Here is a 220,424-nt window from a genome sequence, read left to right on the forward strand (position 1 = left end):
CCTCTACTAGCAATCATCTCCAGCAGCACCATCTACCCACCACCACAACTAGAAAATTTTTGTCTGTAAATTGCGTGTGTTCTGAAGGGACGATTTGTCTTTACGAGGGATGAAAAACCCGAGTTTCCGGGAGAAAAACCCTGCTACCCCCGTATGAGATCGGCTAACTCACCTTCGATTGAAAAAGTCCACATAACGATTCCTCCCGTCACGACGAGAATCGAACTTAGGCTTATTCCAATCGAAGGGTGCAGTGCACCGGCGTTCTTCCAATTGCGCTACAGAGGCATTCAAAACTAAAATAATACGTCTGTTCTTATCAAAAGTCCAATCTACACCTTTCTCTCTCCTCATTCGATCTCCTCCAACCCATCATCATAAGAAAGATAATTATTAAAACGATGTTCTTAATCCTAATTCTAGTCGTTTGTACCTATTCATGTACATATATGTTCTTAACTCGAATATACTGAACTCAGTGCCAGATTTACGTATAAGCTAAAAAAGCTACAGCTTAGGGCCTCGCAATCTGTCGGGGCCTCAAATAAAAAAACAAAAAGACCAGCTCATGTAATTTAAAACAGTAGGTGGCCTCTGGGTTTTGTATAGCTTAGGGCCTCAGCAAGTCTAAATCCGGCCCTGAGTCTGAACTGCTCGGTTCAGAGCTACTTGCTCGAATATAATTCAAATAACATGTCAGTTTCATTTATGGCGCTTTCCGCAAGACTCTGTGCTTGGCCAATTATTGTTTAATTTGTATATAAATAATATAGAAAATATCTTGAAGGGAGTTAATCAATTTTTGCTGATGATGCAAAGTGGGTAGCGACAATTAATCAAGATGAAGTGGAGAGTTTGCAGAATGATTTAAATAAGCTGGTAGTATGGGCAAAAGATGGTGATTATCACTTCAATGTGAAAAAGTCTAAAGTTATGCATTTTGGTATTAAAAGATTACAAGATATGTACAACATTTGTAGACTATATTCCAAGAGACTGATGAAGCTAGAGATGTGATACAGAGGTGGATATAGAGTTGGAGTGCAAAGGGAATATTGTCCAAAATAACAACTGGATTACTTGGCTATTGAAGAATACACTGACATGCAGAGATAATGAAGTTATTATTCCTCTTTATAAGACGTTGATACGTCCACATCTGGATTGTTGTGATCATGTCTGGTCGACTGGATTATGAAGAGATCAGAAACTGATAGAAAAATTTCAGGGGTGACTGACCAAGTTGGTGAATGGCGAAAGAAATGCCCCTTGCATTGATAGATTGAGAGTTTGTGGATTACATAAGTTGGTTGATAGGCGGAGAAGAGTTGATTTGATATAAACAATTAAGTTACTAAAATGTTTTTATAAGAATGATGAAGAAAAAATATTTTAGCAGTGGGATGGTGGTGGTGGAAGAACAAGAGTTCATCCCTCTAAATTAAGGAAGAGTAGAGTTAACAAGGCTGTCAGGATTATATTTTTCTCTTGGAGAGTATTGAATGAATGGAATGCGTTGCCTAACACAGTTTTCAGTGCTTCGTCTGTCAATAAGTACAAGAACAGGTATGCGTGGATAGTTTGAATCTCCCGCGATGAGTCTACTGACTCATTGTCTAGACACCCCCTATTGTTTGAAGTTAGGGAATATTCCAGGTTTTTTAATAACATAAAAACCGGCGTACAGGTAGTAGGAAGTAGTATTACTTCGTAGCAGTTGCATACAGGTGATATAGCAACAAGACGTGAACACAGTGATAGGCGAAGTCAAGAGAGGCAGAGACTTCAAGAGAGGTGTCATCGTGAGCTCTCACATTGGTGACACCTCTCTCGAAGTTGAACGGCAATTGCAGGTTTCGCGATGAGATCAACGAATGGAGGTGTTCTGGCATCATTAATGCAGGAAAACACTCAGGGTGGCCGCCGAAAATGACTGTGAGGGACAGGAGGGTGTTAAAACGTAATGAGTTCAAGAGCACCAGTAACACCATGTTGAGCACTAATACTGTAATGTAAGTAGCTCCAATTTACTAAGTTTCCACGAAAGAGTAGCGGCACACAACCCGAACATTACAACAACGAACAAGGCGGATCGTCCGTCATGTGGTGCACACAGCATATGAACTGTACAATTGAACCAATGGAAAACGGTACTCATGAGCGATGAGTCAAGGTACATCTGTTTCCAGTCTGATGGCAGGGTGTGGAGGTGGTGGAGCAGTAATGGTTTGGTGGTGGAGGAGTAATGGTGTTGGGTCCATTCAGTTAGTTTGGAGTGCGACCATTGGTCGTTTTCCGTGGCTCCATGAAACCCATGTTACCATCATTATGACAATGTCCCATGCCTCAAAACTGCAGTTGTTATGGAATGATATGAAGAGATGAAACGACTGCCCTGGCCTATGCAGAGTCTTGATCTTAACCCTATTGAACTCTTGTGGTACGAATTGAAGCAGCGATTGAGGTCCAAAGTAGCATGTCCTTCATCTGTTGTTGAACTCAATAATGCTTTGATGTAGGAATCGAGACAAATTCCACCTGATGTCTACAGCTCATTGGTGGAGAGCCTCCCCCAAGGGGGTAGGAGATGATAAAAGCCAAAGGTGGACATAAGCAATATTAAAGCTCGCCTGCCGGTGGCATATGTAAATTGCTAAAGTCAAAATTATTGGTAGATAGTGTATAATCGTATACAAACTCAGCATATAGTTTTGGAGTTTTTGTGATCTCTCTCTCTCTCTCCCTCTCTTGCTGTGTGTGTGTGTGTGTAAAACCAATATCAGTATGACAACATATGCAAAATAAACGCCAGAAAAAATTTACATAAATAGTTTAATTAAGTAATAGAAGTGCAAATGATAAAAACAAGCTGGTGTGTAAATGGAGTTTTATTCACCTACCAGATTGATGCTAAAATTCAGGAAAACTTAAGCAATTACATTGGAAGGAAGAAAGATTACATGGAATTTATACATCTACGAAGCAATAAATACTTAAGGGATCATGCGATGGAAGGGACTCAAGTTGAAAGAGTATTGGACCTGTTCTGTGGATCAGAATATCTATCCATTACCAAAGTGATCACCTTGCTTCCGATTTGGGAAAGTGGCCATGCTGTCTTATCCTTCGATATTCCAAAACATGAGGAATTCATCGCAACATAGCAATGCTTATTTTCTTAAATACTTAAAATTTTCTACATGAATTTTTTTAGAAATATACGGTCTACATGACGAATATTCTAAAATGAAGGGATATATGTGAAACTATGAAGCAGGTTATTATCTCAAGTTTAGAAAGATGCTTCAAGCTGTGATGTCATACATACAATGGAACGACGTTAGTAGTGCATAAGAGATAGTTAAGCGTTATCTAGAGTAAGCAATTTTAAATTGCATACCTAAGGTATGGAGGGTAAATCAGGTGAGAGTTAAATGGATGAAGAGAGTTAAGCATAAGTTTGGGGAAAAAAAGCTGTGGAAGGAACATAAGGAGAAAGCTGAAAAGATAATATCCAAGAACAGCAACGATCAGGAAGGAAGGTGACCAGCATGGTAAAAAAAAGGGCAAAATCAGTTTATGATAAATATCCTGTCGTCTCTTTGGCAGATCTTTTATCATAAACTGATTTTGCCTTTTTTTTACCATGTTGGTCACCTTCCTTCCTGATCGTTGTACTGTTCTTGAGTATTATCTGGTCAGAATGATTACGGAAGTTAGCTTTAATAAATGCAGATTGTAGAGTAGTACTAGAAACAGACGACATTGTTGAACTATTGATTGATCATTTTACAAGGGTATATCACCCAAGAAAAAATTGTCATGACAGAGGTGACAGGGACGGATATGAGTACAAATCTTGAAGAAATTGAGATATTTAGTAAATTGCAGAATCCGAATGAAAATACAGCTGTGCGATGGACTGAATGTGGGTATTGCCCGCGTTTCAAAAGAATGTGCAGGGAAATTCGTAACGCCCTTGACTAGGTCTCTCAGCTCTGAATGTCCAAACAAAGAGTACAAACAGAGCAAGATAATTCTTTTGCATAAAGGAGGATCTAAGTCTGTAGTAGCAAATTATAGATTAATTATATCTCAGGAGCAGAGATCAATATACTGGAAGAGTTGGTGAAAAAGAGAAGTGAAGAATGGGTGGATAAGAATATGATACTATATGAGAAAAACCATGGTTTTGTCAACAGTCGGTCACGATTTAGTAATCTAGTAATTTTTATAATAGAGTGACAACTGAGTTGTATAAAGGAATGGATCACTGACATTTTGCTGGATGTTGGAAAAGGGACAGGACAGCACATGGAACCCTGTTACATAAACTTCAAAAACTGGGGATAAATAGAAAGCTGGTGATATGGAGGATGGGTTGTTGATGAGAGATACCAAAAGTACTATACGGAGACGAGATATCCAGGATAATCAAGGTGAGTACTTGTGTGTTTCAGGACTCTGTGCTAGAACCACTTCAGTCTGTTAATTCAGTTGTTCGCTTGTGATGCAATGCTAGGTAGGCAAATAGTTAATTAAGGTGATGTATGGTTGGTTTATGGTCGATTTCTTGAGCTTACGGGACGAAAAACCACCCTATTTTCAGGGAGAATAAAATCATTTTTCTGTGGTAGAGTATGACTAACTCAGGATCCGGTCAAAGAAGGGGCTTAGAACAATTTCCTCAGCTCGGGAGCTAGACATGAACTTAGGTCTATCTTCGTGCAGAGTAGACAGAGGATCCAAGCGTCACTTCCACTGAGTTACACGGGCATATGTGATAGCAATTCTGTTGATATTTTTGTTCTGGCATGATTTGTCTTTATACTATACGGAGGTGCCCATGCAATTATTATTATTATTGTTGATAATAATAATGGAAAGATAACTAGCTAGATCATGAACTGTACAAGGAAATAAAGATGTCCAGCATGATAGTAAAGGCAAAGACAACATAAAATTATGATAAGAAACCAGCTGATAAGGATAAAGGAAATCCAATGGAATTCTATCGTTACGTTACAGGTAAGAGAAGGAACGTCTATGGATGTAACCTTAATAAGTTTTTATGGTGCCAAGGTGAGAGAAGCAGATACAATAGTGATTTACTGCGTCATCACGTTGTAAATTTATATCATCCAAATGAGGTTAATGTTGTAACATATATGACAGAGACCTGATGAGGGAACAGTGGTGGACGACTTGCAGGTTCCTAGGATATGATAGAATCTCAGTGTATATAACGTTGTGGATTAGTTTGGTTTGTTTGCGAGAATTTGAAAGAAAACTGGCAATGCTTATGGCTGGGCGCTTTAATTTAAGATTCAATTCCAAGCAAATGGAAGGAAAATAATTCTCTTACATAACAGTGGTTCTAGAACTGTAGTAGAAAATCATAGAATAATCAATATCTCAGTATTGGTGGTAAGCATATTGTAAAATTTGGTCAAAAATATAATTCAATAATTTGTGGATAATAATATGATACTCAATTAGGGGCGACATGGGATTTTGAACCTGAATAGCATAAAAGAAATTCCTACTCGATGATAATGCTGGATTTTGCGAAAGCATTTGAGAGAGTTTCACAGCTCCTTTTGCTTTCCGCGTGCCTTCTGAATACATGACTAGTTTGCATCTTTTAATTTCTTAAATTACATACATACATGTTATGTATGTATATAATTTATCTGATACAAAATTCAGTGTTAAAAATATTACGCTTTAAATTATGTTAATTATTATTATTATCAGAAAAAAAGTCATAGCTACAGGGAACTTCGTACGCTCCAGGGTTAGCAACTCTGATCTGCTCGCCTAAGGATACACTTCACACTCTAGCACACCCTGGAGTGTATGAAGTTCCCTGTGACTGTGATTTAGCCTACTATGGGCAGACAGGAAGATTTATTGACGTTCACCTGAAAGAACATAAAAAATACATTCGCAACCATTATTTTAACAAGTCAGGACTAGCAGACCACGCTTTGGACACTCCTTCACACAGAATTAGATGAAAGAAAACTAATGTGCAATTCAGAAGTCGTTACAGATCCGAAAGATTATTTTTTGAGAAAGCCGTAGCGAAGAAGAATTCTCCTAACCTGAACAAATACAGTTACATTAATTTGCCAAGCATTTGGGAGACTGTTATCTTAAGAGCAACTCCCATGTAGCTTTAATTTTGTTTCAACATTAGAGGGTGCCAAAATAGGACTTTAGATCTTTGTCCATTACAACTGCATTGTTACACTTACTCATTGTCGCGTTTATATGCTTTGTTGTGCTCTGATGATGCTGATCTGAAATTCAGAGAAATAAAAGCAGTTAATAAAACATCGTTTTATAAAATTATTCGTTTGATGTTGTTAATACATTTGAAAAATAAGTCATGAATAACCATCAACATCTAAGCTTCTCTGTTAGACAGATTTGTTTGTTTGTTCAGGTCGAGTTTCTACTGTCTTCCTCAAAGCTTCTGAAAGCTTAACCAGCCAAACGCGAAACCACCACCATCTATTATCTTCTGCGGAAGGCAATGAATGGCGGTGGTTTCGCGGTTTTCATTCATCACCCATCAGTATGCACGTGTAATTCAAGACAAATGAATTTAGAGAGCCAGAGAATGAGTTTATATTTACACATTCACTTAGAAACATAGATGAAGATATATATAAAGATATGCTTTTATACATACATATATACATATATTTATGTACGTATGTCAGCTGACGCGTTTATTCCCGTGTAGGAAGTAGGCGAGGTGATCATTTTCCTATGAAACTTTTAGAGACTGTGGAGGGAAGTTCAATCATCACTAGTAGTCAATCAGAGCTAGCACAAGACTATCACTAATAATAATATATGGCTTCGGTGAAGAGAGGCGAATGACAAGTGACCCCACCTCGTGATCCCTAATTCTGACACTATGTGTTACTGTCTAAAAAGAGTGGGGGTTCTAAGATCGATTTTCTTGAATTTACTGGACGAAACACCCTGGTTTCCGAGAGGAAAAAACCCCTTGCTGTTGCCGAAGAGGCTCAGTAAAAGTAAGTTCCTCTAGTTGAAGACTAGAGTCGAATTCACGAGTCTCTCTGTTCAAATGATTTAGCGCCAAGGAAAGCGCAGTCCGTCTCCACTGAACTATAGCTATGCAGGTTCGCCTACTTCCTATACGGGAATAAAAGGCGTTAACGGATTACCAAGTATAAAATTTCTTGGTATCTTTAACATTGTGTGTGTGCGTGCGCGCGCACGGTTTGCATGAAAGTGAATCGCCAGGAGGGGATTTCTTTGGCCGGGAGAAAAAATTACTTCAAATTTTCACCAATAGAGAGCGCTGTACAACATGGATTATTTGTAAATAAGTGCAAATGACAGTTCCATAAAATACAGGCTGTATAGTTCATAATGAATGCGTGCAAATTCCCCTTCATTAGGGGTGGACAAATTTGTTTTTGTGAAAAGAAAAATTTGTGGCTCTGATGCTTACTTTGGTGGTGTGATGATTAGGCACCATTAAGGAGGTGGAAAAGCTATGTCTGTGATTCTTGCAGCTTCCTATGTACTGCTTACACCGTTTGTTAATTGTGCCGCTAGGGCATTCATTTGCGATACCACAACACTGGTACGGATTTCGTATAACACTGGTCTGCATGTGTGAGGGCGATGTGACAAATTTCCAGTTTACTCGAACGTTGTATTAGAGACTGTATTCTTGCAGGAGTGATAGGACCTCGACCTTTCTTCATTCTTTTCCGAATTCGGAACTTTCATAAAAGTTCTGCTACCGATTTCCCACTTATGTAAGACAAGTTGACTAACAATGTGTCATCCACCAAAGTAAGCCTTACGCAACAAGTTTTTCTTTTCACAAAAACAATTTTGTTAACCCTAAATCACAGGGAATTTGCACGCATTCATTACAAGCTGTTAGCGGTACAGCCTGCGTTTTTTTATAGAACTCTCATTTGCACATATTTGCAAATGATGCATGGTACAACGTCCTCTATCGGTAAAAATCTGAATTAATTTTTTTTTTACCGCCAAAAATAATTTCCCTGCTTGCTATTCACTTTTGTGCAACCTGCACTCTAATATGCCAATTTTTCTAATTTTTATCAATTACTGAAATATCTAGGAACTTAAAGGGCACCCTGTACGAAAGTATATACTGTATATATACATAAAAAAAAAAAATCAGCTAACGCCTTTTTATTCCCGTATATATAGGGAGTAGGCGACGCCGTTTTTAGTCCTATCTAACTTTTGGAGACTGAATGGGCAGTTCAATCTCCACTGATACCCAATCAGAGATAGCTAGCCCAAGGCTATCACTAATTAAGCGGCACGCAGTGAAGAGTGACGGCTCAATAAGTGCCGCCAGTTCGTGGTCCCTAACGCTAACACTTGTATTTAGCGTCTGACGATTTTCTTGAGTTTACGAGACGAAAAACCCGAGTTTACTGGAGAAAAAAACCGATTGCCCGTGCCAGAGATCGACTAACTCGGGCACCGGTCGAAAAAAGACTTAGAAAAATTTCCTCTAATCGCCCACTAGAGGAAATTATATATATATATATATATACAGAAAAAGAGAGAGAGAGACAGAGAGAGAGCCTGGATGTGGCGTTTGCACACCATGGCGATTGACTGGGTTTTTTTCTCCCGGTCTCGGGTTTTTCGTCCCGTAAACTCAAGAAAATCGGCCGTTGAACCCACATTATTTCAGAGATTAAATACGAGTGTTAGAGTTAGGGACAACGAGATGGCGGCACTTGTTGAGCCGTCTCTCTTCACTGCATACCGCTTAGTTAGTGATAGCCTTGGGCCAGCTATCTCTGATTGGGTATCATTGGAGATTGAACTGCCCATTCATTCTCCAAAAGTTAGATAGGGCTAAAAGAACGGCGTCGCCTGCTCCCTATATACGGGAATAAAAAGGCATTAGCTGATTTCTTTCTTTTTTTTTCCTTTTTTTGATATACTATATATACATATATATATATATATATATATATATATATCAAATCAGCTAACGCTTTTTATTCCCGTTTACGGGAGTAGACGAGGCCATTTAGACCTATCTAACTTTTGGAGACGGAGTGGGCACTTTTATCTCCACTGGTACCAATCAGAGATAGATGATCCAAGGCTATCACTAATTAAGCGGTACACAGTGAAGCGAGACGGCTCAATTGTGCCGCCATCTCGTGGTCTCTAACCCTAACACAATATATTTAATGTCTGAAATAATGTGGGTTCTACGGTCGATTTTCTTGAGTTTACGGGAAGAAAAACCCGAGTTTCCGGGAGGAAACACCCGCTTGCCCATGCCCAGAGATCGACTAACTCGGGAACCGGTCGAAAAAAGGCTTAGAAAAATTTCCTCTATATATATATATATTGGAAAATGGAGTAAAACCAGATATATATAAATATATATATATATATATATATATATATATATATATATATTAACACTATACAATTCACAAACTATCAGTAATTTATGATACATCTTAATTCTGTGTAATGATTCTGAATAAGTCTGTTTTGACACTGGCCACGTATTTCAACTAATGACTGTTGTATTAGGAGCATCCGAATGGAATTCGGTAGCTGAAAGTCACAAAGTATGTGGTCAAAAGTCCGTTAAGGGTGTGGACTACAGATGCAATATGGTGATTCCAGGATATGGAATGGTGTAAGTAGTGTCTTAGTTTTCCATGTCTCGTTAAGTACCGTGGTTAAACCCGGAGAAATGGTGTGTTTTTCAACTGGAATGTGCTTCTGATGCTTTGTTGTTGGTCCGTTTTTTTGATATTTTTCATTCTTCTTCTTCTTCCCACAAGTTTAGACTTCTTTTTTCTGCAAGTGGGTTTGGTAGTATAGCTCCAGTATATGGTAGTATCAATGGTAGTATAGCTCCAGTATCTATTGTTTCAGCGCTCGTTTGCCTAATCCTCACTTAATCTTTGCCGAGTAAACTAGGAGGTTTACTACCTGTAAGCTTTTTTTTTAGACAATGTATGAGATGTGCTTATTGAAGGTAAATTTTTCGCTATTGCTACCTCGAGAACTACTCCCTTTAAGAAGACCGTTACAGGTTGTTTTGATTATTTGCGTGAGATGTGGAGCACTTTAGACTTGGTGCTATAGAAAGTAACTTTATTCTCGCGTGCCCACTCTGTAATTTTAAAGATTTCTTCGTTAGCCGTTACTTCTAACTGTGAGCCGTCACTTCCCCGAATCATTATCATCGCAACATCGTCGAAAGCTGTGACTGTTGTTTCAGCAGTGGAAGGAAGTTTTAATACAGAGTTACTTGATGGTTTTTGTATGAATGTTTTGAGTACGTTTTTTGGGCACTTCAAATCTCTTAATTGATTGATAATGGCAGGACATTATCAATCAATTAAGCGAGTGAGATCAGCAGTATTCTGAACTCTGTGAACTCTGTGAATTCCTCTGTGTACGCCTTTACCTTCATAATTGCATCTAATGTGCTGAGATCTAAATGCATATTAATTGATGCTTAATCGGTTTCTTGAGTAGACATAGTGCATTATTTAGTTTATTAGGAGTTTTATTAAGAGTTTTATGAACACCTAAAAGAGATTAAAAACCTAACAAAGAAACATTATATAAACATAGTGATGGGTGACTTCAATGCAAAAGTGGGAAGAGGGGATGATGGAGAAATTGTTGGCGAACATGGCGTAGGCACCAGAAATGACAGAGGAGATCGCCTAGTCCAATTCTGTCAGGAAGAAGATCTAACAATAGTAAATACCTGGTTTAAACTTCCACCCAGAAGACTGTATACTTGGAAATCGCCTCAAGATAACCAACATAATATTGTCAGAAATCAAATTGATTATATACTGATAAATAAAAGATTCCACGGTAGTATAAAGAGTGCAAAGACTTATCCTGGAGCAGATATCTCATCAGACCACAATCCCATAGTTGCAGAAGTACGTCTTAGATTAAAATCATCTAAAAAATCACAAAAGAACAAAAGAAAATTGATGTAGAAAAACTGAAAGACCCGAACATAAATAAAAGCCAAGACACAGCTTAACCTGCGATTACAACAGATTAACATAGAAGAAAATAAAAGTATGGAATCTCTTTGGAATAGCTTAAAGAATGCCATCGAAACAACAAGTATTGAAGAAGTAGGTTATGTGAATAATATAAAACAACAGGAATGGATGACAGATGAGATTCTTTCTCTTATTGATACAAGAAGAATGTATAAAAGCAAAGACCTAGCCAGGTATACAGAAACACATAACATCATCAAGAAAAAAATAAAAGAAGTCAAGGAAAATTGGATGAAAAATTTATGTACTGAAATTGAACTGCTTCAGAAACAACATGATAATTTCAATCTGTATAAGAAAATCAACGAAATTTCCGGAAAACTGAAGAAAAAGCAAATAGCATCTCTAAGAGACGAAAATGGAAAATAGTTCTAGAAGAAGAGAATAAAACACAGATTTGGATAAAATATGTAACAGAACTTTTCAATGATACTAGACAGAAGCCTATAAATATAAAAGATAACATTCAAGGACCAGCAATCATGAAATGCGAAATAGAGAATGCTATACAAACAAGTAAAACAGGAAAAGCCAGTGGACCAGATGGTGTGCAAACAGAATTTTTAAAATTAATCGAACCAGATAACATCAAACTTCTTGAAAAACTATTTAATAAAATATATGAAAGTGATGAATTTCCATCAGATTGGCTCAAATATACATTTATCACTGTCCCAAAGAAACCCAAAGCGAATTCCTGTGGTGACTTCCGACTTATTAGTCTAATGAGCCAAACATTAAAAATATTTTTGAAAGTAATTCAGAATCGCATTTATAGAAAAAGTGAAGAAACTCTAAGTGAAACACAATTCGGCTTTCGGAATGGTTTTGGTACTAGAGAGGCCCTTTTTTGTACCCAAATATTGATACAAAAATGCATAGAAAAACAGAAATCTGTCTTTATGTGTTTCATAGATTTTGAAAAAGCATTCGACAAAGTCAGACACACCAACTTAATAGAAATCCTTCAACAAATAAGGCTAGACGAACAAGACATAAGACTAATAACAAATCTGTATTGGAATCAGTCAGCTACCGTTCAATTAGACAACATTACCACCAGTGATATTAACATCAAAAGAGGAGTGAGACAAGGATGTTAGCTCTCAGCACTCCTGTTCAACATATATGCAGAGGTAATCTTTAAAAAAGCATTGCAAGAATGTCCAGAGGGAATCACAATAAATGGAAAGATTGTTAACAACCTACGATATGCAGATGACACCGTGCTAATTGCAGATAACATTATGGATCTCCAAAAACTCGTTGACAGAGTATACATAGAAAGCCAAAGAATGGAAATAAATATAAACATCAAGAAGACAAAATACATGATCATCAGCAAACATCCAGCCTCATCAATGAAACTGACACTCAATGGGAAAAATATTGATCAAGTGTCAAGATATAAATATCTTGGTTGCTGGCTTAATGAACGATGGGATCCAGAAATAGATATAAAGACAAGGATTGAAGTTGCACGGCAGTCTTTCATGAAAATGAGAACACTATTCTGCAATAAAGACCTAAACATGGAAGTCAGATGCCGAATGCTGAAATGCTACGTGTGGTCTATTTTGCTCTATGGAGTTGAAACATGGACATTGAATGCGACAACCATCAAGAAAATCGAAGCCTTTGAGATGTGGCTATACAGAAGAATGCTAAAGATATCATGGACAGAAAAAATTACCAATGAAGATGTCTTAAAATCCATTGGCAAAGCTAAACATCTTGTACAAATAATCAAGAAACGAAAAACATCATATCTTGGACACATCATGAGAAACAGCAAATACCAACTTCTACAAACTATTTTGGTAGGAAGAATTGATGGCAAAGGAACTAGAGGAAGAAAAAGAATATCATCGTTTCACAACATCAAGACGTGGACAGGAAAGAGCAGTGCACAACTGCTCAGATTAGCACAAGAGCGCAGTTTGTTCGCCAAGATGGTCGCTGATCTTCGATAGAAGATAGCACAATAAGAAGGAGTTTTATTAGGAGACTGATAGGGCTGTATTTGCTAATTTCGTCGGATATTTCTTATTTTGGTTTGATTATGACCATAATTTTAGAGCCTTTCCATATTAAAGGAAATCGCCCTCTTTTCGGATGGTATGAATTTGGGGAATTGGAAAAAAGCTCTTAGAAGTATATCGATAGTTATTCCATCCTCTCCAGGAGTTTATCTTGGATCTATTGATCTTAATATTTACTCGATTTTATAAATTGTATATAAGTCATCGTTAGGAGTGTCTATATTTGTTTTCATTCTTTGTCTGTAAGTTTTGTGGATTTCTTTATCTGTTGATTCGTCGTCATCAGGAATAAACGTATGCTGCATTTGGCTACTTTTCTTAAATCCTGATTATTGTATGTTCTTTTATATAGTCGTGTGGGTGTGTTATCACGTTTTCTTAAGACTCTCAGTTAGTCGTTTCAACAAGTTACTGATTTTATTCCATCGACGTTTAGCTTCTTGGTTGTTCTGAGTGTTTGGTCGCTGGATTTTTTCAGATCTCATGAAAGCGTAGAATCAAGGAAGTCTATATCGGCTTGTACTGATGCCCCAGATGGCTAGGTTGTTGTCCAAGCTTAGCTGTTGTTCGCTGATCCCATTAAAGTGATGTTGTGAGATTAGGCATGAAAATTTAGTTTCAATACTTTTAGAAATATTTCTAAATTGATTTTATTGGTGTTATTGCGATGGTTTGTATGGTGTAAAAAAAAAAAAAAAAAAATCGGCGAACGCCTATTTGTTCCCGTATAGGGAGTAAGTGTATACCGTTTAAATTTAAAAAAAAAAAGTTTACATTTTTATTATTGATGAAACTTAATATGTGATAATCAGAAGAGCTTTCCTCTTCCTCTCATTTCCATTGGGAAACTCGGGGTAAAATAGTATAGTTTGCTATCGTCAGATCAATGAAGCTGCTTCCTCTTGCATTTTCAAATAATGGAGTATTACAGTCGTCGTTTAGTATGTGTAGGGAATTTGATGTTAAGAACACTTCCAGAGTTTTACCTCTGTTGTTTGTGCAGTCGTTAAAGCATAAAACCAAAAGGGTGTTACTATCTTCCAAGAATTAGGCCATGGCTAATGGTAAAATCCACGATGGATCCCATTTTTTTTAAGCTGTGTTTTATTGTTTTATGTCAGTATGAGTGTCGAGATATATACTCGCAGCAAAAGTTTTAATTCTGAGGTACATTATTTCGATAAGTACCGACACTGCTGTGTTGAGAAATCAATATTGCCACGATTTCAAGGTTCACCACGAGTATTGCAGCTCACTTTCTTTCTTTCTGATCCTTTGGAAAATATTTTATAATTAGTTGGAAAGAGACATATTTTGTTATTGATGTTGTAGGCTTCTTATATTAATGCTAGTCCTATTTCTTTTATATATATATGAGTTATATTAAGTTATATACAGCCTTGATAGAGCGTTGAAAGTTTATTTGAAGGCATGCCAGGGAAGTAGTTCTGTTTCTGCTAATTTTATTATTGCTTTCCATAATCTATGTTTTGAATTTTGAGCTGTCTATAGTAGTTGTATGTCGGACAGTCTTTGCTTAGTACCATATGTTTGCAGTTGTTTTTGTTTTGGAATGCTTGTTATGATTATGGCAATTTTTGCAGTTCATCTCTGTCTTATTTCGTGGTCACTCGCTAAATTTATGTTCTTTAGAGAGAATGGAAAGGTGAATTTCCTCCTGTAGCTTTTGTATGATAGCGTAATTTTTGCAGTTAAGGAACCTCAGAAGGTTTACCATGTCTACATAATGGAAAATTCTCCACAGCATTTTGACACCTGTTTTCAGCAATTTGTCCTCAGCGTTAGATCCACTTCAATAATTAAGAATCTCTTGTTTGTTTGTTTTATTTTATTTCTCGTGATGAATGACTGTGTCATATTTGTATCGGTACTGAAAAGTTCTTCGTTCTGCATGCGGATTGAGTCAATGGCATTGTTCGTATCAATTTCACTGGGAATATCATATATAATTAGCTTTGGATGATGTTTCTTACTGGAATTTGCTATTAACGTGTCCTGGCATTCCAAGTGATTTCGTTATATACTTTTCATTTTTGTGATTCCGATTTTGATTTTCCGTGGGTCTATTTTTTTCTTTGATGATATTTTTGGTTTCTTCGCTGTTTACTTGAGCTCTCAGTTTCACTATTAATTTATAGCATGGATTGTTTTCAGATTCGTCTTTGTTTTAATTATTAGTAGTGTTATGCGACACCTCCAGAGAGACCAAGGACTCATTACGGGAGGGCACATTACTCTACTTCGCTAAATACATCTCAAACTCTCCGCTACTACTTAATTCTCCACACTACTACCATGGACGCCATCTATCGACCATCATTACCAACAACAGTATTTTTTGTCTGTAAATTGCGTGTGTTCTGAAGGCCGATTTTTCTGTACAGGGGATAAAAAACCCGAGTTTCAGGGTGAAAAAACACTGCTATCGCTGTATGAGACCGGCTAACTCACCTTCAACTGAAAACCCCCGTATAAAGATACCCCGCGTTACGACGGGTATCCTTATATCTATCTCTCTCTCTCTCTCTATATATATATATATATCAATAATCAGCTAACGCTTTTTATTCCCTTTATAGGGAGTACGCGAGGCCTTTATATCCAATCTAACTTTCGGAGACAGAGTGGGCAGTTCAATCTCCATCGGCAGCCAATCAGAAATAGCTGGCCCATGTCCAGTGGCACACTCAGGATTTAATCTTGTAGGGGGGCGGTCGCTCAGGATTTAACCTTGAGGGGGGGAGGCGAGTTGAGCAGGCGATTTGAGAATACACACACTACGCATCACATACGACCTATGACTTAGCATCTGCAGTGATCGCTAATTCATAAGTAGTAGAGAAATAGAAGACATGACCCAACATAAATTTAAAAAATTAATTTTAATTAGCAAAAGATTTTTGGAAAATTTTCTAGTGTTTTTTCCTTTTCTTTGGGGATTGCCCAGGCCCCTTGTCCCCCCTTTAAGTGCGCCAGTGCCCATGTCTATCACTAATTATAGCAGCCACCGATGAAGAGGCTGGAAAACAAATGCTGTCATGTATTCGTACCTAACCCTAACAAGATATGTTACTGTCTGAAATAATGTGGGTACTACGATCGATTTTCTTGAGTTTACTGGATAAAAAACCCGAGTTTCTGGGAGGAAAAACCCGCTTACCTGTATCAGAGATCGACCAGCTCGGGAATCGGTCAAAGAAAGGCTTAGAATAAGTTCCTCCAGTCGGCGACTAGATTTGAACTTATGTCTGACTTCAAGCGACCAAGCGCAGAGAACAGAAGTTGCTGATTATATTTTCCATCACTTCTGAGAGAACAGAGGTAAGGATAACGACTGGTAGTCCGAAGGCAGGTACAATCTACCTTCTCCCTGATGCTTCTCTACAGATACCAGATTTATTTATTTCCAGTTTGGTTCCACCTTTCCTCCTCCATCGCTTAGGAAGGGTTGAGCCATCATAATGAGGAATTAAGTATGTATTTATGACTGTAGATTAGTGTGTTCACGGGGCCGGTTTGCTGTTTTGAGGGGAAAACCTTGAGTTCCTGGGTCAAAAATCCTCTACTTCCTATGAAACCCCCTAACACACCTTTTGTCGAAAGAGACTGGATAAAGGGGTTCTCACGTCATTGACGGAATCGAACCGAGGTCTGTCCGACCAAAGGGCTTCGTTTTTACAAATGCGCTACGAAGGAAGGAGAGATACCAGATGAGCGTGAATGTAAAGATAGTAAAGTTAGGTGTCTATTACATAAAAATTAATTTTAAAAAATAAAAAAAATCAGCTAATTCCTTTTTATTCTCGTATAGGGAAAAGGCGAGGCCGTTTTAGCCCTGTCTAACTTTTGGAGATTGAGTGGACAGTACAATCTCCACTGGTACCCAATCAGAGACAGCTGGTCCAAGGCTATCACTCATTAAGCGGCACTAAGTGAAGAGAGACGGCTCAACAAGTACTGCCATCTAGTGGTTCCTGACCCTAACACAATATATTTAATGTCTGGAATAATGTGGGTTCTATCGTCGATTTTCTTGAGTTTACGGAACGAAAAATCCGAGTTTCCAGATGAAAAAACCCGTTTTCCCGTGCAAGATTTCGACTAACTTGGGAACCGGTCGAAAAAACGCTTAGAATAATTTCCTCTAGTCGCCGAGTAGATTAGAAAGGAAGTCTTCCTTCATGCAGTCAAGTACTGTAGTCTGCAAACGCTACATCCACTGAGCTACACAGGCTACCTTACACAGAAAAAATTAAATAACAATGGATAAAACAACAGTTACAATCAGTTAAACTAATATGATTAACTAAACTGTGAAAAAATCACTTATCTTTAAGCATTAAGCAGCGATAATAATGATGCTCCACATAAATGTGCCATCTGCTGGCCCAAAAGTTGCTAGAAAAAGAGTCGCATTAAGCCACAAATGATCTAATATAATAACTACAGATAAAAGTTACATAAATTTCCATCAGAAAGAGAAAAATAGCTGCTTGTATTAAAAATAAGGTACTGTGATATTAACAATTTAGAAATGAAAAGCAATGCCTTGCTGTTCACTTACCACGAAAAACAGTTTACTGTTATGGCTCAGTAGAAAGCAAATTATGAAGCGAAGTTAGCAACCCAGGCTAAAGAAAATCCCAAACAGTTCTTTCAATTTATTCACTGCAACTATAAGAAAGAATGTAAACGGCAGAATGATTATAAGGAATCATTCTGCCATTCAACTATTTCAGTCGAAATAGTTAATTTACTAAGTGAACGCTTTGCAAGTGCATATCATCCAGGCCGTGATATAGTAGGAATGAGGGATGCGGTGGCTTATAGAGGGAACTGAGCTGAATGAAATGAAGGTGGATAACATATTATAGAATCTTAATGTGAATACATCTGTGGGAATGGATGATATACCATCTCGAGTTTTATGTGGAGCGGCAAAGTGATTGTCAGTGTCCTTGACCATATTGTATAATCTAAGTCTCAGTTCTGGATCAGTCCCGAGTGGGTAGAAATTTGGGGAAATAGTTCCATTGCATAAAGGAGCCTCCAAGACTGATGAATAAAATTACTGACCAATCAGCATATCAGGAGTCGTTGTCAAAGTATTGGAAATTTTGGTCAAGAGCAAAATACAGGAATGGATAGACGGGAATACGATACTGTATGGGGACAGCATTATTTTGTGAAGGGTAGATCATGCCTCAATAACTTCTTCATGCTTTATAATACCGTGATAGCTGAATGGGATAAGAGTAATGGGTTTGCAGCGAGCGATACTGCTGGATTTTACAAAGGCTTTTGACAGGAGAATACCACATGGAATTCTAATCAATAAACTGCAGCACGTGAGGATGGGTATAGGGTTGTGAGATGGATAGGAGGGTGGTTGATGGAGAGTTATCAGAGGATAGTGCCGCAGGGTTCTGTTTCTTGGACCACTGCCAGTGCCATAACGAGGGCTTGGCAAAAGAGGCGCCCGCCACGGGTGCAACTAGGTTTGGGCGCAAAACTTAAAAAATAAAAATAAATAGATATAAAAGTCCGCTATTGTATATTGTATTGGTAAATTTCGGTAATACGTCGCTTTATACACACATATTCTTCAACACACTGCAATTCATTTTGATAGAGTTAATAGTAAGTATTTAGCATATTGCATTTAGTAAAATTTAACTTGTTACATTTAAATTTTTCAAAATATTTGTCATTATTGGGTTAGGGGGCGCGAGTTAGACACTTGCCACAGGCGCTTCATAACCTCCTTACTGGATTGACCACTGCTATTTAATTTGTTCATTAATGATATAGGAAAGGATCTGAGAGGAACTGTTCAGGCTGATGATGCAAAGTTGGGTAGAGCAAAATCAGCTAACGCCTTTTTATTCCCGTATATACGGGAGTAGGCGAGGCCATTTAGCCCTATCTAACTTTTGGAGACTGAGTGGGCAGTTCAATCTCCACTGGTACCCAATCAGAGACAGATGGCCCAAGGCTATCACTAATAAAGCGGTACGCAGTGAAGAGAGACGGCTCAAATGTGCCGCCATCTCGTGGTCTCTAACCCTAACACAATATATTTAATGTCTGAAATAATGTGGGTTCTACGGTCGATTTTCTTGAGTTTACAGGACGAAAAACCCGAGTTTCCGGGAGGAAAAACCTGCTTGCCCGTGCCAGAGATCGACTAACTCGGGAACCGGTCGAAAAAAGGCTTAGAAAAATTTCCTCTAGTCGCCGACTAGACTCGAAACCAAGACTTCCTTCGTGCGGCTTAACGCGGTGGTGTGCAAACGCCACATCCACTGAGCTACACAGGCTCTTGGGTAGAGCAATAGTTAATAAACATGATATCAGAAATTTGCAGGATGATTTGGATAGATTGGCAGACTGAGTAAAGGAGAATGAATGCCAGTTTAATGTTCAAAGTGTAAGGTTTTGCATTTTGTTGTGAAAAGGTTATCAGCAGTATTCCACATTGGTGGAAGTGTACTTCAGGAAATTAACGAAGCGAGAGACTTGAGAGTGTTAGTGAATTGGGAGTTAAAGTTTAGGGGCCACATCCCATAAATGGCTAATCAGGGACGGCTCTACAGATGAATCAACGCATGCATTTGCACGGGGCGACAATTTTTTTGGGGCGGCCAAAATGAAAGTGAATAAAATGAGATGTGGAATAAATTATTATTTTTTTTTTGATATGATAATATTTTTATTGATCTGCTAAAATATTTACACTTACAATGAACATCTTGAGTGACATTGCAACTTATAATTTTAGAGAATTCAGCACAAAGTGCTACATTTTCTACATTGGATTTCAATTAGAAATTTTTTTACAAAATACTCTTTGCCTCTATATTATGTATTTACAACACATGTTCTTCTAATATTTACAATAAGGATTATACAGAATTTTTGAATTTAGAATATACATAATTATAATAATAATAATAATAATAATAATAATAATAATAAAAATAATAATTTATTTATTTATTTTTATTTTTTTTATGTCACAGATGAATTGCATACATAGTTGCTGTAGTAATTATATATATATATATATATATATATATATATATATATATATATATATATATATATATATATATATATATATATATATATATATATATATATATATATATATATATATATATAACTCATTACAATTGTGTATATAATGAGTTATATATATATAACTCATTACAATTGTGTATAACAGATACTTGCAAGTTAGTAATTTTCTTCCTCAAAGCTTAGCAGAGCTTATCTGAGGAGGATAATAGATGATAGAGGGTGATGGTTTCATGGTTAAGTTCCTATACTGGTCACAAGCCAGGTGTTGATTTTACTGTTTGTTGATATGTGCTTGGAAGACTTCGACTGCTATTACAGTTGAACGTTTTTGTTTTCTTTTTTTCTTTTTGTTCAAATAGGGTTGGATTTAGACATGGTGTGTTTGTTTCTTTGTGTTCTTGTAGTGATAGTTTTTGAGAGGTGGGAGGGTTTGTCATAGGTTTGTGTGTGTGTGCATGTGTGGTGGGGGGGAGAGAAACAGGAATTGCTCTAATTTTCATTCTCGCTATAATATTTATATAGTGCCTGTTTCAGCTCTCTGTATGTTCCTAGGTTTCTGTTGTCGAACGGCAGTTTGTTTATCATGTCAGGTACGTAGAAGTTTTGGGTGGCTTTGTAGTTTTGATTGTTGTACTTATATGTTATGTAGTTTGTTGACTGTGGTCTTGTTATTTGATATGTTGTTCTGGTTAGTCTATATGTTGGGCTATAGTAGTGTTTTAACATGACTGTGTAGTGGCATAAGTGTTTCACCTTAAATATTTTGTGTTTTGTCCGTGCTTCCTGCATAAAATTGGTTGTTCCAGAATATCAGTTTTATTATTTTATCTTGCAACCATTGTAGCCTGTTAAGTCTGTAGTCTGCGCAGAATGCATATGATGTGATTGCATATCTTAAAATGTTTTCACATAATGCTTTATAGATTAGTATTTTTATGTGGGTTGGGGCAACGTCTTTTAATCTGTATAGTTTGCTTGCTATTATCCTAAGCTTGGTATGTAGGTAGTTTGTATGGCTATTCCAACCTTGATCAGCATCGAAGTGAAGTTCAAGATAGCGTGTTGTTTTCACTTGTGTGATGGTTACGATTTTAGGTTCTGCACTTTGTGTATAGGAGGATGAATGTTTGATAGTGAGATATTTAGTTTCTATGGGCAGGGTTTGGGGATTTTTGAATATCATTAGCTTTGTTTTTCCAGGGTTTATATATATGCTGTTTTCGGTTAACCAGTTAGTGATTTGATTGATGTCATGTTACATATTTTTGTAAGCGATATTTGCATTGTTGTGAATGGATACCATAGCCGTGTCGTCTGCATACTGGAAGATTTTACTTTTTAGGAGGAGATGGCTTATGTCGTGTGTGTATATGTTAAATAGAATGGGAGATAGGACAGCTCCTTGCGGTACTCCACAGGTTACATGTACCTCTTTGCTGTATGCTGATCCTACACGCGTGATGTGCTTTCTGTACCACTGGAGTAGACGACCTCCATTTTCGTTATGGGTAAGTTTCGTTAACAAGGTTTTATGTGTTAGTGTGTCGAATGCTTTTTTTAGGTCAATGAATACCACTAATGTTATTCTGTTTTTATCCAATGCAGCGTTTATTAGATCTGTGAAATCTTCCAGGAGTGTTGCTGTTCCTTTATTTTTTTGAAATCCATATTGTGTTTTGGGTATGATTTGAAATTTTTCAACGTATGTGGAGAGTTTCTGACGTAATGCGCTCCATCATTTGGTTGATTACAGGCAACGTGGCGATAGGTCTTTAATTACTTATTATGTTTCTTTTTCCCTGTTTGTGTTTGGGTGTGATTGATGCAGTCTTCAGTGTTTCAGGTATGTGTCCCGTTTCGAAGATTTTATTTAACAGTTTTTGTATAACTGGAAGTAGGTCGGTTGAGTGTTTCTTGATGTCTTTTGGTCTGATTCCGTCTATCCCCGGTCCTTTGTTAGGATTAATTTGTTGAATTGCCAGTGATAGCTCTTCTTTTGTTACTGTGGAGAACCACATCGACTGGGTTGCTCGTGGACCTAGTGGAGAATGTTCGTTTGTGTGAGGAAAGGTTGTTTCTTGTAGCTTTTGGACAGAGTTCACGAAGTGCTGATTAAAGTTGTTTGCCAACTGTTTGAGGGATTTGGGATCGCAGGCAAAGCTGTGTTTTATTGTTTCTGAGGCAGTGGTTCTGTGTATATTGTCCAGCATTTCATTAATCAGGTGCCAGGTTTCCTTTATGTCATTCTGAGCTGTTGTTAATTTGTTGCTGTAATAATTTCTTTTTGCCGTTCTAATCTGGGTTGTTAGGAGATTCCGTTTTCTTTTGTATTCAGCTTTTAAAGCGATATTGTTCGGCGACTTCTTAAGTTGTTTCCATAGGGCATCTTTTCTTTTATGTCTGTTAGTATGTTGTCTGTTATCCATGGATTTTGTTTCGTTTGGGGGCGTATTTTTATTTTTGTTAATGCTTTGTTATATATTTTGTTAAATGCAAGTTTAAGATTATTATATACAGCTTCAGCAGAGTCTAAAGATGCTATCTGCATCCAGTCTGTTTTTCTGATTTCATCGTTCACTATTGCTTCGTTTACAATGCTATGATACTGTTTTGTAGTCTCAGTGATTTTTATGGGTTCTGGTTCAGTGTGTAACTGCAATGCTGTGAAATAATGGTCTGCTAGTTTGCATGTTATGACGGCTGCTGTGTGGCTGTTTGGAGGGGCCCTTATATTTATATGATCAATGCAGGTTGAGGTTGTTGTGTTTCTGACTATCTCTTCTCGTGTATACTACTGTATGGATGGGGTTATGTTATATGCCGATAATAGGTCTAGGTATTGTTCCGTGTTGTTATTTATGTTCCTAATGCTCATATTAATGTCTCCTATTATTATCAAGTATTTTGAGGTGCCTACTTTCGTGGCTGAAGGCCATCTGTTTAGTTCTTCTAGGAATTTTGTGGTGCTCAAGTTGGGTGGTCTGTATATTTCGTTTATTATCAGGGAGTTTTCTTGTTTGTTTCGATGCATGTTTTCTGCGTATTCTAATTTATAGTTTATTTCTGTTACTTCTAGTTTATGTTTGGTAAATATTATTATACCACCGCCTCGTTTTGTGTGCCTGCAGTGTTTGTGTTGTTGGAAGTGTGGCATTTGGTAGGAGGATGCCTCTTCGTTTGTCGTAGATACTTCAGTCAGTATTAAAATGTCTATTTCGTCTATATCTTCCTTCAGATAAGCTTGTAGGGTCAGCCAGTATTTTTGAATGCTTCTGATGTTGATATGGAGAATAGATAGTCCTTTTTTGGGGATTGTCAGTTGTTTCCATTCTGATATTGATTTCAGAATGTGGCAATTATCATGTTCCGGGGTGATTACGTCTGCTTGATGGTGTGCATTCATGTTGGTTGGTGTGCTGTTCCTTCTTTACGAGTTGTCAATATTCCTTTCAATGTGACAGCATGTTGAGGTCATCTACGGATTTTATTTCGATTGGTTTTGCGTCTTGTGTCTTTCTAAGGAATATTTTGCTGTCTCTTATCCATATAAACTGGTAATTGTTTTCTGTTTTTACTTTCCTTGCTTGTTAGAATATTTTCTGATAGTGTGGAGTAAGGTATTCAGACAAGTATATTGGGGTGTTGTCGTGGTCTCCTTTCAGATCCTTTACTACTGGATTTTTAATCCTGCTAGCTTTTATAAGTGTGGTTTTTGTTACGCTGTTGGTGAGTCGCACTACGACGGGAGAAGGACGGGTATTATTTTCTCTTTTCCTTTTTTGTGGTAACCGATGCACTGACTGGATGTCTCTTGATTCAATGGGAGAGCCGATTTTTTGGCTTAGTTGTGTTACAGTGTCTCTTAGATGTTCCTTAGCTATTTCTGGGAGACCATTTATGAGGAGGTCATTTTTGTGCTGCTGTTGGTTTGAGAGCTCCTACTATTGCTTTAAAGAGTTTAGTTCTTGCCGTAGGTTCGTTGTCTCTTTAATTAAATTATGCTGTCTTTCAGTTAGCTCTTTGACGCAGTTTTTAATTTCTCTAACGGTCTGTAACATACCTTCTACCGAGTTATTATTAAATTTAATAAATTCCTCATATTGGTTGAATTTTTCTGTAATTTGTGCGGTATGTTTTTTAAATAGTTCTCCAACAAAATCGATTAAACAGTCTTTTAGGTTTTGTAATCTATTTTCAAGTAATGCATTTAAAGATGGCTCACCTGGGTTTCCGTTGTTGTTTTCTTTGTTTTTAATTCCCTCTGTTGTTGATAGCTGTTTACTGCCTGCGGTTATTTTCTGCATTGGCTGTTTTCCGCCTGCGGTCGAAGGCGACGTTCCTTTGTTGTCTCTGCAATGGGGACACTTCCACTTGTCACGATTCTTGTTTGATTTTCGCTGCCAAGTAGTCTCAGACAATCCTGAATATAAAAAATGCATGTTTCTTTGGCAGTTCCTACATGTTACGTGGTTTTCTTCCCGTGTTAGGTCTTCTTGGCATTTGTAGCACTTCATATTTCTTGTTTGACGATCTGGCTGTAATTTCTAATATGGCGTCTTCCTTTGTTCTCTTCTCGCGTAGTTGACCAACGTATACTTCGAACTTTGAATACTTATATTTTACTTATTACTTAACAGATACTTGCAGTTTTTACATCTATATGTTCGTCTTGAAGAACGGAGTTCACTGATGTACTTTAAATTTTAATTCTCAAGAAAAGATCTACTTTGCAACTAAAATATGGGAGCATCGAAATAGCGTGCTTCCGATTGCTTGCTGCTAAAGCGCCCTCTATTATGTATTTTTATAATAATAATAATAATAATAATAATAATAATAATAATAATAATAATAATAATAATAATAATAATAATAATAATAATAATAATAATAATAATAATAATAATAATAATAATAATAATAATAATAATGCATAAGATTGTAGTTTTTATAATATGTTGACCAGTGACTTATTATGCCCATGATGCTGTTTCTATTTCCGACAATCCGTCGACCAATGATACTCGCGTAATGCTCTTCGGTAATCGAAGCAATGTGAGTTATTCTTCGCTTACTCTCTTTCTCTCTCACATCTCCTCTCTGTTCCTTGCATATGCAACAATGGAGTCTGCAATAGAACTGCATTTAAAAGTTCATTATATTTCCACCTTGTGCTTGTTAACTTACTATCAATTGAATTTCCCACTGTTAGCTTAATGATGTTAAATTAAATTGTTGAATTAGAAGAATTATAATATAATAGTATCTCATTCAGAATTTAACATAATCTGCCATTCAAGCCAATTTTGTTCATCAGAATAAATGTTAAAATATTACCTACTGTTGTGTGTCACTATTTTGTATAATATATTCTAATATATTTGTAAAAACTTGTAGTTGTTAGTTGTATTAATCATGCTAATTCTTAGTATTGTGTTTGCATACATTGTGAACTAAACATGGGAATTTGGAACTTAATCCGATTATATGAATTACTGCCTAAGGCAAGACACATGTACTAGAAAACGAGTCATATACGAAAATTGAAATTTTCACTAGAGTCCTTCTCTTAGAGTAACGGCCGTCGATACTGTAATCTCCAGAACGTTTCACTTGTTTTTGAGCGATTAAGGAAAGTTGATTTTGCTCAGTGTTAGTGACTGTTATAGTGATAAGATTTTTTTGAGTTTTATGTAAATTAGTAGTTAGTAGAGTGTTTCAACCTCCATTAATTACTAAATAATACCATACTAATAATAATATTTTATTGTAGGGCTTAAAACAATTTTAATATTCAAATAGATTACAATGTCCGATAAAAGAAAAAAAACTACCAGGTGCAGAATATCGCAAACGGATTCTGAGCTCATGGCAAGTACCTCTAACTCGAATCCCAGTAACATAGACATTGCAAGGAATCTCGAAAATGAGACTGATATGACAATTTCCCAATCTAGAGATTGGGAAATTGTCATATCAGTTTCATATCACTATTAAGTGATGAACTTGATAGGTACACTAACTAGATGGAATCCTTCTTTTAAGCCGAAAGACTGTAAATCATAAAAAGGGGCCCGCCAGTGAAACCAAACAGTGATTTCATTTTTCTGCGCAGCTCTAATGGTAGGAAATTTTCATTACATTTTTACACCAGGGAACTAAGCAATGGAGAACATATTAATCGATCATTGTTAGTGTATTCAAAAGAAAAAGATTCTGTATTTTGTTTCTGCTGTAAGTTGTTTTCCTGTAATATAATGTCATTCACTACTGATGAGTATGATGATTGGGGTCATTTGTGTATCTTAATGAACAAGAGAAATCCAAAAACCATTTGGAGTCCCATAAAAAGTGGATTGAATTATCGTCCAGGCGTAAATTAGAACAGACAATTGATTCAATGCAGCAAAAGTTATTAAAGTCAGAAATTCGGCACTGGAGGAGCATAATAGAACGCTTAATTGCTGTTGTCCAGTTCTTGGGTCAACAATGCTTACCATTTCGTGGAACATCTGATAATTTATATGACCCTAATAATGGAAATTTTTTACAGCTTTTTGAACTGATTGCCAGATTTGACAGTGCTATATCTGTACATTTAATGAGAGTAGCTTGTGGTTCGGCCCAACATTATCTTGGGAAAAATGTTCAAAATGAATTGATTGCTCTCCTCTCTGGAACCATAAAAAAAATAATTTCTATGGTTGAGAAAGCTAAATATTACAGCATAGTTGCAGACTGTACTCCCGATGTAAGCCACATTGAACAATTAATATTAATTATAAGATTTGTCAATACTAATCCAACTCATGTCAACATTCATGAACATTTTCTTGGTTTCATTCCTGTAGAAGCCACTACAGGCCCTGTGTTAACCGAATGTATTGTAAGAAAATTATCAGACATGAAAATTCCAATCGCAAACATGCATGGCCACGGTTATGACAATGGATCCAACATGAAGGGAAAGCATTCAGGAGTTCAACAACGCATTAGGGACTTGAACCCAAGAGCTTTTTATATCCCTTGCTGTTCTCATTCTCTCAACTTGGTGGTCAATGATGCTGCAATGTCATCTAGAGAAGGGTTTCATTTTCTGAAACGGTTCAGAAATTGTATGTGTTTTTCTCAGCGTGAACGCTGCGTTACGAAATACTTAAGACACATATTACAACCCTAACGCCCAAGCCATTAAGTACAACTCGCTGGGAATCTAGAATCGACGCTATTCGTCCTTTAAGATACTATATTGGGGAGTTTTGTTATGCACTGATAGCAATTGCTGATGATGAGTCAGTAGACAAAATGGCGAGACACGAAGCTGAAACCCTTGCTTTAAAACTTAGAGACTTTAAATTTTTATGTTGTCTGGTTATATGGCACTATGTTTTAAATGAAATTAATTTTGCAAGTAAACTGTTGCAAAGCATAAAGATGGAATTGTCTAGCGCCATAACAACATTGGGTAATGTTCTCAAAAGTCTTAACAATCTCAGAAATGATAAATCATTTCAAAATTTTCTTGTCGATGCTACAACATTAGTTGAGAAAGTCGAAGTTGATACTGATTTGAAACCAACATTCGAAAGTACCAGATTGCGTCAGCAGAAAAAGCAGCATGATTACGAAGCAAGAGATGAACCTATTTTAGATCCCAAAACAAAATTCAAAGTTGAGTTTTCCTTTTTATTATTGATGTTACAACTAATTCTATTGAAGAAAGGTTCGAGCAATTGGAACATCACAGCATTTTTCATTTTTATATAACATCTCTAAATTAAAATCTGAGACGACAAATGAGCTCTTATACAATTGTAAAAACCTAGAAGCCGTTTTAACACATGAAGAAAATAGAGACATCGATGCAATTGAGTTATGTGATGAACTGAAAGTAGTGTCCAAATTAGTACCAGAAAATACGCTGCCAATTGAAGTTTTTCGTTTAATTGTTGAAAATAGCTTTGCTCCGAATGTCGCTGTCGCCCTAAGAATATTACTGACATTGCCTGTGATGGTTGCAAGTGGTGAGCGAAGTTTCTCAAAACTGAATCTTATTAAAACTTACTTATGCTCAACAATGGCCGAAACTAGATTGGAAGGTCTTGCCATGATTTCAATTGAACATGAAATCGTTCAGAAATTAGACTATGCAGACCTAATTTTTGATTTTGCAAATATGAAAGCAAGAAAAATGTATTTTTAATCAGTAGATACTAAAAAATATAAATTCTAATTAAAGTAATGTGAAAATAGCTCTTAAACTGTAACGTGTACATTCTATAATTATGTGTAATTCAACAGTGAAGTGAAGATCATTCCATACATGTAAGTAATAAATTATTACTAGATTTCATTTAATTGTCAATTGATGAAGTTGATGGTTTATTTTATGAATATGCGGTATTTTAATCACTTTATCAGTGCATTATTATTAATGGTACTATATTTAAAATTAAAATTAAAATGAAGCTAATGTTGAACACAATGGTTTTCAAAATTCCAAAAGTTAATTGAGGTTGGTGCTGGGGAGGCAAGTAATGGATTGCACGGGGCGACAAAATTCTAGAGTCGGCCCTGTGGCTAATGCAGCTCATTAGATCACTTGGTTACTGAAAATTACTTTGATAAGCAGCGAGAAGCAGGTTGTTATTCTTTATCGAGCATTGATAATACCCCATCTTGACTACTGTGCGCAGATCTGGGCACCAGAATCCAGAGGCGAGTGACCAAGTTAGTAGCTGTTGTATGGAATAAACCTTACGAGAACAGGTTAAAGACGTGTGGGTTACAGAAACTGGTTGATTGGCAGAAATGGGGGTGATATGATTGAGACATTCAAATTACTGAGGAGATTTTACAAGATCAATTGAAAGGAAATTTTTCTGAACAATTATGGTGGTGAGAGAACTAGGGGGCCATCCATGGAAAATGAACAAGAATATAGTTAGTAAGGGTGTTTTAACTAGGTTTTTTTTTTCACTTGGAGAGTGGTGAATGAGTGGAATATGTTGCCAGAGTGTCTTGTGGGTACCATGACTGTGAATGAGTTCAAAGCAAAGCATGATAGTTAGTGTGCACATGCTGAATAGTTCTTGACATGATGTTCTGGGCCTCCCTCAACGAGTCCAAGGACTCCTTGTAGTTGCCCGTAACAACAACAACAACAATAATAATAATAATAATAATAATAATAATAATAATAGTAATAATAATGACACTAGCATATTTATTCAAGAGAAATATATAAAAGCAATTTCAGCTGATGAACACTATAAATACCTAGGATATTAGAAGCCAATGATATACTCCACTCGAAAGGTAAACAACAGGCAGCATCAGAATACATCAATATATCTAAATAAACAATCCGAAAACACAACTAAATGGATTAAACACAATTAGAGCAATGAATTCTTGGGCTATACCAGCGATCTGATACACAGCTGGCATAATAGGTTGGACAAAAGAAGACCTGGACAAATTAGACCGAAAACTTGAAAAGTGATGACTATGCATCATGCATTACATCCACGAAGTGATGTTGACCGGTTGTACCTAGCGACAGAGACGTAGCTAGAGGGGGAGGCGGTCCGTCCCGGGCGGCACTTTGAACATTTTGAACTTTTGCAGTTAATTCTAAATTACAGTCTCGAGAACTCAATTCCAACTGTTGTAATACTACAGTGAATTTTCTTCACAATTGCTGTAAGCGTTGCTAGTTGTGAGAAAAGTTTTTCTAAATAAAATAGATTAAGAATTACCTACATTACTATGAAATAGACTTCGACAATGTCATCGACGATTTGCTAACAGAAAAGCAAGAAAAATAACATTTCAGAATGTTGAAATTAAAGTTTTACTTCAAAAATAAACATAGTGTTTTAATTTATTTCCCTATAAGTCGTTTTGACTTTTTTTTTTATATAGTATTTTAGTGTGTACTGAAAGAGGCGGCAAAAGCTCTAGCTACACCACTGCCAACCGAGGAGAATAGGTGGACGGGGTCTGCTGCAAGTGAGACTGACTGTGGAAGAAGAAGAGATTAGTTTAAGAAGTTACATCGACAATAACTCTGAGCCAATGCTTCAAGCAATTACACAAGAGGGCCTTCTGAAAGCAACAGGAAACAAATCCGATTACAAAAAGGAACAACAAAATAACCGATATGTGCGCTGGAAAAATAAAGCCTTGCATGGCCAATTTCTTCAAGATACTGAGGACAAAATTGATGTGGCAATGGCTACAATACGGATACGTTAAAACAGTATCAGAAGTATTTATTCTAGTAGCCCAGGAACAGGCATTACAAACCAATGCAATCAAAACAAAAATTTTGAACATCAATAATAACAGCAAATGCAGATTATGCAATCAGAAAGATGAGACTGTAGAACATCTAATCAGTGCCTGCAGCAAAATAGCTCAAACTGACTATTAATACCGCCATGATCAAGTGGCCAAAATAATTCATTGTCATGTATGCAAAAAATATGGCTTTCCTACTTCTGATAACTGGTGGCAGCATAAAATAGAGACTGTATTGGAAAGCGAAACAGCAAAAATTCTCTGGGACTTTAGAATACAAACTGATTGTCATTTGGAACACAATAGACCTGACATAACAATTATCGAACATCGACAGGTTTAGATTACTGATATCGCAGGACCCAGTGATAACAACATTAACAACAAAGAACTGGAAAAAATTACTAAATATCGAGATCTGGCAATCGAAGTTGGTCGACTGTGGCTTAAACACACCAAAGTCATTCCGATAGTTATCGGTGCACTTGGTGCAACTTCAAAGAAGCTGTCCAACTATTTACAGCAATTAAATATCAACGAAGTGCTCCCATATGACCTACAAAAAACAGCATTACTTGGAACAGTCCATATTTTACGACACTACCTGACGGACTATTCTTAGATTCTTGGGTAGAATCTGAATTGTTCTGTATCACCAGTCAAATTTTTTTTATATGATTATTTGTTTATCTTGTTTTGACTGTGTATCAATTATGTGAATAAAATAATAATAATAATATTGAATATCAGTATGTCATGGTATTACTTTTTAGCAGACTGATAAACACTAATAGCTGATGATATTTATATGTTTATAAAAATTAGCCGGTACACTTTTAAACGAAATTTATTTCTTATTATTATTTCAAAATTGTTCTGGATAATCAGCAGATATTCGTTTTTTTTTTTTTTTTTTTTCCCTCAAGATAATCTCTGTGTGTTCAGAATTATAGGTGGCAGGGAAACTTACGCGTGGATCAGCCGTTTCGACTTTCTCCGGTTGGAAGAAGCCGTGTGTTTGCGTGTTATGATGGCTTGATTTGACTGAATGGGATGTTTTGGGTTTGGAAATTACCCTTCTAACTTATTTTGAAGATGCTTTTGTTCAGTCTGTTCTATCGCTTTCATGGATTTATCAAAGTGTTTCTATTAATTGTTACTCTTGAAGTGTGTAATACTTCTGCAGGACTTGGTGAAGTGATTTATGCCATCAATGCTGGCGGAGAAGCCCACGTCGACGTGAACGGTGTGCATTATCGAAGGGACCCTCTTCATGGAAAAATCGGAACTGCGTCTGATTATGGAAAACAGTTGGTTATTAGCAGAGCTTCACGTTCAGATCAAATTTTATATCAGACTGAAAGGTATCATCATGCTTCATTTGGATATGAAATTCCAGTAAACCGGGATGGTGATTATGTGCTTGTTTTAAAATTTTGTGAAGTTTATTTTTCATCCCCTGGAATGAAGGTGAGATCTTCTCTGAACAGATGAATTCATTTTAAAAATAATTTACATTTATAATTTTCATGAGACGAATTCTTTGTAGTGATGTAGAGAGAATCCTAGAATTTTGCCTATAATATATATTCTGGTAATTATAATTATCCTATCTACATTATCAGAGGTTGGCGATGGGGTACGAGGGAAAAGCCTTATAGACCACATTTTTGTAGTCTATAGGGCTTCCCCCCCGTTCTACACAGTTAATTATAGTATTTAGGATTGAATATATTCCTCCTAATCATTTTGAAAGTATCTAGAAACGTAATGTTAGTTTGCAAGGAGTACGAGTAAGAAAACGTAATTCCAGAAAATTATATATCGTAATGCATAGAAATATATATATGTTACTTGTATTTCATTCCAGAATGCTGTTCATCATGTGTGCGTGTGTGTTGAGATAATTTATTTTTGAAGAAAAACAGACATCTGAAACTGACCAATCCTTGAAAGATTAGTGTTTGAATTAAGCAAAAGCTGTAATAATAGTTTTAATTTCAGCCAAAGTTGGAGCTTTTGGAGAGGTATCTGGCTAATAGTACAGCAGAGAATAACAAAGTAGAAGTGAAAAGAAAAAAAGTAAGAGTATAACAGTAAAAGTAAAAGAATAACAAAGTAGAAGTAAAAAGGAAAAAGTAAGAGTATTGGCGAATGGAAAAGGCAGAGTAACGTGATAGTATTGTGTGGCATTTCTATGATTATGAATATGCTTGATGAGCACATGAGGAAATAATCCTTTCCTGGTGCAAAAATATTAGTGGCACTGTCATATTTTTAAAAAATTAAGGCAAAAGTTAGGTAATAAAAGGCAAAAAGTATTGAATGTTAGAGATGAGAAAAAAGATTAGTGGAAGGGTAAATTTTTTTAGTCTTTTGTAGTTATCAGAGCTGAACATCGGAGTAAACTGAGGTGGACCATGGTTGCAAATGAGTCAGTTCATGAGATGTGTAGAAAGAATGTGTAAAGTTTAAAGTTTTTAGATGTTTGCATTAATTTGATATGGATGAAATAACTTGTACATGCACAAATGGATTGCATTTACTTGGATTTGGAGAAAGTTTGCTCACTAAGAATAGATGTACTAAATCAAGGAAACTAAAGCTATTAGGGAGGTTGCAGGTGATCATGTTTGCAGGTGCCCTTGAGACAGTTTGAGAAGAATCATAGAATCTTGAATTCAGTTTCTCAAGTTTAAAATCTGGGTAACTCATTAAACAATTAAAGGACCTGTGACCCCAAGAGGATTATACAAAGAAGTGTACTAATGCCAGAAGTATCAGGAACAAGGATGGATGATGTTTGGCATTAACTTAAATTGGTCAAAAATTATAGGCATTAGTGAGACTGATGATCAATAAAGATGTTGATGCAGATATAGAATGTGACAAACATTTTCACAGAGAATACAGAACATAGTTCGGGGATGGGTATATCATTAATGATAGTAGAAGGATTGCAACAAGTAAAATTCAGCAGTTGGATAGAGTTGAGGGAGGCAGTGCACTTTAAGCTATTTCTTGCAAAATAAAAGCAAAAAGGATAAACTATATAATGTACCCAAAAAACGTTTGTGGTTTTTCATAATAAAAATTAAACAACTGCAGAAATTTTCATAAAATGTTTTATTCACCAAAATAAGTGCCTTCACAATCTACAACTCTTTTGCAACAAGATACAAGTTTGTAAATTCCACTTTTATAAAACATTTTGTCTTTAGAAGTAATAAATCTAGCAACCTCTGCTCCAATCTCTGTTTTATTGCAGAATTATCTATATCATATGTGATTGTCTATCACCAAAAAAATGGGATAATTGTTTGGAGAAATGTCAAGAGAATATGGAGGATAAGGGAGTATCTCCCATTTTAAAGCACAAATCTTTTCACGGGTAAGTTTTGCAGTATGAAGTTTTGCATTGTCCTGTAAGAATAGCACTTTCTCCCCATTAGTCCTGGCTGTTTCTGAAGTAATACATCCTGCACAAGCTCAAGTTGCATTGAGTAGATCTCCGCTGTAATTGTTTGTCCTGCAGTGAGAAACTTGTGTACAATACTGGCTCTAGTCCACCACACACAAAGCATAGTCTTCTGGGGATAAAGCAGTGCCTTTGAAATGTACAGTACTGGATTGTTTGGTGACAGCCAATGATAAGTATGCTTCCTTTTAGCATACAAGATCCATTTTTTCTCACAAGTTAGCAAGTAATCCAAAAATAGCTTATTTTTATGACATGAAAGAAGTGAAGAACAAATTGATAGCCTTTGAAGTTTATTGTCATCTGATGTGGAACCCGTTTGCTTAGCTTCCATGATTTTCCCAGGTAATTCAAGTGTAAACAAATTGTTTCACCACTCCCAATAAACATTTGTGAAAGTTCTTGACATGATAATCTTGAATTATTTTCAACAGCGGCATGTAATTCTTCATTATCAATAATGGAGGGTCTTCCAGAACATAGTGCATTTTCAAGTGATTCATCACCAGAAACAATTTTTTTAAACCATTTCTGCGCAGTATGATCTGCTACCACATCTTTTCCAAATGCCCCACATATCTTACAGGACACTTCTGAAGCCTTCGAACTGAGTTTAAATTTGTGAAGCAAACAATCCCGAATTACACCAGGTTCAACTGATATTTTAAAAGGGTTCAAATGCACAGAAAAAGAGTACACACCAAGTTAGAGCTCACCTGTTGACTGATGTATATCTGTGTCTTATGACACACATGAAAAAATTGCGCTTGCAAACCATTACAAAATAAAACAAGTCATTGCAGCAAACTCTACCAAAAACTGCATAAACTTTTTTGGTTACCTGATAGGTAGATAAAGCTTTAGGCTATGGGATCAAAATGATATGTGGATGGTATGCATCAGCAAATTCTGACTGAGTGCAGGGTGAATAATTGTTATGGGGAGAACATAGATTGAAAGGGAAGAAAATTAATTTATGTGTCTATTGAGAAGTAATTAAAACAGCATCTGGTGGAAGGTATCCAGGCTTTGAGAGTTTTGGATTTTGTGAGAGCATCAGACATTGTGTGCATAATGTCTGATGTCTTAAGCTCGTGTCGTACGTGAAGCGGCAAAAGAATTGTCAGTGCCCTTGACCATTATGTTTAATTTGAGCCTCAGGACTGGGTCAGTCCCAAGGGGGTGAAAGAGGGGAAAATAGTTCCACTGCACAAAGGTGGTTCCAAGGCTGCTGTTGAAAATTACCGGCCAATCAGCATAACAGGAATCATTATCAAGGTCTTAGAGAAAATAGTCAAGAGGAAAATACAAGATTGGATAGAAGAAAATGGGATACTGTATCGGGGACAGCATGGTTTTGTGAAGGGTAGGTCATGCCTCAGTAACTTGCTCACGTATTATAACACAGTGACGGCTGAACTGGATAAGGGTAATGGGTTTACAGTGATTCTGCTGGACCTTGCTAAGGCCTTTGATAGGATACCACATGGAATTCTAATCAGTAAATTGCAGCATATGGGAATGGACATAGGGTTGGTGAGATGGATAGGAGGGTGGTTGACGGAGAGATATCAGAGAGTGGTTTACTCAGGAGTAGAGTCCACAAGACGGCCTGTGACTAGTGGTGTACCACAAGGATCTGTTCTTGGACCACTGCTGTTTAATTTGTTCATAAATGATATAGGAAAGGATCTGAGAGGAACAGTTCATTTGTTTGCGGATGATGCAAAGTTGGGTAGGGCAATAGTGAATGCAGATGACGTCAAAATTTTGCAGGGTGATTTGGATAGATTGGAGGTCTGGGCTAGGGAGAATGGATGTCAATTTAATGTGGCAAAATGTAAGGTTATGCATTTTGGGGTGAAAAGATGGGAGGCAGTTTACTGCATTGGTGGAACCGTGCTCCAGGAAATTGATGAGGCACGAGATTTAGGAGTGTTGGTGGATAAGGAATTGAAATTTAGGGGACACATTGCAAAAGTGGCCAAATCAGCTCATCAAATCACTTGGTTGCTGAAGAATACGTTGACAAGCAGAGACAAGCAGGTTATTGTTCCTCTGTATCGAGCCTTGATAAGACCTCATCTCGACTACTGTGCTCAGATTTGGTCACCTAGGTTTCTTCTTGATGGGGAGGAGGTGGAGAGGATCCAGAGGCGAGTGACCAAGATGATAGCAGGTCTGTGGAATGAACCGTATGAGAACAGGTTGAGGATTTGTGGGTTGCAAAAATTGGTTGATAGGCGGAGGAGGGGAGATATGATTGAGACATTCAAATTACTGAAGGGTTTCTATAAAATTAATTCAGAAGATATTTTTGAGAACAGGGCTGGTTGTGGGAGGACTAGGGGACATCCATGGAAACTGGGCAAAAGTGTGGTTAGTAAAGGTGTTAGAGCTGGGTTCTTTACTTTTAGAGTAGTGAATGAGTGGAATGCGCTCCCTGAGTCTGTGGTGGATGCTGTGACAGTGAATGAGTTTAAGGCGAGGTATGATAGATACTGTATGAATGTCGAATAGTTGTGATGAAAATGATTTGGGGCCTCCCTCGATGAGTCTAATGACTCCCTGGAGTTGCCCGTAATAATAATAATAATAATAATAATAATAATAAGGTAATCACTTTGACTCTGATTAGAGAAATTGATCATGCAGTCTTAACTTGAGGAGGAGCTAAAGCTTGTGGTTGACAAACTCAGGAAGCATCTTGGAAAGATGTTTCCAGATGAGAAAGTAGTGCATGGAAAATAGGCAAGGGATATTTAAAGAAAACACCGTTGGATTGCATACCCACAGGGCCGGTCCGAGAGTATCTGATGCCCCAAGGCAAAGAAAATTTAGGCCCCCCCCTATACATTGTCTCTCTATATATATTTTGTCATACTCGCACAAGCACACGTACATCTACACATGTGGATATTTAATAAAAATAATATCATTATGAACATTAAAAAAATTTATTTTTTTAATGTTATTTATTTTCCAGAAGGAGGAAAAATCTCTGCACTTGAGGTTAAGTATACAAAGAGCAGTGGAGTGGAAGAAATAGAGAAAGGCGAAAATAATGTAGGATCATCAGTGATCACAGGACGGCTTGACTTATTCAGTTTTTTATTATTAATCAAGGTTTTACTAATATTTTTCAAAGGTTATAATTTTTCCCCGAACTATGTAGCAAAATCTGGTGCACCGAAGTTTTAGCGCTCTTAGGTGATTGCCTAGGTTCGCCTAATGATAAAAACCAGCCCTGCATACCTAGGGTGGGTGTTGAATGGATGATTTCCATTATTAAACAGGATCTGAAAAAAAAAATAATAAAAATTATTGTGATGGGTATTTATATAAAGGTACACAGTGATCAGCAAGTTCATGAGTGGTACAAGCACAGGCAATAACAGTGACTAGCATGGCAAGTGAGGTAAAATCAGATTATAGGGGAAATTAACGGACCAGGCCAAAGCAAATCCTATGAAAAGGGGTTCTCTCACTACATGACAGGTGAAGAAAAAATGATTTAGGAAGGATAACTGTAACATGGTAGGGAAGTGACAGAAGCCAGTTCTCAGCTTATGATGTGGCAGGGATGAATGCTGGTCTTGAAATTCAAGCTTACTCTTGTTATCATTCAGGGAGTGAGAGGTGTGATTGAAGTCTGATTAGCAGAATAATGAATTATTGACCATTTAAAATTATATGTTTAGAAATTTATATATATTTAATCATACAATTTCAACATTTACTTTACAAATGATATTCTATCTTTTTCAATTTAGCTACTTGAATACACATTCTACCCTACGGTTCTTCTTTATGAACTGGTCGATGACATCGTCATAAAAAGTTGGTTGTAACTTAATTTTCCCCAAGCAACACGCACACTTGTAAAGGGTGGCTGAAGCTACTTTGGCTGCGTATGGCCTGTGTTTAAGACAACGCGAAGAGAGCAGAAATGGCTATGCGCGCACATGAAATCACAGTGCTGCAGAGAGGACCTGGAAGCTCCTTCAACCAAGCAAGCCAAGGTAGCTTTGACTAGATGAGCAAGCATCGGCCTTCGATACACAACGCAAAGCTCAATTATTGCCATGCAAGCTTAAGATGTCTCCTGTCTACAAAACTAAAAGCCTAAATGGAATGCTTGTAATATTTATTAACAAATAAATATTACTTCTTTCTCAGTTAATGAGCTTGCACAACAAGCATGGAGAATTCACCCCTGTGATGTGGTTCCATTCTGGTGGTCCTGTTATAAGTCAAAAATCACTACATGAATGGATATGCTAACAGTTATCATGCCTGAAAGCTAAAATATTTAGTTCTGTTTTGTTATATGTTTCACTAATTTTTCTCTTTTATGACTTATTTTAATTGTATTAACAATTTTATCACAGAGATGTTTTATTGACTGCTTATATTTAGCTGAATTTCAACTCAGCATCATCAGAGCACAATAGACAAAAGATCTGAAGTCCTATTTTCTGGGCACCCTCTAATGGGAAAAAAAAAAAAAAAAAAAAAAAGCAATGGCTTTGAAGAATTCTCCCAACCTTAACAAATATGGTGGCATTAATTTGACAAAAATTTGGGAGACTGTTATCTTAAGAGAAACTCCCATATAGCTGTTTTTTTCGTTAGAGGTTGCCAAGAAAATAGAACTTTAGATCTTTTGTCTGTTGTTTCACTCATTCACTGTCGCGTGTACAAGTGTGTTGTGCTCTGATGATGCCAAGTTGAAATTCAGCAAAATATAAGCAAAACATCTCTTTGATAAACTGTCACATGTACAAGTGTGTTGTGCTCTGATGATGCTGAGTTGAAATTCAGCGAAATATAAGCAGTTAATAAAACATCTCTTTGATAAAATTGTGTGGTGTTGTTAATACCATTAAACATAAGTCTTGAATAACCATCAACAACTAAGCTTATCTGTTAGATTGAATTTTTCTCTTTGTTTGTAGTGAAATACTACATTGTACAACTTATGAAAAAAAAAAGTTGTGTATATAGTGCTATACTGTAATTATTATTATTATTATTATTTAGGCCTCCAAGGAGTCAAAAGACTCATCGCGGGAGGTGCTTCCTAGGAAACACGAGTCTATCAAGACTCAACGTGGGAGGTCCCTCCTAGGAAACACAAAGTCTATCATACCACTCCTTGAACTCATTCACCGTTCTCACTCTCACCTCTCAATCAGGCAATGCATTCCACGTTTCAACCACCCTCCATGCAAAGAAACCACTCCTCACCCTCTTCTTGCTCACAGTTTCCTTTCGTAACTTCCAGGGATGGCCCCTTGTCATCACTTCTTCCTGCTGTTCAACCAAGCAAAAGAACTTCCCAGTGTCAACCCTGTAACCACCTCTCAACAGTTTAAAAGTCTCAGTCATATCACCTCTCCTTCTATCCACCAAACTCTGCATTCCACATTCCCTCAGCTGATTCTCATAACTAACATTGTACAGTCCTGAAACTGTCTTTGTTATCCGCCTCTGTACCCTTTCCACAGTTAATCAAATTCTGGGGACCAAATTTGAGAACAATAGTCTAAGTCGGGTCTAATCAGGGTCCTATACAATGGAATGATAACTCTTTTATCTCTGCAGGTCAGCATCCTTCTCATTATTGCAGCAATTCTTTGTGTTACCTTCACCACCTTTGCAATATGTCCCTTAAATTTCAGGTTTCTATCAATCATCAACCCCAGATCTCTTGTCTTCCTTACTTCCTCCAGTATATCTCCTCCAATAGAGTATGCAGCATCCCATCGATGTGTCCCAAACTTCAAACATTTTGTTGCATTAAACCGACACCTCCATTCATTTGCCCATCTGCCTAGCTTATTCAAATCCTCTTGCATGACTACCACATCTGCATTATTACTAATAACCCTTCGCATCATCCGCAAACAACTGAGCATCCCCCTGCAATCCACTGACAGTGTCATTGATATAAAGGTTAAACAATATAGGTTTAACCATACACAACTCTGATACCTATTGGACAGCCAATCCTGAATTCATTTGACCAACTTGTCATCCAAACTCATGTGCTGCAACTTAAGTATCAGCTTATCATGTGGCAACCTGTTATATGGCTTCGCTAAATCCAAGAAAATGGCAGTATATGCCTTTCCCTCATCTACTGCTCTTGTAACTTTATTATAAAAGGCTAGCATATTATTAAAACAAGCGTGCCCCTCACAAATTCATGTTGACTCTCACAGATAACATTAGCCTCATATGCCCAATGTTGTATATGGTCCCTAACTAATTTCTCCAAGATCTTGGCAACTACTGATGACACACAAACTGGCCTATAATTAGACACTTCCAGTCTGCTACCACCCTTATGCAATGGCATTATCTTACCTTCTTTCCATTCCCTGGGCAACTTTCCTTTAGCCAGACTTTCATTGAAAAGCCAGGTCAAAGGAACTGTCAATTCCTTGAGCATATTCTCTCAAAACTCGTGATGAAATACCATCCAGTCCCACAGCTTTACTGACATCCAGAGTACTCAGTATTTGGAACATGTTCTCCTCTAAACCTCGAACGTGCCCTATTCCTCTAGTATTAAAATTTACTTCTCCATGATGAAATATACCAATAAAGTGTTTATTGAACAATTCCACTATGTCCTGTGCATCAGTCACTCTATTCCCTCTATATATTCACTCTATATAATGAATAATGAAACATGAAAAATAATGAATAAGGAAGTATGGCGTTTCTGTACATTTACCAATAAATTAATAAGCTGGAAACACATGGAGCAAGAGTAATTCTCCAAAGCTGTTGCTTTATTAATTGAATATTTCATCACAAGAGGCAGGGGAAACTAAGTAATCAACAGCAAATTCTTCATATTCAGAAATTGCAACAAATTCTTTTTCGTCTGCAACTCTCTGTGCATATATCTCAGTAAGGTCTTCGTTCAAGCTCTTCCACAGTTTCTAACAGATGGTCTATATCTTCATTATCAAACTCTGACTCTAGTTAGGAACACTGTCTTGTCGCCAATTATCTGATAAGGCTTTGTTTTTTGCTTATTCGATTCACATGAATGTCTGGACATATATTTTTAGTAGCTTCCAAACTCTGTTCATACACTCTGCTGGCTTTTCATATCAGATGCTTCTCCCAAAAGACCAAAGGTTTTCTCAGCCTCAGTAACAACAATAGTCTGAGCAGAAGTATTTCTTAAATATGTCTTGAAGACAGCAATAAGATTTTGGTTCATGGGTTTCAGGAGCAAGGTGGTATTCAGTTTTTGTTGAAAATTTTTCCACTTGGTTCTGCTATAAATTAAAGATACCAAGAAATTATATACTTGGTTTAATCCTGTATCCAAGTGTAAGCAAACACAGTTTGCACCTAAAGTATTTTCAGGACTGGGGCAATTCATGGTCAAGGTGATATGACTTCACGTCACTTGCCTTGGTATCCCATAATGCAAAGTACATCTTGCGGACATGTATAATGCTATGCATTATGGGAAGGGTCACTACCCAGACTGGTTCCAACCTTTATTGAGGTCTCATCAGTGGGAGCCAGACCCAGAGGTGTGATACCAAGGTTGAAGTAATGCAGAAGTCATATTTTCATATACGAGTTGCCAAAAAGTGTTACACCATATTATTAAAATACTCTGGATTAGAGATAGGTAGTTGTTGAAAGTTTTTCCAATTGGTTATACCATAAATTAAAGATACCAAGAAATTATATACTTGGTTTAATCCTTTATCCAAATGGTATTTTTTGTGGTATTCAATTAATGGAATTGGCAGGAACGAGTACAAGTGGTCAAAGTCACATATGTAGTAAGTTGAGGACTGACTGTAATTGAAATATCGAATGATCACATTGTTATCATACACTGTTGAGTACAATAGAAAAATTTCCCTTGTATTACAAGATCAAACCACTTACCAGGATATTCTCAGAACCTTACCAATAGCCATATCAGCAAACTTAATTCTTTACTCGACATAGTGATCAGTTGGGATCACTATGTTGAGTGATTAAAAATTGAAGACCAATGTTGGAAGAACCCCACATTTCTATGGGCTATCAAAACTCCACAAAGGAGCAGTCCCACTTGGGCTCATAGTTGACTGTATAGACACACAGAGAAATTCATCACAGTTTGGCAAAAATAAAACCTTACTCTTCTGCTAGCAGAATACATTGCCAGTTTTGACATCCAGTCCTTATTTATTTGTGTATCTTTGGATGACACTCTCAACTGTTATCAGAATAGTTCCCTCCAGACATAGTCAAACTATTCAACTTTGTCATGCACTGAGGCTATTTCATCTGTAGAAGCCATTTCTACAAACAGATCTGAGGTACTGTTATTGGAAGACTCCCTATTCTCTTCATTACAACCTGAACCTTCCTTTTGGGTATGCTATGTGGATAATGTGTTTCGCATTCAGCTATACTTAGAAGCAACGCTACCGACTTTATTATCAAAATCAACAGTCTACACCCATGCATCAACTTCACCATGAAAAAGAAAAGGATGAAAAATTAGCTTTCCAGGACATTCTCCTTTCCCTTTCGTCATCTGGAACACTTACAACATCTGTTCACCATAAACCTACCTTCACAGGCTGCTACATACAACAAGATTGAGCCTATCATCATCATGCTTATCAAGGATTTAGGCCTATGTCCCATTCTGGTCACTCTAGGCCTAAAGAGTACGTCATGGTTTTCTTTTTCCTAATGGTTTGTAATTTAATGCTTGTTTTAGCTTATTATCCATCTAAAAAAAAATAGGCATCTCCAAATCTTTGCTTATTAGAGCACATGTTATCTTGCTCTAGTTCCCAAGCTCTCCAACAAGATTAAATCCAAGAACCCTGAATTTGTATGGCAGGTCCTATCCCCATATAATGCAGGCATCTTAGAGTCTGTTGCATAGATCTTGAAAAGATACAGTTTAGTTCCTACATTCTTTCCTATCAACGTAATCAAATCTCCTGGTTGCCATCCATGAAAAATAAACCGTCCCCTCTGGTGTTTACCAGGTTAAGTGTAAGCACCTCTGCTTGTACTCTGGACAAATAGGACATTCTTTTGAAAAACAAAAGAATGTCCTATATTAATACAAGAAAAACTTGTATCAGCAACAATAAACCTGAAAAATCTGGCCTTGCTCAGCATGAAGTGGACACTGAACACAATAGCCTCTGGTCCAGTACTCACATTTTTACATCTGTGTCAATTTAGGCTTGAATGGTTATTGAAAGAGAGTGCACTTCCCAAACCTAAATCAGAATGACTTCCTATCTATGGCCATGATTTGGGAGAGGCTTAGAATATGCCCCACTCCACTGTATCCACCAGGTTTGTTTTTCTGGAGGTAAAATGAGTAGAGCGATTGAGGTGTTTATGAGGAGTAAGTGAGCAAAAGAGTTGGTAGTGGTAATAGGGACATATGACTTGACCAAGGAAAGGGAAAGAGGACAAGGAAAACGTAAGATTGGATATCAGTTGAGAAGGATAAAACATAATAGTGTGATAGAAAAGGTAGTCAGCGTGTTGCCCATGTGTGACAGCAGTGATGAGATGAAGCAGAAAGCAAAGATTGTGAATGATATGTTCGTGGAAATGTGCGAGGAGAAAGGACTGTGGTTTGTTAATGTGTGGAATGAGTTTGAAGCAGGAATAAACTATATAAGAGTGATGGACTGCATTTGAATGGTTTTGGTGCAAATCATTTGGCGAGACTGCTGTTGGAAGGGAGAGTAATGAGCAGGGAATGAATCTGAGCAAGTAAGAAGTGATGTGAAAGAGTGGTAGAGTAAGGAAGGAGCGATCGAAGTGGTGCTGATGAATGAAGAAATGGGTAGCATGAGTACAGAGAGTGAGAGAACAAGAGCGCAAGACTAACATGGAAATGGGAAGACTCAGGGTGGACAGGGGGAACACAGTGTGAGAAAGGCTGATGCTCCAAGAGGATGTGAATGTGTGTGTGTGTAGACAAAAAGGGAAGGGGATGACCTGGGATCTAGGGAAAACAGTCGGATTTGAAGAAGGTTCTAGGATGAATAAGGAAAAAAGAAATGGCCCAAGGAAAGTATGGAGAAGTTACACCTAATAAGTGGTATCAGTGAAATTTGTTATAGATCCAGGAATGAGCTGTTTTGTTGTATACAATCATTTTTGTTCACCCAAAAATTGTGAATAAGTGAGACATGGTTGGATGAGGATGACATTCTGACAAGAATAGAGATGGAAGGGTCTGATGTATTTCATGAAGATAGAAAGAGTAAAAAGTGAGGGTGCTATTTATGATAGAAAAAGAGTTATGTATAAAACAGAAAAAGAGATGGCAGTGGTAGAGATGGAAATGGTTTTGAGGCAGTATGGTGTGAGATAGAAGTGAATAGAATGAAATACTAAGTCCAATGTTGCTATACACCTTGTCACGTGAATGTAGTGACTATGCAATGTATAATCAAATTAGTCAAGCAAATAAGAAAAGGATGATCATTACAGGTGATTTTAATTATGGCAATATAGACTGAGATGATGAGAGCAACTGGAAGTAAAGAAAATGAATTTCTCAAGTTTTGAGGGACAACTACCTCAGGCAGTATGTAACAGAGGGCACATGAGGATTGAGGGTCTTGCATTTGATCATCTCATCAAAGGATGTTATTATAAATGAGGTGTCAAATCACCCTTCAGTTCGTGAGAGTGACCATGAAGTTGCCATCAGTGTGAGGAAAGGGTATGTGTGGAACTACAAGACTGGTGATTATGAGGAGCTCAGGAGATAGCTTGCAGCTATAGCATGGAATGAGGAGTTGGGTGGAAAAGAGAATGCTGCTTGGGTGATATTCAAGAACTGTCTAGTAGAAGCAATGTCTAAATGTATTCCAAGGGTCAGAAGGTTAAATAGGGTAGGTGTAATCTCAATTCCATGAGATTACAAAGAACAGACAGGGAGGATGACTTGGTTGGTAAGGATAGCAAAAGTGAAGTATGAGCAGCAGGAGGAGACTGACTGTAAGTTAGCAATAGGTATATGGAGATGTTAATAAGGCTGTGGGACTTGAGATATATCACCACATATTTTGAAAGAATGTCCCAAGGAGTTGAAAGCTGCCTTGGGTCAAATTCTAAAGAAGTGGAAGGAAGGCAAGATTGTGCCACTTTGTATGGGAGGTGACAGAACTCAAGCATCAAATTATAGGCCTATATGTGTCAGTTGTTGTGATTGAAGTGTTGGAGAGGCTGGTTAGAACCAGTATTCAGAATTGGGTTGACAATAGTGTATTATCTTTGATGGGCAGCATGGATTTGCTAAAAGGAGGCCATGTTTTAGCATGGAGTAGAGCAGTTCTTGCCTTTACAATAAGGCTTCATTGGACAAAGGAGATAGATAGATTACTGCATGTTAAGTTGATAGTCAAACCAGACTAGATGGGATTGGATATTAGACTGGCACATTGGATTGGAGATTGGCTGTCTGATAAGTTTCAGCCATTTGTGTATGGGGAAGCAATATCTCGAAAGAGGAAAGTCACTAATGGTGTGCCTCAGCAATCTGTTTTAGAGCCATTGCTGTTTAACCTGTATGTTAATGATATTGGGGAAGGTTTGGATGGGGATGTTTAATTTGCAAATGATGCAAATTTGGGATGAACTATGAGAGTAGAGCAGTTCTTGCCTTACAAGAAGACTTGCATAGATTGAATGAGTGGGCACGGAAGTGGGGATGTCAGTTCACTGTTACAAAATGGAAGATTTTAAAATTTGGGGAACAAAGATAGGATGTAGAATTTATGCTTGATGGAGATATATTGTTGGAGATGGAGGAAATAGATATTGGGGTGAACGGTGGATAAGAATCTAAAATTTAGAGAACACATTGCCAGAATTGTGAGGGCAATGCAATAAATTCTGGGAATGATGCAGAGGACACTGACTTGTAGAAGTAAGAAGATTTTGGTTCCATTTATATGGCACTGATTATGTCACATATGGACTACTGTGCACAGATTTGGCCACCTGGTTTTCAAAAGGACAAAGAGATGTTGGAAAAGGTCCAGAGGTGATTGACTAAGGTGGTTTCTGATCTCTGGGATGTTGAATATGAAGAAAGGTTGACAAGATGCAATTTATAGAGTCTAGTGCAGTGCTTCCCAAACTTATGGATGCCAAGGCCCCCTTTGGAAAAATTAAAATATTTCACAGCCCCCATCGAAAAAAAAATCATAATATAGACATATATTATTATAGTATTTATTGTATTTATATTCAATACAATTTATATTCAAGATTTTGTGTTTGTAAGCTTTTTTGTGCCTTCTTATCAATACCTTTGAAATGAAACATATGAATAAGCATATATTTACCAATATTCATTAATCGGCGAAATATGCAAGAAGCAAAATTTGTGAACCAACACCAATGTGTGATTTTGTCCATTAAAATATAAAAAAGAACAAAAAAGAAATAATAAAAATTAAATACGTTTCTTTTAAGATTAAAAAAAATCTACTTAGTCTTAAAACATAAATTTGTTTTCATTATTTCACGGCCCCCCTCAACAAAACGTATGGCCCCTAAAGGGGCCGTGGCTTACAGCTTGGGAAGTGCTGGTCTAGTGGATAGGAGGAAGAGGGGTGATATAGAGACGTACAAGTTAGTAAGGGGAGTTATAGGATCAATACTGAAGAGGTTTTTCATAAAATTATGGGAGATTGGAGAAGGTCATCCTTGAAGGCTCTATAAGGAGGGTGTGAAAAGCAGGTTTTTTGCATAGAGATTTGTGAATGATTGAAATGCATCTGCTGATAGTGTCTGCAGAGAATTTCTAATGTATTTAAGGGAAGGTATAATGAGCTGTGTGTAAAGTTGACTTGAAGAGATGAATTTTTAAATTATCTGCCTTTCAAGCTACCCACAATACATAGTATTGTAGGTGAGCTAAGATTACTATATGTTTACCACCCTTTGTTGGTAGAATTAAAAAAAAAACCAACATATATTTGTCTAGTCTTTTTTCCTCTCCTGGTATACACACACACACACACACACCAGGAATGGAGAGATGGCCTGTGTATCTCAGTGGAAGTGGCACTTGCATCCTCTGCACTAAGTCGCTCGAAGTTGGACTTAGGTTCAAGTCTAGTCACTGACTGGAGGAACTTTTTCTAAGCCTATCTGTGACCTGTTCCCCAGTTAGTTGAGATCTGGCATGGGAAAGTTGAAGATTTTTTCTCCCACTTGCCCATGCTTTTCAGCTTAATCTGGGAGATTTTTTTCTCCCAGAAACTGAGGTATTTTTTTTTATTCCATAAACTCAAGAAAATTGACCGTAGAACCCACATTATTTCAGACAGTAACACATCCTGTTATGGTAGGTACCAAAAGATGGCAGCATTTGTTTGCCCATCTCTTCATCAGTGCCGTATTTAATTAGTGATCGACATGGGCCAGCTATCTCTGATTGACTACCAGTCGAGATTGAACTGCCCACAGTCTCCCAAAGCTAGATTGGGTTAAAAGGCCTCGCCTACTCCCTATAAGGGAATAAAAAGCATTAGCTGATTTATTTTATTTTATACCAGGAGAGGAAAAAAAGACTATATATATATATAAGACCTCATCTCGACTACTGTGCCCAGATTTGGTCACCTCAGTTCCTTCTTGATGGGGAGGAGGTGGAGAGGATCCAGAGGTGAGTGACTAAGATGGTAACAGGTCTATGGAATGAACCATATGAGAACAGGTTGAAGATTTGTGGGTTGCAGAAACTAGTTGATAGGCGGAGGAGGGGAGATATGATTGAGACATTCAAATTGCTAAAGGGATTCTATAGGATTAATTCAGAGGATATTTTTGAGATCAGGACTGGTGGTGGGAGAACTAGGGGACACCTATGGAAGCTGGGCAAGAGTGTGGTTAGCAGGGGTGTTAGAGCTGGGTTCTTTACTTTTAGAGTGGTAAATGAGTGGAATAAGCTGCCAGAGTCTGTTGTGGGTGCTATGACTGTGAATGAGTTCAAGACAAGGTATGATAGATACTGTGAGAATGTAATCGCATAGTTGTGTGGACATGATGTTTAGGGCCTCCCTCGATGAGTCTAAGGACTTCTGGAGTCACCCTAAATAATAATAATAATAATATATATATATGTATGTAAAAGACGTGAGAGTCAGGCATGTAACTGTTATCGCATTACACTTGCCTCAGTTCTATCAACATTGACAGTAATCTTCCTTATCACCTATGAGCCAACCAGTTAATCACTTACCATCAGTATGGATTCCACAACACACCTATATAAACTCAAACTTTATGTTATTTGGTCAGTCCTCTACCTTTTGCAACTGGAATCAGTTTCCTCTTGGTTTGTTGCATATCATGTTGGGTGACTTCCTTTCTCCACTGATGCAGCATACCACAGAGTTCTTTACTTATGCCCATGCTCATTCTCTTATTCATTAAATGCCTTTCTATCACTAACCTCAAATTGTTTCTAGAGTTTTGCTGATAATTGTACATTACATTTGTCTTTTTCATTCAACAAACCTTGCAATCTATATACATACAGTATGTCCCAAGCTACAAGATCTTCCATAATCAGTGCTGCAAATACTGATCTCCTTGCAATATTTCAATGATGTGAGGTCATTATCAACTTCGATGACACTAAAACATGATCCTGCCTTATTTCACATAAAGGCTGCACTTCATCTTGCCTCACTTTTGATAATACTCAGATATCTTGCCTTAGACTGACTTACACTTCTATCATATCTTAACATAAGCTCATCACATTCATAGCCTCCTCCACATCCTAGGTGTGCTTTTCTGTTCAAGATATTATTTCTCACCTATACAACTCCTAACTGTGGAAATCTCAACTCTTCCCTATCTTAGAATGTTTTTCTCACATATTTTCTCGCACCATTTCTGCTCTGAGTTCTTCTTACCAACTTCTCTAAAATCCTTGTTCACCATTAGGTGAAATAATCACTTCCGTTTATCAAAAGCCTACTTTCACTGTATGCTGCATTCAGCAACAATCAGCTTACCATCCATCATAGAAGACCGGAATTATAAAAATTTTATTGTGACATGCTCATGCTATTTGTTCTACACCTCAACTATTACAGTAGGAACTCTTAAATCTCAAATAATATATGAAACTCAATGGCTTCTTAGAAAGGACCATACAATAGCTTTTTAATTTCTATAATCCTAGCTCAAATAACAAAGAAATAGTATACATCGTGTTCCAATCCCTTACATTTCTGACATCTCAGAACCCATTTCCAGAATTCTTAAGAAATACAATTTAGTGGCTACTTCTCTTCCTATCAGTAAATTATTAGCATGGCTTCCATCTTCAAAAGATGAACCTCTTTCTCCTCCATCTCTTCTTAGTGTCTACCAAGCTCCTTGTGATTGTCATCGTTCTTACTTTGGAAAAACTGGATACTTTGTGGAAAAGAGAAGAATATCAGTCTTACATTAGGAACAGTAAATCTGAAAAATCTGGCCTGGCACAGCACCAAATAGATACAGACCACAACATCCTATGGTCTGAAACATGCTTACTTCATTGGTGTTGGTATAAATTTGAATGTTTGTTCAAAGAAAGCACTTTATTTCACCATCCGAATTTAAATCAGAATGACTGCCTCTCTATGTAAGACGTGGGAAAGTCTTATTTTAATCACACACATATAATAACTTTTTAAGAGCTAATTAATTATCAATATTGCAATATTTTCTCAGTTATGCCTGTATTGTTTTATGTATAACATCACATGGCTCTTTCTTTTTCAAATCATCCATTGTTCGCATTCTATTTTATAATTAACTGTTGACCCCACTGATGATAGTCTGTAATATTCAGGCTGAAATATATGGCCTTAAATAAATAGTATTACTTATCTCTTGTGTTTTTTTTTTCATGCTATTGGAGAAATCTTTACAATTACTCCAGAGATGCTGATAGGTTGATATTCACGTTTGTCTTTTTGCCACTCTTGTACAATGGAATTATCATATATTCTTTCCTGAGCTACGACTCAAAATATACAAATAAGTCAAGTGCCTAGCCAGTTTGACTGAACATTTCTTTAGTAGATGTGCTGCTGATATCCCATCTGTTCCAATTGCTGAATTCTTATCAGGGTTATAAAACAGCTCTAGAACCTCCTTCTCACTCATCTCTCTGTCTTTTCATCTAATACATATGCAGGCTGATAGATCTTGGTGGAGTGAGCACTCATTATTTGAACTACCTTGTCTGGTTCTGATACTAGGGCACCATCTGCAGTCAGTCAAGTTATTCTTCTGCATTTATTCTTTCTTTTACTTGCAGCATAATGATAAAATTCTTTTGGGTTGCCTTTAGCCTGTGCAACCAATTTCTTACATATTCTACTCCAACTTAGCATTCTGTACAGTACTTGCAATGTTTCTTGCCTGAGCTTTATCTATTTTATAGCACCTCTTACTCTTATTCTCACAATATTCCTTATGCCCTAATATCATCTTCTTATGGATCTCTTGTTTAATGTGATTGCACATTCATTTCACTCCATTCTATTTGTTCTTCGAATTCTGGTGACACATTCAGGTGCCACATCATTTAAGCATGTCCCTATGCACTGCTGATATCTTTCCCATTCAACAACTGATACTATGGAACCAGAAATAGCATTCTCTTGAGTTTGTCATAATTTCCAGATTTCTAGTTCAGCATATAACTTGCCTTGATGGAACATCCTCATATTTCATTACTTCCCAGGTCAGTATGGCATGATCATTGTAACCAACTGGTGGCAAAATAGTCACATCCTTAACTGAGACACCTTCTGATGCTGTGATCAAATCTAACACTCTTTGTTTTCAATTTGCTTCTTTCACATGCTGCTTCAGAAAGTTATCACACAACAACTCAATAAATTCTCCTTCATTCTTATTATGAGTTTTCTCAGCTAACCAATCAATAGGATAATTTAAGACCCATAATAATTATTCACTTAGTACTCATTAGAGTAAGTTGGCAGTACATTTCTTCTTCCCCAGCAATTGAACTTCCAGGTCTATAGCAATGTGCCACCCTGCATTTCACTCTATGGAAAATATATGACTTATGCATTGATTTATCAATCTCGTTCCAAGTTGAATTTAATGAGATGTCAATAAAGGTTGGAACTGGTCTGTGTGGTGATGCTTCCTATAACGCTTTTGCATTATGGCATACTGAGGTACTTCATGAGCTCTATATACAAAAGTCTAGCTGTGAAGATACATGTTTTCTTATGCTTAGGTAAAGGATCAAAACAAGAATGCAATTTTTGCAAGAATGCAACATTCTTTTTCAGTATAATTTATTATTATTATTATTATTATTATTATTATTTGACACCTCCAGGGAGTCCAAAGACTCATCGAGGGAGAGTGTGCCAACAGCATCGAACAATTGTTCCCCTTCCAACTACTAACCGCGCTCAAACTTACTTAACTGAGCCATTAGTAGCAGAGGCTCTACCAATCGACCAACCTTTGCTGGCATAATTTACTTTATAACCAAATGGAAAAAACTTTCTGCAACTATGTTTGTTTTTATCATCTATTTAGTAAAGGGCATTCAAACATATGGATTAAATTTTAAATTTGCTAACATCTGTGATGGTGTCATCTGGCATCAGTTATAATAATGCTGTTCATGATATTCACAGGAAAATTATAATCGGACCATTATTAAAAAAAAAAAAAAAAAAAAAAAAAAAAACAGGTTGAAGGCTGATTTAAAGCATCCCAGCAATAATATCATGGTTTATTGTTATTATTATCCTAAGACTCATCTAGGAGGTCCCTTTGTCATACACAGTTCAATGACTTCCTGAGAGTGTGATGTCTGCAGAGATTTGAATGTGTTTAAGGCAAGATACACACTCTCAGGCAATTCATTCCAATTATTCACAACTATGCATGCAAAAAACCTGCTTCTCATTCCATAATAAGTTTAATTTAATCCTTTATCCAAGTGTGTGCAAACAAAGTTTGCGCTTGAAAGTATCTTCAGGACTGGGGTAAGGTAGCGCAACACCAGGCAACTCGTTGCAAAGGTGGAGAAAGCTCTCATCACTCCTATCTCAGTATCTCCCATAATGCAAAGCACATCTCCTTGCAGATATGTGTAATGCTATGCATTAAGGCAAGGGCCACTACCCGTACCGGTTTCGACCTTTATTGAGGTCTCGTCAGTGGGAGCCAGGCCCAGTAGTGGAGATACAAAGGCAGAAGCAATGAGAGGTCATCCTAACCTATAGGAGTTGCCAAAGGGTGTGCAACTTTATTATTAAATTACTCTGGATTCAGAGAAAGATGTTGAGAGTTTATTTTTCACTTGGTTAGACTATAATAAGTTTAGTTTAATCCTTTATCCAAGCATGAGCAAACAAAGTTTGCACCTGAAAGTATCTTCAGGACTGGGGTAAGGTAGTGCAACACCAGGCAACTCGTTGCAAAGGTGGAGAAACTCTCAACATCTTTCTCTGAATCTGGAGTAATTTAATAATAAGGTTGCACACCCTTTGGCAACTCCTATAGGTTAGGATGACTTCTCATTGCTTCTGCCTTTGTATCTCCACTACTGGGCCTGGCTCCCACTGACAAGACCTCAATAAAGGTCGAAACCGGTATGGGTAGTGGCCCTTGCCTTAATGCATAGCATTACACATATCCGCAAGGAGATGTGCTTTGCATTATGGGAAATACTGAGATAGGAGTGATGAGAGCTTTCTCCACCTTTGCAACGAGTTGCCTGGTGTTGCGCTACCTTACCCCAGTCCTGAAGATACTTTCAAGCGCAAACTTTGTTTGCTCACACTTGGATAAAGGATTAAACGAAACTTATTATAGTCTAACCAAGTGAAAAATAAACTCTCAACATGCTTCTCATTCCTTTGCTCACACCCTCCTTATACAGCTTCCAGGGATGACCTCTTTCTTCCCCAATCTCCTGCCATTTTACGAAAAACCTCTTTAGCATTGATCCTATAACAACCCCTTACCAACTTCTATGTCTATCATATCATCCGTCTTCCTCCTATCCAATAGACTCTGTAAATTGCATCTTCTCAACCTTTTTTCATATTCAACATTCCAGAGATCAGAAACCACTTAGTCAATCATGTCTGGACCCTTTCCACTATCTGTTCATTATTTTGAAAACCAGGTGACCAAATCTGTATCCAGTAGTCCATATGTGGCCTAATCAAGGCTTTATACAATGGAATAAGAATCCCCTTAATCTACAAGTCAGTGTCCTTCACATCATTTCTCAGAATTCAATGTGTTGTCTTCAAAATTTTGGCAATGTATCCTCTAAATTTTTGATCCTTATCCACCATCACCCCAAGATCTCTTATTTCTTCCACTTCCAACAATATATCCCCATCATCATCATCTGTTCATTGGGCATCCACAGATGCTATATGGTCAGTCCAATGCTTGGTGATGTGTCACACCAGTCCTCACCATGTGGTCATGTTGTATGCTTTTCTGGAGGCTTCAACTCTCTGAAGATCAGTCACTTCACACACACCATCCATCCATCTCATTGATGGTCTGCCACTTCCTCGTTTTTCAGGAAGTTTATCTAATATTACTGTTCTGAGAAGTTCTCCTTCCATTCTTTCAATGTGTCCAAAGTATTTTAAGTATTTTAACTTTCTTATGTCATTATTCTAAGGAGCCTTAAGGCTCCTTAGAATAATGACTTTAAAGTTTTACTGATCTTTCTAACACCTATTCATTTGAATGCCTTTCAGTATATGATATCTCCAACAGCCTTCTGTAACTCCACATCTCAAAAGCAGGTATCTTTTTCTTATCTGACTTCTTTAGTTACTAAGTCTCATATCCATAAGTTGCTGTTGGAAAAACAACTGCATCCAAAATCCTCAACTTTGTTCCTGTGGTGATAGATCCATCCTTCCAGATTTTAGACAAGTCTCTGACTGCTGTTTTAGCCATTCCTAATCTTCTTCTGACTTCTTCTGAACAGCAATTCTTCACATTAATAATGGATCCCGGGTACTCAAACTTGCTGACTCTTCCTCAGTTCTTTCTCCATTAAGATATGCTTGTTTCTTAGGAGCTTCCCTGTCTGTATTTCTTTTGAGAACCATAATATTTGTCCTGCTAAAATTGAGCTGAAGTCCCCTGTTATTACTTATCTTTGTCAATTTGTTCTACTTCTTCCTTGTCATTACAGAGGAGAAGAGTATCATTCACATAACTCAGATTACTGATCAATCTACCACGTATTTTAATTCCTGTCTTGAGCTCATCCATTGCTTCATGCATAAAGCAATGGATGAAGCAATGCTTCATGCATGAAGTCCATAGCATGGATACTAAACAAGTGAGGAGAATGTAAATATCCTTGTTTTATTCCCTTTCTGACCTGAAGCCAATCAGTTAATCCAAGACCTGTTCTTACCGGTATGGCTTCTTGCTCCCTGTACAGGTTAGCTGTCAACCTGATAGTGTGCTGAAGGAAGTCTATTCTTTTCATTACTTCCCACAGTTTCACATGCTGAACACAGTCAAAAGCTTTAGAGTAGTCCAAGAAGTCCATTACCATAGAGAATCTAAATTCTTTATACTTTTCTTTGATCTGTCTAAGGCAAAGGATCTGATATCTGGCACCCTTATCTTTCCTAAAACCTGCTTGTTCCTTGGGAATCTCTGTCTCAACTTTGACCTCAATCCTATTTAGAATGATCTTCAATAAAATTTTGCTTGCATGAGATATTAAACTAATAGTTCTATGGTTTTTGCAATCCTTCATATATTCCTTCTTATGCAGTGGTAGGAAAACTGACTTCTTCCAGTCTCTAGACCATGATCCTGTCTCCCATACCCTTCAATCAATCTATGGAACACTCTATTCTTCCATCCCCTGTGGCCATAGTTAACTTTGCTGGAATTCCATCAGCACCTGGGGCCTTATTGCTGATATACTGCTTAACTGTTCTTTCAACTTCATGACTAAGTAGAGTTGGTTCCAAATCGAAATTTCCCCGATGAGAGGGCACCTCCAAATTTTCTTTATCCACTTTGTTGTACAAGCCCTCACAGCATTATTTCCATCTGTTTTCATTTCCAATTCTTCTGTTAGTACTGCTCCAATCCTCTTTGATGACATTCAATTTAGACTTAAATTTGCTTTAGATCACAAACTAAATGAAACATTATATAAATCAAGTGGTATTATTTTAGTAAATAAAACATTCTTTTTTGCCTCCTCATCTGGAACTCTGTCTCTTCACATTTATTAGTATAAAACTTTTCCTTGTCCTGCTTGATGGCTTTTCTGAATTCTCTTATATTCTTTGCATCTTCAGTCCCTGTGTCCCCACTAATTTATCCCCATCAAGCATAAATTCTACATTCCATCTTTGTCGCCCAAATTTTAAAACCTTACATTTCACAACTTGAACTGTCATCCCCACTCCTTTGTCCACTCACTCAATCTATTTAATTCTTTTTAGGCCAGAACATCTGCTTTACTCCTCATAGTTTGTCTGAACTTTGCATCATCTGCAAACATCCCCACTCAAATCTTTCCCAATATCGTTAACCTACAGATTAAACAGCAGTAGCCTTTGCAAAATCTAGGTGTACTACTGTGTGTATTCATCTCTTTTGTCCAATGAAGCCATCACCTTATTGTAATAAGTGGATTGCTAAAACATGACCTCCCTTTAGTAAATCCATGCTATCCAATTTTGGTAACATGTTTGTGTTGCAGCCAGAGGAGTAGGAATATGCTGTCCCACCACACTCATGAAAAAACAGGATTAATTCCTATACCACTCTTCTTTTTATAACTGATAAGTGTTTGCAACTCTATGCTCGGTAGTAACCCTCTCTTTCTCTCTCTCATTGCCTAGTCATATGGTTTGATGAGCTGTGTTTTGATTTTTTTTTTTAAAGCAAACAATGAAAGAAACTAAGTAGAAAAAATTGCACTCTTAACATTTCACGTTTAGCTGGAAAAAAAAAAAAGAGGCTTTTTTTTAAAAAAAATTACAAAATTCATTAAAAATCTTAGTATTTCAGTAACATTAAATAACCAATTATATAGGAATAACAAAAACTATCAATCAGATATTCAATCCAAATTTAATAAGCAAGAAAACAAGAATAATAATCCATAACTCAATAGCAAGACCTATCATATGGTTCAGAAGCCTGGACCATAACTCAAGCAGATGCAGATAAAAAATAAAATAAAATAAAAAAATAAAAAAACTGATAAGCTCTGAAATGAGATTCATTCACAAAACAGCTAGATATAATATCATCTTAATGGAACTTGAGGTGATATCTGTTTTAGACTACATCTATCTTTATAGAGTGAGATGGAGACAATATACAGAAAGAATAAGTGAAGGAAGACTTCCCAGAAAGAATAAGTGAAGGAAGACTTCCCAGAAAGATAGAGGATGATAGATGATCTCAAGGGAGAAGGAATAGAGGATGGCCTTTGAAAAGATGGGAGGAGACCATAACTATTACTAGAAAGGAAGAAGTAGTAGTATTTCGTTTAAATTTATTGATTTGTTAATCAAAATTTCAATCTTGTAACTTGCTACAAGTTATGATCAATTTCACATTGTTGCTGTTTGTATCCCATAATGCTTGCACTCTCTTTACAACCCATATATGATGTCATACATTATGGTGAGAATCATTGCCTAGAGTAGTTTTATATTTATTAGTCTTATCAGTGGGAAGTGATCATCTATACCATAGTTTCTCAAATTGTGTTCTGAGGAAAGTGAATAAGTGTTCTGTGATGTCATTGACCAAAACTTTTCCTTGCATTTTTAAACATGGAAGTAATCGGGAAAGGGAATACCGCTGTTTATGACCGGTTATAAAAATTGCCTGCAAGCTGATTTCAACAATGGGCAGCATATCCTCTGTTCTCAAAACTTAACGAAATAACATCTGTGTTGCAAATGTCAGTGACCAAACCGCATACTGTATTTTTAAACATGGAAATATTCATGAATTATCGTTAATTTTCACACATCGAACTCTTTCAACATTCAGGAAAGGGAATACCACTGTTTATGACCTGTCATAAAAATTGCTTGCAAGCCGATTACAACAGTGTGCAGCATATCCCTTGTTCCCAAAACGGAACGAAATGATATCTGTGTTGCAAATGTCAGTGACCAATCAGCAAGGAAGTATAAAGAAAATTTTTCCATTGAAATTGAAGATCAAGGTAGTTTGTATCCAGTTCTCAAATCTAGTAATACCGAATACAGTCATACCCCGACTTATGAGAATCCGGAGTTACGTGGTTTCTTATATGTACACATTCCCATCCTGCTTCACGCCTCACCACTAGTCGTATCTTTCAGCTGCCGGCTACATTTGCCAGTGTCGCACATGCTCTGAACAAGCACTGACATGTTTCGCACGGTCTCCATTCATACACGATTTTTATAGTCTACAAATCTTGCGATTGTTTAATGTTATAGAAAATAAGGGGATAAACATCCTTTGTTGTTTTATAGCCAGTAAGCGAAACTAAAGATCGATAACTACGATCTATAAGTTTCATGCCAAAAAACTATCGGCAAAGGCAATTTGAAGTAAAGGTGGAGCAAGAAGCTCCACCTTTACTTCGATGTTTATCCCCTTATTTTCTATATTAAGCTGCCAGAAAACTAGCCATTTGGCTTTTTATCTTAACTAAAATATAATTACACCTTTATGACATTCGTGTAGTGAAGGTATGTAAGTTCTTTTCACTAAGCTTTGATATCTTCCAGGTCTACCTACTCACTGATGAGACCTCAAAAAAGGTTGAAACCAGTCTGGGTAGTGACCTCTCCTCACAATGTAATGACAGTATTACATCTCCTAGGAGCTGTGCTTTACATTATGAGAAAATATCAAGAATAGTGAGGGAGCTTGCTCCACCTTTACTTCAAATTGCCTTCGCTGATAGTTTTTCGGCATGAAACTTATAGATCGTAGTTATCGATCTTTAGTTTCATTTACTGGCTATAAAACAACAAAGGATGTTTATCCCCTTATTTTCTATATTAAGGTGCCAGAAAACTAGCCATTTGGCTTTTTATCTTAACTGTTTAATGTTATGTTCTTGATAAAAAATTTATCACATAAAAAATAATAATGTCATCCAAAAGAAACAAGTCCGATTCTTCTATAGTTAGCAAGAAAAGAAAAACATTGACTTTGGAAACAAAACTGAACATTATTAAGGATTTTGATGGCGGAATGAAAATTTGTGAGCTAGCAAAGAAATTCGATCTACAGGAATCCACAATAAGAACAATCATAAAAGAAAGGTTTACAGATTTTGAAGGACATAGATTCTAATGAGGAACGAATTGTAGCCACAAGGCAAGGAATAAAAAATCATTAGCTTGCTATGAAGAAATTTTGCGTGACAAGTAAAAGACATTATGCCATCAGACGAATCTATTAGATTTTATGAAACCATCGACATCGAAATAACTTTCTTTTATTTATGTATGAAAAACTACAATTATGATTATATTTCTTAAAAAATATAGGTGTTTTTTGTAAACCTTTGGTCCTAATTGTATGTTTGTATATATAAATTAGGACCAAAGGTTTACAAAATTATACCCCGAGTTACGCAAATTCGACTTATGCGCTTTTTTTTGGTCCGACCTACCGCGTAACTTTGGGGTTTTACTGTACTTTCTTTGCAATTTTGTATTGTAGGGTGAAAATGCTTGTTTCGAAACCGTAGTGCCATGATTTTTTAAAAGAGATAGGCCTACAGATTTAAATTTTAATATGAATAAGAGACAAGTGACTTTGTTTAATTTTGGTGTTAAGAAATCTCTTATTGAAGGTTTTGTGACGCAACAGATAGTGATTCATTCACCTCCAGCCTACAAAGCAATCATCAGGATGTACAAAAAGGAGGGGAAAACTACCAGCATACAGGAGAAAAAATCTGCATTCACTCATAAGTACTTATAATAATATTATAAATTTTTGGTGATCGGAATGGGATATGTCAATGAAAATCAGCACAAATTAATTTAATGATGTTGGCCTGAGGAAACTACAATATGCTACAAGAATTCATTAGTCCAGTGATTGATAACTGATTTAAATGTAATTTTATATTTGTCAGCATGTCACACTGTATACATAAGTGTACTAATATTCTTTATGATTATGCCATAATTAATTATTAATATTGTAATGTATTAATAATGAATTAATTATTAATACATTACAAAATCTGTGAAAATTTCAGGATTTGTGAAGTGTTCCGTCATAGGAAAAATCTGGGAAACGCTGATCTATACTAATAGAGGATGTGTGTATAGTTCATCTACTGAACTAAATCCTCTATACTAGAAGCTGCTGAGCAGAGCCGGCGCTAGGGTCTTTGACACCCGCATGCAATTTCTATCTAAGCGCCCCCCTGTAACGATCCGGGAGTGTGTGGTTCTTTTACGATAATAAAAATGTAAATTATTTGAAATTTCTTAAATAAATTTTGACAGAACAGTCACACGTTGGTTTGCTAAATGTAATGAACCGGGAGTGTTGACTAGGCAGGATAATCGTTAAAAACCTGTATATTCAAAAAATTCTCAAAAGTCAAAGCAAATTTTGATAAAGCCACTTCACTTTAATCATTGAATATGATGATACAGGGATTGTAGCCTTCTCACCGACCCGAATCGCTAACAAAATTGAAATGAATTTTAATTAAAGTTAAAATTTATTTGAACTAAAGTTCAGAAAATTCTTGCATTTTACAAGTTACTAAATTCTTAGTAACTTGTAAAAATTTTTTAATAATTTTTATAAGTGGAACTATCTTTTAGGAAAATAAAAGAAACTCAAGATAGATGAGAAAATAAGAAAATAATTCAGAAATAATTAGAACATTTAATATAAGTATTCAAAAAATAACATCTTTACAGAATAACAGAAAATAAATTAAATTACATAAATATACTTGACATTTTTTTAAATTAAAATTTTAGGGTTTTTGATTGCATATTCATAAAATTAGAAATAATGGTCTTAATGTCTAATTCCGCACATATATCATTTTCAGTAGCTATTAACGCCAAACTAACAAGTCTTTTTTGTGACATACTTGTTCTTAAGTAGGTTTTAATCAATTTCAACTTGGAAAAAACATTCACCGCTCGCTACATTATGAGTTAAGGTTAATAGTATTCTTAAAGCAATTGAAAAGTTAGGGAAAGATAAATTATTGGATACAATAAAATTAAGAATATCGAAAGGGCTTTTGAATATTTAAATTATCCATCTGAAAAATATCCCGAAAAGCACATAACTCGTCATATAGTTCTATTGCATTTACATTTTTATTGTCGCAGTCCTTCAAGAGATCTCTAAATCATCACAAATTTTTCGTAAATCTTCGTTATTAATTTGTAATAATCTATACAAGAAATTGAAATTATCATGTCTTTTAGTTGTTCAAAGCGTTCTATTAATGAACACATTGCAACGTCTAGAAGTGTATAAAACACATTCACTCTAAATTTATCTTCTGGCAATTGTGGCGTTTCGTCATGATGCTCAAATTGTCGTGTCTTCTTTCGTCATCAAACTTCTGTATCAGTTTTAAATTCTTGTTCTCCATCCACCTCTTCACTCAGTTATTTTGCCGTTTTTAGAACTTTAAAATTTGTATCTGGTCGATACTCTTGTAAGAATATTTTTAAGTTTTGGATAGATTCTAAAGCAAGTGTAATGTTCATATTTTTGTCTTGAAACATTTTACTCACAGGGTTTATTCTGTTTATTCTAATCATACCAAGTTATAAGAGAGCAAATAAATTTGTAGTCCTTTATTTTAGCACATAATGTTTGTGCTTCATGCTGAGTTTCTTTATTAAAATTTTCATTATTTAAAATTTCAAAAAGTGCATCATAAATTTCTCCTAACTGATATCGTAGAGGGCGGAATGCATTAATTTTACTGTCCCATCGCGTTTCTGATGGCTGTTTCAATGTTAATTTTTTTTACGAACTTTAAAAGGATTGTCCAATGTTTGTAAGAGAATGAAAAGAATTGTATATTTCTTGAATAATTGCAAAGAAACTAATTGCATCTGCATTCACTTTGGCTGCATCGTTAATGATTAAATTTAGAGTATGAGCAGCACATGGCACGTAAAATGCTAGAGGATTTTTGTTCAAAAAAATTTTGGAGCCCATATTTGCCCCATTGTCAATTGGAGCCCATATTTCCCTTGACCTCGCATGTCTTCAATGGGAATGTTCCATTTTTCCAGTTCTATTATTGTTGCACATAAACCACGTCCTGTGGAATCTCATATATCTGCAAAACCTAAAACGTTTTCCCTGATCTTGACAATTCCATTGTCACAGGAAACAAAGCGAATAATAATGGTCATTTGTTCTGTTTTACTTGCATCAGGTGTGCAGTCTAAAATTATGGAATAATATTTAGATTTTAGAATTGATAATTAAATTGTATCCCTGATTGCTTCACTTAAAGTTTCCAATATTTCATTTTGACTGTCTTTACTCAAACAGTGTACTCTATTGTTTCGTTGTAGGGCCCTTTCAACATGATTTTCCATAACGGGATCAAACTTCCCAAACAGTTCGACTAATTTTAAAAAATTGCCATTATTGCTTTCATATAATTTATCAGATGATCCGCGAAAAGCTAAATTTCGGCTACCAATATATTTTATAATTTCAATCAAGCGTTCTAAAACACTCGTCCAATGTTTCTTTTCCATTTCATACATGCTTTGAGTCTGGAAATCAATAGTAGTTTTTTTTTTTTTTAATTTTTATCAAGTTCCTTCCATTTTAAGAAATTTTTCATGTGAGTTAAACTAGTCTCATGTCTATGTAAAGTTGTACTTACATTTCTCCAATCGTTATAACCTTCTACAAGACTCAGCAGATGATTCAGTCGATTCAGTAGGGGCGACAAGTTTGCAACAAAAGCAAAAAACAGAATTTAAAGTTTCGGAATAAATGAGCCATGTTCTTGGCACGAGCTCCCATTTTCCATTTTTCTATTATAATACGTGTCACCAAATTTACGACCATATGTATTTCTGGGATATATTATATTTTTATTTTGAACAGGCCCTATTTCAATTAAAACAACTCGTAATTTTTCATCAATATTTCCCCGTTCACCTGGATCTTCTAAATTCACAGAGACTAACAATGTGTTAGTTTCGTGGTCAACTACAACTAAATCTTGTTGTTGTTGTTGTTGTCTAAATCCTAACTATTTTTCACTTAAATCATGTTCAATTATCTTGTTCATTAGTTGCAGTAGTACCTTCATGCAAACTGGATGATGTGCACGGTTCTTCAACTCTGATTTCTGATGTATCGAGTTGGTTACAATCTGCATCAGAATATTTTAATATTTTAACAAATTTATTAAGAGCCCCAGTTTGTTTCTTAATATCTGCTTCTTTCGCAGCATGACGCTTATAATTTTGTGCACCGGATAACTTTTTTTAAAATTTTTGATTCCATTTCTATTTTATACCCACAAGAAATTATTACTCAACACGACACAGAGACGAAATAATAGTCGGCACTGCGCTACTGTCAGTAGCCTACTGAGATGCATACCATATGACTGGTTAACTAGCAACAAATGTTTTGTACGAAAATTCGTTTCTGCGCATAAAAACTGTTCACCGTTTCTGCAGTAGACACAACGTTCTGCAGGCAAGCATTTACCTGCTCTAGCTGCAAAATTGTAAACAGCTGGCTGATCAAAGAGGCGGCAATATACAATTTTTTTAAATTTTTATTCAGTGTATACGGCCTCATTTATTTTAATATTGATCATTATAAGAATTTTTTTTGTTTTTTAAAAATTAACTTATGACCCGTTCCCTGGCGGCGGCGACCCCATCATAGCGCCGTCCACATGTTCGCTTCCGCCAGCCCTGCTGCTGAGGTAACAGAAGTCATATTTCTTATCTACAAAGTATGCAAATAGTAAAGTAGATTATCACCAATGTATTACAATACTCTGGATTCCAACCTATCAAAAATAAAATGTTTTTGATGGGCTGGAAAGTATGCATTCACAATTAATGTTTTAATGGTAACATTTTAAGAGACAGACCTTTAAAAAAAATCTTCCACAGCTGTTTAGATAGGAAAATTATTTAATAGCAATAGTAGAAATGAAACAGCTCTGAGATGTGAAATATTATTTTTCACATCTTGCCTTGGTGTATGCTACAAGAATCAGCAGTAAAGATTGCTTCTCTTTCCCTCCCCTCACTTCATGAATATTCAATATACCTCATTATCTCTGGCTTAATGTGGTATGAATGAACTGAATAATAAATGCTGGAATGATTTGTTTTTTAATGGCAGATGCAGTGGAAGAAAATGTTTCATAGTAGAACTTTAAAGTATGTTATATGAATTTGTCTCTGTTTATCGGAAAAGTAGAACACTGTTTGTCTTCTATATCATAGTTATGTCATTTAACATAAACTCAAAAGAACCACTATTTCTGATTGCCTGTGAATTTTAGAATGCTTTCTCCCTCTCTCTTTGTGCACACTCACCTGATTACTATGCTAGGAATGTTATTTGCTGAAATCGCATGGTAATATGAATAGGTAGTTGTTTGCTATCATTTATGAATAATTCTCCATTATACTAATATGAACAGTTATATATATGTATAGTTTAACTGTCAAGAAAATAGTAAGGCTATTTCAGTGATTAACTTGGCTGGAAAGTATACATTCTCTAATGGGTTGTTTTTAAATTACAGTATATGGGAATCAATAAAATTTTTGTGTGTTTACTTTATACATGACAACTAGTATTGTTCAGGCACAGACAAGTAAAAGCTTTATGCACACTATGCTAGTAGTGTATATATATAATGGAGTCTAAGTATTGGCAACATGAAGTGATGACCAGTGCAACAGTTTGAGTTTTGTAGATTCGTGTTCATTAAAAAAAAATGATATAGCAGGCAATAAAACAAAAAGTTTAATTTCTTAGGTAAAGGAGATCTATATGGATTTCTTTTCCTCCTGGGGAAATCATGCATTCATCACTAGAGAAAAATGGAAATGAAAGCAAAAAATTCACTTGTTGACCATCACTTTTTATATGGAACTACTATACAGGCCCACATTTTAAAAGAGATTAAACTATCATGTAGATTAATCTACAAAACTTGCAAGTTGAAACTATTTGATGTTTCAAAAGATATATTTCGGTGATTACACCACATTTTTTTATTATTCAGTTATATAAAACACTGAAATAATAGTTCCCAACAAGTTTCGTAAATCGTAGGATTTACATCTTCAGGGGGTAAATAGTATAACTTAATGTTTAAACAAGAGAATTAATAAATACAAATCATAACCATCTGGCTATTCATAAAACTTAAATAACAGAATGCAGATATATAACGTTATTGACGTTGAACAATACTGGACGATGTCACGTATGCTTGTTCTCGTTCATACAGTCCGAGCTCAGATTGAGGTAGGTTTTTTATTAGAGCTGACCACACTTGGAGAATTAAACCTTGATTTTTATTGCAATGGGTTGGGTTTTTTAGCATATTAGCAGCTTCTTTAAATTTTCTTATATAACTGTTGTTTTCTATGTATGACAGCATCGTTTTTTGCCAGAGTACATCGTGTCCAGTGGAAGTGGTATGGAAAGCAAGACCCGTTTTTTGTTCTCTTTTGTATTGTATGTCTTTTTGGTGTTCAGCCATGCATATTTCTCCAGATCTTCCTGTCTGTCCTACGTAGCAAATCCCGCAAGAGCAATGGATTTTGTAGACTCCTGGTTTTTTAAGAGGATGATGAGGTGGTTTTGGTGGATGTAGGAATCTTGAGATTTTTTCCATAGGAAGGAAGGCTACTTTTATGTTGTGTTTGTTCATTAATTTGGCTAGCTTATCTGTAACATTTTTGATATAAGGAAGCGAGATTGCGTTTTTGTAATCCTGTTTTATTGTGTTGCTAGCTGGAGGCATTTTAAGGATTCTCTTGATGGTTTTTGTTTCATATCCATTCTGTTGGAGGATTTGTGTTAAGTATTTTAGTTCTTCATTACATCTTTCTTGTGTGCTGGAGATATTGTATGCTTTGCCTCGAAGAGTTTTAATTAAGCTTACTTTTTGAGAAGGATGGTGGTGTGAGGTTGCATTTAGAAATGTTCCAGTGTTTGTCGGCTTCCTATATACTGAGAAGGAGAGTTTACTTTCTTCATTAACTTCTAATAGAATATCCAGAAAAGGAAGTTTTTATTTTTTTCCTGTTCTAAAGTGAATTTTATGATGTTGTGCAAATTGTTGAGATAATCTTTGAAATTGATAAGTTCATCTGTTGTTCCAGTGAATATGATGAAAATATCGTCCACATAGCGTAGCCATATTTTTGTTTTTTTATGGTAATTCTTAAGAGCATTGTTTTCAAATTTTTCCATAAATAGGTTTGCTAATACCGGTGATAATGATGAACCCATGGCCAGTCCTTCTTTTTGTTCCCAGATTCTATCTTTATAAGTGAAAAAAAGTATTGTTTATACAATGTTTAAAAAGATTCAAGATGTCCGGAGGGAAGAGGTCTTCTAGGAGATTCAAAATTTCTTGTCTCGGGACGTTTGTAAACAAGCTGATAATGTCGAGACTTGCTAAGATGTCTGTTGGACCAATATGTATATCTTTCACTTTTTCTATGAAATGTTTACTATTCTTTATCAAGCAAGATGTTTTTCCTATATGTTGTGAGATCATGTTGGTGAGGTATTTCGCCAAGTTGGAAGTTGGTGAATCTCTTCCATCTACTATTGGTCTTAAAGGTATATCTGTCTTATGGATCTTTGGAACACCATATATTCTTGGTATCAAAGAATGTTTTGATTGTAAGTATTTTTTAAGTTCTTCCGTTCAGAGAGGCACTTTTTTTATTAGATCATTTGTAATTTTGTGTGTAGGCCAAGTCGGGTCTCTGTCTATGGGTTTGTAGGTGTTGGTTATTGCTTTGTTGGTTTTTCCAGGAGACTTTTCATTTTGTTATCATATTCTGTAGCATTTAAATTGACAGTTGCGTTGCCTTTATCCGCTTTTATTATGACAATATTTTTGTCATCCTTTAACTTTTTAAGGCAAACGTATTCATTGTAAGGTAGATTCCTACGAGGTAATCTGCTTTTTAATAGTAAAGCTGTACTTTCTATATGGATAAGATCTGCCATGTTGTCCGGTAGATTACTAATTCCTTTTTCTATTTGTGCTATGATATCAATTTTTGGTAGGAAACGTGGGGTTAAGGTGAAGTTAAAACCCTTAAGTAAAAGATTATTCTCCTCTTTTGTTAGGGCTCTCGAAGAAAGATTAATAACTATTTTTGAATGATCTAGTTGTTTTTTATGTATTTCCTTCTTCTGAAGGAGTACGTTGAACTTATGAATTAATGTATGTTTCTTCTGTTCTGAGATCGCTATTGCTTTGTTAAATGTAACACTATCGATGTTGTTCCATAGGTAGGATGGAAGAGATGTGGCCAGTTCATTATGAAGAGAAAAAGTGTTATTACTAATTAATGCTAATTCATCTCTAGTGACTGTAATTCTTTCTCTTAGAAAAGCTAGTTCCAATTTATGATAAATTATGATATTTGATGTTTATTAACAAAAACAAATTAAACTCGACATTTCATCCACTGTGTTGAGGCTGTCCCCAGACGTATATGTAATTTGTTTAGAAATACATGCTATAACAAAATAACCAGTAAACCAAGAAATTTATTTTTTATTTTTTATTTAGTTATATGTACCTTCCACCCACAAAAGGGTTATAGATCTATAGTATGTTAGTACCATCAGTGGACTAAGGATTTTTTTTCCTCTATTTTTATTGATTTTATATCTTTTTTGTATTTTTATTTATTTTATACATAATCTAATAACTGTTCTAGAGAACAAACATGGAACTTTCTTTTTTTTTTAATTAATTTTTTTTTTTATCACTTCGCTCCCCCAAGTAAGCAGAGAAAGTGTCATAATGCTGGGCCATGAAATTTACTAGCTACTTGAAAACAATCATAAAAATCTGTGCATGCTCACAATGGAATTCAAACCTGTTGATATGACTCCTGATTTTTTTCAGTCCTCCAAGTAAACAAAGCAGTGGTGTCACACTGGAACTGAAATCTCTACCACCTGAAACAGTCACAAACACCCATGCATGCTTATAGTGGGATTCAAACATGCTTGTATGACTCCCATTATGATTCAAGTCTGTTGGTTGACGAGAAGATATATTAACCACTTGGCCAACTAGACTGGCATATACAACCATATTAGTTGAATATTATTTGCCATGAGAGGGCAGAAGATAATACAAGTGTTGAATTCTGGTGCCAAAGGATGTTCTTTTTGGAAGTCTTTGGTATCAGTTAAGTTATTCTTTGCATCATTATACAGTATTTATGAGTGCTTGTGTGATTAATTATAATTTTTAAAGATTTAATATTTGTTTTCTTGTACACTGTATTGTGTGGCATGACATGATGCACAAAACAATGGTAGGTGATTTTAACATGCATGATTATGTTCACTGCAGCATGTGCAAAATGTATAGCTTTTGCAGAACAAGAGATTTTTTGGAAGGAGAATAAAACTGGAGAACATGTTTGTCAAAAGTGTTTTCATGAACAAATGCTGGAAGTGTGAAGAGTGATAGCAATGATTTGAAAGGCAATGCATGAGTGCAATTGGCATGGTTTTTATTTATTCATATGGGGTTCTTCCCCATTCCTCGACCATCCCTTAGGACTGGTTGAGTTCTCCTAGTGAGGGATTAAGTATGTATTTTATGACTGTAGATCTGTGTCTGTGTTCACAGGCTGGTTTGCCTGTTCTGATGGACGAAAAAAAACGAGTTTCTGGGTGAAAAAACCCTCTATCTCTATATGAGACCAGCTAACTCACCTTTTGTCGAAAGAGACCAGATAAAGGATCCTCATGTCATGGATAGGATCAAACCCAGGTCTTTCTGACCAAAGGGCTTAGTCTATACCAGCTGAGCTACAGAGGCTCATTTGCATGGCATGGTTAGTGTTGCAAGCAGTGTGAATGACATGATGGAAAATGAAGAGAACGACCAGAAGCTAATGGAAAATATAGCATGCTTATGTTCAACTCTTCACAGAACAAAATATGAGATTGAGTCGATGGAGAAGTGCCTTGTGGATGGTAGGACACAGTTGCAAAAGAAAGGGGGGGAAGCAAAGCATGAAAGGGTGAAAGTGTGAAAATAAGGCTTGGATTTTGTATGCTGATTCATTGATACGAGGAGTCCTTGAGGGAGAGTGTTACAAAATCATGTTTTCCTGAAGCTAAGATAAAGGATGTCAGTTATGTTGTAAGGATGCAGATGTTTATTTTGGCTAGTACAAATGCTTTAGCAGGTGACAAGTGTTGTATGCAAGAAGACATGAAAGAGTTGCTAGTGCATGTGAAAAAGAAGAGTAAAAAAGTAAAAGTTGAGTCTGTTGCCACGGTATGATAGAGGTGAGCTGAGATGGAGAGGTATGATAGCGAATGAGTGTGCAGAAGGAATGATATAGAGTTTGTGATCTTGTGGAGTGAGTTTGATGGAAGGAAAGATTTATATAAGGCGGATGAACATAACTGTACCTAAACAGATTTGGTATCAGGAGTCTTGAAAAAGTGTTGTTCAGTGAAAATTCAGAAGTACAAAGTCAGGGGAAACTAGAATGTTTAGGGGAGAATGCAAGTGAATGTGGTCCAGATGACCTAGAGGTTAGTAAGTGGGATAGTAATTACATGATGCAAAATGTAGCATCCTTAACTTTAGTGGGATAAGTAACACAAGGTGTAAGGGAAGTTGTGGGTTAAAGGAGATGTTGCCATGTATACTAATGACAGAAGGGACTCTGAAAATTATCTGAAAATAAAGGGGATAAAAATCCCTTATTGTTTTTCAGCCAGTATGCGAAACTCTAAGATCAAAAACTACAATCTAAACGTTTCATGAAACGTTTTTAGATCGTAGTTTTCGATCTTAGAGTTTCACATACTGGCTGAAAAACAATAAGGGATTTTTATCCCCTTTACTTATCAACCTCGCCAGAAAAAATAACCGTTTGGCTTTTCATCAGAAGTATCTGAAATAAGGTTGAGAAGTTTTTGGCATTGGTTAGCACAACTTGGTCAAAAATTATAGGCATTAGTGAGACCTGGTTGACCGAGGATGATACGGTCATAGAATAGAATGCAAGGGATATTGTCTTCAGAGAGAGAGAGAGAACAGAAGGAACAGGACAGGAGATAGGGGTTTTGCTAATGATAGCAGAGGAATTAAAGCCAAAAAGAGTAGAAGTAATCTTATGATTCAAAATGTAGCACCCAGGTTAACTTTAGTAAGCTTAGTAACACAAGGTATAAGGGAGGTTGTGGAATAAAAGTGACACAGGGATTCAGTGGGAAGTTCATATGAAGCTATCTGGTGTTAAAGGCCAACAGTACTAAATATGTAATTCTCAAACACGTGGCAAGGCTTACGTGTTCACAGTACATGTTATTTATTTTTATGATATTGATGACAACACAGAACGATAAGAAAATAATATTATTAACTTATTTGCTGATATTTCGCTGGTAACATTATTATAGAATGTGATCAAATTGCCAAAACATGAACTTCCCTTAGTAAACCCATGCTGTTCATTGCAAAGTAGGCATTCTCTTTCAACCCATTTCTGAATGCAGTCCCTAACCAACTTTTCCAAAATCTTCACCGCTGCTCCTGAGATACTGATTGGTCAATAGTTGGATGCATCTTACATTTTTCTTACGAATCTCTTGCTTAATTAGGTTTAGATTACACATCCATTTCACTCCAACTCTATTTATTCTTCGAACTCTAGGATCACATTCTGATATTGCATCAGTTAAGTATTTTTTAAACACTTCCCAAGCACTGTCGATATCCTTGCCATCCAATAACTGATACCATGGCACAGAATCCACTATACCCTTCAGGGGGTCAGAATTTCCTGCTTCTTAGTTCAGCATGTAACCTTTCTGAATGGAACATTCATAAACTTAGCCACTTCCCAAGTGAATACCACATGATCAAGGTCACCAACCAGAGGCAGACCCTCTGACACTATAATCAAATGTAACAATCTTTGACCTTGAGTTCTTCCTTCTGTCACATGCTGCTTGAGGAAGTTATGTTGCAACAGCTCAATAAATTCAGTTTAATTCTTCTTGTGCGATTTAATAACTACCTAATCAATGTTCAGATAATTAAAGTCCTCCATTATGATTATTCTTTTCACTCCCATCATATTTAATTCTTTTGATGCATTTCTTCGTCACTAGCAATCAATCCACCAGGTCTGTAACAACACCCCACTGCATATTTTAATTTGCATATCAATGATATAGGAAATGATTTGACAGGAAACATCCCACTGCATATTTTAATTTGTATATCAATGATATAGGAAATGATTTGACAGGAAATATTCAGTTGTTTGCTGATCATGCTAAACTGAGAAGAGCAATGATAAATGAAGGTGATGCAGAGAACCTACAGGAAGACGTAAACAGACTAGCAGTATGGGCAAAGGTAAATTGCTGCCACTTTAATGTAGCCAGATGTAAGGTGATGCACTTTGGGAAGAGATCAAAAACTGTACTATATTGATGGAACTGAACTGTAGGAAGCTGATGAGGCCAGGAACTTAGTTGTTGAAGAACACACTAACAAGTAGGGATAGAGTGGTTATTGTTCTCCGGGAACAATAATCACTCTATTCCTTGCGAAAAATAAACAAAACCACATCTGGACTACTGTGCAGTAATCTGGATGATTTTGCTTGTCCAGTTGCACAGTAAAGGGATTCTGGGCAGCTGTGGCTCTTGTATTAACAGGTGCAACAGAAAGTGAAGGAGTGATGGTTGCCAATTCACTGGAGCAGTGACCGTGGAGGTACCTGTAGTAGAGAGACAGTGCTGACACACTGCAATTGAAATGAGGTTGAAATGAATCTAAGTGAGAAATCATTTATGAGCCTAATTGCTTGTCTCTAGATAGCATTAAGGATTTTAAGGGAAGTTTTAGGTGCACCACCTCAAACATGTGAGCGGTATTCTAAACATCTGTGGATTTGAGATTTATATGTGATGGTTATCTAGTGATGAAGAAATGCATTACCAAATAGAAAAGTTGAGTGCAGAAAGAGTAATCATAGTAAGTAAATTTAATCCAATTAGGATTGAATCAGAAAAGAAACATTGATTGGGTAGCTGTAGAATCTCATGAGAAGAAAATGAATTTATTGAGTTGTTGTGGGACAACTTCCTCAAGCAGCATGTGATAGAAGGAACTCGAGGTCAAAGAGTGTTAGATTTATAGTGTCAGAGGGCATTTCATTTAAAGACTTAACTATTCTGCCTCCAGTTGGTGACAGTGATCATGCAGTACTCACTTGGGAAGTGACTAAGTTTGTGAATGTGCCATTCAGAAAAGGTTACATGCCGAATTACGAAGCAAGAAATTATGACCAACTGCGAGGAGTATGGTGAGTTCAGCAGAATGGTATCATGTGCTGGATGGGAAGAATATCAACAGTAAATGGGAAGCATTTAAAAAATACTTGACCGATGCAATATCAGAATGTGTTCCGAGAGTTTGAAGAATAAATAGGGTAGGAGTCAAATGGATGTGTAATCTTATTACGCAAGAGATTCTTAAGAAACAGGTGATGTGGGAGGAATACCGTGTATATAAGAATGATGTCCGCTATGAAAATTATAAGCAACAGGCTAGAATAGTCACAACTGTTCTACGGAAAGCAAAGTCTGAGTATGAAAAGAAACTGGCTCTGCATGCTAAAGACAATCCACAAGAATTCTATCGATATGCTGCAAGTAAGAGAAAGAATGAATATGAAAGAATAACTCTTCTAAATGCAGATGGCATGAGGGTAACAGATGCAGAGATGATTGTTCAACTAATGAGTGCCCATTTTGTTAAAAGCTATCAATCTGGTGTACGCAACATCGAGCTCACTGCTATTTCTTCACTTGATGAAGAAACTTAGGTATATATAAAGTAGGTATTAGAGATGTTGCACACACCGAATAAGAATTCAGCAATAGGCACTGATGGGATATTAGCATTTGTGCTAAAAGAGTGCTCAGCTGAACTGGCTATTTTTTTGACCAGGGTTTCAGAACAGGGAAGATTCTGCAGGAATGGAAAGAATGAATGTATGGTAATTCAATTGCACAAGAGTGGTGCAAAAACTGATGTATCCAACTATCATCCAATTAATATCTCAGGTGTTGTGGTGAATATTTTGGAAAAATTGGTTATGGCTCGCATTTAGAAATTGGTTGACAGTGAATCTGTAATTTCCGATGAGCAACATGCATTTACTAACGGAAGGTTCATGTTTTAACAGCTTGTTCACATTCTATAACAATGTTACCATTGAACTAGACAAGGTAAATGGATACACTATAATACTTTTGGATGTTGTTAAGACTTTTGACAGAATACAGTATAGTAGACTGTTGCATAAATTGGAGAAAATGAGTTTGGATTATAGAATATTGGCATGGATAAGAGGACAGAAATCAAAATGTGGTATACATGGGATGTGAGTGCAAGATTTAATTTAACCAGTGGTGTACCACAAGGATCAGTGCATGTTCACCACTTATTCGATCTGTACATTAATGATATTGGAAAGGATTTGACAAGCGACATATTGCTATTTGCTGATGATGCAAAGATAGATAGATAGGATAATGAAGAATGCAGCTGTATGCAGTACTTGCAGAATGATTTGAATAGACTGGAATTGTGGGCATGGCAAAATGGATGTCAGTTCAGTGTCAGTAAATGTAAAGTCATTCACATTGGCTTGATTAGATATCCAATGTTGTATTATATTGGTGGGATTATGCTATAAGAAACTGATGAGGGTAGGGATCTTGGAATGTTATTAGATAGGAAGTTGAAATTCAGGGGTCATGTAGCAACAATTGCAAATACAGCTCAAAAGATAATTGCAATGCTGAAACGAACGTTAACATGTAAAGATAAGGATGTAATTTTTCCTCTTTACAAAGTCTTGCTAAGACCTCACTTGGACTATGAATTATCTATACGTTAGCACAAGAAAAGTATTTAATATACTGCCAGATATTGCAGTTTGCAAATAACAAACTATCATCAGTGGTTTGAACAGAAAACAGTTTTTTGTAAGGTAGAATACAAACAATTGATGATAGTTTGTTATTTTCAAACTGAAATATTTGGCCATATATTAAATATACTCTTCGTGTGCTAACGTGTAGATAATTCATAATTTCATGTCACAAGTTTCTCTCAAACGTAGAACTCACTTGGCCATTGTTCGCAGGTCTGGTCTCCTGGTTTCAATTGCGATTCTGATATAGGAGAGAGTGCAAAGGAGAGTGTTAAATTATTATGAAAACAGATTGAGAATTTGTAGACCGTAGAAGAGGGATGATATGATTGAGACTTACAAACTTCTGAAAGGATCATACAGGATTTCAGGTAATGGAAATTTTCAAATTAAAGGGTAGGTAAAGACAAAAGGCTATCCTTGGAATCTGAGAATGAATGCCACTAAGAAGGGGAGGAGGGCTAGATTTTTCTCTCAGAGGGTGGTGTGTGATTGGAATGAATTGCCATTGGATGTGAGTGCAAGCAGTGTGAATGAATTCAAGCAAAAGTATGATATTGGTGATTGTAGCATGTGGCCTCCCTCAATGAGTCCCTGACTCCCTGGAGGGTCACTCATAATAATAATAATATATAGCAAAAATATTATTATTTTTGCTATATATTATAGCAAATGTCAAGTTTCCTGGTTGCTGAGTGGACTATTGATGTGACTATTGGTGTGACTATGCCAGGAAAAAAAACGTTGGTCCAAGCTGGAGATTTGATCTAGTCTGATGATTTGTGTATTACTAAGGGTAGGTGAGCTGGGATCTCTTTTGTGTCAGAAAAGACAAGACTTTGTTCTCGTAGCATTGAACATTACAAGGTTTTTCTCACCCCATTGAAAGATGGTACGCAAATCAATGTCTAATGTACTAGTTATAGATAATCTTGTAACCTGGGATGTCAGAGTACTGCGTGGTCTTTCAAGTCTGGAATATGCTCCCTATGAGAATAGATTGACAGTCTGTAATCTTAAAAAATTAGCTGAAAGGCAAAAGTGAGGAAACTTGATAGAGGCATTTAAGTTATTAAAGGTGTTTTATAGAATTGACACTGAAGACATTTTTTCACTATGTGGCAAGAAGGGGGTCATCAGTAGAAGTTGTGTAAAAGTGGTTTGCAAGGGTGTTAGGACTAAACTTTTCATTTGGAGGCTGGTGTATGGGTCACCAGGGGTGGTTGTCGGTGTTTCATCAGTGAATGTGTTTAAGGAGAGGTATGATAGGTATTCATTCATGTGTGAATAATGGAGATATGCATATAATAATAATATTAAACTTAAAAAATTAATTTATTCATGATTGACGATCAGTCTTAGAGTTCTGGTTAGCTAGGAACAGGGAAGAACTTAGGGGACAGGTGTAGAACCTGGTTTGCAAAGAACATTTTTGTGCTAGCAGTTTGTTGACTGTCAGTATGTTTTGTTGACAGAACCTGAATTGTTAAGAACAAAGTTTTTCTGAACCTCCTGTTCAGTAGATGAAGTATATGGTATACCTCAGAAATTATCTTAGACACTTCTTGTCGGTAGCATGAAGCTATCCAAACTGGCCTGATATTCCTGGGTATAGATGTCTGAGTTTCTTTTGTATTTTTCTCTTATCAAATTCTTCCTGTTTTGCTGATGTTTCACTGATCTTTACACATGTTTCATTACCAGGTTGATAATCAGTGAAATGCCACAGATTTTGTAGACTCCTGGGTAAGCTACAGGGGAATGGATCAGTGTAAGAACTGAAGTTCTTGAGTTTTGAAAGTCACTCTAAGGTTGTATTTTCATAATACAGGAAACCTCGCTTAACATGATTAATTAATCCATCAATTAATGTGTGCTAAGCAAAATCACGTTAAGTGAATACAATAAACAATAGGAATAATTATAATTCATCCATTAGTTAGTGTAAATTTGGAAAAAACATTACAGTATAAGCTATATTAGAGGATAAAATCATCAAAGTTAATAAAAATCAATTGCTTAAATTTTTATTTAATGTCTAAACATTTGATTAAGCTACTTTTTTATAAAAAAAAAATTAAGTAAAGATGTTTGAATCATGCTCGAATTTTTCATCTTGTCATGCAATTTGCGATAGCTGACAATCGCTTCATCAAGAATTCAGCTGACTTCGAAGCTTTGTTCTATATCAGGATCAGCATCAAACAAAATTTCATTAACATACTCAGTGTGATTTGAAAACTAACTCAAGTTATTTTGCAGTTAGCTTCTTGATCGTAACATTCTCTTCTTGATCGCACTCCTTATCATCTTCTTCACATGCACACTGTTCTTCTATTTGAAGATCATACTCACTTAACTGTTCTGAATGGGAATCGAGCAAGTTTCTCACATCTTCATTATCCAGTTCATTAAATCCAAGTTTTTTTTTCCAGTTGTGCTGATTTCTTCAATAATGTTAGATCTTGAATTTTGTACACAATAAACTAACATTGGCTTGAGTTTAAAGTCGCCTTTCTGCATTACCTCCTAATAAAAGTGTAAGACGATCTTTAGATACTTTGTATCCTGGTTGAGATACCTCAGTTTTAGCTAGGAAAGTTTTTGTTGGCATATGCTTCCAAAAGAGACCAATTTTGTCGACGTTGAATATTTGCAATTGTCATAATCACCCTCCTGAATTATGCTTTGCAATTCTTCAGGAAACTTGGCCATAGAATGTTTATCAGCACTAGTAGATTTCTGAGTTATTCTTACGTTATGCAGTCCAGTTTGATTTTTAAAAATCATCCTAAAAAGCAGTAAACTTTCACATTTTCTTGAAATTTGGTCTCTTTCAATGAGGCCAAAAATATTGAGAGCTTTTGCCTGAATATTCCCTATACTAAGAGGTATTATTTTTTTTTTTGGTTATAATCTTCAATTCAGAATGATAGAAGATGCTCCATCTCGATCATTAAATGGCTTCTCTTTCGGGTGATCTGCATGCTTAAAGAAGCAGTAGCAACTTTTCCTTGTTCTTTGCATTTTTTGCTCTTATTTAATATAGTTCAAACTGTAGGCTTGCTGTATCCCGCATCTCGCACAATCATTGTATTACTAGCACCACTTTCATGTCTCTTAATGATTCTAGCTTTTCCGCTTGCTGGAGATGAGCGACAAAAAATTTTGCGCAGCGTTAAAAAAGCTAATCACTCGCTTAAAGCAGGAAATAGTGTCATTTCACTCAATCACACTGATTATCATGCATATCAAATTTGCATTAAGCGAGGTTTTCTTGTACTTCCAATATCTTTTTATTAGCATTCCAAATAACATTTCAACATTTCTTTTGTCTAAGTTATGTGAGATTTTGCTAATAGTTATTATATTGCATTTATTATTGATTGGGTTTTTGATGACAAGTTGTTTTTAAGAACTTACTCATTGGGGTAGGTAGATTTAGTCCCTCTCCCTTTTCCCCCCCTTTCTTTCTTTCTTTAAGACTATTAATTATTTTGAGTTTGGTGGTGGGAGTCGCATGTATGCATGTATTGTCCTGTGATTGTCAGTTTCTGATAAACAGAACAATACCAACATCTAATGAAAGTTTCATACGATAAAGAGCCAAGAGGCTATTTTTTTCCAGCAGCATAAATTAAGGGATAATAAATCCCTCATTATTTTAAAGCCTGATACGAAACTCGGAGATCGAAATCTAAGAGTTTCATGCCGAAGAACTATTGGAACTATTGCTCCACCTTTGCTCCGAGTTGCCCTGGTGTTGTACTACCAGGTGTTGACTTACACTTGACTCACCGATAGTTCTTTGGCATGAAACTCTTAGATTTCGATCTCCGAATTTCATATCCGGCTTTAAAATAATGAGGGATTTATTATCCCTTTAACTTAATTAGGAAGTCTCATAATTCATTCATTTTTTATTATTATTACTTCCACACATGAAAGGCAGAAAGGCCTATAACAGTAAATGCTGTGTGTGGAGAGTGGTCAGGAATAGAATAATCTGTTGATATTCTTCTTTAACTGTTGAAGATTGTAGTCCTTCGAAATGCTAAAGAAATATATTTCTTTAAAATTCTGGCGTTTTTTTTTTCTGAGGTACTGTAGATTTAGGGAATGGTAATAGCATAGAATAGTGGTAACTGCAATCAGCATGTTGAGAGGGAAGAAGGAAACAACTATTTTTTAAAATCTTTTTGCCATTGTAGCCATCGGACAAGAAGGTTTGTAAAGTAAAGGAGAGTTCAGCTGTGAGGAAAGCCTGGTTGAAACAGAGGTTAGAGGCTCTGTCAACATGGGTTTTTCTGTAAACTGAGAAAGAAAGGATGCCATTGGGAAGATGTGTGATTAGAGTATGTAGAAAAGGCAGGCTCTTGTAATTTTCTTTTTGTATAGTGAACTGGATTCTGTTCATGTTCCAATGAATATTTCATTTGGGCATGTGCTGTTGTGTGGCTTATGCAAACCAGGCTACAAAATTCACATCTATTTGACCTTATAATTGCATTTTTATCACTGTATGAAAGTTTTAAGAGCACATAGCACATCAGCACTCATATTAATTGATCCAATAAAATTAATTTTAGGATAACTTTGAATACTTTAATTTATGAATTAATTGTAACTGAATCTGTGTAGAGTAGGGGACAATGTGTTTGTTTTAAGATATATTGGAAGACAATAATGAAGGAGAATGCTATATTTGGTTGGTATATTTGAATTACTCAAGGGTGTAAATTTAATAGTAAATTTAGAAGAAGAGGACGACGCTTACCTCCTTCAACTACAATCTGCAAAAGCTCTGTCAGAAAAAGGACATTTAGTAGATTGTCAGCACTGTTTCCTATTGTAAATATGGGCAAAAAAAGTTATAAATTATTTATAGAAAATTATATTTTAAAAACTTGTCTATATCAGTGTCCTAAACACGTCAGTTCTAAGTTGAAACTCAGAAAACAAAAACAGCAACTCTTGACAAATGACAACATTCAGTTGGATTGGTTGACACAAAACCAATCACAGCCACTCATTTCTGGGTGCTATTGTCTCAACACACACACCCTGCCTTACCTTCTGGGTGGTTAAAAACCACTAGAACGGTAAGAATTTTACCTCTGCCAAGTGTGCATCTGTTCAAAGGACTCAAAGGTGTCTGTATTTGTGACCGCACACCTGGGCTATTAATGCGACTGTGATGCAATGTTTATGCATCGAAATGTGTCCTCTTCATGAAGCATTAGTGTATTGTGTTTAATTTTAGGAATCAATTAGGGGGAGTCTTTAACAGGAATAAATGCAAACATATATAATATTAGTGATATTGCTATTCCAGGTGTGCACTGCACACCTAGCACACCTGGAATATATGCCCCTGGTGAATACAAGTATATATGTGAGCCATACTTTTGGTTTTAAAGGGGAAGAGTATAAAGCTGCTTGTTCAAGACTTGATATGAAAATTTGTTACTGGGGTGGGGGGAGGAATGGAGAGCTCCCCTTCTTTAAAATCAGGAAGAAAAAATTCATTTTTCCAAACAACTTACAGACATATCCTGGTTGTACGACATGTCAAATTTCAGACCATCGTATTGCAAATCACCACCATTTTTCCCCCCCACTTATAAATGTGTAGACGGTTCACTTATAGATAGCTTAATAACAGTTTTAATCAGTCACATATACACTATGTTCGCAAAAGTATTTGGCGATCTAGTTGTTTTTAAAAAAATGTTTTAATTACATTTCTAGTGCCAAGTGGGACCACCTTTGGGCTAAATGACAGAAACTACCCTTAGAGGCATGCTTTCAACCAATTTCTGATACTTCAGAACAGAGATATTCTTCTGTCTGGACCAGTGGCGGCTTGTCCATAAGGGCTGCATTGAATGTAGCTCCAGCATTGAGTATACTAGCGAGTAGTACTGGCTAGTATACTCAACTCTAGAGCTGCATTCAATGCAGCCCTGCAGCCCTTATGGATAAGCCGCCACTGGTCTGGACTTTGAGCTGGCCAGTCCAACACTTCAGTGTTGTTTAACCTGGATAATTATGTTAAAAGGCTTTGCAGCTAATTTAATAAGCATCAATCATTCTTTCATTTATGGGCCACAGCCCCATTTCAGATTTAAAGATGTCTTTCTTAATCATGAAATCCACTCCATATTCATGCTTCTCTCCACCAGAATATACAAATGTAAAGTCATCTTTTTCTGGTTTTCCCATATTAGGCCATCTTGTTTTTCTAATTCCCATCACATCAACTTTAAGTCTTTTCATTTCCTATATAATGTTGTCAAAATTCCCTAGTTTATATAATGTTCTCACATTCCAAGTTCCAATTTTCAAGACTCTGTTTTTTGTTTTCAAATGAAGAATATCAGATGCCAACCTTCCTTTCAAATTTAAGTTAACATCATCATCATGGAGTGCATTTGAGTGCTCGTTTTACTCACAGTTTCAGTATCTTCTTCCCTGTAAGTATTTACAGTTTGGGACGTTGCAGAGGTTCCAACTTCCAAAACATAGCTTGTAAGATATTTCCATTTCTCCATAGGATAGTAACGTGCTGACGCTGCAATCTCTTCCACGTCTGCAATAGCCAGATAACTTGGCTCACATTGCCAGCGTTGATCTGTATTCAAATTCTTCTGCCTATCAGTTGTTTCACATTGCCATTTATATCTAAATTCTTCTACCAATGATGAAACAGCAGATGTCATTGCAGTCCTAACATCTTCGCCAGAAATTTGGTCTAGTAAGGTAATTTTTTTGGCTGATGACATCTTTACATGGCATCTTGGTAAGAGTCCAAAATTTTATAAACATAAAAACAAAATTATCCAAAAACAGAGCACTGAAAAATCTCTACATTTTTCCGATTAGGGTTTGGTTGGCATGAAAGATGACAAGTGCACTCTACTGACACTGTTAGAAACTGTTCCCACTTTATAATTTGAGTCTGGTGAGAGGAGTAATGAGTCATTTACAAGCTGTAGTTTGGCACAATGACCTTTCTTCTCCTTGTTCCAGTAATCCTTAAAACACCAACCATTTATAAGTGATTACCTAACAGGAATAATTTTGAGTGCTACAGTCTCCTATCCCAAATAAATGGCTTGCTGACTCAGATAAGCAAAGAAAATTCTGGCAATTCTCTTGATTTTGTTTTGTTCTTTAAAATTTGTCCCAAATAATCAGCTTCCCGACCCCAATTAATGATGCCAACAAATAATGGCTCACAACCACCTCTGGTAATCCATTCCACTCATTCACCACTGCCCATACAAAAAATCTAGTCTGCACACTCTTACACTTCCACAGATGTCTCCTAGTTCTCTTAATACTTGTCAAATACTGAAAAATTTTTTGCGCATCAATTTTATAAATCTTCATTAATATCTTAAAAGTTTCTATTGCATCTCCTCATTTCTGCATAACAACTAAACTTTGTAACCCACATACCTTCAACCTATCATTATAGGAAACATTCCACAGACCTGTCATGAGCTTAGTCACTCCTCTCTGAATCTTCTCTACCACCTCCTAGTCCCTGAGAAATCCAGGTGATCCAATCTGTGTATAGTGGTCAATATGTGGCTGAATCAAAGCTTTATAAAGTGGAATAATAACTTCCCTATCTTTACTTATTAGCTTGTTTTTCAATATCCAAGTAATCCTTTGAGCCATTTCACTAACTTTTGCAATATGCCCTCTGAGCTTCAGTTCTCTCTCCACCATTATCCCCAAGTTCCTAGCCTCATCATTTCCTTGTAATCCAGACCATCAATATGATAGTAACACTGTATGCAACCTTTTCAACCTGAAGTGCATAATCTTACATTTTGCAACATTAAATTGACAATCATTAGCCTTTGTCTACCATGCCAATTTATTTAAATCATCCTGCAGGATACCTACATCACTTTTATCTACTATTGCTCTCCCTAATTCTCCCTTGCACATTCATGCAGTACATGGGCTGACATGCCATCCAGTTCCACCACTGTGTTCACATTAATATTTTTCAGTATGCTGAACATCTTCTCTTCATTTACTTTAATTTTGCATCATCAATAAACAACTGAATATCCTCTCTTTAATCTTTCCGTATATCACTGATATACAAATTAAAGAGTAGTGGCCCTAGTACAGAACCCTGAGGTACTCCACTAGTCACCTCATTCTCCTAGATTCCACTCCACATATACTATTCTCTGGTGTCTGTCTGTCAACCCCCCCCCCCCCATATCCATGCTACCAGCTTCATATCCATTCCCATTTACTCCAACTTATGTAACAGAATACCATATGGTATTCTTTCAAGCACCTTCAAAGTCCAGCATTATCATGATGTAGCCATTTCCTTTATCCAATTCTGCTGTCACGTTATCATAAAATGTGAATAAATTATTAAGACAGGACTTACCATTTAGAAAGCCATGCTGCCCACTATAGAGTATCGTATCCCTATCCAACTAATGTTGGATTTTACCTTTAACCAACTTTTCCAATATTTTATCAACCACTCCTGATATATTAATTGGTCTGTAGTTTGCTACCTCTGTTTTGAAGCCACCTTTATGCATTAGAACTGTCATACCCTCTTTCCACTATCCTGGAATCCTGCTAGAGCAGGATTCAACTGAACAACTTCATCAGAAGCCATGCTAGTTCTCTTGCACATTCACATAGTACATGGGCCTACATGCCATCCAGTCCCACCACTGTGTTCACATTAATATTTTTCAGTATGCTGAACATCTCTTCATTTACTTTAATTTTGATATGCATCTTTGTCACATCAATGTGAATAAGGAGAATCTACATATAGGAGTAAGTAATTTTTATAAGTATTACTCACTCTTATTTGCATAGATCATACTTTACACTAATTTATAACTTACCATTAATTGAACTCCTCTTTTCCATACATACCACAGACCATATAATGATTGACATTTTGCTGCATCTCTAAATTAAATTACATTTGAATATGATAGACAAAAATTACACTCCATTTTTTTTTAAGTTGACTATGTTAACTTTAAATATGAAATACAAATAAAAGAAAAATAATTCCTAAAAAGTTAAAAGGAATTTCAGCATCTAATTGCACTTCACAGTCATATTAGGCAGTTTCAACTCAATATAGAATACAGTTTTTTCAGCCAAATTGTAAATTAAATGTCTCACATTAAATCAAATATATAGCAGAGTTGGTCTCCATGTTTGTAATTTGTATGAACCACATCAGTAAAGAAGTGGTACTAAACCTGATATTCAAATAGATATTAAGTTCTTTACCTTATGCAGTTATCCTCTTAAATAAAAATGGTGCAAGTCTTCAGGAATCTCTACCCATATAAAATTGCTGCTGTGATTAATTTGGTTAATAAAAAGTACTGAAATATTTAGAAATATAAATTAAACAATGCATATAACATGTGAAGATGATGATGATAAAAGCACATACAGAGAATTTTTTTTAATATCCAAAAAAAAAAGGTAATATTTCTAAAGGAGTGTGGAAGATTTTCCTATGATCATCATTATTTTTTGGAAGCCATTCCAAATAACAGTTCACAAAAACCAATAAACCAAATGAATTGTATTTTTCATATTTAATTTGATACTTCATTCAAAATTGTGCCTAAATAAATAAACATAACCTGTTCTATAGGTTCACTAAAATTGCAAATGATGTTTTCTATTTTTCTGTTTCAGTCTTTTTTTATTAAAAAAAAAAAAAACTAAAACTGTGATTTAGTTATTTAGAATCTACTAAAATAATGATATTATCCGCATATTTTATGTGATTAATGTTGGTACCATTGATTTTATATCTGATCAGCTATGGTTTTACAGACTTCTTCTAGGAAGACGATAAAGAGTTGAGGTGAGAAAGGGCATCCCTGCATTATACCTTTCTTGACTCTGAAATCGGTTTTAATGTTGTTCAGTTTAACAAAAGCTTTGATGTCTCCATAATAATTTGTAATAAATGTTAAAATATCAGAATTCATTTTTACATTTTTTAGAATAGTGATCAATTTGTTTCTATTAACTGAATCAAAGGCTTGCTTAAAATCTATAAAACAACAATATATAGGCATGTTGTATTCCCAATATTTTTCTGCTATATTATTAATGATGAAGATGTGGTCTATAGTGGATCTATGTGGCCTGAATCCTGCTTAGTTTTCCTGTATGATTTTTTTCTCTAAGCACCTGTGTTCTCTTTTATGTAATTCAAATGAATAGTTTATAACTACGACTTAAGAGTGCTATGGGTCTATAATTTTCACATATTCTTTTGTCTCCTTTTTTGTGAATTGGTATAATAATTCCTGTTTTCCAGTCAGTTGGAATTACTCCAGTATAAAGAATTTGATTAAATAAATTCATTAAGAAATTAATAGCTTCCTTGCCATCATATTTCCATAGTTCTGTAGATATTTCATCTTTACCAGTAGCTTTTTGAAAGTTTCATTTGGTTTGTTGCATTTATAATTTCTGCTGGAGTTATGGGTGGTGCCTTTTCATATATCATCTTTTCTGTTATACTTTCCTCCTGTTCTTTTTGAAATAATGTTTGATAGTAGTCCTTCCAAATTATTTTAATATTTTGTATTGACCCAGTTTCTAAATTGTTTTTATCTTTCATTGTTAATGGTTTATCTTTATAGATCTTAGTTAATTCTTTGGTAATTTTGTATACTGTTTTATTATCATTTATTTTATTAGCTTCTTCGCACAGCTTTGTTTTTTCCTCCAACCAGTTATTTTTGGCAGATATGCACATTTTATCAATTTTGTTTTTAAGATTCTTTTAATGTTGTTTATTTTCTTCTGTATTTTTTATATTTAATATATGCTTTGCTGCTCTTTTTTCTTCTAAAGTATTTAGAATTTTAGGGGTTATCCATTCATGATTTGATCTTGATGTTGTACCAAGTATGTTTCTTGCAGTACTTGTAACAATTTTTTTACCTTGATTCCATGTCTTTTCTATATTGTCATAGGATAATCTTCTAAACTCATTTCCTATTAGTGTCTGATAGTTATCTTGCATAGATTTCTCTTTCAGTTTTGACAGGTCCACTTTGTTGATAGGAGCTCATGATTTACGATACTCGAATTCTGTTTAATTTTTGCTGCAAGCAGTTCATGGTCAGTGTCAAAGTCTGTCGTTTTTAAAGTTCTAACACTTTGCACTGATGATTTCCAATTGCGTTTGATTAGAATGTAATCAATACGGTTCTTTATTGTACCATCTGGTGAGGTCCATGTGTATTTGTGGGAAGGTCTATGGAAAATAGGGTATTACAGATAAATAGATTATTTGCTTTACAAAATTCTAATATTCTTTCTCCTCTTTCATTTCTGTTATCAACTTCGAACCTGCCCATCACATCCTCCATGCCTGGGGTGAAATTCCCAATTTTGGCATTAAAATCTCTCATCACTATTAATATATCTTTCTTATTGGTCTTGTCTATTAGATCTTGCAACTTATCATAAAAGGTATGATTTCTTCATCTTCATGTGACTGGTCGGGGGCGTAGATTTGAATTATTGTAAAGTGAACATTTTTTCTTTACCTTTTTAATCTGATAGCGATCATTCTTGGGCCATGTGGTTCTATGGCCATGACTGCATTTTGCAGACTATTATTCACTAAAATGGCAACTCCTTCTCTATGTATATTGTCCTCTCTGCCCAAGTAGAATAGTTTTCCTGAATTTAGATTTATAACTCCTCCTGTCCATTGGGTTTCAGCCAAACCTGCAATGTCCCATTTAATCCTAGCAAGTTCTTTTTGCTAGGATTAGATTTATTTTTCCATCAAATTTATTTTCCCAGGTTTTCCACATACTAAACTTATCGGCTTCTCCCTGTGATCTAGGATCAGTCGCGTCGGTTTCCTCAGATGCAGTAACATTCTCTTGACACAGTGGAAGCTCCTGATTCATAGGGTTGAATGGCAGAATAATGCAGCCGGCTTGCCACTCCTCTTCTGCATCCTTTGGTACATGACTCCTTATTCTTTATTCGGAGCAACCCGTTGGAGTTTCTCTCATCTGCCACCCGAGGGACATGCCTGGTTGGAGTCAGGTCTCCCCCAAGCTCCACCAATATGGAAGTGCTAAAAATATGGCACTTCCATATTGAAAGCACAATAATAATGGGAGATTGGAATGCTATAGTGGGAGAAGAGAGCAATGATAATGTTTCAGGAAGATTTGGTCTTGGACGTAGGAATGAACGAGGGAAGCAATTAATAGAATTTTGTACACAAAAACAGTTAGTTATAGCAAATACACTATTTCAAGTTCCAAAAAGAAAAAGATACACCTGGAAAGCGCCTGGGGATTCAAATAAATTATATATTGGTAAAGAAAAGATACAGAAACCAAATAAAAAATTGCAAAAGCTATCCAGGTGCCGACATTAGTAGTGACCATAACCCATAACCTTGTCTTAATGAAAACAGAACTGAAACATAGGAAACAAATCCAAAGATACAAACCAATAAAATGGAACCTTGAAACATTAAAGAGTAAAGAAGTAAAGAGAGGATGCCAAGAGGCAACTGATCATAATATTCCAGAAAACATAAATAGTCAGAATAATATTGAAAACCAATGGAATATGATTAAAGAGTTGATTACAAATTCATCAAATCAATTATTGAAAAATGCAGAAAAAGAAAAAAGAAAACATTGGATAACAGATGAAATATTTGGCCTTATGGATGAAAGAAGAAAATATAAAAATGCTATTAAAGAAGAAGATGTGGCCAAATACAGATATCTTAAAAATCAAATTACAAGAAAATGTAGACAAACCAAAAAAAGAATACCTGGAAGAACAGTGTAATAACATAGATGAATTATTTAAAAAAGAAAACATAGAGAAAGCCTATAAAGAAATTAACAAACTGACTTTCAAATTTAATAAGAACAGCAAAAACATGCCATCAAAGATGAAAATGGAAAATTACTAATAGAATCTGAGGATATATTAATGGAATGGAAGAATTATCTTGAAAATCCCTATAATGGTGACGAACTTGATGTTGATATCAGCATAGAAAATCAAAATGAAGATAATCTAGGACCCTCAATAATGCAAGAAGAATTTGATAAAGCACTGTCCGAAATGAGTAAGGGAAAAAGTCCAGGTGTAGACATTATTCTTATAGAACTGCTACAAAATCTAGGTGATGAGACAAAAACCTTACTCTATCAATTAATAGCCCAAATCTATGATAGAGGAGAAATGCCAAAGGAGTTTATGAAATCAACCATAATACCAATACCAAAAAAGAATAATGCAAACAAATGCAGCCAATTTAGAACAATAGCTTTAATCCCACATGTTAGCAAAATTCTGCTAAAAATTATTCAAAATAGAATTTATTCAAAAATAGATTATCTATTGGATGAAGACCAATTTGGATTCAGAAAGAATAAAGGAACAAGAGAGGCAATACTCTGTTTAAGAACAATAATAGAGAGAAGATTAGACCTTAGTCAAAATACTTACATTTGCTTTCCTTGATTTAGAGAAAGCGTTTGATAAAGTAAACCAGCAAATACTCCTAAATTGTCTAACTAATATCGGCATAGATTTGAGAGATAGGAAAATAATTTATCAAATTTACAAAAATCAAAATGGACAAATTAAAATCAATGATAAAGAGAAAATAATAAATATAAGGAGTGGAGTAAGACAAGGATGTATACTTTCACCTTTTATTTAATTTATATATTGAAAAGGCCATTCAGGAAACTAAAGATAAAATAAATAGTGGCATAAAGATAAATGGTGAGCAAGTCATGTGTATAAGATTTGCTGATGACATAGCCCTTGTAGCAGAAAACAGAAGAACGTTAAAAACAATGTTAGAATTACTAAATAATAACCTTGAAAAATATAAAATGAAAATCAACACAGACAAGACTAAAATCATTGTTACAGGCAAAATCCCTATCAATACAGAGCAGATAGACATCAGCGGGGAACAAATAAAACAAGTGAAAAGCTTTAAATATTTTGGAAGCCTAATGACAGAAGATGGCAGAAAAAGAGAAGACATAAGATCAAGAATAAACAATGCAAAAACCCAATTCTCTAAGATGAAAAAGCATTTTAACAGGAAACCTCAACCTACAATTGAAAAAAAAATTAGTAAAGCCATTGATATGGAGCATTGCACTGTATGGATGTGAAAACTGGATTCTAGGCAGAGAAGATGTAAGAAGATTGGAGGCTTTTGAAATGTGGTGCTGGTGCCGCATGAACAAAATAAAATGGACAGAAAAAAAATCAAACCAACAAGTACTGAGAGAGAGAGAGATAAATGAAACAAGAACTCTAATTAAATCGATCAAAATTAGAAGGGATAGGTGGTTTGGACATATACTTCGACATGATGGACCTGTGAAAAGAATAACTGAAGACAAAATAGAGGGGGAAAAGAAGAAGAGGTAGACCAAGGAAAAGCTTTCTTGACCAAGTCAAAGACAGCATAGGTTTGAGGAGTTACCAGGAGGTTAAGAAGAAAGCCAATGACAGAGTGGAATGGAGGAAATTGCTGCTGAGCTACCAGTCCCAAGACTGATGCAACTGATAATGATATTGAAAGCAGGACTGAGAAACATGAACTCATGCACTGCATAGTCTGTCTATCCTTCAGAAGATTGCTGTTAGATGGCATGCAAGTAACATAGGCAGGTTAAATAAAATTTTTATAATTCGCCAGTGGCGAATTCTCCATGCTTGCTGTGCAAGCTCATAATTGAGAAAGAAGTAATATTTATTTGTTAATAAATGCATGCATTTATAAGCATTCCATTTAGACTTTTATTTTTGTAAACAGAAGATGTTTTAAGCTTGCGCAGCAATAATTGAGCTTTGCATTGTGTATCGAAGGCTGATGCTAGTCAAACTACCTTGGCTTGCGTGGTTGTGTGAGCATCCGGGTCCTTGCTTCAGCACTGTGATTTCATGTGCATGCATAGCCATTTCTGCTCCCTCCACAGCATCTCACCCTGTTGTTTAAGCACGAGCCATATACATCCAAAGTAGCTCTAGCTAGTGAGCTTCAGCCAGCCTTTAGAAGTATGTGTGTTGCTTGGGAAAATTAAGTTACAACCAACTTTTTATTACGATGTTATTGATCAGTTCATAAAGAAGAATTGTAGGGTAGAATTTGTATTCAAGTAACTAAATTGAAAAGGATAGAATATCATTTGTAAAATAAATGTTGTATTTGTATGATTAAATGTACATAAATTTCTAAATACAGGTAACCTTCGTATAACGCAGTACTTATACAACGCGGTTTCGATAAAAACACGGTCTACAAATTGTAGACCGTGTTTGAATTAAACAAATTGTAAACCCTTGTTGAATGCGGTACTTATACAACATGGTCTACAAATTGTAGTAACCCTTTATCTTTTCATATGTTTTTCACCTCACGACTTAAAAATCAAATTTTATCTTCTTTGAATTTGTGTCTGCCTGTATCCCATATGTAATTATAAGTAGCAAATTTATATTAGGGGAAATACCCTTTAGCATGCATGTACCTCAATTGTTTACCATATAAAACGTTTTTTTGTTTAAATTTGTCCTCGTTTCTGCCAGGAAAGTGTATTAAAAATCATAAGTGTGTTCATCTCAAGCTAAGCACTTTATTTTCTGGTGAGTTACATACAACATGAAATGCTTGCTTTTTTGTGTAAAAAATTATTTTTATACTAATGGGCATAAACTGCAATGAAAGGGAAAAACCAACATTGAAAACAAAATTAATTTCTCTTGAAGAAAAAAATTCAAAATGTTGGATCGGTTGAAAAATGGAGAAAAACCAGGAGTTTTTGCAGGGACTTTGAATTTAAATGAATCAACAATTTGAACAATCAAACAAAATGAACATAAAATCCAAGAAAGTGTTTATTGCTGGGTCAGCGATAAGTGCAAAGCGCATTGCTCGTGTACGCGATATTCTAATGGAAAAATGGAGAAATCTCTAATGATTTCGATAGAAGATTGCACCTCAAAAAAGAAAATTCCTATGGATGGAAATCTTATTAAACAAAACACTCTCAAAGTTTATAAACATTTATAGTGTAGACCAGGTGTTCAATGCGGATGAATCCGGGTTATATTGGAAAAAAGTGCAAAAACGTACCTATATTTCAAAAAATGAAAGATCAGCTCCTGGATTCAAAGTTTCCAAAGATAGAATTACTCTACTGTTTTGTAGTAATGCATCAGGTGATTACATGACAAAACCAGTGTTTATTAACCAATCCTCAAATCCTTGTGCTATGAAAGATTAAAATAGGCACTATTTTATTTTGCCTAAAACATTTATGCATTATGTGCATAAGTACAATTTGTAATTTTTCTACTTTTATACTATGTATTTGTTTCATAGTTTATATGTTTTCTTAACTTACATGAATTACCTGAATTAAATAAAAATATTTTTTTTGTTGGATATGTCATTGTTTATATAATTTAAAAAAAAAAACGATTTTGGAACATAACCTACTTTTTCTATGTGATCTGAGACTCGCATAATATAACGCGGCATTTCTGCGGAACCTAACGGCCACGTTATATGAGGGCTACCTGTACATAGTTCTAAATGGTCAGTAATTCATTATTCCACTAATCAGACTTCAATCACACCTCTCATTTCCTGAATGATAACAAGAGCAAGCTTGAATTTCAAGACCAGCATTTGCCCATTTTCTAGCACTTTCATAATAATTCGTGTAAGTTTGAATTTGCTTAGGTCGAATTTACATAAGTGAGAGACTTCCTGTATTTCTTTATGTGGGTAAACAATTAGCCTTACACACTAAGATAAGTGGTTTAGAAATATGTCTATTAAAATTATTATTTTATAGTTTGCTTCCATTTTTCACATGTAAATTGATAAAATTTGATCACAAACCAACCCCAAGTCCATCCCTAACTACCTACCCCATTGAAGAAAAACAGTGGAATAAATTTCTCTTGAAGGAAAACATTATCTCTTATTATTTTCATAAGTATAGTAATACCATACATAAAGCTCAGACTTAATAGTAAGCTTTGACATCACTTCACTATTCACAAATGTACCACTAATAGAAACCCTCAATCTACTGAAGTCACACTTCCCCCCTGATATATTTGAACTATTCAAATTCACAATACATGCAGGATATTTCACATGGAAAGGGAAAATATACAAACAAATTGATGGGACAGCCATGGGCTCCCCCCTTTCTCCCCCCCTAGCCAACTTTTACATAGAACACCTGGAAAAACAAGCAATCAATACAGCCACTCTCAAACCAACACTTTGGCTACGCTATGTTGATGATGTGCTTGCCATTTGGCAACATGGCCCTGAGACATTGAAAACATTCCTAGCACATTTAAATAGCCAACACCCAAAAATCCACTTTACTATGGAACCGGAAGCCAACAACTGTCTGCCCTTCCTGGATACACTCATTACACGTCTCCCAGATGGTTCCTTATCATTTTCAGTTTTCAGAAAACCCACACATACAGGCAGATACTTACACAAACAATCACACCATCATCCTTCTCAACAATATGGCATTTTAAAAAACGCTAACCCATAGAGCGAGAGCAATCTGTTCAAATGACAAGGCTCTTACTGCTGAACTGACTCACTTACGCCACACCTTCTTGGCCAACGGCTACAATCCACAAAAAATAAACAAAATACTAAACACTCCTAAGAAACCCCTCCCACCATCCACCACAGAGAACTACAACAAAACAGTCACCATCCCTTACATTAAAGGCACATCCGAAAAGATCTCAAGAATTCTCATTAAACATAAACTACGCACTACATTCAGACCATGTAGCAAATTAGCCACCCTCATCCGCTCACCCAAGGACAGCATTCCTCCTTTATCACATCCAGGAGTCTACCAAGTACCCTGCTCATGCAATCAAGCCTACTACGGTCAAACAGGAAGAACTGTGAATATCCGCATCAGCGAACATGAACGATACGTCCGGAAATATCATTATGGGAAGTCGGGTCTAGCAGACCATGCTCTGGATACCCCTGCACACAGGATCAACTGGAAAAACACAAAAGTACTATACAGAAACCCATATAAATCAGAGAGATTGTTCTTAGAGGCGACAGAAGCCCTAAAACACACCCCAAATCTCAACAAATATGGCTGTATTAACTTGCCGAAGATCTGGGAGACAGTCATATTAAGGAAAAACTAGCACTTTTCTAGGACTCTAGCAATATATGATAGCGGTTTTTTTTTTTTTTTTTTTTTTTTTTTTTTTTTTTTTTTTTCAGATAGAGGGCGCCAAAATCATGACTCTAGTCTTTGTGTTGCTGCTACAATTTTGTTAATGTACACCATGTTGTTTTAGTCTCGCGTATTGTGACAAACAGTGTTTTTGTGCTCTGAAGATGCTGGTTATAATACCAGCGAAATATCAGCATCAAGTGAATAAATTAATTATTTACTTAGTTTCTGTGTTCTATTATACCGTTAAAATAATAAACACCATACATACAGTTGAATTGTTTTTATTTACTTTCACTAGGTATTTGATGTAGTTCTTAATGGGGTGCATACTGTAGTGTCTGATTTGGACATATATGCTAAGGTTGGAAAGGGTGTGGCATATGATGAATACATTCCATTTCATGTCAAAGGAAACAAGTTAATTGTCAGTGGAGAGGAATCTAATCATGACGGCAAGATAAAAGTTGAATTTATTAAGGTGAGTTAGATAAATTACAAATCTTAGATATATATAGTTAATTAAATTAAAAATCTTTTGATGGAATACTTTTCAAAGCAGGCACACATCATTACTGATATGTAATAGCACCTGAAGAATGCAGTTGTTTGATAGCTAAGTTAATTATATTTATATAAATGATATTCTTGTTTTCATTCTTTACCTAGGCTTGAGTATGTGAAGTAATTTCTTGATGAGCTGATGTTCAAGTTGCACAATTTGTTGTGTGTGAGTGCATTGTTGCTTGCGTGCATAGCATATTCACATTCTGTAACTATTGGCTTGTCAATGTATAGTCCATTAGTACCATAAATGGCCTTACTGCAAAGATTTCTTTGCATTAAGCCGAGGCTATAATTATGCAACCACACGTGTGCCACGGTAGAAAACTGTTTATTTTTACAAATATTTCATCTTGCATATTGTAAGACACCATTGGTGCGAGAAGAGAACAACAGTAAGGAATTTGAACGATAGAACAGCAGAGAGAGATTCAAATTTGGTGAATGCCAAATTTGAATCTCTCTATATACATGTAGTTGCTCATTTGTTTGGTTTAAACTATTGAGCTGAAAATGATAACTTAAATTGTTTATAATACAGTCTTCTTAACACAATTAAATTTATCAGTTTCCCAAACTTTTGGGATGGTAAGGCTGCCATTATAATTAAGGTTTGGTTGATGAAGTAGGGCTTCAGTATAAATGACTTTGGATAGCCATTCATATCTATACATAGATATCTGCAACAGTTTGATGTTTTCCCATTGGATCCTATTGATTGCATTTTCACTTCCATGCTGTGTCAGACTAGATTTATGCAGTTTGATAAGTTGGATGCCATTTTGATGTTCAGAAATATGCTTATTGGCTGATCTTATTTGCCCGTAGTATGACAGATTACACGAACACAGTACTTAATACTTGATTACCCCAACTAACACCATATTTGAGTCTATCTTTTGAAGAGAATAACAGATTGTCATTTTGGTTAATGGATTTTGAAGATGGTGATAAGTTAGTATTTTTTCATAATCTTTGCTACTCGTTCAGAGATGCCTTTGATGTAAAGTATGAGAGTCCTATGGAGATTTCTTCTTTCCTTGGATGTTGTCTTGTACTGGTATTAACTATTTTTTGTGTTGTTCTTGGGTTGTATCCATTTAGTAGAGCTGATATGTAGTTGGATGCTACTACAGGCCAAGGTTACCTGACGAGGACTGTGAACAGCATTGTTAGATAAATCTTATGTATAAGTAGGACTGTGATTATAGGTGATTTCAGCTATGGGGATATAGACCGGAGGAAGGAGAATGCATGCAAGGCAAGAGAAAGAATATATATATAGAGTTACTGAGAAATAACTACCTTAAACAGCATATGATGGGATTCATGTTGTGAGAATAGCAGATCTAGCAACTGAATCTGTTAGAATAGAATCATGCAGTTTTAAATGGGGAGGTGGCAAATCATGTGAAAATCCTAAATAAAAAAAGGACATGTGGAACTGTAAGGGAAGTGATAATGATAAACTGAGAAGGCTGTTTCAGGATGGGAAACTGCAAGGTAGAAAAATCAGTATTACATGTAAGTGGTCAAAAGTCTAAAGGATACTATAACTGACTGCATTGCTAGACTTAGAATAAATTGTGATCTAAGTTAAATGGATAAATAAGATGCTGAGCAAGAGCTGAATAAAAAATCAACTAGGAGAGTGACTGTGAAAAGCATTTAGCATTACATACAAAGACAAGTTTGAGAGGATTTTTGTGCTGTGTGTCAAGTAAAAGGAAAAATGACCATGGAAAAAATAACCTTAGGGACTGTGGAATGTAGGAAAGTGTCAGATGCTCTAGAAATAGCTGAATTGTTAAGTGATCACTTTAGTATAATATATATCCTAAGCAGATTCATTAGCATCTCTAGATGCTAATGGATCTAAATAGCAGACATGACACGACATAAATTTAAAAAAAAAAAAAAAGAATTTTAATTAGGAAAAATTTTTTGGAAAATTTTCTAATGTTTTTTTCCTTTGGGGGAAGGCAGGGCCTTTTGGCCCCCACTCTAGGTGCACCACTGGTTGGAGGTATACTAAACCTTTTGCAAGAGCTTAATTTGAACACAATAGTGGGATTGGTTAGGATTTTGGCAAGAGTGCTGAAGAATGTGCAAGAGAATTAGTAGTTCCTCTCACTTGGTTATTAAACTTGTCTTAACACAAGCACACTTTCTAATGAGTGGAAAGAGAGCAAGGTAATTACATTATACAAAGGTGGAGCTAGTATAAAAGCAAGCAGTTATGGATCAATCAGTATCTCTAGAGTGGTGTTGGAGAGTCTGGTTAGCGAATTATTTCCAAAGGTGAATAGACAGCACCATGATCCTGTAGGGGGAAGACATGACTAGTTATTGTCTTGTGCTGTATTTGATATTGGGATGGGACAAAAGAGTTAGTCTCATACTTCCTGTTTGAATATTGGATAGGCGTGCCATAAATCATTACTTGGGCTTTGACTGAAACCAAAACAAGAGGAGGGGATGGAATGTGTTTGTTTCATGATATATTAGAAACCAAATGATTGGCACACAAAAGGAAGGGAAAGAATAAGTGTGAGTAGAAATACTTTCATTAAAAGCAAATGATTTATTAATAATTTATAGTTATATTATGTATGTGTTCAGTAAGTTGATGTTAGGGTGAACGAATTGCATGTCATCCTGTAGATCTCTAGACATGCATGTTTGCATTTATGGTAACATAATTTAAAAAATACATATATATAATAAGAGGGAAAGATTGTTTGCATAATATAAATAACCAACTAGTAATATACAATACCTGTATATTATTGGGAGTTTACCAAATGTTTATCAGATGGCATGAATTACATCTGCATTGATAGAGCACATATAAGCAAATTATTATGCACAATTTGCTGTGCTTGTTGTGTATATTTCTATTTTTATTTATTATTTATATTTCATGTAAGTCAGCTACTGGAACAAATCTAAACTCCAACTCAACATCAGCAGAGATCAAGATTGGCACCATTAACATAAGAAACAACAGTGGAAAAGAAATGGAACTAGCAGAAGAATTAGATAAGTACCAGATTGGCATAATAGGTGTTACCGAAACAAAGAAGACAAAAACAGGTGAGATCATTCAAAGTAACAAATACAAGATGTTATATTCACAAAATAACAATCAGAGAAAAGAAGGATTAGCTATAATATTAAACACTAAATATGAGGATTATCTTGAATGGCAGGCAATATCAAGTAGAGTGATGTGAGCTAATATCAGAACAGAGAACTGGACAATGAGAATTATGTGCTTATGGTCCCATAGGGAAAAGTGCAGGAATTTTTCAAGGCATTGGAGAAGGCAGCTGATGCAATAAAAAAAAAAGGAAAAAGTTGGTTCTTGTTGAAGATCTAAACAGCAGAGTTGGCAATGATTACCAGACATAAGAATGTTTTAGGAAAATTTGTAGAAAAGAGCAAAGCCAATTACCAGAATATGGTAAGTACCTGTTAGTTTACTGCTCAGGACATGGATTAATTATTACTAACACCATTTCCGACATACAGATGTGCACAAGCTCACATGGAGAGAAAATGCAAGGAATAGGAATAAAAGTCTCATTGACTGTTATTATTGAAAGTGGTGTTTTCCCACTGGTTCAGGACACGAGAATATATATATATGAAATAAGAAGTGATCATTTAATGTTGAGCAGGATAAAATTGAACTTCATATTGAAAAGAAGGATGTGTAAGAAAGTTTTGAAATAAATCAAAGTTGAACGGCTATCATATGTGAACTGTAGACTCAAATATGCAAACATTATTCAAGAAAAAATGAAAGAGTTTGAAAATAAGAACCAAACCGTGGAGATTCAGTGGCAAACATCAAAGAAAATTCAAAACTTTGATCGATTCAGCCAGAGAGGCATGATGTGAGTTAATCTACAATGATAGAAAAATCAGAACTCCATAGTGGACTTAGGAAGTTAAAGAGTCAGTCAAGGAAGAGAAGAAAGCATATCAAAAGTTCCTGACAAGTAAGTCACATTGTGCTCTTAAGGAGGAATACAGAGAAAAATGTAAGAAAGCAAAGCATTGTGTAAAATTAGTTAAACAAAAGGCATGGGAAGACTTTTGCTAAGAATATTGAAAATATCACGAAGATGGTAAAATGTTCTGGAAGCTATTAAAAAACTCAGAAATGGAGGAAAGAGCAATGTAAAAGGAATTAGAGATAATAAAGGGGACATGAAAACTGAAGATAAAGATATTCTTGATGTATGGAGTAATTATTTTGAAAGATTGAATGAAACAAGCAGTGACCACTCAACAGGAATGCCATCTGGAATGTATATCTTAGTTGAAGTAGAAAAAACTATCACAAACATTGAAATATGGAAAAGTAGCTGGAATAGATGATATTCGATCAGAAATGCTAATATATGGAAGTATAAAAGTTTTACAGTGTATAATTCAGAAGGCCTGCTCCAAAGGGTCTAATATCAGATGACTGGAGTAGAGCACTCATAGTACCCATCTATAAAAAAAAAAAAAAAAAGGAATAAAGCTGAATGTGAGAATTACAGAGGGATTTCTCTACTAACTGTTCCTGGTAAGATTTATGCAAGTATTCTTGAGAAATGGCTAAGAAAAATTGTGGTGGAGAAGCTTGATCCTGACAACAGAGGTTGTCAGGATCAGATTTTCACTTTAAGACAATTGAGAAATCATGGGAATATAAGAAGGATCTGTATTTAAGTTTTGCAGATCTGGAAAAGGCATATGACAAGGTACCAAGAGAAAAGTTATTCATAACGAATATAATTTACACCAGTTATATGGTGTAAATGGAATGTTATAGCAAGTCCCTATTTGAGTTGTAAATCAGCAGTTAGAATTAAAGCACATACAGGAAGATGGTTTGATAATTCAGGTACATTCAATAGAAATATTTCGATTTTGTGACCACATGTTTATTAGAGAACTGTTTCTAAATACTAAACAAGTACTAAAAATAACCTGACAAGTTTCGTTAGTCATATGACTAACATCTTCAGGGGTAAAGATAACTAACAGTTTAATGCACAAACTATAAGAAATTACGAAAAAAATAAGTTGGTATTATGAACTTCAAAAAAGTTCATTAAAAAATCTAATAACAGATCTATATAACCGTTAATACATGTTAGTTGAAGACAATGCTATTTGTTGTCGTGTTCTGTGGTTCACACTCACTCTGTTTGATGTCTCTGAAGTGGGTAAATTTTTAATAAACAGTGACCAAACTTGATTTAAAATCAAACCTTGGTTTTTGTTGCATTGCATAGGAATTTTAATCATATTTGCTGCCTCTTTGAATTTTCTTGTGAAACAATTCTTATCAACATAGGACATATTTGTTCTATCCCAGAGTACATCATGACTGGTAGAAGCTGAGTGATATGCTAAGCCAGATTTATGTTCTCACTTCTTTTGTACGTCCTTTTGATATTCGCTCATGCAGATTTCCCCTGATCTCCCTGTCTGGCCTACGTAGCAGTTGCGACAGGAACAATGAATATTATAAACCCCTGGTTTTTTCATTAGGTTATGTGGAGGTTTCAGAGGATGAAGAGATCTTGATATTTTTTCAAGTGGTAGGAAAGTCACTTTTATGTTGTACCTGTAGAGTCTTCTTTCACTACTATGCGTTATTCCCGCTTCCTATGCAGGGTCCATGTGTTACTTAGATGCGATTACTTGTTAGTACCACTCCCAACCGACCTGTCGCCTAGTCTACCGCTGGGGAGGGGGGAATATATTTTTGGCTGTAGAAGGGTATGTTCACCGGGCCAGTTTGCCTGCTTGCTGGATGAAAAACGCCAGATAAACTGGTGGAAAAAACCCTACTGCCCGTGAACAAGACCGGCTAACTTGGCTATGCCTGAGGAAGATCCTCAAGTTCCTCACGTCTTTGACGGAAATCGAACCTAGGACACTCCTTCCCCAGGCATATGGTTGCGAAGCACAAAGCCACTAGGCTAACCGCACGGACTGTTGTACCTGTAAAGTAATTTGGCTAATTTATCTGTTACATTCTTGATATAAGGAAGGGTGACTGCGTTCTTGAAGTCGTGTTTAAGTTTTTTTTTTTGTAAGTGCTGTGTTGAGAATTTTCTTAATTGTTTTAGTTGTGTAACCATTCAGTTGTAGGATCTGTGTTAAATATTGTATTTCTTCTTTCTTCTGTGCTGGGGATGTTGTATGCTTTATCCCTTAAGATTTTTATTAGGCCTATTTTTTGCTTGTCGTGGTGGTGGTGTGAGATAGTATGAAGAAATCTTCCTGTGTTTGTTGGTTTTCTATAGATGGAGAATGATAACCTATTTTTTCTTTCATTTATTTCTATAAGGATGTCTAAGAAAGGAAGTTTTTTATTTTCTTCTAGTTCCAGAGTAAATTTTGTTTGGATGCAAGTTATTAAGGTAGTCTTTAAATGTAGTCAATTCTAGTGCTGTTCCTGGCCAAATGATGAAGATATTGTCCACATAGTGGAGCCATATTTTTGGTTTTATGTGCCAGTTTTGTAAAGCATTATTTTCAAAATTTTCCATGTAGAGGTTTGCTAGAGCTGGTGAGATATGCACATAGATCCTTCACACATATTAGCGAGTTTAGATGTTGTCAGCCTTTTCACAAAGATTCCAAGAAATGAAACAGTAAGTATCCTGGAGAATCTTTATCCACCAAACATTGTACAACTCTACTTCCTTTACCAAGACAAACTCTGGGAACAAAAAGGACTAGCAATGGTTTCACCCCTCTCACCAGCTGTAGCAAACCTCTACATGGAAAATTTTGAAAATAATGCTTTACAAAACTGGCACATAAAACCAAAAATATGGCTCTGCTATGTGGATGATATCTTCATTATTTGACCAGGAACAGCACTAGAATTGACTACATTTAAGGACTACCTTAATAACTTACATCCAAACATAAAATTTACTCTGGAACTAGAAGAAAATAAAAAACTTCCTTTCTAATAGGTTATCAGTCTTCATCTATAGAAAACCAACAAACACAGGCAGGAAGATTTTTTCATGCTACCTCACACCACCACCACGCCAAGCAAAAATTAGGCCTAATAAAAACCTTAAGGGATAAAGATACAACATCCCCAGCACAGAAGAAAGAAGTACAATATTTAACACAGATCCTACAACTGGTTACAGGTTACACAACTAAGACATTAAGAAAATTCTCAACACAGCACCTTACAAAAAACTTAAGACTTCAAGAACGCAATCACCTTTCCTTATATCAAGAATGTAACAGATAAATTAGCCAAATTACTCTACAGGTACAACATAAAAGTGACTTTCCTGCCATTTGAAAAAATATCAAGATCTTTCATCCTCTGAAACCTCCACATAACCATTGAAAAAACCAGGGGTTTATAATATTCATTGTTCCTGTGGCATCTGCTACGCAGGCCAGACAGGGAGATCAGGGGAAATCCGCATGAGCAACATCAAAAGGATGTACAAAAGAAGAGAGAACATAAATCTGGCTTATCATATTACACAGCTTCTACCTGTCATGATGTGCTCCGGGATAGAACAAGCATGTCCTATATTGATAAGAATTGTTTCACAAGAAAATTCAAAGAGGCAGCAAATATGATTCAAATTCCTACGCAATGCAACAAAAACCAAGGTTTGATTTTAAATCAAGTTTGGTCATTGTTTATTAAAAATTTACCCTTAAATTTTTAATAAATGATGTTCCCACTTCAGACTTCGGACAGAGTGAGTGTGAACCACAGAACACGACAACAAATAGCATTGTCTTCAACTAACATGTATTAACGGTTGTATAGATCTGTTATTCGATTTTTTAAAGAACTTTTTTGATGTTCATAATACCAACAAATGAACTTATTTTTTCGTAATTTCTTATAGTTTGTGCTTTAAACTGTTAGTTATCTTTACCCTTGAAGATGTTAGTCTTATGACTGACAAAACTTGTTGGTTTATTTTTAGTACTTGCTTAGTATTTAAAAACAGTTCTCTAATAAACATGTGGTCACAAAACCGAAATATTTCTATTGAACTTCTTAACCACAGAAACCTACACATGAATATAGGGTGTACATTATCTTCACTGTTATTCATCATCTATATGGATCATATTATGAAGGAAAGCAGTAGTAAACCTAATATCAAAATTGGAGATGTTGGTCTCAGCTCTACTTTATGCTTATGATGTTATACTCCTAAAGAAATCCAGGACAAGTCTGCAGGATTCCCTGGCCAAATTGAATGGCTGCTCTAATAAATTTGGTATGAAAATCAGCATTAAAAAAGACATGAGACAATGAAAATAGCCAAAACTATTGAAAAACATTAACTGCATACTGAATGGAGAACCTATTGAGAAGCTATTTAGGCACAATTTTTAGTGAAATGGCAAATTAAATTTGAAAATAGACAGCAGAATTAGCAAAGCTGATATGGTAGGAAATCAAGTGAATAAGAAACAAATTAATCAAAACACATTAGCTGTATATAAGGCAATGTTCAGACTAGTTTAACTTATGGATTTGAGAGATGGGTTAGAAATGAAACACTTGATCGAAGACTGGAAACCTCTGATATGAACATTCTGAAAAAGATTATTGGAGTAAACAGACTGCATTGATGGCAGTATCATATTATAAACAAGCATTCAAGAATGTGGTCAGCAGACTAATCTCAGGTGGTATGGTCACTTAAACAGAACATGAGAGGAAAGATTAGCTAAACAAGTGTTCTTTGCCAAGATGGTAGGAATATAATTTCTGATAATCTACCCTATATACAGGGTTAGCCTAAAAGAAATAGACAGTTTAAACTCTTTATAAATTGAAATTTGTTTGTTACATCAGAAAGCGTTTAGTTCTGTTTTATAGAAAAAGTCCTCAAGTTTACAACCTCTGCTTTTTGTTTGTCTTCGTGACGTCAGCAGCATGTGAGCGCCCTTGACGTAAATCGAGGTGTATGGCCGCTAGCCAGGTGGAGAAAGGCTTTCTGCATGATTGAATTTGCAAAAAAATTCTATTACTGTCGTGCAGCGTCGTTTTAGAACACGGTATGGTAAACAACCACCCACAAGGCAGTCAATCTACAATTGGAGCAAGAAATTTAAGGAAACTGGTTGTCTGTGCAAGGGGAAAAGTCCTGGGAGACCATCTGTATCCGAGGAAACAGTGACTCGTGTTTGTGAGGCTTACACGCGCAGCCTGAAGAAGTGGACAGTGCGTGCAAGTTTCAACTTTAATTTCCACAAAAGATGTGGAATATCTTGCATAAATGTTTATGAATGTTCCCTTACCGGTTGCAATTATTGCAGAACCTCAATGAAAACAACAAAATCTTCTGTCGCTCATTCTGTATGGACATGCAGCAACGGAGTGAACAAAGTGGTGATTTTTTTGACTGTTTAATTTTTGGTGATGAATCAACTTTCCACATTAGTGGTACAGTGAACAAACAACGTTCGTATATGGGGAACTAAAAACCTGAGAGCTGTAGTGGAGCATGTTAGGGATTCGACCAAAGTGAATGTTTTTTGCGCTGTATCCCGTAAAAAGGCGTATGGACCATTCTTTTTCCAACGATGACAAATTCATATTTGTCCACGATGGCGCTCTGCCGCACTGGCACGTTGAAGTTTGAAATTACCTGAATGAAAATTTGCTTCGGCATTGGATTGGACGTTCAACTGCCCAGAACATGGCTCTTACATGTTGGCCACCAAGAAGTCCGGATTTAACACCCTGTGACTACTTCTTATGGGGGTACATAAAGGACAGAGTTTTTATCCCTCCTCTCCCTACAAGTGTGGACGATCTTAAACAACACATCACAGTAGCTGCTGCGACTGTTGACATGGACATGCCAAGAAGTGTTTGGGAAGAACTGGACTATCGCATTGATATTTGTTGTGTTACAAAAGGGTCACACATAGAACACTTGTAACTTACTCATGTAAACTTCAGGATGTACTCTAAACCATGTAAGTATTTCAGCCATGCTATTAAAACTCTTTTTTCTGTAAAACTTTGAAAGTGTTTATTTCTTTTAGACTAACTCTATATATAAAATGATAAGCCTTTTTATGAAGGCTTATATCAGGGTAGCCCGAATTTTTTGAAACTCGGGCTATCCTGAGTGTCGAGTCTTCAAAATTCGTGTCATCAGAATTCAAGGAGAACCGGCCTACCAGTCTGGAACACGGGGGGGTGGATGCCAGGGGGGCGAGTCCCCCTAGTATAATATAATATAAGATCTGATAATATTGGCATGTTTACAGATAACAGGCTAATCTGGAGAAAAATTGTTGATAAGCAGTTAGCAGGTGTAATTTTTCATGTAGTAGTCAGAAATTTGATGATGATGATGGGTTTTTTCCCTTAGGAGAATTTTCTTTTATTCTGGTGTGAGATCAAGGCCAATAAAACAAAATATACAGAATATACAGTGGTTGCTGCTATAGGCCAACAGATTGTAAGAATGATTTAAAAGATATACAATCAGAGACCAGCATTGTAAAGAGGGCAAAATCAGAGATTATGAGAAGAAACCAAACAGGCCAAAGGAAATCCCAAAATGACCATACAGTGTTGACTTGGGAGATTGCAAAACATGAGGAATGTTCTGTCAAGAAGGGGTATGTGTAGAACTACAAGACAGGTGATTATGACAAGCTTAGGAGGAAACTTGGATTTGTGCCATGGCATAAAGCATTTCAAGGGAAGGATGTTAGTAGTGCATGGGCAATAGCTAAGGGGCATCTAGAAGAAGCAATATTAAATTGCTTACCTAGGTAGGAGTTAGATGAATGAGTAGTATCATTAAGCATGAACTTCAAAACAAGAAATTGTTATGAAGGGTATATAAGGAATAAGGTGACCAGCAAACTCATGAACACTAGAAGGGACAGACAAGAAAGGTGACTAGCATGGTAAAGAAGGAAAAATCAGAGATTACAAGAAGAAACCGAACAGGCCAAAGGAAATCCCAAAATAGTGCTTTTGTTACATGGCAAGTAAGAGGAAGAATAACTATGAAAGAATACCCTTAACGAGTGCTGATGGTGATGAGTTGACTGATGCAGATACAATAGTTGAGTTACTGAGTAACCACTTTGCAAGGATATATCATCCAAGTGAGCTTAATACTGTGACACATGTGAAGAGACTGATGTGGGAACAGAGGTGAATGAATTGGAGGTTGTTAGAATATTTCACAATCTCAACGTAAATATATCTGTGATTAGATGAGATGTCAGCTTGTGTTTTGTGAGAATGTGCAAGGGAACTGGTGCCTCTGACTAAGCTCTTTAAGTCTTATTTCTGGTAGAGTTCCAAGGTATTTGAAAGAGGGAAAAATAATTCCTTTCTGTAAGGGAGGTTCTAAGACTGCAGTAGCAAATTATAGATGAATCAGTATCTCAGGAGTGGTGGTGGTAAAATTGGTGAAAAAGAGAATTCAAGAATGGGTGGATAAGAATATGATATTCTATGAGCAACATGGCTTTGTGAAGGGTAGCCTTATGGATACATGCTAATTCTGCTGGTTTTTTTTTTTTTTTGAAAGGCATTTGACAGAATACCATGTGGAACTCTGTTACACAAATGAGAACAAATAAGGATGGATATAACACTGGTTATGTGGATAAGAGGGTACCTGCTCGACAGATATCAAAAAGTGGTATATGGACGAGCAGAATCCAGGAGAAAGCAGGTAACTAGTAATGTCTTACAAGGTACTGTGCTGGGACCACTACTATTTATTATGTACATTAATAACATAGGAAATCTGAAAAGAAATATTTAGTTGTTTGCTGATGACACAAAATTAGGTAGAGTAATAGTTAATCAAGTAGATGTGGAGAACTTACAGAATGATTTAAATAGGCTGTCAGTATGGGCAAAAGATAATGGGTATCAGTTTAATGTGGAGAAATGTAAAGTTATGCATTTTGGGATAAATCAATTACAAACTGTGTACCATTGATGGAAATGTACTCCAGGAAATAGATGAAAGCCAGGGATTTAGGGATGGGGGATAAACAGAGAGTTGAAGTTTAAAGGACATATTGCTAAGTTTGGTAAGGTACCTCATAGGATTACTTGGCTATTAAAGACCACACTAACAAGTAGAGATAAGAAGTTGTTATAAGGCTTTGGTGTATCCACCTTTGGATTATTGTGCTCAGTTCTCTGGTCACCTGGGTTTCTTGAGGAAGTGGCAGAGAGGACTAAGAGGTGAGCGACCAAGTTGGTGAGTGGTCTGTGAAATGTTTCCTGTGAGAATAGATTTAGAGGGTGTGTCGACAGAAGTTAGTTAATAGGTGAAAGGGAGGGTATATGATAGAAACTTTAAGTTACTTAAAGAGTTTTATAGAATTGGTGCAGAGGAAATGTTTCAGAACTTGACTAGTGGGTGTAAGACAAGAGGTCATCCCTGGAACTTAAGTAAAAGTGTGGTGTAAAATCTTGCATTGAAGATTTTGTACAACAATTCCTTATATGCCGATTTTACTAGAAAACGAAAATCCATACAAAATACTTGTGGTTAATTAGCAATTTTTTTATGTTCATGTAGTATGGAAATAAGTTAGAGTAAACGGTTAAATATTGTGACTGCCAAATTTCTGCAAAGAACAAAGAAAGTTGAGTGTAAATTTAATTGTAACAAAGGAAAGATCCAGATAAAGAAATATTCCAGACGGATTAACTTATGACCTAAGGCAAGCACTATCATGAAGGTCAAGTACAGTATGTAAGGGGTTTCCCGTCTTAACTCAACTGCAAAAAAAGGTGGCAGGTGCAGACCCATGAAACGCCCAAGGGAAAAATCGTAGCAGGACCCAAGGTCGATGGAGAGATATAAAAGGGGAAGAATCGATAGATCAAGGCTCCCTTTCTCGCAGGTAGTTCAGAAGGCTCTTTCTGGTTGGTGGCTTGGGTGCGCACTTTTTTTGGTTGTGTCATCGCCTCTACCCAGACGCTATTCTGGCTCTCGGTTCCAGTCCTCCATGCAAGGAATTATGTCTTGCCGATTCAAGGTCGCTGATCCATGTCCTGCCAACAGACATCCGGAAGTAAGAGAAGGCTCGATTATGCAGTAATGACGGTCAGTTCCGGAATTCCAGCCGCCAAGTTTCCTAAAGGTCTCCGTTGATGAAATGTCTTTGATATCGTAAAAAGGCACCCAGTAGTGAGCTATATCGGAAGGTAAAAGATGAAGATATCAATTCAAAGGATCTACTAATGTGGACTAGATGACTAAAAAGTAAGGCCTTGTATAGGAATTTTCTAGAAGTGAAATTTGTGGCAGAATTTACTATTGTATTGAAATTTTGTTAGAGTTAAGAACAGTAATAAGGACTCTAGATCGTGAGTTAAATTATTGTGCAATATCCTGCTGAGCTGTGCGTTAAGATAGAGTTGATATATGTGACGGTTTAGAGTGTGAGATATATTTTAATGTCTCAGTTAAAATATGATGTAGTATGCACAAGTCTGTTTTAGTGTATGAATAATTTGTAGGAATAGTTAGTGCATTAGACCAATTGTTTAAAGGAGAATTGTAAAACTAGGTTGATTAATTTGAATCCAAGCTAATATTGCTGAAAGGTATAGAGCCCGAGAGGTTTTGAATGTTTAGTGTTAACTTTTAATGTACATTAAATTAGCATGAATAAATTGTTTTGTTTGTCAAATAATTTGCCTGATTCCTGCATACCAATGCACTGCTCATAAAACTCGTATCTCTGTGACCTTGAGAGATAAGTAGCCACAACTGGTAGATAGAAATTTTGATTTGCTAGATTTAGTAATAAGTACAAGAGAAAGATTCCGTGCCTTGCTGAGTGTTTTTCTTTGGAAGATATTCAATTCCTATCTATGAATCCTGATGGTGCAGACGATACAAACAAATACATTTTCAGAATTCTGAATAGAAAAACGCCAGCAGTTCAGACAAAGAAATTGGCTCCAGCCAGAGGCAATTTCTTAGTTCTAAAGTTTTGTGCACATGAAGAATCATAATTACGGCCTTGAGACAAGTGGGGGGGATTAAAGTTGAATGCGAGGATTAAAAATAAGAGACTAATTCAGGCAGCGTATTTAGAGCTCGGAGTTACGACTGTATATCAAGTAGAGTACTTAAGTTTAAGTAAAGTAAAATATTGAGTATAGAACTTTTGAACAACTACAAAAACAATAAGAGTAATTTTTCAAAGATGCAAACTACACATTTTTACAGTGGTTAGTAGTAGTGGTGTTAGGACTAGATTTTTCACTTGGAGAGTTGTGAATGAATGGAATGGGTTGCCAGTGTCATTTGTGAGTGCTTGGTCTGGTAATGGGTTCAAGGAGAGGTATGATAGATTGTGTGGATAGTTTGGGTCTCCTACAATGAGTCTTCAGACTTTATATAAAGAATTAATATCATTATTGTACAGGCACCTCACGGAGGTGCCTGTACAATAATAATATTAATAATCATAATGATTGTTATGATCAGTGTACACTTTTTTTAAACAGTAATAAATCTCAGGCATGCTAATATTTTGATGGAGATCACCAGGTGCGGTTCTTTTCTTGTAAAACATGCAATTCATTGTTATTCTCAGTAATAAATGGATTGTATTCACTATATTTGTTCTTTCTGAAACTGTAATGAAAATATCCTTGCATAGTGAAAAATTCCCCTCCCATGTAGACATCACACTACACTGACAAAAAGTAAAACAAAGTAGAACTTTGTTTTACTTTTACTAAATACATTACACAGAGATGGAGTACATACTGTATTTAGTAACAGTTTACAGTAATTAGTGTAATTAGAGACAACTGGGATGAAAATGACCCTGTATAATGAAAAAAACACTTCTACATCTATAAACACTACTGCTTAAATACAAGCAAAACAGTTTTATTGTAATGATGAATGCACTAACTAAATATAATGCCCTAACAACCTATTTCAAATTTTTAGTTGCAGAAAATATGTGGACCTCCCTGTTCATTAAGTAGTCATTGAATTCATGATGCCAACAGATTTATGTAAAGCAAATTTTCAAAAGCAAGTAGAAATGTATATATTTATATATACGCAGTGCTTTTTTGGGACAGTACACAATGGTAGCATACTGGTACCTTTATTAACCACCCAATCAGCCATATGAATGAAATATATAAAAAATGTATGCTTCGTATCTGTATAATTTTTTCTTTGATATTCAAAGGTTATATTGACTTCAACAGACAATTTACATCCATGGATGTGGTACATTTAGAAATTGATAATATTCAGTAATCTTTTTTACATTTACCTGGTATTCATATATATGTAGTTAGTTAATGAAGTTAGAATTTTTCACTGTCTGTTGTTAAGACATTTGCTATATAAAACTATAACTATTTTGAGAATTTTAAATTGTTGCTCATGATGACACATTAATATGTTCATGCCAAACTGTATTTTGCCTGAGTTGCATCTCAGACAGGAGTGTGTGTAGTGTTACAATAAAACTTTTACTTTGTTTGGTTTGTGACTGTGCAGTATGGTGTCTGTTGGGGAAGGATGTTTTCCTCTACATTGAGTCATTTTCGTTCCATTTGTCTCTAATTATACTCAATATTCTGAATTACTCCACTAAATGCAGTACAGTCATACCCTGACTTACATGAATCCAGAGTTACACGGCTTCTTATATGTACATATTCCTGTCCTGCTTCGCGCCTCACCACTAGTCATATCTTTCCGTCGCCGGCTGCATTCGCCAGTGTCACACGTGCTGTGAACAAGCACTGACGTGTTTCGTGCAGTCTCCATTCATACAAGATTTTTATAGTCTACAAAACTTGCGATTGTTTAATGTTATGTTCTTGATAAAAATTTATCACATAAAAAATAATGTCAGCCAAAAGAAGCAAGTCCGATTCTTCTACAACTAGCAAGAAAAGAAAAACTTTGACTTTGGAAACAAAACTCAACATTAAGGATTTTGAAAGCAGAAGGAAAATTTGTGAGCTAGCAAACAGGTTCGATCTACAAGAATCCACAGTAAGAACAATCATAAAAGAAAGGTTTACAGATTTTGGAGGACATACATTCTAACGAGGAACAAATTGTAGCCACAAGGCAAGGAATAAAAAAATCATTGGCTTGCAACGAAGAAATTTTGTGTGACAAGAAAAAGATATGCCATCAGACGACTCTATTGGATTTTATGAAACCATCAACATCAAAATAACTTTCTTTTTTTTATGTACGAAAAACTACAATTATGATTATATTTCTTAAAAAATATAGGTGTTTTTGTAAACCTTTGGTCCCAATTAACTAATATTTTGTATGTTTGTATGTATATATAAATTACATGCAAAATTATACCTCGAGTTACGCGAATTTGACTTACGCGCTTTTTGTTGGTTCCACCTACCACGTAACTTCGGGGTATGACTGTATATTGATTGTGTCTGTTTTAGTGCTATGCTACAATTAAACTTTACATTATTTTGCTTATCAATTTACACAAAAAAAAAAACTGGATAGGCAAACAAGAAGCACATGACAAATTCTCATGTCCTACCTCAAGGTTAAGTACAGTACAAGACAATTTACAACCTATCCCTCACAAACATATTAAATAAATCATTTTAGTAGATTTTATTGGATTATTTGCAGATGTTCTGTTCATCTGAGAAGTAATACAAAAGTAATGTCTTGAACTTAAAGTTAAAAATTGAAGTTAAAAATGAAACAAATTAGTAGTTTCTTTTCTCCAGTTAAAATCAAGTGAGAAAATTAAGCGTTAAGTATACAGAGGCTGAGACTGTTTGCTGTTTTTGTTCCTGATGGTATTCTACATTCAGCATCAAAGAATGACCAACATGAATGATTAGCCAAGTTGCTGGACCTGTGATAAAAAAAAAAAAAAAAAAAAAAAAAAAAAAAAAAAAAAAAACCTTCTATGCAAGGAATAACTGGCTAAGTTGTCAAAATAAGAGACCGGAAAATTTCCTAAGGAAATCCATGCGATCTTTTATGTGTGGAGTCATTATTATAAAAAAAATTAAAAAAAAAAGGAATGGGCAAATAAGGAAGTTGCATATTGGCAGAAGTAAATAGCAACAACTACTGCTTTAAGAAAGAAACTAAATTGATCATATGGAAACTTTGTTTTAATTTCACATTTGACGTCCGTAGATGCCATACCTCACATGATTTTGGCAATGATGTCTTCTGCTAGAATAAGTGGTAGGGTTGCAGATTCCCTTTCCACACAAATTTTGTAGGACAATCACAAACATCCATGCCGACGGCGGGATTCGAACCCACAGCCTCTTGGCTGGAGAGCAGACACGCTAACCACTTGGCCAACCAGGCTGGCTCATATGGAAACAGCAGGATATAAAATTGTTTGCAAAAGCTGGAAAAGAGCCATTGAAAATCTGTGTTTAAAAAAAAAAAAAAAAAAAAAATCCATGGAAAATGGTAACAGCAAAAATTTTTTACACAGCATATCAGGTGGCAAATGAAAATTTTTTCATCATTTTGAATCAGAGAAAAGCATCACTGCAAAAGGGATATTTTATTCTCTGCTTGACTGTCTTCAGTCTTACTGTTCTTGTAGATACACTTATACCAGAGAGACTGAAGTAGATCTGTGAGAGAGATCAATAATTAACTAGATTGCCTCTTCTGGATAGCATCAAGCAATCTTAGATAGGATTTTGGTGTACTACCCCAAATATGTAAGCAGTATCCCATGGTTTGGCAGATTTGCATTTGACAGCAAGTGAATTCATAAAATGAGAGCATAAAAAAAAAAAAAAGAAAGAAAGAAATTAATTTTTATTTTTATTTTATTTTTTATGAAATGAAATGAAAGCATAAAATGAGAAGGAAATCTTCAGCCAGAGTAGATTATAAAGTCGGGATTCTAGGTTTAATAACCTTTGGCAACCAATGTCTAATATGACAAAAGGGCATAATTCTCCCATTTTTCAAAAGGCATCATTCAAGATGGATTGACAAAGTGGACTGTAGTTGGGATTCAGTTAGGAATAGCATATCATCTTTATATGCCTATAGTTGTAGATGTGTATCATTACATCTTGATGTTAGTGTTGATTCCCCCAGATTGGTGAAATGAAATTTCAGTGTTATTTTAGTTTGTTGGGGAGGGATGTATTTTCTTATTTTTTGTGGGAGATATGTTTACATCTGTAGCTTTACTAGTATATGCTTGGTTATCTATCATGGTAAGAGTTGGTGCTTACAACTTGTAGAGAAGTGACATGCCTCTGAGGTAAAGGACTTGTTCACATGAAGTGCCCAGATACTAATCAAGGCATGATCAGTGCTTCTTGCATGTTGGAATCAGATAATATGCCTCTTGCAAGGCATATTCTCTGATTCCCTTCAGGCACAACCTAGCAGATTATTTGTCAGCAAACATTTATCCTCATATGGAGGAGGTGCTGACTCCCTAATTTATTAATAAGTGTGTTGAGCATGCCTTGTGATAACATCACCCACACTACATGTGAGAAGAGGGACAGAAACCAAAGACCCTGGCTTGGAGACAAAACATGGCAGTGGCTGCATCATGCCTCCAATAAGTTGGGTGTTGAAAGTCATCTGTTACTTAGATGTCTTTTTATGTGGCTCTCACAGAAGATTTATTTATAAACATATAGTACATTTGTACCATGATTTTTTTTTCTAGTGATTATATATATATATATATATATTTTTTTTTACATAGTCCAGAAATCCTGCTCTAGAGACTAAACATGGAACTCTATCAAGCCACTTCAGGCCTATCTATGAAGTGTGGTTGGTATCTCAGCCTAAGTGATGAAATTCACCTCTCACCTGAAGACAATCACAAGCATCCATTGTGTATTTTCTGCCACATTGCAGAAAGTTCACGAGAATGCGAATGGAAATGATTGGAGAGTTAGCAAAACTGGTAGAACTGTGGATGGAAAAAACAGAAGTGAGGATGAAAGTGGCAAGAGTGCAAAAAAAAAGTTATGTGAATCTACATATATGAAAAGGATGCCTGAATGAAAGTAGGGTAAATTAAATCAGGAGAGATTATAGCTGCCTTGAGGATTGTACAAAGTGGCACTGCAGAAAAGTGTAGAATGAAAGTGATGGGATGTCAGAAGGAAAAGTGAATGTAAGAAACAGGGTTAGAATTGGAAGTGGATGATTGAAATGTAGTATCTTGAGAAAGAGCAATACTGTGTTGTATGGTGACTGTGAGAGATGGGAAATAACTCTGCATCAGAAGTGTGTTTCTATGGAGGGATTTTACAAAATGCAATGGAAGACTGCAGGAAATCGCATCAAGATAGGGGTGGGACAAAGGGATCACCGCATTTCATGTATACTAATGCCAGGAGTATTAGGAACAAGAAGGAAGAATTTTTGGCCTTGATTGGCTCTTCCTGGCCACAGGTTATTGGCATTAGTGAAACATGGCTGACGGAAGATGATATAGTTAGTGGGATAGAATGTGTAGGTTATAGTGTGTTTAGGAGGGGTAGAGAGAATAGAATGGGGGAGAGGTATTGTTGATGATAGCTGATGAACTGCAGCCAAGGAGAATTGAAGTTGTATTGCAGGATAGTGAAAAGAGCTCATTTGAGGCTATTTGGTGTGAGAATTGAGACTGGCAGAATAAAATATACAGTTGGGTGCTGCTATAGACCAGGTGATGGAATAGATGGTGGAGATAGTATGCATAAACAAATTGATGAAATGAGTGGAAGGAGGGTAATTATTATGGGGAATTTCAACTATGGTAACATTGATTGGAAGGAGGAGATGACACATGTGAGGAATGAAATGGATTTTATTCAATTATTAAGGGATAACTATCTGAGACAGCATGTAATTGAAAATATTAGGGGTGTGAGAGTGCTTGACCTGGTAATAGCATCTGAGAATTCGACTGTAATGAATATGAGCATGTTGCCACCTATTGGTGAGAGTGATCATAGGTCTTGACCTGGGAGGTGGCTAGAGGTGTGGAATTTTCGATTAAGACAGGGTATATGTGTAATTACCGTGCTGCAAGTATGACAAGCTTAGGAGATTGCTTGGATCAGTGCCATGGCATGTACAACCACAAGGGCTTGATGTCGATAGAGCATGGGAAGTGGTCAAGGAGCATTTACAGGAGGTAATGGCTGATTGTATACCTAGGGTCCGAATAGTAAACCAAGTAGGGGTTAAATGGATGAATAACACCATTAAGCTTGAGCTGCAAAAAAAGAAACAACTGTAGAAGGAATTTAAAGAAAGAGGTGACTTGCAGGCACGAACGGTATAAAATGCAGGCCAGAAGGATAACAAGTGTGGTAAAGAGAATCACAAACAGTTCTTTCAATATACTGCAAGCAAGAAAAAAACTGTACACGGCAAAATGACTTTAAGGAATGACAATGGTAAGGAGTCGCTGAATCAGTCGATATAGTGGAGTTATTGAGCGAGCACTTTGCAAAAGTATAACTTCCAGGTGGTGACATTGAAAAAATGAAGGAACCATTAGTTTATACGGGAATTGTGATGAATGAAGTGGAGATGTATAGTCTATTACAGAACCTTAATGTGAATACATATGTGGGATTGGATGGTATACCGGCACGGGTCTTGCGTGAAGCGGCTAAAGTATTATCAGTGCCCTTGACCAAATTGTTTAATCTGAGTCTCGGGTCTGGTTTAGTCCCGAAGGTGTGGAAAGAGGGGAAAATAGTTCCACTGCATAAAGGAGGATCCAAGACTACGGTTGCAAATTACCGACCGATCAGCATATCAGGAGTTGTTGTCAAGGTCTTGTAGAAAGTAATCAAGGGAAAAATAAAGGAATGGATTGATGAAAATGAGATACTGTACAGGGGACAGCATGGCTTTGTGAAGGGTAGATCATGCTTCAGTAACTTGCTGAAGTTTTATAACACGGTGACGGCTGAACTGGATAAGGTTAATGAGTTTACAGTGATACTGCTGGACCTGGCAAAGGCATCTGACAGGATACCACATGGAATTCTATTCCGTAAACTACAACATATGGAAATGGATATAGAGTTGGTGAGATGAATAGGTGGGTTGTTGATGGAGAGATATCAAAGAGTAGTTTATTCAGGAGTGGAGTCCAAAAGATAGCCTGTGACTAGTGGTGTGCCGCAGGGTTCTGTTCTTGGACCACTGCTGTTTAATTTGTTCATTAACGATATAGGGAAGGATCTAAGAGGAACAGTTCATTTGTTCGCTGATGATGCAAAGTTGGATAGGGCAATAGTGAATGCAGAAGATGTCAAAATTTTGCAGGACGACTTGGATAGATTGGAGTTCTGGGCTAAGGAGAATGGATGTCAATTTAATGTGACAAAATGTAAGGATATGCATTTTGGGGTGAAAAGATTAGCAGTTGTATACCACATTGGTGGAACTGTACTCCAAGAGATTGATGAGGCCAGGGACTTGGGAGTGTTGGTGGATAGGGAGATGAAGTTTAGGGGCATATTGCAAAAGTAGCTCAATCAGCTCATCAACTCACTTGGTTGTTGATACCTTGACGAGCAGAGACAAGCAAGTTATTGTACCTCTGTACCGAGCCTTAATAAGACCTCATCTCGACTACTGTGCCCAGATTTGGTCACCTAGGTTCCTTCTTGATGGGGAGGAGGTGGAGAGGATCCAGAGGCGAGTGACTAAGATAATAGCAGGTCTATGGAATGAACCATATGAAAACAGGTTGAAGATTTGTGGATTGCACTCGACCAACCAGGCCGGCTTATGGACTCCACAACCATGTTATAAATAATTATTTTCATTTTTCATTATTTTCATAGGCAGAAAACGGGAGATATGATTGAAACATTCAAATTGCTAAAGGGTTTCTGTAGGATTAATTCAGAGGATATTTTTGAGATCAGGACTGGTGGTGGAAGAACTAGGGGACACCTATGGAAGCTGGGCAAGAGTGTGGTTAGCAGGGGTGTTAGAGCTGAGTTCTTTACTTTTAGAGTGGTAAACGTGTGGAATAAGCTGCCAGAGTCTGTTGTGGGTGCTATGACAGTGAGTGAGTTCAAGGCAAGGTATGATAGATACTGTGAGATTATCGAATAGCTGTGATAGACATGATGTTTAGGGCCTCCCTTGATAAGTCTAAGGACTCCCTGGAGTCGCCCATAATAATAATAAATGTATTAGTTGCACAAATGACTTGTAAGACGGTATGAAAAATGTTGCACAGGGTCTTCATTTGTTGTTTTGGGATTAGTGAGAAAGAAGTGTTTAAATATGAATGGTGAACCTTTTGCCTGGCTATGACAGTAGGAAGTTCAATCCTTTCCTTTTTGTATTATATGGTGATCAGCATTCATTTTACACAAATTATTATTAATTACATCACACCTCCAGGGAGTCCAAAGACTCATCGAGGAGGGCATCTACTCTACAACTCTTCATCTCACTACGTCACCAACATCATCTACCGCCGACTACCACCACTAGTACTTTCACAGAAAATCACGAACATCCATGTCCACGCGGGGATTCGAACTCTCAGCCTTTTGGCTGGAGAGCGGATATGCTAACCACTCGACCAACCAGGCCGGCTTATGGACTCCACAACCATGTTATAAATAATTATTTTCATTTTCCGACGTTTTGATCTTCATATTAAGGTCATCATCTGGAGTATCCGTATATTTATACAGAGACAAGCTAAATTACATTTCGAACAGTATACTGAATTGACAATGATTTGATCAATGGTTATTGTACTGGCCTGACCTCTAGTGAAAATAAAATAAAATTACAATAAATAAATGAAATGAAATAAATTAGCTATATCAAAGCTATATTATTTTTAAGACAACATCAGATAAACATTCTTTCATATTCTATATACCATTCTGGTTGGCCAAGTGGTTAGCGTATCTGCTCTCCAGCCAAAAGGCTGCAGGTTCGAATCCTGACATGGATGTTTGTGATTGTCTGTGAAAATACTAGTGGTGGTTGGCGGTAGATGGTGAAGGTCATTGCGGTTGGTGGAGATGGAGAGTTGTAGAGTAGATGCCCTCCCTCGATGAGTCTTTAGACTCTCTTCGGGTGTTACATAATAATAATAATTACTATATCATGTGTATATATGAAAAATGTGGTTGGTCTTCCATTGACTTTTATTCATTTTTGTTAAGGACAATGCTTCTTTAATGAGTTCAAAATCTTTACAAAGATTTTGTAAGCATTGCAAAGAAGAGTAATTGGCCTATAATTGCTACATTTTTGAACATCACCCTTTTTTTATGTATAGGCAAGATTTTGCCTATTTTCCATCATTTGGGAGATAGTCCCAGTGAAAAGAATATTTTTTGAAAAGTTTGGCTAGTTTAATTAGATCAAGTTCCCTATTGTTATAAAGATCTTAAGGGTATTTCATCAATTCCAGGTGCTTTTGATGATTTAATTTGACTAAGTGAAAGGATTACTTCTTCCTCTAGGAGTATGGGTGCTGTATCACTCACTGGACGGTATATGTGAGTGAAAGCTTTTGTCTTTAAAGATATTAGAGAAGTACCGTATTTGCCAGTGTATAAGACGCACCCCCTTTTTTGTACACATTTTTTAAGAAAAAAACTTTATCACTGAATATTATATTGAATTTACAGTACTTCAAATATAAATTAATAAGTAGGTCTACTTTCAACAAATGACTAATATGCAATCACATGTAGCTTGTATGCAATATTGTAGCAATGCCAACGTTTTTCAGCCATAATTTGCCAAGAAATTTGGAGAAAATTTAACAGCAGAAATTTATCACCATTCAAAACAACCGCGACAACAATTGGAAAGTTTAAATGAACAGAAACACAGCTGTGATCATTGATGACAACGCATGTGCATCCACTGAACTCTATGTAATTGGAATGCTCTCACACACTGCAAGGAAGCAAGAAAGAAATCGCGTAACTCGGACTCAGAACAGAGAAAATTTCCAGAAATGAAAGTAATAAAAAACTGAGTATCGGCATATAAGACGCTCACCGTTTTTTCAGATCTATTTTCAAAGGAAAGAAGTGCGTCCTATACACCAGCAAATACAGTAATTGTATCAGGTATGTTCGTTTCTCTAATATTTCTAATTACCTTGTTTTGTGAATTTTTCACGGTGAGAGGTGAAGGAATGTGGTTTTTGATAATCTCTTTAACTCTAGAGTAAAGAAATTTGGAATCATCATGTAAATTATCTTCTGAACATATTCATCCAATCTATTTTTGCATTTTGGCACATCCTGTCTAGCTGGTTTTGTAGACTTCTGTTATATATACTATTCTATTTTGGTCATTATATAGTTTATCTAAATGTTCTTTAGCCTGTCTTTTCTGCTCCCATAATCTCATTATCAGGTGTTATCCATTGATTATTTAGTTTTATTGTATTTTCTAAAAATCTGTCAGCTGAGCAAGTTATATTTTTCAGATGACACACTTTCAAATAAATACAACTGCAGGCTTTTCTGACTTGAATAATTGTTGTAATAAATTTGGTATGAAAATCAGCAATGAAAATAACAGAAATATTGAAAACATCAACTGCATTCTGAATGGAGAACCTATAAAACATCTCAGCTAAATTGGCACAATTTTTAGTGATGATAGCAAATTAAATATAGAAATTGACATCAGAATTAGTGAAGCTGGTATGGTAGGAAGTCAACTGAGTAAATTTATATGGAAAAAGAGAGAAGTTAGTCAAGACACTAAACTAGCTCTATACAAGACATTGTTGAAATCAATTTTAACTTATGAATATGAGAGTAGGTTAGAAATAAAAAAAAATGATCAAAGACTGCGGACTATAGATATCAGAATTCTGCAAAAAGATTAGTAGTGCGACCAGATGGCATCAATGGCAGTATAATATTAAAAAATGAGGATATTATTATTATTATTTTTTTATTATTATTCAGGCCTCCATGGAGTCAAAAGACTCATCGTGGGAAGTCCTTTCTAAGAAACACAAGTCTATCAAGACTCATTGAGGGAGGTCCCTCCTAGGAAACGCAAAGTCCATCAGGCAATGCATTCCATGGTTCAACCACCCTCCATGCAAAGAAACCACTCCTCACCCTCTTTCTCACAGTTTCCTTTCATAACTTCCAGGGATGGCCCTTGTCATGACTCCTTCCTGCTGTTCAACCAAGCGAAAGAACTCCTCAGTGTAAACCCTGTAACCACCTCTCAACAGTTTAAAAGTCTCAATCATATCACCCCTCCTTCTTCTATCCACCAAACTCTGCAGTCCACACTCCCTTAGCCGATCCTCATAACTAACATTGTACAGTCCCGACACCATCTCTGTTATCCGCCTTTGTATCCTTTCCACAGTTAATTTATCCCCTTCAAATCCTGGGGACCAAATCTGAGAACAATAGTCTAAGTGTGGTCTGATCAGAGTCTTATTCAACGGAATGATAACCCTTTTATCTCTGCAGTCAGTGTTCTTCTCATTATTGCAGCAATCCTCTGCATTACCTTCATTACCTTTGCAAATGTCCCCTAAATTTCAGATTTCTATCAATCATCAAACCCAGATCTCTTGTCTCTCCCATTTCCTCCAGATTAACTCCTCTCATAGAGTATGCAGCATCCCATCGATGTGTTCCAAACCTCAAGACTTATATTTTGCTGCATTAAACCGAAGCCCCATTCATTTTCCCATCTATCTAGCTTATTCAAATCCTCTTGCAGGGCTACCACAAATGCACTATTACTAATAACCCTTCCCAGCTTTGCATCATCCACAAACAACCGAATATCCCCTTGCAATCCACTGACAATGTCATTGATATAAAGATTAAACAATATAGGTCCCAGTACTGAGCCCTGTGGAACCCCACTTGTAACCTTCTGCCTCTTTGATATTGCTCCACCATACACAACTCTCTGATACCTATCAGACAGCCAATCCTGAATCCAGTTGACCAATCTGACATCCAGACCCATGTGCTGCAACTTGAATATCAGCTTATCATGTGGCACAACTGTCAAATGCCTTTGCTAAGTCTAGGTAAATGGCAGTATATGCCTTTCCCTCATCTAATGCTCTTGTGACTTTATGATAAAAGGCTAGCATATTGCTAAAACAAGAGCGCCCCTTCACAAATCCATGTTGACTCTCACTGATAACATTACCCTCATCTGCCCAATGCTGTATATGGTCCCTCACTACTTTCTCCAAGATCTTACTAACTACTGATGACGCACAAACTGGCCTATAATTAGACACTTCCAGTTTGCTGCTGCCCTTATGCAATGGCACTATCTTACCTTCCTTCCATTCCATGAGCACCTTTCCCACAGCCAGACTTTCATTGAAAAGCCAGGTCAAGGGCACTGTCAGTTCCTTAGCACATTCTCTCAAAACTCGTGGTGAAATACCATCCAGTCCCACAGCTTTACTAACATCCAGAGTACTCAGTATTTGGAACACACTCTCCTCCTGCACCTGTAAACCTCGAACCTGCTCTATCCCTCTAGTATTCAAATTGACTCCTCCAGGATGAAATACTCCAATAAAGTGTTCATTGAACCTGAATGTTAGCATTCACAACTTCAAGTTCTTTTATGATCATCACTCTGAATAGGAAAGGAAAGGTCAGCAAAGCAAATGTTCCCTGGCAAGATGGTCAGAAAAGACACAGATGATGAACAAGATCTAGGTGGATTGATAATGGATAGTAAAAAATGCCTTATAAGATAGAAATATAAGATCTAATCTTAGTCTTGACAGATAACAGAATAATTTGGAGGAAAATTGTTTATCAGAAATTAGTAATGTGTAACTTTTTCATGTAGTATCATCATACTATCCTGTTACCCCCCCCCCCCCAAGGTACATATCAGGAATTTGATGATGATAAAATTTTTGTGAAAGATAAATAGAAACTTTTCCTTTATAGATATTTTAAATAGAAATATATGCTTTATAGAATTTGCATTTCTTGACCATTTGATAAAGGCAATATCAAAAGGACAAGAAATGTGATTTAAGTTATATGATCCTAAGATAATAAAGTTTCGTACTGGTCTGATGTTACACCTGATATCTTAAGAATATAAATTCTCAGCTATCATGGTGTAACATGAAGAATAAATAAAATAAAAAAAAAACCTTGCATAAAAGATAATAGTTGAATTAATTAAAAGAAAAAGAAAGATTCTTGCATCCAATAAAATATATAAAATATATTTTATATATTTTGTGAAATACCATCCAGTCCCACAGCTTTACTAACATCCAGAGTACTCAGTATTTGGAACACACTCTCCTCGTGCACCTGTAAACCTCGAACCTGCTCTATCCCTCTAGTATTCAAATTGACTCCTCCAGGATGAAATACTCCAATAAAGTGTTCATTGAACCTGAATGTTAGCATTCACAACTTCAAGTTCTTTTATGATCATCACTCTGAATAGGAAAGGAAAGGTCAGCAAAGCAAATGTTCCCTGGCAAGATGGTCGGAAAAGACACAGATGATGACCAAGATCTAGGTGGATTGATACAGTAAAAAATGCCTTATAAGATAGAAATATAAGATCTAATCTTAGTCTTGACAGATAACAGAATAATTTGGAGGAAAATTGTTTATCAGAAATTAGTAATGTGTAACTTTTTCATGTAGTATCATCATACTATCCTGTTACCCCCCCCCCCCAAGGTACATATCAGGAATTTGATGATGATGATAAAACTTTTGTGAAAGATAAATAGAAACTTTTCCTTTATAGATATTTTAAATAGAAATATATGCTTTATAGAATTTGCATTTCTTGACCATTTGATAAAGGCAATATCAAAAGGACAAGAAATGTGATTTAAGTTATGTGATCCTAAGATAATAAAGTTTCGTACTGGTCTGATGTTACACCTGATATCTTAAGAATATAAAATTCTCAGCTATCATGGTGTAACATGAAGAATAAATAAAATAAAAAAAAAACCTTGCATAAAAGATAATAGTTGAATTAATTAAAAGAAAAAGAAAGATTCTTGCATCCAATAAAATATATAAAATATATTTTATATATTTTATTGGATTTTTAGTTAGTTTAACAAGATTTTGTTAAACTAACTAAAAAAAAGAAAGAATATATTAATATTGTGATATGATTTAAATGAGAAAAGTTAAATAAATGAGACAGAAAAGGATTAGTCAAGATGGTATGTGAGAGGCTAGAGATTAAGTTATTAAGTAAGTTCATAGAAAATTTTTGGAAAGGGGATTAAATTAGAGGCTAGCAAAGAAAAACAACAGAAAATCACTTAGGGTCAGTTCCCGGATTGAGACATCGTTACGGGCCTGCCGATCAAATGACGTTTGGCAGAAAAACGCCACCCTAATTGGTCGGTGAAGTAAAAACTAGTAGGGGGCGGAGAAAAGAAGTTAGAAAAAGTGCCGTTAGGAGAACAGGTATAAAAGGGTTGGACCCCCCATGAGGCTTTTTTTGGTTTTGGTTTTGATTCTGTTCCAAGGGAGCCCTTCGCAAGCTCTTCCGCATGGATTTCACTGAGTTTTCCTGAGTGGAGGGATTGGAGTTATATCTCCGACGCCACAACACGGAAACAAAAGTGAGCGGAATTTCGGTTCCGTATTTCCTATGTGAGAAGCGGAGAATACCATATAGTCGAGGAAAAGAAAGCCTATTCTTTGTGTTCCAACTTAAGTGACAACTACGAGAAGGGGAAAGAAGTAAAGAAATCGACATCCATGTGGCGAGTTGCACAGCCGATATATAGATGATCCAAAGTGTGTTCGGAGTTATGAAAAGTTAATCCAGCGTAAGCCTAATTCAATTCCAAAAGGAACGTAGGAGAAGCAGATTATCGGTGAGGTTATATCAAGATAGTTCAATCAGAAGAAGGTAAAGGTCCATATGAAAATCCCAAGAAAGAAAGGTACTGTAAATATATATCTAATGTTAACTGAAATTTGTCTGTGATAAGTATCATTATTCTAATAAGGAACTGTTGAAGTGACCAAGGAAAATTTTATACTAGGACTTTAGCATCTGACAGAATATATTAAAATTAAGCTGGCTAGTGTTGATGTTATATGAATTATTAAGGGTCCTGAGAATTTTGCATGTCTATTGTAATGCATAGGAAAGTTAAAATGTCATAGTTGTGTGTTAGTGCTGAAAAGGGTTTAGTTAATCTACTTGAGTTTGAATAGTTAAATAGTGTGAATTAATCTTATTAGTCCATGTCAAAATGAATTTACGTGTTGAATGTGTATGGCAGCATGATCATAATACTAGTTATGTGTTAGTACAGTAAATGGTTTAGTTAATCTACTTAAGTTTGAATAGTTAAATAGTGTGAATTAATCTTATTTGTCCACATCAAGTGAATTTATGTGTTGAATTGTTATGGCAGCATGATCGTATTACTCATTATAGGATCATAGCCTAATTATTTTAATAAGCTAATGTTAGTTTGTAAGTATTTAGTTTAGCATTAAATTGAGTAATCACTAAAATTGATTTGTACCATGTTAAGGAATCTAATAAACCTTTGTTCAATGATAAAAGAGTTGTCTGAAATTGCTGTCCAATGCACCACTTGAAAAATACGAACCTAATCACGCGGGAAATTAATGTTAAGAAACGAGATAAAGTGTCACGACTGCAACATTGTTTCACTTTCAGACATATTTGAGTTCTTTCTCCTTGTTTTTGAATATAATATCTTAAACTAAATATCCCAAAAGGCGCAGTATAAATACAAATATTAGGGGTACTAAGGGGAGAAATAATTTAAGTATTAGGAAGAATTTTGGTGATGTCTCGTGCATAGATAATAGAAGAACACAGATAAGCAGAAATTATAAAATAGAATAAAAATTGTAAAATGGGACATAACATAAATGGCACAGCCGGTAGGATATAAAGTATAAGAAAGTTAATAGAATAGAATAAGAAGAATAGGTCACAACACTGATGTTAGTAAAACTAATTCTAAACTTAATGTAGTTCAAAAAAAAAGTTTATTTCTGGGTGTTATAATTGCAACAGTCTAAAGACTTTTATCAGAAGTAAGTTCACTCTAAAAGAAATAAATCTAAGAGCAATATTAATTCAAATACTACAAGGAAATAATAATTCACATGTAGTATAAGTGAAAGCAAACTTACCTAGAAACATTTTAACTGAAAGTAATGAGAAGTTAATTCATAATTCAGATGAACTAATTCATATTGTTACAATGTGTAGCACTTTGAGACATTATGTAGAACATTGTAGCACTTTTGACAATATTAGTTTTATTGAAAATGTACCTACTGAAATTTTATTGGACACAAGATCATGCATCTATCATTTTTTTGTGATGCACAATATGATTAAGAGAGAGAAATGACATAGTGTGCCACAGTTCTCTATTCTAGAATTAGTGTCGTTTAATTTGTATGTTAATATAGCTGAAGAAAGCAACTCAGTTATTTGCATGTGATGCAAAATTATAAAATAATAGCAGAGAGTATTGATGATGCCATATCAGGAGATGACATCTGATAATTTGAATAGAGAATGAGATGTGATGATTTGAATAGACTTCCTCGGTAGGTTCTAGTGAGTGGGCATTACACTTCGGCAAGTGGAAATGGAATGTACTCTGCTCCAGTGTTGAAAGTATACTTCAGAAGATGGAGGAGGTGAGGGATTTGGAGATAACAGTGGATAAATGGTTGGAGTTGGAGGAATACTTTTCACCAGTTGTGAAAAGTCACCAAAGTATTATCACCCTGTTAAGAGTTCTGAATGATTAGAGATAATGCAACTCTCTTTGTTTTGGAGACCAATTTCATGTGTGCTGGGTATCACCCAATTAAGTTGTTTTCATCAGGAAACCAGGACAAACAGAAGTCAGCTACTGGAAGAAAGAAACCCAATGTCAGAAAAACTAAAGATAGGAACCATCAAAATGAGAATTATCAGTGAAAAGGAAATTGTACTTGTAGAAGAACTGGAAAAGTACATGTAAACATAATTAATGTTATTGAGACAAATAATAGTAATATAGGTGAGATATTAGTTTAGTCAAAGAAATGGAGTAGCATTCATAGAAGAGAATACAGAAAATTCTTTTTAGGTTACCATCCAGTGTCTGACAAAATGATCCTAATTAGAATAATGGCATATCCTTTGAATGTTACACTACAAATGCAAATGAGGATGAGCTCATTGATAAAGCAGATTTTCTCTTGATATTAAGTGATTTGGAATGCAAAAAGTGGGGGAAAAGAAGAACAAGGCATCACTAGAAAATTTGGTTTAGGACTATGGAATGAAGCAGGAGAAAAGATGTTGGAGTTTTTTGTCAAGAACAGTTCTTTATTGTAAACACTTACTTTCAACAACATAAAAAGAAGATTGTGAATACAGAAATCAGATAGATTATATTGTTGCCAACAGAAGGTAGAAAAGCAGCAAGAACTCTACTTGGTGCAGACTGTGGAACAGGTCATGAATTATTGATAGCTAAAGTTAAATTAAAATTAAGGACTAATAAGAAACAAAAGGACAATATTGAATTTGATATAAATCATATAAAAAACATTTAAAGTAGAAGTCAGAAAGAAATTAAAAAGTTGGAGAAGGCAGGAAGAGAATTAGAACTATGGGAAGAAACAAAATGTACATAAGCAAAGAAGATTCTAATTAATGCAACAAGAAAAAAAAAATTAAAAATGGCTTTTTAATTGTAGCTATTCAAATAGCAGAAGAAAGAAAAAAAATAATAAATAAAACTTCAGAAAAACAATGAGTAAGAAAACTGCATGCAAATTTACACAGTCAGGCTAGGAAAGAAGGAAAAATATCTAACCAAAAGGTGCAAGGAAATTGAAGGAAGCAATATTATGGGTAGAACAAAAGATCTGTTTAAGAAAGATAAATGAAGTTTCAGGGAACTTTATTCCTAGATGAGGAGTTGTAAAAGGTAATTTGTTTGATGGAAGAAGAAGCAGTGGAAAAAAAAAAAGACAGTATATGTAGAGTAGTTGTACAAGAAAAATATTAATATTGAAGAAGAATTTGAAAGGAGAGGATTTGTTGAGGAACTCATGATACTTCAATCATGAGGAACTCATGATTGAAGTGATGACAGCAATAGAAGAACTGCCAAAAGGAAAAGCTGATGGAGTATTGGTGTAATTATTTAGAGCAGCTGGGAATGAAGTAGTGAATATATTAACTGAAATTTGTAAACAGGTTTAGAAGAAAATATACTGGCCTAGAGATTTAAAAACAGCAATATTCATTCTAATTCCTAAAAAATCAAATCCCAGAGATTGTAAAAATTATTGAACATTCACATTAATTTCACATACAAGTAAAGTTGTGATCCAACAAAAGGTGGATCCATATGTGAATAGAAAAATACCACAAGAACATACAGGCTTTAGGAGAGGCAGAGAAACTAGAGACCAGATAGCAAACATGAAATGGATTATAAAAAGAACAAGAGAATTTCAAAAGAGAGTATTCAGCTATTTTATTGATTATAAGAAAAAGCTTTTGATTGCATGGATTACAACAAACAGTGGTTTGTAATGAGATTCCTCAGTGTAATCAGTATAGCATAGAGAACCAACTTGGTGAATCCATAAAAAAATTTAAAAACAAAAAATTAAGTATCTATTAATAATATATACATTATCGTATAAACAACATCAAAAGAACAAAATAAATATTAGCTGATATTTTGCTGGATTTTAAACCTGCATCTTCATAGAATAAATTATTATTGTGGTAAGACATCATTCAAATCATTGCAGAAACAATTCAAAGTGTAACTGGGAAAAGGAGCTAATGTCCTATCAAGGCACTTCTAACAAAGCAGGTAAAATGAAATAAATTCAGAAAAATCAAGCCAAATGGAGTCTTAGAAAGAAGGTTTCCCAGATTTTAGGTATATCAATGCAACCATACATATTGAGGTTAAGGAGTATTTCTCAGATCCACTGATCTTTCCAAACTAGGCTACGTTTCATGCACTTACACACACACACACACACACACACACACACTCTCTCTCTCTCTCTCTCTCTCTCTCTCTCTCTTTAGGATGTGCAGGAGGATGCAGTTGATCCTTTGGAGAATGGATGGATGAATGTTGCTAGCTGGGAATGTGATTTGAAAGTGGCATGAATATTATATTTTTATAATTATTATTATTATGTGACACCTCCAGGGAGTCCAAAAACTCATCGAGGGAGAGTGTGCCAACAGTATCGAATGATCCAGCCCTTCCAACTACTAACTGCGCTCAAACTTGCTTAACTTTTTTTCATGAGCCATTAGTAGCAGAGGCTCTACCGATCAACCAACCTATTAGAATATTAGCTGTCTTTTCAACAGTCCAATTCCCGATACCTGGGGTATTGGGGATTGGAATAGTTGTGTTATAGTTGAGAAGCTTGGCAGGCATGCAGTATTTTGTCTATTTTATAGGGGTTGTAGCCATTGGCTAAAAAAGTATCTTAAAGATAACTGAATTCTTTGGTGGCGACTGTGTGATTAGAATGAAGAACATTGGTTCTGCATGTGTGCTACATCCTCAAAACATTTACATAGAGAGCCAGAGCTATTTATAAATCAGTATTGATTTATAAAATTAACCCGAATGACACTACTCGGTATTAATAAGGTGGTGGAACTTGGCTGTTTCCTTAGCATTTGTTTATTATGACAGTAATGCCAGTTATTTATATTAAAAATAAACTATGTACTCTACATTTAGATAGTTAATAGATATTAACTTGAAATCCTAGCAGGGAGGGGGAAAAAAAAAAACTGTGATACAATAAGACTCCACCTTACAATGTTTCACTTTATGCCAATCCACTGATACAATGATTTTCAGTTATGACCAATGCTGATTTATATGTTGCTACCATCCATCAACAGTTGTGCAATTTTCCAGACCATCATTATATAGCAAATTTTGTCTTATAGTGAATCACACTCCCCTCACTTGTATGTAATGGTTTAATATCATTTTTAAGCAATAATATATATAAAGTGTGCGAAACTGTAAATGAAGCATTTATTTACATCAGATGCAAAAATGAAAAATTTGGAATAATTTTTGTAAAGAAAAAGGTAAAAAGGTTAAAAAGTATTAAAGGAAGAGAACATGCCAACTACATTTCTATCCACATCACTGAAAGTTTTCCTATTTTGGGCAATGAGATTGTCATGTTTATGGATAAATGTAATATTAACTTTCTTTTAGGGTTACACGGTGATCAGCATTCATTTTAAAATTTTATGGAATTTAAACCGTGTTAAAAAACTTTTTTATTATCCCGACGTTTCGATCTTCACATCAAGATCATCATCTGGAGCATACATAAATATACAGGACAAGCTGAGTTACATCATTAACTGTAAGCTAGAGAAACAATGATTTGATCACATGTTATTCTACTGCCGTGACCTCTGGTGGCAATTAAAGGAATATCCGACAAAATAAACAGAGTACTACAAAAGTACAACCTCAAAGCCACCTTTAAACCTCCTGCAAAATTAGAAAGCTTACTCAACTCATCCAAAGACCCACTCCCTCCACTAGCTCACTCTGGAGTATACCGGATTTATTGTACTTGCAACATACCATATATAGGAGAAACAGATGCACTATTCCTATTAGACAAAAAGAACATAAACGACACATTGAATATAATAATTATGGTGAAGCTGGCCTTTCTGATCATGCCCTGAATACCTTACATAGAATTGACTGGAAAACCACCAGCTGTCTACATCACACTAGAACATGGTATGAACGGAAATTCAAGGAAGCCTGTGAGATTATCAGCAACCACCCCAATCTGAACAACAATGATGGTTTAAAAATCCCAAACATATGGAAGGTATATATTCGACCTTCCTCACCAAGAACAACTATAAACAGGACTGTAGAAAATCCAGTATTGTAAATCAAAAATAAGAATTGTAATACTAAAAATAGGACGCCAATTGTTTCTGAAAGAAAATCATCTAAAATAATGTTTATTCCTGTCATTGTAAAAATAGAATTTAGCTTGATGTAAAAATTTATTTTTTATTTTATATTATTTATTTATTTATTTTTATTTTTTTTCCACTAGAGGACACGCCAGTAGAATAACATGTGATCAAATCATTGTTACTCTAGCTTACAGTTAATGATGTAACTCAACTTGTCCTGTATATTTATGTACGCTCCAGATGATGATCTTGATGTGAAGATCAAAACGTTGGGATAATAAAAAAAGTTTTTTTAACACGGTTGTAAATTCCATAAAATTTTAAAATGAAATAACTGGTGTAACACTTTTCACTTCACAAGAACTTTACTTTTTCTTGGTTTTTAACAACTGTAACAATTATTTTAATTTTAACTCTAATTTAATCTTAGTATCTAATGCAATAGGTTTAAGAGTCATCTTCTTTTCACTAGAAAAACAGAATCTTTACTTTGTTTTATTTTGCAATGATAAACAACTACAAAAGATAATCGTGAAGTTTATAATTCACAACGAATTATGTGTATAGAAATGCAGTTGTGTAGACAGGTTTAATCACATTGTCTACAAACAGCGCCATGGAGTGGAATGCAGTTACAATGCCAAACTTGAAAGAAAATTTTCTTATCAACCCATTTTTTTAAGAATCTAGTTGAAGTTATTTGCTCACATATCCATGCTTTGATTTTTTATGACACATGGAAGTTGCTGATCTACTCTTGTAAAACTCAATGGAATGTAATAATCAATCAGTGGAATGCTAATTATTATTTTTCAGATGAATCAGAAGCCTACAAAGTTGAGATAGATTACAATAGACATGATGAGACTTTTCATCAATCTTCTTTGAATAATTGTCATCAAATTTCTTAATTTGCAGGTGGTTTGAGGGGTTCCATTTTATGTAAAGGAAGTTGGCCAGTTATATTGCTGGCCAGAAACCGTTAAATAAAGCTGAATTGTCCATTTGACATTCCTGAAAGAATGGGACTGCCATGCATGATCAGCTTAGGGTATTTGAAAACTGTACAACATTTCAGCATGATTCCACATCATGCCATCAAACTAAAAGTACAACTTATTTTTGCATTTGCACTAACATTTTTATCCCCTCCTCTTTGTAGGTAAAGGAATACCTGCATAGGCAAAACATCAGAATGTTCTACTTATACAACAACAAAAAAGTAGAGTATTTGAGAAGAAAGTATGAAGAGTGAGGGAAAAAAATGCAGGAAACTGCAATTTTTTTCAGTCATTTCATTCAAATAACATTATTATAAATTACGGGCATTATATGGTCTGATTTCCAGCATGTCAGAAATGTGCTACAGTAGAAAGGGCAAGAGTTGTCAACAAATACTGAAAATAGAAAAAGACATCACAAGTGAAAAACTGATAATTTGCTTGCAATTGTTTTGAGTTTTGACATAGGCAGAAAAGTTTTATGTATATATATATATAGGCAGGAAGATAAAGTTTTTACTTAAAACTATAGTAACAAACTTCCAGTTATTTATTCAACTGGTAACCCCTCAATAGAATGGAAAAAAGCAACTGTGATTCCTATCTTTTAAAAAGGTAGTAGAGATGACCCTAAAAACTATAGCGGTATAAGTATACCAAATTCCTGTTACAAAATATATAGCAGAATTTTAAATAGCAAACTAATGAAATATTCTGAAAACTTTATTTTAGAAGTACAGAATGGATTTAGAAAAGGACGATCATGTATAGACCCGGCCTTTTGCCTAAAATTAATAATAGAGAAAAGAAGAGAATACAATTTAGAAACATATTGCATTTATTGACTTTGAAAAAACATTTAACAAAGTTAAATAAAATAAGCATTTTATTTAACATATTAAAAGAAAGACAAATACCAAATAATATCCTAAAAGCTATCATAAGTATATATGAAAATAATCAAATACAAATAAGATTAAATCATGAGCTATCATATACGAGAGAGATAAACCAAGGGGTCCGATGGGGATGCCCCCACTCAGCAACTCTTTTTAATATTTACCTAAATGAAATAATAATAAAATGGAATAAAAATTTCCATCAAGGTATTAAACTTTCTCCTACTGTGAACATAAACACTCTCCTCTTTGCCGATGACCAAATAATAATTACAAATTCTGAAGGCTATTTTAGATCTAAATGAGATAGCCAAAGATTATGGTATTATTATATCAACAGAAAAATCCAAAACTATGGCCTTTAAAAGAACAAAAGACAGGTGAATTCATTTAACTACTTAGGATGTATGAACACATATGAAAAAGATATAAACATAAAAATTGCAAAATATTTAAAAATAACAGGTGTAATTAACTATATTTAAACCAAACCTAGTTCAAAAACAAACCAGACTAAAAGTATACAATACATTAGACCTACCAGTCTTATTGTATGGAAGTGAAATCTGGACAATAAAACAAAAATACAAACAAAGATTAATAACAGCAGAAATGAAGTTTATGAGAAAAACTGCAAAGTATACTCTATTTGATCACAAAAGAAACGAAGAAATTATGAAAGAATTAAACCAAGAACCAATAATAGAAAAAATTAAAAAATATAAACATAAATGGATGGAACACGTTCAAAGAATGAAACTAGAAAGATTTCCAAAACAAGCTTTAAAGTACATGCCATTAGGAAACAGAAAATCGGGACTCCTCTTAAACGATTCAACGATGACTTCTAAGGCCAGAACAGGCCACTCTAGGCCTATATCCTTGATATGATGATGACGACTTAAGCTAGTTCTAAAAAAATACAATAGCAGTAGTTTTGCCTTTAATGTATAGCATACAAGTACGGGTTTTGATTACCACTCATCCTCCACTCTACCTTGAAACATCTCTTTTAATAAAGAGTAGCCAGTATGGATTCCACCACTGCCAGTCAACAACAGCTCTTGCAGCTCCGGACAAATGTCAAGAAACAGTGTGAGGAATAAGTGATTGCTCTCTCTATCTCTAAGCCATTTGATTAGGTTTGGCACAAAAGCCTATTGAGTGAACACTCACCAGCCATACGGCTGGTAGCGGGGGGGGTAGCTATATGCTACCATACTAGGGAAATGACTATGAGCAAGGTGGTTCCCGTTGCCTTCCTTGCCATACTATATCCTGTATGTTCACGGGTCAACGGTTCATGATCAACCCCGGTCAGAAAATATTAAATGGAAAATTCCAAAAATAAACAATTTATAATTACATCAGCAAAGTGAATATTAAATTCAAAATTATTTCAAAGCTGAATGTTTGTAGAAACTATGAAAGCTTTGTCAGTTGACCTGAGAGCTTACAAGAATACAATCCTTGGCATCCCAAGATGCCTTAGCTTGCACTACTTGATTTTAAGTAGCTAAGGCAACTCTGAGATGCCGAGGATTGTATTCTCGTAAGCTCTATCAGGTGGTCAACTTATAAAACTTTCATAGTTTCTACAAACGTTTGGCTTTGAAATAATGTCAGATCTATATCCACTTTGCCTATGTAATTTTACATCGCCAAAATGAAGCCATATGGCTCTTTCTTTTAGTAATAGATAATTCATAAGTTTTAAATTGCACACCGTTCTGAGTAGTGCTCATTTATCAGATCGACTGTTGCAGTATCGCAGTACTTGTGCTTAAGTAAACCTAATTTTACTTAATAATGGCCCCAAAGCACAAGAGTAGTGATGCTGGCAATTCGAATATGCCAAAGAGAAGCCGTAAAATGCTTCCCTTAAGTGAAAAAGGTGAAAGTTCTCGAATTCATAAAATAATAAATAATAATAAAATGTATGCTGAGGTTGCTAATATTCCATTCACATTCAGATAACTTTTATTACAGTATGTTGTTATAATTGTTCTATTTTATTATTAGTTGTTAATCTCTTACTGTGCCTAATAGGAAAAATACATGGTATATAGAGGGTTCGGTACTATCCGTGGAGTGTCTTGGAACGTATCACCCCCCCCCAGATAAGGGGAACTACTGTGTGTGTGTGTGTGTATCAGTGACCTCCAGTTGACTCGAAATGCAGTATTCCATTTCGATGGGAGTACATGGCACACCTTTTTCTCATTTGACAAACTTTTTGTATATTCGAAATTAGAATATACAAATCGCCAAATCTTCTAGATCACTGATATCTGCAATTGTATATTATAATTTCGAAACTATTCTTTGATATGATGTTCTGATAACCTTCTTAATTTCAGTCTAGTAAAACTCGGTCCCTGTCTTATTTCTTGACAACACCCGAATCTCTGGGCAAGATGACCTTTATGTTCTTGGAATAACTTCGCTTTTCAACAGCTATTAACTTCATGCAAATCTAAATCTGTCCAGTCAGTATTTATCTCGCATTTCGGATGGTGCCCATAAGGGCTCCCTCAAAATACTTGACTCCGAATAATAATGAGCAGTAGCCTTTCTTTTAAGCTTACATGGTGATCCGAATGCATTTTTGAAAATTATGGAGACAACAACCGTGTTTGAATAAAAACTTTAGTTTAATATAACTGAAATCTACATTCAACGTTTCGACCTTTATGTCAAGGTCATCTTCTGGAGCATACAACTATACACATAAAACAAGCTACACTACAATCAAACTGGTTTGTTATAGATACTGACCAACCGCTGCAACAATTGTTGGCCTGACCTCTAGTGAAAAAAAAAAAAAAATTATACATCAATGCTAGAGTCCTATTATTAGTGTTATCTGTTGGTTGTAGAAATACATTGGGCATAACAACAAGTCTCTATCTATATACATATAGTCACATCATGATTATACTTGTACATTCCAGCCAGTTGGTATGGAATGGTTTCTAATACTAGCTGAAGATTGGCTAGAGTCCTGACTTATGCTGGATCTTATATATTAGGTAGGCTGAATGTGTGCCATCCAGATCCTTGGAATTTTCATGCCATCTTTGTTATTGTTGTTGTTGGCGATTTATCAGGATTTCACAGGCTTCCTTAAATTTCCTTTCGTACCAGGATTTGTGCGGTGTAAAGAGCAGGTGCATTTCCAGTTGATTTGGTGTAAGGTGTTGAGCACGTGATCTGAGAGATCTGCTTCACCATAATGGTTATATTTAATGTGTCTAATGTGTTCTTTCTTGCGTATAGGGATTGTCCATCCTGTTTCACCAATGTACAGTAAGTTACAGGTGCAGCGGATGCAATAGACTCCAGGATGTGTTAATGGGAGGAGAGGATCCTTAGAGGAGTTGAATATGGTTTTAAGTTTAGTGGGTGGTTTAAAGGTGGCATTGAGGTTATAATGTTGTAGGATTCTGTTGATTTTTTCTGATAACCCTTTAATGTATGGGATGGCTATGGTTTTACTGTAATCTAGATTCGTTTTTGTTGTTATTTTATGGAGTATTTTATTAATAGTATTTTTGTTATGGCCATTATTTATGAATGTGTCGCTGATGATTTTTAGTTCTTGTTTCAGGGCTTGCTGGTTAGAGCAAATTGTTGTAGCTCTGTTTTTAAGGGTGTTAATGACTCCATATTTTTGTGATGGTGGTGGTATGAATTAGCATGTATGTATCGGCCAGTGTGTGTCGGTTTTCGGTAGACCATGAAGGATAGACTGCTGCCTGAGGAAGACGTGTGTCTAGGAATGGGAGCGAATTTTGGTTTTCGATTTTGATGGTAAATTGTATGCGTTCGTGTTGTTTGTTCAGGTGGCTAAGGAATGTGTTTAGCGTTTGTCACCTGTGTGGCCAGATCGCTAACAAGTCGGCAACGTATCTAAGCCAGACGGTCGGTCTTAGCATGGCGGAATCAAGAGCCCTTTGCTCAGAGGTTTCCATGTAGAAGTTAGCGATTGGGGGGATAGTGGTGAGCCCATGGCTGTACCTTCTTTCTGTAGGTAAAATTTGTTTTGCCACACGAAGTAACAGGACTGTAGTACGTGGGCAAAGAGAGCCGTAATGTCGGGCGGAAATTTGTTCTGTAGTAGGAGAATTGTGTCATTGATGGGGACATTAGTGAAAAGTGCAGAAATGTCGAAACTGACTAGTAAGTCGTCTTTGTTGAGTGTTATGTTTATTATGTTTGTAAAGGCAGTGCCACTGTCGTCCTTGATAGGTCAACATACGTACTTCAAATGAATCAACTAGTAGCCGATGACAACACACATAAACTGGTAAGTTATAACCCAACAAAAAGGATAAAGGATAAAACAGAGAAACTACTCAAGTCCATCACTTCTTGGCCACCAGACATGGTTAAAAAACTCAAACCCCACTACGCCCCCCCCCCAGAATATATGGAGTCCCGAAAATACACAAAATGTGCCCCTCCGACCAATCATAGAAGGAATAGACAGTCCCAATTACCACTTAGCCAAGAAATTAGCGGCAACACTCAAGGAGTTGGTAGGTCAACATACATACATATGTATGTTGACCTACATAAAAAACACACAACAGTTTATAAACAAAATTAAAAACATAACACTCGACAAAGAAGACTTACTAGTCAGTTTCGATATTTCTGCCCTTTTCACTAATGTCCCCATCAATGACACAATTCTCCTACTACAGAACAAATTTCTGCCTGACATTACGGCCCTCTTTGCCCACGTACTACAGTCCGGTTACTTCGTGTGGCAAAACAAATTTTACCTACAGAAAGAAGGTACAGCCATAGGCTCACCACTATTCCCCCCAATCACTAACTTCTACATGGAAACCTTTGAGCAAAGGGCTCTTGATTCCGCCACGCTAAGACCGACCGTCTGGCTTAGATATGTTGACGACATGTTAGCAATCTGGCCGCATGGGCGACAAACGCTAAACACATTCCTTAGCCACCTGAAAAAACAACACGAACGCATACAATTGACCATTGAAATCGAAAATCAAAATTCGCTCCCGTTCCTAGACACGCTAGTCACACGTCTTCCTTCAGGCAGTCTATCCTTCATGGTCTTCCAAAAACTAACACACACTGGCCAATACATACATGCTAATTCATACCACCACCCATCACAAAAATATGGAGTCATTAACACTCTTAAAAACAGAGCTACAACAATTGGCTCTAACCATCAAGCCCTGAAACAAGAACTAAAAATCATCAGCGACACATTCATAAATAATGGCTATAACAAAAATACTATTAATAAAATACTCCATAAAACAACAACAAAAACGAATCTAGATTACAGTAAAACATAGCCATCCCATACATTAAAGGGTTATCAGAAAAAAAAAAATCAACAGAATCTTACAACATTATAACCTCAATGCCACCTTTAAACCGCCCACTAAACTTAAAACCATATTCAACTCCTCTAAGGATCATCTCCTCCCATTAGCACATCCTGGAGTCCATTGCATCCACTGCACCTGTAACTTACCGTACATAGGTGAAACAGGACGGACAATCCCTACACACAAGAAAGAACACATTAAATATAACCATTATGGTGAAGCAGGCCTCTCGGACCACGTGCTCTCAACACCTTAGACCAAATCAACTGGAATTGCACCCGCTCTTTACACCACACAAAAACCTAGTATGAAAGGAAATTTAAAGAACACTGCGAAATCCTGATAAATCACCAACAACAACAACAAAGATGGCATGAAAATTCCAAGGATCTGGATGGCACACATTCAGCCTACCTATTATATAAGATCCAACATAAGTCAGGACTCTAGCCATTCTTCAGCTAGTATTAGAAATCATTCCATACCAACTGGCTGGAATGTACAAGTATAATCATGATGTGAATATATGTATATAGATAGAGACTTGTTGTTATGCCCAATGTATTTCTACAACCAACAGATAACACTAATAATAGGACTCTAGCATTGATGTATAATTTTTTTTTTTTTTTTCACTAGAGGTCAGGCCAACAATTGTTGCAGCGGTTGGTCAGTATCTTTAACAAACCAGTTGATTGTAGTGTAGCTTGTTTTATGTGTATAGTTGTATGCTCCAGAAGATGACCTTGACATAAAGGGCGAAACGTCGAATGTAGATTTTAGTTATATTAAACTAAAGTTTTTATTCAAACACGGATGTTGTCTCCATAATTTTCAAAAATGCAAATAGCAGTAAGTTGATTGACACTCCCATTCATTCCACTTTCCTTTATACAATGATTCAGTTTCTGCTCCATGCATTTTCTTCAGATGTTTACAAAGTCATTGTTCATTAGACATCACTAATATACCTCCAGTTGTCTCTAAATCTATTAAATTATATGCACTGTTTATATTATATTTATATTTTATTAAATAATATTTATATTTTTTATAATTATATTAAATTATATCTATTAAATAAACAGCACTTCTTAAATCAAACTCCAAACCTACAGAACAAATTTTTCTCCCTGTTCATTTGTTCCTTCTACTGCTGTCTTTTGGAACCATCTTTCCATACTTATTTCATAAAGATTACAATCTTTGAGTCTTGTTTTGACTGTTCGTTATCCAGAGTTGACTCCTCTTTTGTGTTACCTTATATACTATACTATATTTTTATACTGTCTTTAATAGAAAGAAATAAGCATCTTGTAGAATTAACTAAATTTATTTAATTATTAAAGTAATATTTTGCAGTAGGCTGCTTGTCCCTCAGACACAAAAGGAAGGCAAACATGAAATATCCACTAGTCTCTAAATTTTTGATTGTTTGAGGCAGGTTATTTAAGTTATAGAGATGTTGGATCAGATTCCAAAAAACAATCTTTTGGGTTTAAAACTGCATTTATATAATAAGGTAGTTTTTTTTGTACTGAATTCAGTGATTAGAATAGGATCTATTTTTCAATCACCATCCCAACATCTGTATGGATGTTGGCAGTTCTTTCAGTCTGGCTAAAAATGTCCTTTAGAAGAGCATGCCATCTGGAATCCTCTGCCTGGATGATTTAGGATGGAAAGTACAGTTTTATGCTTATTGGTATTATTTATTCTGCAGCTTGAAGTTAACCTAGTAGTCTTTGATGTCCATTTGTTATTTTTCTGGTATGTGATATGATCTAGATCAATGTTCCCTCTAAGCTCTACGCATGTGCACGCGCACACGTTTTACAACTAGCGCACAAAGCAAAAAATATGTGCACACTAGATTTTCAAGATGAAATTAAAATTTTTTAATTAAAGAAGTTCCACCTAAACATTAACCTATAAATTCTTTAAAAAATACAGTAACTCGGCAACGCTTAAGCCTATAACCTCGCATTTTTTATTACATTATCGAAGTTGCACAAAACTTATAAATTATTAACGGTAACCCTATTTGAGGCTAGTGATTTGATGCCAAGGTGAAAGGGGTGTGGCTTAAATTGTAATTTTTAAGTAGCATATAGCATGCCGTGCGGTTTGTTTACATCTCAGGGCCTGATTCATGGAAAATTCCCAAACGTGATTGGCTGATCAAATTAGTTCAAGATCATGACGAATTAAAACAATGGTTTCGTTATTTTAATAAAAATAATTAAATACTTTTAAAAACTTAAATTAGAGTTCAATTAAAAATATTGTAACGTTTCAAAATTCTCTAATTTTTAAAAGGAATTTTAAAATAGTAGACTAAATAATAACATTCATGTACACGCATTGAGATACAACCAAGTTAATTAAATCTAGCCTCTAGGCATATCTTTTAGCTCTTGTGTTGCCCTTGGCAATGTCTAGTGTTGGTTCAGCTTTTGCCTTGCCAAGTTATTCAGTGAATAGTGTACATTTGTAAATTTATAAAAACAATAAAAAGCATTCTTCAAATAACAAAATTGCAAAAAACTGATGCACCATGTCAAATTCAAAGGAAGCAAAAGGTGCGAAGCGAAAACGAACTGTTAGCTGCTTTAAAAGTGAATGGCTGGATGAAATAGTGAAAACTGCTACGCCAAAAGCTCGTGAGTTGATAAACATTCAGCTGCGTGAAATATTTATGTATGATGCTACAATTGGTGTTGCTTGTATTTATTGTCGTGATGCAAAGGTTGCTGGGGATTTTGCTAATAGAAAGAAGTTTGAACTTGGCAACAAAATTGTTCATTGCCAGCTACAGGAGTACTGCGTATGCTACGTGAAAGTTCAGATGACCGAGAGAGAAAACGATCAAACCCAGAGTAGATTAAAGTTCTTATTGACAGTGTCTTATTAGTTGTTAAGATGAATAACTCTTTACTTTTGGTTCAACATATTAATGAACATATGGAAAAGTATGTTCAACTTCCAGACAGCTGGCAAATCAAAAATTATGCATTTGAGTTTCTGGAAACAATCAGTTTAATTGTTGAAAATGACATGTTTGAGCAAATTGCATCTGCAAATTTTCACACCTTAACCATTGATGAAATCACTGATATAACTGTTAACAAATGTCTCATTCTCTATTTTAAGTTTAGACCTAAAGATTGTAATGAATATAAAACATTACAAATTTAAAAAGCCAAAAGGCTATTTTACTGCCGAAATTGTTAATAGAAAGGGAGATGGTAAATCCCTTTATGTTTTAAAAGCCGGGTACGAAACTCGGATCGAAATCCATAGAATTTCATGCCGAAAAACTATCAGCAGGCCCAAGTATAAATGATCACTTGGATAGTATTTCGATCTGAGTTTCGTACCTGGCTTTTAAAACATAAAGGGATTTACCATCCCCCTTTCTATGAATATAAAACATATTTTGGTGTAATAATGCAGTTGCAGGCATGTGATGCCTCCTCCATTGTGTTAGCTATTAAACAATATTATCAAGAAAAGAAACTTGATCTTCAAAAAATGGTGATGTTTACCTCTAATGGAGCCGCAGTGATGCTGGGCAAAGTTAATGGTGTCGCTGCAAAACTAAAATTAGAAGTTCCACATCTTGTCCAGCAACACTGTGTAGCTCACCGTGAGGATCTGTGATACGGAAATTAAACTAATCAGACATATTGATACGTTAATGAGAACAGTGTACACACTCTTTTCTCGTTCCACAGTGAAAAGACATAAATTTAAAGAAATTGTCGAGGCATCTGAAAATGAAGCTGTTGCCTTCAGACCACTCAATGAAGTGCGGTGGCTATCCAGACATTTTGCATTACAGGTAATAATAAGAAACTATAAAGGACTGATCACATATTTTGAAAAAGACAAATCAAATGATCCCGTGGTTAACTATTGTCACAATAAATTGACTAACGTGACATTCAAAGTAGCTGTTAATGTTTTAAGTGATGTTTTTGAAGAAATGGCTTCCCTGTGCAAAACCTTAAAAAAGGAGTAACTTTACACCACTAGACAGTCATCATTTTGCCAGAGGGAAGATTAACAAAATCAGGAATCAGTATTTAGAAGGTGACTCTTGCTGGAGTGACAGAGTAAATGCTTTACTTAAACAAGAAGAGACTGAACCAGTAGATACTAGGCCCCTGTTAAATTTTATAAATTGTTTATGTGCACATTTAGAGGATAGATTTCTTGAGAATGAGATACAAGAATGATCAGTGTTTGATATCTCCTCTATTTCACATTAGATACTAGGCCCCTGTTAAATTTTATAAATTGTTTATGTGCACATTTAGAGGATAGATTTCTTGAGAATGAGATACAAGAGTGATCAGTGTTTGATATCTCCTCTATTTCACATTGTGATTTCTCATTTGGTAGTGAACATGGTAATGTCCTTTGTCTTAAATATCATGATTTTCTGGATGATACTACAGAAATAATTAGTCAGTTTAATGATTTCAAATTTTCTGTACAAGAAAAAATTAAATGCAAAATTATATGAAATTTTACACAAATGGTTGTATTTGCTCTTCAAAATGAGCAGTTTTGTGATTTACTAGTATTATCTTTTTTTTTTTTTACTTTATTTCTTACTTCTAATCAGATCAATATTAAATACATATAAAATATTTATATTAGCTCTGTGATTGATGTCACACAACTTACTTGGTCATGGTAATAATATACGTACTTAGAATCCTATCTAGTACAGTCGGTATCGTGTTGGCCTCGCATGCACGAAGTCCCCAGATCGAGTCCTGCCCAAGGCTTGTGAATCGTGATTTCCGACTGTTTACTGGGGAGGCTACTGCCATGTGTGGGAACACAGTGGGGAGTTGGGGTGACCTGGCTGATGTCCCATTGACACCAGAAGGTAAAGAGTGAACTAAAATCTTTTAACTTTTTTGCTTAAATGATCAGTATGGTGACTCGTATGGGTGCGCACATACTTTTCAAAAGAAGGCAAATTTCTGCGCACACTCATAGCAAAAAATTAGAGGGAACATTGATCTAGATCAAATTGGTTCCTAATTAGAACTACAAATCATTTTCATCAAATTACTGTCCTGCTCTTGCTTCAATTCTTTCTGAAGTTATCTATTAATTGCACAATATCTGCATCATCTGAAAACTTCTCAGCTAATTGATGAGTAGTAGTAGTAGTTAGTGATGGAAAGCTGGTCTCTAGGTGGGTATGTAAGGGATTTATTAGTTTGGTGTGATGATATGAAGATTGTATAGAAGTTGTAATTTGGATGTATTTTTAAAAGTTGCTGTCTTGTGCAATATATATCCCCAACTTGGTTCTGAGTGGATAGCATCTCTTTTTTCCAACCAACAAAGTGTGAATATTTGTGAATGTCTTTAGGTTGGAGTTGAATTTCATTGCTTACTAGACTACTGCCACTCTGCTTGTTATAGGCATGAAGTGGCTTAATGAAAGTTCATGTTTGGGTTCTATAACAAGGTTTCTGAGTATTTAAATTTTAGAGTACCTACAATACTAATCTGTAATAAGTTCTCACCCTTTTGTGTGTTGGGGGAGGGGTATATTCACATTGTTAAGAAAAAGGTTTTGCATTGAGGATTCTGTTTTGTTAATTTCTTTGGGCATAGCTTTTGTCTAATAAGGTGTGATATATGTGATTAATTTTTGATATTAAAGTAGTATTGCCAGAATAGATGTTGAAAATAGAAGACAGCATGGAGATTTTGTTTAAAAATATATACTCCCTGTGCATTTTCAGACCTCATACCAAACTAGCAACTGTTATTTGCTCACATCAAGATAAAGCTTACACTCTTTTAGTCTGGTGTTCGTGGATCCCTTGCTCCCACAGGCATGTAGTATGTACACACACTGAAAGAGCATCCACTGTTAACCTTGAAGAACAAGAAAAGACATTGCTAGCAGAGTTGTATGAGGAGAAAAGAGTTAATTTTGTGAAAATATGTGAGATGAGTTTGAGGGGGCAGATAGAGTTGCATAAAAGAGATGGGCTACATTTGACTGAATTTGGTGTAAGTCATTTGGAGAACCTGTTGCTGCAAGAGAGAATGACTGAAGTAAATGTAACCCCTGAGGAAACGAGGTGTTGTGGAAGAGTAAGTGTGTGAATGGATAAGTGAGTGGCACAATTCGAGAGAATGAAAGAGAAGGAACATAGGGTGGACAGAGGGACTCTGTGTGAAAAGTGTAATCATTTCAGGAGTAGATTTGGAGAGAGAATGTTGCGAGAGAGCGAGTGGGAACATTGAATATTGGAAGCATGACTGGAAGGAGAAGAGGAAGTTGGACATTTTATGTGTGCAGGAGACAAGGTGGAAGGGAGAAAAGGCGAAGAAACTGGGAGATGGTTATAAATTGTTGTACTCTGGAGTAAATAAAGAGGGAAGAAATGGTGTCTGAATTGTGATGTGTGGCAGAGTGAAGGGTGAAGCAGGAAGAACAACAGGATCACGTGAATGAAACTGGGTCTTGGAGAAGAGCAAATGGTCATCTTATGTGTATACGCTCTGCAAGTTGTCTGTGCAACATAGGAGAAAGATGAGTTCTGAAACTCTGGAGTAAATAAAGAGGGAAGAAATGGTGTCGAAATTGTAATGTGTGGCAGAATGAAGAGCAAAGTAGTAAGAACGACAAGATCATGCGAATGAAACTGGGGATTGGAGAAGAGCAAGTGGTAGTCTTATGTGTATACGCTCTGCAAGTTGGCTGTACAGCAGAGGAGAAAGATGAGTTCTGGAACATGCTAGATGAAGAGATGAGGGAACTGGAAGAAAACAGGTTCATGATTGTCAGAGGAGACTTGAACGGACACATGGGAAGACAGAATAGGGACTGTGAAAGGGTGCATGGTGGCCATGGAGTGGGAATGATGAACCAGGAAGGAGAGAAGCTTGTGGATTTCACAGTAGCGTTTGATCTGGCAATTGTGAACTCATTTTTCTACAAGAGGGAAGAACATTTGATAACATTTAGAAGTGGTAACAACAGTTCACAGATTGACTATTTTTACTATAAGAAAACATCTTAAGGAAGTGACAAATTGTAAGATAAACCCAACAGATCAAGTGGCACAGAGCAAAACCGGCTGCTGTATGGAGACTTTAAAATAAGGTTGAAGATAACCTTTGGAAGCAATGGAGTGAAGACAATTAAGTGGTGTCGCTTAAAAGAAGATAGTATGAGGAACCGTTTTTAGGGGAGGGTGTTAGAGAGGATTTCAGATGGACTAGAAAGTGTACAAGATTGGTGGACACATAATTCAAAAGCAATTCTGAGCAGTGCAATCGAGGTGCTTGGTGAAACATCTGGAAAGATTAGAGAGCAGAAGGAGGGTTGGTTGGTGGTGGAATAATGTACAAGTGGCAGTGACAGCTAAGAGGAAGGCAAAGCAGAAGTGAGACGAGTCGAGTGGAAGAGGACAGAGAGGAGGAGTAAGAGAGAGAGATAGAAAGTGAGAAGCCAGGAGAGTTGTTGCACAAGTGAAGGCCATGGCATATCAAGATCTTTATGAACAATTAGAAACGAAGTAAGGACAGAGAAAAATTTATCACTTGGCAAAATGTAGAATAAGGCATCAAAGGACATCTTACATGTGAGGCAAATCAAAGACTCTGGAGGAAGAGTATTAAGGAGGGATGTGGATATAAGAAACAGATGGAGAATATACTTTGAAGGACTTTTGAAGGAGGAAAATGTGAGGACTCACAAAGAAAATGGGTAGCCTTATGAGGGAATGGTGCAGGACATCGGTAGAATGAAGTGACGGAGGTCATGAAGAGGATGAAGAATAGAAAATCAGTGGGCCCATGACAGGATCCCAGCAGAGGCATGGAAGGCACTGGAAGAAGAGAGAATTGACTTGCTGTGGGACCTGTTCATAAAAGTTTGCCAACAGTAAAATATACCCGAGGAGTGGAGGGAAAGTACTCTTGTCCCCATCTACATGGGTAAAGGGGATGCACAAGACTGTAAGAATTACAGAGGAATAAAGTTGATGCCCCACATAATGAAAATACTAGAAAGGGTTCTTGATGGAAGATTGAGGAATGAGGTGGAAATTGCAAAGGAGCAATTTGGCTTCATGCCTGGTCAATCAACGACAGATGCTATCTTTTTTGGGTTATGGCAGATGATGGAAAAGTTTTGAGAGAAACAACTGGAGCTATATCTGATGGTTATAGATCTGGAGAAAGCGTACAATAGAGTGCCAAGGCAAGAAGTCTGGAGGTGTCTGAGGGAGAAGAAGGTACCAGAGAAATATATCAGGTTGGTGCAGAAGATGTACAGAAATGCAAAGACAAGAGTTTGGACCTGCCTTGGACAGGCAGAAAGTTTTCAAGTGACAGTTGGCTTGCATCAGGGGTCAGCATTATGTCCGTTCCTGTTTAATATTGTGATTGAGGTGGTGACGGAAGAGGTGAGAGAAGATGCTCCTTGAACAACGTTGTATACGGATGACATCTTGCTCTGTTCAAAATCAAGAGAAGAAGTGGCAGCTAAACTGGAAGATGGAGGAAAGTACTAGAAGAGAGAGCTGTATGAGACTGAGCAGAAGTAAGACAGAGTATATGTGTTGCCAAGTGGATGGCAGCCAGGAGACAGATCTGGAGCTAAAAGGAAATGTCATCAGGATGGTTAGTGACTTTTTATCTACTTAGGTTCAACAGTGGAAGAGGATGGAGAGGCTGAGAAGGAAGTGGGATTCGGGTTACAAGTAGGATGGAGGAACTGGAGAGAGATGGCTGGAGTGCTGTGTGATAAGAGGGTGCTGATCAATCTAAAAAGACAAAATCTATAGGACAGTAGTGAGACCAGCTATGACATATGCTATGAAAACTGTGGCCCTAAGGAAAAATGACATCAGTAGGATGGAAGTAGCAGAGGTGAGAATGCTTAGGTGGATGTGCGGTGTGACCAAAAAGGATCGTCTGAGAAATGACTATGTGAGGGGAACCGTGAAAGTTATGAACTTAGGAGTGAAGATACAGGAGGCAAGGTTGAGATGGTTTGGTCATGTGATGAGAGAAGATGAATATGCAAGAAGAATGGTGTGGATGTGTGGTGTGACCAAAAAGTCACAGATTGTCTTGAGAAATGACTATGTGAGGAGAATGGTGAAAGTTATGACCTTAGGAGTGAAGATACAAGAGGCAAGGTTGAGATGGTTTGGTCATGATGAGGAAAGAGGATGAATATGTGGGAAGAATGGTCATGCAGATGGATGTGCAGGGGAGGAGGAAGCATGGGTAGCCAAAGAAGAGATGCGGGGGGAGCTGGTCGAGGAGGACTTGAGGATGAAGAACTTGGATGTGGTTACAGCCTAAGACAGGAGGATGTGGAGGAGACTCACCACAAACAGTCATCCTACTTAAGTGGGACAAGCTGCAGAAGAAGAAGAAAATATGTGAGTGTGCAAGAAAGGATTAAGACAGTCAACGATATGGGGGTGATATTTAGGTGTGGGAATGGGTGTAGTATCAGTGATGATAGAGAGGAATAGATAAGGGAGAGTGTAGAGAAGTCATATCCGAGAAGTGAGGTTATTGGGACTTGTTATAGAAACAGAAATGAGCTAGTGTGTCTGTTTACAAATGGAAGTATTCAAAACAAGGGGAATGAAATTGTGTCGTTGTTAGTTAATTTCCCCAAAAATTGTTGGTATAAGTGAGACATGGTTGAATGAAAATGACATTCTGACATGAATAGAGATGGAAGGATATGTAGTGTTTTGCAAAGACAGACAGCAAAAAGGGAGGAGGAGTGTTATTGATGATGGCAGAGGAGTTGTGCCCATCTAGGGCGGAGATGTCAGGAGCAAATATTGACAGTGGTTTTGAGGCAGTATCATGTGAAGTGAAGTGGAGGCAGACAGAATGATATTATCATTCTGTCTAATCATTGAGGTAGGGCACCTATTCTACAACTCTCTGTCTCCAACTAGAACTAACCGCAACGCCATCTACCGTCCACCACCATCACTAATATTTTCACAGTCGGTCACAAACATCCATGCCCACCTACTATGGGCATGGATGTTTGTGATATGATATAGACCTGTAATATGAAAGGCAGTGAGAAGAAAACGTTTAGACAAATTGGTCTGACTAATAAGAAAAGAGTGGTCATTATGGGTGATTTCAATTATGGTAATATAGACTGGAATGATGAGACAGCATCAGGAACCAAAGAGAATGAATTTCTTCAGTTTTTAAGGGATAACTACCTTAAGCAGTATATAACAGAGGCCACATGTGAATCAAGGGTCTTGGATTTGATTATCTCATCAGAAGATATTGTTGTAAATGAAGTGTCACATCATCCTCCAGTTGGTGAGAGCGACCATGACATGATCACTTTGGTGGCAGCCAGATCAGGACTTTTGTGAGAAAGAGTTATGTGGAACTGTAAGGTGGGTGATTATAGCAAATTCAGGAACCAGCTTGCAGCAATTTCATGAAATGAAGAATTGCACAGGAAGGTAATCACTGCTGCTTGGTTTCTACTAAGGAATTATCGGGCAGAGACATTTGACTAAATCTGTTCCAAAAGGTCAGGAAATTAATTTAAGGGATAATTACCTTAAGCAATATATAACAGAGGCCACATGTGAATCAAGGGTCTTGGATTTGATTATCTCATCAGAAGATATTGTTGTAAATGAAGTGTCACACCATCCTCCAATTGGTGAGAGCGACCATGCCATGATCACTTCGGTGGCAGCCAGATTAGGACTTTTGTGAGAAAGAGTTATGTGGAACTGTAAGGTGGGTGATTATAGCAAATTCAGGAACCAGCTTGCAGCAATATCATGAAATGAAGAATTGCAGAGGAAGGAAATCACTGCTGCTTGGTCTCTACTAAGGAATTATCGGGCAGAAGCATTTGACTAAATCTGTTCCAAAAGGTCAGGAAATTAAATAAAGTAGGTTAGGTGTAAAATGGATGACTGAAGAGGTGAAGTGTGCAGCCTGGAAGAAAAAGCACAAGATGAGTGGAGATAATCAGTACACTGAAGTGTATAAATATCAGGTTGCATGTGGATTACTGTGCATAGATTTGGTTGGCAGGTTTTCAAAAGGATGATAAGATGTTGGAGAGGGTTCAGAGATGAATGACTAAGTTGATTTCTGGTATGTGGAATGTGAGAACAGATTGAGAGAATGCAAATTTCAGAGCCTAGTGGATAGAAGGAAGAGAGAAAACATGATTGAAACATGTAAGTGGTAATTACTAAATTAGTGTGGATGAGATTTTTCATAGAATATCTGGAGACAGAAAGAATGAGAAACCATCCCTGGAAGCTGTATAAGGTGGATATGAGCAAGAGAGTGAGGAGTAGATTTTTTGCATGGCGATTGTTGAATGATTGGAATGCCTTTCCTGAGAGTGTGGTGAGTGCAGAGACAGTGAATACATTTAAGTCAAGCTACGATGGCTGTGCATGTGAGAGTAGAATCTCCCGCAGTGAATTTCCTGACTCCATGGATATGTGTAAATAATAATAATATGCTGTCAATGCTACAGACAATCAATCCCAGCAGATTATATCCTTGTTACTATTTATGAAATCTTAAGTATTCTGCAATTGAGCAGGTTCTTCTTTTAGTAGCAAAAACTTTCCTTCCACTTTCATCTGTTCTGAGCCTTCTCTTTCAAGGTTATGTATCTGTTTCCATTCAGCATGTCATCTAGCATTGTTTTCCTCACTCTTCCTCTAAGTCTTTTTCCTTCTATTTTACCTTCAATGGCATCTCTGATTATTCCATTTCCTCTCGGGATATGTCCAATTCAATTTCCTTTTCTTCTTTTTTATGGAATCTATAAGAATAAAAATAGCACTGCTGAATTGAAACAGGTTTAAATCTGAAAGGTTTTTCTTAGAATTGTGAGACATTCTGAAAAACTTCAGTAAGTGTGATGGCTTTTACCTTTCCCCAGAATCTGAAAAACTTAATATGATAATGTCTTCCACCTGACAGCCAAGGCTACAGCTCACACAGAGCATTCCCTCCTACCCCAAAACACTGGGCTTAGTCTCTATTTCCTCATTCTTCTGTTTTGCCTATATGAAGTTATTCTTATTATTACGGGCTACTCCAGGGAGACCCTAAACATCATATTAAGAACTATCCAACATTTGCGCATTGTCTCTCATGCTTTGCTTTGAACTCATTCACAGTCATGGCACCCACAACAAACTGACAACTATTGCACTCATTCGCTACTCTCCAAGCCAGAAATCTAGTTCTAACACCCTTGCTAACTACACTCTTACTCAGTTTTCATGGATAGCCAGTACTTCTCCCACCACCAGACCTGTTCTGAAAAATTTCCTCTAAATTAATCTTGTAAAATTCCCTCAGTAATTTGTACATCTCAATCATGTCACTCCTTTTTCGCTTATCAACCAGTTTCTGTAACCCACAAATCTTCAACCTGTTCTTGTAAGGTTCATTCCATAGACCTGCTACCATCTTGGTTACTTCCCTCTGGATCTTCACCACCTCCTCATCACCAAGAAACTCTGGTGCCCTGATCTGTGTGCACTAGTCAAGATGGGTCTTATCAAGGCTCAATAAAGAGCAACAGTAACCTGCTTGTCTCTGCTTGTCAAAGTATTCTTCAGTAAACAAGTAATCTGATGAGCTGCTTCAGCCACTTTTGCTATCTACCCCCCTAAACTTCAACTCCCTGTCCACTAACACTCCCAAGTCTCTGGCTTCATCAGTTTCCTGGAGTACAGTTCCACCAATGGTATACAGCTGGTAATCTTTTATCCCAAAATGCATGACCTTACACTTTGCCAGATTAAACTGACATCCATCTCCTTTGCCCAGTCTGCCAATCTATTCAAATCATCCTGCAAAATTTTGACATCTGTATTAACTATTGCTCTACTCAACTTTGTATCATCGGCAAATAACTGAATAGTTCCTCTCAGATCCTTTCCTATATTGTTAATGTACAAATTAAACAGTAGCAGTCCTAGAAGTGAATCCTGTGGCATGCCACTAGTCGCAAGTCTTTCTTTGGATTCTACTGCTGAATAAACTACTCTCTGATATTTTCCATCAACCACCCTCCTATCCATCTCACCAACCCCATCCTATACATCCCCATCTTCTGTTGTTCTGTAATGTCTCTGTAACATGATATATTGAGTATTTAATTAGTGTTTAATTTTGAATTGTAAGGATCTGTTTTTTTTTTTAATCCATTAAATTAAATGAATATTAACCAATATGTAAATGTTGTTATACAAGAGTTGTCTGAAAAGTTCTTGGCCTCGATCATAGATGACAATGCTATCGGCAAGATTTTTTTTTTTCTAAGTTGGTACATCTATCATAAGCATCCGTGTGAAATTGCAAGTCATTCTATCAAGTAGTTTGTTTTATACAGCTGTCTGAAGCAAAAGTGTTGTCTCTATCCCTTGAAATGAATAAAATTGAGTATTGTGTAAATACTCAATTAATTCTTTGTATATAAAATTGGTTATAAATTTCTTTGTAAAAGAAGGTTTAATGCCAAAAGAAATTCCATAGAAGTTCATAAAAGTTTATGGCCGTACCGGCCTTTAAGATGATCCATGTGAAGGACTTCCAAAAAGCGTAATAACACCAGAAATCATTGATCAGGTGCATGATGTGGTATTTGATGACCAGCGACTCAAAATGTGTGAAATTGCTGAGACTATAGGCATTTCAAAAGAACGTGTAGGATATATTTTGCATGAAGAATTGCAAACAAAAAATCTTTCCTCAAGATGGGTGATGCACTTGCTCACAGCAGATCAAATATGCACTCGCATGAAAATCTCTGAACAGTGCTTGGAGCATTTTAACAAGAATAAAACTGATTTTCTGCATCGATTTATTACTATGGATGACACTTGGATTCACCTTTACACACCAGAATCCAAACAGTGGATAGAAGCAGTTGTTCAGTGTGAAAGAAGACAAAGTCTGTTCCATCAGCAGGAAAGGTCACGGCATCAGTGTTTTGGGATGCTAAGGGCATTTTGTTATTGTTATTATTGTTCCGGGCAACTCCAAGGAGTCGACAGACTCATCGATGGAGGCCCTAACATCATATCAAGAACAACTATTCGACATTGACACAGTATCTATCATACCTTGCCTTGAACTCATTCATGGTCGTAGCACCCACAACAGACTCTGGAAGCTTATTCCACTCATTCACTACTCTCCAAGTAAAAAACCTAGCTCTAACACCCTTGTCAACCATGCTCTTGCCCAGCTTCCATTCATGGCCCCTAGTCCTCCCACCACCAGTCATATTTTCAAAAATATTTTCTGGAACAATCTTATAGAAACCCTTCAGTAATTTGAATGTCTCAATCATATCACCCCTCCTTCGCCTATCGACCAATTTCTGCAACCCACAAATCTTCAACCTATTCTCATAAGGTTCATTCCACAGACCTGCTATCATCTTGGTCACTCGTCTCTGGATCCTCTCCACTTCCTCTCCATCACAAAGAAACCCTGGTGCCCATAACTGGGCACAGTAGTCCAGATGGGGTCTTATCAAGGCTCGATACAGAGGAACAACAACTTGTTTGCCTCTGCAGGTTAAAGTATTTTTCAGAAGCCAAGTGATTTGGTGAGTTGTTTTAGTCACTTTTGCAATGTGCCCCCTAAACTTCAATTCCCTATCCACCAACACTCCCAAATCCCTGGCCTCATCAATCTCCTGGAGTACGGTTCCACCAATGCGATATACTGCTGCTATTCTTTTCACCCCAAAGTGCATAACCTTACACTCTGCCACATTAAATTGACATCCATTTTTCCTAGCCCAGTCCTCCAAACTATCCAAATCATCTTGTAAACTTTTGACATCCTGTGCACTCACAATTGCTCTACCCAACTTTGCATTATCAGCAAACAAGTGAACACTTCCTCTCAAATCCTTTCCTATATCATTGATTTTGTTTATTAATTATCTTGAAAAGGGTAAAACGATAACTGGGAATATTATTCCAATCTTTTAATCAGACTAGACAAAAAATGCACGAGAAAAAAATGCGATTTGTAGAAGTAAAAAATCATCTTTCATCAGGACAATGCACCTGCCCACAAAGATGTTTTGGTAATGGGAATTAAGGGATCTGCACTATGAATTTTTGGACCATCCACCCTATTATCCAGATTTGACTCCGTCTGACTTCTATCTCTTCCCAAAACTTAAAACTCTTCCTCGCTGGTCAGTGTTTTTCTTCAAATCAAGAGGTGATTGCAGCTGTGGAGGAGTATTTTGCAAATCTTACTGAAAACCACCACAGGGATGGATAAAGGCGCTGGAGCATCACTGGAATAAATGTGTTAGTCTTGAGGGAGATTATATTGAAAAATAAAATAATTTTGAAATTATAAATTCATTTTTTTATTGTTAGGCAGAAAATTTTTCAGACCACCCTCGTATGATAAAAGTGGAATTGATGTTAATCAGATAACTAAGTACAAAATGTGGTCCGTTTAGTTATAAAAATTATAGCTGAAATGTATCTTGAATTAAAGCATTTTGGATCTTTCTTTCTCTTACTGAGTATCTCAGACTTGCAGTTCATAGCTTTTAACACAAATTCATTCAAAATTATGATCATTCTCCAGCAACAAAATATTTCGTTACTGAAACTGGAGAATACACTGTTGTCTTTCACTTCCATTCTGTTCCATCTCCCTGAATAGCAGGTTGGATGTTAACTTTTTGCACTCCTTGTTAGTAGTTATCAGTGCCTGCACATGTTGGATGTCAGCTTCACCTTCCTATCTCCTCTTGTGCATTTATTCAGCATCAGTGTTTAAGCCCTGAATGTTGAAGTCTAATCTAAGAGTTACTCATCATTTATCATACAGTTTATTTGTCAATGCAATTTGCTACTGATATAAAGCTGTGTCTGACCATCAGTGGCCCAGCAAAACTTCCTAAATATGCACTTGCACTTCAGATAGCAAGCTCTAAAGGTTAAATGATATCTATGTTGTTGGACACAAACAGGTGGATAAAGAAATTTTATACTACAGCATTACTATATTAAATGGTTTAAGACTCAGAAATGTTATTGCTAGACACTGTCTTTAGCAGTAACAATGTCTGTAGCAATAAAAATAACCTTAGCAACTGACTCTCCACATTAATGTGAAAGGTAATCTGCTCAGAGAAAGTAGCATGGTCAAGAAATGTGTTGTCATGATCTGTCTGCACTAGTTGAATCCTGTAATCTCTACATCCACTGCTTGTTTAGTGCTTATTTTATTTTTTCTAACATAGGACCAGTTTACAAAAACTGTCTTATATTACTACAATAATAAGCCCAAAGGCTAATTAACTTAACTGTCTTATATGTCATATAAGTGGATCCTGTCTGTATACCTGCATTAATTTCTTATGCATAGTAACAGAAACCTTGAATTAAGCTGTTATGTTTTCTGTTGCACTGAAACATTTTAATGCTACATCTAACATGCTTGGAAACTTTGACTCTGTGGCAAAAATTTTGTAAATTTCTGCATCTATGACTGAAAGCATCATATTTTGTCTGTATTAGTTTATGAAATATAAACTGTTTATTATTTGCTTAATAATAAACAGTTTATATTATTAAGCAAACTAGTTCACAATTGGTTGTAATTCTTCCAGACATGTTGCGAACAGAATACTGATGCTGAAAACAAAATAATAAATTAAATTGTAATTATTTAAACAGATTTAAAATTTACATAGTAAATCAAATTTTTAAATTATTTTTTTTTGTCCTAATAAAAAAATTGATATATCATAATATTTCTTATTACAAGTTCTTTGTTCTAGGGTTACAGAGACAATCCTAAGGTGAATGCAATTTTTGTTATTCGAGGAACTATTAATGGTATGTTTATATATTTTACATTTTTGTTAGTGGTATAGGGTTATTGAGAGTTTCTTATATTTTGCAACTTCTTTTGTTATGTATAGCCTACCAATGATGCTAAATGTACAATCATTTTACAACTACATCTTGAATGCGGATAGGATTCATATCAAACACGCTCACACACTGTTTCTTGAAGAAAAAAAAATATATATATATATATATATATATATACACACACACACTTATATGTGGGAACAGACTAGTTTGGCAGGAGCATGGACTTAAAACTGGATATAGCCACAAACCTTAATAACTCATGCAGTTTGTTAACGTTCACTCTCCATTGTTTTTTATGTATACTCAAGAATCTTGTGCTCTCTCTAAGCAGTAGATAGATCGCCCACAGAATATAGTGGACTACCTATCTTTTTATAGTTTTGAATTTCTACTCTACATACTTTCTACATTTGACAGGCTCTGATTAGCCAAAGCCATTTTCTATATTATTGCTCTCAAGCAGGTATTATCAATTGAATGATAAATATCATAGGATATTATTGTTAGAGATTTCTTGCAAAGAATTTCAGTAATGCACATAAAGTAGAATTGTTTAGAGCATGATTGACCGGTCTTTGGTTTCCATTTATTGCAAGTAACAGGACTAGTCCTAATAATGTGAAACAGCTACACCATAATGTTATTTCATCAAACTTCACAGAAAACAAACTCTTTCCAAATGTGTCCTCTAGATGTATTCATCTCATATGACTCATTACTCTGCTGATTTGTTGCTTTTGTTCTTTGCAGTCAGTGTATAAGTCGTTAGAAGGCATTTTGGATATACATGATGATGATATATCACTGTGTAAAATATTGTTTTAATGGTCATTAGTCTTCTTTCGCATGATCTCCATAAGAGTGATGGCTGTGCAGATTTTTGCTGCAGCACATTTTGTTCAATAATAGATTGATTATTATCATTTGATATATTACCCTCAAATTCTCTTGTATTATTTTGAGTCCCATTTGTACTGCAAAATTATAAAAATAATTTTTACCTTCTGCATGGCTTATTCAACTTCAAAATACTGAATTAAGTCATTCTTTAGAGGTTATTTATATATTCTTCAATCCTTATGTTCAGTTGTACACACTTTATCCACTTCAGGGATAAAGTTGGGTTATTGCATATATCAGGATACAATAATGTTGTACAGATACATATTGAACACAGTACAGCAGACTCCAGCTTTTACAACCTACTTCGTTCCTGGAAAACTGTCCTTATGTGAGCTGTCATAAATCAAATCCTAATTTTCTACAGGCTTGATGTAATGTATTGAAGGTATATTCCTTTAACTAGTTTGAACTCTATAATATACAGGGCTTGAAAAATGCAGCTATCTGCTCCTCTGTAATGAGTGAGAATATTTAGCTGATGAGTAAAAAAAATCAGTAAAGGAGTTTTGATTTGTCAGTGTTATTTATGTAATGTTGATTCTGTTTTATATCGTAAATAGTTTTTTGTATGTAACCTGGATTGCAGCCATCAAGGAATGCTCATCATTACAAATGTCTTTTGTCAATTACCTGTTAATGGTGGCAGCAGTCAAAGATAAAGATGCAGCAGTAATTAACTTATTTCTTACCTTGTGATGGAATATGTAGTGACCATTAATAATGGATGTTAAAACTTCGAAAGTTGAGAAAGAAGTATTTATTTTCCCAAAATGTTGCATTATACTGATTCCTAAATGTTTTTCGATTGTTTGTTTCCTAGGGTTCCACTTCAGGGATAATGGCAATATTTCTGAGCCAGTCAGAATTCAAAAATGCACTCGTGTAGTTATATGTGTACCTAAGGATTTAATTTTGAGATATTATTATATTATTAACATCTGACCTCCATGGAGCCAGCGACTCACAGCAGGAGGTGCACGCTATTGCACCCAGTGCTTATCCAACCGTGCCTTAAATAGATTCAATGGATAAATAGATGGGCTATTGTCTCTTCCCCCCCCCCTCCAATTCTATGAAAAATCTCTTCCATGTCAACCTGATAACAATTCCTGATTAGCATATATGTCTCAATCATATCCTCCTCCTACTATTCACGAGACTTTGCAATTTACATTCTCTCAATCTGTTCACGTACTCCACATTTCAAAGACCACTGACCACCTTTGTGAATCTTCTCTGGACCCTTACTAACATATTATCCTCGTCACCATGAAAACCCAGTGACTAAATCTGTGCACAATAATCCATATGAGGCCTAATCATGGCCTTACAATGGCATCAACCTCTTTATTTCTGCATGTCAGGATCATCCATTATATCTTCACAACTTGTGGAATGTGGCCTCTGAATTTTAGGTCCTTGTCCACCACTACCACTTCCAGATCTCTCATCTCCTCTACCTCCTTTAAAGTTTTCCCACCAAATGTATACTTTGCATCCCATCGTTGCTTACCAAATTTCGAAACCTTACACTTTGCAACATTGAACTGATAGTTTCATTTATTTGCCCATTCATGCATTCTCTTCAAGTTCTCCTGTAAGGCCATAACATTTGCTTGACTCTGCATTGCTCTCCCCAATTTTGCATCATCTGCAAACAGCTGCATATTCACTAGTTAAACCCATTCTAGTATCATTAATATATGAATTGTACAACAGTTGTCTCAAAACTGACCCCTGTGGCACACTACTGGTGACCTTTCTCTTTTGGAAGGGCAAATCCATGTACAACTTTCTGATATCTATCTGACAGGGCCAGTCACCGATCTCACTCAGAAGTCTGTTTTCCAATCCCATCTGTTTCAGTTTATTTAACAGCTTGTCATGTGGCAGTTTCAAAAGCTTTTGCAAAATCCAAGTACACCACTATATACGTATCTCCCCTGTCCAAGGTATTTGTCACCTCGTTATAGTACATAAGTAAGTTAGTAAAACATGATCACCCTTTAACAAACCCATGCTGAATGCTGTTGTTATCAACCCATTTCTGTATCCTACTTCTCACCAATCCCTCTACTATTCACCACCTTTATGCAGTGGAACATTTTTCCTTTTTTCCACTCACTTTATTGATGCTGAATGCTTTTGCTAATAATGGCAAAGAAGGAACCATTTGCTTTTTTCCATAAAAGAGACACAAAACATAAGTGTTAGAAGCAAAATCAGAGGAAAATACTATTATTAATAAAAATAATAATAATAAATGGCATTGTCACTTATTTAAATGTAAAAACTCTACAAGTTATGAAAACAGACACTAGGTTTACAAACTGGAGTATCCAGAATGGCAGTCAAGACCGATTACTTGATTTTGAGTTAGAATTTGGAATGTAAAAGCTTTGTTTAAAACTGGATCTCTTCAATGTGTTATGGACACAACAGAAAATTACAATATTCAAGTCTTAGCTTCTTATATATAAGAAGCTAAATTGCCAGGTCATGGAAACCTACAGATAAATAATAGAACAGTATTCTACAGTTGAATATATAATAACAAAAGTGAAAATGATGTAGGTTATAGAGTGCACAACAACATCTTACCAAGTGTAAAACTTTCACACCAGTAGATATATAGAAAGAAAGAGTGAATGAAAAAAGCAAAAAAAATTGCAAGAAACTGGAAGAAAAGAGAAAGTTTTGTATGGAATTCAGTGATAAGAAGTATGCTTAATGAGAAAGTGATGAAAGCATGTTTCCCAGCCACACACATAAAGAATGTTAATGAAGCTGTAAGTTTACAGAAAAAAGAAATGAATGAGTTAATTACTTTGGCCGGTGCAAATGATTTGAAAGGTTAGAAATATGTAATGAGAGAAGATATGAAAGAGTTGTTGGAAGAAGCAAAAATGAAGAGTAGGAATGTAAAAATTGTAAGTCTGCTGCCTAGTATGATAGGACAGAATTGAGAAGAAGGACCATGATTGTCAATGAGAAGATTGTGTAGGAGGAATGGTGTTCTGTTTATAGATATGGAGTGAATTTGATGGATGAAACGGCCTGTGTGTGTGTGTGTGTACCTGATGGACTGCACTTCAATGGTTGTGGAATTAGATGCTTTGAGAAAGTGTTGTTCAGTGAGAGTTTGGAAGTGCAAAACCAGGGAAACTAGAGATATCGGGGGGGGAGGGAGAGCAATCAAGCATGTGTCTAGCCACTTCTGCTACAAAGGAGTATGAGTGAAGGAATGATTGTGAAGAACTGTGTACAGTTTCCCAGGTTTCAAATCTGAATGAACAGATAATCTGCATGGCATTAGTAATGACAGTGGGAATAAGAGTTATTAATATTGCATCCTCCAGAGGGCTTACAGTTAGTAGTATCTTTAACAGAGGAAATATCCATAAATAGACTTTGCTCTTCCCAGATGGAATAGTAAACAACCAAATAGATCATGTAATGAAAACAATAAACACAGGTTATGCCTTAAAAAATGTCCATACCTCAGGGAATCTGATGCAGAAATTAATCATTACCTGGTAATAGCATGTTTCAGGCTAAAACTCTGTCAAATGGAGTAATGTTTACAGAAACAGAAGTACAAGAGAGGTCTAGAAAGTTCTGATAAACACCTAGAACAAAAATGGTATTAAAGCAACTGATATAACCACAAGACTAATATAACCATGTTTCATCAAATTGCAATAATTTGTTCTTTTTCCTTTCTTTCTTTCTTTCTTGTGGTTATATCAATTGCTTTAAAATCATTTTTATCAGAACCCCCCTCCCTTGTACTAATCAATATAATATCGAAAAAATGTGAGGATCTAAGAATATGAAGATAATATGCAGAAAAGCTAAAGTAAGAAATGCAGCATTCCAACTCTCCTGTACCTGAGAATAAATGAATTCAAATAAAAAACATTATTACTTGAGCAGAAGAAATTGTTCATTTCTCAAACAACAGAAAGAAAAGCAAATGGTTCAATAATGTATGTAAACAGACTATAAAGAAATGTAATAAGGTTAAAAATGCTACAGCACCCATCACCAGAAAATCTCTGACTGAAGTTGTAGCACCTGCAGAAATTTAACTAGTAAACATTCTGCATTGAGAGAAAAGGCTGGCAGAGAAAAAAATTGATAAAATTGAAAATAATACCATTAAATCAAAGAGATTTTTCAGATGCAGTGGGTTATTTAAAAGAGGATATAAATGACAAACTCAAATATTGACTAACAACCAAACAGAAAGTTAATTTGTTGAGGAATTCAGACAATATTTTGAGAGACTACTGAACAAGTCATCACTACCACAAGATGAAAACCTTACATCTGAGGTACAATGTTTTGAAGAAAATGTTGACAAACCCACAATTCGAGGAGCCATCTCTGACTGAAGTTGATAATGTTATTAAAGTATTAAAAAATAATAAGGCAACCAGTGAAAATAAAATTACATCAGAACGATCTCAATAACTGAGATTTATAAACTCATCAAGTTGATATGGCAAAAAGAAGTAATCCCAGTTGATCGGAATACAGCCATACTGTGCCGTTTTTTTTATATTTTATTTTATTTATTTTTTATTTATTTATTTATTTATTTAAAAAGCGACTATGATAACTAGTCTCAAATACTTGCTACAAAATACTGTCTCTGCAGATCTGGAAGAGTATTAATGTATATACTTCAAACATTATAGGAGAGTAACAGTGTGTGGCTTCTGCAAGAGAAAGTTGACAACTGATCATATTTTCATACTTTGACAACTGTCAGAAAAACATTATGAATTGGATAAAAAATTATCGTATTTTTCCGTGTATAAGACAATACTTTTTTCTAAAAAGTATTGTCTTATATAAAATTGGAAGTCATCTTATACACTGGGGGGGGGGGGACCCACAGATGCCACATGTCCTAATCCTTGTTGTCCTAGATGACAGAGAACCTTCAGTGAACCTCTACCCTGTTTTGAAAGACAAGGTGCCCATTTTGAGCATATAATTTACCATCGTTAATGCTTTATTCGATCAAGAGTCTTCCGTTAGTTGTGGATGTACATATCATCATGTGTAAACATATATTTCTTTGTTAATAAACCCATTTTCTCCATAACATATATCATTGTAGTTATTTAATAGTTTGCATTATACTGTATTAATGGGGTGTGGAGGTTGTCTTGCTATATTGGGTTGGTTTCCTTCCTACTGCTCTAGTTTCCCTTCACACAAACATAATATCAAACACAGGTGCAGTAGTATTTACAGCAGGAATTTTGGTAATTTGAAAGTTTTTCATTGCCACCCTAGAAGGGCTTAACCTCTTTGGGGGAAAGTGAATAATAATAATAACATCATTTATTTAGTATTTCAATCACTTTTATTTATATGTAATTGTGCTTTCTCATGTCATTTTATTAACAAAGTATTATAAATTATATTTTATTATTATTTTTTTATTTTTATTTTTGCAACCTCCATTGAGTCAACAGACTATAATTGTGAGAGGCCCACTCAACCAGCAACATGTCTATCATAATGAGCTTTGAAGTTATTTACACTACCTACATTCACAATTCACTCTCTAACAATTCTCCACATAAAAAATCTACTCCTCACACTCTTCTTCACCACATCTTTATACAACTTCCAGGAATGGCCTCTCATTCTTCTCATCTTTAACATCCACTCTTTTTATAATTCCTTCTGTATAATCTGATAGAATCCCTCAGCTAACTTGGACCCTATCATATCTCCTCTTTTCCTCCTCCTCCTCCATAAACTTCTATAATCCACATTCCCTCAAACACTCTTCCTAACCAACACTCCAGAGTTCTGATTTCACTTTAGCCATTGGTGTTATTGTTCCACAAACCACTCTATGAAGTTTGTGGACAATTAATTCTAAGATTATAATTTTTATTTTCATAGATCAATATAAGACAATGTTAATGAGCAATTTTTAGACAGTCACTTCAAGTTTTTGTATCCATTTTAATTATTTGTTCTTACTAATACGATGCTACAACTGCTTCATTATTATCCAAAGTGTACTTATCTCTCTGCTGCATGGTAATTGAATGCATAGGTGAACCATAACATAGTGCACAGTTGCAAAAGTGTGTCATGTCCATCTTCATATTTAATTGCTAATAAAATCTTCTTTTGTTATTATTATCTTAGCTCACATCCAGCTTTACAGAACAAAACATAATGAAATAACTTGACAGTTATTGAAACTTGAAATTTTATTAATTCGTATGGGGATCCCTCATTCCTTGACCATCTGTTAGGACTGGTTGAGCCCTCCTAGTGAGAGATTAAGTATGCATTTACAACTGTAGATCCATGTGTGTTCATGGGCCAGTTTGCCTGCTCTGAGGGATGAAAAACCCAAGTTTCTGGCCAGAAAAAACCCTCTACCTCTGTATGAGACTAGATAACTCACCTTTAGTCGAAAGAGACCAGATAAAGGTTCCTCACAGTGTGCAACCAAAAGCAAATAGAGGGATGCTTTTTTTCTTGTATTTAGCATAAACTGGAACTTCAAAATAATTGTATTTTGTGCCCAGAAGCAATCTTGAACACAAAATACTTTTTCCACTTCTGAGTTTACAATGCTGTAAGCATGAGTCACTGCCTGCTCAATATATGCTGTAGATTTTTGAATTGAAACTGATAATTCTCAAGAGAGTAAATTTGGTAAACAAAATTACACAACACTAATGAATATGAGGGGAGAGAGCAAACCTAAATCTGTTAGGTGGTGAAAATGAATTTCATTGCTTAGGTGAGACCACTATTGTGATTACTGGATGCTATGTCTGGCCTCTAGAGCAGGGGTTGTCAAATGATCCAACCCTAAGGTCACTAACAGTCCTATTGTATAATTCCATTATCACCCTTTCATAGGTAGTATTCATGGGGGGGGGGGGATAACAGATCTGGTCATAGTGCATATCCATATTGAGCAAAGTGGTTGGCTGAAATATATATTGAATCGTGCAGTTTTTTCATAATTACTTACACCCAAGTGCTTGCAATATAACTAGATCATATTTTCATAGTGAAGAATTTATGGAGACACAACACACGTTAGAATAATTACTTAACATTAGGAAAGTAACATTTGACATTTTGACCTCTGTATTCAGGTCATCATCAGAAAAAATACATATGTATAAGATACAAGCTACGTGACACTGCAATATACAAAAGTAAGATAAATCTAAATGCTTGTTGATCATTTAACCTAGCCTGACCTCTTGTGAAAAAAAATAAAAATAAATAAAATAAAATACTTATTTTTTAAAATAAAAATAATATATAAATGGAACTACATTAAACATTTCTAAAGTCCTCTTGTATTGAGATTTTCTTCTGTTTGGGCTTGTTCTTGTTGCTATAATGGTTGTAGATGGGTCCTCCACATTCTTGGAATGATTAATCTATCATTTTTGTTCAGGTTTGGATAATCTTTCAGCATTTCACAAACTTCTTTGAATTTTCTTTCAAAACCAGGTTTTGGTGTGGTGTAGGGATTAATGCTGTATTTAAATAGTGTTCTATCTATTTTTTTCTGAAGTGCCCCTAATGTAGGGTATGGCTGTGGCATTCTTGTAATCTTTTTTGTTTTTAGTGGCATTTTTATGGGGGATCTTGTGAACTGTTTTTTATTGTAGCCATTTTTTGCAAATGTTTGGTTAATGATTTCAAATTCTTGATTCAGAGTTTGTTCATTGGAGCACATTGTTAGGGCTCTGTGTTTGAGGGTGCTAATGACTCCTAGCTTTTGTGTTCGATAGTGGTATGAATTTTTATATATGTATTGGCCTGTGTGTGTAGGTTTGCAGTAGACTGTGAAGGAAGATGTGTGACAAGTGTGTCTAGAAAAGGAAGCGAGTTGTTGTTGTTGTTTCTAATTTTGTTTATGAAGTGTTGTGTGTTTTTTTATGTAGAAGGGGGAGTGACCTACCAACTCTTTGAGTGTGGCCGCTAATTTCTTGGCTAAGTGATAATTAGGGCTGACGATTCCTTCAACTATCGGTCGTAGTGGTGTGTTTGTTTTGTGTATTTTTGGCAGGCCATAAATTCTGGAAGTACGGGCATAATGCAGTCCCCACCCCCCCCCCCCCCCACCCCCCCCCCCCCCCACCCCCCCCCCCCCCCACCCCCCCCCCCCCCCACCCCCCCCCCCCCCCACCCCCCCCCCCCCCCACCCCCCCCCCCCCCCACCCCCCCCCCCCCCCACCCCCCCCCCCCCCCACCCCCCCCCCCCCCCACCCCCCCCCCCCCCCACCCCCCCCCCCCCCCACCCCCCCCCCCCCCCACCCCCCCCCCCCCCCACCCCCCCCCCCCCCCACCCCCCCCCCCCCCCACCCCCCCCCCCCCCCACCCCCCCCCCCCCCCACCCCCCCCCCCCCCCACCCCCCCCCCCCCCCACCCCCCCCCCCCCCCACCCCCCCCCCCCCCCACCCCCCCCCCCCCCCACCCCCCCCCCCCCCCACCCCCCCCCCCCCCCACCCCCCCCCCCCCCCACCCCCCCCCCCCCCCACCCCCCCCCCCCCCCACCCCCCCCCCCCCCCACCCCCCCCCCCCCCCACCCCCCCCCCCCCCACATAGCTGGCCTCACTACTATTCCTATAGATTTTGCCTTTCAGATTGATCGGCACCCTCTTATCGCATAACACTCCAGCCATCTCCCTCCAGTTCCTCCAACTTGTTTGTATCCTGCATCCCACTTTCTTCTCAGCTCCTCCATCATCTTCCACTGTTGAACCTAAGTATCTAAAGTCCCTCACCTTCCTGATGACATTTCCTTCCAGCTCCAGATCTGTCTCCTGGCCGCTGTGCAACACATATACTCGGTCTTACTTCTGCTCAGTCTCATACCTCTCTCTTCCAGTACTTTTCTCCATCTTTCCAGTTTAGTTCACGCTTCTTCTCTTGAATCTGCACACAGCAAGATGTCATCTGCATACAACATTGTCCAAGGTGCATCTTCTCTCACCTCCTCCGTCACCACCTGCATCACAATATTAAACAGAAACGGACTTAATGCTGACCCCTGATGCAAGCCAACTGTCACTTGAAAACTTTCTGTCTGTCCCAGACAGGTCCGAACTCTTGTCTTCACATTTCTGTACATCTCTCGCACCAACCTGACATATTTCTCCAGAACCTTCTTCTCCCTCAGACACCTCCAGACTTCTTGCCTTGGCACTCTATCGTATGCTTTCTCCAGATCAATAAATGCCAGATGTTGCTCCCGTTGTTTCTCTCAAAACTTTTCCATCATCTGCCGTAACCCAAAGATAGCATCTGTTGTTGATCTACCTGGCATGAAGCTAAATTGTTCCTTTGCAATCTCCACCTGCTTCCTCAATCTGCCATCAAGAACTCTTTCTAGGATTTTCATTGTGTAGGACATCAACTTTATTCCTCTGTAATTCTTACAGTCTTGTGCATCCCCTTTACCCTTGTAAATGGGGAAAAGAGTACTCACCCTCCATTCCTTGACTATATTTTCCTGTTGGCAAACTTTCATGAACACATCCCACAGCAGATCAATTCCCTCTTCCCCCAGTGCCTTCCATGCCTCCACTGGAATCCTGTCAGGGGCCCACCGATTTTCTATTCCTCATCCTCTTCATGACCTCCGTCACTTCCACTCTACTGATGTTCTGCACCATCCCCTCAGAAGCCTGCTCATCTTTTCTGTGAATCCTTGCATTTTCCTCATTCAAAAGTCCCTCAAAGTATATTCTCCATCTGTTTCTTATGTCCACATCCCTCCATAATACTCTTCCTTCAGCGTCTTTGATCTGCCTCACATGTAAGATGTCCTTTGCTGCTTTATTTCTACATTTCGCTAGTTGGTAAATTTTTCTCTGTCCTTCCTTTGTTTCTAATTGATCATACAGATCTTGATATGCCATGGCCTTCGCCTGTGTCACAACTCTCTTGGCGTCTTGCTTTCTCTCTCTGTACACCTCTCTGTCCTCTTCCACTCTTGACTCATCTCACTTCTGCCTTGCCTTCCTCTTAGCTGTCACTGCCTCTTGTACATTATTATTCCACCACCAACCAACCCTCCTTCTGCTCTCTAATCTTTCCAGATGTCTCACCAATCACCTCGATTGCACAGCTCAGGATTACTTTTGAATTATGTTTCCACCAATCTTGTACACTTTCCAGTCCATCCGAAATCCTCTCTAACACCCTTTCCCTAAAATAATTCCTCACACTCTCTTCTTTTAAGCGAAACCACTTAATTGTCTTCATCCCATAGCTTCCAGAGGTTCTTATCTTCGATCTTATTTTAAAGTCTGTGCACAGCAGTTGTTGTTGCTGTGTCACTTGATCTGTTGGAATTACTTTACAATTTGTCACAACCTTAAGATGTTTTCTTCTAGTCAAAATGTAGTCAATTTGTGAATTGTTGTTACCACTCCTAAATATTATCAAATGTTCTTCCCTCTTGTAGAAAAATGAGTTCACAATTGCCAGATCAAACGCTACTGCAAAGTCCACAACCCTCTCTCCTTCCTGGTTCATCATTCCCACTCCTTGGCCACCATGCACCCTTTCACAGTCTCTATTCTGTCTCTCTATGTGTCCGTTCAAGTCTCCTCCAACAATCACCATCTTGTTTTCTTCCAGTTCATTTCCCTCATTTCTTCATCTAACACGTTCCAGAACTCATCTTTCTCTTCTGCTGTACAGCCAACTTGCGGGGCATATACACATAATACGACCACCCGCTCTTCTCCAAAACCCAATTTCATTCGCATGATCCTGTCATTCCTTCTACCCACTTCCAGTACTTCGCCCTTCATTCTGCCACGCACCACAATTCCTACACCATTTCTTCCCTCTTTATTCGCTCCAGAGTAGAACAATTTATATCCATCTCCCAGTTCCTTTGCCTTTTCCCCCTTCCACCTTGTCTCTTGCACACATAAAATGTCCAACTTCCTCATCATGTCTGCCACCTCTCTTCCCCTTCCAGTCATGCTTCCAACATTCAGTGTTCCCACTCGCAACATTCTCTCTACCTGCTGGGCTCGCTTCTTTAACCGCACTTGCCCTTGATGCGGTAGCCCTCGTCCACTTCTCTCAGCTGTAGGGCAATGTGGCTGCGCGTCGCTTAAGGGATACGCCCTAGCCCTTATATCATTTTCTCTTTGACTCATATCATAGGTTGAGCTGGCAGTGAAGTTTTACAACCGGATGCCCTTCCTGACATCAACCCTCGCCATTTATCCGGGCTTGGGAACAGCACTTATTGCGGCTAGCTTGCCTCCTTCGGTGGCTGCATTAGACGAAATGACTTAGCAAGATGGAAAGATTCACCCCTAGCCCTCGAATACTCTAATAGCATCAGGGGGAAGGAGCAAGGAGAGGAGAAAGAAGGGGAGGGACCAGTCTACAGAATAATATAACAGATGTATATTACATGAGGTAAGGCATGGTCCAGCATCTGGTACCTCAGGTTTGCCATGCCTGTACTCACTAAAGTGAGCCCTTGAGGTCACTTTCTATCTCCAATACTTTCTCAAATACAATAATTATTCCATCAGATAGAGACTATCATAGTGATCATTTGTGCTGGATCCCAAGCCTTATTGCAATAAAGCGAAATGAGATTGCAGGTGCAGTTTCTAGGTCAACTCAGATCTTATCCAGTTACTGTTTTTGCCACCTGTTCAATTACATGAGATCAAGCCTCATATTAAGTTTTGGTTCCTAGTCTGGTCTCAATAAAAGTTTGAAATCAATGTAGGCTGTGTGTAGATTCAAGAGAAGAAGCGGAAACTAAACTGGAAAGATGGAGAAAAGTACTGGAAGAGAGAGGTATGAGACTGAGCAGAAGTAAGACAGAGTATATGTGTTGCGCAGTGGGTGGTGGCCAGGAGACAGATCTGTAGCTGGAAGGAAATGTCATCAGGAAGGTGAGAGACTTTAGATACTTAGGTTCAACAGTGGAAGAAGATGGAGGAGCTGAGAAGGAAGTGGGATGCAGGATACAAGCGGGTTGGAGGAACTGGAGGGAGATGGCTGGAGTGTTATGCGATAAGAGGGTGCCGATCAATCTGAAAGGCAAAATCTATAGGACAGTAGTGAGGCCAGCTATGACATATGCTATAGAAATTGTGGCCCTGAGGAAAATTAACATCAGCAGGATGGAAGTAACAGAGATGAGAATGCTTAGGTGGATGTGCGGTGTGACCAGAAAGGATCGTCTGAGAAATGACTATGTCAGGGGAACAGTGAAAGTTACGAACTTAGGAGCGAAAATACAGGAGGCAAGGTTGAGATGGTTTGGTCATGTGATGAGGAGGGAGGACGAATATGTGGGAAGAAGGGTTATGCAGATTATTATTATTATTATTATTATTATTTTGACACCTCCAGGGAGTCCAAAGACTCATGGAGGGAGAGTGTGCCGACAGCATCGAACAATTGGCCCCCTTCCAACTACTAACCGCGCTCAAACTTACTTAACTGAGCCATTAGTAGCAGAGGCTCTACCAATCGACCAACCTTTGCCGGCAAAGGTTGGTCGATTGGTAGAGATGAATGTGCAAGGAAGGCGGAAGCGTGGGCGGCCAAAGAAGAGATGGAGGGAGCTGGTAGAAGAGGACTTGAAGATGAAGAACTTGGATGTGGTGACAGCCCAAGACAGGAAGGTGTGGAGGAGACTCATAACAAACAATGACCCCACTTAAGTGGGAGAAGCTGTAGAAGAAGAAGTGACCCTCTCCATAACGTGCAGTTTACATTGTGTTTCTTCACACTTAGGTAAAGAACAAATACAAGAATATAATTTCTTATTGAGCATAATTTAAATTTCTGACTAGACAGGCATAATTGTACGAGTCAATTCTTTATAAAAAGTTTAAACTTTCATGATAAATCTGCTTGAATGTTGATGGCTGGTGAACAATAAATGTGTCTGAATGAACTTGTGGTACTCAAGTGTGAGCAAATAAAACATTTCCAAACTTGTTTGTTTACACTTGAGGGGAGGATAAAGACAAAAATATTTCTTGTCTAGTATATTTTACTTTCTAAGTGAAAAAACTTACTAATAATGTCTCTCATCCAGAACATTTTAATAAACTTAATGATTTTCCTTATTGTAATGGAAATATGACTTTCAACATTGATTTAGTTCTCATCATCTCAGTTGGTTGGGCTCCCACTGATGCGTTCTCAGTAAAGATCGATACTGGTCTGGGTAGTGACCCCATAATGAATAGTAATATACACGTCCAAAATTAAGTGTGCTGTGGGTAAAGAATCGAAAACAAGAATGCATTTTCTTGTCAAGTGAAGTTAGAAAGTAAATTATGCTTGTAAGGTTTCATTTTCTTTCTTTCTTAACCAAGTGAAACAACTTCGCTACAACTAAAAATTTATTTATTTTGCTGGCTATATGAATTATTCATTTACTTGCTTATGTTATACTTGCTGTTAAACGTGTGGACAGACTTATGTGTTCGTCGAACATGTTTATTATTTTAACGGTATAATAGAACACAGAAACTAAGTAAATAATTAATTTATTAACTTGATGCTGATATTTCGCTGGTATTATAACCAGCATCTTCAGAGCACACAAACACTGTTTGTCACAATACGCGAGACTAAAACAACATGGTGTATTTCAACAAAATTGTAGCAGCAACACAAAGACTAGAGTCCTGATTTTTGGCGCCCTCTATCTGAAAAAAAAAAAAAAAAAAAAAAAAAAAAACGCTATCATATATTACTAGAGTCCTAGAAAAGTGCTAGTTTTTTCTTAATATGACTGTCTCCCAGATCTTCGGCAAGTTGATACAGCCATATTTGTTGAGATTTGGAGTGTGTTTTAGGGCTTCTGTCGCCTCTAAGAACAATCTCTCTGATTTATATGGGTTTCTGTGTAGTACTTTTGTGTTTTTCCAGTTGATCCTGTGTGCAGGGGTATCCAGAGCATGGTCTGCTAGGCCTGACTTCCCATAATGATATTTCCGGACGTATCGTTTATGTTTGCTGATGCGGATATTCACAGTTCTTCCTGTTTGACCGTAGTAGGCTTGATTTACGACCTGCCTCCAACAATAGCTAACAACATACGTTTAGATGTGGCCAACATCCTAATCAAGTCCAAGCCTCCAAAAAATAATATCCCACATAAGGAATTCATTGCTATAAAAGAGCTACACAACAACAGCCAGATTACCATAACAAAAGCAGACAAAGGAAATGCAACCGTGGTGATGAACACAACTGAATATGAAAACAAAATGCACACACTATTACAAGATCAGTCAACATACAAAATTATAGATCGCAATCCCACCAACACACAAAAGAATAAGGCACGAAAATTATTAAAAAAAGTCACTTCCTGGCCCAAAGACACAGTTAACAAACTCAAACCCTTCCATGTTAAAACACCGAGGATCTATGGATCACCAAAAATTCACAAACCAGGCACACCCCTACGCCCAATTGTGGACAGTATAAATAGTCCCACATACAAACTGGCTAGACATTTAGCGAAGCTACTAGCCACCCTAACTAACAATTCTCCCTCCTTTATCAAAAATTCAGCACACCTAAAAAGCATCTTACAACACCTCACCCTAAAAAGCTCAGACTTAATAGTAAGCTTTGACATCACTTCACTATTCACAAATGTACCACTAATAGAAACCCTCAATCGACTGAAGTCACACTTCCCCCCTGATATATTTGAACTATTCAAATTCACAATACATGCAGGATATTTCACATGGAAAGGGAAAATATACAAACAAATTGATGGGACAGCCATGGGCTCCCCCCTTTCTCCCCCCCTAGCCAACTTTTACATAGAACACCTGGAAAAACAAGCAATCAATACACCCACTCTCAAACCAACACTTTGGCTACGCTATGTTGATGATGTGCTTGCTATTTGGCCACATGGCCCTGAGACATTGAAAACATTCTTAGCACATTTAAATAGCCAACATCCAAAAATCCACTTTACTATGGAACTGGAAGCCAACAACTGTCTGCCCTTCCTGGATACACTCATCACACGGCTCCCAGATGGTTCCTTATCATTTTCAGTTTTCAGAAAACCCACACATACAGGCAGATACTTACACAAACAATCACACCATCATCCTTCTCAACAATATGGCATATTAAAAACGCTAACCCATAGAGCGAGAGCAATCTGTTCAAATGACAAGGCTCTCACTGCTGAACTGACTCACTTACGCCACACCTTCTTGGCCAACGGCTACAATCCACAAAAAATAAACAAAATACTAAACACTCCTAAGAAACCCCTCCCACCATCCACCACAGAGAACTACAACAAAACAGTCACCATCCCTTACATTAAAGGCACATCCGAAAAGATCTCAAGAATTCTCATTAAACATAAACTACGCACTACATTCAGACCATGTAGCAAATTAGCCACCCTCATCCGCTCACCCAAGGACAGCATTCCTCCTTTATCACATCCAGGAGTCTACCAAGTACCCTGCTCATGCAATCAAGCCTACTACGGTCAAACAGGAAGAACTGTGAATATCCGCATCAGCGAACATAAACGATACGTCCGGAAATATCATTATGGGAAGTCGGGCCTAGCAGACCATGCTCTGGATACCCCTGCACACAGGATCAACTGGAAAAACACAAAAGTACTACACAGAAACCCATATAAATCAGAGAGATTGTTCTTAGAGGCGACAGAAGCCCTAAAACACACTCCAAATCTCAACAAATATGGCTGTATCAACTTGCCGAAGATCTGGGAGACAGTCATATTAAGAAAAAACTAGCACTTTTCTAGGACTCTAGTAATATATGATAGCGTTTTTTTTTTTTTTTTTTTTTTTTTTCAGATAGAGGGCGCCAAAATCAGGACTCTAGTCTTTGTGTTGCTGCTACAATTTTGTTGAAATACACCATGTTGTTTTAGTCTCGCGTATTGTGACAAACAGTGTTTGTGTGCTCTGAAGATGCTGGTTATAATACCAGCGAAATATCAGCATCAAGTTAATAAATTAATTATTTACTTAGTTTCTGTGTTCTATTATACCGTTAAAATAATAAACAACATATACTTGCTGTTGCATATTTTAATCTTGTGTATTGCTTAAACCATTACCATGGTGCAATATGGTCTTGGTCACCTCTATACCATTAAAGCCAAACCAGTTAGCCTTTGTATCTGCTTAACAAAATATGATCTTAGTTGTATGGTTTAATAAAGAAACACTCAGTCTCAGTACTTCTTGATGCAGCCTCATAGTGCTTGATAGAGAAATACATAATGATTTTAAAATGTTTGTAAATGAAAGATTTTTATTTTAGTTGGAAAGTTGTTTTGAAGACTCAGTCTCTTAATGGGTTCATTTAGAAGATAAGATATTTATGTGAGATCCGGGGATATAAATCTCTGTGCAAGTTTGAGTTGTAGTTTAGTGCTTGGTTTTAGTTTCAGAAATATCTTATTTGCTCAGAAATATAGTATTATAGATATGTTGTCAGATCAAGATCCTAGGTGACCAAAGTGCCACAGTGATCTACACTTGGCTACTTCTGTTTAGTTTTTGCATTAATGATATTGGAAATGATTTCTAGGAGAATGTCCAGTTGTTTTTTCGATCAGTGGTGCTAAACTGTAGTGGAGGGGTAGTATCGATGAATTTAATGTAGAATTCTTCCTGGATGATTTACAGTTGGAGATGAAAGGACTACAGCCTGCAGTCCTATTCCATCTATGGAATAGGACTGCAAGAAACTGATGAAGCAGGAGATATAGGGATGATGGTGTAGAGAGTTATAAAGTTCATTTTAATAATAGGCAAGAAATTATATTAGTGTTTTAAGCTGCTACCCAAACATATGCAAACAAAGGCTGCACATGTACTTGTACATATAAGCTATTGACTTAGCATCATTTGCCTTATTATCCCATGATGCAAAGCACACTTCCTTTCAGACATGCATATTGCTGTGCATTATGGAAAGGGTCACTATCCAGACTAATTTCGATTTTTATTGAGGTTTCCTCAAAGGGAGCTAGGCCCAAGAAGATGCTGATGTTAAATCCATATATTTCCTTTATACAGGTAGTAAAATGGCACATCACTATATTGTTAAAATACTCTTCTTTTTATGAGACATAGTTGTATACTTTTTTGCTTGATTGTCAAGTAAATTGTAATAGACAAGTTAAAGTTCACAGGACATAATTGCAGAAGTTAGCAGAATAGCTCAAAGAATCCCCTAAATGTTAAGGACTACACTGACAATTAGGGATAAAGAAGTTTTATATTATCCCTCTTACATCTAGACTATTGTGCACTGATTTAATTACCTGGGTTGTTGGATTTAGGAAATGGAGAAGAATATCCATAGGCAAATGACCAAAATAGTGATGATTAGCTTATAGAGTATGTATAGATAGGCTTAGGTGTTGTTGTTATTCATAGCAGTACAACACCAGAGGAAAATAATATTTCACTGGATGAAACAACTGACATCCTCATAGCACTTAATTAGAATGTGGAAACATATTCAAACTGGTTGGGAGATGAATTTCATTGTCTAGTGTGAGACCACTTCCCCATTTATTTGAAGCCTGAAGTAGCTTGAAAAAGTTCCATGTTTGTTCTCTAGAGCAAGGATTTACAGATTATGTCAAAAAGCAATAAAAAATTCAAAAATAAAATTAAAAGCAAGAAAAAAAATCCTTAGCCCATCCACAGTACTAATATGCTATTGTTTTACATTCCTTTCATGTGTGGGAGTCATATAAACTGAAAAGGAACTAATGTCCTAACATCATCATCATCATCAAATTCCTGACATGTACCCTCAAGGGGTGTACAGGATATGATAGTACTACATGAAAAACGTACATCATTACTAACTTCCTATCTACAATTTTCCTCCAAATCGGTCTGTTACTTGTCAAGACTCCAATATTATCATTATCAGATCTTATATTTCTATCGTCTAAGGCAGCGCTTCCCAAACTGTGGGCCGCAGCCCTCTTGTGGGGGGGGGTGAAATAATGAAAACAAATTGAAAATGTTTTAAGACGAAGTAGTTTTTTTTATCTTAAAAAAAACGTATTTTATTATTTATTATTTCTTTTTTGTTATTTTTATATTTTAATGAGGAAAAAAATCACACTTTTTCTTTTCTGCATGAAAATTTTGCTTCCTGCATATTTCGGCGCTTAATGAATATTAGTAAATGTATGCTTATTCATATAAGTTTCATTTCAAAGCAGAAATCTAAGAATTGCAGTTTCAAATATTTCACCTGATATTGACTTTTTCTGTAGCAGTATTGAAAAATGTTTTTAATTCTTTCTTTGTTACTAATCGTTTAATGTTTCATGTGCTTGTACTGCAAATGTACAATAGCAATATATAAATATATGAGATAATGTGCGATGTAAGATGCTAAAAATGTAATATTTGCAATATTCGCTGTGTATGTTTTGTATTGAATATAAATACAATAAAAATTTTAATAATATATGGCCATATTATGATTTTTTTTCGAGGGGGGCCGTGAAATATTTTAGTTTCTCCAAAGGGGGCCGTGACATCCAGAAGTTTGGGAAGCACTAGTCTAAGGCACCTTGTACCATATCAATCCACCTATCTCTTGATCTTCCTCTGGGTCGTTTTCCTGCCAACCTGGCAGAGAACACTTGTTTTGTTAATCTTTCTGTGCCCATTCTGACCATACGACCTGAGATTAGCTCTGCTAATGCATTCCTGGATGCCAACAATGTCAAGTTCTTTGCTAATATCCTCATTTTTAATATGATATTGCCATTGATCCATCTGTTCACGCCTCTAATCTTTCTCAGGACTCTCATATCTGCGGTCTCTAGTCTTTGGTCAAGTGTTTTACTTCTGACCCAGCTCTCAGATCCATAAGTTAAAATTGGTTTGAACACTGTCTTGTATACAGCTAAATATAGAAAAACCAATTTAGAAAAAATGTCCTAACAAGGTATCTTCTTTTTTAAATAACGAAACCTGTGGTGCGATCATAATTAAAAGAAACACACGTATTAACCACAGTGAAAATTATTTAATTGTAAATATTTCATCCTAAGTATCTTAGGACATCATCAGTACAGTAGTTTAAAACAATAATAGGAATAACATACAGTTAGGGTGCATGATTACAATAGAATCTCATTAAACGTGCGTAACGTGTTACAAAAGTAAAAAAAAAAAAAAAAAAAATATATTTAACACAATTTTGTATGACAATTTCCCATACTTTAGGAATAGTAAGAACGTCATTGCGGTTTAAGTTTGGTCTGTGTAGTAGGGCTTCAGAACTTTCTTTGTATAAACGTTCATGTTTATATAAAGATCTATGTAAAAGTTTAGACTTTTCCCAATGGATCCTATGGTTTGGATTTTCAATTCCGTGTTGAGAGAGGCCAGATTTCTACGGTTTAAAAAGACGATGTGGTCTTGATGCTCCGAGATGCGTTTCACCTTTGATGTTGCCTGGCGTTTATGAGATTCCATGCTAATGCAAATTGTCTTACTTTGGATAGACAGGTAGGTCTGTTCAGAAATGCATCTCGGAACATCAAGACCACATTCGTCTTTTTAAACCACAGAAATCTAACATGGAATTAAAAATCCAAACAATAGGATCCATTGGGAAAAGTCTAAACTTTTCCCAACAGATACCTTAATTAAATTTTAATTAAGATATCTTCTGTGTGTGTGTGTGGGGGGGTTAGTTAGCTAACATGTTTGCTAACTAAAATTATCTCTAAATTAATCTTTTAAAAGCCCCTCAGTAATTTGAATGTCTCTCCCCCTTTCTGCCTATCAATAAGTTTCTGTAACCCACAAATCTTTAACCTGTTCTCGTAAGGTTCATTCCATATATCAGTTACCATCTTGGTCACTCACCTCTGGATCCTCTCTACCTCTTCCCCATCACCAAGGAGGACCCCCCCCCCCAGATCTGCACTCAGTACTCAAGATGTGGTCTTATCAAGGCTCGATAAAGAGGAATAATAACCTGCTTGTCCCTGCTCATCAAAATATTCTTCAGTAACCAAGTGATCTGATGAGCTGCATTAGCCACTTATGGGATGTGTCTCCTAAACTTTAACTCCCTATTCACTAACACTCCCAAGTCTCTGGCTTCGTCAATTTCCTGAAGTACAGTTCCACCAAATGTGGTATACTGCTGATAATCTTTGACCCCAAAATGCATACTTTACCCTTTGCCACATTAAACTGACATGGATTCTCCTTTGCCCAGTCTGCCAATCTATTCAAATCATCCTGCAAAATTTTGACATCATGTGTATTCACTATTGCTCTATCTAACTTTGCATCATCTGCAAATAACTGAACAGTTCCTCTCAGATCCTTTCCTCATAAATGAACAACTTAAAAAGCAGCGGTCCAAGAACAGAACCCTGTGACACACCACTAGTCACAGGCCTTCTTTTGGACTCTACTCCTGAATAAACTAACTCTCTGATATGCATTTTTGTAAATTATAGAGACAACTACCATGTTTGAATAAAAACTTTAGTTTAATATAACTAAAATCTGCATTTGACGTTTCGACCTTTATGTCAAGGTCATCTTCTGAAGCATACAACTATATACAGAAAATAAGCTACACTACAATCAAACTGGTTTGTTAAAGACACTGACCAACCGCTACAACAATTGTTGGCCTGACCTCTGGTGAATAAAAAATAATAAATAAATAAAAAAATAAAAATAAATTATACCTCAATGATAGAGTCCTATTATTAGTGTTATCTGTTGGTTGTAGAAATACATTGGGCACAATAACCAGTATCTATCGATATACATATATTAACATCATGTACATTCCAGCCAGTTGGTATGGAATGGTTTCTAATACTAGCTGAAGATTGGCTAGAGTCCTGACTTATGCTGGATCTTATATATTAGGTAGGCTGAATGTGTGCCATCCAGATCCTTGGAATTTTCATGCCATCTTTGTTGTTGATATTTGGGTGGTTTATCAGGATTTTGCAGGCTTCCTTAAATTTCCTTTCGTACCAGTTTTTTGTGTGGTGTAAAGAGTGGGTGCATTTCCAGTTGATTTGGTCAAAGGTGTTGAGAGCACGTGGTCTGAGAGGCCTGCTTCACCATAATGGTTATATTTAATGTGTCTAATGTGTTCTTTCTTGCGTATAGGGATTGTCCGTCCTGTTTCACCAATGTAGGTAAGTTACAGGTGCAGTGGATGCAATAGACTCCAGAATGTGCTAATGGGAGGAGAGGATCCTTAGAGGAGTTGAATATGGTTTTAAGTTTAGTGGGTGGTTTAAAGGTGGCATTGAGGTTATAATGTTGTAGGATTCTGTTGATTTTTTCTGATAACCCTTTAATGTATGGGATGGCTATGGTTTTACTGTAATCTAGATTCGTTTTTGTTGTTGTTTTATGGAGTATTTTATTAATCGTGTTTTTGTTATAGCCATTATTTATGAATGTGTTGCTGATGATTTTTAGTTCTTGTTTCAGAGCTTGCTGGTTAGAGCAAATTGTTGTAGCTCTGTTTTTAAGGGTGTTAATGACCCAATATTTTTGTGATGGGTGGTGGTATGAATTAGTATGTATGTATTGGCCAGTGTGTGTTGGTTTTCGGTAGACCGTGAAGGATAGACTACCTGAAGGAAGACGTGTGACTAGGAACGGGAGCGAATTTTGGTTTTCGATTTTGATGGTAAATTGTATGCGTTCGTGTTGTTTGTTCAGGTGGCTAAGGAATGTGTTTAGCGTTTGTCGCCTGTGCGGCCAGATCGCGAACACGTCGGCAACGTATCTAAGGCAGACTGTCGTTTTTGGCATGACGGAATCAAGAGCCCTTTGCTCAAAGGTTTCCATGTAGAAGTTAGCGATTGGGGGGGGGGGGGTAGTGGTGATCCCATGGCTGTACCTTCTTTTTGTAGGTAAAATTTGTTTTGCCACACGAAGTAACCAGACTGTAGTACGTGGGCAAAGAGGGCCGTAACGTCGGGCAGAAATTTGTTCTGTAGTAGGAGAAGTGTGTCATTGATGGGAACATTAGTGAAAAGGGCAGAAATGTTGAAACTGACTAATAAGTCGTCTTTGTCGAGTGTTATGTTTTTAATTTTGTTTATAAAGTGTTGTGTGTTTTTTATGTAGGAGGGGGAATGATCTACCAACTCATTGAGTGTTGCTGCTAATTTCTTGGCTAAGTGGTAATTGGGACTGTCTATTCTTTCCACGATTGGTCGAAGGGGCACATTTTGTGTGTGTATTTTCAGGACCCCATATATTCTGGGGGGGGGGGCATTGTGGGGTTTGAGTTTTTTAACCGTGTCTTGTGGCCAAGAAGTGACGGACTTGAGTAGTTTCTCTGTTTTATCCTTTATCCTTTTTGTAGGGTTATAATTTACCATTTTATATGTGTTGTTATTGGCTACTAGTTGATTCATTTGAAGTACGTATGTTGACCTGTCAAGGACAACAGTGGCATTGCCTTTATCAGCTTTCGTTATTATTATGTTTTGTTTCGCTTTTAATGACTTAATTGCTGCTAATTCTGTTTTTGTGAGATTGTTCTGTATGGTTTTCTTAGTGTTCAGGACATTACTAGTTTCTAGTCGTATTTTATGTGCATATTGTTAGGTAGGGACCTGATGCCTCTTTCAATGTGGTATATAAAATCCAATTTGTTTACCTTTTTTAGGTGCTATTGCATAGTTAAGTTCTTTATTCAGTAGCGTAAGTTCGCCATTGTTCAGGGTGTGGCTTAATAGGTTGATCACATGGTTCTTGCTTGCCGGTGGTTGGTCGCTCCTTGTCTCCCTTGTTTGTTGTTCATTGTTGGTGTTTATCGGGCAGGAAGTCTTCCTATCGATTGGATTCCTGTGATTGGCCGCCATATTTTGTCATTGTTTCAAACTGTGGAATTTTGTCTTGAGTTTTTCTTTATTCTTTTCCTGGGTATATTTGGCCGAATTGTAACTCTCTGATATCTCTCCATCAACCACCTTCCTTTCCATCTCACCCACCCTATATCCATCCCTATGTGCTGCAGTTTACAGTAATTATCAACCAATCAGCATATCAGGAGTCGTTGTCAAAGTATTGAAGAAGTTGGTCCAGAGCAAAATGCAGGAATGGATAGATGAAAATGGGATACTGTATGGGGACAGCATGTTTTGTGAAGGGTAGATTATGCCTCAGTAACTTGCTCACATTTTATAATACAGTGACAACTGAATTGGATAAGAGTTTACAGCAGCAGTCTTGGAGCCTCTTTTATGCAATGGAACTGTTTTCCCCTCTTTCCATCCCCTCGGGACTAACCCAGAGCTAAGACATAGAGTGAACAATATGGTCAAGGGCACTGACAATTCCTTTGCTGCTTCACGAAGACTTGAGCTGGTATACCATCCAGTCCCACAGATGTACTCGCATTAAGGTTCTCTAATATGCTATTCACCTCAGTTCCCGTAATAAGCCATCGGTTCCCTCATTCCTGCAATATCACTGCCTGGATGATTTACTCTTGCAAAATGTTCACTTAGTAATTCTACTATTTAGACTGATTCAGTTATCTCCCTACCATCAGCATTCCTTAAAATTATTCTGTCGTATACAATTTTTCTTTTACTTACAGCATATCAAAAGAACTGTTTGGGACTTTCTTTAGTCTGCATTGCTAACTTCCTTTCATAATCTGCTTTTGCTTTTCTTACCACGATAGTTACCCTTCTGGCTTGTGCCTTATACTGTTCGTCTGCCTGCTGTTCACTTTTCTCCTTAAATAGTCTCCACTGTTGTTTCTTTTTATGCAGCTGCAGCTTAATGGTATTATTCATCCATTTAACTCCTACTTGATTCACTCTCTGGTAATTAACTTAAGGAATTTACAATGCATAAAACGGATATTAATTAAAGGAATCTTTAATGAATACTTTCAATATTTCAGCAACGTCACGTTGCCATCTTCAGGAACATACAAATATGGTATGTGCACGCAGGCACTAACAAAAGCAAATGAGGAAGAAGGCTAGAAACTAATACTGTTCCTAAAATCCTAATGGTGCCCCTTAGCGGGCTAATTGTGTTGTTTTGGCCGTTGGGCTGAAGTTCTCATGATGTAAGTCTTCCAAATTTGGGGCAGTCTCATGCACCCAAATTTGTTGAGGTTTGGAATGTTTTTTTAGAGCTATTGATGATTCAACGAATAATCTTTCTTACTTGAACTTGCTGCAGTGTATTATTTTTGTTTTCTTCCAACGAATTCTATGGCGTGTATATTCGCTTTCCTGCCTGTTTGGCCAAAGTAGGACAATTTACAGCTGCAAGGGACCTGGTATACACCAGATAGGTCTAGGGGAAGTGGTTGGTCTTTGATGGAGCAGATAAGGGATGCCAACTTTTTATATGGTCTATAACAAGAAGTTAGGTCATATCTTTTGAGGATATTGGTTATTTTCTCAGAGGTGCCCCGGATGTAGGGGATGGTGATAGATTTAGTGTAATCTTTATTGTGAAGGGGGGGGGTTGTGGTTTACTGGTTTTAGTATTTTTTGGGGGTTGTAGCCATTGGCTAAGAAAGTGTTAAGGATGTGGTGTGGTTTAGTTCAGTGGTTAGGGCATCGTCATCTGAGCAGATTAATTTTGCCTTGTTATATAGTGTTTTAATAACCCCATATTGTTGTGAGGGGGGGGGAGGAGATTGCTGGTGAATGTATCTGCTGTATGGTGGGTTTTTTAAAAACAGAGAAAACCAAAGATCCATGAGGCTGGCGAGTGATTAGAGTGTCTAGGAAGGGGAGGGTGTTGTTTTCCTCTTTTTCCAAGGTGAACTGGAGCCTGGGGTGTTGGTTGTTTAAGTGTGTTAGGAAGGAGTGGAGTGTATCTGAGCCATGTGGCCAAATAGCAAACATCATTCACATACCAAAGCCAAATAGTGGGTTTTTGTGGGGCAGAGTTTAAGGCTTCAAAGGTCTCCATAAAGAAGTTGGCCAAGGGTGGGGAAAGTGGTGAACCCATGGATGTCCCCTCTATCTGTTTGTAGTTAATTTTCCTTGCCAAACGAAATAGTCTGAGTTCATTGTGAACTGAATTAGAGCTGAGATATCGGGCTGAAATTTGGCTCGGATGAGTTCTAGGGTTTCCTTGAGTGGGACGATCGTGAATAGGGAGGAGACATCAAAACTGACCATTATGTCATTGTGTTGGAGTGGGAGGTTTTCTATACTGGCTTTGAAGTGGGCTGAGTTTTTTATGTGTGATGGTGTGTTGCCAGTATAGTGTGTGAGTGCTTTGGCTAAATGTTTGGCTAATTTATATGTGGAGGAATCAATGCCATCCACTATTGGATGTAATGGCGTATTTTGTTTATGTATTTTTGGAAGTCCATATAATCTGGGGGGGGGGGTCTAGAGTTAAAAGGTTTTTAGTTTGTTAGTAACTCCCACAGGCCAAGAAGTGACCTTCTTAAGGAGTCTGTGTAGAGTTCTAATCTGGGAGCTGGTAGGATTATATTCAATAGAGAGGTAGGTAGTACAGTCTAATAATAAAGCTTTAAGCTTACCTGTGTAGTTTTTTTTGGTTGAGAACCAACGTGGCGTTTCCCTTATCCGCTTTGGTGAAGGTATTCATTAAAGTTTCCTTTAATTAATATCTGTTTTATGTGTTGTAAATTCCTTAAGTTAATTACCAGTCATGTATGACCAACGTATAAGCCTTGCTACAAGAATTGATTTACTCTCCTGACTCTAGGTATGCAGTCAGCCATTACCTCACTTAAACACTCCTTTATCATTTCCCATGCACTATCAACATTCAGCACTTGTAGTTTTACATGCCATGCCACTCCTGAGCTTGTCATACTTACCAGCCTGGTAATTCCACATATTCCCTGTCTTAACTGAAAATTCCATACATTTAGTCATCTCTCAGGTCAAGACCATATGATCACTCTCACCAATTGGTGGCAACAAAGTGCATTGGATGAAGACAAGATATGTGTTCTTTAGTGTGAGTGTGATTTTAACATGTAAGAAGAATTTGATTGGCTTATGTTGTTGCCATGTAGAAAGCAATTTTTGTGTTTTCTCCTTTCTCCTTTGTCAATTCAAGAAGGAATAAACATTTCTGTAGGAAGCAAGAAACTGAAATTCCAAAAGTTTTATCTATGTCGGATCATAACTGTTAGCATACATGTTTGAAGAAAAGCTGTGTAGAATGGAGTGGTTGTTATTTGAAGTTTTATTAAAGAATATATTGGTACTTGCATAGTTAAGTAGTTGATTTGATATTGTATATATTTGTGTTTCCTTTTCAGTCTCTTAATGGGTTCATTTAGAAGATGAGATATTTATGTGAGATCCTGGGATATAAATCTGTGTTCAAGTTTAAGTTGTGGTTTAGTTGGTATTTTCTTTTTATTTTGAAATTATTAGTTGAACTTCTCAGAATGGAGGGAATATTTACAAATGGTGCATTGGTAGGATTATGTGTACAAAGAAAGAAAGTAAAAAATTACACTTCACCACACCCACATAGGAGAAAGATGAAGGTTGCTAGTTGGATGTGTGGTTTGAAAGTTCTCTGCAATATAATCTCCATGCCACTTTCAAACTGCATGACCATCTAGCAATCTTCATGTGGTCTCCTAAGGATCAACTTCATCCTTGCACTTGGAATGCATAATCCTGGAGTTCATAAAGTTCCTTGTACATGCAACTTAGCCTACTTTGAAGAAACTGGTAGATCTCTTAAAATTAACTTTGAAGAACATAAAAACTCCATCTGGAATCATTTGTTGACAAGCCAGGACTGGCAGACTGTGGCACACTTGGCAGTGAAAATTTCTGTTGTGACACACCTATGTTTTTAATGCTGGACTCTACTGCAATTAACCATGAATTTATAGTATTTTACAATTTATGAGAGCCTGTGTAGCTCAGTAGAAGTGGCGTTTGCACTCTACGGCGCTTGACCACACAACGAAAGGAGTTCAAATCTAGTCGCCAACTAGAGGAACTTTATCTAAGCCTTTTTTTGACATGTTCCCAAGTTAGTCGATCTCTGGCAAGGACTAGCAGATTTTTTCTCCCGGAAACTCGAGAAAATCGGCCGTTGAACCCACACTTTTTCAGACACATGAAAAATATTGTATTAGGGTTATGGACCATGAGATAGCGGCACTTGCTAACCGCCTTCTTCACTGCATACCGATTAATTAGTGATAGCCTTGGGCCAGCTGTCCTGATTGGCTACCAGTGGAGATTGAACTGCCCACTCAGTCTCCAAAAGTTAGATAGGGCTAAAATGGTCTCGCCTACTCCCTATATGGGAACAAAAAGGCATTGGCTGTTTTGTTTTATGTTGGTTTTTATTTACAATTTATGCTACATTTTCTATTACAGTATATATTTTTATAGTAAGACATACAAAAATAGAAAATTTGGGAGAGATTTTAATTTTAATATGCAGGTGCTTTGTTTTCAGTGTAAAATGTTAGCCTTGGAGGCACAGATATTCTTGCACACACACACACACACCAATTATATTAATTATATGATTCTAGGTAAGGCTCTCACACTACATGACCATAATCAATAAATTGATAAAGGATTAAACCAAGAATTTCTTGGCATCTTTAATTTTAAGTATAACCAAGTGGAAAAACTTCCAACAACTGTCTCTAATCCAGAGTATTTTAATAATAAGGTGTGACACCTTTTTGCTACTCGTATATGAAAATATGAAAATATTTTGCCTTTGTATCACAAGGCAAAAAATCGCTTTGATGATTGACGAGGATGGATGTGTTCACTAGATAGCTGCAATCCTTTAGGTTTTACTATTCTACTTTCAAAGGTGTTTCATGATTCTTGCATTGCACTGGCTCCAACCCAGCTTTAATTCCTACTGTCTGCACGAGATGTGTACGAGGTCATTGGCAACATAGGTCCACCCATGAAGCGAACCAGTGGTGGACATTTCTAGGGAGATAGGCAATTTGTGCTGAGCCAAGTAAGATCATGACGTCACTCCTACACGCACAACACTACAACACCTTTTGATTTCTGCTAGTTGACTTTCCCAGCCAACAGGATTGTGCTGGCAGGTCCTTGGACCTGCAGGATCATAAAAGCCTCCCACACTTTTTACAGCCTGTAAACAGCTCTATCCAGCAGGAGATGTTAGTTCGGCATGGAAAACCTAAAAGAACAAATCCAGATCCTGAATAGGGAGTAGGCGCTCGACCTACTGAAGATATTAATGAAAAAATTTGAAACTGATTGGCCAGGTTTCTTAAACCTGTAGCCCAAACAAATGACTGAGATGGTGTGGATGAGGACATTGCGAGAGAATTCACAACTGTTTCGGCCACCAAAAACTCCCTGCCAAAATAACTCACAAGGGGGAGCATTCATATAAAAGGCGAAGAACAACAGAAGATCGAATTGAAGAAGACTCCCAGATGACTCCAAGACAGCCAGATGATCAAAGATTAGGGCCCCTCCCCCCCCCCCTGTTATTTTATGGGACAAAGAAAAATGGACTTCTGTCTCATCGTTCCTTATGGAACATGACATCAAATACTCCTGGGCCAAAAATACCGATGAGGGAGATGAGATTCAACCTGCCACAGTCATGGACTATAGACAAATGACAAGATTTATGGACAATGCAAATCTTCCATACCACACCTTCACTTTACCAAGCAAAAAGAATCTGAAGGTGGTGCTTCATGGGGGTCGCAGAAGGTTTCACCGCTGAGCTCACTAGCCAGGGCCTGACCCCACTTAAGGTGAGCAGAATGCTCAGGTCAGATAGAAGACCAATGCCTTTAGTGCTGGTTGAAATCATCATTACTCAAAAGTGAATCTATGAATTGACTACTGTATGCAGACTCAAAATATCAACAGAGTCGCTTCAGAAGAAAGCATCAGCTGGGCAGTGTCACATGTGCCTGAAGTGTGGCGAAAGCCATCCAACAAACTCGTGCACCAAGCCAAGATGCATAAACTGCGGAGGACCTCACCTTGCTTACTACAAGGGTGCATATCCCATCCAAAAAATCGTGGGTCAGCAAGAGCTAACCTTGCCTATTCCCCCCCCCCCCCCCCCCCCCCCGCAATGACACCATAAATAGTGAAGCAAGTCGCTCTCCTGCCCGAATCACCTCAGCTTCAACAACACAGGAAGGAATGCGACCCTCATCCACAACCAAAACATATGCCAAGGCTGCACGAACTAAGACTTATATCTCACGAGCAAGAGCAAGCTCCAAACATCAATTTTAACTGCTTCGATTGCCACCATGCTGCGGAAATTCAGCAAAACAATCTCCTCACCATCTTCCAGGAAGAGATTCCTACAAGGAACCCAATCCATTTCTACAGCTCTCTGCCATGAGTAAAAACAAATTCAAACCAAATTCACTTATAATTGTAGCATGGAATGCTAATGGGCTGTCAAACAAAATCCTGGAACTGCAAGAATTCACAAACATGTATAATCCAGACATTTGATCATGAGTCACACTTCAGACCATCCAACAATCCAAAACTAAGAGGATATCTGTTATACAGGACGGACGGACAGACGGCACTCTAGTGGAGGAGGCACAGCCATATTCGTCAAAAACTACTTAAGCCATAACGTTATAACCATCCCTCAAACTTTGAATCTAGAAATAACAGGTATAGAAGTCCACACCAACAATACAGGTTGAATCAAAATCTATGCAGCTTACAATCCTCCTAGCATTCCACTATTGACATCTGACTTGGACTCCATCTTCTGCTCCACAGACTCCATAATTGTTGAATGAGACTTCAACTCTAAGCACACATCTTGGTTTGGCTCCTCAACCAATGCAAAAGGCCATACTCTATATAACTACACAACGCTCAACTCTGCTGTGTAGGTGGACCTACCGAGCCCACCAATTACAGCCCATGAAGAGGCTCAGATGTATTAGACATCACCATACTCAAAAACATCAGTAATCAGTATAAATTGGAAACGTTAAATGTGCTGTCACCATAATCCCATTCAGTTCAAACTAGGAATGTAAAACCAGTTCTCTCCCTAGCACTCTTTTATAGAATGGGACAAGCTCTCTAAGGTTCTCCCAGAGTACATCACCCCACTACTTGTCTTCTGCAAAAAAGAGGAGATAGACAAAGCTATAAACAACCTAACAAGATAAACTAACAAAGCAATAGCATCAGTTATGCAAACCACAGTCTTCCACTCATCCAGTCAGATTCCAAAGGAAATTATGGACCTGATCAGAACGAAAAACAAAGCCAGAAAGAGATACCACAACACAAGAGCCCCGCAGAAGAAAACAATATTAAATATTTTAAATAGACAAGCCGAGAAGCTCTCCAAAAACATAGAAATTTGGACTGGGAATCTAAACTTACAGAAATCAACCCAGAGGATCAATCCATCTGGAAATTTTTAAAACTTCTACATACTAAAAGACAACCCCTGCCCCCTATGTAGACTAAACATGGAATTGCACATTCAGATGAAGAAAAAGCAGAAGCTCTAATTGAAAAGCAGTGTAGCCCATCATGTGAAAACTTAAATATTAACCTCATTTACAAGGTCCACCATCAGGTTAGAAAAGCCTTAAGACAGCCTAAGGATAACTCATATCTTATCCCCCCCCCACTACTCCAGCAGAGATAACCAATATTATATCCCACTTGAATAACAAAAATGCTCCTGGTCCCAACAGAATACTCAGGTTACTTCCAAGGAAGGCCATAGTTCATCTAGTTAATATTACCAATTCAATATTAAGGCTCCGACACTTTCCCATAGCCTGGAAAACAGTTGATATCGTACTTCTGAAAAAGCCAAGTAATAACCCCAAAATTACAGACTCACCAGTCTTCTTTCCAGCCTTGGTAAAGTTAGAGAAAGTCATCCTAGTAAGATTACAAGAAGCAGTGGATAAGCTTAAAATTATCCCAAATGAACAATTTGGTTTTCACAGAAATCACAGTACAACAACAGATTCACTGGCTAACGGAACACATCATCCATAGTTTCGGCTGGCACCTCCATACCGCTGCGGTGTTTTTGGATATTGCCAAGGTCTTCGATAAAGGCCTTATCTTCAAGCTTTTAGAAAACAACATGCCAATGACTTTGGTAAGATTAATTTATTCATACCTTAGCAAAAGATACATGCGAATCGAGCTAAATGGAATTGTCTCATCCAGGCACAAAATTCTAGCAGGTGTGCCTTAAGGTTCCCTTCTGGCCCCAATGCTGTTCTCATTCTACATGCAGACATCCCTCTAAACTCGAGAACAATCATTACAGCTCAGTATGCTGATGACACCGCTATTCTAGCAAGATCTCTCAACCCTTGTCTGGCAATTAGCAGACACAGAGCAGTATCAATACATCGGAAAAGTGGTTCACCGACTGGAGGATTCAAGTATAAACCCCCACAAAAGCTCAGCCATATTATTCTCTAGAAGGAAGGTTCACATTAAAGAAGACATCCTGCTCTCTGGTCTAAAAATTCCATGGCAGACAGAGACCAAATATCTCGTCGTACAGCAAGCCAGGTAAAAAAAAAACTTCTATTTAACAGTCGCATCAAGCTCATATGCCCCAAGGCATCCAAAGTAATAGGTCACCTCTATCCCTTGATCAATTCCAAGAGTAAACTAAACACACAAAACAAATTGCTACCATGGTTTATCAGAAATTCGCAGATCCATCAAGAAACTGACATTCCATACATCTCCCCTTCTTTATCATCTAGTAGCAGAAAAATTCTTTTTCAAGTCAAGATCACACTCTAACCCACTGATCTCCCAAGCTGTCAATTACAACGAAGCAGAGTACTTCAAATACAAAAGACCCAAGTCCATTCTACTCTCAGCTGAACATAACTAATACAATTGCCCCCCCCACCCCCACCCAAGGGCGAGTGTAAGGCTCATAAAACACACTTCTACAAACTTTTCTTTACAGATAAAGGGGAATAAGAAAAGCAGCATTACTTCACCCATCATGAGTAGCGTTATATGCCTTTGTATCACCTGTGGGTCTGGCTTCAACTGACAAGATCTCTATTTTTGGCAAGATAAGTACTTTGGTTTTCTTTCGTTTGTTTTTCACTTTGATTTTATTTTACTGGTGATAGTGGTGGTTTCATTTCCACTAGCACTTGTTTTTTAATAAATATTAAGATTGCTGGTGGTGCAGTTAATACCTGCATTACGGGATTACTTTTAGCAGTACCATGGTCACCATTTTATAGTAGCTCAAATAAAGCGTTTGCTGATAGTACAGAACTATTTCTGTATCATGGAATTATTTAATTCTCTGTCTTATAGAAAGTTTTTTTTTTTTTCTTTCTCACAATCAAACACAGAAGTTAGTCTTTTTCCCACTTGAGATAATGGTACCAGTTCCTCCAAGTTTCCCTTGGAGGAACTGGTAACATTATCTCACTGTGAACTCTAGGAATTGAAATTCCCGGATGTGAGGAAGCGACTGGTAACTAAGTTTTTAAAAGAAATAGACAGTGCAAACGAGATTTATTCTTTTATCCTTATGGCGGAGGGGAATATTTAATTAGTTAAAGATGTGGAAACAAGGGACAAACTATTACAGGGTTTTACTTTTGAAGGCAGTACAGTTATTCCTGTAATAGTCGGGAGCCAGGTAAAAACAGTAAAAATAGAAAGATTTCCGGTGGAAATATATATATAAAGAACTGTAATGAAATTCTTATACAGACATCTTCGAAATGGGGTAAGATCAGTAATATATGAAAGGGTTTATCAGGTGAAGATCCAAATTGGTTTTCTGGTGATGTTACCTTCACAGTGGATATGAAGTACCAAATTTTGTCAACATTGGTACAACCCGAGTTATGTTAAACTATCCCAGATATGTTATGTTAAACCCAGTTATGTTAAACTATCACAATGGCAATGCCTGCGTTGTGGTTTCATATGATCACTTGGGTGGTAACTGCCCCAAATCTAAATGTTTCCACTGCATGGAGATCGGACATATTGCTAATATTGCTAATCAAACCCTGTCAGAAATGCAAAAGTTCTGAACGCTGCATTAACACCTGTCCTTTTAGAACTTTGCGGAAAGAGTGATAGCACCGGTAGAACCAATTACAACACCATATACCAGAGAGGCATAATGAAGAGTTCCCAGATCTTCAGTCTAGTAAAGATTGCACTTTTAAACAAACTACACTTGGTAAAATCACAAGAAGTGCATGACCAAATCAGCTAGAAATTAGCCCCAAAATTCCAGATCTGCAGAAGCAACTTTCCCAGTCAAATACTGATAGAACATTAATCGAAATTACCAATAATGAACCTAATATAACAACTGAACAGGTACAAAATGAAATGCAAAAATATGCAACTGTTCTACAAGAAGAAACAGAAAAAATAAGTAAGACAGCTGAAAGAACTTAATATGCAGACAAGATCATCAAAAAGGAAAGATGAATTAATAAAAAAAAAATTGAAAATAAACAAAAAAAATTAAATAAAGGAACTACATCTAAAAGAAAGAGAAGTAATAAAAAATGTAAAGATGGAGAAGGCTGTGGATCATCAAATGAAAACTCTTCAGGCTCAGAACAGTTTATGGATTATGAAGAACCAAATCATGCTAATAAAGAGAAAGGAAGAGATACAATTAAAGAAAATATAATAAGGTTTACCGATTCAAAGTTTTCTCAGTACAGTTATTACCTACATGAAAAGAAAATAACTAACTTCCAAATCAAGAACAATAGGCATGAAATTGAAATAATGGAAAGCAACTGTAAAAAAACTGGAAAACAGTTTACAAGAAGCATGTTACACAGTTGCTCCTTCACAGATTGAAGACCTTATCGGTTCATCCAAAATTTAGAAGTTAAAGACTTACTAGTAACGCTTCAATAATCATAGCATCACCTCATTAAATGTATGAGGATTCTACAGGCAAATTAAACAAATAACTATATGGAAACTTATGCTATGCCATAGTATCAGGTTTTTGTTTCTCCAAGAAACATACTTCTGCACATATATCCACTTCTTTCTTATTGGAGCTTTGGAAGATTTAACAGGGCTGGAGTAGGAGTTCTTATTCTTGCCCCCCCCCCCTCCTTGGGTCATTCTGTAATATCCAAAGGAATGCAGAAGGGAGAAGAATCTTGACAATAGATTGGAAATACTATGGATGTGTAATAAGGTTTATAAATGTTTATGCTCCATCCACTGGAACAGTTAGACAAAAATTCTTCCAGGAATTGGAGCCATATTTATATGGTGCCCACTATATCATAGCAGCTGGAGACTGGAATTGTATTGAAAATCCCACATTAGACAAAATAGGAAGACACCCCAGGAGTGGGAAAGTGTGATATATTCACAGTTAAAAACATGTCTCGACAATGCTCAACTAGTAGATATATGGAGATTCGAAATCCTAATCTCTAGGAATACACGTACATGAATCAAGGTATTGGTACTCTTATTGTTTGAATTTATGTCTCTTCTTCTCTTATAAATAGGATAATTCAAATAAAACATCTTGACATCAACATGTCAGATCATAATCCAGTTCTTCTTAAGTTCCACTGCATGGCAAAAGCAGAGATCTCTTCTGGACCATGGAGACTCCCACCAAATTTTCCGTTGATCTTTTCAACTAAATTCCAGACCGTCTGTTCAAATTGGAATAATGTTACCTGGAATTGGGATATGTGGTTAAAATTCAAAGAAGAAGTAAAGCAGAATATGATGGAATGGGGAAAGGAACAGGCTTTCCTCAGAAAAAAAAAGTTGAAAGACCTGTATAAAGAGAGAAGCTGGTTCGTAACAAACCATTGCAATGGTGTGGAATGTAGCAACATCATTAGAGAACATAGAGATAGAACTGAAAAGGCAGAAACAAGTAGAAGAAAGAAATTTTGAGATATGAATACAGCAGCACTTAGCAGATAGCCCTTCATCTGCATTCTTCAATAGACAATTCACAAAATTTCGCAAAGAAAGGACTATCACTCAAGACATTCTTGACTCCAAGATGACTCATATCCAAGATGGACTAGACAGACCCATTACAGCATCTGAAGTTACCACAGCCTGTAAAGAATGCCAGATAAGAAAATCCCCAGGACCTGATGGTCTAGAGATAGAACCAAGTGAATTTGTAGCAAACCATACTGTCCTAAACCTAATAGAGGTCACACCATAATCAGCAGCTGGAGAACTATTTCTCTATCTAATACTGACTACAAGATATTTTTCTGCATTATCAATAACAGGCTCAAAGTGGGAATGAGATACATAATTAAAAGCACACCAGGTCGAGCAGTAGAATTTAATCTATTTCTGCTACGTGATGTAATCCGCTTAGTTAACACAAAAAAGCAGTCGGTTGCAGTGCTATCAGTAGACCTTACTCAAGCATTTTATAATGTCCGGCATCCCTTTCTATTCCACGTCCTCCAGCAAATTGGTGTAGGTAAAAAACTGCTATCCGTTATCAACGGAGCCTATGCCAATTCAACCACCCACATCCTAATTAATCGGTTCCTGTCAGACCTGATAAAAATTCGAAAAGGAGTCGAGCAGGTTGCCCTCTCAGTTCACTGCTCTTTGCATTGGTTCTTGAATGTTTCTTACAGGAAGTAAACAATACACATGCTGTGTGAGGAATGACAGTTCCTTCAACTATAAAGGAAAATATGGTATTAGCATATGCCAACGATGCAGTGGGAACTTTGAAGGATAATGATTCCATATATATAATTTTTGGTATTTTGAAAAAATTCGTCAAAAGAAGCGGATTAATTATTAATGCAGAAAAGACAAAATTAAAAGATTATTTAAAAGTTAAAAGTAAATGGGATCTTGGAGGTATTCCTTTCGTACTAGCCTCTAAGACCAGCCTCGTTATACTTAGAATTCCCTTCTCCACTTATCCGATATTGCCAGTCCAAGAACTTTGAAATGTTAGAAGACTGGAAAATAGGGCCACTCCTTTTCTTCTGAAGTCACAGTACTCAAAACCATAATCTTTCCTGCTCAGTTGTACATAATAAATATTACAGACATCACAGAAGCTGAAGAAAAGCAATTATATAGTAAACCTCTACAATTTTTTTGTCCAGCTGATATCAAGAAGTTAAAAAGAAATTTCTTCAACTATCAAAGAAGCATGGAGGATTTGGACTTCGTCTTAAAATTCTGCTATTTAAGCAATACAGCTTCTAAAATTCATGAAATATTGCAGACTGATCACACATGTGCAGACCATCTCCGGTACTACTTGTGTTCTTCCCCTGTTTGGAGTTAATAATTATATAAGTCCAAAAAGCTGAGATTGTTCCTGAATATTGCAACACTCTGTGCTTAATTCTAAGACTGCTAAAACACTGGAATTCGCATTTATTCCATTTAAAAAAGTAAAATTTGGTATAAAGAAATCTTTAATCTCTTTCGCCGCAAAGTTACACAGTTAGGTATGGATACCAATATTTTGTTTCATAACTTGATGAAATCCTAACAGGAGGGATCTTGCTTGGAGAATTGCATATGGCTGCCTTCCAGTCAGTGCCATCAAATGGAGGTACTTTAACATCGGAGATCCAATCTGTGACATCTGTTACTGATTGGAAACAGTAGAACATGCATTCTACAGCTACCTTCTTGCCCTGTGTATTTGGAACAGATTATGTAATGTGTTGGGCATTCCATTACTTACAACAGAAAAGGTTATTTTTTTATAATACCTACCACCTGTCAGCAATGGGAAAAGAATTTTGATTTTTATAATTAATCAATTAAAATACCATTTATGGAAGATTAGAAAGAAATATGGATTTGAAAACCAGCAATATGACATCCAAATGCTTTATGATATTGTTCAGTCAGACGTTTTTTGTATTTAGAAAGAAGCATTCTGGGAGATATCAAATTTATCACTAGATGATGTAGTCCACCCACATTATGCAATATTCACCAGGTGGGTGGGGGGGGAATAGAATTCTGTCTATTCTATTCTATTCTGTTCATCCTCTTAATTCAATGGTCTTATAGTCAATTGCAGGGATAACTGGAGAGCAATCCCAGGCAGAGAAGGCAGTTAACCCAGATGGGGGATAACCACCTGGATATCAGTCATATTTGCGCTTTAGTTTCAATTGGTCTTTTGGTTGTTTATCTATATGGGATTGGTTAAAAAAGGAAAAGTGATAGCCTTTGGCTATATGATTATATAAAAGAGCTGAGGCCTTTTCTATATCTCTCATGTTATCTATCTGTCTTGCTTTCTTCTAATACTATCAGGCTCGCTTGCATCCCTATACTAACTACTCTAGGCCCATGATTAGCAACCCTTTACTTTTTCACCTCAATAAAGGTCGAAACCGGTTTGGATGGTGACTCTTCCCATAATTCATAGCATTATATATGTCTGCAAGGAGATGTACTTTGCATTACGGGATGCTAAGGCAAGTGATGTGCTGTCATTAGCTTCTATATACGAGTTGCCCTGTCCTGAAAATACTTCAGGCACAAAGTTTGTTTGCTTATACTTGGATAAAGGATTAAACCAAGAATTTCTCAGCATCTTTCATTTATAGTACAGCAATCCCTCGATTAGTGCTTCATTTTTTTTCGATACCCAAATTCGATTAGTGCGCCTATATACATCTTAAAAATAAATGTGACAGATTTTAAAAATTTTCGATCTGTACATTTTTTATGGCTAACTATTTCAAATAGTTTTTGTACAATCAAAGTTTTTAAGCAGCACTGCTTAGAAATTGACCGTGGTGAAGAGAGAACCAGTAAAATTTGCAGAAGAGGCAATAGGGCCATACCGTCAGTTGTATGAAAAAAGAAATAGAATGCCTGCCAAACTACATTAGCTCAATTCTTTGTTAAGAAGCAGAATAATAAATTTATGTTCTGAATATGTTTTATTGTCTTCCAACTTCATGGTTTTCCTTTAACTAGGCCCTGAGACACCCTAATTCTTTTATTTAAAAAAATTAAGGGTCAAAAAAGAAATATGAGGAACGAATTATACATTTTCCCATAGGTTATTATATTCGATTAGTACGTTTTCAATTAATGCGCCTGTTTTAAAGAATGCATTAGTCGCACTAATCAAGGGATTGCTGTATAACCAAGTGGAAAAACTTCCAATAACCATAACCAAGCATGTTACCTAAACAGCCCACAGTACTTGATGATGTAATTGCTGTCTATTGGTGGCACTTTAGTTTAGCATTTGCAGCAAAATAAACAAATGTTGCATAAATATTGGACTGGCAAATTTTTTTATCTACTCTATACTATAAAATGATAAGCTGAAATTGGAAACGGATGTGATGTTGGCTTGAAACGTAGGCTGTAACGTTTTTGTCAAGTTATTTGAAGCATTTTGAAACTCAGGGGCTTCCCTGCGTGTCAAGTCATCGGAATTCAAGGAGAACTAGCCTACCAGTCCAGAACACGGGGGGGTTGGGCGCCATAGGCGTCGGGGGAGAGCCCCCCTAGTACAAATATAATTGTATAAATAGGCACAAGTGCACTGTGATTTGGATGAGAACATTTTTTATATCAAAATTTGGCAGCAAACCTCTGGCATTCTGCCTGGAGCAGTGTTTCTCCTTTGATAAACACTTCCCTAGGCATTCCTTCACGCAGGATTCCTCATAACTAGCCAAAGTGAATGAGATACTTGGACACCTTAGGATTTTTCATGGATCAAAATATCATCAGCATTCTGCCTTGCATCGTGTAATTGCATCCCTTAATAGTGATTGTAGAGCCATTAGAATTAGCCTTGTATATCACTTGACTTAAAGTATGCTGTGTTACTTGGAATTTACTTCATTGTCTTTCAGTATTTAAACTTTTTGTGGCACAGTTTATTTATTGTCTATTCCCAAATATAAAAACTAAATTTTCATATGTGGGAAAATTATCAGTCCTGAAACTAACCACAGATTAGCTTTGCCAATGAATTTATTTAGTAGTAGTAAATTTGATGTCTTTTCTGTTCTTTTCAAATCAGTGCAATGGAACAACACAACTTATACAACTTATGTTCTTTCACTTTACTGACAAAATTTCAGCAATTATTTTTGCACAATATTCAAATGCTTGCATTGAAAATTATGTTAGATATGTAATTTTTTTATTTATTATTATTTTTTTTCCAAATTACATTATAATGATCATGACGCTTCTTTTTTAGAAATGAGTTTTTCTGTTTTTATGAACAACAAATGATGCTAAATTGCATTATTCATTGTGAGACTTATTTAATATCAAAAATTTTTATCCAGTGATATTTCATTATGAACTTATTTGCTTCCACTTAAAATTGCAAAAGATGATTTTTTGCTTTTGTTTTTTTTTTAGTTTTTTGTTGGGTGAACATTCCTATAATATCCAGTGCTTAAACACTGCTGTAGATTTGATGAATATAGCATAGTATTTATATAACTTATGCTCATTATGAAGATTTCCATTTGCACCCTCCCTCTGCTCTTCCCCCCCCCCTCTGCTGCTGGAATCAAATTATAAATAACTACTCTGTCCAATTTTCTACTGGTTTGAAAGTTTATACAGACAGTATTCTAAATCTATTACTTCATTTTTGCAAAAGAGGTAAGATAAGGTAATAATGTATCTTTCAAAGCAGGTACTTCTATTTCTTTGCAATCTACAATCAGTTGTTCAGCTATTTGCTGAAATTATTTTTAATTTTATAAATACCATGCTGTATTTTCACCATATGTAAACTGTTTATGTGTATGGCACACAAAAGGAAGTTCAGTAGTGTTAGTCTTTTTCCTAAAAAAATTGCTGCTAGGTTGTTATTTCTGAAATAAGCTATGTTTTAGAAATACTAGATAATAATCCTCTCAACTGGAGGAAAAGGCTAGATTATTCCCACTGCTATTGAGAAAGAAAAGAAAGAACACTTCCAGAAGTCATGCTGAAGAGCTTCAATCAGTAGGGCAGAATACATAGCTATGTCTTGTTTCATTTTCAATTGATTGATTAGCAAACATCCTAAAAAGAAATAGATATTTCTTTTACAGGCTGATACAGTATTTGTCAAAATAATTGTTTAATTTATAATAATCAATTTCACTTTTATTATATAAAAAATTATAAATTATTTGATACAGTTATCTTGGAAAGAAAGAAGGATTTGATTTTTTTAAATAAAAAAAAAAGTGTATTTTTGTTATATAAGCATTCGACTTTTTTTGGGTGGATCGGGGGGGGGGTGCCCACTTATTCTGCAGATATTTCAGATACAGATATCTGAAATATATGTACCTCCGATTAGTGCATTATTTTTTTTTCTATACCCAAATTCGATTAGTCTGTCTCTAAAATTAAATTAGTGCGCTTATATACATCTTAAAAATAAATGCTACAGATTTTAAAAATTTTCTATCTATAAATTTTTTATGGCTAACTATTTTAAAAAATCACTCACCAGAATGAAATAATTTAGTTACCGACATAAAACATTTTACAAAGTTATTTTTTAATGGCATACAGTACTACACTATGTTCCAAATGTACTGCCAAAATTTATGTCATCTGCTAATTACATAGCATTTCGATGATCATATCTCACGCCTCCTTTGCAATTGTTTTCCTTACTTTTTTTATTTTAAAGTATTTTCCCAACCTTTCATCATGAATAAAAAAATTAGTGAGCAAAAAGTGTAAGTGTGAAAATTATTCAAAAAGTAACTCTTTGGAAGAAAATTTTGAAATAATAAAGAAAAATGAACAAAGAGTCCAGAGCAAAGATAGGACAAGAACACAAAAATTGGTGAATCAACTATAAGAGCAATTTTAAGCAAAGCTGCTGAATACAAAAAAAAAAAAAAAAAGGTAAGGCTGCTTCAAGTTCATCATGCATGCACTTGAAATCAAAGTATTATAATGAATGAATTAGAGACACTTCTTTCTAGATGGATTGAAGATTGTAACCAAAAATGGATCCTGCTAAGCACTGACCTTATTAAATCAAAAGCATGAAGTCTCTTTGTAACCTTGAAAGAAAGGGCTATCAATGATGGAAAAGAAAAAGAATTCCATGCTAGTGTGCTGGGTGGTTTGAGAGTTTCAGAAAGAGAAATAGCCTACATGATATTCTAATCACAGGCGAAGCTGCAAGTGAGATAAGGAGGTGGCTGCAAATTATCCAGAGATTTTGAAGAACATTGTATAAGAAGGGGGCTATTGTGACCAACAAATATTTAATGTCAATGAAACCAGCCTTTTTTGAAAGTGAATGCCTTCCAAGACTTTTCTGGCCAAATCAGAGAAATCTCAGCCTTGTTATAAAGTTGCAGAGTTGAATGAAATTACTGCTAGCAATATGCAAGCTGTTTGGAAGCACATTCTTCGACATTGTGCAAATGATTTTATGGCCTTTTCAAATGAATCTAAGTTAATTAAATCTCATTCTGAGAAATTAGTGATTCTGACCTGCTAAATTTAGATCACAGCAGAAAGATCCTGAAGAATATGAAGAAAATTTAATTACTGACAATCCCAAAGAGATTTCACAGAAACAGTTTGAAAATATTTTTCGTACTATCGAAGTTTTTAAGCGGCAATGCTTAGAGGCTGACCCTGATGAAGAGAGCAGTACAATTTGCAGAAGAGTAGAAGAAGCAATACGGCCATATCGTCAGTTGTATGAAAAAAAGAAACAGAATGCCCAGCAAACTATGTTAGCTCAATTCTTTGTTAAGAAGTAGAATAATAAATTTATATTCTGAATATGTTTTTTGTCTTTCAGATTCATGGTTTTCCTTTAACTAGGTCCTGAGATATCCCCAAACCCTTTTATAAAAAAAAAAAAAAGGGTCAAAAAAAGAAATTTGAGAACAGTTATATTCAATATAATTGTTCCCCAATTATATTGAATATAATATTCAATTAATGCGTTTTCGATTAATACACCTGCATTAAAGAGCGCATTAATCGAGATATTGCTTAATTTGTTTTCCAAACCACTCCCAAGACAGCTGTTACAAATGTAAATCACTTCGGGAACATGCTCATACATTTTAGTGTAAAACAGTAATTAAAGTATAGCTATTTCTAAAATGCCACATATCTAAATTAGCAGTAAATGTATTTATCAAATGTGCAGTGATTTCTTTTTTGGTACTAAAAGAAAATTAGTTTGGAAATTGGAAAATTGGAAAGAAAATTTGGAAATTAGCTTTGCACTAATTTCCAAAGCTTGTGTTAAAAACTTATTTTAAAATATTCTGAAGAAAAAATGCTATCAAGCAAAATTTATTGTGAAATAAATATGGTTTGAACGTTTTCTTTTATTTTTCTTGCACTGTTCTGATATGTGGAAATATCCATGCCATGTCACTATGCTTACAGATTTTGATTTAGCACTGTTGTTGTTTGTGAACAACTCTCTCTGCTTTTCTGACTAAGAAATTATGTTAAATTGCATTACGTTCTTATTTTGAGCCTAATTTTTAAAATATCACAAACTTTATATTCAGTAGTATAAATGCAGTTAAAAAACGAAACATTATTATTGTTGTTGGTAGTGACCCTTCCCATAATGCATAGCATTATACATGTCCGCAAGGAGATGTGCTTAGCATCATGGGATACTAAGGCAAGTGATGTGAAGTCAATACCACCTTTACCACGAGTTGCCCAAGTCCTGAAAATACTTTAGGTGCAAACTTTGTTTGCTTACACTTGGATAAAGGATTAAACCAAATATATAATTTCTTGGTATCTTTAATTTATTATTATTGTTGTTTTTTTTATTATTTGTAGAGTGCTAACTTCACTAATAATTCTTTTTCTTAATTGTTGTGAAATATGTGGTAAAATTATAATATTTATTTCACAATGTGTATTTCACATTTCAGTATCTGAAATTTATAACTTAATTTTACCCATCAAGAAATGAAATAATTATTCTCTTACACATCCCAGTCACTCTGAAAAAGAAACTTTTATTTAATGCCGTGTTGGACCTCATTTAGCCCAAATTATAGCACATATGTGGTTTGGTGTAGATCGATGTTGAATTGCATCTATATACAACATACCAAGCATTCACCAGACAGTCCTTTTACTGGCTCAGATTTGATGGAAGATGACTTTGCTCCCGGATCTTTTTTCTTAATATGTCCCCCTACATTCTCAACGGGGTTTAGATCTGGGGGTTTGTGGCAGCCAGGTGAGATGGTGGAGGACACTGTCATGTTTGCTGAACATTTCTTGCACAAGTGATGGACAATAGTATTGTCATCCATGAAACAACTGTCACCTGCTGGATCAAAAGTCAACATTGCAGGATGGACTTGATCAGCAACAATGTTCAGATATTCCTTTGAGGAGACCCGACCTTAAAGCAATATCAAGGGACCCGTTCCATACCAGCAGAACATGTCTCACATCACGACACCACTTTCAGAACCTTGAGTTGTGTTTACAAGCCAAGCTGGGTTCATGGGGGTCCTGCTAAGCTCTGCCTACCTCTATACAGAAATGGGTGAATACAAAATGTGTGCCATGATTCATGTGTACCATGACTTTTTTCTAGTCTTCCAGTGGCAAGTCATAGTGTTCCTGATACCACTGTAAACACTTTCCATTTCTTTGCAGAAATCAGTGGTTTTCATATAATCATGTGACTGCCAATACTGATCCTCTTCAATTCTTTACACATAGTTCTGTGAGATATGGGTTGGGAGCAGCCTTCATTAGTAAGGGGGGGGGGAGATTTCTTTTCCAAATTAATATAATGCCAACTGGGTTCGCTGAGTGGATAGTGTATCCGCCTCCAGCCAAAAGGCTGCAGGTTCGAATCCTGCATGGGCATGGATATTTGTGATTGTCTCTGAAAATGCTAGTGGTGGTGGGCAGTAGATGGTGATGGTAGTTGTGGTTTGCTGTAGTTGACAGGTTAAAGGATTATCGACCGACAGAGTTGTAGAGTAGGTGGCACATAATAATAATAATAATAATTTCAGTATTATGCTGTTTTGTATCAGAAACATTATACAGTTAATGTCTGCAATAAATTCAGTTGCTGTCCCTAATGCTGATGTTTAAATGTTCTTTTTATTAACAGATGTTCCACTTCTCCCTTCATTGACACAAGAAGAAAAAGAAGAGGAGGAGGAAGATATGCAAGCAGAAAGAAAAGCATCTCCTGTGAGAAGACCTTCTGGGCCACGTAGTCCCAATCCCTATGAAACAGATGATAGTAGCACTATGCTCCCCATTTTTGTTGCCATAGGTGCCTTTATTCCACTGCTGTTTTGCCTGTGCAGGTTGTGATGTAATTTTTTTTTAGATAGCACAATAACATGTTGTTTTCTTGTCCTGAGAAAGTGGCACTTCATCTTTGTTATACAAAACACTTCCTGGTGGGTAATGTATGAACAAATGTTTGGAATCTGCATTTTAGGTTTAGGGGGGTTCTGTTTATTTTTATATATATTTCATTTTGTATTTGAATAGTACCTTCATGGAATTGGAAAAATAATATACAACTCCTATTTATATAATATACAACTCCAAAAGAAAAGATAGAATTTAATATGCTAATTATAATTAAAAAAAAAACGTATATATATATGTATATCTTAATGATGATTCATTCATGTAGAAAGTTTCCTGATTTCATATTACATAACTGATGCTGCTAAATATATTTTTTAGCAATATAGCAGAACAACTTTAATTTAAAAAAAAAATTGGGGAATAGCTGAATGCTGAAAAATAGTATAATGTAGTATTTAAAAATAAAAAAAAAAAGAAAGGAAAAAGAAAACTTATCGACTAAGTATTTAAAGCAGATGCCATTATTTGGCAGCAGGAAAATATATTGAGAAAGTTTAGCTTTATTCCTGTTTGAGGGTATGTAATTATCATATTAAATATATGAAAATCATAATTCATCTTAAGTGTTTTAAATTTAAATTACATATGTGTGAAAAATTAAAACTACATATATAAGAAGCTTTCCTTTTATTAGAAAAACTTAGCTGCAAATATATATATATATATATATATATATAATTTTTTTTTTTTAAATTGGAGATGGTGATGTTGCTGTAAATACCAAGTGATTATAATTTAATTTTTCATTTATGTGTTGCAGGTGTATTATAATTCTGTGATAATTACTATGGTATATGTGAATGAGAATTGTAATATGGAATTCCTCTCCTGTCTCTTTTCCTCGGTTGCCATCACCCACCGCAACTAATCAGATTGTTTTGTTTAAGTTTCATAAGCTTGTTTGAAGTTGTTTTAGTAAATATCTAGAAAAAAAAATGTAAATAAACCATAACGTTTGGTGTTTATTTAATATATGAGTTTTCCTGGGATGTACTATATTGTCTTGAATTGAATGTGAGGAATGTGAATTAAATGTATAAAAAGATCACACCCATTTTAAATACTGATGGATTTTAAAGGTGGAGATAAAATGAAACTTAAGATGCCCAGTATGCAGAAATGAATCATTTTTCTTATTGATGTATTTGCAGTGTTCTCTAATATTTTTTGTTTCAATATTCATTTATAATAAACAATTCTTAAGTAGCTAGGTCTCCATAAAGTCTTATATCACATCCATATTCATTTGTAAATGCTTATGTTTGTTTTTTGTTAGCTGCTTTATACTGAAATGTTGTGTATTTAATGTTTTAAAAACTAGTATGTTCCAGCCTGTTATACCAGACAAGAAGTTCTTGTTTTAATCCTTCATCCAACTGTGAGCAAAGACAATTTGCACAAGTATATTCATGTATTTTAACTAGGCCACTTGTTATGTCGAGGTTGTTGACTTTACATCAGTTGCTTCAGTACAGTAATTCATAACACTTCCTTTCAGACATGTATATCGCTAAGCATTATGAGAAGGGTCATTTCCAGACCAATTTCAACCTTTATTGAGATCTCATCAGTAAGATCAAAATACAGAAAGTTATGGAGGTTAAAATCAATGAATTGACTCAGAAGTCATATTTTCCATATACAACTAGTAAAATGCTGTACCACCATATTAACTGTTCCAATTGGTTCCAAAGTAAGTTTATACTAGACAATAAATAATATTCATTTAAGATGCCCAATATGCAGAAATGAATCATTTCTCATAAATCCCTTTCTGAGGTCAAATCTCTATATAGAAGTATCCTAGTTGTGAAGATACTTCATGCACAAAATGTTTTTGCTTTTGGGTGGAGGATTAAAACAAGAATATAATTTCTTGTCTAGTATAATTTACTTTGTAACAAAGTGGGAATACTTTCTGCCACTATCTCTGCCCTGGAGCATTTTAATAATTTGCTGATACACCATTTTACTATTTGCATATAAAATATATGACTTCTGAATTTGTGTAATCTCAGTTTTACCCTGAGTCTAGCTCCCATTGATGAGATCCCAGGAAAGGTCAAAACCTTTCCACATGTATGGCAACATACACATCTGAAAGGAAGGCACTGTCAACAGCAACTGTGTACATGTAGTCATAATGATACTTTACACACAAACGGTAGTTGCTTACTCTTGGTAAAGGATTTAAACAAGAATATAATTTCTTGTATAATATCATTTACTTTTTTTTAACCAAGTGGAAAAACTTATTAATGTATTTTCCAATTCTGTTATTGTACTTACTATGTCAGAGATGGGTAAACCCATCTCTGGTTTACCTCTTTCTATTCAAATAAGCCATAGTTTGCTTCACTAGAAACCATATAAGAGTAAAATAATTAACTGTCTTTCTTCATTCTTAATGATGGTGCTTTTCTACCTTTCATACTAAAGGAAAATTGCATAGTGCATATGAAAGTTGTCCATGCAGAGAAAAAGTTCTGCTCTGTAAATTCCCAGAGGATTTGAACTAAAACTTATATTTGAGTTTTTTTATAAGTATGAATTATCCTGATTAAAGACATTTTTTTTGCCACTCTTGAATCCTTGACCTTTTTTTTTATATTTCACAATTTTTTATGAAATATGTGTTTGATATGTTAGTCTCAAAAAATTATTCTATAACTCCACACGCAGCTTGTGGTGAAGGTAATAATTGAGATTGTGAATGCTCTTTACTGCTAATAGTAATAATGATATGTAGATATTATTTTAAAATAAGAAGCATTTTAGTGTGTGTGTGTGTGTGTGTATGTGTATATATATTGCTCAGTAAATATGTATACAATTTTTGGCAGTATCTCGTTTTAAAAAATGAGAAACTGCAAGATTTTATTGATATTTTACTGATTGTATAACACTGGAAAAACATAGTAAGCAATAGTTTTATTCATTTTACATGGAAATAGCAATTAGTAAGTAAAATAGTTCTTATATTTAAAATTTTTAGTTTACCAACAGAGAACATAAATTAGACTTTTCTCCTATAATATCTCTGAAATGTAATAGCAAGATGTGAAATTTTGCCATCCCTCTGATCTTTGATGCATTTTGTTACCACCTGAGACTGGTGTTCTTGTTAAATGTTAATGTTTGTAAGATAGAAATGCTCTTAAAGTTAGTATTTTTTTTTTTTCCTTAAGGTATTTTAAACTCATTGCTGGTGAGACACTCAAGGAAACTTTCAATTTTGCCAAGTGGAAACTTGATCTCATAGTTTTAATAATTATAGAGCATGTGAAGGTTAATATTTGCATTGAACATTTTAGCTGCCAGCACAATCTGTAGGGAAAAATGCCTTAATGTAAATTTCTATGTTATATCTTCTAGAAAAAACTATATAAAGTACTTATTTCTTGTTGATAGCTTTTATTGTTTTATAATTGCTGACATTTTATTTTAAAAGTGGGATGGGACAAAAAGTTATTTTGTAGCACATTAAGCAGCTCTATAGCCAAAGATTTTACTTGAGTGTATCTCCAGAATGCAAAACCAACAGATATTCTCCCTCTCTCTCTCTCTCTCACACACACACAATTAATTAGTTGCTAAAATTTTGTATTAGAATTCTATTTGAAATGCTGTAATATTTGAGATGATGTTTTGGATGACATTCTTGAAAGTTCTCTTGTTAGATAATAAATTTAGTTTAATCCTTTATCGAAGTGTAAGCAAACAAAGTTTGCCCCTGAAGTATCTTCAAGACTGAGGCAACTCATGGTAAAGGTGGACCAAGCTCTCATCACTACTTGTCTTAGTATCTCCCATAATGCAAAGCACATCTCCTTGCGGACATGTATAATGCTATGCATTAAGGGAAGGGCCACTACCCAGACCGGTTTCGACCTTTATTGAGGTCTCGTCAGTGGGAGCCAGACCCAGAGGTGGTGATACTAAGGTGGAAGCAATGGAGAAGTCATATTTACCTATACGAGTTGCAAGGATTTAGAGAAAGATGTTGGAAGGTTGTTTTTTTTTCACTTGGTTAGACTATAATAAATTTAGTTTAATCCTTTATCCAAGTGTAAGCAAACAAAGTTTGTGCCTGAACTTCAGGTACAAACAAAGTGTAAGCAAACTTTGTTTGCTTACACTTGGATTAATAATTAAACAAAATTTATTATAGACTAACCAAGTGCAAAAAACTTCCAATATTTTTCTCTAAATTCAGAGTAATTTAATAATAAGGTGAGACACCTTTTGGCAACTCGTATAGATAAATATGACTTCTCCATTGCTTCCGCCTTAGTATCACCACCTCTGGGTCTCTGGGTCTTGCTCCCACTGACGAGACCTCAATAAAGGTCGAAACCAGTCTGGATAGTGGCCCTTCCCTTGATGCATAGCATTATAGTTGTCTGCAAAGAGATGTGCTTTGCATTATGGGAGATACTAAGACAAGTAGTGATGAGAGCTTAGTCTATCTTTACACGAGTTACCTCAATCCTGAAGATACTTCAGGAAAAATCTTTGTTAAAAACACTTAGAACAAAAATGATATAACCACAAAAAAGAAGATATCCTAAAATCCTTTAACCTCCCATGTTTCATCAAATTGTAATAATTTGTTCTTTTTTTTTTTTAGGATATATAAGAAGACATAAAATTAATTAATTTTTATTCTAGGTGTTTATCAGAACTTTCCAGACCCCCCCCCCCTGTAATATAATACAGTCAATTTTTACTATAGTGAACTTGTAGATAAACAAAGAATAGTCTGTTATGTTTGGAAGGTTTGGTGTATCAAATTTCCTTTAGAATATTATTCATTACTTTGGAGCTTTAGTAGTCTGTTATAAAGAGCTAATTCACTATAATAGTGTTTCCAATAAGTGAAAGTTGACTGGAGTTGGTTATTCCATGATGATTTCAAAATCAAATGTCATTGAATGTGGAACTTACATTTATGGAACAAATGCTAGTTATTAATACCTCCAAAATCTAATTCTAGTAGTAATTCCATTCATGTGCTTATGTGATAGAACTATTGAGAATTAGTCTGTTATGTTTGGAAGGTGACTTTATTTATATCTCATTTTCCATTTCTTTTTGACAGGCTAAATTTGTGTTACTTGCAATAAATTATTATTTTTATTTTCTTCTTAATTTTTTTTTTTCTCACCGTACATAGTTGCAATTTGTTTTTATTATTGATTTTTGAGGCTAAATAATAATAAAAAAAATTATTCCCATTACATAACTTTTATAATATTGTAAAGCTATTTCTAAATTACTAATAGAAATTTTGACAGTTTTGCCTTGTAATTTCATTCTAAAAATAAACTGGTTCACAATGTAAAGCAAAGATATAAAACAAATGATAATATCATTATTGAAGTCTTACTCCACTTATGTAAGAAATTAGAGAAACTGTTTCTTATGAAGACCAGTAGAGAAAAAGAAAAAAAAGAAACCAAAATATGGAATATTCCAATCCAGTGTCATGTCCGACTCTTGGTAGCTTTGTAGGCAAGTATTCCTGCAAAGTGTTTCTGGTGAGATTTTTACAGGATAGTTCACCACTGCTCTCTTGCCCCCTCCCTATCTTATCCAGGCTTGGGACCAGCATATAGCTGACAAATCAGGCCTATGGTTGGGTCTTTAAGTATTCACGGCTGCAAATCCATGTGCGTTCACAGGGCTGGTTTGCCTGTTCTATGGGGACAAAAAAACCCAAGTTTCCAGGTGAAAAAAAAACTACTATCTCCATATGAGACCAGCTAACTCGCCTTTAGTCGGAAGAGACCAGATAAAGGAAAGAATCAAACCCAGGTCTTTCCACCAAAGGGCTTGTCTATACTGACTGGGCTACAGAGGCCGTAATAAAAATTAAGGCATTGATATAATAATATCAAAGTAACACACATTGAGATAATCACTATAGAATTGTGAATGGTAAGAGAGGATCTGTTTCAAGGTAAGTGCATTATTTATTTATTTTTTAGATTTTATTTCTTTTTATCATTATTTTGAAGCAAGAACAACTGAAAATAATAATTTTGATTTCCAATTTATAGTGAACTTACGTGCTGCATAACTTTTGATACTAATAGTGCTGGTATTCAGAGTTTAAAATTTTTTCAAATTAATTTGTTCTCAGAAGAGAACAGTCGAGAAGTCTATCCCTTTCTCTCCCTTGGATGTGTTCTATATAAATGATTTTATTCACTAATGGCAACAACATTGATAATAGAGTAATTCCTCAATTATGAATTCACACTGGAAAATTAGTTTGCTGGTCAGATAATTCAGATGACAGTTAACTGAAGGTGCAGTTATTTTAATGCTGTACTAGAAGCTCATTGATGTACTAACCCATTCTAGGATTGGTTGACTTGAGGGTTTTATTATTATTTGAGGCAGATAATTTGAGATATCACTTGGAGTTAATGAACAGCTATTTCCAAATATAGATGTCATAAAATATTCAAAATGATTGAATAATCACTTGTATTGTGGTATATGACATTTTTTCATATGATACTGATAAAATTGATTCAAAGAACTTGCCACTTGGATTATTTATGAGCGTTCTTGTTGAAGCAACAAGCACTATATTAATTTTATTTTCTGAAATAAATGTTTAAAACATTAACTCATTCTCTGAGGAACTAAGAAAATATCCTACAAAATGTATTAATATAATTTTATGTTTAATCATAACTGCAGCAGTTCTTCCAGTAATAAATAAAATTGAAAAAAAAGTTTGTGCACATCAGTTACTTTAAGCAAAAACTGAATATATGTAGCCATCTGGTAACAGTTTCAAGTGATACTGAAAGAGAGAGAGTGTGTGTGTGTTGTATCTGATAGTAGTATGAGACAATAAAAATTGCTCACTTTTAAAGATAATTTCTAGTTATTGCAATCTTTGTGTATCTCTTCCTTCCTTCCATGTTTTGTCTAGGATGCGCACACTTCATTGGAAACCATAAAGTGAGATGTGGGTTATTGAAAGGGTGTTCGATGTTGGTGAGCATTATAATTGTGCTTTACAGTATGAACAACACAAAAATAGCAAAATATTTATTGAATGGTTAATTCACTAGATTTCAAGCCAGCATCTTCTAAGTATAAAAATCTTGCTATTGAATACAAAGCCCTTTGTCAGTCACACCCCTCCCTCTCTTGACATTTTTGAAATATTCAAATTCACCATACATTCAGCTTATTTTTTCATTAAAAATAAAAATATACAAACAACTAGATAATAGGTCATTGGATTCTCTCCCCTCTACTTGCACAGCACTTAAACCATTAGTCCAGCTATATTATGCAGATGATAATGTTTGCTGTTTTTTCCTCACTGACAAGACACACATGGCATACTTTTTTTTTTTTTTTTTTAAGTATATTTGAATAGCTAATATCTAATGGAAGGACTATATCATTTGTTGACATACTGGTGACTTATCTTCCAAATGGTTTTTCTGTTTATAGAAAACTTACACCCACACATTGGAAGATGCTTACATAAGCAGTTGCACTATCATCCTAAAACCTTCATACATAGCCAGACCTATTTGTTTTAATGATGCAACCCTTGTTGCAGAACTCAATTACCTTTGCCACACTTTTTAGCTAATGGCTAAAATACTACTCATTCTCTCTCCCATCTTCCTTTGCCTGACATATAGGATCAAAACAAAACTATTCCCATCCCTTATTCATAATACAAACCTTTCCATACATATCCCATCTCTTATGTTGTCTGGGGTACATATTATTATTATTCAGGCCTCCATGGAGTCAAAAGACTCTTCATGGGAGGTCCTTTCTAAGAAACACAAGTCTATCAAGACTCATCAAGGGAGGTCCCTCCTAGGAAACACAAAGTCTATCACATCACTCGTTAAACACATTGACCGTTCTCGCTCTCACCACTCCATCAAGCAATGCATTCCATGGTTCAACCACCCTCCATGCAAAGAAACCACTCCTCACTCTCTTGCTCACAGTTTCCTTTCGTAACTTCCAGGGATGACTCCTTGTCATGACTCTTTCCCGCTGTTCAACCAAGCGAAAGAACTCCCCAGTGTCAACCCTGTAACCACCTCTCAACAGTTTAAAAGGCTCAATCATATCACCTCTCCTTCTTCTATCCACCAAACTCTGCAGTCCACACTCCCTCAGCTGATCCTCATAACTATTCATCTTTGTTATCCGCCTTTGTACCCTTTCCATAGTTAATTTATCCCCTTCAAATCCTGGGGACCAGATCTGAGAACAGTGGTCTGATCAGAGTCTTATACAATGGAATGATAACCTTTTTATCTCTGCAGGTCAGTGTCCTCATTATTGCCACAATCCTCTGTTGTTACCTTCACTACCTTTGCAATTCTACTTGTTCTTTTGACATTCATACTATGAAGCACAACTTAAAAAACTGTTTCTGTGATGCAGTAACCATTTGTACTGACTTTCTGAGAACCTAACAAGAATAATCTTAATAGTACAGTATTGTTAGGTTCATAGAAGGTCAGCACAAATTGATTATTCAGTATGAAACATAAATATTGTTTCTTTGGTTAAAGTGCAAGGAGAGTCAGTGATTAATGTGAACATAATCTTAAAAACAAAGTATAGCTTATAGTGATTCCTCAATTATTCTACCTTTAAATTAATGAATCTTCAGTTATAACTAAACCATGAATGGGTTAGTTTGTCAGTAACTTCTGATATAGCACTGTGTAGTTTTACCTTCAATTATATGAACGAGAAATACCTCTCCCACTGTGGTTGGATAATTGAGGGATTGTTATGCTTCTTAGTTCACTCAGAAAAAATGCTTCTCACTTCAATAAAAGAACTTAATATAACATAAAGACAATTTATTTTAAGGTAAATAAGTATTTAGCTAAGCTGTATCCATTTAATAATTTCATTATGTAAATAGCTTCAAAAGAGCATAAACCTCAGTTGATAATAATAGCTTATTATATGTAAGTAATTAGGAAGTCGCTTGATAAAATACTAGTCCCTCGTGTTTACCCTCTTTTCTCATTTTACTCTCAGATATTCAGAAAAAGCAGTCCTCCTAAAATTTCATCCATTTATTTTGTTATATGCAAATAAGAGAAGCTGGGCTATCCTCTCAAAAGAAAAACATATCCTTTAAATTCCCATAATTGAAGGTGAATATTGTATAATGATGCAAATTCTTCTGCAGAAGACAGCTTGGCCTTTCAATATCTATATATAAGGCCTACTCGTAATATAATTGTATGGTAAATGTTGAAAAAGCATATTGTAATCACAGAACACTGTTCATGTTGATTAGAAAACATTTTTATTAGTAGTTTGCTTTGGAGATGTTTATCCATCATGTAAATCCAGCCCACTTTTGTAGCTCTTAACTAATATTAAAATGCATTATTCATGTTTTACAGCAGAACATTGTTTTATTAACTTGAAATGTATTTGATAATTTATGATTGTAATTTATTTACATAAATTTTGAAAATTTATGTAAATTTTTTTCAAATTTACATAAATTACTAATACACTTGAAATAGTAATTCCATTAAATAAATTAAAAATTGTGACTATTATCTTCATTCAGTTGTTTATTAGTGGTATTCTTATGAATAAGTTTAAAAAGAAAAGACCAGTTAGAAAATCTGCAGTATACAAATTGCTGGCCTGGCTAGCAGAGCAGGGTCCAAGTTGTTTGTGCTGGTTCATTTGAAACCCCACTGTGAGCTTGAATATTTATGCAAGTCTCTGATGGTAGATGATAAGCTATTGGTCTCTGAATTAACTAAACCATAGCTTATCTATGGCACCAATATTGATTTACATGTTTAGTGGATGGTTGGTATTCATCTATATAACTTAATCTGCTAGGAATACTTTAAACATTTAGCATCTTCCATTTAGCTATTGAATTAATAACATTTGAACCATCTTTCAAACATTGCAGTGCATAATGATACAGTTGGCGCTCACTTTAACAGACTTGTAGGCATCAGTTGTATAGTAAATTTCCTTTAACCACCCGGCCATATGGATGAAATATGTCATTTTATTCTTTGTACCTATGTTATTTCAGTGGTATCCGAAAGCATGTCAAATTAAATGGATACTTTATATACATGTTTTGAATGACATGCATATACATTCTGCTCAGCACGGTGGTAAAATAGTTTTGCTGCTGTAGGGTTTCTGCCAAAACACTACAGTAGCTTTTTATAGTGTGTTAACTGACTAATCAATAGTTAATATCAAGTAATATATATCCACTTTTTTAATATCCCTTCGTGATTAAGGTAGTCAGATAATTTTTTAGCTAGATATAATGTAGAATCTGTATTTTGACATCAATATCCATGACTGCCATTGGCATAAAAATCACAAATTAACAAATATTTTTTACCTTACATGTAGTACTACCAAATGTTTGAGGATAAGTTCACTAGTAACTATAATGTTTTTTGAATGTTTTAAATTAGAAAAAATAAAGTTAATTTCTTAGTGTGAGTTCAACTAAATGTCCCTTATTGAAGTTGTTTTTAAAAAAAGAAAAGCATCATTACTGTGATTTTGGTTAGATTTTTAAAATTTTTCTTTTACATCAGTAGCACCTTTAATTTAATACTATATCCGAATTAAATGTATATCAACAATTTAATCATAAAGATTGCAATTTTATTTTGCTAACAAGTTTCTTTGTATGAACATTGTACTAAAGCAGGCAGCTGTTGAACCAGCATTAATTTATTATGGTAAATTTTATCAGACAGTTTCATTTCTGTATATTATTAATGAGTTTGTTGTGTTCTAGTCATTGGCTGCATTTTGGACAGCACCTGTTACATTTCTCAGGACTTGCTCATATTTTGGTGTTTTGTCATTTATACCAGGTGAAATAAAGATTGTATACCATCAAATACATTATTGTGTATGTATTCTTAAGAGACACTTCTCTTTCATATTACTATTATTATTACTATTACTATTATTACGGGCAACTCCAGGGAGTCATTGGACTCATCGAGGGAGGCCCCAAATCATATTCATCACAACTATTTGACATTCATACAGTATCTATCATACCTCGCCTTAAACTCATTCACTGTCACAGCATCCACCACAGACTCAGGGAGCGCATTCCACTCATTCACTACTCTAAAAGTAAAGAACCCAGCTCTAACACCTTTACTAACCACACTTTTGCCCAGTTTCCATGGATGTCCCCTAGTCCTCCCACAACCAGCCCTGTTCTCAAAAATATCTTCTGAATTAATTTTATAGAAACCCTTCAGTAATTTGAATGTCTCAATCATATCTCCCCTCCTCCTTTTTGAATGTTTTAAATTAGAAAAAATAAAGTTAATTTCTTAGTGTGAGTTCAACTAAATGTCCCTTATTGAAGTTGTTTTTAAAAAAAGAAAAGCATCATTACTGTGATTTTGGTTTGATTTTTAAAATTTTTCTTTTACATCAGTAGCACCTTTAATTTAATACTATATCCGAATTAAATGTATATCAACAATTTAATCATAAAGATTGCAATTTCATTTTGCTAACAAGTTTCTTTGTATGAACATTCTGTATGAATATTCTGTGTGATACATCTCAACAATAAGTTGCAAAAACTTATAAACCTAGAACCAGTTAATTTGATATTAGTATTATTTCTGGAGACAGCATGGTGAGTCATGGTAACCTCTATAATTCTAGATTAGCAGGAGGACAGCTATAGGTTGGTTTCTAGAAAAAGTTCATAAACTAGAACTCTTCATGTATAAAGTTTTTTACCTTGGGTATATACTATGTTAAAGATACCAAGCAATTTTATAAGCTAGGTTTTAATCCTTTTTCCCAAGTAAGCAAACAGATAAGTAGGTCAAGTTTGCGAATGAACATTGTTCAAGTCTGAGGCAACTCGTGGTAAAGATGGAGTAAGCTCCGATCACTTTCCTTAGTATTTTTCCCCAATGCAAAGCACATCCCCTTGCAGAGATGTATGATGCTATGCATTAAAGGCACTACCCAGACCGGTTTCGACCTTTATTGAGGTCTTGTCAGTGGGAGCCAGACCTGAAAATGCTAAGGTTGAAGTAATGCAGAGCTTATAAAGTTTACCTAAACAAGTTGCCACAAGGTGCTTTGACACCTTATTAAATAAAAATCTCAGGATGAGAGTAAGATGTAGAAAGTTTTTTACCTTGGGTATATACTATGTTAAAGATACCAAGCATTTTATAAGCTAGATTTTAATCCTTTTTCCCAAGTAAGCAAATAGACAAGTAAGTCAAGTTTGCGCCTGAACATAGTTCAAGTCTGAGGCAACTTGTGGTAAAGATGGAGTAAGCTCCGATCACTTTCCTTAGCATTTTCCCCCAATGCAAAGCACATCCCCTTGTGGAGATGTATGATACTATGCATTAAAGGCAAGGACCACTACCCAGACCGGTTTCGACCTTTATTGAGGTCTTGTCAGTGGGAGCCAGACCCAAAAAATGCCAAGGTTGAAGTAATGCAGAGCTTATCGTAATTCCTGTCTTGAGCTTATCCAATGCTTCACGCATGATGTCCTCTGCACATATACTAAACAAGTGAGAAAGTGAACATCCTTGCCTAACTCCTTTTCCAACCTGAAACCAATCAGTCAATCCAACACCTGTACAAGTTGGCTATCAATCTACCATGCCTCTAATCTGCTGTTAATTTCCATTCCCAATTTCAAAATTGATTGGCTTACATTCCTTTAATATATGTGGCAATATCCAATACAATCCTTGTACTTTTATGAACTCAGCTATATCACTTGTTCTTCAACCATAAACCTTTGGCTTACCAAACTTGTATTTAGTGTGTACTGCCAGTTTTCATGCATTTTTTCTTTTTTTTAAACCATATGAATGCAAAAGGTGGAAGTTGTGCTCAATAGGTCAGGGAATAAGATAGCTTTGTATAAATGTAAAGCAAGTTTTCTGCATTTGTCCATTTCAGATTTAGATTCCAAATTTCTATAAATGTATACCGAGTACAAGGCTATAATGTCTTATAAGAGCTAATGGAAATATGAATTTATTATTAAATCTCCATTAAGTCCAGACTCATCAATGGGAGATTATACATGCAGATTATCATACTAAGCCTTAAATGCATTCATTGTCTCTGCACTTGCCACACGCTCAGGCAGTGCATTCAATCACCCACCACTCGTCATGCAAATCACCTACACTCACTTCCCTACTTCTACCTTACAGCTACCAGGGACCGACTCCTGTCTCTCTCCATTCCAAAAAACCTCATTCACATTGATCTGGTAATAACTTTACCAGCTTATATGTCTCAATCATATTCCCCTTGCCTATCTGCCAGACTCTTGTAAATTGTGTTCTTTCAATCCGGCCTCATATGGATGGGGGATGGATTGAAGTATATTCCAGTAATCACCTTAGGTGTTTACTCGGTCCCTTGCAGTTATAAATTATCCTAATGTGACCCAAACAGGTAACGCAGACACCATTTGTTTCCACCACATGAGCCACATTGATCTGGATATGCTGGAAGAAGGTCAGTTCACTGAGGGATCATTCCTTGAATATGCCCCAGACTTGAGGAATTACCCAAACCTTAACAAATTTGGTTGCATGGAACTATGCCAAATTTGGGAAGCCTTCATCCCAACAGCTAAGAACACATTTTTGCCCACTATGGGGCATTTGTTTATGACTTCAGTTCCAGTTGTCATACTTCAGCCTCATTATTCAGTATAGTTATTATTCAGCATGCACATACATTGTACTATGTTCCCTGATGATGGCAATTTGACTTTTTAAAAAATATCAGAATTATTAAATTTATTTTAGTTAATATTAATCCACTTTGTAATTTCCTTAAAAAAATGCAGTTATGTATAGTCAGCATATAAGCCTTACCAACAGACATGCCACCCTTACCAAGCAAGTTACTTTTCTTGTCTGCTCTTTTGTACTCCTTGTGCAGCTGATTGTTGCAACTGATGTTGTTCTTTCTGCACTGCCCTTCAAAATGCCTTTTTCTTTCAGATTGCATGTCTACTATCCATTTTACATCTAGCTTATTTAACCTAATCTTTGAAATATGTATTGCCTCTGCCTGATAGTTCTGGAGTTGGGACCAAGTAGCATTGATCTGCTTCCCGTCTAATCCCTTATTTCACGTATAACCGCACGCCCTCTCCCAAGTTGTTCATAATCAACAACTTTATACACAGTTCCATACATGTATTCATTTCTTGCAGAAGTCTTCATATGGCTGGCTGCCACCCAAGTGATCACTTCATGGTAACTTCACCAACTGGGGAAGATTGGTACTTCATTTGTAAAAACATCTTGTGATGAGATTATCAAATTCAAGATCCTTGATCCTTGTGTGTCCTCTCAAGAACCCCAAAGTTCACCCTCGTTAACCCCGAATGCCATCTCTTCATCCTGGTATATATTATCATAATACCAAAGTCTCATATAATGATGACTTTTTTTATTTGCATGTACATTTCCTTACAACCACCCTATTCATTACCAGCTGTGTAGCAACATCCAACTAAATATTTTAGTGTGTAGCCACCTCTACCCCACACCATACTGCCTCAAAACCACTGTCACTGTTTTCTCCTTGATCTGCACCTTGAATAGGCATAACCCATCTGCTACCATCAACTGCACTCCTACTTTTCTTCCTTGTTTAGCTTCATGGAAAACATATCCCCTCCATATCTGTTCCTGTCAGGGGTATCTTTATCCAAGCACTTCAACAATTTGGGGGTGGATGAACTCAATCAATGCAATAATTTTGCTCCCTTTATTTTTGATACTTTTAGTATTGATAAACAAAAAGTTCACTTCACCTCTAGTTCTATAACCAGTCCCATAGCCACTACTCGGATATAACTTTCGTAACTCACCTTGGCCATTCCTCTGTATCGCCAGCAATCCTACAACCTCACCAGATTCATGTACTCTGCATATCCCAGACCATCGCATTCTTGTTCATTTCCTGTGCAGCATGTTTCCTTCCCTCATTCTCTTCATTCACTACTCAAGTGGGGGGGGGGGGGGATTTTTGAACTACAGCATGTCATAAAGATGGAATTCATGTTCTGCATTTCTGAACATGACATGAGTTTTGGTAAATTCATAAACATCCTTTACATTTTTTTAGAAGAAATATTGCAAAAGTACACATCCTGCCACTAACTAAAAAAACCTTTATGCAGATATCCATCACGTATACACTATATATACAAAATGTTTTGTCACATGCGTCATTGTGTTCTAGAAAACTATTTAAGAATTCTGGTCAGTAATCAATAGTGTTTAACAAAATGGGAAAAACAAAGGATCATTCAAAGTTTGACAAAGGGCTTATTCTTGTGCCTGTTTGGCTGGTACCACAACTTTGAAACCAGCAGAGCTGACATTTCTCAAAAGGTGATAATCAGTAGGAAAATAACCCATAGAGCTTGTCTAAGAGGCAACTTTGTCCTAAGTGTGGCAGGAACGAGATCACCGTCGTCTGAGAAGCCGTGTATGCACTAACAGAATTTCCTGTGTGCTGCAATTGATCGAAGCATTTAATGGAGGCCAACAGTAAAGAAACCAAAAGAAAACCTGATCCAGAAAATAATCAAAAGGAAACCATCTATTTGGCCATATATGTAGAATGAATGATGAGAGAAAAACTAAAAACGTTGCTGTTTGGAATAATTGAAGGAAAGAACAAAAGTGAAAGACCAAACAGAGAATGGGGTGATGACATTATCAAATGGTGCGGAAAGTATACACAAACTGAGTCATCTTGTACAAAATAGAATGCAATGGAAGAATCATATCAAGATGGCAGCAGACACCTACAGGCATTGGTGGTGGTTGATGATGAACAGTAAAGATTGAACTGCTGCCTCAGTCTCCAAACGTTAGGGCTAAAACGGCCTCACCTACCCTTTATATGCAAGTAAAATGAGTTTGCTGATCTTTATTTTATGTTTTTGACTCATCTCCCAAACTGTGTGCAGGGAATTGAAGAGAACTGGTATTGGCAGTCACATCTATATATATGGAATCCATTGATTTCTGTGAAGAACTGGAAGTTCGTCTACAGTGGTGTCAGGAACACTAACTAGTAGACTATAAAAAAAAGTGGTTGGAGAAGTCAGTACACTTTGTTCTGTACAAACGGTAGACAGTTTCTGGGATCCAGATGATATAATGAACCCAGCTTACCTTGCAAACAACTCAAGATTCTGGTGGTGACCTTATGGTGCAGACTCCTGATATTAAGGTCAGGTGTCCTCCAAGAAACATCTGATTGTTGCTAATCAAGCCCATCCTGCAATGTTGACTTTTTATCCAGCAAGTGAGTTGTTTCATGTCCATTGTGCAAGAATTGTTAAGCAGTGGTCAGTGAGTTGAGTTCTACTATCTTCTGTGACCATCACAGAGTCAGGAGTTGAACCCACTGTGAATGTATGGGACATGTTAGAAAAACATCTGGGAGCAAAGTCCTCTTCCATCAAATCTGAGCCAGTTAAAGGACTCTGGGGGAACGGCATAAATGTAGACTTAGATGCAATCTATCCTATGGAATCTGCCAAACCACATGCGCTGTAATTGGGGCAAAAGGAAGTCCAACACAGTATAAAACTTCTAATACAAGTTTCTAATTCAGTTGCCAGTATGTATAGCAGCTTGTATAAGAAACGTTTCCTTGGTATATTTCTTACCAATAGATTTCTATAAAGGAAACGTTAATCTATTGATTATGTGCAGTGGCGCACTCGGGATTTGATCTTGGAGGGGGCCGAGCACTCGAGATTTAATCTGGGGGGGGGGGGGATGAATCGAGTTGAGTATACGATTTGAGAATACACACTACGCATTGTATACGAGCTATGACTGAGCATCTGCAGTGATTGCCATACATGATACCCATGATTTCTTGTGGCATTACTTGGGCAAACGAAATAGCTCCCGAGCACTACTTCGTTCGCTTTATGTTCACAGTGCCCAGGATTCTCGAGCGCTATAGGGTATTCCTACCTTATGTGACTGCTAATTCATAAGGAGCATATAACGAACATAGAAATAGAAGAAGACACGACCCAACATTAATAAAAAAAAAAAAATTAATTAGGAAAAGATTTTTGGAGATTTTTCTGGTGTTTTTTTCTCCCTTTTTCTATTGGGGGTGCCAAGGCCCCTTGTCCCCCTCCCCGGTTGCGCCAATGATTATGCGTAATATTACATTCAGTCACCTGTGGAAACTACACAGACAGTTGGACCATAATAACTAATTCCCAGACTCATCACATATGTTCTCACTTTTGCCAACTCCAAAATTTTCAACATACGACTACATTGAGCTATTTGAAATTGGCATTAAAACTAAAATAAATCCCCGAAATGGCTTTTTAATTCCAATATAGAGAATGCGCAAAACTGTTTTAGCCCAATCTAACTTTTGAAAATGGGGTGGGGTTAATCTCCACTCAGAGATAACTGGCCCAAGACTTCAGAAGGCAAATGAAATCTAGCTATTGAATTTTCATTGTCGAGAAGTTTTGTTCACAATAAAAAAGAATAACTTTTCAATAAAGGATAGCAAAGATTATTTATACCAATAAAGTTACTGATAGTGTACAAAATTAAGAAAATCAGCTAACGCCATTTTGTTCCCTCATAGAGAGTAGGCAAGGCCGTTTTAGCCCTAACTTTTGGAGACTGAGTGGGCAGTTCAAGTTCCACAGGTATCCAATCAGAGATAGCTGGCCCAAAGTTATCATTTATTAATTGGTACGCAGTGAAGAAGACAGCTAAGAAGTGCTGCTTACTGCAATCTCTTGGTCCCAACACAATATTTATACATATGTATATTAATGTCTGAAAGTAGTGTGGATTCGACGGCCGATGTTCTTGAGTTTACAACCAGTTTGCCCATGCCAGAGATCGAATAACTCGGGAACCGCTAGAGAAAAGGCTTAGAAACTGTTCCTCTAGTCAGCGACTAGACTCAAACCCATGTTTTTTGTCGTACAAATCCATCTTAAAATATTCGTAATATTCTTTATATGTTTGGTTTCAAAATTGCAAAATAAGTCAAATTTAAGTAAGATCAAATCGCAGTTATCTAAATTTACTTCAGTGACTGCACCTCATTCTGAATTTCAACTTCACATTTATTTGCAGCCTAAGAGCATTGTTAACCCCACATAAGCGAATATCTCTGGCCATCTTATCCAGCACTTGTCTCATTTTCTCTTTTTGGGTTTTAAATCATTTCACGTTAAATGAACAGTCTTTGGAAGCAGTTAGTGAATGAAAGACATGACCAACCTTCATATCATATTTCCTTAAATTCTCTGATCCTGAAGATATTATATAAAAATTTCTTAGTCTGTGTAGCTCAGTGGATGTGAAGTTTGCATCCTCTGTGCAAAGCCGCCTGAAAAAATTTCAATCTGTATCGCCGATTATAGGAACTTTTTCTAAGCATTTCTTCGACCGATTCTTCCTCCTGTCTTAAGGCTTGTCTACCTGGTTTTCGACAACCAGGCAGACACAAAATGCTTTTCCATGCTTTGTTTTGGTTCTCTAGGATTATTTTATTTTATTTTTTATTTTTTTTTGTTTGTTAGACTCTGGATTTTGCTACTAAACGTCCTTGTTGGGAGTACACATTAGTTGTAGATCTTTCTTTTTAAGCAGTTCACTATGCATAGATAAATGTGCATACTGAACTTTAAATATGCATTGTCTATACATAGATTGTGCAAAAAATAGGACAGAAAATCCGGGTTTCGAGGAGCGATAGTACCTCTCCACTTGGACGGTTGTACATGTGGTTCAGTTCGCTTATGGCTCCAAAAAGCTACTGTAAATTAGTATTGGCTACACCCAGTAAACTGTGTCGACCAAAAATAAACTGAGGGCGGCTAGATATGGTGATCTCAAGGAGAGACTGTATTCAGTGAATCTGATGCAAATAGCTTGTGTACTCCATGTTAGGAACAGCTGAATTCAGGACGAGTGGTGGTTGTCACTTGACAAAACTTCACCTTTGAAACTTAATGATCTCAAACCAACCTAAAGATGCATGCCAGCTCGACTGTCGCCTGGTCAAAGAAAGGTCGCGCCTACTATTAGGGGAAACAAGATAGAGAAGGCGAAAATTATGTTATTGGAACAAAACATCACCTAGTGGACAGGAAAAACAAGCATTACGAATGTGGAACGTGTGGACCCTTCACCAGGAAGGAGCATTCGAAATATTACTGCATGAATAGACAACTGATGGAAAGTAATTGGACTGTAAAAGAAGTAGTTCGCCATGGACAGTACAAAATTTTAACTTCAAACAGGGAGGACAACAATCACCAAGGGGGGGGGGGGATAGCACTTATATTAAAACCAAAGGCTCAAAACTCTCTTTTGTCTTACAATCCTATCTCACTTAGGATAATTGAAGCAAGATTTAAAACATCAATTCGATCATTGACTATTATTCAATTATAATCACCAACTTCAACATCAGAAGAAGACATTGAGGAATTCTATACAGATCTGCAAAAAGCAGTACAGCAGACATTATGTCAATATCTAATTATAATCGGGGATTTAAACGCAAAAGTATGCAAAGACTGGGATACCTGGCCAAGAGTAATCGGAACAGTTTGGAAATGGAGAAAGCAATGAACGTGTCGAAAGACTGCTAAACTTCTGTTCAAATAATAGACAAACAACACTCTCTTTAAACAACCAAAACCCCAAATAAAATCGACATGGATATCACCAGACAGACAAAACCAGATTATAATCGACGGCATATTGTAAACCGAAGATGGAAATCAAGTATCCTAAACTGCAGATCATTTGCTGCAGACTGTGGATCAGACCATAAGCTAGTACTAGGAAATCTAAGAATAAAGTTAAAATCTGAACGCACTTTTAGAATCAAAAAAAGACTGAGTATTAATAAACTTCAAGACAATAATATTCGAAGAAAATATCAACTAGAACTAGATAAAACTGAAGGAAACTACCAAAATAGAATATAAGCATCGAAGAACTTTGGTGTAAATTAAAGGAAATGATACTGAAATCGGCAGAAAATACAATAGGTTACAGACAAAGAAAGTAAAAAGGAATGGATCTCGAATGAAGTTAAAAGGTTAAGAGATCAAAAGAAAAGAATAACAGATTAGAAGAAAATTGCAAAATGGTAGAGAAGTTAACAAAAGAAAATAACCTCGGTGGATTATACAATCGAATAGATCCAATTAGTAAGACATGAACAAAAAAAAATTTGACCAAAAACAAAAAGGGACAACTAATTGAAAGTCAAAAAAAAAGTAGGACCAGCTGGAAAGTATATTTTAGTGATTTATGTAATAAAAACAGCTCTCAGGATATTATTGTTCCAGCCACTGAAATAGAAGAGGAAACAAATATCATTATCAAAGAAACAATGCACACAGCATAGATAAAATTAAAACTAGAAAAACACCTATTTTTAAGATTGGCATTGATCAGATACATGCAGAATTCTTAAAATCAGGGAAGGAGCAAATTCTGGAAACATGAAAAACATTATGTGAAAGAATCTACAAAAATGAAACAATCCCTATTGATTGGACCAAATCATTTATAACTCGTATGATCGCAGAAGTTTTAATGTAATATATGATGATACATCTGGTTGGACTAATATCCCAAGTTTAAGTGATCATCAAGACTTCGCAGTTAGCTACCATCAGTCACATAGGGAACATACATGTTTTATACAGCCATATCCCAATGTATCGGATAGAAGCATGTGGAGTAGACTGTGTTGTGCAAGTTCTCCTGAAACAAATGAACGGACATTTTTAAATGACTGTAATATATTTTATAATTTTGATCAGACCAAATTGTATAATCTATCTTTTAGATTTCCAATATGTTCTAATATTTTTTATGGAATAGGAAGTATGGGGGGATTAAGAATGACAAAGTATGAGAATGACAGAAGTGAATATGTGCATGGAATAAATAGTGCAGAAATAGATACACACATATTGCTGAGTGATATACTAAAGAATGTGAGAGAGGTTCAGGAACAAAAACAAGCATCAGTGGGAGTAAACGATGTCAAGTTAAGAAGAAGCAAAAAAGATGTTGTGCTGTATGGGAATTCTATAATTAAGGGTGTGAAGGATGGTAGAGTAATTAAAGCGTGTTATCCAGGGTCAAAGATTAAGGATATAACTAGGGCTGTGAAATTGCAGAAAGATAGAGTGAGTGAGATTATTGCAGTTATAGGGACGAATGATCTACGTAGCGAAAGATTTTCTGTAAGACGGGATTTGAAGAATTTAATGATTGAAATGAATGCAAAAAGTGAGAGTGGAAAGATCATGAGTGTGCTACCACGATTTGATTGTGATGAAATGAACAGAAGAGCAATTATAGTAAATGGAATGGTGTCCAGATTGTGTAAAAGGTTTTGCAAAGAAATGAAACTGAATATTTATTTTATGGATGTCTGGGATGAGTTTGATAAAAGGAAGGAGTATTTTAAGAGAGATGGTTTGCACTTAAATGGATTAGGAGCTTGGCATTTAGAACATTTATTGATAAAGGACAGAGTAAAGGGTCATAAACAGGGAAATGGGATTTGCTAGGGAGGCAGGTGATAGAGTTAGCTGTAAATAGTACAAAGGTCATTAATCGTTGTGAAACTGGGATTAATTGTTCGCAGAATGTTAACAGTAGACAGAGTGGGGTAATTTATTATGGGAGGAAGGGTGTATTGCAGTTTATGTATACCAATGCTCGAAGTATTAGGAATAAGTGTGAAGAATTTTTGTCATTACTTAGTACAACATGGCCAAAAATTATAGGAATTAGCGAAACTTGGTTAACCAAGAATGATATAGTTATTGGGATTGAATGTAAGGGGTACAGTATTTTCAGGCAGGACAGAGATGACAGAATGGGGGGAGGGGTTTTATTAATGATAGACGAAACATTAAAGCCAAAAAAGATAGAAGTACCTCACTGTGACAGGTATGTAGAGGGCAGTTCATTAGAGGCTGTTTGGTGTGAGATAGAGATTAACAAGGCGAAATATGTAATTGGTTGTTGCTATAATCCAAGGGGAATAAGGGAGAATATAGATAGCATGTATTGGCAAATTAGCACGATGAGTAAAGGTCAAGTAATTATTATGGGGGATTTTAACTTTGGGGACATAGATTGGGGGAAGGAATGGTCACAAGGAACAAAGGAAATGGAGTTTATACAATTGTTAAGAGATAATTACCTGAGACAGCATGTGATGGAAGGGACAAGAGATTCTAGAGTGTTAGATCTGGTCATAACATCGGAGAACATATCAATAAGTAATTTAGTTACAATGTCTCCACTTGGGGAAAGCGATCATGTGGTCTTGACCTGGGAGATTGAAAGACGAACTGAATATTCTATTAAGAATGGGTATATGTGGAATTACAAGGCTGGTGATTATGGCAAGCTGAGAAGTCAGCTTTCAGCTGTATTATGGCATGAGAAATTCAAGGGGAGAGATGTTGATGATGCGTGGGAGATTCTCAAGGAGTATTTGAAGAAAGCTGTATCAGACTGTATTCCCAGAGTCAGAAGGAGAAATCAAGTAGGAGTAAAATGGATGACTAATACTATTAAACAAGAGTTGCATATAAAGAAAAGGTTGTGGAAGACATATAAAGAAAAAGGTGATGAGCGTTCCAATGAGCAATATAAGGTACAGGCAAAGAGAGTAACCTGTATGGTAAGGAAAGCCAAAGCTAATTATGAGAGGAAGCTAGCTGATGAATCCAAAAGAAACCCTAAAGAGTTCTTTCGCTATGTGGCTAGTAAAAGGAAGAATATCCATGGAAAGATTACTTTAAAAAGTGTTGATGGTAAGGAAATTACTGAAGCTAGTCAAATAGTTGAGTTGCTTAGTGATCATTTCGCAAAAGTGTACCATCTTAGTAGTGATAGTGCAGTGTCAGATGTGACATTGACTGATGAGAGTATAGAGATAGATGAAATCGAGGTGCTTAATATATTAAAGAACCTTAATGCTAACACTGCCATTGGGTTAGATGGCATATCGGCCCATGTGTTACGAGAATGTGCAAGAGAATTAGCAACTCCTCTAACCAGGATATTTAATTTAAGCCTCAGTTCTGGTAAAGTGCCAATAGAGTGGAAAGAGGGGAAAATAGTTCCATTGCACAAGGGAGGCTCTAAGACTGATGTTGCAAATTATAGACCAATCAATATATCTGGAGTGGTGGTTAAGATTTTGGAGAAATTAGTTAAAATTAGAATTCAGAACTGGGTGGACAGCAATATG

General features: G+C 36.1%; 1 protein-coding gene across 2 annotated transcripts; it reads left to right on the plus strand.

Annotated features, from left to right (window-relative positions):
- The first annotated feature begins 31,580 nt into the window (after positions 1-31,580).
- LOC150092911 (malectin-A) lies at positions 31,581-199,689 on the plus strand. 2 transcript variants are annotated; one of them, XM_090413265.1, is made up of 4 exons: positions 31,581-32,035; positions 92,015-92,194; positions 151,513-151,570; positions 196,753-199,689. In XM_090413265.1, the coding sequence occupies exons 1-4, from the start codon at positions 31,661-31,663 to the stop codon at positions 196,959-196,961; spliced, it is 822 nt and encodes a 273-aa protein (XP_090269391.1). In that variant the 5' UTR covers positions 31,581-31,660; the 3' UTR covers positions 196,962-199,689. The 2 variants fall into 2 exon arrangements, with proteins under 2 accessions (XP_090269391.1, XP_090269392.1); XM_090413266.1 differs by lacking the exon at positions 196,753-199,689 and adding an exon at positions 184,579-184,713.
- The last annotated feature ends 20,735 nt before the right edge of the window (positions 199,690-220,424 follow it).

Source organism: Typopeltis vanoorti, chromosome 24, assembly GCF_054136105.1.
Source record: "Typopeltis vanoorti isolate ZY-2024b chromosome 24, IOZ_Tvanoo_1.0, whole genome shotgun sequence".
Classification (NCBI taxonomy): Eukaryota; Metazoa; Arthropoda; class Arachnida; order Uropygi; family Thelyphonidae; genus Typopeltis; species Typopeltis vanoorti.

What these genes read in the sequence shown, in the direction of transcription:
- LOC150092911 (XM_090413265.1), top strand. Translation starts at nt 31,661, where the DNA reads ATGCTTTTGTTCAGTCTGTTCTATCGCTTTCATGGATTTATCAAAGTG. An exon ending in TAAAAGTTGAATTTATTAAG is followed by an intron (nt 92,195 to 151,512) that starts GTGAGTTAGATA and finishes TCTTTGTTCTAG; the next exon opens with GGTTACAGAGACAATCCTAA. An exon ending in TATTCGAGGAACTATTAATG is followed by an intron (nt 151,571 to 196,752) that starts GTATGTTTATAT and finishes TTTTATTAACAG; the next exon opens with ATGTTCCACTTCTCCCTTCA.